The following is a 278728-nucleotide window of genomic DNA, read 5'->3' on the forward strand; positions in this document are numbered from 1 at the left end:
GAGGTTCAGTCCACTCTTTGAGGTGAATGAATGAATGAATGGGAAAATGAATGCTCTCAGCCACTCAGCAATAACTTCACGGATGCAGGAGGGCATGGGGGATTTCTGGTTTTTAGAAGAACACAAAGAAATCTCACTTTTCTGTTAAAAATTCAATCTGTGCAAGTGTTGACATTTTCAAAAGTGAAACAGACATGAGACAATGGTTTTAAACGTTTCTATGACCATTTTTAAATCACATTCAAATACTGTTAAGATATACTGCTGTTTTGGAAATGTTTGAGGTGGGGGGAACTTAGGTATTTGACAATTCAGGTACCAAATCCTTAAAGTAACTGACATTAAGATGAAATTAGAAAAAAAAAAAAAAAAAGAAAAAAGTGAATCTGGGGAATCGCGCAGACAAGGCACATCAGAGCCTCAGGGTCCTGAGTCTTAAACACAGATTTAAATTATCTTTAGGTGGCAGCCAGGATCTGAACAAGCACAAGTTCACCCAAGATATATTTTTTCTTTCTTTTCTTGCTTTGCCGGGCTGGAATTCAGCGCGGCGCCCTCCCGCCACGTGCGCCGGGGCCAGTTCGGTGCGCAGACCTCGGTGCGCAGACCGCGGCGCACGCCCGGCGCGGGCCGGTAGGAAGCTCCGGGGCGCAGCCTGCTCCGCCCGGCTGGAGCGGCGGGGCTGCGCGGCCCCTCGGCGTGCGCTCGGCCCAGCGGGTGAGGCAGCGCCGCCGGCCGTTGCTGGTGGGCGGGCCGGAGCAGGATTGGCGCGCGGGAAAGCGCCGGGCGCTCGGGGGCGGGCCTGTACCCGAACCCGGCCGGCCTTCTGGCTGCTCCGTGTCGCGGTCCGAGCCGAGACCCTGCCCACCCCAACGCGGCGCCACCACCATCCCGGGCCCTCCGGCTCGAGCCTCATGGCCGCTAAGAAATTGGTGGTGGTTTTTGGAGCCACAGGTGAGCGGGGCCCCAAGCAGGTCCCGAGCGCACAGGGCGCCAAGGCCTAAGCGCGGCGCGGGCGCGGGAGCCGGCGCTGGGGCAGGAGGGCGGGCGAGGATTCCGCGCGGATTGCCTTGTTGTTACATTTTAAAATATTAGCTCGGTAATCCCCGCAACGCGGGAGGCCGAGTAGGAGGGCTGCAAGGTGGAGGCCAGCTCGGTCATTTTAGCAAGACCCTGCCTCAAAATAAAAAGGTCTGGGGGTGTAGTTCAGTGGGACAGCACCGTAGAGCAAAATAATAATAATGGTGTTAATGACTCTGTACCAGGCGGGCATGCTGGCACATCCCTGTGATCCCAGTGACTCAGGAGGCAGGGGCAGAAAGGCCGCCAAGGAGGATCGCGTGGTCAACTGAGTGAGATCCGTTTCAAAATAAAATTTAAAAAGGTAGTTCAGCGGCAAAGCGCCCCTGGGTTCAGTCCCCAGTACTTGGAGGGAAAAAAAAATGTTCTGGATACCAAAATTTTCCCGTCCCCCCTTCTCCATCCATTAACCAAGTTTCTTGAGCCTCCTCCCGGAATGGACTCATGCAAATAGGTATCACTTTTTCAGATGGTAGCATTGTATTTTGTCATATCTGTTTGTTTTTAAAGTTCATATATATTTGTATTTTGGTGCTTGGGATGGATGCCAGAACCTGGTGCATGGTAAACTAACTCAGATCACTGAGCACACCCCCCAACCTGAAGGACGTTTTTTATTTTCTTACTTTTGATTATTTTAATTTACTTTTTAACTGAGAATTGAATCCAGAGGCACCCCCATTCTTTTTATTTTTATTTTAATTTATAGGTACCAGGGATTGAACCCAGGGGTGCCTTTACCCCTGAGCCACATCCCCAGCCTTTTTGTGTGTTTTATTTAGAAACAGGATCTCAGTGAGTTGCTTAGCACCTCACCGTTGTTGAGGCTGACTTTGAACTCATGATCCTCCTGTCAGCCTCCCAAGCCACTGACATTACAATCATGTGCTACCACACCTGGCCTATAGTTCAATTTTTTTAAACTTCAGTATTTATTTTATTTATTTATTGGTGCTGGGGATTAAACTCCAGGCTTTGAGCTTGCTAGGTAAATGCTCTACCACTGAGCTATAACCTCCTCCCACCCTTTAAATTTTTTTTTTATTTTGAGACAGTGTCTAAATTGCTGAGGCTGGCCTCAAATTTTTAATCCTCCTGCCTCAGCCTCCAGAGTAACTGGGATCAGAGAGGCATGGGCCAGGAACCAGCTATTGCTTTTCTTCTTCTTTTTCTCACATAATCAATGATTTTATTGCCTTAGTACATAGAAAAGTTTATGCCAGCAGGGACGAGGCTGTGGATAAGTCATATTTCCAATTCAGGGGAAGGATGCACTTGGTCTTATAATTTCCAGCTAGTTAGTGAATCAGCTATCAGAATCAGAGGAAATTTAGCATCTTTATCCTTTCTCTTTCTCTCAAGATTCTTTTGAACACAACTGCTTTCTTAATTAATGGTAGAGATCCTCAGGAAGATCAACAGCAAGTGCTTTGGACTTTGGATTCTCAAGATTTTATTGCTGGTCACATACTTGTGCAACCATGTGAGTCCCCCAGGATCACACTGATTTGTGAGGGAGTCAGACCCTTCTGCTCCTTCACATCCTGAGGTGTTAGTTCAGCCCAGTGGGGATGCTGCCTTATCACTGCAGATAATAAGATAGGCCCTTCCTGGTAGCATGCATGAGACAGGTGGGCAAAAAGTCTGCTATAGTTTTTTAACTTTGTGATATTTGTTTTGTTGTGCTTTGTTTTTTGGTGCTGGGAATCAAACTCAGGGCCTCACGCATGCCAGACATGCTTTACCATTGAGCTATACCTCCAACCCTCCCCCTTTTATTCATAGCACAATATTTAAAAATTTTTTTTCCTTGCAGCAGGTTCTCACTATGTGGCCTAGGCTGGTCTCCACTTCCCGGGCTCAAGTAATCCTCCTGCCTCAGCCTCCCAAGTAGCTGGGACTACAGGCATGTTGACTGCTGCACCCAGATTCAAAAATTTTATAAAAAGTGTGATGCTAGCTAAAATTGTAGATGGATCTTAAAGACATGCCAAGTGACAAGCCAAACATATGATTCCATTTAGATAAAAGTCTAGAACAGGCAAACCCACAGAGACAAAGTAAATTAGTAGCTGACCAAGGCTGGGGGTGGAGGAATGGGGAATGATTGCTAATGAGCATGGGCTGCTTCTTCTTTTTAAATATTTTTAGTTGTAGATGGACACAATACCTTTATTTAATTGATTTATACATGGTGCTGAGGATTGAACCCAGTGCCTTACACATGCCAGGTAAGTGCTCTGCCACGAACCACAACCCCATCCCCTCTTCTTCTTTCTAAATATTTTTAGTTGTAGATGGACGCAATACCTTTATTTATTTATATGTGGTGCCAAGGATGGAACCCATGCTAGGCAAGTGCTCCACCACTGAGCTACAACCCAGCCCCAGCATGGGCTCCTTTTTGGAGTAAAAAAAAAAAGAATGTTCTAGAATTAGGTGGTGGTGATGGCTGCATAATTCAGGGAGTGTACTGAACACCATTGACCTGGACACTTGAAAGAGCTGACTGTTACAGGATTCCACCTCTATAAAGCTGAGACTTCTGAATGTCTTAATGAGCACGGAGGGTGAAGAGATTTCCTGGGTGTTTCTGGCTGTGGTGACGCTCCCGTATGGGCTCCACAGCAGCAGGACTGGCGCAGGTGTGACGCTGGAGGTCTTTGTGAACTCTTCACAGGTGCCCAGGGGGGCTCAGTGGCCCGCACGCTTCTGGAAGATGGGACGTTCAGGGTTCGAGTGGTGACCCGGGACCCTGGGCAGAGGGCAGCAGGGAAGCTGAGGCTGCAAGGTGCTGAAGTAATGAAGGGAGATCAGGATGATGAGGCCAGTATGGAGCTGGCCCTGACCGGGGCTCACGCCGCCTTCATTGTGACCAACTACTGGGAGAACTGCAGCCAGGCGCAGGAGGTCAAGCAGGTGAGGGCAGGTGAGGGGGGCCAGGCCAGGAGCAGCCCCTCTTGGGAGCGCTCCACGCTAGCTGGTCCTGGGAGGCAGCTCTGACATGCCGGGGGGCTGAGCACTGTGGGACTCTCCCCTCTTCTCATGCCACTGTTCCACCTTTGATGGGGACCAACCAGCCTTCTAGCACATGAGCCCTTGGGGATAAACCCCATCCAGCCATAATACACAGTGGACAAAAACAAATTTCCTGGTTGGAGCAGGTCTCAGTCACTAATCCTGAGAAACCTGTGTGAGCCACTGTAATAAGGGACTATAATCCAGGTGGTCTAAAACAACAGAAATCTGTCTCATGGTTCTGGAAGCTAGAAGTCCAAAATCAAGGCGTCGGCCAGGTCACACTCCCTCCAAGGGCTGCCTGGGAGAATGCTTCCTTACCCCTTCCAGCTTCCGATGACTCCATGCGGTCCTGGGCTTGTGGGTGCCACACTCCAGGCTCTGGCTCCATCTTTACGTGGCCTCCTCCTTCTGTCTTTTCTTCCTATAAGGATGCTTGTCACTGGATTTAGGGACCACCTGCTTAATCAAGGATGATCTCATCTCAAGATGCCAACTGCAAAGATCTTTTCTCTAAATAAGGTCACATTCACTGGTTTCCAGGGGTAAAGCTGTGGGCATTTCTCTTTGGAGGCCACCATTTAATCCCCCTGCAACCTCATGCGGCAGGTGTCATGTTTGTCCAGTGGTTGGAATGCCTGCACCCCTGGTCCTGGGGGTACAGCCAGTGTGTCGCCAGACTCGAATTAGAACCTCAGCCGCCGTGCACTTAGCCACAGAGCTGCAGCACCTCTGAGGTCAACCTCAGGGCTCTCCAAGGAAATGGGTGAGCTCCATGGCAGCAGAGGTTTGATGTGGAAGTGAGTGGGCCTCCTGGTAGCCCTGCTCACACTCATTCCCTGTGCCTGGTGGGCTGCTTTTGAGAACAGCCTGAATGATATGGGAAGGTGACTCCAGAGCCTGGCGGTGTAGGCCTTACAGTTCTGTGTTCATTGGCGTGTGTGATGGGTAAGACGGGGCTTCCTCTGGGATTCCTCTGGGATAGGTGAGCCTAGCTCTTAGCCTCAGAGATGTGGCAACTCTGGGATTAGAGCTAGGACAGAGGGTTGTGGTCAGAGACATGCGTCCTTTCTCTTAGCCTTGTGATCTCTCCTGTTCACCAGGGAAAGCTACTGGCTGATCTGGCCAAGCGCCTGGGCCTTCGCTATGTAGTCTACAGTGGCCTGGAGAACATCAGGAAACTGACGGCTGGGAGGCTGGCAGCAGGCCACTTTGACGGCAAAGGGGAGGTGGAGGAATATTTCCGAGACATCGGCGTTCCCATGACCAGTGTGCGGCTGCCCTGCTATTTTGAGAACCTCCTCTCCTTCTTTCTGCCCCAGAAAGCCCCAGATGGGAAGAGCTATCTTCTAAGTGAGTGTCCTTCCCCAAGCACAGTGAGACAGAGTTCTGACTGTGTGAAGCTGCAGGTGTAATGGAAAGCAGGCTTGTTGTCCAGTTGTTCTGGGTCCAAGTCCTGGCTCCCTCACATCAGGCCTGAGATTGGGCCAGTTATACAACCTCTTGGGACCTTGGTTTCCCATTCTGTGAAATGGGCATGACAGTGAGGAAACCAACTAGGTGGTAATGATGGGTGATTTCTCCATTGGACAACAGTACAGAGAGCAGCACTGTTATTGTTACTTCTTCAAAGACAGGAAAGGGGCTGAGAGGATCGCTTAGTGGTAGAGCCAGGCAAGGCCCTGGTCCTGATCCCCAGCATCTGGGGGGAAAAAAACTTGAAAAAGAAGATTTGGATGACAGGGTTCTGTCGTAGATTTCAGTGGGAATTCTTGCTCTTTTCTGTGCCTGTTGGCCAGTCTGTAAATAGGGACCCTGGCTCAGAAGGAACGTCAGGCAATCTGTGTTCTACCAGTTGGTCGGCAGATTGCAGCAAGACGCACTGGAGGCCAGTGTGGGAGGCCAGTTTCTGCTAGCCCCTCTTTACCCTGAGTGTGAATGCCACTACCTTCATGTGAGGGCACAGGTACTGCCAAGGAGCCCAGCCCACCTGGACAGCAGAGTCTGGTGCCCATAGCGGCCTGCTGTACCAGCCTTTAGAATTTGCAGAACTGTCATGAGAAGTTTACTCTACTGAGTTGGACTTTATCCCCTTGGGACCCTGGGTTATCTGAAAAGGCATCCCTTTTTCTGGGTGAGACAGGATGCACGGGTTCCTGCACCACACCTGGACACTGACCAGTGCTGATGTGCAGGTGCCCGGTAGACTAACTCCGGGAAAACCAGTCCAGTCTCCCAGAGAGGGCTCTGCCCATGCTGGCATGTCTCTTTACCTACCCCCAGACTTGCCCATGGGTGACATCCCCATGGACGGTATGGCTGTGAGTGACCTGGGTCCTGTGGTGCTCAGCCTGCTTAAGATGCCAGAAGCATACGTCGGGCAGAACATTGGACTCAGCACCTGCCGGCACACCGCAGAGGAGTATGCCGCCCTGCTCACCAAGCACACGGGCAAGACTGTGCACCATGCTAAGGTGGGCTCCTGGTGGGCTCGTCCCTTCTGGGGTAGGCGAGGTCCCAGCTCCTGCCAGGCAATTTACAGCCTCAGTGGGTCCTTCTAACTCTCAAAAGGGCCTTTTAGGGTCCTAGGGAAGTAGTAGTTAGGTAGGGCTCCCCACCCTCTGAGTGAAGCAAATCTAAATCCATTGTCCTGGTTAACATGTGCTGTTCCTGGGAACTAAGTGTGACCAGAATAAAATTTCTCGCTTATGTGTTTTGACTAAGGATAGAAGTTTCCATAAAGAAGAGACAGTAGAAACCTAGGCAAGGCAGGCTGAAGACATGGGGCCCACTGGGCTTCTCTGTAGGTCACGTGTTGGGAGGGGAGCAAGAGGGGAAGATTGAAAGACAGGCCTGACCCCTGTTCCTCTTGGCCTGGCTGGGTGGGCAGGAGGCATTCCTGTTTCCCACTCTCCCCACTGACCCTCAGGCTTCCTGTCCAGATCCTTGGGTGCCTTCTTTCTAATGTTTGTTGTTTGCATTACAAAAGAAACAAAATTTCTAAGACAAGTCACCCACAAAGCAGCAGTGGGGAAGGGTGGGGGCCAGGTTCCCAGACTCAGATCCTGGTTCCAGCCTCAAGGCTACCAACATATGAGCTTGGGACCTGCCCTGAGCCCTCTGCTTCCTCATCTGTCAAATGGATATGTTACAGTACCCACCTTGGGCTGTTGTGAGGACTAAATGAAATAATTGAGTTAGGGCTTTCTTAGCAGAATGCCTCGTGCCTAGAAAATGTGCACTAAGTGGCCACATGTTATTTGTTTATTAGACACTGGGACAACCCAGGGGTACCCTATCCCTGAGCTATAGCCCCAGACCTTTTGAGACAAGGTCTCACTTAAGTTGCTGAGGCTGGCCTTGAACTTGTGATTCTCCTGCCTTAGCCTCCTGCATTGCTGGGATTACAGGTGTGTGCCACTGCACCCAGCACCATGTATTATTTAAAAAAAAAAAAGAGAGAGAGAGACAAAGGCCTGGGTGGGGCTGTGAAGAGCTGAGAAGGTGAGGTTCAGTTCAGGAGGGAAAGGAGAGTAGCTCTGGCTTTTGAGCATGAAAGTGATGTTGTAGACTTCTGATTTGGAAGGAGCCAGAAAGTTTTCATGAGTCAAGATACTGTGATCTTGAACAGTCTTTAAACTGACTACTCAGGTAGCTTTGAGGAACCATGGTTTCCAAACTTCATGTTTGTAGTAGAACGTTTTCAAGTGACCATGTATTGAAGGCCAATAGCGGCTCTTGGTGAATAGGTGGGAAGACCCTAGCCCACCTGGCTGTTCCCATCGCCTTCCTGGTGCGCTGAAGGAGGGCAGATATAATAGCCTCCCTCTGCTTCCAGACCACTCCTGAGGACTATGAGAAGCTTGGCTTTCCTGGGGCCCGTGACCTGGCCAACATGTTCCGTTTCTATGCTCTGAAACCTGAACGAAATATCGAACTGACCCTGCAGCTCAACCCCAAGGCCCAGACGCTGGATCAGTGGCTGGAGCAGCACAAAGGGGACTTCACCCAGCTGTGACCTGCCCACTTCACAGCCCCGAGTCATGGGATGGAAGGCCCAGAGGCACAGTCATTTCTTGAGCACAAAGTATTTTTTTCAATAAAACCATTGTTTTCACAGATGGCTTCCAAAAGAAAAGGGCTTTGTTTCTGGGACATGGGTTTGGGTAATAGACGCTAGGACACCAACAGCATGAAATTTCTAGCAGGATGCATCAAATGGCTAGGGTTGAGGCCCAGTCTCCCTACCCCTGAAATAAAGGTAACCACTTGGGGTCTGGCTAAAGGGGTCATTTGGTAATTGTGAAGATGAAGATGTTAAAGTTAAGGCAAGGGCTAGGGATGTAGTTCAGGGGTCCTGTACTCAATCCCCAGTACCATAATAAAAAAATAGTCTAGTCCAAGAGGTGTGTGGTGTGCTGTGGTAGTGCATGCCTATAATCCCAGTGGTTCACGAGGCTGCGGTGGGTGGTTTGCAAGTTCAAAACCAGCCTTAGCAGCTTAGTGAGGCCATAGTACCTTATTTAGACCCTGTCTTAAAAAAAAAAAAAAAAAAAAAAAAAAAATTAAAGTCTGAGGATATGCCTGGAAAAAAAAAAGCCCCAATCAGCGGAGTGGCTGTGGATTCCCCAGATTCCCCCATGGCTGCAGCTAAGGAACCACTGTCCCTTCCACTCTTCACTTTCTCTAGGCTTTATGGCTGCAGGCTATGCCCTTGACCCCATGGAACCGTTGACCTTTTTTTGGTGCTAGGGATTGAATCCAGGAGTGCTTTCCCACCAAACTATATCCCAGGCCATTTTATTTTAGAGACAGGGTCTCCCTCAATTGCTTAGGGCCTAGCTAAGTTGCAGAGGCTAGTCTTGAAGTTGTGATGCTTCTGCCTCAGCCTCCAGAGTTGCTGGAATTATAGATGTGTGCCATCAGCCTGGCCAGGACTGTGGACTTTTTAAATGTAAAGTTCCTACTCCTTTCCCCCTGGCCCCCCAACACTGGGGATGGAACCCAAGGTCTCCCGCATGCTGGGCAAGTGCTCTACCACTGAGCTACATCCCCCAGTCTTGTGTAAAGTGTGTGAATGGCCCCCTTGTGACCCTTAGAGAGGGTCATACCAAATAAGCAGAACTTCTAGTTAGAAGATAAATACAGACTTAACAGTTTTATTACCAAGCAGGAGTGCTTGAATATGCCTTTGCAAAGCTGTCCAGCTGCCATGGTCCGTTTTCAGCATGGTCCACACTGTTACTGGACAGAAAGGATGGTCAGTCTCAGTACAGGTGGCTGGAGGATTCTTGTGCACTTTCACTGAGTGGTTTTGATGACAGGGAAGGATGCAAAGGCCAGTGTATAGAACTCATAGGGCTGACTGAGGAGGACAGCTCAGGCTGGAGACAGAATCAGCAGAGGCATGAGTGGCTGGGGCTGGGACCAATTAGTCTTGTCTACTCCAACTGCACCTGTCCTGGCCCATCCTCCCAACATTTCAGTGAACACCAACCATCTACCTCATTCCCTATTCTCAACCCCCCAAAGGTTCAGGGGCCTAGAGATAACTTTTGTTTTTTTGTGTGTGCCAGGGATGGAACTTGGGATGTTTTACCACTGAGCCACATCCCCAGCCCTTTTTATTTTTTGAGACTGAGTCTTGCTAAATTTCAGAAACGGGCTTTGAGCTTCTGCTTCAGCCTCCCAAGCAGCTGGGACTGCAGGTACCTAGCTCTTTTTTGTATTTTAAAAGACACTTTCTTGCACCCCAGCCCCAATACAGAGGCTGCAAAGAAATCTGGAAACAAACCTCAGGAGCTATGTAGAAATAAACCAACCCCAATCCTGGAAACAGCACTTAATTTTACAGTTGTTACAGGGCCACCTTTCAACACCCAGAGGGAAGGAGGCTTCAGCACAGCAACAGTGGTGTCTCTAGCCAGAAATTCCACCTTCCTCTTCCAAAGTCTCCTGACTTATGCTTTCCAAGGACAAGATGTGAATTAGGCCCAGCTGACTTCTCCAGGAACAGACCTATACTTTCTTGAGACTATTCAGCCCACCTCTGCATCGTGAGGGCTAGTGCAGTGTCTGGCCCACTGCATGTTCACAGCAGGAAGGCAATAAACAGTTGATTTAAATATTGGCAATTATCCAAGTTTACCAAATGTCACTTTTTTTTTTTTTGGTACTGGGGATTAAACCCAGGGGTGCTTAACCACTGAACCATATCCTTAGCCCTTTTTTGTATTTTATTTAGAGACAGTCTCACTGAATTGCTTAGGTCCTAGCTAAATTGCTGAGACTGGTTCAGCCTACTGAGCTACTAGGATTACTGGCATGTGTCACCATGTCAGCACCAAACTTCTGAGCCTGTCTATCTATTAGCTCTTTCCCAATCTCTACCCAGCCCAGGAAATGCCCTTTAACACCTCTTCCTGCTCAGCCCAGACCACTGAGGTGGGTGTGAGCCATGTGTCAGGACCTCCAGCTGTGCCAGGCATCAGATCTCTGGGGATGCACAGAGTAGTTAAAAGTATAATAAACTTTTTCTTCCCCTAGTGTTGGGGATTGAACCCAGAGGCACTCCACCACTGAGCTACATACATCCCAAGCCCTTTTATTTTGAGACAGGGCCTTGCTAAGTTGCTGAGCTGGCCCTGAACTTGTCATTCTCCTGCCTCAGCCTCCTGAGTGGCTAGGATCACAGATGTGTGCCACCACAACTGACCTTCTTTTGAGATAGGGTGTTGCTCTGTTGCCAAGGCTAGCCTTGCAATTTAAATGCTCTTGCCTTAGCCACCTGAGTAGCTGGGATGAGAAGTGTGTACCACAGCACCCAGCCTGAGCAAAAATGTTAAATGTTAAAAGAAAATGCACAGACTCTAGAATCAACCCTGTCAGTGCCCTTGATTCCTTATGTTCTGGGGGCTGTGACCACACTGATAAGGCCAACTGTCTCCCATCACCCCTGCTGAGCCACCTGCAGAAGGTCGTCCAAACTCTCAAAGACCACAACCACAATTTAGGTTTTAAATATCTTTTGCAGTAGATAATCTTATTTACATTAATACAGAATCATTTTACATTCTTAAATCAGACCCTAATAAGTACTTTACTTTTGTAAATTATAAAGGAAAACAAAAAGGAAACTACTGAGAAGTGTTCTTCATTAACCTGCATTACACTAACTCTAGCTCTCGGTCCTTGAAATGCAGAAACCACCACATGCGATGAGCAGTGTCCAGGGACAGGGTGTTTTGCTCTGGCTGTACAGCGTGACCTTCTCAGCTTAGCCTGTGCTTTCCTCTTCAACAAACACTCAGGAAAGGACAATGGTTCTCAGCACTGAGTAATCTGAACGTGTGTAAGTGGGGAGGGCCAGGTCCTGGGCTAACACAGCTTTGAGTTACCTCAGTGAGCCAGGTCTGCCCAGCAGGGCCACAGCAGCCGTGGCTCAGAATGGCAAGAGCCCCTCCACTCCTACTGCCCAGACAGTGGGATGAATGACAAATAAAACTGCCAGGGATCCTCTGGTCTTTCAGTGTGCCTGCCTAGGCCCCCAGCACCCACTTTCCAGCTGCTTGGTACCTTAGGGAATTGAAAATCAACTCCAAGGATGCCTCAGCAGAGACTGTTGGTGGAGGATGGTGCTGGTGGGGCATATAGCCCCTGGTTCCTGGTGAAGTCAACCTTCAAGAAGGACTCATTCTGGAACCTCTGGAAGGTTTGCTGTGAGAGAAATTAATCACTTCACAACTTGGTACAGCTTAAGGCTTCATATTTAAGCTGTGAGCATGGCCTTTAATTCTTTAACTAAGATTTCCACCATATTTGATTCCAAATTGGAGTTTTAGTACTGCAAGTAGAGTTCGACTGCCTCATCCTGCCTGAGCCAGAAGAGGTGAGTCACCTACCCATGGACAGAAACTTCCACCAGCCCTGGATGCTACATTTACTGTCCAGGGGCTGTCCACCATGACCTTTCCGTGCAGAGGTGTTGTCACATGGTTTTGTTGTCGCCAGGCAGTCGGAGAGCTCCGTAGGCCAGGTCTCAGGACTGCTGCTTGGGAATGCTCCCATCTCTGGGGTGCCTTGGCCAGGAGAAGAGGCTGCTGCTCCTGGCCTAGTTTCCAGTGGACCGTTTTCCTAAGCCAAGGAGACAAACAGTCACATTTCAGATGCCAGAACACATCCCTGTGGGAGAGCTTTCATTAATCCCTGGAGAGGGGCTGTGCAGAGAGGGTCAAGGGCCCCAGCACCAGGGATGAGCACAAAGTCCTTGTGTCCAGAGACACAGCAGCCCCCAGGTTTGCACAGTGCTATACTATATTGCCCAGGCAGGATGGGCAGCTGTGAAGCAGGTGGGAAGTGGAAGAAATCTGAGTTCTAGGCCTGGCTCCACCACAATTTGTCCTCTGTGACCATGGACAAGATGGTCCTGCACCTGTGGGACAGAGAGTCCCTGGGAATGGTGTAGGAGCATCATGAGGCAGCCCCCCAAAACACAAGCTCTCCTGTAGGGTCTGAACTGAGTTCAAACCCAAGGGGCTGGCTGCTGCAGCCTGGTTCAGCCCCGTGCTGGCTGACTGCCACACTGTGCTCCCATGGGCGGAGAGGCTACTAGGTATACCATGCCTCCTTGGTACCTCTTCCAACTCCTTAGATGGGGTGTGTGGGACATGATGTTGGTTAAAGTGAGAGAAAACAGTGATTAGTCATAGAGAGAAATGAAGGGAAGAAACCTCGCAGGTTCTCCTACCTCAGCTGGGATATCAGGAGGTAAACATTTTCTTAAGTTTGGAAAGGAATCCCTCGTCCTCCCCAGCCTCACTCCTAGCCTTGCTTCCTGCGGAGCTATCCATGGTCCTGCCACCTGGGCACAAACAGCAGAAAGAACCAGAGTCAAGGGCACACACCTCCAGGCATCACATCCCAGGTTCCCACCTACCCACACCTGGCTGCCAGGGGCCTGACATTCAAGAAGTTTCCAAGCACCACCCCTAGAAGAGTGGGGATCACTCCCAAGCTGGCAAAGGCTATCTCAACTGGTCAGAAGTAAATGGGCCACTCAGAATCTTAAGGTATCCTGACTGCTCTTGAAGTTATGGATCCAAGTGGAGAATCAAGGAACAGAAATGGATAATGACCAGCTGTCTCTAATATGAACAAGAGTAACAAAAACAGACCTAAGTGCCAGATGCCTTCCAGGTCAAGCCATAGTTTACACACACTGGTTGATCCAATCTTTAGGATAACCTTACATGTAAATTTAGATGGGCAAAAAAACAACAGGGACACAGAGAGGGTAGGTAGTCTACTCAAGGATACAGCCAACTAACAGGAAGCAGAACTGAGTTCAAACCCGAGCTACCTGACTCTGAAGCTTAGGCTCTTAACCACCATCCAACTGGTCAGAAGACAAGTAATACACACCAAGGAAAGATCCTACTTCTAAGCCTACTGACCAGATTCCATACTGTGTATGTATGCCAAAACACACCCAGGATACCCAGTGAGGGACCCACTGCCACAGATTCCTCTGATGTATGCACTTTATCTCATCTCTCACAACACTAGTGTGGAGTCTGTGCTTACCTCCAAGCAACCTCCCCACACCTAACACCTACCCCAGCTGCACTGGAGAAAAGGCAGTTGGGCTGATGTATCTTTAGGCCAAGACTCCCAAGGAAGTGCTGCACAGATGTGTTACTTACAGATCTGTAAGGCCTGTCAATAGCAAACTTCCATAGACCTGCAGCAATGTTCTGAACTGCAGGGCACGTTCTCATTGTGCTGACAGAGTGAAAATGGTCACAGTCCCCCAAGAGCTTAGTCTGAGTCACACAAGGCCTCAGAATGAGAAGCCCAGAGCTCAGAGTGACGTCCCAAGCAGGGGTGGAGTGCTGGGGGTATAGCAAAAACAGTGGGGCCAAGGATCGCTTCTCTGACCTGGCATGTTCTCAGAGAGGAATGGGGACCTAAGCAACACACTGAATGAGATGTAGGCAAGCATCAAAACCACTGGGGCCATGTCCACAGTTAAGAACTGCATAGATGAGAACTTGCTCTGCACAGCACACGGCAGGACCCGCAAACTCTTGAGGTCAAGAGGCCAGGTGGGCCCTCCCTCAGTTCTTCCTATCCCCTTCTTACAAAATGGATTCTCCTTACACAATGTATCCACAAACCACAAGTTTTACTCCTAAGCCTCCCAAGACAAGGGCAAGCAAGAGTTTTAAATTTTGTTAATGTCCTTGGTAAGTGGACAGCAAAAACTTGTGGTAAGAGTGTGGCAGGCTATGGCCTGCTGCTGATGGAGCGTGTCCTATGTGCCAGGTACTATGACAGAGGCTCTACCCACATGATCTCATTCAAACACAGAACCCTGAAGTAGCTCCTAACTACCATTATCTCCAGTTTACAGATGATGAAACTGAAGTTCAGAGAGGTAATGATTTATCTAAGTCTTCACAGTTAAACAGAGCTGGGACATGAATCATCTGATATCAGAACTCAAGCTCTTAACTAGTCAAAGTGGGGCATGAAAACACTCAGCAACTGCTGTCCCCCTTTCCTCGTCCGTTGGGTGACAGGGACAGCATTTAGAGAACCGTTTTCCTAAGCCAAGGAGACAGTTATATTTCAGATGCCAGAACACAACCCTGTGGGAGAGCTTTCGTTAATCCTGGAAAGTGCCTGTGCAGAGAGGGCAAGAGCCCCAGCATCAGGGATGAGCACAAGCGTCCCCATGTGCACAGACACTGCAGTGTTCAGGTGCTATGCCCACAGCAGCCCCCGTGTTTGCCGTGGGACAAGAAGTAGCTTGTGCTCCACGGTCACAGCTGTACTTGAGCTACAGTGGTCAAGGTCTGGGAGAGCTAGAACAAGCACCTGGTTAGCTGGCTAGTGGCACAAAGAGCACACACACACACAAAAAAACAAGCCGGGTGTGGTGCATATGTGCAATCCCAGTGACTTAGGCTGAGGTAGGAGGATTCCAAGTTCAAGGCCAGCCTTGGCAACTTAATGAGAAGAAAAAGGACTGGGGATGTAGCTCAGTGGTAGAGTGCTTGCCTGGGACTCATGAGGCTCCAGGTTCAATTCCAAGTACCAAAACAAAAAAAAGACATGCACTCAAAGATTCTTCTCACCTTCTATCCCTGAAGAAGCAGCAGTCTTAGCTCTATTTTAATTTAATTTTATTTTCTGCAGTGCTGGGGAGTGAACCCAGGGCATTACACATAGCACTGGCCTGGTCTACACCCGAGTCCCAGTTCTACTTTAAATGGGGCTCAGGGGAATGAGCTCCTACAGGAATAGGATTCACTAGTAGAGAGATCAAAAGGTTTTAAGAACTTTAGCATACAGATAATATACCACTTCCTCTCTCTCTCTCTCAGCCTGATTTCTGAGGACTAGCTGGGGTTAGAAGGAGGGAGTCCTGCAGGATATCCTGGTCTCTGAGGACACAAATGTAGAGCTTTACTTCCAAAGCTTCTGTAAATAAGGCTGGTACACGCTGCACTTAAAAAAACAAAACAAAACAAACAAAAAAAAACCAGGAACTGTCCCCTTGGAAGTTGATTCTCGCTGAAAGGGATGCACAGTGCTTCTGGTATGCATTAGGGGTCAAGTGAAGGTCCAGGAGTCCTTCCAACAAACCATACACGCCTCCTGGAGAAGGGATTCTATGCTCTTCTCTCCCTCAGATACTTCCGAGTCCATGGTTAGGAAAAGGGATCCAGATAAACCCATTCGGTATTACTGTGAGTCAGGCTTGTGCCAAGAACTGGGCAAGGTGACAGGGATATGAAGAAGAACTGAGCTGGGTGCACACCTGTAATTCTAGCAGCTTGTGAGGCTGAGGCAGGAGGATCATAAGTTCAAAGCCAGCCTCAGCAACTTAGTAAGGACCTAAAGCAACTTAGTGAGACCCTGTTCAAAATAAAAATTAAAAGGTAAGGGATGTGGTTAGTAGTTAAATGCCTTGGGGTTCAACCCCTGGTACAAGAAGAAAATAAAAATAGAGAACGAGAGAGAGAGAGAGACGTCTAACACTTATTTGTTGCAGGCAAAGTTTTTTTTTTTTTTGGCACCAGGGATTGAACCCAGGGGTGCTCTACCACTGGGCTACATCTACTCAGTCCCTTTTCATCTTCTTTTTATTTTGAGACAGGGTAGCTAAGTCCCCTAAGCTGGCTTCGAACTTGTCTTTTTTATTTATTATTATTTTTTTAAACTTTATTCATTTATTTATTATGTGGTACCGAGGATCAAACACAGTGCCTCACATGTGCCAGGCAAGTGCTCTACTACTGAGCCACAACCCCAGCCCCAACTCTAAATTCTTAAATGTCTTTTGCAAAATTATGGCTGGGATTACAAGCGTGCATCACCGCTCCTATCCGAATACCCAGCATTATAACATGGTGAAGCACCAGCACCACCCAGGCAACACCTGGCTGACTATCAGGCCCCTGGTTGGCAGAGGGAAGGGGGACAACTGGGTGCAGAACAAATGTCACAAACCACACAAGTACAGGAACATGTTGGTTTAAGGAAGAAGCCAGAAGTGCACACCAGAGTTATGTAGAATAACCAGTCCCACTTTCTTTTATTAGTTCAGGAAATATAACAAACCAGGCACAGTAGTACATGTTTATAATACTCGCTACTTGGGAGGCTGAGGCAATTTAGTGAGACCCTGTTTAAAAAAAAAAAAATGCTGGGGATGTATTTCAGTGCTATATTCAAGGTCCTGAGTTCAATTCCCAGTGTAAGAAAGGAAGGGGGGACGGGCAAAAAAGTTATAAGCACCTGATGTTTAAAATAAGTGCCATTTGGTGTTGATCAGGCTACAGGCAGGATTTGTGGTAACTGCTTTTTCTTTCTTTTTTTTTTTAATACCTTTATTTTTTATTTATTTATTTTATGTGGCGCTGAGCATCAAACCCAGTGCCTCGCACATGGTAGGCCAGTCCTACCACTGAGCTACAACCCCAGCCCCTGCTGGGGGCTTTTTCATGGAGAATTTCTAGTCCACAGCCTCAACAGGAACTCAACAAATTTCCATCAAAGACTGCTGCTGAGGGACTCCCACTCCTGCCTCTGCCTCCAGGAACTCTGAGCCCACGCCCTCCACTTCACTGGGAAACCTGCTCCCCGCTCTGAACACGTGCTGTGAATCACCACATGCCATTCTAAGACCATTTGAGTTCTGAGAACTCCATCCAGGATCCAGACAAAAAATGATGCAATAAGGAAGAAACACACAGTCTGAGCCACTGACCTCGTGGGCAGAGCCTGTCCTGGCATGACCAGGGTCCCTATCAACTGAGGTCCCGAACCCCCATGGGAAGAGGGACAGCAACTGTGGGTGCCACTGTCAAAGCTCTGACTGGCAAATATGCTCTATTAGACCATTAATGTTCAACTATACTGCCAATGGAAGGACCTCTGAGCTCAATATGACGTAATTATTCCCTGCCTGATGAATTCAAAGTTACCCTGCTCTAAGAGACAGATTGAACTCTCTGGACTTCAGTTTTTCCTGCTGTGATTACTGTTGTTTACAAGATACTCTGGAATCCTGGTGAAGCATTCTAGGCCAGAAAAGCACAAGTATGTTCCATCTGCCTTTTTATTTTACATTTTGGGTGCTGGGGTTTGAACCCAGGGGCACTTTACCACTAAGCTGCATTCCCAACCCAACAAAAAATCATTGTTGGTTTTTGCTTTGTTTTTGGTACTGATGTTTTAACCTAAGAGCACTATACCACTGAACTACATCTCTGACCCTTTTTATTTTTTATTTTCAGACAGGGTCTAAGTTGCCCAGGCTGGCCTGGAATTTGTGATCCTCCTGCCTCAGCCTCCCTAGTGGTTGGGATTATAGGTGTGCACCACCTGCCTGATTCATCTCCTTAAAGGTGCTGTGCCCAAGGTCACAAGGCAAGTGGTAGAACCAATCCTAGAACTCAGAACACCAGCTCTGAGGCACACAGAGCTGCCTGGGGCAGGAAATGCTCCAGTGCCATCCTCAGCACACAAATAGAGAGAAAGGGAGAGGAGCTCCCCAAGGGCCACAGATCTGCTCCAGCTGTCCCCACCCACAGCTCCCGTCTTCAAACAGAGCTTGTTAGTGGCTTCATGAGGACCCAAGTGTAAACCCCAACATGTTGCTCCACATCATCCACCCTCTAAGGGACTCAGAGACTCTCTCGTGTCTCCACCTCCAGAACCCTCACCAGTGCTTGTGTGGGTGACACCATTCACTGTCCCCTCCACATCTGTCTCATCCTCCGCGTAGCTCAAGATAAGGCTCTGCTGCCGGCTGGTCAGCCTCCTGTGAACCAAACACAGTGAGTATCTCTTGGGACACACATGCAGCCAAAAGCCTCACAGCATGTAGGAAACAGGTGAGATCCAGACCAGGGCTGGACACCTGAGCCAGTGATAAGAACCTGCCTCTTACAAAGAAGAGCTCCTAAAATACCCTAGGTTCTTTAAGTAATTGTCACTGCAGTTATGATAGATAATAGTTTACTGGGGGCAAAGAGGGGCTTTTAAGTATGTGTATGAAACAGGTAAGAAATTATTTAATTCATCTCAGGAAAAGTGGCAGAAGAACAGCCAGGCACACCATGCCCTGAGTGCCCACAGCAATATATCAAGAACTAAGCATCTTCTATGTGTATGTGTCATTCAACAAGGTGGACTTATATTTTGCAGTGCTGGTGATTGAACCGACTGAGCTATCTCCCCAGCCCAACAAGGTAGACTTCTTACATCCAATTTGCAGATGGGGAAAGTGAGTCGGACACACCTGATTTCGTGGGGACATGACCAATAAGCCAAGAGCACATGGGGCATGAGCTGCTGGGGCAGGGCCTGGCAGGGGAAAGGCTCAGCAAGCACCTGCTTGGTAGATGAGTGGACAAGCGTTTGTAGGGCTGGCAGGCCTGGCCATAGCCTACTCAGGGTGCTTACTTTGGAACTCGGATCTTGACGTGAATGTAGTGGTCACCATAGCCATAACTATTAATCCGAGGGATTCCTTTCCCAGTCATGCGAATCTTCTGGTCTGTCTGAATCCCAGGGGGAATCTACAGAGAAAAGAAATCAGTGGTGCTCCTCGGTTCCTGCTGCCCAAAGGTAAACCTTTGCAATACACAAAGGTCATCTTGAAAGGACTCCTCAAAAAGTACTTGCACTTGGGCTTCTGGAGCAAGCCTGTGATCACCTGGAAAGTGGCTGAGCTTAGTCCATGAGGCACAGCCTACAACCAGGACTTGGGGACAGAAGTTCTGGGTGGTGAGCCCAGGAAGCAGGAGTGAGTGTTAAGACCTGGGAAGAGAAAATGCCATCACAGGAGGCAAGGTTGGGGTCATACTCCCTGGCCTTCTATCAGCTGGGTGCCACTAGACACTGAGGAAGCATTGATGGCTCCCAGACATGGGTGGAATGTTGGCCCACAGTGCCTGCCCATCTCCGTGGGCAAAAGTCACCCCAAAGTCCCCCACACCCAGAGACTAAAAAAGGTCCTTGGTAAATACAGACAATGGTGGGACCTGGAGGTGGGGTGAGGAGTGTGGGTGGGCACAGGAGGATACCACTGTAGGTGTGATGAAATCAGAAGTGGCCAAGGAGATGAGATGTAACCCCAGAGGCATTTACTTGTCACCAGACACTGAGAGGAACAGAGCAAAGAGCACCTACTCCAATGATACACCTCTGCATCACAGGTGCACTCAGTTCCTGAGACCTACTGACCAGCAGAGAAGGGGAAGTCAACCAGGACCTGCTCTCCAGGATGATCCAGTCACAGGCTTGGCTTTTGACTCACTCAAGGAACAGCCCAAAGCTCCTAGTGCTCATCTCCAAACCCAATATGCCAGAGGATCACAGGTGTCAGGATGCATATTGGCCATTTCCCATTTCCAAATAAAGAGCAAAAAAATACCACGTGGCAAAGACATCCCTGTATTATCTTACCGTCACATTGATTGTCTCATATAGGCCCTGGGCTCTGGCTGTCCCCCCAAGAATAGCTTGAGCTATAGAAATAAAGAGGTCAGAGTGGATGTCTGCGCCGTCCCTCCGGAACATGGGGCTCTTCTGCACCTAAGACCAAACACAAGATGGGGTGACCACTGAAGATGACCTGCCTGAGGCTGGACATCAGCACATGTCTCACAGAGCCTGAGCTTGGACCAGACATACTTTAACTCCATCTGCACTTAAAGCACAGTATCAAGAGAAAGACCTGCACTCAACAGCACTGCAGACCCTGGCCTCCACAGTTACACACTGCAGGGGAGCATCTGAATTTCCTTAGTCCACTGTTTTGTTGTGAAGAGAAAGAAGAACATGGGGTTGGCTTTTTGAACATTTTTAAAAATCTTACTTTATCAGAAAGTGTGGAGAAACAGAGACTAATGTATCTGCAAAGGTGAAAACAACTTCTCTTCCAGGTGGTCACCTGATAAGTGCTGCCAGTCAAGACAGACTGGCAGCAACAATTTATTCCATTTTATAAATACCATTTCACGTCTCAAAGACATTCTCTGTCATCAATAGTTTATCTTTTCCTTTTTGTTTTTTGTTTGTAGCACTGGGGTTGAATGCTGGGACACTCTACCACTGAGCTACATCCCCAACATTTTTTACTTTTTATTTTGAGACAGGTTTCACTAAGTTGCCAGGGCTGGCCTCAAACTTGTGATCCTCCTTCCTCCAGAGTACTTGAGATAACCAGTATGTGCCACCACACCTGGCAATGATTCCTTATTCTCTTCTTTCCCTCTATCATTAGATGGGAACACAAGATGAATTCTATCTTGTACATTGGTTTCCAGCTTTCTGCCTTCATCTTTGATTTCACAGTCTAAAAGATTTACCCTTCACATTAATTTTGTTTGTTTTTGTTTTCTATGGTGCTGGAGATTGAACCCAGGGCCTTGCACATGCTAGTGTGCTTTTATTTTTGTTTTTGAGACAGAGTCTCACCATGCTGCCAAGCTGGCCCCACTCAGCCTTAAGCAATTCTCCTGCCCTGTCCTACTTAAATAGCTGGGAGTACAGGCGTGTGGCACCATGCCAGACTTTGCCTTTGTTTTAAATTATGAAATACAACTAAAAAAAGGAAAAACAAATAATATAGCAAACACAGTGCACTCATGACCTGACTTAGGGAACAAAACGTGACAAAAAAAGACCCAAACTTGGAACTGTCATTTCTGCCAGCATGCTTTTACTTTTGCTGTGCATTTCCATGTCCTAAATAAATAGAATCGGTCTTGTCTTGAAATCTGTCTCCTGTGTTCCCCAGGCTCTTGGGACCTGCTTCCCTGTACTGGTAACCAGGCATCTTGTGCTCGCTTGTGATTGGTTCTCTGCTTTGGAGGACTCTGCAATATCTCGGTGACACAGCAGTTTGCAGTGTCCATTCTCTAATTCAACGACAGCAAGTGCCTTGCTAGGCAAACAAGACTGTGACCTGCTACATTTGCCTGTGTTTTTGTTTTTCTCAGGTACACATCTAGGAATGTGACTGGTGATAAAGGCATTACTTTCTTTAATGTTTCCTTACCTGACAAAACCACAGCTTGCCCACATATATAACAGTGTATAAAACTGTACCTTGGGGTTGGGGATATAGCTTGGTGGTAGAGTGCTTGCCTAGTATGTGTGAAATCCTGGGTTCAATCTCTTATGCCATACCATGATTAACTAATTAAAACCATACTAAACGGTCAAATGAATAAAACAGACACTTCTCAAAAGATGAAATACAAATAGTCAACAAATACATGAAAAAATGTTCAACATCATTAGCAATTAGGGAAATGTAAATCAAAACTACACTGAGATTTCATCTCACACCAGTCAGAATGGCAGTCATCAAGAATACAAACAATAATAAATGCTGGAGAGGATATGGAGAAAAAGGAACAATTTTACACTGGTGGTGGGATTCTAAATTAGTACAACCACTATGGAAATCAGATGGAGGTTCTCCAAAAGACTAGGCATCCCACTATATGACCCAGCTATACCACTCCTCAGTATTTATCCCAAAGAATTAAAGTCATCATACCATAGTAATACATGCATACTGATGTTTAAAGTACCACTCTTCACAAGAGTCTAACTATGGAACCAGACTAGGTGTCCATCGATGGATGAATGGATAAAGAAAATGCAGTATATATACACAATGAAATTTTACTCAGCCATAATGAAAAATGAAATTATGTCATTTGCAGAAAAATGGATAAGACTTGAGAACATTATGTTAAGCGACATAAACCAAACTGGGAAGGTCAAGGGTCATATGTTTTTTATCATATGTGGAAGCTAGAAAGGAAAAAAGAAAAGGAAGGTGGAGGGATCTCATGAAAATCAAAGGGAGATCAGTAGAAATGGGAAAGGAGGGGGAAAGTGCTGGGGAGAGACATTGGCCAAATTATATTGTTATATTGTATGCATGCACAAATATGTAACATCAAATTCCACCATTATGCACAATTATGATGCACCAATAAAAAATGTGAAAAAATTAAAAATTAAGAAATAAGGGTTGGGGTTGTAGCTCAGTGGTAGAGCACTTGCCTACCATGTGTCAGGCACTGGGTTTGATTCTCAGCACTGCGTATAAACAAATAAAGGCCCATTAGCACCTAAAAAAAATTTTTTTAAAAAATTGCCAGGCACAGTGGCACATGCCTGTAATACCAGCAGCTTGGGAGGCTGAGGCAGGAAGATTGTGAGTTCAAAGTCAGCCTCAGCAAAAGCAAGTTGTTAATAAGCAACTCAGTGAGACCCTGTCTCAAAATGACATACAAAATAGGGCTGGGGATGTGGCTCAGTGGTCAAGTGCCCCTGAATTCAATCTCTGGTACCCACCTCACAAAAAAATAAAAAAAATAAAACCATACCATGCTAAGTGCAGTGGCACACGCCTGTGATCCTAGCAACTCAGGAGGCTGAGGCATGACCAAGTTTAAGGACAGACTCAGCAACTTAGCAAGACCCTATACAACTTAGAGAGACCCTGTCTCAAAATAAAAATGAAAAAGGGCTGGAGTTGTGGCTCAGTGGTAGAGCACTTGCCTTGTACAAGTGAGGCACTAGGTTTGATCCTCAATACCGCATAAAAAAATAAATAAACAAAATAAAGTTATTAAAAAAAAAAGCTGGGACTATACCTCAGTAGTGGAGTATCCCTGAGTTCAATACCCAGTACCAATAAATAAATAAATGAATAAATAAATCTATACCACTGGCTTTTGCTGTTCCTATCAACAATGATACATAATAAAAACACGTGGAGGTGGTCCTGAATTTGTTTGTTTCTAAATTTTAACCATCATGAGGAAGCTTTATTCTCTTCACACCAAGCACAAAAGTTGAGCAAGACAGTTAACCATGCTGATGTGGCCCTTCTTCCCTTTACAAACACAACAGCAAGTCACAGTGGCACACACCTATAATTCCAGGCACTCGGGAGGCTGAGACAGGAGGAGCACAAGTTTGAGGTCAACCTGGGCAACTTAGCAACACTGTCTCAAAATAAAATAAAAGGAATGGGGTTGCAGCTTAGTGGTTGAGTACTTGTACACCATGCACAAGGCTACAGGACTGACCCCCAGCACTATAAAAAAGAAAAAAGAGATGCAACAAGGTGTGCCATAAAGCTCCTACCTCATGCCAATAAGTAGCCCTGACTGCACCTGCTCCTGCAGAGCAGAGGCCTAACAGAAGCTGTGCAGTCTAGCACCTACCCTGAATGTGACAAAAATCTCTCGTTTTCCCACAGGCATCCTCACAGTCTGGCCGTCCTCGACTCCTGGAAGAACAAATTCCCAAAGAGAACTGTTATGATAGAACATCCTATAGTATTTCCCAACCAAGATCCAAAGACTAGCCACAAGCTTCCTTGCTCATTCCTGTTTCTTGTTAATGCTGGACTCAACTGAAGACAGGGGACAACAGAGAGAAAATGGGAGGATGGGAGTTTCTCCTGTAATAGGCAGGAGCAAATGAGAACATTTCAAGGATAACTGATGCAAAGGGAAATATTCCAGGAGGATTCCACTTCCTCCTCCAGTTTGGGGCTCCAGGGCCTCCAGCTTCTAACAAAAGTCAAACACACAGGGCAAAGTGGCCCCCACCTACTCCTAGGCATGGGGGCCTGGGCACCTACCTGCAGGTACAGGGATCACCACCCGCTTCTTTTGCTTGGCTTGTCCTGCTCCTCTGCAGATCACACAGGGAGTTGTGATGATGGAGCCCCTACCACCACATCTCCGACAGGTGGAACGCATCACAAAAGGGCCTGTATTGATGGTTTCCTGATGAAAAGGAAAGGGAAAATGGTACCCTTAAATATGCAAGTAAATTGATGCATGAGAAAATGTTTGACTAAGGCTTCTTTTGTGTATACATGTGCCCTAAAACATACTCCTAAGAAAACAGGCATGGGGGCTCACTGCCAGCCTTGATTTTCTATTACACTGACTTCTGAACTCTTGATGACTGATCTGTTGATGTGATCTAAAAAATGAGACACTAGCTTCTTCCCACCTGAAAATCCTTGGAGCTTGGCAACACGTTTAAAAAGATTTTCCCCCTCTAGTTACACTACCACTGAGCTATAGTCCCAGCTCCAGGAACTCTAGATATTGAATGCCTGTTAATAGGAATGCTTTTCACATGGTATGGGGTAACATACTTTAGTGTGTTAGACTGAAGAATATTTTTTAAAGCATATTTATGAAAATAAAATAAATATGGGCTAGGGTTGTAGCTCCATAGTAGAGTGTTTGCCTAGCATGCATGAGGCACTGGGTTTGATTCTCAGCACCACATATAAATAAATAAAATAAAGGCTCATCAACAACTAAAAAAAATTAAAAAAAAATAAAAATAAAAATGTATATATTATATATTTTATAGTCATAGGGAATGAAGCCAGGAGCAGCTGATCTCAAACTTGAAATCCTCCTGCATCAGCCTCTTGAGTTACTGGCCTGTACTACCTTGACCAGTGAGAAAATATATTGAGGATAATAGGAGCTGGATCTGTTACAGAAAACTTACAAAGATGGAACGATCAGTTGAACTCATGTGTGTACATGTACCTATACATGTGAACAGATGTATGTACATATCTACAGGTGAAACACACACATTGGTTTTCCTGGCTCAGTTGGCTGAGAAAGCTTAGAAGCAGTGGCACCTGGGGGGCCATGAGCCCAAGTGGGTGCAGACCCTGATTTTCACTAGACACTAACAGGTACCAGAGTTACAGTTAACAGTTGACTGTATGGCTGCAGCAGGGAGAGGACAAGTTCAGCCTGGAACATTCTGCCGAGTGGAAGGTAAGACAGTGCTGGAAGTATGGCTGGAACACGTCAAAAGGACCCAGCAGCCAGATGGAAGGGACTTGCATAGGCCAAGAAAGGGACAACGTGAGCAGCAAAGAAACTACTGATTATAACATAAGCATCCCTGAGTTCATACTGACATAAATGAACACAAATGGAAAAGAGGAAGTTCTCCCATCCAGTAGAATGCAACAGGATGACAGAATTAGAAGCTGTCATTTAGCAACCACATGACAGTCATAAGTGACTGAGAATGATCAATGGATGCAAAAACCAATGGGTAAGTTTGAGGAGGAATATGATAGTTATATAATCTCAAGGTATTTCATCATAACTTATTTATTAATTTCAAAGGGAAGAATAGTAACTTTAAAGAAACCTGAGAGACAATTTTAATGAAATAATCATGAACGTGTGTAATGTCATCAGTAATGAGACAAGCCAATACCTATAACTAATCACATGATCCACTGAAAAGGATACATTGCCTCTGTGGGGTTTCTGCCCAAAGTAATCTGAATCTTATCAGGATTTCAAATCAAAGGACAGTCTACTAAACAACTGGCCTGTAATCTTCAAAAAAGTAAAGGTTGTAAGAGAAAAAGAATAGACCAAGAAATTGTTCCAGATTAGAGACTAAATATGTGATAGTCAAATGCTACAGACATAAGAGCAACTGCAAAAACTTGAAACATACAGATAATGATATGGTATCAACATTAAGTTACCTGATTCAGAAAACTACTGTGGTTATTTAAGAGAATGTTTCTGTTGTTAGGACACACGATATGCGCTGAAATACTACACTCAAATATTTAGGAATCAAGAGGTACAATGTCTCTCAGCCCAGTGAGGTGGCACAGGTCAGTAACCCCAGCATCTCTGGAGGCTGAGGTAGAAAGATCACAAACTGAAAACCAGCCTCAGCAACTTAGTGAGACTCTGTCTCAAAATAAAAAATTAAAAAAAGGGTTGGGGATGTGGCTCAGTGGTTAGGTGCCTCTAGGTTCAAACCCCAGTCACCTCCTCAAAAGAGAGAGAGATACAATTTCTGCAGCTTACTTTCAAATGGTCTGTGGGTAGGATTGTGAGAGACACACCCAAAGAAAGAAAAGGAACACACCGGAAATGAAAAAGCAAATGAAACAAAATGTTTAAAACAGGTGAGCCAGGCTTGGTGGTACATGTCTGTAATCCCAGTGACTCTGGAAGCTGAGGCAGGAGGATCACAAGTTCAGGCCAGCCTCAGTAACTTAGCAAGGCCCTAAGCAACTTAGCAAGACCCTGTCTCAAAATAAAAATAAAAAAGGGCAGGGTGGGGTACCGTCAGTGGTAGAGTGGTAGAATGCCCTGAGTTCAATCCCCCTCACACCCCCAAAAATTGGAGGTGTAGGAGCAGTGTGGGTACATGGGCAAAAGGTGGGAGACCACAGGGTGGGGTGGGGGGTGGGCTCTCAGGCACCTTACCATGCCAGAGCCGCCGCAGTAGTGACAATGCTGCACCTTGGTGCCGGGCTCATTCCCTTTGCCATCGCAGCGCTCACAGGTGTCCATGATGTTCACAGTGAACTCCTTGTTGACACCCTTAGCAGCTTGATTGAAGGTCAACTCCATGATATACTGAAGAAACCAAGGCAGGACCTGTTAATGCTCTGCTTCACAATGACCAAAGTGAAGCTCTGCTGTAGGACACAAGGGTACTGACCAGCACTTGTGGTTACTCTTTATCTACTATACTTATACTTGTACTCTGCCAGGTAAGAATGGGTAGAACTCATAGTCAGATCCTGCCCTACTCCTTGGAATTTTTAAGTATGTCTTAATTTAAGTGAAAATAAACTTTTCAACAAACTGAAAATGTTCACAGAAAATAATTACTATAGGTTATATCTTGGCTATTCCCCAAAGGCCTTATGCTGAAGCTATGGTCTCTAATCTGGCACCTTGAGAACTTAAGAGGTTAGGTCAATGGGGGCATGCCCTCAAAGGAGAGGTGGGCCACAGGTCTCTTCCTCTCTTTTTGCTTCCCAGCAACCATGAGGTGAACAATTTTGCTGTACCATGCACTCCCTACCATGATACGCTGCTTCACCACAGGCCCAAAACAACAGGGCCAACTGTCCATAGGCAGAAACCTCTGAAAAGATGAACCAAAATGAACTTTTCTTTTTTTTAAAAAGTTTATTGTCTCAGGTGCTGTTTCAGTAATGGCAAACTGACTAACAGCATTTATAAAACAGCTGGAATGATACACAATCATAACTTAGATCATGAAACACTTCTCCTCCTCTTCAACTATAACAATTAAGACACAAATATGGAAAGGAGACTCAGTTGTGTCTTCTATGTGAACTGAGTTCCCTTAGAACAATATGGCAGGCTCCACAAAAAACACTCTCAAATGATGGCCCCTGATGGTCTTAGGTGATACCTGATTAAGCAATTGTTAAGAATACAGTAAAAACGGTCAGGCAGAGTGGTACATGCCTATAATTCCAGTCACTCAGGAGGGTGAGGCAGGAGGATTACAAGTTCAAGGCCAGTCCCAGGAATTTAGCATGATCCTACGTCAAGACAGGGGCAGTGGCACATGCCTATAATCCCAACTACTCAGGAGGCAGACAGGATGATCACAAATTCAAGGCCAGCCTCAGCAACATAGTAAGACCCTGAGCAACTTAGCCCTGTCTTGAAATAAAAAGTTAAAAGGGCTGGAGATAAAATTCAGTGGAAGAGAGTTCCTGTGTTCAGTCCCTGGTACCAAAAAAAAAAAAAAAAAAAAAAAAAAAGATTAAATAAAATTATATATAAATTTAAAAAAAAATTAAAAAGGAGATGCAGCTCTGTGGTAGAACACCCCTGTGGTTCCGTCCCCAGTACCAAAAAATAAGTAAATATATAAATAAAAAATAAGTTTAAAAAGTCTGGAGATGGTTAGTGGTAGAGTACCACTACAAAGTTCCATCCCCAGCACCAGGGAAAAACAGAACTTAGTCAAAACCTGTTGGGTGCTATTGATTGCTATCTATAGGGTTTTTCAAATGCTGGAATTTTCTGCCAAATGGCTGCCTCCAGATCTTTTCACTTAAGCTGTTTTGCCTTTCTGAGAAACAAAGTGATAAAAATTTGTGTCACACTTAACAACCTAAAGTTGGAATGATCCTTCAAAGCAAGGAACTTACTTCCTGAGGCTGATCAAACACACTCTGGAAATCTCCAAAGGAAGATGAAGAGAATTCCCCAAAGATCTTCCTGAACAGCTCCTCTGGGTCAACGGAGGGGCCTCCTCTCCAGTAGCTCTGCCCAGAGCTACTGGCCCCAGCATCAAAGCCAGCAGAGCCATAGGCATCATACTGCTTCCGCTTCACCTCGTCACTCAGCACCTACAAGGAGATGCAGAGCAAGCAGCATTTCAGGGTCTGCAGATGCATGGGAACACAGACAAGAGCTTGCAGCAAGTAAGGCAGTCACAAGGCTAAATGACTCCATGTGCAAACACGTTCCATGAGGTTCTCTGGATGGGGGGACTGACTTACTTCAGCAACCAGAACAGGAGAGAGATGACTGCACGGAAATCTACGCATGAAGCCTGAAGTACTTTTAAGTGTCTTATGAAAAATCCCCAGGGTGGCCACACTGGAGAAATGCCTGTATTCATCTTCATAGGGACCCTGAAGCTTCAGATTAATACTGTACCACTCTTCTTGGGAGACACTGCCTGGTGGAGATCTTAGGCTTCCTACCCTTTATCCTACAGCACAAGAACAGGAGGAAGAGCAGTAACAAGAAGCAGGAGAGGGCTAGTGTTGCAACTCAGTGGAAGAGTGCTTGCCTAGCCCATGTGAGGCCCTGGGTTCAATCCTCAGTACCACATAAAAATAAATGAATAATATAAAGGTATTGTGTCCACCTGCAACAACAAAGCAGCAGCAGGAGTGCATCATCTAAGCATGCATTCTGAGGACTATTCTGACTGATATGTCGGCACACAGCTGTTTCTAGTGACTGAATACCTTGGGAAGCCCAAGGGGCAGGGGGAAAATAGGAGTATTCACTTTGTCTCTCTCTCTTCTGGCTTCTGGACTGAGCAGCTACCAGTTTTCTTGGATCTCCAGGCTGAAGACAGTCACTGTGGGGTTATTCAGCCCCTGAACATGTGAGTCAATCTAATAAATTCCCTCATAACTTGACATACACTATTGTTTCTGTTTCTCTGGAAAACCCTAACACACATTAGATGTAGGTGCCAGGAATTAAGACACTGGCTCAGTAAGAACTCACTGAGCTGAGGATGCTTTAACACATGGCTCTCTACTCCTGTGGACATATGAAACCAAGTATTCAGAACCCCTTCGGGATGGTCAAAGTGTAGGGAGAAGAGACACTCTCAAGCAACTCTGCCTGATTGCTTGTCATATGCTGTGTCCTCTGATTATATTTCTAGTTCTTCCATGGTAATAATGATCCTCCACCATCCCTAAGAAGATGCCCTAAGCAGAAGTCATCAAACTAGAGCTGAATTAATACAACTGGGAGGTCCCAAATTCAGCTACAAATAAGAATTGCCTAGGAAGCTTTGCTAATTCAGATTATTGAATTCTGTTCTTTATTTCCTCATTAATATACCTAGCAATGACAAGGTGATTTAGTGCCTTCACACTGGATCATAAGACACTACAGGCTGCCCTGTGTACAAAGCAAACTCTGATTCACACAGCTGAACAACAGGGACCACATACACATTAGTCATATTACCTCATAGGCTTCTGCCAGTTGGGAGAATTTCTCCTTGGCTTTTGGATCATCCTTATTTGTGTCTGGGTGGTACTTTTTTGCAAGCTAAGGGGAAAAAATTATAAATTACTATGGACATGAGATGGTTATTAAAACAGAACCCAAATATGAGACACGATTATGTCTTCTCTATAACAGTTAACTCTCTCTCAAGACTTATCAACTGCTGTGCATGGTAGCTCATGCCTGTAATCCCAGCAGCTCGGAAGGCAGAAGCAGGAGGATCTTAAGTTCAAAGTCAGACTCAGCAACTTAGCGAGACCTTGTCTCTAAATAAAATATAAAAAAGGGTTGGGGATGTAGCTCAGTGGTTAAGTGCCTCTGGGTTTAATCCCTGTTACCAAAAAAACTAACAGCAATTCTTAAACAAAATTTAATTAAAACTTTAAATAATTTTTTTCAAATGTAATAAAAGTATACGTTTTCAACCACAACAAATCTCTACCAAAATAACAACTAATTCTTTAAAACTTGGGCACCATTGTGAAAGCAAGATGCCAAACTGTATCTGGGATAGGCATGGTAGTCCATGCCTACAATTCCAGCTACTTGGAAAGCTTAGGCAGGAGAATCACAAGTTTGAGGCCGTCCTAGACAATTTAGTGAGACCCTGACTCAAAACAAAAGAAAAAAAGAGTTGGGGGGTGTAGCTCAGTGGTAGAGTGCTTGCCTAATATGCATGAGTCCCTGGGTTTGATTCCTAGCACCACCAAAAAAAAAGAGAAAAAAGCTGTTAATCTTACATTGATTTCCCAGCTTTTATTTTATTGGTAAGACCAAACCAGGAGTCTAGGACTCAACAATAGAATTTCATATTTTCTGTGTTAAGAAAGGAAATAATTCTTAAACCCATAAATTTTCATCTGAATGTGAAGAATGATTACCTAAAACAGACCAGTATACCTGCTAATTCAGAAAGTTCAGAATAGGGGTTGGGGTTGTGGCTCAGTGGGAGAGTGCTTGCCTAGCACATGTGAGGCAATGGGTTCGATCCTCAGCACCACATAAATAAATAAAATAAAGGTATTGTGTCCATCTACAACTAAAACAAATTTTTTTAAAAAAAGTTCAGAATAAATTTAATTACAGATTAGTCCTGAAAAAACTTTTTATTTTTAAAATTTATTGGTGCATTATAATCACACATAATAGTGACATTCACTGTTGCATGTTTATACGTGCACAAAAGAAGTTTTATTTTTTAGTGCTAGGAATTGAACCCAGAGCCTTAAGCATGCTAAGCATATACTCCAAGCTACACTCCCAGCCCCTGGAAAAGAACCTTTAAATATCCCTAGTATGGACTCTTTTTTCCGAAGCACCAACTGCTTCGGCACCATACGCTGAAGAATGCATCCAGTAAAGTCCACCACATCACACCAACAGTTTCACACAACCCATCCATATGGGCTGAACACTATACCAACTGGGACCACAGATTGACATACAGACCTGGTAATAGGCTTTCTTGATCTCTTTCTGGCTGGCATTGCGGGGCACTCCTAGTATCTGGTAATAATCTTCTTTGGCTAATGGGGTGTTTGTGTGGAAGTAGGCACTACAAACAAAAGGATAACTTTTTGCGCCTGAAAAGGAAAAGAAAGAAAATCACTCTTGGAATGCGAGTCAGTTAGCACTTTTTTTTTTTTTGGTGGTGCTGGGGATTTGAACCCAGGGCTTGCAAGGCAAGCACTCAACCAACTGAGCTATATCCCCAGCACACAGATAGCACATACTTGTGAAGGAACAAGATTAGAGTTACCAGGTCTGTTCCCCTTCAAGCCCACTGGAGACCAAAGGCAGTACACTCAAAAATGCCCAAAGCCACTGTGTTAAAATTAATTTAAACAATATGAGAGTACTGGATGTGGCTGATTCTGCTGGATTATACTACTGGTATAATTTCATAACACCACTAGAGCAATACTAAATATCCCAGATGGGGGCTGCCTCTGGGAGATGATTGAAAAGGGATTTAGAGGGCTGGGGACGTAGTTCAGTGGTAGAGCACTTGCCCAGCATGTCTGAGGCCCTACCTCCAATTCCCAATACCACAGGGGTGAGGAGTAAATGATAAGGATCTCGTGCATGTAGAACTATAGAACCATGATGTAACGAATCCAGAGACTCTCTGTATGGTGGTGTGTGGTGATAGAGAGGGGTGGTTAGAGGATATGACTAATGAGGCCCAGGAATAACTAGAAAGGCCTTAAGAGAGAGGTGGTACATGCCTGTAATCCTAGACTGAGGCAGGAAGATCACACATTCAAGGCCATCCTGGCAATTTAGGAAGACCCTGTCTCAAAAATTAAAAAAAAAAGGAAAAGAAAGAATAAAGGCTGATGATGTAGCTCAGTAGTACAGTACTAGAGTGCCCCTGGTTCAATCCCTAGTACTGAAAAAATAAATAAGAATTTAAAAAATAAAATAAATAGGGGTATGGGGATATAGTTCAGTGGCAGAGCACTTGCCTAGCATGGGCAAGGCCTTGGGTTCAATTCCCAGGACTATTAAGAAAAAATAATAATGGAATATAAAATGCAACCAGAAAAGTTGAGAATATCCAGTAAAGTGGCAAGAAAAGGGATGATCAGACACAAGAAAGAGCAGGAAGGGTCAGAATAAGATCAGAAATAGGAAGTAAAGCTATTTTGGGTGTACCCCATATTCCTAGAAAGGGAAAAGTAGACTATGAAGGTAGTAGGGGTTAGGATGCTATCTCTTTAGTCAGTCTTGAGGAGATAGAACTGGTTTCTCAGTGATCCTATAACCTCTTCCTCTTTCCTCAAGAGTGAGGAAGTACCCTAATCAGGTTTAGCCTCTCCTTCCATTGCCAAAAGGCTGGGGCCAGTAGTGGCAAAGATTCTAGCAGCTATGGCTTCATCAGCAGAGTTAGAATAGGAGATAGTAACATGCAAAACTGCATGTGGATAGACAAATCACATTTCTCTATTACGAATTGATGACGTTGTTCAAAATGCATAAATGACCAGCAAGTAATTAAAGAGTTGAACAGGTTTTTTTCCTCAAATTATGACCAGCAAATGTCTTGCCCTTTTTAGAACAACGCAGAATAGGATTACTCTCCAAGGGTTCCAAGAATGGCTAATTGGAATCAAATAATTGCCTTCTTTCTGTTTGGGAGGAAAGTCAGATTTAGAGTGTTGTTTTATGTCATCTAATTTTACTACCAGATTTGAGACAAGATATTTGGGAGCTGAGTTGATGACTTCAGTTTTTTTTTTTTTTTTTTGGATGCTGGGGATCGAACCCAGGGCCTTGTGCTTGCAAGGCAAGCACTCTACCGACTGAGCTATCTCCCCAGCCCCTGAGTTGATGACTTTAGATGTGATAAAAGAATGTACCTTGAAGGGTACCACCTCTCACAAGTGCATATTACCTGACACAAGACGTGCCCATCACAGGCTACAGGCTTATTTGGAGGAAAAGGTAGCTGACTGCAGTTCCTTAGCAATGGCCTCACAGAGGCTGAAGACTTCATGTTTTTCTCTGTGTCTCTCATATATACACACACATAATTGTAAAAAATGCTCTGGTAGCTTGGAAGTAGAGAGCTTACTGAGCATGTACAGGCTCTGGATTTGGTCCCCAGCACCACAAAATAAATAAATAAATAAATAAAAGCTCTGCAAACTGGTACAGATTTAATATGAATAAATTTTGCTTAATAAAACATGCCACCTTAGGAATCAACATTTGGACAAAAAGATGCAGTCAATCCAATCCCTATGAGCTAGGTGTGGTGGTGCACACCCATAATCTGAGTAACTCAGAAGGTTGAGATAGGAGGATCATAAGTTCGTGGTCAGCCTCAGCAATTTAGTGAGACCCATTTTCAAATAAAAAATAAAAAGGGGGCTAGGGCTGTAGCTCAGTGGCAGAGCACTTGCCTAGCATGTGTGAGGCACTGGGTTTGATCCTTAGCACCGAATAAAAATAAACAAATAAAATAAAGGCATGCTGCCCATCTATAACTACAAAAAAAATTTTTTTTAAATAAATAAAAAGGGATGGGGATGTGGTTCAAAAGTAAAGCACCCCTGGGTTCAATCCCTGGTACCAAGAAAGAAAGAAAACAAGAAAAACACCTGACATTATAAAATGTTAGAAAGCCCTAAAAAGGACCACTTTTGTTCATACTGAGAAACACAGCATGACATTTTTTCAAATAATCCTGTGGAAACCTGAACCAACTACTGCTCCATCCATGAGTATTACAGAAATCAGGAAGAGAATTTTAAAATGTCTTCACTGTACTAAACTCACACCCAATCTTTTGTTCTGTGCTACATTTCTAGTGCCTGGAATGGTAGCTGGTATCAGGTAGACTTCAAAAAATATCGGCCAATGAATTAATTTTCATAGTTAAGAGAGGATCAAAGGGATTAAATAATACACCCAGGTCACATACTTTGCTGGAAGCAGTTCTGTTCAAAGCCCATGCTTTTTTTTTTTTTTTAATGCTGCATAATGAAATCACAATTACTGACGTTTTAATAACTGCCTATTGCAGGCCATATAGCCCATCTCATAGAGTGCCTGCCTCTCATGCTGGAGGCCCGGGTTCGAGTCCCCAGCACTCTGCAATTGTGGAAATTACAAACAAACAAATAACTGCCTATTATGTAACTGTTACAAAATTGGACCCCAATAGGAAATTTTCTTGTTAAATTTTCCAGTAAGGGCTTTCTTCTTCTTCTTCTTCTGCAGTACTGGGAATTGAACATCAAACTCAGGGGCATTTTAGCACTAAGCTACATGCCCAGCCCCTGACCCTTTTTTCTAACTTTTTAACTTTGAGACAGAGGCTTGCTAAGTTGCTCAGGCTAGCCTCAAACTTGCAATTCTCCTGCCTCAGGTCCAGAGTTGTTGGGATCACAGGCATGCATCAAGTCTAGCCAGCCAAGCCTCCTTAATCTTACTTATAAATTTATAGATAACTTAAAATTTCATTTCCCAAATTCTAGAGGATACAAAACAACTAGCACAATTCAAAAACATAATAGGTTGTTCAATGCTTCCCTCCTTCCCTTTCACTAACACTGAAGACATCCAATACATAGCATAAAACATCATGGTTAAGCACTTTAAGTCTTAATATACATTAATTTGATGTAACCTCTGGCAATTAAGAAGGCAGTAGGTTTCAAATCAGAGTTACAATACTTTATAGCTTTGTGACTTTCTACAAGTTGTTTAGCATCTAAGCCTCAATTTTTCTGTAAAATGGAATGTTAACAGTGCTTATCAACATGGAAATGTGATGTAAGATAAATCATACCTAGTAGTGTTTCATAAATGTCAGAATGTGTTATTACAATCACTGTCTAAAAATTTTCTAAAAAAAAAAAAAAAAAAAAAAAAAAAGACTGTTAACTGTGTCCTTAATTTATACCATATTGGTGGAAGGGGCACTCGCCCAGTGAGTGAGGGAACCAACACCCAAGGCCAGGTCTTCTAACAGTAAAACCATGACTCTTTCCTGAAAACCATGTGGCCTGTCAAATCATTGTGATCAATATCTCTTAGTTGCATAGCCCTTGATAATTCACAAAATATTTTCTTGTGTTTCATTTCATCTGATTCTCACAAGCTACGATATGAGCTCTGGATTTGAGACAACTCATCTAACTCACGACCTTGGCCAGGGTCAATTCCTGATAAGGCCTCAGTGTCCATTTTTTAAATGGGGATGAAGATCTGCATCTTGCAGGGCTGTTGAGTGACTAGCACTCACCGAATAGCAGTTACCTCCCGCCTTCTCCTACAGGTAAAAGGTGCAGAGATGCAGAAAGAATAGGGCAAGTGAACCGCGGATTCGAGAAATGCTGACAGAGAGGTGAAGGTTCATGGCCCTTGGGGCGGTTCATCACCCCGAGCTCCGTGCAGTTCTTCCCCCTTGACGGCTTCTAGGGAGCCACCTGGGCCTTTCTACCTCCCACTCGCCTGTGTCCCCAGTAATTCCGCACCCAAGTCGGAAGACACCTCGGCCCTGCTCCCCTCCAGGCCGGAGCTAGGCGAGTCATTCGTTGCTAGCTCCTGGAGCGCAGGAGCCTGCCCTCACCTGTAAGGCTGACACCGGGTCTCAATGTCAGCAGCGCTCGGGGGCCGCGAGCGCCCAAGGAAGGCGCGAAGGCGGCGACGCTCAGCTTGCGACCCAGCGACGCCCCTACCACGCCCTCCCGGGGCGGTCGTGCCCCTCTCCCCACTGCAGCCGGCAGCCGCGGAGTCCCCACCGCTACCAGCAACCAGCGTGTGGAACACCGCGCCGCCATCTTGGCCCGGGGACACTGCGCCTGCGCCGGCCGGCTCAAGGAGGCCTCGCGGGACGGTGCTTCCGGGGGCGGGGCCTCAGCGCACACGCAGGGACGCAAACACTGCGCGTGCGCAGCCTCCTGGCCCGCCTTGCGGGTAACCCTCGCTGACCGGAGCTTTGATCTGAAGGTGCTGTCAGGTACACTTGCCCAGGAGAACCCAGTCATTTTATGCCGACTATCAAAGACTGCACCTTGCCTGTGAACGACGCGGTTGACTGTAGCGATCGTAATTGGCCCGAGGATCCTGGCCAGAAGGAGCACTACAAGTCCCGGCAGGCAACGCGGCCTCAGGTCGCACGGATCCCGGCATGCAGCGCGCGGCTGCCTTCGTGTTGACCCTGAAGCTTGCATCTCCTTGCATGTGTAACTCGGCCAACCTCCTCGTCCCAGAACCTGGGAGCAGTTTTTCCTGCTGATTCCTGGCGAGAGTTCCGTTCTTCCTAAGCATATTAGCCGTCTCCAAACCTGTAGCGAACTTGCTGGTTCAGAATGACTGCCGAGCTCCCCCAAAATGAGCTTAATAAACTTTGTGAATACCCACTGTTCCCTGCATCTACGGTTTTATGCACATTGTAGAATAGTGGGGATACGGTGATGAATGTCATACCATCCCTGCCCTGGAGGAGCAAACCTCACAAGAGAGAGACAGACTCCGCCGGGCACGGTGGCACCCGCCTGTAATCTCAATGGCACCAGAGGCTGAATCAGGAGGAGCGCAAATTCAAGACCAGCCTTAGCAATTTAGCGAGGCCCTAAATTAAAAAATTAAAAGACTGGGATGTGAATCGGTAGTTAAGTGCTCCTGGATTCAATTCCCATTACCAAAAAACAAACGAACAAACAACGGCGGGGGCCCTGGATTAAATTCCCAAAGTGGGGAGGCAGGGGTCCTTGACAAGTAACACAAGTAACTGTACTAAATACTATCTAGGTGTGCAGGTTTTAGGTGAGGAGGAGTCATTCTTTTTCTCTAACGGATGGGGAGTTGGATTGAACCGTTGAGGGTTCTGAGACATTACCTTCTGAGAGGTAATGTTCCAATTGAACTTTGATGAAAAGTGCATCTGGTAGGAATAAAGTCATCCAAGTGGCAAGAATTTAGAACTCTAATGTCTGGAGATGTGAAAGTGTTTGATTAAACCCTAAGTTTAGGGTCTAGCAACTGGAGGAGGCTAGAAAGGCAGACCTGCCTGATAGGTTGCAAAGGAGTTTCAACTTGCATTCTTCCAAGACCACCACCTCACCAAGCAATAGGAAGGGAACCTAAGGGTTCATCGATGGGTTTAGGAAGATCACTGCTCCTTCTCCTGCTCTCTACCCACCAGTATTTTGCAGGATATTTTCGTGTATGTCAATCTTTTTTTCTTTCTTTTTTCTTGTCCCAGTGATTGAACCCAGGGGATCTCTACCACTGAGCCATATCCCCAGCCCAATTTTTATTTTAAGACAGCGTTCACTAATTTGCATAGGGTCTCACTAAGTTGCTGAGGCTGGCCTTGAACTTGTGATCCTCCTGCCTCAGTTTCCAGAATCACTAGAATTACAGGTGTGCATCACCACACCTAGCTTGGCTTGATTCTTAAGGAAGATCTGAGAAGAGTCTTACAGGACTCTAGATACTCTGGACAGCCAAATAGTCCCCCCTCCCACTGTGTGTGTGCGCGCATGGGGGGCAGGTGCAGTTGGGGAAAGAAGCAGAGATAGATACTGGGGCTTGAAACCAGGGCCTCATACATGCTAGGCAAGCACTCTCCCACTGAGCTACATCCCCAGTCCTGGACAACCAAATGGAAGGCATTCTAGTCTTTTCTCTGCCTCTAGAGTAGTCTGGTCTATGGTTCTTGACTGTTGTTGGGGAACAGAACAGACACTTTTTGTTTTTATTGTTTATTTATTTTATTAATTAGACACTGAGAATTGAACTCGGGGGCACTTTACCACTGGACTACATCACCAACCCTTTTTATTTTTGATATTGAGACAGGGTCTAACTAAGTTGCTCAGCATCACTAAAGATGCTGAGGCTGACCTGGAACTTGCTTGGTTTCAGAGTTACTGGGATTACAGGTGTGAGCCACCACCCCTGATGGAACATATACTTTTTTTAAATACCTTTATTTTATTTATTTATTTTATTTGGTGCTGAGAATCAAACCCAGTGCCTCACACATGCTAGGCAAGCGCTTCACCACTGAGCCACAACACCGGCCCAGAGCAGATACTTTTTAAATGGTCCCACAAGCAAGTTAATGAACCCGGTTAAGGAGCAGGTTTTGGGAGAATGACAAGTTATTATTTGGGCTTATAGCGTTTGAGATGTTTGAGGCTCCAATTTCAGGCAGTATGTACTGCGATTATGGAGAAATTTGAAAGCTGTAACTGTGCTAAGAATAGCTTCTTTACAGTTCACAAAGCATCTTACTATGTTTTTGGTACTGGGGATTGAACCCAGGGGTGCTTAACCACTGAGTCACATCCCCAGCAGCCCCCTTTTTTTAATAGTTGTAGATAAAACACAATACCTTCATTTTATTTGTTTATGTGGTGCTGAGGGTTGAACCCATGGCCTTGCACATGCCAGGCAAGCACTGTACCATTAAGCCAGCCCCCCCCATCCCTTTCTATATTTTATTTAGAGACAGAGTCTCGCTAAGTTGCTGAGGCTGGCTTTGAACTCGTGATCCTCCTGCCTCAGCCTCCTGAGCCACTGGATTACAGGTGTATGCTACCACACCCAGTTCTTCTTATGTTTTATATTTCAGTATGATCACAACTCTGTGAGGCAGGTAGGAAAAGACTATTTTCCCTAGTGGACACTCCACCCAAATACAATAAACTCTGAAAGATGAAAAGATTTGTTCAAGGTCACATGGCCAGTGACTGAGGGAATCAACACCTGAGGCCAGGTCTAACAGTGAAACAATGACTCTTTCCTGTAAACCATGTGGCCTATCATGTCATTGTGATCAATAACTCTTAGTTGCATAGCCCTTGATAATTTACAAAATATTTTCTTGTGTTTCATTTTATTTGATTCTCACAAGAGGGAGGCAGGACAAGTTTATTGCCACCCTCATGTAGGAACTGTTGCCCTACCTTCTAAAGGACACAAATTATCTATCCCAGGCCTGTTGCCAAAGACTGGGATGAGCACACAAGCACTTAACCACTGAGCAACATCCCCAGACTTTCTTTTTATTTTTTTGTTTTGGGACAGGGCCCCACTAAGCTGCTGAGGCTGGTCTCAAACTTTTGATCCTACTGCCTCAGCCTCCTGAGTTGATGGGATTACAGGTATATGCCATCATGCCCGGCTTACCCAGATTTAAAAATATATGTAGTTGTAAAATTTTTAATTTCTGAGATAAGTACATGTATCTTTCTGCATCAGATCCTGAAGTGAATAAGGTGTGGTTTAAGTATAAAAATGCTTTCAATGTGCATTTTGTTGTGGGGCGCAACTTAAGAACAGACCGATCACCACCGAGAAGTCCTGATTTGAGAGTCTTTATTAGCTGGCCAGCTGACTTTCTCACACAATGCCTCAAAAAAGGCTATTGGGAGAACAGCTCCGACCATATTGTAGGGGGTTTTATACCATGTCAGTACATCAATCATAAATGTCTGTTGTTATGATTTAAAATTACAATTTTAACATCATGAGATCTAAAATCATTAGCAGAAGGGGGAAGTGGGTCAAAATGACCTTACTTAGGTACAAACTAAAGAATGGTTACTAATATCTAGACAATCGCTGTTGACATCACTGTTGATATGGTACATTGTTTAGGAAAATAGGAATCAAAAAGAGAACAGTTTTTCATTATGCAAGAATTGCCATTTGTGTTGCCAAACAAGTCATACTAAGCAACTGTTGATGGGTACAGGGGTGGGGTGTTCCCATGGGAGAAGCATTTCCTACATGACATGGAGTCTCAGGGTAAAATGGAGTCTGTTTAGTCATTGCCCATATAGCCTGGCCTATAACATTTCCATGGAGTCAAATATGTCAAACCGTCACACATTTAAGTAAATAATAAGTTCAGAGGCAGATAATTAGACCTAAGGAATTTGTGATTGGCACCGAGGCTGACTTCATCCATTCCTCTCTTGCAAAAACTCTGATTTATGGAAACCACTAGTTTTTCCTTTCCATTTTTTTAAACCACTGATTTTAAGGGGACACTGTTTTGGAAATACCTTTGACATCACAGTTTAAAATTAGGATATAAAGCCTGGGGACATAGCTCAGTATTAGAGAATGTGCCTAGCACATGCAAGGCCTTGGATTCAATCCCTGCAACTGCAAAATAATAAAAATTAGGATGTGTCCTAAGACTTCAGCTTCTGTGTAGGTTGTTTGCTCTTGTCCTCCTTGCTAGTCCCTCTTCTGTTAATGTTCCTTCATTGGATGAAGCATATTTGAGTTTTCCACAAGGAAGACTTCCCCACAATGGACTTCCAAATACTGGTTCATTATTAATTATTCTCTTTTAAACCTTTTTTTTAACCATTCAGATTTTATTGGATATTAATACTCAGGATATGAAAGGATGAAGCCTCCCCTTCATCGGAGAGGCAGTCCCAGTCAGGAGTACACAGTGTGCTCTCCCACTGGCCCTCTTCAATGGTACTTGCACTGCCACTCATGCTTGAGTTCTTTGTAAGAAAGGCAATGGCTGAAAAAGGACGTATGCTGCCAGCGCCATGTTGACCCTCGCAATGCTCCCCTTCTTCACATTGATGTACTTGTTTTAGCACTGGCAGTAACCTCTCTGAAGTGCTCCCACAATGCCTTTAGGGGTGAAATCCCTTGGAAGCTCCCCTAGTTTGACATGCACGAGTTTCTTCTTTTTCATTACACAACTGACACCATCTTGGAGTCCTAGTGTCCACTGAGCCAGGCCATGCGAGGGCTCTCTTTTAAACTTTTTTAGGACAGGGTCGTGCTTATTTGCTGAGGTTGGACTCCCAAGTCACTGGGATTACAGGCATGTGCCACCATGCCCAGGGAGAATAACTGCTTTATTTTTTTCCCAACATCCCCACTCCCCAAGAACACCTGCTTTAAAAGGAACAGGTAGTATTCAGCTCTGGCCCTGTAGCTTTGTGAGGATATGGATGCAATATTACCAAATCCTTCCATTTTTTCAAAAATCTGAAATCCAACTGGGAATGGTGAATTCCTATATGCCAATTAGCAGATTTGGGAAGCTAAGGTAGAAGGATTGCAAGTTCAAGGCCAACCTTGACAACTTAGTGAGACCCTGTCTCAAAAAAAAAAAAACAAAACTAAAACTAAAAAATTAAAAGGACTATGGTCTGGCAAGGTGGCACATGCCTGTGATCCCAGTGGCTTGGGAGACTGAGGCAGGAGGATTGTGAATTCAAAGCCTCAGCAACCTAGCAAGGCCCCAAGCAACTCAAAATATAAAAAAGGGCTGGGGATATGGCTCAGTGATTAAGTGCCCCTGAGTTCAACGCTTGGTAAAAAAAAAAAAAAAAAAAAAAAAAAGGACTACGGATGTAGCTCAGTGGTAAAACATCCCTAGGTTCAATCCCCAGTACTGCAAAAGAAAAAAGAAAGAAACTATATGAAATTTTATGTAATTTCCAAATTTTTATAAATGCTATACAAATCAGCTGAAGCACTTGTGTCACGTTGGTTCTAGCTGTCTTAACAGAATGCGACGAGACTGTGACTTAAACAACATATATTTATCTTTCTCACTTCTGGAAGTTAGAAATCCAAAATCAGGATGCCATCACAGTCAGATTCTTGGTGAGGGTCTTCCTTGATGTTCGCAGAAAAAAATCAAGTGAGCTCTAGTCCTTTCTCATCTCATAAGAATCCGAATGTGTGCTGAGGACATAGCTCAGCAGTACAGAGCCTGCTCCCATGGGGCTTCCCCTGGTGGCACCGTCTGGTGGCATCCTCTACACCTAATTACCTCCTAAAAGCCCTACATCCTAATACCATCCCACTGGGGTTGGAGGGGACATTTGGCACATAAATTCTGAGTTGACACAAACATGTAGTCTGTAGCATTTCCTGTGGACCAGATTTATGCCATGCAATGTTCATTTGTTACCTCTGGTGTTAATGGCTTTAAGTCATCTCCCCTGACTCCAATATCATCTGCCTTCTCAAGAAACTTGATGTATTGATCAATCCTTCCCTTTTCTATACTTCCACCCCTCTGGTTCCTTCTCATCCACATTTTATTTATTTATTTATTTATTTATTTATTTATTTATTTATTTATGGTGTTGGAGATCAAACCCAGGTTCTCATGCATTCCAGTCAAGCACTCTACCACTGATTTATACCCCCAGCCCTGTTAATGGCTTTCTTGCTTTCTGTATATTCTTTCTTAGGCCCATCTGACCTAATGGTAGATTTATAAATATATAAAAATAAACACTTCAGGGATAACAATGAAATGACACCAAGCAGATTTAAGAGGCTTATGTGAACCTTTGCATAAGGTGTACAGTTGATTTGCATCTGAAGCATATTGAGTATTATATGAATGTCAGCTTAGGAGAAAGTTAGATCAAATAGTACTGATGCAAAAAGCATCTACACATAAAAAATACTACTGATGCAAACAGTAACTAAGGAATGGTATTAACCTATTAGGAATTGTGACTTAAGAAGCGCAATATTCTGGGTTGTGAGTGTAGGTAAGTGGAGAGTACTTCCCTAGCATACTCAAGGTTTAGGGTTCTATTCTCAGCACCAACCAACCAATAAACAAACCCCAAAACCCATATCCATTATGTGCTCACCAAAAACACAACTACCATATTTCTGAGTGTGGTGGTATAGCCTGTGATCCCTACTATAGGAAGGTGGAGACAGGAGGATCACAAGTTCAAGGCCAGCCTGGGCAATTAGTGGAACCCTGTCTCAAAATTAAAAGACAAATGATGACAAACTGTCCCCTCAAAAAAAAAAAAAAAAAAAAAAGAGAGAGAGAAAGAAAAAACCTACAAAACAACTTATCATACGACCCAGCAATCTCATTCCTGGGTATATATCCAAAGAATTGAAAGCATGGCCTGAGATATTTATACAGCCACGAGGTACCTCGAGTTGTAAAATTCATAGAGACTGGGGCTGGTGGGAAAGAGGAATGGGGAGTTATTGTGTAATGGTAAAGAGTTTCTCTCTCTTCTCTCTTTTCTTTTCTTCTTTCCTCCCTCCCTCCCTTCCTTTCTTTCTTTCTTTCTTTTGTTCTCTTTCTTTCTTTCTTTCTCTCTCTCTCCCTCCTTCCCTCTCTCTCTCTCTCTTTCTCATTCTGGTACTGGGGATTGAACCCAGAGGTGCTTAACCACTGAGTCACATACACAGCCCTTTGTAAAAAATTTGAGACAGTATTGCTAAGTTGCTGAGGCTGTCCTTGAATTTGTGATCCTCCTGCCTCAGCCTCCCAAGTTGCTGGGTTACAGGTGTGCGCCACCACATTTAGTCTGTTAATGTACTTAATGCCATCAAATTGTATGTTTAAAAATGATTATAGGCAGGTCCTGTGGCTCACGCCTGTAATTCCAGTGACTTGGAAGGCTGAGGCAGGAAAAATAAGAGTTCAAAGCCAGCCTCAGCAAAAGTGAGGCACTAAGCAGCTCAGTGGGACCCTGTCTGTAAACAGAATACGAAAGAGGGCTGGGGATGTGGCTCAGTGGTTGAGTGCCCCTGAGTTAAATCTCTGATAACTACCCAACCCCGCAAAAAAGGTTAAGGACTGGGGATATAGTCAGTGGTGGAGCATTTGCCTAGCATGAGCAAGGCCCTGGGTTTCATACCTCCTCCCCCAGTTAAGATGGTAAACTGTATATTTTTTCCCCTGGTACCAAGGATTGAACTCAGGGGCACTTAACCACTGAGGCAAGTCCCTAGCCCTTTTTTATATTTTAGAGACAGGGTCTCACTGAGTTTCCTGGGGCCTTGATAAATTGCTGAGGCTGACTTTGTACTCATCCTGCCTCAGCCTCCTGATCGGCTGGGATTATAGAGGTAAATTGTATACTTTAAAAACAATTTCTTTTTAGTTGTAGATGGACACAATGCTTTTAGTTTATTTATTTATTTTTATGTGGTGCTGAGGATCAAACTGGGTGCCTCACACATGCTAGGCAAACCCATTACCACTAAGCCACAACCCCAGTCCCAAATTGTATACTTTTTCACCATGCTATTTTAAAAGCAATATCTGCAGTAATGAAACACCACAACCAACTCATGACTGAGCTGGTGGTGTTTTTTCCAAAGCTGCTGGAAATCCAGATCTGGTAAGTGTGGGCATATGGCACACTTGTGGATGCCAGATGCTTAAAGTTCTGTATCCTACACCTTGGTCAACTCTACTGACATTCCATTTTCTACTTATCAAAGATGCATTTAAATCACTTAGTAGGATACAGGTAAGCAGTCTATCAGTTTTCACAATTTACCTCTGACTGGAGAAAGAACCCCTATTTCCAATTCCCTCAGGGCCTGTCAGAATCACTTGGTCTGCGCAGCCTATCACCTTTGTCAGAAAGGGAATTTTCAAAGCAGCTGACCATTTCAGACCAATCAGTCATATTCCTCAGATCAAAGTCCATTTTACAGGCAAGCTTGGGCAGGTGTTCTGCCAGTTCTAAAGCACAAAGCATGCGGATTTCATGAAGTCAGTGTTCAAATTGATGAGAGATGGCTTGGAATCAATAGTCACTGGCAGAACAAAACTACACTCTATCCTCCCGAGTTGCTGGGGAACTAAGCCAGGCAGTGCCTTTGGGCACATACCTTTTTAACGGATTCTTATCTTTTGCTCTCTTTCCTGTTTATCTGTAAATGCCTTAAGTAATTTCTTGCGGGGGAGCATGCCCCACCACACCCACGGGCTGGAGAGGACCAGCCAAGACACCCTCCAAGGAGTTATGCTGAAGCCCCTCACCCTCCCACCAAGCCACCTGGCCCGAGTTGGATAAAGAAGATGCAGACACTTTAGGGTAGGCCCCGAGGACAGGGATATGTGTCATGCTTGGGCTCCTGTTCCCCCACTGTCACATCGGTGTGACCCAGGACCAGTGGTTTATCCTTTTTTTTTTTTTTTTGATGTTGTTGTTTTCCCTCGCTGCGGCTCAAACCTAGGGTCCAGAGCACGGCAGACAAGCACTCTACCACTGAACCATATCCTCAGCCCTTATCGTCCCCTTGAGACCGGTTTCCTGTCTGGGAATGGAGCTAATTTCTGCCCTCCCTACTTGAGGAGGTAGGTAGTGCAGGGGGGCGCGCCTACCCCGCTGATAAGCCTCCTAGGACAAATCCTGCAGGCGGAATCTCGACTGTTGAACTGGGTCCCCACGCGCGCGGTGGGCAGACAGCCGCAAGCACGTGACCGCCCACTCGCGCCGGCGCTCATTTGGCATCTAGGCGTGGCTTCGTGGGAGGCCTCGCGGCAATTGGCTGAGAGGCGGGGCCGACGGCGAGCGCGCTCAAGGAGAGGGGTTGGGGGCGTGGTCATGCGGCCCGCAGACGACTGCGATTGGCCGGGGGCGTTTCGGGGCGTGGCCGTGGACCCAGGGCTGCGGGTGGGGCAGAAGGCAGCGTGAGTCGCGGCTGCTCAGCGTGCACCTGAGAGCCGACGCCCGGGTCATCCAACCTGTGTCCGCACGGTATCTGCCGCCATGAACCGCTTCAAGGTGTCCAAGTTCCGGCACATGGAGCCCCGTCCGTCCCGCCGAGAGGTGAGCCTGCCCCTCTGGCCCCGAGCCCAGACACTGGCCCCCTCGGGCCGCCCTCCCCCTGCGCCGGCCCCGCAGTGGACTCCCGGGGTCTCCAAGTTTCCCAACCCGACTTCCCCCGGGCTCTCCCTTCAGGCCCAGGCGTCTGGGCCGCCCCGTCGCTGCGGGGAGGGCAGAGTGCGGCTCCCCGGTGACGCGACCCCGCTGCTCGGTGATCCCAGCGGCCTGCGTGGCCCGCTCGCCTGTCTTCGGGACCTCTGAGGCGGAGTAGCCCTCCCGGCTGGGGCCAGGCTTGAGGCTTGCGAGGCTGCCTCCCTTCCCTGCTTCCGGTCGGCCTTGTTGGGGAGCCGGGGTCGGGGAGCTTCTGGCGCCTGCCGGCTCCTCCCCGCCGCCGCAGACCGCTCTGCCCGAAGCTGGTCTCCCTGGCCTGGGCGAGTCCGAGTGTGGCAGCTGCAGAGGGGAGCCGCTGGCCAGGCGCGGGCCCTCCCTCGGGTTTCCGCTAGCGCTTCCTCCTCTCTCTGCTGCAAGCTCTTCCTTTAGTAGTGGTGTTGCTGCCAGCGCCTGGGTGGGGCCTGGGGAAGCCAGAGCAGGTGGAGCTCAGAGGAAGAGCTGAACCGGGTGCTGGTGCTGTCGGCCGGGGCATACCTACGACCTCCGGAAGGGCAACAGGTCTCATGAGGGATGTGCTTCAGAGATGATGCCAGCCCTCGTCTGCCACTCCTTGTGTTATTTGGAAGACCTGGGAGTGTCCTCGAATAATTGGACTTAAGAACTGACCTTAAGTGGCCCAATCAGCAGCCCCAAGCAAGTCAGGGCCGCTGAGATGCGACCGCATTTCCCTTTCCCGGTGGCACTTACATGAGGGAGATGGCCAGCAAGCAGAGAGACATACAAGAGCATTGCAATTTTTTTTTTTTCCGGGGAGGGGGCAACCGGGTTTGAACTCAGGGGCACTCCACCACTGAGCCACATCCCCAGTCCTATTTTGTATTTTATTTAGGGATAGGTTCTCACCGACTTGCTTAGTGCCTCGCTTTTGCTGAGACTGGCTTTGAACTCTTGATTGTCTTGCCTCAGCGTCCCGAGCCACTGGGATTACAGGTGTGGGCCACTGCACCTGACTACATTGCACGTGTTAATAAGTGCATTGAAGGACACAAACACGAGGAGGAGGGGCGGGGGGGGGGCGCAAGATGAAGGGTGGCAATGTGGGGGTTAATTTCAGTAGGGTGATGGGGAAGCCTGCTTGAATTTCAACAGAAGCTCAAAGGGTGAGAAGTGGGAAAGTCTGGTGGAGGGATGAAGAGAGGGCAGATGGAGTTGAGAGCAGTGACCAGGAAAGCATAGTGACAATTAAGTGCAGAGAAGTTCTGCTGAGCCTGAGGGCCTTGGGGAAGAAGTTGGGTTTTGTTCTGAGTGCAGTGGGGAACCTTCTAAATACTGAAGGGAGGTGTTTAGGTTTTAAATTTGCATTAAGATCATTGCTGGCAGTGCAGTAAGTACTCCTTGGGGGTCTGGAGAGTACTTGGATGGCCCTCCTGCTTACTCCTGGGTGGGCCTCAGTTCAGCAAGGTAAACAGTCAGGAATGGAACCATGGATTGCAGTCAAAACTTAAAAGAATTTATGTTAGGGAGATGAGAGAACAGGCAATCTGCTCTTCTTTTCAAAGAGACTCTCACTATGTTTGTACAGTAAACATAAAACACAAGGGGAAAATAAAGTCTGTACTGGTATGTTACTGGTGGCAAGTGAACTTGGAAGTAGGAGATTTAGGTGTGATGCTGCAGGCAGGTGGACTGGGAAGTGCAGGTGCTCGGTCATTGGGGCAGGAAGGAGCAAAGAGCTATGCTTTGAAACCAGCAGAGGAAATATGAGGTCCTTGTTGATCTCCGTTTCAAAAAAAGTACCCCATACCCATGGGGGTAAGTTGTTCACTCATCTAGGAGACTTAGTGGAAAGGGCATGTTTTGATAAAGCCAAGCCTTGATTTTCCCTTCTGAGAGTGTGTGCTTTTCTCCTGGTGTTTGGAGGGGCCTCTGGACCCTGGCAGAACCCTCAGCAGTACCATTGGGGAAGCTGAGCCATCTTCTGTCTTAGATACTCACTCCTCCTCCTCCTGCCTCCCTCCTTCCCTTTTTACAGAAACAGGCTTCCTTCTGACAGCTTCCTCATCCTTATTAGGGAACTGACTTACTAAGCAAAATCACCCCTTTGGTGACTTAGGTTATTTCAAGAACGTTTTGCATTTCCTAAAGGACTGTGTGAATGGGAACAAGGTTTGTTTTAAATAATGCATCCCTATTGCTGCAGCTTTAGAGTTCCCTGAACTGTGGCCTCTGCCTGCTGTTTTAGTCTTGAATAGAAATCTGGCCCTCACCACACATTTCTTAATCTTTATTTTCAGGCCTGGATCAATGACATTCGTGCAGGAACCGCCCCTTCATGTGGGAACCAGATAAAATCGAGCTGTACCTTGATTGCCTTCAACTCTGACTGTCCAGGTATGGGGTGGACTTGGTTAAGGGGAGGACATGGGATTCTCTTGGCAGGCCAGAGGTTTGAAAGAGCTCATGTGCGTACCACACAGGGCCTTAGACACCTGCCTACTTGTTAATATGCAGTAATCTGATTGATTTTGGTTAGGGTGTTCTTCTTGTTGTTTTAAGGGACTAGGAATTAATCCAGGGGCACTTTACCACTAAACTATATCCCCAGTGTGTTTTATTTTGGTGCCAGGTTTTGAACTCAGTGCCTTATTGTGGCTAAGCAAGCACTCTGACTGCTGAGCACCTCCCCAACCCCTCCTTTTTATGTTTTATTTTGAGACATGGTCTCACTAAGTTGCTTAGGGCCTTACTAAGTTGCTGAGACTAGCTTTGAACTTGTGATCCTCCTGCCTTAGCCTCCCAAGCCACTGGGATTACGGGTGTGCACCACCACACCCAGCATCCCCAGGCTTTTTTAGTACTTATTTTTTAAAATTTTGATACAAGGCCTTGTTAAGTTGCTGAGACTGGCCTTGAACTTGAGATCCTTCCAAGTCCCTGGGATTACAGGTATACAGCACTGAGCTTGACAATCCAGTGTGCTTGCATATAAACCACAGTGGTTGTGGTCAACAAGAGTATGCCCAGGAGTGTAGAGAGTGGACTGATGCTTCTGTTTCCAAGCCCTCTCCACAGGCTACCCTTTCTTTGTCTGTTAGCCTAAGGGCCTTGGGTAGCTGGGTTAATAAGAGTACCATGATTTGAAAAGCCCTTGTGTTAGTTTGGACTCCTTTGGCTGCTCATGATAACCTTTTTTTCTTGTCTGAGAAGTTGTGGGTTTCAGGCAGACCTGTATCCAAAGGTTTATATATGCTTTTAGCCCCAACCTCTCTCTTGGTCCCTCAACACTTCTACCTTGGGGTTTTGATTTCTTTCTCAGGTGAAGGTGAGAAAGATGGCAGCCATTAGCCACACTGACCTTTTTTTTTTTTTTTTTTTTTCCTTTTTGTGGTACTAGGGTTTAAACCCAGGGTCTCTTGAATGCTAGGCAAGTGCTCTACCTCTGAGCCACATCCCCAGCCTCAAGTGGACCTTTTATATGGTCCACAATGTGAGAAAAAGAAAACCTCTTTTTTCATTGCAATCTGTATATCTAATGCACAGACGGTTCTTGTGTAGGGAATAACCTACCCTGGGCCACTACATTCAGAGGGATGTGATCTTACAGAGGCTGTGGAGAGGTACTAGGCTGAGTTTTTGGTTCTTATCTCCTCTGGGACCCCTCGGAGGGAGGTAGATAGTCCCCATTAGGTCCAGAGTCAAAGGGCCCCTGTGTTTGCTTAACAGGTGTGTTGGGCATTGTGGCCCTGGAAGGCCAAGGAGAAGACAAGAGACACGTGGCCTACCTGGGCTGTCATTCAGGTGAGTGGGTGCTTGACCCAGGAAGCCTAGAATTGGCCCTTCCCCGGGTCAGGGATTGTGATACATGTGGTCCCATGGCCCCACAGCCTGTGGCTCATAGTCCTCACTGTGTTCTGCAAAGTGACTGGGCTCAGAAGGCTAGTTTAGAATTCTAGTCCAGGCAGAGAGGTGGGAAGCTGGACGTTCCAGGTTATTTAACTGGAAGGGGGGAGACATGCAGTGCAGAGTCCAGGGTTAGGTTGGTTCTCTGTCACTTGGACAGAGACATGCTATGGAGGATTCACTCCTGTGTCTCTTAGCCCTGTAACTTCTCCTGGATCCCAGTGGGATACCTCTCACTGACCAGGCATCCTCTGCAACCAAGCCATTCAGGGCCCTCCAAGAAGGTGGCCATGCTGGGCTGCTGGACCATAGATAGGCCCTTATACAGAACTGTTGTCTGCTGTAGTTGCTTCTGGGGCACCTGGCAACCTGCCCACTTTGAGGAAACAGTTTGCTCTCCCTAGACTGAGGCAACACTGACCAGAGTGGCTTTGTCTCCTCTGTCCAGCTGCAGCGGCTGTTGGCCCAGGCACTCTGGCTGTGTTCCTGGCAGCCTACTGGGAGGCCTTGGGATGACGGAAAGGGGAAGATCCTTGATCCTTTAACTGGTAGGCTGCTCACTGCAGGACTTCTATTGGTGACGATGAGGGCAGTTAATAGCAATAGTCAGTATTTATCTGGAGTGCTATGTGCTAAGTTATGTTATCTGGTTGTTTTTTTTTTTTTTTTTTTTTTTTTTTTTTTTGTACCAAAGATTGAACCCAGGGACACTTAGCCACTGAGCCACATCCCCAATGCCCCCCTTTGTTTTTTAATAGATGGGCAGCATGCCTTTATTTTATTTGTTTATTTTTATGAAATGCTAAGGATTGAACCCCGTGCCTCACACACAGAGCTAGGCAAATGCTCTGCCACTGAGCTAAAGCCCCAGCCCCAGCCCTTTTTATATTTTACTTAGAGTCTCACTAAGTTGCTTAGGACCAGGCTGGCTTTGGCCTTGTGATCCTCCTGCCTTCAGCCTCCCAAGCTGCTGGGATAACAGGCATATGCCACCGTGCCCAGTTTTATCTGTGTTTTCTGATACAAACTTTAAAAAGGAACTATTGAGGCATCATTTATATACTATATAAACATTGCCTGCTTTAGGTGAATAATTGATGCTTTTTATCAAAGTTATAGAGATGCGTGTACCACCATCCAGTTTCAGAACATTTTCATCATCCGCCAGATGATTCCTTTGGGGTTAATCTGCTTCTACCTTGGGCACCACAGCCTCAGGCCACCATTGATCTACTTTCTGCTTCTGCAGGAGAGCTTTGCACATTGATGTCATATCCGGCCAGCTTCTTATTTTCATAAATAGTTTTTTTGGAACACAGCCCCACCCATTCACTGACTTGTAGTTTGGGCTGCTTTCTTGCACCAGCTGTGAAGTTGAGTGGTTTTGCCTTGTTTTGTGCTGGAGATTGAACCCAGGGCCTTGTGCATGCCAAGTACCTGCTGTATCACTAAGTTACACCTCTTGCCCAGAGTGAAGTAGTTGACAGAGACTGTATGATCCTGAAATGCCAAAGTATGTACTACTCCACCCCCACCCAAGGACACTTTACCACTGAGCTACATCCCCAGCCCTTTTTATTTTTTATCTTGAGACAGGGTCTTATTAAGTTGCCCAAGCTGCAATTACAGGTGCATGCCACTATATCCAGTGTAAGGTCTTTTTTGCGTCTTGCAATAATTGCTAATAATAAATCAGTTGTCAGTATTAGGGTGATAAAAGCTAATCTAAAGATACCAGCAAAGGCTGAACACAAGGGCCAAGTTTTTTATTTTTTTTGTTTTTGTCCATGTTGTAGTTTTTTTTTTTTTGTTTTTTTTTTTTGGCACTGGGGATTTAACCAGGGGTGCTTAACCACTGGACCATATCCCTAGACCTTTTTTGTATTTAATTTAGAGATAGGGCTCTCTGAGTTGCTAAGTGCCTCACTAAGTTGCCAATGCTGGCTTTGAACTTGCCATACTCCTGCCTCAGCCTCCTGAGTTGCTGGGATTACAGGTGTGCCGTCATGCCCGGCTCATGTTCTAGCTTTCAATTGAGAGTATTACAGTTTGTGATTTTTTTCTCTACATTTCAGGAATTAACTAGCTCAACTAAGATGAGTGATTAGATGGATTATGATGCCCAGTTTTTCCCACTTTAGTAGATGGATTGTGTGGATTGTGAGCCCTGCCCAGGTGCTATCCTTTTCAGGATCACAAATGTTTTCTACCTTGTCCATCTTTTAGCAAAGCTTATCCTGTGTGTGTGTGTGTTTGGTGTACATGGGTTTGAACCCAGGGTCTCTCTCATGCTAGACAGTTGCTCTGTGCTGAGCTGCATCCTTGGCCCTTCTTAAATTTTATTTTCAGACAGGTCTTGCTAAGTTACTATGGCTGTCCTTTAATTTGTGACCTTCCTGCTTCATCCTCCTGAGTAGCTGAGGTTATAGGTGTGTGCTGCTGGGCCTGGCTCCATGTTTGCCTCTTGGCGCTTTTTACCCATGGTGGAGCCACTGCACGTTGGTGGGTGAGGTCGTTGAAAGGTGGTGAACCCCCCCATCACTAGCACTCTCTAAACAGATGCTGGACTAGTTGTCTAGGAGTGGGTGGTAGCCTCATTGTGATGGCCGGTCCTCAGAGCCTTTCCTTGCAGGAACACCCCCAGGGAGCTACTCTTGAGGGTAGCAGAGCTCCAGCTCCTCAGAACCTGTCCTTGAAGTAACAGGTGCCATTCACATAGGTGCCAGTGATGGGAGAGACTGGGTTCTGGCTGCTGCTCTGCCTCTGGGGGCTCCCGCCTACAGAGGCCCTTCCATGCTCTCATCTCAGGACCATGCCTGCCCTAGTCCCAGAAGCCAGTGAGGTGGGGCCACTGGGACACCTGTAGTGGTCCTGAGGTGTGGGTAGTGTTGTGGAGGCTGAGCTTATACCTGCTGCAGCTGGGGAAAGGTACTGGGACCCTCAGCCATACCTACCCCCTTGTTAGTTATGTGATTCAGGGTGGTGGTGTCCTTATCCCCTCGTTGGGGTGATGTTGCCTACTGCCTATGAGGATTTGTTGGCATCTGTACAGGTAAGGACTCAGTGCAGATGCATTCAGACTACTTAGGTATGTTACCACGTCTCTTCAAGTGGGAGATGCCAGGCTGCCCACACCACCTACTATCCCTGGCCTAGGACCTGCCTTGCCCAGCAGGGAGTCCTAGGATCAGGGTGGCAGGGGTTCCTTGGCTCTGGGCCCAGCGCTATTGTGGGCCTGCTGACTGGCAGTCCAGGCAGGCCTATACCAGGGGTGCCTTTCCACAGCCACCCTCTCTTCTGTCTCCTCTGGCTGTGAGGAAAACTGTCCTGCTCAGCCCTGTGGCAGGTAGCAGGAGATTCTGGCCCACAGACCTGTCCACCCTCCACCCTCCCCACCCTCCAGCTCCACCCCACACCACCAACCTTGTTTCCCCTCTGAACTCTGGCTCACTCTGAGTGTCCCCATGTCCCGCTTCCGCAACCTAAGACCAACTCCTGCTTGCTTCATCCAAGAAAGAATTTGTTGGGTGACTTGGGACATTTCACAACTGAAGGTGCAGCAGTATGTCTGGCCTTAAGAGGGCTGGCCTGGGCTGCTACATCCACATACATGCCTGGTAACCTGAGGAGCTTCTTGCTCACTTTCCTGTTAAGCTCCTAATGCCAGGACCTTTCATCTCTCTGGGGCAACAGGGCTGTGGTGGACATGTCATGCAGGAGGGGGCCTAGGGCATTTGCTCCCATGGTATCCAAAAGGACTCTGGCTTTTATCTCTGTCTGGGAAGAAGGTGTTACCTCCACAGGCCTGAGCCTTGCTCTGGCCTGGGGTTGATCCCGCTGAGTTGGAAACAGGACATTCCAATGAGTTTATCCACTCCTCTCCCACAGACCTGGTCACTGATTTGGACTTCTCTCCTTTTGATGATTTCCTCCTAGTCACGGGCTCTGCTGACAGGATGGTGAGTGGAGCCAGTTGGAGGAGCTGCTCATGTCCTGCCCACCCCAGCTTTCTGAACCCCCCCAGGGTCTTCACTTGCTCCCCTTCCCTCCAGGCCCGTGGGAGCAGGAGTACCTGCCCACAACTGTAGTGATGACCACCCCTTACACTACATTATTGCCCAAGGGAAGCAGCCTGGGTGATGTGAGACTGGAGGGGATAGCAGAGCCCCTGTCCCGACTCTGACCAGCCTTTGGCTACACCCTGTGAACCCTGAGCTGGGCTCCCTCCCTCCCCAGAACACAGGATATGCAGCCCCCAACCCCAGCAGCTAAGGGTGGGTGAGGTGCCCTTGACCAGCCAAAGGGTGTTTTCCTTGTGGACTGGCCTTGTTCCAGGACAGGACCTCACTGGGACCAGGGATAGCCCTGGTTTACAAACTCATTTCTTCCACAGGTGAAGCTGTGGCGGTTGCCAAGTCCCGGCCAGGCCCTCCCCTCAGTGCCTGGGGTGGTGCTGGGCCCTGAAGTGCTGCCAGTGGAAATAGTGCAGTTCCACCCCACTGCAGATGGTGTTCTGGCAAGTGCAGCAGGCAGGGCTGTGAAGGTCTGGGATGTGACCAAAAAGCAGTCTCTGACAGGTATGGCCACCCTGGTGCCCTTCCTGGGACAGCCTCCATCTGGACAGCCCTTCCTTTCCTTGTCATGTTATTTTATTTTATTTTATTTATTTATTTTTTAATTTTATTCCACTCCACTCCATTCCACTCCACTCCACTCCACTCCACCCCTCCGCATTCCACCCCTCCCCACCTCGAGACACTTTGCCACTGAGCCACATCCCTACATTTTTTGAGACAGGGTCTTCCTAAGTTGCTTAGGGCCTTGCCAAATTGCTGAGGTTGGCCTGGATTGTAATCCTTCTGTCTCAGCCTCTTGAGTTGCTGGGATTACAGGCATGCACTACCACACTTGGCTTGTTGTTTTAATAATGTGACTTTTTAAAATACATATTAGGGCCATGCATGGTGGTACACTCCTAAAATCCCAACAACTGGGGAGGCTGAGGCAGCAGGATGATAAGTTCAAGGCCAATCTCAGAAACTTAGCAAGACCCTTCCTCAAAATAAAATTTTTTAAAAGGGCTAGGCATGTAGCTCAGTGTGGAGTGCCTCTGGGGTTCAATCCCCAATACATAAAAAATTAAAAAAAATAAAAAAGGAAAAAGTAGCAGGGTTGGGGGTTTAGCTCAGTGGCAGAGCACTTGCCTAGCACATATGAGGACCTGGGTTCCATCCCTAGCAACACACACACACACAGTTCCAAAATTTGCTGGATGTGGTGGTGCATGCCTATAATCCCAGTGGCTTGGGAGGCTGAGGTAGGAGGGTTGAAAGTGCAAAGCCAGCCTCAGCAACTTAGAGAGGTCCTAAGCAACTTAGGGAGACCCTTTCTCAAAAAATAATAAGGGCTGGGGATGTGGCTCAATGATTAAGTTCCCCAGAGTTCAATCTCTTTTACTAAAAAATAACAATAAAAAAGCACTAAAGGGCTGGGGAAATAGCTCAGTCAGTAGAGTGCTTGCCTTGCATGCACAAGGCCCTGGGTTCAATCCCCAGCACTGCAAAAAAAAAAAAAAACAAGCACCAAAATTTGACATGCACATAGTTCAACTTCTATAAGCCTTATGATAAGCTTCCATCCCTCTCCACATAGGCCTCTGTTTTCATCTCTGTTATTTTATTTTCTATTGCTTTCTTCCATTTTTCTACATAATTTTCTTATACTGTTATTGCTTGAAAGCAATTTTTTAAAAATATCTTTGTTTGTGTATGTCAGGGGTAGGGGTTTGAATCCAGGGCCTCTCGCATGCCAGGCAAGCACTCTACCACTGAACCACATTCCAGCCCCTAAAACTGTTTTCAGTGTTGAAAATAACCCCTGTCTTCCCACCCAGGAGATGAGTGTTTTGTTCTCTAAAGCACCCCTCCCATGGGTGCTGCATCTCCCTCTTCCATCCCATGGAGTGGTCACTGTGTCAGTTCTTCGGTGTTTGAGTCATGGTGACGGTGGTGACCTGCAGCTGAGCTGTGACATGCCACTGTTGGGAGTGGACTGAGCTCACCACAGAGGACTGTCAGCATAGCCTGTGTCCTAGGAGCCCCTTCTGATGCATCAGTTCCTGGAAATTCAGCCAGTGCCCATTTTGTGTCGGGACAGGAGACATGAAATGTAAGGTGCAGATCTTGCTTGAGAGAGCCCCTGGGGTGGCCCAGAAGACCAGTGTGACCCTGGAAGTGGCAGTAAGGGTGATTAGGCCTGCCTCTTATTAGGCAGTAACCCTGCCATAACTGCCCTTCTCAGACTCTCTTCGTGTGCCTGGCCTCGTGCTGAGGGCCTGCACATCCGTCTGCACAGCAGTTCCATTGGAGTATGCCAGTTCTTGCTCATGAGGTCAAATAACTTGGTTATGGCTGTGGCACAAGTTGGTAGTAGAACCGGAATCAGTCCACAGAGGGAACCTTCACAGTTATCTATTTTTTTGGGAACAAATTACCCAAAACTAGAGGCTTGAAACAACTAACAAGCATTTGTTACTTCGTGGTATTTGAGGGGCAGGGATGTGGGAGGGGCTTAGCCTGGTGGTGGTTCTGACTTGGTTCTCCTGAGGCTGCACTTGTCTGAAGACTTGACTCCAGCTGGGGAGCTGCTTCCAAGATAACTCACTCACAGGCGCTGGCTGTAGGCAGGAAGGCTCACAAATGGGGTGGTAGGAAACATCAGGAGTTATTATTTCACAGTTCTGGGGTTCAGGAGACAGGTCGAGGTGTGGGCAGGATCAGCACCCCCCAAGGCTGTGGGAGGGTCTCTTCCAGGCATCTCCTGTCTCTGTAGCTCCTTAATTTGGGGGTGTCCATCTTCCTTCAGTGTCCTATCTTGCTTTCCCTCCAGTCATATTTGTCTTGTTTAAGTGCCCATTTTCAAGAGGATACCAGTTATATTGCATTACAAAGAAACAATTTTTTCTTTTTTCGGTGCTGGAGCTCTAACCCTGGGCCTCACACATGTTCAGCACAAGCTCTACCACTGAGCTACATCCCCAGCCCAAAAGAACCTAGTTTCAAGTAAGGTCATAGGTACTGGCAGTTAGGACTTCAACATCTCTTTGGGGGATACAGTTCAAACCCATAACAGGAAGAGTTTCAAAGAACATGTGGATGGGATGGATTTGAAAACCCTTGCTAGGGAAGGAGAGTGGAGATGGCAGGAGCAGAGGTCCAGGGGTGGGGTGTTGTGGCGGAGTGAGCGGAAGTGAGCCTGGGTGGGAAACGAGAGCCAGGCCAGGGAACAAGGCTTGGAAGGTCGTGGAGTGCAGCTGGGACCCGACAAGGGCAGAGTGACAGGAAGAAATCCTGCATGCACGTGCCTCCTGTCTGGAGAGAGCTGCTGCCCATTTCTTCCTAGCTGAGAGGGACTCTCTTTGTTGCCGCTGCCATTGCCTTCGCCCTCAGGGTTACCCTGCACCAGACCTGCCCCAGCCTGCTTCCCTGGTGCCCTTATGAACTGGGGCCTGACCTTGGCTGCTTCTCTGCAGAGCTGGAGGCCCATGGGGACCTGGTACAGAGTGTTGTCTGGAGCCGGGATGGAGCCCTTGTGGGCACGGCATGCAAGGTAAGCAGGCAGTGAACCTCTGGGCCCCTGCACAGGGTCAGCCTTGCCTTGCAGGTGTGGCAGGATTTATGGGGCCAAAGAGCACTGAGGTCAGGAGGGATGTTTGTGAGCTCCCACTTGGGCCTTCTTGGAAGGGGCCTCAGGAGAGCCTCACACTGCCCCCTGCTGGTCCCTGACCTTTGGCATTCAGCTCCATCCTGGCCTTGAACCAGCCTTACCCTACCGCCTGATTTATCCAAACCTGAGGTTTATGTTCAGCCGTGTCCATATGCAGGGCACTATAGTAGCCCCATGCTGTTGGGTGTGGCCACCTTCCATGAAGGGTAGTACAGTTGAAAGGCAAGTTGTGACATGTGACCTGCCTCCAAAAGGGGGTCAGAGAGACTAGGGAGGCTGGGCCTTGAGCAGGAGCTCTGGAGCAGAGGTCTGGAGGTGGGGGAGTCATTCCGGGGGCAGGGAGGGTAGAGTGAGTTGCTGGGGCAGGTACCTGACTGGACACCTGGGGAGACAGGTACCCAGGCGCCAGGGGCAACTGGAAAGCATCAGATCATTAAAAGCCAGAAGGCAGGTGGTGGCATGAGGTGAGCAGTTTTGTATTTGGAGTGCTTTCCTGGCTGCTGTGTGGACAGAACATGGCAGGTGGGCAGTGTCCAACATTGGACGTGAGACAGAGAGGACTTCCTTAGCCGGGGATGGTAGAAACCAAGTGGGCATGGCATGCAAGTCTGTGGGGAGGAGCGCTGAGTGCTAAGTGGTAGATGGGTAGGGAGTGGGCGTCTTGAGACTGGGTCCTGGGTTCCAGGAGCCCCTGCACCGAGACTGGCACATGCCGTAAGTCCTCGGAGGCAGAGGGGCACCTTGTGTGGATGTTCTGGGCTGTGTGTCTCCCAGAGGGGTTGTGGGTTGTTGAGCTGGCGTACCTGGAGACGTGGGATCAAAGTGTTACCCTTAGTCTGTGGCCCTGCTAGTGTCCTGAGTGGAGTCTGAGCTGAAGGTGGAAAGGTGAGCATGGTTTGTGCTCAGGAGCTAGGAGTGCCTCCAGCAGGTATGCCAACTCATCGGAGGGAGGATCCTAAACCTGCAAGAGAAGGTGGTAGGTAGAGAGGCAAGGCAGGGTGGTGCCTGGACCTAGGACAGAGGGTCCCCAGCATGGCCGTGCACCAGAGTCTAGGAAGACCGTGGGATTGGGGAATGTGGGCGACTTTGGTGCTGTGCTGGACCTGAAGATGCTGGCAGAGAATGGGTAGGCAACGAAGGCTTTAGCACCAGGGCTGGGAGGAAGGAGCGGAGGAGGTGGCAGGGATGGGGGTGATGGGAGTTGATGGGCACCCTGAAGAAGGAGCCAGCAGTAGATGCCTTTAGGCCTTTGGGTCAGCACGCACTCGAGAGACCCTATTCTCTTCTCTCCTCTGCCTTTTTTGGAAGGTGAATTTCCTAGATTGTTTTTTCTGGCTTGTTCATTAAGCAGTAGGTTTCAAACCCTGAGCCCTGGGGGTTGAGAAGCAGGTGGGGCTGCTGCCCCAAGGGTTTCCTCTTCACTCTTAATTCCTGATCTGCCTGTGGGAGGGCCTCCTGGGGCCAGGGAAGAGGGGCAGGCTGCCGCTAGGGGGCGTGCCAGCTCCTCAGATGGCTGGCCTCTGCCACCTGCGCCTGCCCGTAAGCCCAGCATGGACAGGACCGCTGCAGGGTGGCTGCATCCCCTGCTGGGCCAGAACCCCGGGCACACTCTGGACTCCTATTGGGACCCAGCCTTAAAGTTCCAGAGGGCTCAGCTGTCTCCCTGAGGTTCTGTGCCCTGAGCCCTAGTAACCCAGCTGTGAGTTTCACCGACATTGTCCCATGGTCCTTGTCATCCTTCAGCGGGCCTAGGGCTTGCCTGAGTCACAGCTTGTCAGTGGTTTGAACCCAGGCCCCTGTCTACTCTGTCCTGCCCCATCTCCTGCTGCTCTCTTCATGTCTTTAGTCTGTAGTCCTTGTCCCTGGCTGCCTTCCTTGACCCTGGCATTGTTTCTGTCTCAGGCCCTCACTGTCCTCTCTGCCTGTCTCTGGTTACACCTTCTCTGCCCTGTGCTGCCTCTCCCCTCTGTCTTTGGTTCTCTTCACATATATGACCTTCATATGTCACCACATGACCCTGGAGTCTAGGCTGTGGAGCCTGCTGCAGAGGAGCTACTCCCTGCACACAGAACCCTGGAGCCCTTCCAAGTCTGCCCATGAGACCTGACTTTGGAGGGCCTCTCAGGGCTGGCCCCTGCCTCAGCTCGCCCTCTGCTCACCTGCTGCCCTATCTACTACCCCATCCGCGCCCCCTCACACCAGCGCGCTCCCATCTCCACATCATGCTCATGCTCTTCCACCTTCCCCAAATGCCTTTCCCTTGCCAGAGCAAGTTCTGCTTTTCCTTTAGGGTTCAGCTCAAGTCTCAGTTCCTCCCCAAAGGTTCCCATGACCACTTTGCAGAGTCCAGCCCTTGGCTTAGAGTTTAGTGACGGCTGGGTTGTTTGCTCATCTCTCTGTCTCAAGCACCCAGGTGGGGAACTGCTCACAACTGGCAGTCACTTGATTTTTCCTCCTTTTTTCCCCCAGTGTGGGGGATTGAACCCAAGGCCTTGTATGTTAGGCAGAGCTCTGAGTTGTTGGGATACCAGGTGTGCACCCCTGCCCAATTTATGGTTGAGCCTTCAGTGCTCTCCTGATGTTATAGGTATAAATTCTTTGAAACAGGTGTTTTGCAATTATTTTCTCAAGTCTGTGGCTTTGATTTTTGACCTTTCATTCTCTTGACAACATCACAAAGCAGAAAAACACATTTTCAATATTTCCCCCAGTGCTGGTGATCAAACCCAGGGCTTTGCACATGCCAGACAGTCACTCCACACTGAGTGACACCCCAGCCTGGAAATTTTCAATTTTAATGAAGTCCCACTTGTGAGATTTTTCTTCCATGATTGTACTTTTGGTGTTATACCTAAAAAATCATTGCCATATCCAGGGCCAACTAAATTTTCTCCTGTGTTATCTTCCAAAGGTTTTATGGTTCCTGTTCTGTGCTTAGTTTTGTGATCCCTTTTGAGTTAAACTTTTGTGAAAAGGGTAAGGTATGTGTAGAGATTCTTTTTTCCTTTTTCATTTGGTTGTCCAGTTGTTCCAGGACCATTTGTTGAAAAAAACTACCTTTTTTCAATGCTATTGACTGTTTTTCTTGTTTGTTTTAGTTGTCAATGGACCTTTATTTATTTATATGCAGTGCTGAGAATTGAACCCAGTGCCTCGCATATGCTAGGCAAGTGCTCTGCCACTGAGCCACAACTCCAACCCTTACCTGGTTTTGTCAAAGATCAGTGGACTATTTTGGGGAATCTTTTCTGGGCTCCCTTTTCTGTTCCATTGATCTGTTTCTCTCTTTTTAGTAAAATTGGGTGGTATCAGTCCTCTGATTTTGTTCTCCTTTATTATTGTGTTGATTATTCTGGGTCTTTTGCTTCTTCATAGGAACTATAAAATCAGTTTGTCAGTATTCACACAGCAACTTCTGGAACTTTGATTAGGATTGTTGTGTGGACTCTAGATCAAGGTGGAAAGAACAGATGTCTCTATAATACTAAATCTTCATATCTATGAATATGTATTTCTATCCATTTCTTTGTCCCCCCCCCCCATGTGCCCTGGCTCTCCCCCCTCCTCTTTCTCTCTCTCTCTCTCTCTCTCTCTCTCTCTCTCTCTCTCTCTCTCTCTCTCCCTCTCTCTCCCCCTTTCCATCTTTCTTTCTCTAGTACTGGAGCTAGAACCCAGGGGCACCTTACCACTGAGCTATATCCCCAGACCTGTTATTTATTTATTTATTTATTTATTTATTTATTTATTTATTTTAGATTTTTGAGATAGATCTTGCTGCACTGCCCAGGCTGGCCTTGATTTTTGATCCTCCTGTCTCAGTCTCCTGAGTTGCTGGGATTACAGTTATGTGCCACTTTGCCCAGACTTATTCAGTTTCTTCCATCAGAGTTTTGTAGTTTTCCTCATATTTTGTTGATAAATATTTTGTTAGATTTAAAACTGAACATTTCAACTTTTTGGTTCTGATGCAAATGGTATTGTTTTTAATCTCAAATTCCAGTTGTTCATTTTCCATAATGTGAACATAGGGATCTGTGCTCGTTGAAACAGAAGTAGAGCTGCATTCAAACATAAAAAGGACCCATTGACAAGCCCCCACTGCCCCATCCCTGGCACCCAGCATTGACACCCTGGCCTGTGCTGGTTAGGACCTTTATCCTTGCCCAGAGAATATCCCAAACATATGGGAACATGGTCACACAAATAGAGATTTTTTATTTCGACCACATAGAATCACACTGTGCCATGTTATCCTGCAACTTCTTTTTTGCACTTAACAATTTATTACAGCAAGTTATGGCCAAACCTATAAATAGTGGACACAGAGTCTGCCATATCTCTGTACGGTTCTTTTTCCTTTTCTTTTTTGTGGTGCTAGAGGTTTAGCCCAGGGCCTTGTGCATGCTAGACAAGCACCCTACTACTGAACAGTATCCCCAGCCCTCTGCCCCAGTTTTCTATGCATGTACACTTGTGTACATGTACAAATACACAAATTATTCCATAAAAATAAGGACTTGAACAAGGTCTGGGTGTTTTATTTCAGTAGAGTTCTTTCCTCCTTTTTGTCCATCTCTGCCCTTAAGTAGCATGGATCAGTAACTAAGCTGAGTCGACCCTTAGGAGGTGTTAGCTCGGTTCTGTGGTTGGAAATGCAGAAATGCTGTCGCCCCAGGAGCTTGGACATCTTGCACAGGGCTGGATGGGCTTGCAGCAGCCTCATGCTGGTTCTGGGTCTGCATTCTTCTTTGCAGAGGTCCTCGTGATAGCACCACTCCATAAAGTCATTGGGGAGAGAGGAGAGGGCATGCCTGTGACGTGCCTGCCTCATAGTAGGTGCTCAGGAAGGTGAACCATTGCCACTGTTGAGTGTGCTCTTCTGGGGAAGTGGGCAGGAAGTGGGACCTGCCCATGCATAAGGAGGGACTGGACTTGGGCGTCTGATGCCAGTCCTGCAGGGGCTGATCATAATCTGGGGTGAAGAAACAGGCAGGCTCTATTTTCACATTTTCTGTTTCCTCTTCTCTGCTTTTCCAGGACAAGCAGCTGAGGATCTTTGACCCCAGAGCAAAGCCTGAGGCCTCTCAGGTGAGTTGTAGGGGTGGTGGTGTAGGTGGAAGCCTCCATACAGGATGAGGACCCAGAGATTGCAGCAGGTAGAGGAGGGCAGGCAGGATCCTGGTGCAGAGACCCCTGGGCCGTGGGCTACTGCTGCTAGAAACTCTTCCTGGGAAGCCAGTTCTGGGTCCTTGGAGGGCCTGGCTTTGATCACAGGGTGGGAGCAGCCAGGCTGCCACAGACAGGCGGAGGAGGCGTCCTGTGGCTTCAGGAAGGTAATTTGAGATTCCAGCTTCCTCCCTTCCTTTGTGATCCTCACCACCACCACCCCTCCTGCCACTCTCCTTCCCTGGATGGTCAGGAGAGACCAGCTGCAGAGTATCCCTCCAATCCCTGACCCTTTGTGCCCCTCAGGCCTCACAGAGACCCTGGGGCAGAGCAGGCCTGTCAGACCCGCAGTACTCAGGGTCCATGCATGTTTTGGTTGTGTCTGCACAGGAGCTCATGTGACCATTTGCATTCCATGCAAGGAGGCTGGGACCTGGGTGTATGCAGCAGGCATGGAGTCACTGGGAAATTGCTAATTTATCCAACAGACCCTATAGGCATCAGCCAGTAAGCCAGACACAGGGGCCCTGCCCCAGGTAGTACTGAGAGCTTCTCTTTTGGGAATGGTTTAGTGCTTCTCTGAGCAGCTGACGTTGGAGCTGCAGCTAAGGTTCACTAGGGGGACATGCACAGATGGCCTGAGGTAGGATGATTTTGCCCCACTATTCTGCTGAGGGGCACAGATGGGAGGCAGGCCATGGGAAGGGCCTGTCCCCTGGGCTTTGGAAAGCCCCTAGAGTATTTTAGGCAGGAAGTGAGATGAGTGGATTTACAATTTTTTTCCATAATTTTGTATGGTACATTATAAATTATTTATAATGGTGGGATTTATTGTTACATATTCACACATGCATATACTATAACAATATAATTTGGCCATTCCCCAGTATTTCCCTTTCCTTCCCCTCCTCCCCTGGTCCCTGTTCTCCACTGTATTCCTCTCTCTTCAATTTTCATGAGATCCCCACCTTTCTTTTCCTTTTTCCTTTCTAGCTTCAGTGTTGAGAAAAAACATATGACCCTTGACCCTTGACTTTCTCCATTTAGCTTATTTTATTTAATATAATGTTCTCAAGGTCCATCTATTTCCTACAAATAACCTAATTTCATTGGATTTGAATTTCTGAAGAACTTTCTAGAAGCTGAGGTCTTCTCCCTCAGAGAGATGAAGTGTGGGGTCTACTGCCAGCTCTGGGGAAGAGCTACCCAGCAAAGACCCAGGCCCATCACAGATGTCCCTCTCCCCATTTCAGGGACTTAATGCCCACCTAGGGCCAAGGATAAACCATCAACCCAAACCTGGTAGCCTTGGGGCCAAGATGGTAGTCAGTTCCACTCTGGCTGAAGATAGGAAGGAGGCCCCATTTGACAGGTGAATTGAGATGAAGAGCAGTTTTGGTTACACCCTGCCTGTGCATCCCGGGAAGCTAGCTGGCCTCCTCCACCCAAGGGGCCATTTGAGCCTCAGAATGGTGTGGGTGTGGACAGTAGGCCTCACCTGGTAGTTTTCCTTGACTGACCTCCAAGCCTTTACCCAGCAAGGGGTTCCAGGCTCTACTTGAAGGATAGACTGACTCTCCCTTGCTCAGGTTGCTCTCTCTGCTCAGGGCCCCAGATACCCTGTCTGGAGTACCTGCATTCCTACCCTCCTGGGCACTCCGCTGGGCCAGCTCCCGAGTGTTTTCTTTCTTCTCTCCTCCCCTCCACCACCTCCTTCCAGCCTCCACCCTACTTCCAGCAGGGCTGAGTGGGGGCTGAGGTGGAGCTGGAGTGGCTGCTGGCCAAGGGGCTTCAGTTCCTAGCAGCAAAAACCCAGGCCTGGAGGAGCCTCTGAAGGGGCTGCAGCCAGGAGATCTGGGAGGAGCGGGGGCGGCTCCCCGACTGCAGGGACTGTGCCTGGCGCCTTGGCCCTGCTGGTGCCTTGCGGGGGCAGTAGGCCTGGAATGCTGTCCTCTGCCTGGCCCTGCCCCCACTTCCGCCCAGGGCATCTGGCCCACACCTGGCTTCTATTAGGAAAACCACTGCTGGCGGCCAGGGTTGGCGTGAGCCAAGGGGCCGGCTTGGGGAAAGTTCTAGGAGCACCTTCTCCGAGGGGGCATCGCCGGGGCTCCTGGAGGATGTGGCGCCCTCCATCCCACCTCTGCCCTCTCTGAGTCTCACCTCTCTGAGCCCCTCACTGTCCTCAGAGCCTGAAGGCTGTGCTGTGCAGGGGCAAGTCCTCCCTCCACTCTCTGGTCCCTGCTTTGGGCCACCTGAGTTTGAAGCAGAGACAGAGCTTTGGGTGACTCCTTCCTATTTACATACCTGTTTTGTTTTTATTTTTTATTTTCACGTATGTATGCATGTATTTTTTATTTGTTCTTATTATACATGAAAGTAGAATGTATTTTGATATATTGTACACATATGAAGTATAACTCCTCAGGCTTCTGGTTGTACACAGTGTAGAATTACATTGGTCATGAAATCATGTGCACATAGGGTAATAATGTCTGATTCATTCTACTATCTTTGCTGTTCCCATTCTCCCTCCCTTTCCTTCATTCCCCTTTGTCTAATCCAAAGTACTTCTATTCCTCCCTACCCTCAAATTGTGAGTTGGCATCTGCATATCAGAGAAAACATTCAGCGTTTGGTTTTATTAGGATTGATTTATTTCACTTAGCATGATATTCTCCAGTTCCATCCATGTATTGGCAAATGCCATAATTTCATTCTTCTTTATGTCAGAGTAATATTCCACTGTGTATGTATATCACATTTTCTTTATCCAGTATGCATGTATTTTATTTTGTATTTCATATACCAGGGATTGAACCCATGGCCTTCCTCTTGCTTGGCAAGTGCTCTACCACTGGACTCCATCCCCAGTCTTTTTTATTTTTTATTTTGAGATAGGGTCTTGCTAAGTTGCTCAGGCTGATTTCCAACTTGTAATCCTCCTGCCTTAGTTTCTTGAATAGATGGGATTATAGGTGTAATAACAGCACACTCGACTCTTTATTTCTTTTTGAGATGCGATCTCCTTTTGCTGTCCAGGCTGGCTTTGAATGCCTAAGCTCAAGTGATCTTTCTGCCTCATCCTGGGACTACAGATGCATACCACTGTGTCTGGCTTCCTCCTGTGTTTTTTGATCATGTTTATGACCACGTAGGACTTCCACCCTGATGGTCCTCCTAGGAAGTTGGCTCTTTGTTTTTTTTTTGAGGTCCAGGCCAGGACACCAAGGGTCAGGATGTTTCTTTCACTGCTCGAGGGCCACACAGCCCAGTAGAAGAGCCAGGCCTATACTTTCTGACCCCCAGGCCCCTTCTGCTGCTCCTTCACTGAATCAAAGCCCTGGACGGGGCCTAGTGAAGCCCTAAAGCCTTGACTGTCCCAGGGAAGGGGCAACTGAAGGCCAGAAGATAGTCGGAGAGCAGGGACAAAAAGGGGCCTGGATGAGCCCTCTGACCTCTCTTTATCAAAGGAGCATGTGCCTCCTGACTACCCCAGGTGACCAGGCCTGGAGGACGGAGTGTCTGGAACCCAGCACTGAGCCTGGCCCAGGTGAGGGTTTTACCACTGGAAAAAGTCTCCTTGCCCTAGAAAGGAGCCCAGGGCCTCCTGCTGAGCAGCCATGCCCCACACAGGAAGCGTTGTCATGGCAATGTAGAGGGACTTTGGTTGCACTGCGGTTGGAATGCTGGGTATGCACACTGCCCCTGACTCTGGATGGACTGGTGCTGCCTGCCCTGGCTGTACCTCCTTTCCTCTTCCAGGTATGGGGGGGTTTTGGTTCAGAGACTGAGGGGCAGTAAAGCTCCACTGGGGCCTCTCCATGAGCAGATGCCCTGTTGCCTGTGGGCACAAAGGCCTCCCCCAGGAGGACCTGCAACCTCTTTGCTTCTGGGAGGGAACCTCCAGCCTGGCCTCTTGTGCCCAGGAGATTGAGAAGCTGAGGGCTCAGACGTAGGGCTTCTTTCTGTGAGTCTCCTGAGGGTCAGCAAAGAACTTTCTATTTTTGAGATTGGAAATAACTCCAGTGATCTGGGGTTAGAGGGACAGGAGGTGACTGCTGACCTCCTCCCCAACCTGTGTGGCTTCCTGTGGCACCTGGGTCAACAGATGGTTGTGCCCATGATGTGGGGGTGGCTTTCCAGGTACCTTCCCAGGCTTGGTTCTGTGTGCTTTGAGGCCTGGTGCCTTCCCCAGGGTGAGCTGATCTGGGGATGCTTGCGAGAAGCCAGAGGCACCTGGGGGCAGTGGTTGTCTTGGGCTGCCCCTAGTCCTATCTCTGCTGCATTCTAGCTGTGACTTTGCAAATCTCTTTACCTCCAGCCTCACATTCTCATGCAGACTGAGATACTGGGCCCAGCTCACAGGACTGGAGGCTCAGGTAGTCTCCAGATCCATTGCGAAGTGACTGGGCAGAGGACTTACTTTCTCTGGGTTCCTGGTTTCTCCACCTGTGAACAGGAAGGTAGAAGATGCATGCCAAGGTGCATTTCACCTCAGCTGAGCCTCTGGATGAGAAATTCTTAATGACAACCTGACCCTGCCTTACTTGTCTCCACCTGTCGCCTGCACTGACCTCTGTTTCCAGTTTCCTGCTCTGTATGTGTTAGTTCTGCTGTCTACCTCACACCTGCAGATCCTCCCATCCTTGCTCAAATGTCACTTTATGATGACTTCAGTTACACTCTGATTATACCCTGTTATTGTCCTTTAAAAGTAGCACATTTGAGGCTGCTGGGTGTAGTGGTGCATACCTGTAAGCCCATCGATTCAGGAGGCTGAGGCAGGAGGATCACAAGATTGAGGCCAGCCTCTGTAACCCTGTCTCAAAATAAAATAATGGCTGGGGATGCAGCCCTGTGGTAGAACACTTGCTGAGTGTACATGAAGCCCTTGACTCAACCCCTGGTACCCCACTCTCAAAATAGCACGTTGATACGTACCAGATCCTCCTCTGCACTCCTCATGGCAGCCCTCCAAAGGAGCTCCTGTGATGGTCCTTTTTATAGACAGGGAACTGAGGCACAGCAGTGTGGTAGAACTCATTCAGGGACAGCCTCAGGCAGGTCTGGGGTTTCATTCAGGCAGTCTCTCTCAGAAGTTGTTCCCTTAGCCTCCACTTGGCTCCGCTTTGGTGCTTACAGTGATGTTTGATGACACAGTTGTTTGTTTGCTGTGGTCTGCTTCTCAGGGTGGCTACTCCATGGGCTTGGGGACCTTTTCCATTCTACTCGCTGTGTCTCCAACTCCTGGCATATTGTATGTCTTGGATATTTGTCTTATGAAAGAACAAATGAAGGAGCAGCTCGATTTTACTCACATTCTTGATCCTCTGAGGACCGCCCAACCCCACTGCTGGCTTCCAGCGTGATCTTTGGCCTGAGGAAGACCTCATGTGTTTGTGAATGAATGAATGATGTGCAGGCCAGTTGGAACCATCGGGTTTGCTTCTTACACAGGGATATTTGTACACTGATGAGAAGACAGGAGCCCAAATGACACTTCTCACCTGTTCTGGGGTATCAGGCAGGGCTACCCAATGGCCTGACCCTCGTCCTGACCTGAGCCCCTCTTAGGTTGGGAGAGGGGTCGGGGGCCCTGGTTCTCGGGCTTCAGCCCTGACTTCCTGTGCTGCTGTGGCCGAGGGAAGGCAGCAGTGAGAAAAACCCCTGGAACAACCGGGCTGGGGAGTGTTTCCAGGTCTCCCACGCTGGGGTCGCCTCTGTAGGCTGGGGAGGGGCCCTGGGCCAGCTTCTCGCTGGCTGCCTCCCTCCCTCATTCATTCCCAAGGAGATCGTGGGAAGCTTGGAGGAGACCGGCCATGGTTGGGGTGAGCTATTTTTGGTAACAGGGTCCTTGTCTCAGGCTCCAGGGGCCAGGGTGACTGGGAGAGAGCTGTTTGCATTTCCTCTGGCCCCCTCAGCCTCCCCCCTACCAGGGCCCAGAGGGACAGGGCTGCCTGCCCGGGATGTGAACTTCTCTCTCCTTCCTGGGGGCCTCGAGCTTTCCTGTTGGCAGCTCCAGCACTGTGGGAGGGCCATGAGGGGCACTGCCCTGCCCTCTCCAGGACTTTCCCCAGAGCTCGGCCCCAGGCCTTCCCTATGGCCCATGGCAGCCTGAGGAGGCAGTGGTAATTCTGCTGATCCTGCTATTTGCACAGCACTTTGCTGAAGGCTCCATGTATTCTCACTTGTTCTTGAGTCAGCTCCAAGGAGTGGGCAGCATGGGTACCATGAGCCCTGTTCAAAAGAGAAAAACAAGATTTCAAGAGGGCATGGGGTCCCCAGGGTCATATGGCTCAGGGGTGTGGGCCAGGATCAGGGTAAGGGTTGGGGCCTCTCAGCCTCCTCCAGGCTCCTGCCTTTAGTCCAGCCCTCCCAGGAGGTGGGACACCCACCAGGGTCTTTTGACAGAGCTGCCTTGGCAGGAATGGAAGTGGGCTTCGTCCTGTATATATGAGGCTTTCTTTGCCTCAGATGAGCCGTAGGAAATTCGAAGGGAAAGACCAAACTGGCCTTCTGTGGCTGCTCAGAGGGTGTGTAGCAGAACTACCCTAGCTCAGGGTCACTCCACACACACCCCTTGTCTTGGGCCCTGGGGGCCAGGATGACAAGGAGAAAGCTGTTTGCATGTCCTCTGGCCCCCAGGGGACCCTGATGGCTCAGCCCTGTTTTTTGCCTCCTGTAGAGCACACAGGCCCATGAGAACAGCAGGGACAGCCGGCTGGCATGGACCAGTACGCAAGAGCACCTCATGTCCACGGGACTCAACCAGGTAGGGACTTCTCCAGCATGAGCAGGGCACTGCCAGGTGGGGCATGTCTAGTCCTTTAGACTCCTGACCTAGGAAGGTGGAGCGAGGCCTGTGGGAGGTAGGGAGCTGATGTCCAGTTCAAGGCCTGTCCATATACGGCCTGCCTCTGCAGCTGGGTCTCAGAGCCCCAGGGGACTGACGGCTGTGGAAAACTGGTAAATTCCATTTGTAATAGCTAAGCCTGACCCTGGAAACTTTGGTGGCCCCTCCGGGACCAAAGTCCATGGAGGGAACCGCCCCCCGTCCCTTGTCACCTAGGGGTTGTTAAAGGGGCAGGACGTGGAAACCCAAATTCTTCCTCCTGGCATAACTACCACCTGCTCTGGGACAGGTGCCTTGTACCAGGCATACCCTGGTACATACCCTGGAGTTGGGTTTCAGGAGGCCCTGAGGTGGGCAGGACAAGACCCTCTGAGTCTCTCTCTGGCCCTCCCCACAGATGCGTGAGCAAGAAGTGAAACTGTGGGACACCCGTTTCTTCTCCAGTGCCCTGGCCTCCCTCACCCTGGACACCTCACCCGGGTAGGAGCTGCAGCAAGCTGGGGGGCTGGGACCAGAGTGCCACATGAGTACTGAGTCCAGGTCTGGTGCATTGGTCATTGGTGAGGGTCCTTGGTCCAGCTTCTCAGTGAGGCAGGCTGGTCACCTGTTACCTGGCTGCAGGTGCCTGACCTGGGATGCAAGGTCTATGCAAAAGAAAACTGGCCCTGCTCTCCAGGAGCCCCAGACTTCAGCAGCAGGGCACGGAGGCAGCCTCCAGTCAGCTGAAGAGCCTGACCTGTCCCGGTGGACCACTGGCGGCAAGAGTGGTCCTGGGTCACGGGACATGACTTGGGGCTCACGTAGGTGTGTTTTGGCATTTGGGGAGGGGACTGTGACCTGGCAGACTTGCTTGATTTTGTTGAGGATGTCTTTGTGGGATTGAAAACTCAGGATACCTACAGGAAGGTGGATGTTGGATAGGCAAGTAGAGACGTTGGGACAGATGAGCAGATCTGAAGGGAAACTGTGGCAGATGGAGGTGGGCTTGGACTCCACTGAGGTTTATGAAGTTCAGTGAGCACCTGCTGTGCGGCTGACCCTGTCTGTCCCCAAGTGGGGCTGGTGCCCAGGAAGCATGGGGGATGTCCATGTACACCTATCCTTCCATCCCCACCACTGGAAGTATATGGAGGAGGGTTTGTGGCACTACTGGTGGGGTCCCCAGCCAGGCCAGCAGCTTTGTGCAGCTTTGTGGTCCACAGCGGCACACAGCCAGCCATCAGGAGGCCTGTGATGAGCACTTACAAGGGAGTAGTCGTGCAGTCTGCATGACCACCCATGTTATAGCTGAGGAAACCGAGGCTTGGGAAGGTTCAGACTTAGCCAGGCAAGCTGTCAGGGGAGGGGGCAAGGACTTGGTCCCTGCCTGGAAGCCCCAGCCGTGACTCATGGAGAGGCTGGCTTGTTCTCTCCCAGGCAGGGGATTGTGGAATGCCAGAGCCAGCAAAGACCCCTGGGTCTCGGCTAGCTGGTTCAACTCCATCCTTGTATTTCACAACTGAGGAAACCGAGTCACAGAGGGCAGGGACCTGCCCAAGCTCCAGAAGCAGCAGGCGCAGTGCATCTCCCTTGGACCTTCTAGAAGAACCCCTGCCCACATGTTCCCCAGCTGAGAGCACTCCCAGAAGAGGGGGGTGGTCAGGAGGACAGCGACCTTCCATCCCATCCTCTTACATCCAGGGAGAGGGAGGCTGGGATGCTAGAAAGGCCCATTTTACAGGTGAGGAAGGCAAGGCTGAGTGAGATTCAGGGCTTTCTTGAAACCACACAGGCCTGGCCAGATGTCAGCCTCCTGCTGCTCTAGGCCTAGGCCAGGGGAGTGGGTTCAAGAAAGGGGTCAGCAGAGCCCAGCCTGCCCTGGAGGAATTGGAAGAGCTGGGCCATGGGGTCCTACATCCAGCATCCATCCCACGCATCCACCCTGGCCCTAATGCTGCCCTGGTGCTGCCCTGGCATCTTGTCCTCCAGACTTTCCCAGACCAGATGGCCCCTTCCCTGCAGGCCCCCTAGCAGAGGCGTTGTGGGTGTGAAGGACCCAGCACCAGCAATCAAGTGCTCTTCCGCCCACTGCTTCCTGCCTTCAGACCCCGTCCTCAGTGATAGGTCCTCCATCCCCCGCGGAGCAACTCCTACTCAGCCCCAGCATGGCCCCTGGAAGTTAACATGCTCAGACCCCATGGTGCCACTGGCTAAGGCTGACCCTGTAATTACAGCAGTTAAGAATAGCGTGGAAGGACCAGCAAGGACTGGAGCTTCCAAATCACTCCCAGATGAGTGTCCAGGCCAGTGTCTTGCCCCTCCGTCCCCAGCCCTAGCCATTCCAGAACCACTGCCAAAAGAGCCAGCACCCTTCAGCTTCCACAAAGCTGGTGGATGCCAAGGACGCATGCCAGCCTCCACACTGAGAGGTGTGGGTCCCCTGCCCCCCAGGCATGTGGAAGCCAGAGCCCCCGCTGACTGGAGATGGAAAGTGTGCAGGGTGTCAGCTGAGGTGTCCACTCAGCCACCCTCAGTTTCTTCCGTTTTACAGCTTTTCCATCTTGGTTTCAACAGGACAGTGTGTGCTCTTAAGAGTAGTAGGTCAGGCATTCGCCCCACCTCCTCCTCCTCTCCTGGGGGCTCTGTTGCAGTTCCCACCTCGGTCCTCCCGTTGGTGGTGCGTCTTCGCTGGAGCAGAACGCAGTGGGAATAGTTGGTCCTGGGATCAGGCCAGCCTCAGGCCATGTGAAAAACTTGGGCTACCTGGCACTTTCTGTGTGTCAGCCAGGTCCCATGCTTTGTGAAGGGTGGAGATGGGGGGATAATGAGAGGGACCAATAGGAGGAGCAGCTTTGCTCTGGTCCAGGAGACATGCTTCTTGGTGTCAAATGGGAGGGGGTCTGAGTGTGAGAGTTCTGGGTGAACCTTATGCTCTGTCCCCTATTGTAGCAGGGGTCTTGACCTCCTGAATCCTCCCCCATGGCTGGGAGCCCCACCTGGGCCAGGGAGCTCCATCTGTTTGGCCATGAGCAAGCTGTGCTTCACCTGCCTCGGGAGCCTCTCCTCTTGGAGAAGAGGTACTGGGGATGGAAACTGAGCTCATACAGCCCGAATGGCACTGCACTTGTGGCTGGAAGGGCCCAGGATAGGGGACTGGCATGTCCCTGTCTGCCCCTGGTTCCTGGCTCAAAGCCAGTGGACTCAGACTGGGTGGGGTTGTACCTTTCCTGGGCCCTGCCACCCCACCCCAGCCAATCCCCTAGGCCAGGTTTGGTTTGCAGAGAAAATATTTCCTGAGCTGCCGTATTCAGCAATGGCCCACAGGCCCACAAAGGCGCCTCTGATGGGGTTGCTGAGGGGGGCAGGCTTCACCGCGGCTGCTTCTTAATGGGTCCCAGGCCTACAGGAAATCCACCTGGGCTGCCGCTACCACCACCACTGCCTTAGGAGGAAGGGCCCCACCCAGGCCCGTGGCCACCGCCCACTGTCCACATGACCCTCCACCCGCCGCTTCTCCTTGTGCCAGAGACCTCAGCAGCCACTAATGGAATCCAGAGCCTGCGTGGCCAGGCCTGACTGCGCTGACTCCACACCCCAGCTCTGGGCCTGGCTCCGCTTCCTCCTTGCTGCCAGGGGCAAGGCTAGGGACCAGGGCTACGACCTATGGGAGGACATTGGCGTGGGGTCTCTGGGAGGCTTGCTCCAGCTCTTGCTGGGCTTCTCATTGCCCTGGGGCCTACCACCCCTCACTCCGAGGGTAATAGGAAGAGATGGTGTACATCCGTCACTGTCCCCAAGCTGCCTATACCCAGTCCAGGCTGTAGCTCTTCTACACATCCCTGGTGCCGCCCCCACCTCAGCCTGAAGCTTCTGGGGGTTCTAGAATAGCTGGGCACACCCCCAGTGCAGGGGGTACAGGGGCACCATGGGACCACCAAGCCTGGTACCATCTGTGAGTCAGACTGTGAGCCCCTTGGCCCTGTCCCTGCTCTGCTGCTAACAGCTCTGGCTGGGCCCCTCGCTCTGCACCCATCAGGACTCTGGCCTTGGCTATCCACCATCCCTCTACCCCCACCTAACTCCTCTTCACAGCTGGAGCAGAAGGCAGAATGGGACTTCCCAGCAGAGCTGCAGAGGCAGTGGGACTGGGGGAGGAGCTGGGGCCACACCACCACCTGTTCTCAGGACCAGACAGCCATCAGACCCTGGAATGAGCCAGCTTAAGGCACCCCTCCCGTAGATAACTAGCTGATAACTGCCCAAGAGACCTGCCCCTGAGGGGGGACGACCTCCCCTGGGAATTCTCCCTGCCCCGTGTCTGCCACAAGCTTCTCTCAGACTCAGGCACTGTAGTTCCTGCTGGCAGACAGCTGGATCTGGCTTGGGTGAGGCTGCTCTAACTGGTCCCCTTTTCCGACAGAGGTGGCCCTGCCTCTGCCTGGGTCTCGCTTCACTCCTGGCCAAGCTGCCTGGGAAGGCTGCCCTTCTGGTGAGACACTCTGTGGCAGCTCTTTTAAGCCCAGGCCTGGTGCCCCATGGGGAGAGGTCTGTAGCCTCCCACAGAGAGGCTAGCCTTTCCATCCTCCCTGCACCCAACCTTGTGAGTCCCAGGCCAAGCCGGAAAAGCACTCACTTCATTTTCTCTTTTATTTTTTTACAAAAGGCCTTCATATATCGTTTGTCTTACAAAAACCAAAGTCCTTGTCTTTGAGTTTGAAAAACATTTTCCCAGCATAAATGGGAAAGGCTCTCTTATAAATATACTTTAAAAAACGAAACCACAGATGCAAGTCCGCATGTCCCCAGAGCACCTTCCTGTCCAGTTTCCTGTGTTCCTGTGCTTCTGGGGCTGAGGCTGGAGCCACAGGGCCCATCCCCACCCGCGTTCGTTCTGGGGGCTTCCTTCACTGGCCCCCAGTCTCCTTGGGCTGGGTGAGCCCAGCAGGGTCCCAGCCGCATTACCAGCACACGGCAGGGCCTGCGGGCCCGAGGATTGCACGTTGAGAAGATGGGACAGGTGCCAACCTTGTAGGCACTCAGGCTTGGGGGCTGTCAGAGCTCATCACCTGGGCCACAGCAGCTCACAGAAGAGACCAAGGACCAGAGAGGGGCAGGGACTGGGGGTGATCATATAACCCTGCCCAGCACATACGTGTCCCTGGGATATGCACTGAGAACTTCCTTGTGTGGCAGCAGAGGGTGCTGACTGAGCTCAGCCCCCTGTATCTCCCCTAGGCTTAGACATAAGGCTTTGCAGGGAGGGCACCTTGGAGGCTGGGCCCCGGGTAGCCCATGAGCAGCACCTCGCACTCAGTCCCACCTGGCAGGGCCTCCCCGCCACCCTCAGTTGCCTTGGGGCCTGGCTCCAAAGGGGCCTTGACACCCTCTAGCTCCAGGGGCCCTGCCCCTGGTCCCACCTGCCCCTTTCCCTGAGCCACAGCTGCTGCCCTTCCCTTCCGCACACAGTAGGCTGCCCCTGCAGCAGCCAGCGCAGCCAGGAGCACAGCAGCCAGGGCAGGTGCAATAAGGAGTGGCAGGTTGCCCTCACGGGCCTGGGTGACTGGGGCGTGGTTGGAGCGCACAGCAGGGGGTGTGCGGGCCTCCCCACAGGCCTCCCTGCCTTCAGGTACCCGCCCAGCCCCCAATGGTGTGACGCAGATGGCGTAGGTGGCGTTGGGCCTCAGCTGGGTGACTGTGTACTCTGTGAGTGAGGCGGGAAGCCGCAGAGTCACCAGCCGCTTGTCAGGGCCTGACAGGTTGCGGTAGGTGAGGCGGAGGCTCCTGAGCTGCACTGTGCTGCCCTGCAGGTAGCGCTGCAGTCCCACGCGCAGGGAGGTGGGGCTCACCGGCTCAATGCCGAGGGGCAGGGCCTGGGGAGGCCCTGGTGTATGGGGCGTGGGGCTGGGTGGCGGCCCCTGCCCCACTCTGCTCTCGCAGTACAGGCCTGCGAAGCCCTCAGGGCATAGGCACTCCAGGTGCTGCCTTTGCCCCAGGTGGCAGGTGCCCCCGTTGAGGCATGTAGATGCAGGGCAGTCCTGGGTCCGGGAGGCAGGCCCTTTGGTTGGCAGAGCAGTGGATGGTGGGCTGGGGGCCTGAGTGGCTGGCTCAGTCAGACTGAGCCAGGTAGAAGCCAAGCTGGAAGGTAAGAGCGTGGGCTCTCCCACCACTGGCCGTGTGGTGGGGGCCGTGGCAGTGGTGGTGGTGGCCGGGCAGCCAAAGTCAGCATAGTCAAGCTCTAGGAGCAGTCGGCCAGCATTCTTTGGTGGAAAGTGGCAGCGTGTCTCCTCAGGGCTGGCCAGCGTGACATGGCTGTCACGCACCCAGGGGCCAAACCAGCTCAAGGGGCACACACAGTTGAAGGGATTGCGGGCAGCCGCCAGGAGTCTAAGGCGGGGGAAGAGGCCTGCGAGTTCACTTGGCAGGGCCTGCAGGCTCAGGTTGCTCAGGTCCAGCTCCTGCAGGGCGGCCAGGCCAGCCAGGTCCTCGGGCCGCAGCTGGGCAATGCGGGTGTTGCCAGCCAGCCGCAGTCGTGTCAGGCCCCGCAGGACTCTGATCACGGGTGGAACGCGTTCCAGTTGGTTGTCAGACACGTCCAGGTCGTGCAGGTTGCGCAGTTGGCCAAAGAGCCCCTCGTCCAGCTGCTGCAGCCCCAAGCCCGCCAGCCGCAGCGCCTCCACATTGGCAGTGTCCAGGACCCCGGGCTCTAGGGCCGGGAGGTGGTTGTGGCTGAGGTCAAGCAGCAGCAGGCGGGGCAGGTGCAGTGGGGGCAGTGCCCGCAGCTCGTTGTCCTGCAGCTTGAGCTCCAGGAGGCGATCAAGTGCATCGAAGGCTCCAGGCTGGATGTGGCGGATGCGGTTCTTGCCTAGGTAGAGGCGCTCGAGGCGCCGCAGGCCACGGAAGGTCTCGTTGGTGATCTCGCGCAGTTTGTTGGAGGTCAGATCCAGGTTGCTGAGGTTGGTGAGTGGTTGGAAGACGCCGCCAGGCAGGCTGGTGATCTGGTTCTGTGACAAGTCCAGGAGCTGCAGGCCTGGCAGGCCGGCAAAGCTGCCTGCATCAAGCGTGGTGATGCCGTTCTCAAAGACGTACAGGCCTGCTGTGTCGGGCGGCACGTCCCTGGGCACTGTGGTCCCTTGGCGGGCAGTACAGAAGACCGTCTGTGGCTGGTTGCACTGGCAACCAGACGGGCAGCCCTGCACCCTGGGCCCTGGAGCCAGCAGCAGGAGCAGCAGCAGGGGCAGTGGCAGAGGACCCCTGGAGCGCATCTTCTGTCCCTGGGAGCAAAGAAGCCATGAGTCAGGGCGGAGAGGGCAGCCACATCAGGAAGGCCAGGAGGGGTTTGTCACTCCCCTCCCCCAATGCAGCAGAGCCCAGTGGTTGTGAGTCAGGTCCCCCAGCCTGGTTCCTGGCCCATCCCCATCACTCCCTTGCCATGCGACCTTATCTGTTTTTTGTACTAGGGAATGAATTCAGGGGCACTTGCCCACTGAGCAACATCCCCATCCCTTTTTAGTTTTTATTTTGAGACGGCCTTGCTACATTGCCAAGATTGGCCTTGAGCTTGTGATCCTCCTGCCTCAGTCTCCCAGGTCACTGGGATTACAGGTGTGTGCCACTGTGCTCATCTGACCTTACTATTAATGATGGTGGCTGTCGTGAGTACTTAGTAAGCTGATGTGTGCAGACTAACTAGCACAGGGACTGATGGCCACTGAGTGTCCAGCGATGATATACTGTTCCTCCTTTGAACCCAGGTCTCCTGCCTCTGCCTAGCTGTGATGGAAAGGGGTAAGATCAGGGAAGGAGAGAATCATGTGTCCTGGAGCGGCAGCCCCTCCTAGCAGCATCTGGGAGAGACTGGGCAGGCAGTCAGCCCAGGCGCGTAAGCAGAGAAGCTGGCTGCCCCAGGCTGCTGGCCCCTGGGCCACGTTCTTCATCCCTCCCTCCTCCAAGTGAGGAGAGACCGCAGCAGGAAGACTTCACATGGAAACTATGGGATTGGTGTTTTTCCATTTGTGCAGTCAGACCTGCCCAGGACAGGGGCTGCGGACTGCCAGGATGTGGCTAGCAGGAAGGTTCCTGGAGGAGGGGCAGGCTGGCTACAACCCTTGGCAGGTGTCTGCCTGTCCCCAGGAAAGGGGGGGAAGCAGGGATCCTTCTTCTTCAGACCTATTTCCAGAGCATGGCAGAACTAGAGGTAAGGGGTCCCTGAGGTCATGTGGGAGACACTGGTTGTCTGGTGGCCGCAGAGGCAGTGCCAGGCTGAGCTGAAGCCACAGGTTCCCTCCTCTCAGTTCTTCCAGGTCAGCTGTGGGCATGACACTGAGAATAATGAGGAGCAGCACTCCACAGCAGTGGCAGTGTGCAGCCACTTCAGGGGAAGCGGAGGAAGGTGGGCCCTCAGAAGTGCCAGGGAATCTGAGCAACAGCCCAGGGCCTTAAGGGTCTGCCCCCAGGACAGGGTCCGCACCTTCTAGATGAAGGATCCCATGTTTGGACCTCCTGCTAAGGGAAGGGACTTGCTCTTAGCGGGAACTGCTGAGACAAGAAGGGTCCACAGCTTGCCCCCTCCCCCCATAACGTAGGCTCCTGGAAGAACCTGGGGGCCATGTACAGGCATGGGCCTCACCATGGGTGCCCCAGAGACTGCTGAGTCTTATCTGGAGTGCCAGCCTCTCCCACGGAGGCAGTCCTGCCAGCGGCCAGCACCTGCCTGATGATCACTCACACAAGGGCCTTTTGTGCTTGAGCTGGGCCTCCCCTTCTCTCACGTGGCCACAGCAGGTAACAGGACCCCCACCCAGCCTGCCTGCCCCAGGCTGGGGGGAGGGATACATCCACAAGCTCCCCCTCATCCAGGCCCATGCCCCCTGGACTGTGAGAAGGAAAAGGAGGATAAGTCAGGTCCCTGGTCTTAGGCCAGCTCTAGGTGAAGGGGTAGCGCTCATCACCCAGGTTGATCCTGTAGGCCCTGCCCATCTGCAGTGTCCCTCTGCTAGGGAAATCATCTCCCAGAGGAGCCTACAGCTGGGAGCCTCTCACTAGTCAGCAGTGACGAAGCCCCTTCAGAGCCCCCTCGAGTGCCCCCATGGTGTGCAGTAGGAGCCCAGCTATGCTGACAGTTCCCTGAGGCTGAGGCCCTGCCTTTGCTCCGGGTCTCCAGAACCCACACAGCTCACCTCTGCTGAGTGAACTGCCTGAGCAGGGCCCTGCACTGAGTACTGGGTGAAGCAGGTACCAGAATCCGAGGCCTCGGGTGTCTCTGGCTCTTCCAGTCCTGTGCCGTGGGGGCTCTGCATATGACGACCTGAGGCCCTGTGGGCCGCACCCCCAGCCCCGTCCCCTCACAAGACCCGCTCCACCCTCACTGACTCAGAGGATGGTGGGTGGGGCCTAGCCTCCAGATGTGGGCTGAGTGGCCTCCCTGACTGCGTGTACATGTGGGGGGTGAGGTGCCTCCCCCTGAATCAGCCCTCCCAGAGGGGCCAGGCCGGGTCAGGCGGGGAGGGGACCCTACACGTGGCCAGCCTGGCCACACTGTTGCTTTAGCTCCCTGAGGGCCTCCGATAAGGTCACAGTTGAGAGTTCTCACTCCTGGAAGGCAGCTAGCTCTATGCTGAGGTGTCCAAGCTGTGAGGCCACAGACAACAGCTAGACTCTCGCACCCGGATTTTTCATCTGTCTTCCCTGGACATCTCAGGGCTGCAGAGGACGGGTGCAAGTGGAGCACTCAGCACTGAGTATCCAGGCTGGCTTTCAAGGGCTTGGAGCACGTGCCAGGGAGGAACTCCTACTCTGCATGGAGGAGGGGAACAGCTCTGGGCTCTGTGCTTCCTAATCTGTTGGGCTTTTAACCAGCAGTCACTGGATCTGGCCACAAGATGGCCACCTGGCTTGGCAGGTGATAAACTATAGAAGGTACATCTGAATTGGTGGAGAGAGGGGCCAGGCTAGAACGGGAGGGACCAAGGAGACCCAACAAGCAGGAGTTAACCTGCTTCCCATTCCCCCAAGACGCAGGGCTGAGCTCCTTTGCCAGAGTCCCTGCAATGGGGAATTGAGATAGGAGCTCGCACTGGGGCCTCGGAAAACTCCAGGCTTCCAAGCTGTAGTCTGGTGGTCAGGGGGTCCACCATGGGTTTCCTGGCACCAGAAGCAGATGGGGGAGCCCTGGGAAGGAACCTGGAGAGGGCACAGGCTGACCGTGGAGGGGACAGATGCAGAGCAGCATGAGACAGAGGCCTGAGTTCAGGCCCAAGTTCTGCCCTAGCAGATTCCCAAGTCCTTTCATGACTGTGAGTTTCAGTCACTTACCTACAGAGCTGGCATAAGCATCTCTAGCCCCTTTACCCTCTGCAGCATTGTTTTGTTTGTTTTGTTTTGTTGTACTGGGGTTTAACCCAGAGGTGCTTTATCAGTCCTTTTTATTTTTTGAGACTGGGTCTCTCAGTGTGCTCAGACTTGCAATTTTTCTGCTTCAGATTAATTGCTGAGATTATAGGCTTGAGTTGCTGGGATTAGTCTTGTGCCACCTTGCCCAAGGCTACTATTTATAAACAGGGACCCAGATGCATTCCTGATGTGTGTCCACTGGGCGGGGTGGGGATCTCCTGGGGTCTCTACCGCCCTGTGATGACAGCCTGAGCCTGGGCTTTGAAATCTGATCTGCCCAGCTGAGGCAGGGTAGGGGAACCTTTCCCTCTGCTAAGGGTGAGGGAGGGTTCTGGAATAGCCCTGAGCCCTAGGGTGCTGTGAGGAAGGGAGGGCAACAGTGAGGGCCCAGTCTCCCTCCTGTGGACTCTGGGTCTCAGCTTCACCCAACCCCACCATGGTGTGGTGGACAGAGGCAGGATGCAGAGTCCTGGGCTCTCCAGGACTCTCCAGGAACCATGACAGGGAGTCAAAGTTCCACCACTTTCCTTTGTCTTTGGGGGGTTGGTGAACGTTAGTTACCAAGGGTGTCACCTGTACACGTGGAGTCCTGCCTGCCCTCCCACTGCGGGGCCAAGAGTTCCCACAGGAGCTGCTCTGTACCTTTATGTCAACAGGAGGCTGCTGGACCCAGGTTCAAGGCTTCCACAGCAAGGCTGCCTCCACCGTCGGGGGTGGGGTGGGGTGTCCCGAGTTTTGGAAACTGGTATGGGGGTGAGCTGTCCTTTGGCCAGCCCCCGGCAGCACATGACCTCTGGGAGGGGCTCTGTGAGTAAGGAAGACTCAAGGCATTCGTCATCTCAGCACCCTGAGGGAGCCAAAATGCTCCCCCCCAAATGAGTGTGTGACACACTTGTGGGCACCCACTTATATGCAGGGATGGGCACATGGGTGGGGTAGAGTCTAGGCATTTGGGTGACCCCATCAGCCCTGAAGCTGGTGCACCACACTGCTCCTGGGGAAGGCCATGGACCCAACTGGGTAGAGGATAGCTTGGACAGACTGACAGATGACAGAGTCCACACACCCCCTCTTGTGCCAGATGCTTCAGAGAAGGTGTGGGGGATGGGCGCTTCTGGTCTGACCCCATGGCTCTGGGTTCTTGGCTCCCGGTGCAGGCCCCCGCCTGGCCTGGGCTCTGCACCACAGGCCAGGCCTGGCAGCAGCCCAGCCCCAGGAGCCTGCCACCCCCACCCCTCCTCCTCAGGCAGGCGGGACTATTCTGGCGGCGGCCAAAACGGCTGGCTCCAGTTTCGCTGACGTGTCTGTGTCCAAGGAGGCTTACAGCCCCAGGCCTGAGTTGGGTCCATCCCATCTCCCCTTCTCGGGGACACAGAAGCCCTTGGCCCACAAAGCAGGGCAATGAGGTTAAGGGTCTCTGACATGGGTCCTCACACAAAGGGCAGAGGGGACTGAGCCTTGGTTTCCTCAGAGGCTGCTCCTCAGAGGTGGGACCCCTCTGCAGGTGTGTGTGGCGGGGGGGCAGACTATGGTCCCTTCTGGTGATTAAGCCAGGGATTCCCAAGCTCTGTTCATTCTGCCTGCTCTGTGACCTCACTTCAGCTCCCTGCCCTCTCTGTGCTTCTATCTCCACCTGTAACCTTGGGGCTCTTCCACCCCAACTGCAGGTCAGGAAGCTTTTAAAAAAAAATTCTGATGTCCTAGGCCCACCCAATAAAAAGACCATTAAGTAAAAGCAGCTGGAGGTGAGGCCCAGGCAGAGCTATGCTTTAGAAAAGCTCCTGAGGTGAATCCTCTGCACAGCCATAGGTTTGCAAAGGGGACAGCCAGGATGTCAGCTTGTCTGCCTGTCCAGGGAGGAGGTTCTGGATTCCCTAGCAGGTGTGGACTGGCTGGCAGCTGGGTCCTCCTCCTCCTCCTCCCCTCCTTATGTACCCAGGAGGCTGGCCTAGCTCCAAGTGGGTGTCTTTAGTGGCACCATGGGTGACCTGGCAGCTGCCAGACCTGTCAGCCCAGGGCAGGGAGACCAGTGACTAAGACCAGTCCCTGGCTCAAGTGAGCCCTCAGGGTGGCAGGACGTGCCATTTCAGTCGAGAGAGGTGCCACCTGTTGGGCAAGGACACCTGTGGCCCCTGGAGCTATGTGGTGGCCGTGACCCAACCAGAAATGGGCCAGTCCGGATGCCACTGTTGGCACGTGGCAGATATGATGCTGCTTGGCCCCGGCACTGGGCCTCCTCACCACCTTGTCCCCACCCAGGGCCATGCACCCATGGAGTAAGGCTCTAGCCCAGCAATTAACCCTGAACTTGCCAGAAGAACACCTTAGTCACGGAGGGAGGCTGCCAGCCCCAAGCTGCCTGGGGCCAGAAGGGGTCTTGCCATTTTCATGCTCACTGTGTCCCAGGGTTCTTGGCCACACTGGCACACGTAGCCCTTCCTGGGATCTGTGGTCTGCAAATAGACAGGTGGACCATGGTCACCGAGCCATAACCCTGCTCCACATGGCTGTCACTGTTGCTGAGTGACTGGGGGCCCAGGGCTAGCATGGGCTCCCGCCGGTTCTCAGTGCAAGCAGCTCCCTCCTCCTCCTTAATGAAATCTCTCAGGCAGCCTCCAGGAATGTCTGAGCCTTATTGCATTCCCCAGGAGGAGCCCAGTGGGGGGGCCGTCCCCAGTCTTGAAGAATTGGCCCCTTGCCTGCCCCCACCCTGCAAAACTGAGGTGGCCTGAGGGAGCCTCCCCCAGCCTCCTCACACCCAGGGAGGCTGGAATGAGGAAAAGCGGGGGAGGCCTGTGGGCCTGGACAGCCCTGAGGGCTTGGGGAAAGCAACCGGCTGCCTCTGGAATGTGGAAACCGATAAAAGGAAGGAGGCTAAGCCCCCACCTCATCCTCCCCAGTACACACGACTCCCTGAAGCACTCCTGCCCGCCCTAAACCCAGCACTGCTGCAGTCACGCGCACAGGCACACACCCACGCCAGATACACACCCACTGGGCCAAGCTCCTACACACACACACACACACACACACACACACACACACGCAAGCGCCCTCCCCCTTCTCCAGGAACTTGCGCAAATTCCACAGCAGTGAGGGGAGCTGGTTTTGGCAACACAGAGTCTTGGGCTCCCCAGCTCAGGGAGGGGCTCTGGGGGCAGGCACTAAGCCCCTTCCCATGCACTCAGGGCTTGTCAGTGGTCAGGAGCACCTCTGTGGTCTCCCAGGCCCAATGCGACCCACTTTCCAGTTCCAGGGCTGTGCATCCTAGGGGTAAGGGTCTACTTATAAATGCCCCCACAAGGATTTAACTCCCTTTACCTGGGTCCTGTCCCAGTTCCCCCAGGGCTTGGTTGTGGGTGGGGGTGTCAGTAACAAGATGCTGGAACTGTGAACCCATCTCCTGTCTGCACATTGCCCTGGCCCCAGGGCTGCCTGCCAGAGGGGCCTTCAGAGGAGAGCACAGGCCTGGGGCATGCCTGGGGCGCTCCTTGTGCTGAATCTGTCTTCTCCTATTTCCAGAGTCTGAAGCAAGTGATGGTATCTGGACAAATGTCCTGGGACACCAGCCCCCGAGTCACCCCCATCTGACCCACAGGTCTCAGGTGACTGTCCCAATGTGCAGCTCCTCGAGGTTGGGGGAGATAGGGGACAGGCAGTGTGCCCGGGCCTCCAGGCTGGCATGTGTGCTACTGGGTCCTTCCTCCCTGGACTGGGAGAGCCTAGATAATGGTCTGGAGGAGATCCAGCTGGGCTGCTCATTACCAGAGCCCTCTTCCTGCCTCTGACACTCTGTTTACAGAAGCTCCAGGGGCTGATTCCCCTGGGAGAAGACAGTAAACTCAGGGGACTGCTTTCCCATCCCCCCACCAGCCTGTCCCAGCTCTGTTGGGCTTTGCCAACAGCTGGGTCCCTACTGGACTTCGTTGCCCACTGGGCCACCTCTAACGGAGTGCCAGTCTAGCCACCCCTCTCTGCGCCCGACACTCAAGGTCCAGCAGAGCAGGAAGGGAGCTTGGAGATTAAGACCATTTCCCAGCTCTAGAGGCTCCTGGCCTGGGAAAGGTGCTCTACATTCTGGTGCCTTTCTCTGGCATCTCACCTGCCCTTGGTGCAGAAAGCAAGCAGGGGGTCACCTGGACTCTGAGGGCCTCTTTCAGGATGCAGATCCCACCCCTGTGCCCAAGCAGGAGATACTGTCAGCAACCCTGGTATAATATTTAACGAGGGGGTGGGGGATGAGACAGAGACTGGCACCAATCAGCTGGCCTGCCAGTGACCACAGGGGACCTCAGCAATCTTCAAGCCCCAGTGCTGCCAGCCCAGGGACACAAAGAACTAGGCTGGCTCTAGGCCACTGGGTTCATAGCACAAGCAAAGCCCCTTCCCTGGCAGAGGCAGATGGGGCACCCTGATACCTGGAGCACAAAGGACCCTGGCCAGCAGAAGTCCATCCCCCACCTGGATCTATCCGCCGCCGCATCCTTCAGAGCTGCATGCCTGTGGCCCAAGTTCTGGCATAAGTGACAAGGCCCTGAAGACCCCAGGTAGCCTGCATGCACTAGGGCACCCTACTGTGTCTGACCCTAGAAGGGAAAAGTAACCAAAGAATAAGGCTGGGCCATCCCCTGAAAGGGGTTTGATTCATAAAACTGGTCATGCCGGAGGGCCCAGCCGTGGGAGGAGGAAGCGAGGGAGGGGGTGTTTATTTTGTCTGCTCGCCGCCTCGCCGGCCGGTGAACCACACACACTCGCGCACCCTGGCCAGCCGTAGGGCTTGTGGAGCCCTGGGACGGCTGGGGGGGGAGGGGCCTAGGGACCCCTCCCCACCGCCGCACTCCCGGGGCGGCCCAGGTGACCCTGCGGTGCTGGAAGCACCGTCCTGCGAAGGAGTGCGTGTGCTTGCGGCGGTGGTCTGCGCGCGTGCACGGCGAATGTGCGCAGCCAGTCCGGCGCCCCACGCCCCCCAGCTCTGCAGACACTCACCGGAGGCGGCGGCACCCGAGGGAGCCGGCCGGACCGGGCCGCGGCCTCAGTCCTTCACGGCCGGCCGGGCCCGAGGAGGTCCTGGGTCCGCGCTCCCTGGATCTCGAGGCAGCGGCGTCCGCGTCTCCCCGCCCCGGGCTCGGGCTCCGGAGTCGAATCCAGTGGGGCGGATCGCACTTTAAGGGGCGGGGGGCGGGGCCACTTTCTATTGGTCCGGGTGGGGCCCGCTGGAAACACGCCCCTTTTTGGCTGGGGTGCTCATTGGTCTGTCCTAGCCCTTTCCCGCCACCTCCCGACCTGGTCGAGGAGAGACCCTTCCTAGACCGGTGTCAGGTGGCCTCTGCTAGAGTCTACTTCTAGTTTGCTGTATGGCACTAGACAGGTTCCTGCTTTCTGTGTAAAAAGCAAGCAAATGCTGATTGTTACCAAGAATCACAGCCCAGATGCCTGTGACACCAGGCAGGTGACATATATACAAGAAGCAAACAGCGGGGCCTATGGGACATGGCGGGGCAATGGGGGATGGTGAAGGACTCGGCCCAGCCTGCCAGAGCTAAGGATCCCCCTTCCTTTGGTTTCAACCCATGTGCACTTAACCACTGAGCCACGTCCCAGCCCTTTTTACGTTTTACTTTGAGACAGGGTCTTGCTAAGTTGCTCAGTGCCTTGTTGAGGCTGGCGTTGAATTTGTAATCCTCCTACCTCAGCCTCCTGAGCCACTAGGATTACAGGTGTGTGCCACTGCCCCTCCCCTCTGCTCCCCATCCCCTCCACCCCCCCACCCCCACCCTGAGTTAAGAATTTTTTTCTTAATCTTTTTATTGTTGATTCTTTTTAAATGTGATGATAGGGATTGAACCCAGGGCCTCATGCATGCTAGGCAAGTGCTTTACCACTGAACTATCTCCCCAGCCCAGCTAAGGATTTTTTAAAAGACTGAAGTCCAGTCCTCTCAAAGGGTTGCTGTTAGTAACTAATTCCAATTTCAAAAATCTCCTGAGAAGGCGGTACAAAGCCCTTCCAAGAGCATCCTAAGTACAGCTTCTGGTGCTGAATTTGGAGTCCTTATGGCCATTATAGATTCAGGACTTTGAGCATCCCTGGACCCTTTCCCCACAATTTAAATGAAGGACTGAGTGGTCATCTGCCCAAGGCCCCACAGTTCCTGGCAGCTTCAGGTTCAGAATGTACTGGAGATGGGGGCTGGGATAGAGGGTTTGGGATCTCACCAACTGTGGGTGGGGCCTGAGCTTCAGTTGACAGTGGCCTTTGATTGGGCAGGAGTGGGTGGGTGCCAGGGCCTGGACTAGTCTAGAAAAATCCCCTGCTATGGAGGATTCCAGGAAAATGCTCTGCTTTCCTCCCCCTCCATGTTTGTGGTCAGCATCATGCCTCAATGCCTTTGGGGACCCTGCTAAGCTTCCAGCTTCCAGAGGGCCCCTTGAACATCACCACCCCACCCCCACTGGCCTGCAGGCACGGCCTTTGCTGGACTGGTTTGAGTCTTTGGGGGACCCGAGGCTTACCCTGGAGGCTGGACCACACCAGCTGGGGACTTTTGTGGTCTTTGGAGGACTCTTAACTCCAAAAGTCAAGATGTTCCATGTCCAGTTGTTGTCAGGGTCTGGCTGGGACAATCACTGTCTAGGTGTCCCCTATAAGTTTCTTGGTTTCCATAGAAACTAGATGTCCCCAGGACGGGTGGGCTCCTCACCCCATGTTATCTTGTATCATGGATGTGGGACATGGCTACAGACCTCTGCTCCTGGGCAAGGCTGACCCTTGGGTGTGATTTGTGTGGGCTGGGCAGCATGCTTTCAACTTTGAAACCATTGCCAACAATGAGAACTTACATGGTTTTGCATTAAAATGGGACTTCCCAGCTTGCCTTGAACAGGAAGTCTCAGCTGCCCTCTTTGGCCAGGGCTCAGGTTCACGGTCACCCCAGTCCCCACCACTCCCTGTTGTCTCATGCCAGGCTCTTCACTCACTCGTTTCCTGCCTGGCCCAGAATCATCTGAGTTTGCAATCAGTGCTGTGTGGCTTCTGGTCAGACTGTCCTTGTGCTGCTTTCCTTGGGTTGTGTGTTCTCTGAGACCCTCAGGAATAGCCACAGATGCTGCTTTCACCCCCACCCCAGGAGGATTTGACAAACTGCAGCCTGATTTCTCCCAAGGAACAGGACTGATGGCCCTTTGCCTCAGTGGCTAGTTTTGGCTGGTGAGGAGACCTCTCCCCCCACCTAAAGTGTCTTCCTATCCCCTGGGCTCACACGGCCCTGTCTGCTCAAAGGCTCAAGGCAGCTTCTGGGAGACCATGCAGTTTACCCAACTTTTCCTCATTGCTTTGAAGGTACCACCCCACTCAGAGGCTCTGAAAGGAGGAATTTATGAGTGTGGGGCTGGCTTGGCCCAAGGAACATGAACTGCTTTGGACTAGGGGCAATGCCAAGATATTTAGGGTTAGGAGGAGGCCTGAAGGGGAAAGGTGAGTGGAGGAGAAAACTGGATGTGTAGTCCAGGAGCTGCTTCTGAGTGCACCCTGGTCCTTCCACCATGAACTCGGCACAGGAATGCTGTGGCATTATTAGGGGGTCAAAGCCCTCTTTCACAACCCCAGTTGGTACCACTATTGTCTTGTCTTTTAGGACTGGGGTGGAGACAGATGTGGACCCTTGACCTTTTATGACCTGGGTCAGGGTCAGAGCCCTTTGAGGTGGCAGACCTTGGGGCCATGACACTACAGCTCACCACCTTTGGCTCTGTGCCAAGCCAGGGATTACCTTCTGCACTCCAGACCCAGACCCAAGTTAGCTCTGTTTATGGGGCCTGGGATCAGACTTGTGCCAGCTGTTGGCCAACCCATGGCTCTGGGTGCCATGAACCCAGATCCTTGCCTGTGCTGTGCTATAGATAACAAGGTGCTCCTGCCTGGCTGAGCTACCCAGCTGGCTCTGCCTGAGGCGAGGAGGACTGGCCTGACCTGTTGGGAGACCAGCCCTGCCTGCTGTGACTTCCTGCCCCCGCATCCTGAGTGCCTGAGTCAGTAGGCAGGGGCTGATGGGGTAGGGGTGAGAGGCAGGCCAGCCCTCTTCTGAGGGTGGTTGAGAGCACAGGGCTATCAGGGCCGTGGTGGCACCTGCAAGCCTCCTACCGTGGCTCACCCAGGCAGCTCGTTTGCTCTCAGCCTGTGCCTCCGTCTCACTTGTTCCCACTTCTCCTGGCCTGTCTCTGTAGTAGGCAGCATGACCCACACAGCACCAACTGGGTCCTGTTTCCCACTGCTTAAAAACACACCATCAGCTTTTTGTCACCCTTGCGCCCTCAAAGCAGAACTTCCCTCCTGCCACCAGGCCTGCTCCATCTAGCTCTGCCCACATTAGCCCAAGCCCCAATCCCTTACCCCCACTGCCTAGGCTACCAGGCATGTCGCCTTTCCCATTCTTTGAAAGACTACACACCCACCTACCATGGGACCTTCCTACGAGCTGCGTTCGTACAACTCTCTCTGTAACGTGTTTGACTTTTCCCTAACGCTGGAGTCGTAGGGAATACCTCTCCCGATGGCCTGCCACTGCCATATGTCCTCAGAGAACCTTTCCTTCATCACATGTAGCTGTGGAATTGTGTCTGCCTCTGGCACCAGGCTGTGGAGCTCTTCGAGGACTGGGTGAGATCTCTGGTCTCACATGCTGGCTGGGTGAGGACTGGGTAGATCAGCTGGTCAAGGGAATGAATGATCATGAATGAACAGGTGAATGAAGTCCTGGGGCATCCACTGAAGGGGATTGATGCCACCATTACTACGTTGGTGCCAGCCTCAGCTTCGGGTGCCCCAGATCACACCACTTATGTCCCCACTCACCCCTAACATCATAGCAGGCAGTGGTCAGACCAGGTCTCGAAGGGCAGTGCTGACCTGGCTCACCCTGTTGGCCTGAGGTAATTAGAGTTTGTGTTACTCACGGGTGACCAGCTCAGGGCACTCCAGGAAGCTGTGGAGACACCCAGGGCCCCACCCAGCTTCCCAGCCCACTGTGGCTCCTGGCAGGGTGGGGAGGGGAGGTGGGCAGGAAGACAGGTAGGGGACAGGGAGGTTGGGCCCCTTGTCATCTGGGTGAGGGACAGTGGCAACTGCCACTGGGGTGTCTGTCCCCAGAGACAGGAAACAGACCAAGAGGAAGAAATAGGTGACACCTTTCAGGGTTCTCCTGGGCTCCTTCCCTGAATGCTGTGGAATAGAAGGCAGCCCTCACCCTGGTGGTTGTAGAAGGCTTCCTCAGGGCCCAGGGAAGGGAGGTGTAGACCCCGGAGCAATGACAAGCCCTTGGTTGAGGCTGAGCCTGGCATACAGTGGTGGGGGTTCTGGGACTTCCTTGCCCACCTTCTGCATCCCCAGCTGCTGCCCCCTCCTGCCATGACCTCCACCTCAGGAGCAGAGGGCACAGGAGCATCCTGTCCACATGACCTGGGCACAGTACTTGAGGATGCCATGGAGGAGGATGTACCACCCACCCCCTCCCTGGTAGTGCTGGCCTGATGCCTAGACTGACTGAGGGGAGAGGGGACAGAGTACATGTGGGGTCTTTTTGGAAGAGCCTGGAGTAGAGGTTGGACCTGAGGTGCCCAGGCCTAGCATGAATCTGGCAGGGAAGCAGGTGGACAGATGGAGGACCCAGGGGAGGGTGGGTTGTGCTTGGTGTGTGGGCAGCACAGGGAAAGGAAGTGGAGGGTCCTGTGGGACCAGGCTGGACACAGCCAGAGCAGCTGAGAGGCTCCTGGTTACCATGGCACCCTTCCAGGTACCCAGTCTGGGGTTATGAGGTACACAGCCCTCCTCCCTCCCCTTACCCATTAGTCTGCCCACTGGCCCTCTCTCCCCAGGTCTCTCATGCCCCTGCTGGACTCAGACTCTGGGCTCCTGGTCCTGGCAGGAAAGGTGAGTGAGAAGGACACGTCTGGGTCTACCATGAAATCTGGTCCCTGGGCTTATGTCCTCCTTGCAGTCCCCTGATAGAGGAGGAACTGGAATACTAGCTCAGCCCTGAGGGACCCCCTGCCAGGTTCATGTTCACCTGGGTTGCCAAGATGATGTGACTGCCTTAGGAAGAAGAGGGCTGAGTACAGGGCACTCAGCATGCAGCCCATGTCCCATAGTGCTGATGTACACCCCCAGTGTCACCACTGAAGGTGACAAAGAACAAATGAGGGACAGTCTGTCAAGGACTTAGCTTGGTACAAGCATACATCAGTTTCCTGGATGGCCACCAGGGGTCTGTGACTCAGGTCCCTGGGGAGCAACAAGGGTGAGGCCCACGTATGGTCAGTGAGGGGAACTCAGGCTGGGCTTCTTTCAGGGCGAGCGTCAACTGTACTGCTATGAGGTCGCCCTCCAGCAGCCAGCACTGAGTCCAGGTGAGCTCATCTCTTCCCATCCTGCCACCCCCGCCCCCCTCCCTCCCTGACTGTCTTCCCTTGTTGTCCATGACAGTGACCCAGTGTGTCCTGGAGAGTGTGCTGCGGGGTGCCGCTCTTGTTCCCCGTCGGGCGCTGGCTGTCATGGGCTGTGAGGTGCTCCGCATCCTGCAGCTGAGCGATACAGCCATCATACCCATCAGCTACCATGTGCCCCGAAAGGTGAGGAGGGCCCTGGGCAAGGGCCTGGGGCTTGGGACACTTGGGCCTCACTGACTGCCTGCCTGTTCACCACCAGGCTGTGGAATTCCACGAGGACCTGTTCCCAGATACTGCTGGCTGCATTCCTGCCTCTGACCCCAACACCTGGTGGGCTGGGAGCAACCAGCAGGTAGGGCCATGCCTGACTCCACGAGCCCCTGGAAGCCCCCCAGTTTGGCTGTGCCCTGACTTGCTGGGCACTGTACATGTCACTAACTCAAATGCCAACCTCTCCACAGGTGCAGAAAGTCAGCCTCAACCCAGCCCATCGGCCTCACCCCAGCTTCACTTCCCTCTTGGTGGCCCCTGAGGAAGTGCCCCCTGACACAGCCCAGTTTGCAGAGATGCCCAGGGCTGATGCAGACCCAAGTGTAAGTACCAGGCTGCTCCCAGCCCACAGCCAACAGGGAGCTGCAGTGGGTGCCCAGGTGAAATCAGCACTAGGTCTGTAATGTCTACCTTTAATCTGGTGATCTTTATGGTCCTTTCTAATTATCAAGAATAACAAAAAAATAAAAATGGAAAAGGATGATGGAAGAATGCTTGCTGCATAAATGTAAAACTTGAGCAGACACTGAAGAAGTGAGACTTCTCACACAAACTGGATTTTTGGCTTTCCTTGAAGTACTGGCAACTCTAACTCACTGGCACTCTCCCTCCACCCCACAAATCTGGGAGCCAATAGCTGCCACCCACTGTCCTCATAGCCTAAAGCTTGGCCTGCCTCCCTCATCCATGTTACCCCAACCTGTCCTCCCCCCTGGCACAGGTCCATGCCCATAGCAGTGCTTAGACCCAACCCAGTGTTCCATAGCCCAGAGGGGCCCAGAGCCGTGGCTCTGGAATTGGGTGTCCCCGCTATCTCTGGCTATTGTGCCCAGGGACCTGCCAGCTGATCTGGGTCCTTCTCCCCAGGAGGGCTTCTCTCCTCCCAGCTCGCTGACTTCGCCCTCCACACCCTCCAGCCTGGGGCCCTCACTCTCTAGCACCAGTGGCATTGGGACCAGCCCCAGTCAGAGATCACTGCAGAGCCTGCTGGGTAAGCGCATCAGGGCACTGACCCTGTCTACTCTATCCCCACCCATTCTCCTCTGTCCTCCAACTCTGAAGTGAGGTCTTATGTATGGCACCCAGACTTGCAGCTCCTAGTAGAATCAGTTGTCATGTGGGCCAGAGTAAGGCTGCTGAGTGTCATCTGTAAAACTAGAGGGTGGCCTGGAGCCCTGTGGTTCTGCCGAGATCCCTTTGACTGCAGAGGAGCAAGGGCCAGCTTCTCAGCCAAGCTGTGTATGCTGCCTCTGTAGCTGGCTGACCTGGGCACATGCCAGGCACCTTCCCATGATGAAGGCGGCAAGTGACCAGGACTCAAGGTGCAGGGTTCACAGACAGGGTGGATGGGTGGCATCCTTACACATGGCTCTGTGTCCCTGCCACCTGCCAGGACCCAGCTCCAAGTTCCGCCACACTCAGGGTAGCGTCCTGCACCGAGACAGCCACATCACCAACCTCAAGGGACTCAGCCTCACCACGCCTGGTGAGAGCGATGGCTTCTGCGCCAACCAGCTGCATGTGGCTGTGCCCCTGCTCAGCAGCGGTGGACAGGTGGCCGTGCTCGAGGTGAGGGATTCCGCCCCACCAGGGCTGCTCCTCAGGTCCCTGCAGATGGCAAGGATGCTAAGGGCATTAGCCACTCAACTCACTGAGCGCAGACCACGTATCAGACTCCTGCCAGCATGTCCCTTAGCCTTCCCAACTGCCCCAAGCAGTATGTGCCATTCTTGTTCCCATTTTACAGATGAGGGTGAAGAGGTACAGAGAGGTTTAGTGATCTGTCCAGGTCACACAACAGCGTAAGTGGAGCTGGGTTTGAACCCAGGCCACCTAAGCCCCAGGCCTGAACTCTTTCTACCACCCTGCACTGCTGCTTTTCACTTTTGGGGGCCTCACACTTGGCACCTGGGGCTCAGAGCATGGGGTGGTTAAAGCAGAGAGCTTGGGTCACCAAGCAGTGGGAGTGTCTGCTGCAGAGGGTGGGAACCCAGGCATGCTGTTGCCCTGCAGCACCTGGGACTGGCTCTCCTGCCTGGTTCTGATGGGGTGGGGAACCTCCCATAGCTGCAGAAGCCTGGCCGCCTACCTGACACAGCACTGCCCACGCTACAGAATGGGGCAGCTGTAACCGATCTGGCCTGGGACCCTTTCGATCCCCACCGCCTCGCTGTGGGTAAGGAGGCTAGGTGCCTGGATTTGAGGGAGGGTACTGGGTCCTGGGTCCTGAGTGTTCTGGGAAGCCAGGGATCTTAGGCCCAGCAGTGAGTTGCTGCTTCTCTCTCTATAGCCGGGGAGGATGCCCGGATCAGATTGTGGAGAGTGCCCCCAGGGGGCCTGAAGGACATGCTCACTAAACCTGAGGCTGTGCTCACAGGTCAGGCGGGCCTGGGTGGGACTGGGCAGGGCACTGGCTTCCAAGGAGCTCAGCCTCACCTGGAGCCCCTTCCCCAGGTCACACAGAAAAGATCTACTCTTTGCGCTTCCACCCATTGGCGGCAGATGTTCTGGCCTCCTCTTCCTATGACCTCACCATTCGCATCTGGGACCTTCAGGCGAGGGCTGAGCGACTGAGGCTGCAAGGCCATCAGGACCAGGTAGGACAACTGCAGGAAGAGGGGCCTAGCCATGAGTCAAGAGGCTGCCTCTCATGATGCTGCCTGTCCCCAGATCTTTAGCTTGGCCTGGAGTCCTGATGGTCAGCAGCTGGCCACTGTCTGCAAGGATGGGCATGTGCGGGTTTATGAGCCCCGGAGTGGCCCTGAGCCCCTGCAGGTAAGCAAGCATGTATGGCCTTTAGACCTGGTGTGGGGGACGCTGGTTGTACTTCATGTGTTATATCTCAACAGGAAGGTCCAGGACCTGAGGGTGGCCGCGGAGCTCGCGTTGTTTGGGTGTGTGATGGTTGCTGTCTGTTGGTGTCTGGCTTTAACAGGTAAGGACTTAGGGACCACCATCCCTAGGCTTCAGGCACCTGAGTCTCCTTTCCCCAAAGTAACAGACACCCATCAGGCCTGCAAAAATTGTTCCTGGCCCTCACTTACTGGATGGTTGGGTGGGTGGGAGTAGACGTTTGGGTGGACAGGTAGGTGGATAGATGAACAGACGAGCAGATGGATGGGTGGGTGGGTGAAAGGGAAGGCTGGTGAGGGAAAATGAGTCACCAGGGGAACCAGGAGGTGAGAGCTAGGCCCAGGAGCCCACCTGATGAGTTGTGGCCAGTTACAGAGCTCTGAGAGATGGGCGTCTGTGCCTTGGAGGAAGGATCAGGAAGGGTCTCCCAAAGGAGGTATCATTTGAGCTGGTGCTGCTGACCAAGATCTGGAAGAGAACATTTGTGCTCTGGGGAAAGGCCAGGAAGCTGCCTAGAATAGGAAGAAGCAGAATATCGGGAGAAGTCTGGACCTCAGAAACTGCAGTAGCCTGTGACAGGTGCTGGTGTCAGCACTGTGCTGAAGAGGGTCAGTGGCATAGCTGGGGATGAGGGTGGAGGCAGAGTGGCCAGTTGGGATACTGCTGCTGTGGCCAGGCAAGTTCTGGATTGGACTCAGCTCTCACATTGCCTGCTGGTGCCTGGACTCCCCAGCCCAGAATCAGGGTCTCTGTGGAAGTCTTTGCCTTGCCAAAGCCTCTCCAGCCCTAAGGACCTGCTTTTGCCCCTTCTTGCAGCCAAAGTGAGCGCCAGCTTCTGTTGTATATGGCTGATGCCTTGGCAGGTGGCCCCTCAGCTGTGCTGGGTCTCGACGTAGCTCCCTCGACCCTCCTACCCATCTATGATCCTGACACCAGCCTGGTGTTCCTCACTGGCAAGGTGGGCTGGAATGGTCAGGCAGGGTGTGGGGAAGGGGTGGTGTACTTAGCCACTTGTCACCTGCCCCATCTACCCTCCGTCCCCCAGGGTGACACCCGTGTGTTCCTGTATGAGCTGCTCTCTGAGGCCCCTTTCTTCCTGGAGTGCAATAGCTTCACATCTCCTGACCCACACAAGGTGAGGCCACCCTGGTGCCTAATCCTCCTGTCCCCAGATGGGATCTTGGGGCTTCCCCGCCCCCTGGTGGCCATGTGGGGAAGTTAAGGAGCCTGTGAGGTCAGAGCTGGTTGTGAAATATCTAGGAATTTTGACAGCTTGTTGTTATACTCAGGCATTATTAAAAGTTAAACTATTTTAAGGCTAAATTATATGAACCTGCAATATGAATCTACAAATAAATATATTAAAAACCAAAAGAATAGCCAGATGCTGTGGCACATGCCTGTAATCCCAGTGACTTAGGGGGCTGAGTCAGGAGGATTCCAAGTTAGAGCCAACCTGAAGACCCTATCTCAAAATGAACAAAGGGCTGGGGGTGTAGTTTTTTTTTTTTTTTTTTTTTGTGGTACTGGGGATCAAACTCAGGGCCTTGTGCTTGCAAGGCAAGCACTCTACCAGCTGAGCTATCTCCCCAACCCAAGGGGGGTTTAGTTTTAATAGAACTTTTGCCTAACATGCTTGAGGACTTGGGTGGAATCCCCAGTACCACCAAGGAGAGGGGAATAAATATTCTAATCACTTCCTAATTATGATACTAGATCTATTATTTGTGCCATTGATTGTATCTGGGAGAGTGGAAGTGTGCCATGATGGCGTGCCACTGTTTGTCTCTTCTCAACCCTGCACTTAGCAAGTCAAGTTGGCAGCTTGAGATGGGCCATGGTAGGAGTTTGCACTCTGGAAACAGGCCAGCCTCCAGAGGGTCACTTGTTCACATTACCAGCACACCACTGTCTAGTGGGAGGCTGTGGTCCTACACAAGGAATGTTGCCATCCTGGGTGCCCAGCCAGGAGCTCTTGGCTCCAGCTTCTACTTCTTTCCCCCAGGGTTTCATCCTCCTACCCAAGACTGAGTGTGATGTGCGGGAAGTGGAGTTTGCCCGATGCCTACGGCTGCGCCAAACCTCCCTGGAGCCTGTTGCTTTCCGGCTACCCCGAGTCAGGGTGAGGTTGGATCCAAGGATTCCAGCACCCAACCCCCTCTTCCCAGGGCTGGCCAGGCACTTCAGTTCCTATCTGGCTCTGCTTCCAAACCTTCCTGCTCTCTGCTCTTTGGGGATACTTGCCTTATTTTGCTGCAATTTTAGAACTTACGGATGCCCCAGCATGGCGGGTGAGGGTCACAGATCTTGATACTGATGTACCCTAGATCTTGGTCAATGTCTCAAGACCGTCCCTTCCTCCCCTGTAGAAAGAGTTCTTCCAGGATGATGTGTTTCCAGACACTGCTGTGAGCTGGGAGCCAGTGCTCAGTGCTGAGGCCTGGCTAGGAGGTGTTAATGGACAGCACCGACTACTCAGCCTGCAGCCCCCTGGCATGACCCCAGGTGGAGTAACTAGGGTTTGGGGGAGGAAGGATGGGAGTCTGGGCAGGGCCTAGAGAAGGGGGCAGAGGTCCAAGTGCAATCTTTCATCACTGAGGGCACACAGAGACCTCCAGCTCTCTCAGGGATGGAGTGACCATGTCTTAAGACCATCTCTGAGCTCTTGGAGGGTAGGACCTATATTTTCATTTCAGATCCTACCCCCAACACACACACACACACACACACACACACACACACACAACCTGGTCCCTGGTACATAAGCAGGCCTCCTGAATAGAAACCTCACTGGCTGTTTATGCCACGTCTTGGGTGTCTGCCAAGTTATCCCCTAGGGGCTGGCATCAAGCAGCCCCCACACAGGGGACTCTTATACCTGTCCTTACCCCATCCCAGTAAGCCAAGCCCCGCGTGAAGCCCCTGCCCGGCGGGCCCCAGCCTCAGCGCAGTACCTGGAAGAGAAGTCAGATCAACAAAAGAAGGAAGAGGTAGGCAGGGGAGAGAGCTGGCTATACAGAGTGGACAGGGGTCCTAGCTGTGCTTGTCCTTCATTTAGTTGTTCTTCAGATCTCTAGTCCTGACCCAGATGGGAGTTGTATCACACCCGTCTCTGTGTCAGTGGGGAGACCTTCCTGCTGCTGACCTCCTGCTGCTCCCAGGGCACAGGAAGCCAGGGAAGGAAGGGAGAATTCCCACTAACCCCCACCAGGCCTAGTCCAGCTAAAGCTGGAGGTTGGAGAGCCAAGTCCATTTGGGACCTGGTGTATGTTGAGCCTTTTAGCCTATTTGCAGAGACAGCTGCACCTGTATCAAGTGCCACATGCCATAGTCTCTGTCTCTGACTCCCCACCTCTTGTCTTTGTATCTTCTTCACTGAAAACCCATCAATTGGGCTGGGGTTGTGGCTCAACCTGGGGTTGTGGGGTTGTGGTGGAGCACTTGCCTAGCATGTGTGAGGCACTGGGTTCGATTCTCAGCACCACATATAAATAAATAAATAAAGGTCCATTGACAACTAAAAAAATACTTTAAAAATACCCATCAGCTTTGCCAGGACTCTAATTAAAATGGCTCTTTTCACAACACTGTCAGGGTTAAAACCATGGGGTCTGATGTTCTTGAGGTCTGGAAGGCCTATTCCTTTCAACGCTTCTCTGATCCATTCTTGCAGCTGCTGAGTGCCATGGTGGCAAAGCTAGGGAACCGGGAGGACCCGCTACCCCAGGACTCTTTCGAAGGGGTGGATGAGGATGAGTGGGTGAGTGAGTGGCAAGTGGGACCAGCCGCACCACCCCTCCCACGCACACAGCAGCACGCACACCTTGCCTTCCCAGGCCCTCTTAACTCCCTCCTACTTCTTGGTTCATCACCCCAGGACTAGCCTGCTCACCTCTGGTCTCATCTGCTGCTGCTGCCACCTCCTAGAACCACATGGTGCCCCTGCACACCTCACATCTCTTCAATCTGGAAGATCTCTCTGGCCCTGGCACATCCATCCCAGAAGCCTTGGCTTACTGCAGGCCACGGGCACTTCCATGGTTGCTGGGCTCACTGCAACTCCCAGGGATTGTGTGCACCTCAGCTTTCTTTGGGACCAGCTGCTTGTCCTCAACTGCCTGCTAGCATGTGGAACCAAAGAGCATGGGGTTGGGGTCAGTACCATGTCCCTAGGCAGGCCCTGGGCTCCCTGTATCCCCTATTCTTTCTGCTAAAGTGGGCTGGTCCCAGCCTGGGCTGGTCTTATCCAGCACCTTCAGATACTATATGCCAACCCATCTTGCCTGCTATCCTAGTTCCTGTTAAGGGTATGGGGGCTGGCCCCCCACCAAGATGTTTGGAGCAGCTCCAGCCTCAGGGGCCTGGGACCAGTTGCCCTGCTTCCCAGGCTTGCAACCAGGAGAAGGGGCCTCACCAAACTGATGGCCCAATTAGGGTGGTGGGAACCCTGCAAGGACGGGCCTGCACATGCTTGGATGTTTTCAGCAATTAAACTTTTTTAAGCTGTCCACCTCTTGTGCTACTCTGGTCTCTGGGCTAGCTGGAAAGGGGAAGGGGACTGGAATATGAGTGACAGTGGTAGATCCTGGGCTCACCCTCGTCCCAGCTCACTCTGTCCTTTTAGCTGAAGGCTGCTGGGAGTTCATTCATGGAGTTCACTCAGGTGCCCAGCAGTACTCTGGGTGGTAGGTATTGATCTGGAGAACCAAGCCGAGTTGGGGGCTTTCAACTTAAGCTTACTATAGCTTTGTTGTACAAGGGAAGCAGACAGTGCAGAAGAGCAGTGCAGAGAGAGCCATAGAGAAGATAAACTATGAAAAAGGAAGTGATTTGAATGCAGGGGCAGATAGGGTATTCAGAGGTCTGGGAAGGTGACTCCCATTTAAGCTGACACCTGAAGGAGCGTGCCACAGAGAAAGCTACAAGAACAACTCTAACAAAAGGAAGGACAGCAGGGCTGTTGAGGGAAGAAGCAATTCTGAGAGTCTGAGGAAAGGAAGGGCAGTGCCAGAGCACAGTGTGGGCAGCCTAACTTTCGTCTATTCAACAAACGCTTGTGAGCACCTGCCACATGCCAGACAGCCTTCCAAGTGGAAAGAAGAGATACACAGCTTGCCCATTGGGAATTTTCCCTCTAGTGGGAGGGACCAGACCATAAGCAATAAGCATAAAAGTAAAGGAGTTATATGATAAGGCAGAGGATGATAAGAGCCTCAGAAAAAAAAAAAAAAACAGGGGTGATCAAGAATGGAGGAATAAGCATGGTAATGTAATGCCAGTGACTCGAGGCTGAGGCAGGAGGATCGCCAAGTTCAAGACCAGCCTCAGCAATTTAGCTGTCCTTAGTTGTCCTAAGCAACTTAGCCAGACCTTGTATCAAAAATAAAAAGATAGGGCTGGGGTTGTGGCTCAGTGGTACAGTGCTTGCCTGGCATGCCTGATGCACTGGGTTCAATTCTCAGCACCACATATAAATAAATAAAATTTTAAAAATAAAAGATATAAAGGGCTGGGGATATGGCTCAGTGGTAAAGTGCCTTTGAGTTCAATCCCTAGTACAAAGAAAGAAAAAACAAAACAAAACAAAGGAATAACCAATAAGCCATTCACAAAGGCCACATGTAGTATTGATTCCATTTCTATGGAATGTCCAGAAGGGACAAATCCATAGGGACAAGGCAGATGAATGGTTGTCAAGGTTTGAGGAGAACAACTGCTGGTGGGCTTGAAACTAGATGGTGGTGGTTGTTGCACAGCTCTGTGAATATCCTAAGAGACTGAACTGTGCACTTTAAAAGTGTAAGGTGGGCTGGGGTTGTGGTTCAGTGGTGCTTTCCTGGCATGCGTGAGGCGCTGGGCTCAGCACCACATAAAAATGAATATAAAGAAAATAAAGGTATTGTGTCCATCTACAACTAAAATATATATATGTGTATCTATATAGATACACATATATACACACACATATATATACATATATATATACACACACATATATATACATATTTTTTAAGTGTAAGGTTATGGTGTGTGAATTACATCTCAATAGAGAGAATGTAGGGCATGATATAGTGGATGTTCAGGATGGGCTTCATTGAGAAGGTGGCATTTGAACACAGATTTGGAGGAGGAAATCAGTCTTGCAGATTACCAAACAGAAGGAATCTGGATTGAAATCTATTTTGAAGTTCCCAGTTTTCTTAAATATTCCCGAGAATTTGGCATCCTACCTCATGTTATGTTCGTTTATTTCACATGATGTTTTAGTTGTAAATATTTCTGGCAAAATTAAGGGAAGAAAGTCCCGAATTTGGTCCATGCGGAGCATTCGATTGCTCTTGACGCTCCAGGTGGAGGGTCGCTGAGGCGCTGGGACCATCCATCGCCCTCCTGGTTGCCCCCTGAGCCCGAGGAAGGCGCCGCCCCCGGTACGTCAACGGGCGCTCCGCCCCCTGGGCCAAGGCAACGCGCATGCCCAGCGCGGCCTCGCGCACGCGCTCTGCTGGCTCCCTTAACCTCTGACCCGCCGGCCGCCCTTGAGCCGGCGCGGCGGGGCCAGGAAGCGGGAGTTCGCGCCCCCGAGGCAGAGTGGCCGCCATGGTGAGGTCCGGGACGCGCCGCCCGGACAGGGAGGGCGGGCTCCGGCCGTGCAGAGGGCGCGCGTGCGGCGGGAAGCAGGGGCGGGGGCGGCGGCCGGGAGACGCCGCCAGGCAGAGGGCAGCGCGCACCTGGCCGACGCACGCGCCGTCCGTGCGGTCGCCGCCAGCTTAGCCCGATGCGAGCGAGCCCCCGCGGGCCACCGGAGGGAGCATGCGCACACCTGTCCCGCGGAGGCCTCCCGGGGAACTTTGAAAAGGCAGGTTCCTGAGCTCGGTGCCTGGAAGTCGCGGAGTTGGTATCCGCCAGCCGGTGACTTGAGGGACCATGACAGTGTCTTTGTAGGAAAGGAAAATGCTGTGGATGGGGATGATGGGAGCAGCCTGGGGAAGTTTCACCGGGGAGGTGGGCTGTAAGATGTCGAGCGAGTCCCGAAGGTGTTGGGGTTTTGACAGTGTCAGGAGGGAAGATATTCAAAGTGGAGGAATTCGGAGCACATGTGGAGGAGAAAAGTGTGGGAACTGATCCAGGAGTAGAGGGTGCATCTGCATTATGGGGAGACGTGGAGGGAGAATAAAGCGGAGAAGTAAGTTGAGGCCAGATGGAGAGATGTGGGTGCCAAGTGGAGACGCAGACTGAATCTGAAGGCAGCAGTGGAGAACCGAGTGTATACTGGGGGATGGCCAGAGACCTTCCCCAGCTCAGGGGTTAGGAGGCATTTGGAAACCTCTGGGGGCTTAGAATACGAGACTCCAGCTTTGTCCGAAGCAGAGCTGAGGGTGGCATGGTTAAGTATCCATTCCTGGACAGCCACAGTCATTCAGATACAAATTGGGCACTGCCATGCTGGCCTCTTCCTGGGCTCCTGTGGTCCTGGCCTTTCTCCTGTCTAGCTGTGATGCCAGCAGCTGTTTGTAGAGGCGTTGGGTGACCAGAGCCCCCTTGCTAGCTCAGCATGTCTTTGAGAAGGGGGTGAGTCTCAGTGGCAGTCTGCTCACCAACATGAGGGCCTGCAGCTGTGCCTTAAAGGAATGTAGCACATTTGTTAGAAAGCTGAGCTCCTTTCTTGATGTACTTTTCGTGAGATAATCTTCATTTCTGAGTGCCTCCTTAACATTTCCTGTGGTACTTTGTCCTAACTTTAGGGTTGTGGTCCTGTATTGTGCCGTGTTGCTTTACAGAAGAAAAAGCCTATGTGCTGCCCACTGTGGCTCCCAGGTTGGAGTCCAGTGGCTCTGACCTCTGCTCTCTGCCTACTGCTTGACCTGAAGTTGATTGCTACATGGGGTGTTTGGTCTTCCCAGGGACTTTGAGGCCCAAGTGTCAGTCAGTGTATTATGGGTTGTTTTAAGTTTTTCCAGGAGGGGCCTCATCCAGTGGTTCTTTGGCTCACCTACAGTGGCTGTAGCTGCCAGAGCTCTGCCTGCCAACCACCTCCCCTGCCACCCCATGAATCCTCAGCTGTGAGTATGGCCTGACCCATAGCTAGTGCTCAGGGAACGTTTGGTTTGGAATAGATGGATTAGAGTCTTGGCAGCACTACCTGATTGCCAGACCCCTAACACCAAGCTGGGTCTGGTCCAGAAGCAAAGCCAGCTGTTGAGCTCCTGCTCCAGCCTGCCACTGTGGGTCCAGTTGGTTTTACATGCATTCCCGTATGGCTTTATGGCTCTCCTCTCCTTTATGACCCTTCTCTTCATTTCACAGACAAGAAACTACAGGTCCAGAGAAGTTCAATAACTTGCCCAGGGACACCCAGCTAGTGAGAAGCAAAGTTAGGTTTCCAGTCTGGGTCAGTATCTCCCTAACTGCTTCCTGGCTCCCTGGGGAGTCAAATGAACTGCTTTATTATAAACTTTGTTACTCCATATTGCCTAGCTATTGCCAAGTTTTGTGAAACAGCAGTAGTAAATAAAAAGCAACACTAATCACCTACTGTGTCATTAAGCTCCATGCCATACCCATTATAGGCATTATGTAATCTCTGTGACAGCCCTATCATTAGTCCTTATTTTACAGGTGAGGAAATAGGTTCAGAAGGTTGAGATCTTTTCCAGGGCCACACAGCTAAGATTTGTCCACAGGCAATCCCAAAGCCTTGTGTAACCACTACACCACATTCCTTCCACAATGGAGTGTAGGAGGTAACCCCACAGGAACTTTGGTGGCTTCCATCTGCCCTCCAACCAGCTCCTCCACCAGCCAGGGTAGCTGCTGAAGTTTTGCAGGCCAGTCCTGCCTTTCCTGTAGCGGTAGAGCGTTCTGAATAGTGGAACGACAGACCACCATGCCACTTTGGTTTATTTTTTTATTTTTTATTTTCAGTACTGTGGATTTAACCAAGGAGCACTTTTCATTTTATATTTTGAGACAGAGTCTCAATAAATTGCTTTGGGCCTTGCTAAGTTGCTGGGGTTGACCTCGAATTTGTAATCCCTCTGCCTTAGCCTCCTGAGTCTCTGGGATTACAGGCATGTGCCACCATGCCTGCCCAGCACCACTTTGATTTAAAACATGAAGGGCATGGTTAGGGAAGTTTCCCAATTGCAGCCTCAGTGTTTTTATTTGTTTTGTTTTTGTTTTGGGGTACTGGAGCTTGAACCCAGAGTCTGTACATACCAGCCAAGGACTCTATCACTGAGCTGTAGCCATCTGTCAGCCTCTATTCTTAATGTGCATTATTTAGCAATGGTCATTGGTCTCAGCAGAAAAGTAAACCAGTGATTACAAGGCTTTGCTAAGCCTCTGGCAGCAGAGGGTTGGAGGCTTTTGGTGGGAGGTGAGGTCACCTGAGGGGTTTTCCAGGCTCAGGGAATCCTCTGGAGTCAGTGATTGTTCTGTCAAGCGAGGCCAGCATTCCACCTCAGAGCCTGTGGCTTTTAGGCAAGGCGGAGAGAAGACAGCTGAGATTATGCAGCCAGCAAGCACACTGCTGTTCCTCCTACACCTACAGTACAGCTGGCTGCAGCCCTACCTTTGATCACATGAGGGTATTCTTTGGGCTTTACTTTCTAGTATGAAATCTGCAGCTTATGAAGTTTCCACCTACTTGTGAAATACAAACCAAATTCTGTTTGTTCGTTCCCCTAATGACCCATAATCACATCCCTTCTGTTAGGGAAGGGCAAAGCCTTGAAAGCCAAACTAGGTCACTTCTGGAGTCTGAATTCCACTGGAATCTGACAGCCCCTGCCCCTCTTTGGCTTCTGGGTCGGTTTGCTTAGTCACCCTGGCTTATCTTGGGATCTTGTGTGAGGCAGCAGCCTCTACCTTGTTGTATAGTTCCTTCTCCCTTCACCAAGTACTAACTGCATGTCCTTGGTCACTAACCCCTTGAGTTCTTGGGATTATATGACACAAACAATAGAACATATTTGGCACAGTGCCTGGCACACAAACTTAATCAATACTTGCTGACCAAGGGGAAATCTAAGTCTAGGAAACTATAAATAAGAAAGGACAACTCACTTGATTCTACCGTGTGAACACTGTTAACCCTGGTGAGCAGTCTCCTGTGACCTTTGTGCAACCCTGTTTGTACCATTTCATGGACATGGGACCAGTTTTTATACATTTTGCCTATGTAATCTCTGTTTCACAGTACAGTCTGTAACATTTTCCCATGTCATATGCCTTCCTGTTCTTCTGACTGTTCCCAGGATGTCCCTTACCCCCCTACCCTGTCCCTCCGCCTCAAAACCCTAAGATTCCCATCATGATTCTACCTACTCTTCAGAACCTATCCCAGAAGAAGCACCATCTTCTCCCAGATCCTCTCTCATTCCTCAGTGTTCCTGCTACTGACTGAGCTTCTGGTCATGTCTTAATGAGGTCTGTCTGTGGCACACTGAATCATAGTCTGGGGTCTGTAAACCTTGTGCTGCAGTTGATTTCCCTGCCAGACCACATAAGTGGGTGACCAGTTCAAGACAGGGACCAGGCTCAGTGTGCTGAGCAGAGAGCAGTATAGACTCCGGCTAACATTTGAAGGAGTAGGTGAACCAGTGGCTAAACAAACGAACTAGCCTTACTCTTGCTAATCACAGGGTCCTTCCTGTGACTGTCTAACTACCTTCCTAGTGGGCCTTTAGCTCCTGAAGGTGAAGAGTGTCTATTCTAAGTAGACCCTTGGTAACTTTGTTGTATTGAATGGAATGAGCCAAGTCATAGGACTTGATGATCTTGGGAAAGTTAGAGTGGGCCTGAATTTCCACACTGGTAAAAAGAAGGTTGAACCAGATAATCTGAGAAGCACAGGAAGAATCATTGTCAGTCCTGGGGTAGAGGGTGAATTGGTAGCAGGCCTGGGACTGTCCCTGTGTTCTGGATCCCAGGCCACAGTATTTCTTCCTAATGTCAGTGCCCTCCATCCCATGTAGCCATATTGCTTTGGTTTCTTTCTGCCTTTCCTGAAGGTCAAGGGGACCAGTCTGCCTCTGGAGACTCCAGTAAGTATCTGAAGCCACCCCAAGTAGAGGCTTTTTATCAGGGCACTTTGGAAAAGGTGCCTGTGGCTGCTGCACTGTACATCATGCTCTCAGCTCCTCAGCAGCCATCTCCAGGGTCCCCCCCTTTGTAGGTCCTGAGAACGCAGCCTGCTGACCAGGTGCCTGCTCTGCCCACAGGCCAAGTACCTGGCCCAGATCATCGTGATGGGTGTGCAGGTGGTAGGCAGAGCCTTTGCTCGGGCCCTGCGGCAGGAGTTTGCAGGTAAGTATGGGCCCCTCTCCCGTCCTGGGCTGAGAGCTCCTGCCCAGGTCACATCTTCCCTGGTAGCTCAGCCTGGTTATGAATGCAGGGATCCCTCCATGAGGTAGGATTCTGTAGATTGGGTGACTTGGGACACTCTCCTGTTGTAGTGGGTAATACCAGACTTTGGGACCTTCCCCTTTGAGAGAGAGATTTATGTCCAGTGAGACTTGGTTAGCATGAGTACTCAGGTCAGGAGTTGGCAAACTGGCCCACTTGGCCATCTGTTTTTGTAAATAAGTTTTCCTGGAACACAACCACATCCTCTGGCTGCTCTCAGGGAGAGCTGAGTAATTCCACTGCAAATGAATTATCCAAATTTAAAATATTTACTATCTCACCCTGTAAGGAAAAAGTTTACTGGCTCCTGATTTTAGGGTCACCAGAGGCAGCCTGCTTTGGTGGTCTGGGTACTGGTTGTGCAGCCAGGTCCCAGCAGAACTATTGCTCCTCCTTTGCCCACAGCTTCACTCTGCCTGGTCCCCTTATCCCAAAGCTCCCCAATTTGCTGTGCCCCTGGGACAAGGGGTAGGAGGAGAAGAGGACTAGGTCCCCTCGGTAGGGAACCATAACCCAGGCTCAGTGGTTAGACTCTGCCCTCGTCCTCCAGTGAGGCATGTCAGTCCTCACTTTCCTGCCCCCTCCTCCAAAAGAAACCAGTCCTGGAGAAAAGCTATTCCTGGCCACTTCTGTTCCTGTGTGTCTCCTCTGTGCCACCTGGCAGGGGTGAGTCACCCAACTGGAAGGCCCAGGGGGAGCTCTGGGCCATGGAGTGCTGAGCGATCACCCACGTGTCCACACAGCCAGCCGGGCAGCAGCTGATGCCCGAGGACGAGCTGGGCACCAGTCTGCAGCTGCATCCAACCTTTCTGGCCTCAGCCTTCAGGAGGCCCAGCAGATTCTCAACGTCTCCAAGCTGAGCCCCGAGGAGGTCCAGAAGGTAAGGCCATCAGACTGACTTCTAGAAGTTGGGGGTTGGGGAGGCTTAGCAGAAGTGGGTAAGTGCAGCGGCTCTGACTGCAGCCACCTGGGACTCCCACTGAGGAAGCCACTGTTGCTCATTAACTTTTAGGCCCCAGGCAGGGCAGTTGCAGAGGCAGAGGTGTTGGTGGTAGCAGCCAAGCTGTCACTCTGGGCATCTGTCCTGTCTCTGCCCCTTTATGGTCATAGCAACCTCCTGGGTTGCACAGGGTAGCATATAGGGTTTAAAGGTCAAAACCCTTTAGCTTCCCTTATCATCAGCTTCCCCTGGTGTCTCAGAGATTGCAACCTACTTTCTGTCTTCCCTCCCCTGCAGAACTACGAACACCTGTTTAAGGTGAATGATAAATCCGTGGGTGGCTCCTTCTACCTACAGTCCAAGGTAAGTGCTCTTTGATTCTTCAAGGAGGGTAAGCCACAGACCTCTCCTTACTTGGGGCCCCTCATTTTCAGGCAGGGCAGCTGGCAGTTAGGGGCTTGGCAGGCAGAGAGTTATGCCAAGCCTTTTCCTGGTGTCCCAGTCTCAGAGAGGACCCCCCCCCAAAACTGCCACTCCTCTGGCTTCCCCAGTTCTGTGGGGCCCAGCTGAAGAGATGGTGGCCCTCCTAGCAGCTCAGACCTTGAAGGGACAGGAACAGCCACTGGTGGTATGTGCAGACCAGTACTGGACTGCAGCAGTGCAGAAGCTCAGCTTCCAGGGATCCTGTGGAGAAGGGCTGCCCTCCAGAAAGGTGGCCTGTGCCAGGAAATGAAGTCCTGTCTGTAGGTAAGGGGCAAAAGGCAGAGGCCCTGCCAAGCCCTGATCTTTCACCTCCCACCAGGTTGTCCGTGCAAAGGAGCGCCTGGATGAGGAACTCAGAATCCAGGCCCAGGAGGAGAGAGAGAAAGGGCAGATGCCCAAAACGTGATTGCTTGGCTCCCCTCTCCCTGCCATCTTTTAACTTATAGCTTGGTAATAAATCTCTTCCACATTTCTCCTGTGCACGTATCCCAATCCTGGAAGGCAGGCTGCTCTTCCTGCCTGTTGGGCTCTGCTGGGGACCAGGAGGCAGCAGCTAACAGCTTGAGTGGCTGGGTTCAGGTGGTGAAATTGGTGAGCAAGCCCACCTTAGGTGTCACGTGGCTGCTCCTACTCCTACAGCACCTAGTTCCCCTCCCTCACTTGCATCCTGCCAGATGGAAACCCCTCAGGGTGAAAGCCCCTGGCCCAGGTTTGGATATGATATCTTGGTGAGCTGGGCAGAATGCTCCCATATACCTTGGCCAACCTCACCCTGGACCAAAGAATTGGTCACCAGTCACAGCAGGTCAAGGACCTGAATCTTGTGATGCATCTCTGCTTCACAAGATTCCATCTCTGCTCTTGACACCTGTCCTCAGAACCTGTCCCTTCCCATTCTTCCCTTCCAGTTCCCAGTTGGGCTGACCGGCTCTTAGCCTCACATTGAAGCTGGCACTTGCAAGCTGAAGAGAAACCCCAGATTAGGGACTTTAGGTGCTTTAGTTGGGAGACCCCACAGCTGAACAGTTAGATGGTCTAGGGTCAACCCAGTTCCTAGTACGTCCATGACACAGAAACCATCTTTGCAACTCACTTTTATTGTTTCTTTATAAACTTCCTCTCACATGGAGGAATATATTGTTATAGTCATTAGCTTATCTCTTTTTTAAACTCTATGCTAACAGCAATGGAGCCAAGAGGAGGAAAAACATAAGCTACAATAGAAAGGCACTTAGAACCTGTTAAAATACTGATATCCTGGAATGTGCAACAATAAACCAACAACAACAAAAAGTATACCGGCCCTTCTAAGCCTGGTCTATCACCGAATCACATGCTGAGCTAATGTCACCTTCCAGTGCCCTGTTCCTCTGCTCCTGGGCTTGAGTCAAACCCATACCCCTCCCCACAAGCTAGGGACTTAAGGCCTGGGGCCCTAACAGGGGTGAGGGGGTTGCTTGGGTCCTGGGTGGGGCCCAAAGAAAGGAGACCAGCTCCTTTCCACCTTGCTTACAGCCCCTTCAAGGGGCAGAGCCAGCATGGCCGGGCCCTGTCAGGGCTTGGGTTCTAAGCCCAGCAGCAGGGCAGGCCAGGTCAGGGTGACCCCTCTGGAACAGAAGGGCAGTCTGGGAAAGAGTAGGATCAGCAGAACTGCTCAGAGGAACCACAGGGCTATGGAGGACCCCACTGCCATCTGGTAGCTCTTTTGTTCTATGGATGGGGAATTGGAGGAGGTTAGCCACTTTGAAGCCTAGTGACAGGGCTGGTCTGGAAGCCAGAGCTCCCAGCTGCTGGCAGGGGAGGGAACAGCAAGATGCCCAGGGTTGAGTGGAACATACTGGGTAGCCTAGCTTCTGGGGTTCAGGCAGTGGGGCCAGTGTCCTGTATCCTTGACTTATTCTGGCCCCTGCAGAACAGCTAGACCCTGGGGAGCTTACTGGGGTGGGAGTATAAGAGATACCTCTTAGGATGGGGTTCAACTGAGAAAAAGAGGAAACGACATCCCAAGTCCAGGCTCCTTCCTCCAGCCAGCTCTTCCCAGGCTGGAGGGACTGGGCATTCCCATGACCATCCTTGGCTGACCATTTTCCCACACATCCAGGCCTTCAGTCAATGGCCAGAAAGCCCTCTCCATTTCCCCCCTGGCATGCTGTCTTGATGCCCCTAGACCGGAAGCTACTTCTTGCCTCTTGGTTAGGACCAGTGTACTGCAGGCCTCCAAGACAGTACTACCTAGGCCAGGCCCAGCTGTGGTGACCAAGATGGAGCTTGGCCTGGCCCCACTTGTTTCCTGAGCCCTGGTTGCTGGACCAGAAGCCTGGATTGAGTCCTGGCACCAGGCTGTCAATCTGGTACCTTCCCTCCCTGGCTCCATGTTTCCCATACTCTCAGGATGCCTGAATGAGAACATCTAGGGTGCAGGGGCAGGTGAGTGGTCAGCTGGCCCTTTGGCAATGCAGTCTGATTTAGGCTGGGTGAGGGATGAGAGCAGCTGACCAAGCAGGCCTCCCTTCTCTAGTGAGCAGGGAGGCACCTTGTCATAGGGGTGGGCAGGGACAGCATGGCTTCTTCCTGTGGCTTAGCCAGGGTCTGCATCTTATCTTCTCTCCCTCCAGAGGATAGGTCAGAGGGAAAGGGGTCTAGGAAATCCCCATACGGACTAGGTGAGCCTAACAGGTGTTCTGACCCCAGGGGGCTCCTCACAGCTCATCAGTGAAGGGGGGAGGCAGCCTGGCACCAGCAGGAGGGCAGATGCTACCTTGCCTGCTCCCAGTGTTGGGACATGGGCAGCAGTCCCTGTTGGCCTCTGGCTGACAGGTGGGCAAGTGAGGGAAGAAAACCTGCTCAAGTTGGCTCTAGGATGGAGGCACCAGGGTGGGAAACCAAGGAGGACTAAGGGTCTGGTGGAGGATGGGCAGAGGGCTGAGGGTGAGCAAGGCCTCGGCACCCAAGAGCATGGTCAGGGCCAGGTCCTCACTCAGGAGCTGGGAAGGCAACAATGACCTTCTAGCACCATCCTTGCTGCCCAGCTCATCTGGGACTGCAGCTGCCCAGGGAGCACAGACCACCAGGCCCAGGGGCAGTAGGACATTATTGCTATTTCGCAGAAGAGTTTCTGTTCGTCAGGGTGGGGCCCAGAGCTGCAGGCTGAGCTGCCATAGCTGGTGGGTGAGCAGGCTCAGTTCACTACAGCTGGCTTGAGTAGCACAGAACCTGGTGGGATGACCACCCAACCAGGAGTTAGTGCCTCTGGGCTGCTGGCTGCCGAGTTGACGCCTGTGGACAGGTCCAGCACAGTACCTGGCAGCAGGGGGAGTCCATCAGGGCTTGGCCGGGAGCGGCTGCTCTCCGTCCTTTCAAGGGGAGTCTTGCAGCCCTCTGTGCCCAGGGCCCTACTGGGCATTGACCCACACCCTTTCTCCCCCTCTGCCTTGCCGCCAGCGGAGCCGGTAAGGAGGGAGACCACAGGCAGGCCCAGTCCACCAGCCCCAAAGGGAGAGGGCAGCAGTGGGTTCTTGGCCAGATTGAGGGGCAGGACAGGGCCTGGCAGCCCGGGGCTAATACCTCCACCACCCCCTCCACTCCCACCATTGCCACAGGCCAGGGCACTGAGGTCAAGGGGGCCAGGGGCCAGGGGCAGGGGCAGGCCAGGCAGGCTGGGGCCTCCAAAGAGGGCAGCAGGGTTGGGGATGATGATCTGGGCCCCACTGACATAGGGGCTGCTGTCAGGGGTCGGCAGTGGTGGTTTAGGGGGTGGGCGCAGCTGCAGGAGCTCCTGCTGCTCATGAGACACGAAGTGGCCATGGGCCTTGATGTGCTTGCGCAGAGAGCTGGGGTCTGTGTAGCGCTTGTGGCAGCCAGGCATCTTGCAGTAGTAAGGTTTGTCCACGTAGTGGGTGCGAGTGTGCTTGAAGCGGTCACTTGAGTTGGAGTAGCGCTTGTTGCAACCCTCATAGGGACAGACGTAGGGCTTCTCACCTGTGGGGTAGGCCACATAAGGGGTCTTACCCTCTTTCCACGTCTCCCCACCCACACTCTCAGCATCCCCCAGGCCCAGATCTCCCAGAGCAGGAACTCTGGTTTTGGGAGCATCCCCAGCACACAGCACAAGATCTTACCCAGTTGGGTGCTGCAGGCAGAACCCAGCCTGGTTAAGCCCTAGCTCTGCCCTCAGGTTGCTCCACTGCAGCTGGTGAACTTCGGCGGGCAAACTCCATCTTGGAGGTCATGTAGGTATATAAAGCACCTCCCCAGGTAGGCTCACAGAGTGCCCTTTGATTTGGCCTTGTTCAAAATGGCTCCAGATTTACTAAGCCTCTGCCACTGCACTGGCCAGGACAGGAGCCACCTGTGTCTGCTGTGCCTTTGAAATGCAGCTGGTTCAAGCAGAGAAGGCTGTGAGAGTAACTTACATATCAGGAAAAGAAACTCCACACTAGATTTCAAAGACTGTCTGAAGTAAGGATTTTCAGTGTCTTATGGATATTTTTTAAATATTGAAATGATAATATTATAATTAATGTCATCTATTTCTTTTGGTTCTTTTTAATGGTGATTAGGCAATGTAAAATTAGGTTTATGGCTCCATGAGTCAGTTGGCTCTACTGTGGGCTCAGGGAATGGGGAGCAAAGCAGATGCAGTCTCTGCTGTCCCCAAGGTAGCATTAGTCAGATCACACAGATAGGACACAGGAAGTCATGTCCATGCTCAGCATATATTAGGGCCTGACCCTGGGAAGGGATCCCCCAACAAGTGGCCTTCTGAAAGGGTCATGAATAATGAGATTTGTCCCCATCGCTAAAGCCCAGTTCTTCCTTAAGAGTCCCCTGCCTGCCCAGCTCTCCACTGTAGGAGAGACCCCCAACCAGGCCTCTCACCTGTGTGGGACCGGTTATGGATCTTCAGGTTCTCCAGGCGAGAAAAGCTCTTATTGCAGGTGGGGCAGCGGTGCGGCTTCTCGTTGGTGTGCGTGCGGATGTGGATGAGCATCTTGTACCTGCTCCAGGGAGGGCACAGGGGCACACTCAGCTTGCTGAAGACCCTGCCCCTCCCTCCTGCCCTCGTTCCTGCTCCCTCACCTGGCGTTGAAGCCACGGCCGTGACGGGCACAGCCCTCCCAGTGGCAGCAGTACCCTGCGTCCTTCTCAGGCTTGACATGATAGTCATTGACATGGTCCACCAGGTCTTGCAGGAGCTCGAAGAGCTGGTTACACTGTGGAGCCAGGCAGGGTTCTGAGCCTGTGTGGGGCCCCTGCCTGGGCCCCATACCACGCTTCCTGGCCCCCACTCACCTTGGCCCAGCGACACACCAGCTGCTTGGGCAGGGGCAGCTCTGGCGAGAGGCACTTGTCCTTAGAGGGTGTGAGGAAGGAGGAAGCAGGCAGATGCAGGGCACCCCCAGACCCCAAGGGCAGGAAGAACTGGAAGGAGCTGGGAACACTGTCCAAATATCGCAGCGGCTGGAAGTCCTTGGGTGTGAGGGCAACGGGAGAGCTGGTCAGTGCCCTTCTGAGACCCCCCTGCAGGCCCAGACCTCTTCTGTCCCCTTTTGGAATGGGTTGAATGGTATCCCACCAAAAGATACACTCAAGTCCTAATCCCTGTGCGTGTGACCTTATTTGGAAATAGGGTCTTCACAAATGTTAAAATGAGGTCCTGCTGGATTAGGGTAGCCTAAATTCAGTGCCTAGTGTCTTTATAAGAGAAAGGAGAGGGAGATGACACAGAAGGACAGAGGGAAGAGGGCCATGTGAAGATGGAGGTAAACTGAGGGGATAAGGGTATGAGATTAGGACTGCCAAGGAGGCAAGGAAGGATTGTTCCCTAGAGCTTTCAAGGGCTCCCCCATCACCTTGCAGACTTGAGCTTCCAGAACCGTGGGAGAATAATGTTATGGAGCCTCAGGAAACCAGTGCAGTTCTCTCAAATCCTTACCCCTCCTTACCGGGGCAGTCGGCACTGGAGGCAGGTCCCCATTGCCCTGGCGCTCAGGGGAAAGCGAGCTGCTGCCATTGGGGGAGTCCAGTCCAGATGGTGGTGACAAGCTGAGGTCTACCAGAGGGGCTGCAGAAAAGCGTCCATCCACCTTCTCAGGAAACTTGGGGTTCAGCAGGAAGCCTAAGGGAGAGGCATGATTCAGGGTGCTGGGTCAGAAGTCTTGGTGGGCCAGGTCCTACCACCTCAGGATCCCCACTGCGACACTGGGAGCAGATATCAGCCAGATACCCCCAGATGACTGTGGGACCCAGTATCTAAGGAGCAGCCTGTACAGCTGACAAGATGTGATGACACTGCCCATCGCTTGACCTTTACCACCCTGAGAGTTCAGCAACTGCATCAAACAAAGTGGGATGAAACAGGAAGTACCCATTTCATAGAGGAGACTGGTCTGGCACACAGGATGAATAATAGAAAAGGAACTTGAACACACTCCCTGTCATACTGGCAGGAGGGGACCTTTCTGACTTTTCTCAGGCCCCTTCCTGCCTCCATGCTCCCGTCCACAGTATAGGAGATTTGGATCTTCTAGCTCAGATGTGGAAAATCTGGTTTTCAGGGTGCTCTCGGAGGCAGAGCAGATGGGGTGAATGCCACGCTGGGCCTGAGCACCAAGCATCCCTTGAGATGCACTTGCTCCCTCAGGTCCTAATTTCTACCACCCTGGTTGACCAGCCACGACACCTCAAAGCCCAGGTGAGGTCTTGGAACCTACACTACTACTTTTAGACCCCCAAAGTCCCTTACCAAATTCTCCCAGGGCCCTCAGTTTGAACCCTGGCTCTGTGTCTCAGCTCCCTCCTCCTTCCAAAGCTAAACTGCAGGGAGGACGAATGGACAAACTTGTAGGTAGCACTCTAAACTGGAAGATGCCACGGGCTGTGGCTATGCCCTGGTGGACACACCTTGGCCCTTCTTCCTGTTGCCAATGCTCAATCATGTGTAAGTCCCCCACCCTGCCTGATGCAGTACCTGAGGGCGGGGAGCCTGGGGAGCCAGGGGTGGGGCTGTCATCCACCAGGCCCAGCTCCCTGTGCAGAGTGCGGTGCCGGACCACACCCAGCACCCTCTCCCGCTTCTCTCTTGCCGCTCGGAGCTTGGTGATGCTCAGCTTCAGGTCAAGCGGCTCGTCCAAGGAGTGCATGGTGATGGGGTGCTGGAGTTGGAGGGGACAGCAGGCAGAAGGGGGCACCCAGCTGGTCTTTAGGCAGGAACCTGAGGAAGGACAGGCACTGTGCTGTGACTCTGACCCCAGGCTCCTCCTTAAGCTGTACCCATAAAAGCTCACATAAGCAGAGAGGGAGCAATCTGGCCCCTAGGTATTACAGAGAGAGCCAACCACGCAGTCAGAAGTTCCACATCCACTTCCTCCAAGTTGTGGGGAGACTCATGTCTTCCATTTGGCCATGAAGTTGAGTTTTAGAGATGCTGCCTCAGGTCAAAGAGAAGTGGCAGAACTAGTAGCCTCAAGGCCAGATCTCTGGCCAGCCAAGCCCCAGCAGTCATTTCTTTTGAGTGGGGAGCCTGCCTGGTCTGGGTCTGAAGACCTAGAAGCAGGCCATGAGCAACAAGTGTCCTCGAGGTGGCAGTTAGTATTCCTCAGCAACCGAATGCTAGTGCCCTCTGCGCCCAGCCCTCGTCTCTTCTCAGCAAGCAGCCCTGTCACCTCCAAGAGAGCTCTGCTGAGAGGGAAGTCTCAGGCTAAGTCGTGCAGAGCTTGGCCACAAGGGACTGGAGGCACTTTCCAGGTGAAGCCAGGAGAGGCATCCACAAGCCAATGGGAGCCATAGGGCTCTGGGCTGCCACCAGGGGGCAGATGGGGACTGTTGCCAGTCTGGCCAGAGAGGGCTAGCAAAGCAGACCAGCTCAGTACATAAAAAACACATATAGTACATTTATTTTATTGGTGATAATGCTCTTCTGTTACATGTTTCATGCTATAATTTTCATCTAATTTTCACTGGTGTAATTTTCATATAAATGGACTCAGGATCCACTGACCAAGCTGTCAGCTCATCCCTCCAAGCTCAACACTTCATTTTCCTAGCAGCAGTCTTTTACACACAGGGAAAACACTCCCACTGTTTCCTGGCCTTTGTTCAAGGCCGGTACACCTTGTAAATCTCTGTTAACCAAGCCACATGAGATCCTGGCACTCACTGTATTTAATACAAAAGGGTGGACATGGTGGGTGGACCACCACCTGGAAAATACTTGGCACACTGAACCCAAGTTTGTGTCCTTGGTGGGGGCTAGTGAAGCCCACATGAATTCAGAGCTGCAGAAGCACTCTCAGGAACAGGACAGTGAGGACAGCCCCACGTCCCCTCTTGTCCCTTCTCCAGGCCAAGGCCCCTTGGCGACTTTACCCAGTCTTCACCTGGTTCCCAGCCCAGCACATCCTTCCTCTCCACCCCCCACAGATTCAAAGCTTCTGCAGAGACTCCCCAAGCACAAAGGAAACAAGACAGTCCCCTCCCTTACTGAGACCCTCTGCTTGCTGGGACAAATCCCCAGATTCTACTATAAATACATGAGCAACATGGAGACTCTCAGAACAGAGGTTGCCCACCCTCCCAGGTCTGCATCATCAGAGCATTGGGGGGTGAGCCACTCTTGGTGGTGAGACTCAGGACTGTGACTTGTCCCTATTGGAGCTGTCAGATCTGTTTATATGTGTGCCACGCACCCCGCTACCATGCATAAACCAGGGTTCCCAGCAATATAAAGGGGGTGGAACCAGAGCATCACCCCTCTCCTCAGGAAGCCTAGATCCCAGCTTGCAGGTGGGTGAGTGACAATGATGGGTGGCCTTGGGCTCCTCCTCCATTTCTCTGTGCAGGAGCTGCCCTCTGCCTGACCCCCGCTCCCTAGTTATGTCTGTCTGTGTGTCTGCCTGTCCTTCCACCTGTTTATTTTTAGACACAGGCCCCGTCCAACCTCCCTGAAGCTCCTCTGTGCTGGGAGCCTGGAAGGAGAGGAAGGAAGTAAATATTTATGCTGATTAAGAATTCAGGAGCCAGGAAGGGCTGGTGGCCTGGTCCCTCTGCTGGCCCAGGGCCACAGGCCTCCCCATACCCCCTGTCCTTATCCCCACCCTGACCCTTCCAGATAAGGGGACCACAGGCAGGATGGTTTGGGAGCTGGGAATCCAAGTGGATGCCGACTCGCAGGCAATACTGCCCAAGCAACATCTTTTGGCACCTGTCCCACTGTGCCCTCTACCCGTACCAGGGAGCTGGGGAGGAGCCATGGTCCTGGGTCACCTTGTCTTAGAACCTGCAGGGGACACTGCCTCCCTTAGAACTGGAGAGGTCCCAGGAAGAGCCATCTCCATGGGTGGGGCTGGGCACTGTCCCACCATCAGCAGGCCCAATCCCCAGGGACTCCCTTGCACGTGGGTAGACACACACACACACACACACACACACACTTCCTGCTGCTGGGTTCTACCCAGGGAGGCAGGGGTTCATTCCTATAAAAGCCAGAGCTCAGCCCAGGCACTACCTCCCTCTCCTGGGAAAGGAAGGAGCCATCCCAAAGCTCTCACCTCCCAGCAACCCCACCCCAGACTAGCCTGCCTAGAATCTTCCTCCGCAGGGACCTACCCCCCAGGGAGATGGCCTGTGACCCCACTCCCACTCTGATCTTGGCCAACCTCAAAGTGTTTCCCCCACCCCCATCCACAGCTCTCGGCAGCCAGTGGGCTTGGCTCTGCCCTTTGTTCTGGGGCTGGATGAAGAGGGCAGGAAGGAGAGCCCGGTTCCTGCTCTCCTTAATACCTGGAGGCCCTTCACCTCTAGCGCTAGCCACGCCATCACCTGATTTAATGCTCGTGGGAGGCGGGTGGCCCTCGGAAGGGCGGAGCGCCGCCTGCCTTGCTCAGAGAAGTCGAGCTCGGCCAGCAGTGGACCAGGGCCGCTTTGTCCGCGAGGTCTCTCCCTCGCGGTGGGGCGTCCCCGCGGCAGGAGCCCATCCCTCTCGGACAGGTGCCGAGGCGCAGGCCCGGGCAGCGGGGTGGGGCGTGCCGACCCGCAGGTAACACTTCCTCACGGAACCTCCCGGCGCGCTGGATGGCGGCGGAGCTGCGATTGGTGACCCGAGGCCGCGTCTCAGGGCACTCGCACAGGGCGGCGGGGTACGCTCGCGGCACCCCCACCGAGGTCCGCGGGGTGGACCGCGCAGCCGGTCCCTGCGCAGCTCCTCCAGCTGCAAAAGGAACTAATTAGAGCGGAGGGAGCGGGAGGAAGCGGCGGCGGTGGCGAGGGAGGAAGCGCGCGGGGGTGGCGCAGGGACCACCGGGGCGGCGGGGGCTGTGGGGCTGTGGACGGCCCTCCCCCACCCCGGGGCGGGGGTCACCCGGAGGGTGGGCTGGGCGGCCCCCCGCCGGCCAGGCCAAGACAATGGCTGCTATTGTGCGCCCGCGGCAGTCCTGAGCAGACGGGCCCCCAGCTGCAGCAACCCGCCGGTAGACCCATCAGCCACCTCCGCAGGGCGGTCCTGGGCGCTTCCATCTCCGCCCTTCCAAAAGCAGGACCCGACCCCAATGAGGAAACTAAGGCTCAGGTCGCCAGGCTAACAGAAGACTGCTAGAATCCTGCTCTGGATAAAGTTCCTCCTTCCCTGTTTTGGGCCCTGAGCCTGGAGGGGCAGAGGTGCAGGATGGGTTAGGGTTATTTGTGGACAGAGTGGGGCGTGACAGATGGGGAACTACGGGACTGACGAACAGCCTGACTTGACTAATTCCCTTGGCAGAAGCAGTGAGGACAGGGCCCTCTGTAAAACTAGGGCAGCATCGCTACCCACCCCACAGCAGTGTGGGTCAGGTGAGTGACCACCAGTGTATCAGTGTTCTCAAGGGAAACTTGAGGGATACGCCTTATTCCTGGGGTAGTCCTGATACTGCCCCTTTGGTCAGCTGTGGCAAGTCCTGCTTGGACACTCTGGTCTTACAGATGGAGAAATTGAAGGCCAGAGGGGAGGGAGGCATCTGCCTCAGGTTGCAAGCCAGTGGCAAGCCCTGGACTTCAAGCCATGGGTGCATATAACAGTGAAAGTACCAGCAACATGCCAGCACCTGTTAAGGCAGGTGTTGTTTCATCCGCATTTTACAGATGCTGTAAAACTGAGGCTCAGGGAAACTAAGTGGCCTGTACAGAGTCACATGGCTTGTCAGTGACAACACTGGGCTTATTAGCCTCTTCTATGCCTATGGAAGTGGGGAGAAGCAAACCAAGAGCTTATCAAAGGGTTTGTGGGGTCTCAGTGCAGAGCCTGGGAGAAGGGGCAGCAGGGCAGGCAGTGGGTGGGCGCTGGAGGAACCGACCTGGGTCAGGGGGCCCACTGGAGACTTGGAGAACTGAGGGCAGAGATGCTGCCAAAGCAAATGGCCCCACAGCTCCACGTTCCTGGGAACTGGCTGTGGCTCCCTGCACTGGCCAAGAGCTCCACCCTCCTTAGCTGCCCAGTGACCTGGGCTGGAGGGCAGGGGCAGGGCCTCTGAAGGCCCCTCCTTTTGACAGGCAGAAGGTGATGGCTCCAAATATGGGGCAGACCACCAGGAGTCCTGCTACTTCCTGCCCATGTCACCTGAGCCTCTTCATCCTTATGGGTAAAGTGGAATGATAAAAGTAACAGAATAGCACCTGGGGTTTGGGGAGAAAGCAAGGCAATGCTACATATCCAATCCCTACTTGGTGCTTCCCATTCGAATGAAATATTTAGCACCTGCAACAGGGCAGAGCACACAGTAGGTTATTTAGTGAAACCTGTCACATGAATTGTCACCACTGCTGAGTCCTCAGCCTTTGGCAGTCTAGAGCTGTAAGGAGCTCAAAGCAGGACTGGCTTTCCGCTCTGTACCCATGGAAAGTTGCGGTAAGACCCCAAACTAGGAGAATCTTGGCTTTGCCAAGGCTACTGGTTGACCTTTACCCCTCAGAAAGCCTTGGGCCTCTGCTGTCCCACAGCAGGCCCTAATCACCTTCCAGAGCCTGACTTAGCACTGAGAGCTGAGGCAGCCAGAGACAGACCTCCTCCCAGGCCTAGGGGAGGGGCTTGTCCTGAGGCCTGGACCCAGCAAGTCCCAGGAGAGGGGCCAGGGCAGCACCACTTCCTGGAAGGCCCTGGGGTTCCTTCCCTGGGAAACCTCTGCAAGCAGCTCCTCCCTATCCCTGAGGGGCACCCAGCCAGCCACCTGCCCCAGCGGGGACACAAGAGGTCCCCAGGTGGCCCAGCCAAGTCTGAACTCAGTCCTCTGTCATGGATGTTTCAGGAAAGCACCCAGCTGAGCAGCACCTGAGGACAGCGTGTGCCAGGAACCCTGAATGCTGCGTGTCCCTGTTCCTAGAGCAAAACCAGAGTTAGGCTACCTGATTGCAGCCTCCTGGGCCTTCCCTGGCTGTGAGGCCTCAGGCAGGTCCCTGTCACTCTGTCTGAGTCTTAGTTTCCTGGTTGGTAACTCAAGCATCACCACCACAATAATGGTCAAGACTTGGCCCCCTGCCTGCCACCAACTGGTGGTCCTGATGATTCTCATTTCCGGCTCTGGGCAGGGGGTGCCTCATGTAGTAACTGGGGAGCTGAAGCTTGGAGGCATGCTGGCTGGCTCCCTGGGCCCCTCACCATCCCCACACCAGACGTACTTCCTTGTCCAATGCCAGCAGGGAGGGTGATGCCAGGCCAAGGGGAGTCCCAGCACACAAGTGCACCCTCATACAGACACGCTGCAGGGCCGGCCTGGCACAGTGGCCTCACCATGTCCTGGTAGCTCCCATCCATGGCCCCCACCCCCTGCTGCCTGCCCGCCTGCAGCCACCTTTGCACAACTATGTCTGGTATTTTCCTGTCTGCCCAGCTTGTGGGGGGTGCGTGGGGCCATGAGCACTGAGAGCACCGCCTGCACCTGGGCCTCAGCCAGAGGCAAGCACGCCAAGCAGCCCCCACACCCGCTTGCCTGGCTGGGAAGGAAGGAGGGAGGGACAGTAGGGCTGGGCCAGGCTGCCCAAATCCCTGGGAGGGGCCAACACTGGGGGAACCAGACAGGGACACACACCCAACAAGGCCAGGCATGGGCAGCATTACCGCTCAGTGGGCGGGCTGAGTTGGGCCACTCACCAGCGCTCTTTGGGGCCAGCACAAGCATTAGCCAAAATCCCATAGGATATGAATGGAACCCCCCACCCCCCGGAGCCTTCAATGTCACACCTGTGCACAAACAACACACACAGGACATGAAGGTAACCTGCTCTAGTCTCAGAAACCAAGATTTAGGAGCCTCTGCTTGGGGATGGGCCGTTACGAGGTCTGGTCCCCAGAGGAAAGGAAACTGAGCTTCCCAAGCCAAACCTGGCTGCAGGCAGACCCACCCCCAGGCACCTCCTAAGTCCCAGGCCATCCCCCACCCCACCACACTCCCACTACAGCAGTGTCTGTGGCCCTCCTCCCCCACTGCCCTGGAGGCAGGCACCAGGCCTCTTTGAACAACTGCACCTGCCAACTTGGAGAGCAGAAAGCGGGTAAGGCAGGCGCTGGACTCTGGCCCTTCCCTCCCACTTCATTTATGCATTCCAAACCAGGCCTCTGCTAGGTTCCAGGTGCCCCAGGAGAAGTCAGATGGAACCAGCCCTTAAGGGCACCTGGACACGTGGGCAGTGAAGAAACAGCGTTAGGGGTATGCTGCTCTGTTAAGGACTGGGGGTCAAGTCTGAGTCAGTCATATGGATGTGGGGTGAAGAGTCTTGGGGCAGGAGTATGGGGTCCCTCCCTCTGGTTGGGGACCATCCTGGTTCATCCTGGAGGCCCCATGAATGAGGTAGTATTCTCCCCAATTGCCTGATGAACTGCCAAGGTCACAGAGACCATAGCAGTGCAGCTGGGAGTCACCTCCTCACTCCAAAGCCCAGTCTTCCCAAGGCTGCACAGGCCCAAAAGTGGCCCCAAGGAAAGGCAGTAGAGGAGGCCCATAGGAGAGCGCTGGACTGGGGAGCCATGAAGTGCTCTACATGGGAGAAATTCACCTGCCCTCTCACCCCAGTCTCCTGTCCACCAGCTGCCCCTTTAGCTCCTCCCTTTCTTAGCATCCTGGCCTCCTGAGAGCCTATGGTTCACCTCTCAGGCGCCAGCTCCTGCTTCACAACTTCCATGTCTCCAGCTGTCATTTCCCTCCTGCCTGTCTCCTCCAGGATGTCTTCCTGATTCACCTTCTCTGGCTTCTGCCTCTTCCAGTTGCCCAAGAGCCCCCTGAGTGAGGATCTACCCATGTCCCCACTGCCGAAGGCAGGGTGCCTCGCCCAACAGTGGCCCTCTGCTACTTGCTGCACCCACCTTGGGTCCAAGTCCTTTGCTAATGCATCTCTAATGCCACAATGTCACCATTGGTGACAGCATGCTGAGTGTGCCTGGCCCTTGAAATATCCTGTGCCCTGTCCCCTAACTTCATCCCCAGGACTCCTCCCCCTGCAACTGACATTCAGAACCTCCTTTTAAGAGGGAGACTTGGAGTAGATACCTCTGGGGACCTGGGCAGCTCCAAGTCCACTGGGGATGAAAAAGGGAAGACCTAAACTCATGGACTGCTGCCCCATTTCCCATGTCCCCTGGTCCCGAGCCCAATCCTCCCCCAGACAGAACTGGGCAGCAGTGTGAAGTCCTTGGGATCCATGGTCAGATAAACAGGCTTGATCCGATGATGCAAGCCTGTTTTGAAAGGGTGGGGGCTGGCCTGGAGTGGGACTGGCACTAAATATCCCAGTCCCCCCGCCTCACATGACATCCTTTGTACCTGCTCTCCACTCTCCCAAGCCCTTGGTCCTCAGCGGATGTTGGAGCAAATGAGTGAATTTATTTCTTGTCTCCCCCATCACATGAAGCAGATAGGTATGTAAGTGCTTGAGGCTCAAAGAGGGAAGTGTCTTCCCGAGGTCAAAGTTAGAAGCAGGGCCATGTCCCCTAACACAGATGTGTCTTCATTCTGTCTGGGGCAAGGGACCCAGGTACAGACCTGACAAGGGGCAGGGAAGACAATATGGATCACCCTGGTCAGCTGGGATGACTGGAAGGGCCTAGCTCCCCAGCTTCATCTCCTGCCACTCTCAGAGCCCCAGACACCCAGGCAAGACCAGGTACCACAAGGGCACCCCACAATCTCTGGTTCCACCTGACGCCTTCCCCCACTCCCCCTCTTGGGGCAGCAAAGCAAACCCAGAAGCCAAGGCAGCTTCCAAACCTATCCCCACCCTTTTCCTTCCAAAGGGAAAAATACTTTAGGCAGGTCCCAGGGTCCACAGGACCAAGCAGGTGACCATGTATGTCCTTGAGGCATAGCTTGCAACAGGGTGGAGCTGCCAGGCAGTCAGTAAGCAGTGATGGGGTGGGATGGACTTATGAACAGGGAAGATGAGGAAGGACCCTACAGCCTTGGGGGGGGACATCACAGCTGGGGACAGTGTGCATGGAGGTGTGGCAGTGGACAGTGGGGGCTCTGGATGAAGGAGGGCAAGGCAGGAGGAGAACTAGCACAGGCAGTCTGGGACTTGCCATCAAACCCAGTAGAGACAATGGGAGCAAGGGAGAGACACTTCTTGTGGACACATCTGCCCCACATCAGGCCCTTGCAGTGAATCGGGGGCAGGAGTAGAGTTGGGAAGAACTGTAGGCTAAAGTGATTTTTCAGGGGTCAAGGTCAAACAGCCCTAGGCCCTGGTTCCCCTCTGATCTTCCCTGACCCCATGTAACTTCAGGCCAGCCCCCAAATTTCTTAGGGCCTCAGTTTCCCCCACACTCCCAGCACACTCCCTTTAGTGCCAGTGGGACACACTGTGCCATGCTGGAGACCCTAACTATAGGGTAGGACTATTCTAGGCGCTCCCAGCCGTGGTCTGATTCAGTTGGCTCAGGGGGTCTCGGTGGGACTCCACTGGCTTCCCACCATCCTTAGCCACAGGAGGAGGAAACCAGGGGCTGTGTGTGAGTCCCCATCTGCCATGGCCAGAGTCTAGGTGCATACACATGTCCCACCAATAAGCTGGGCCCCTGCCCACAATGGGCACTACCTGGGTTCTTAGGCAGCAAAGACAAGGGACATAGAAGGCCCACAGGCCAACCCCACCGTTAGGGCCCTGGAAGATGCCCACCACCCACCAGGGCATCTGGAGTAGATGGGAAGCCCCTCACTCCTTAACTGGAATCACATTCTATCTCCATACCTCTCAGGCTCCTCCCAACCTGCCTCGAGCTAACCAGAACCTCCATCCCATCTGGGGATGGGAGAATGGAAGACCAGAGCTACAGCCTCAGAGTCTGCCCAGCCTGGAAACCCTTAGTGGGAGGTATCACAGGACTACAGAAGGGTCCCCCCCAGGTCGGACTTTTGAACTCCCAGGAGACCAGCTGTAAAGGAGGTTCCTGGAGGCCCTTGTCCTGGGAGGGTTCCTGAGCCCCAGAGCAGGAAATGAGAAGAGGGCCAAACCTCCTACCTTCCATCTCCTGTGGAGTGGCCTGGAGCTGAGTTGTGGGGTTGGGGATGACAGACACCTCCAAGGGAAGGGTAGGCAGGGGAACCAGGGCACACAGACACCTCCCTCCAGAGCAAGGGCCCTGCTACTCTCAGGCTGGGACGCTACCTGCCAGGATCCCTAACCACAGCAGGCCCACATGCCCACTGCAGTTTTCCATCCCCAACCTCAGTTTCCTCATCTGTTAACTGGGGATAAGTGGGTCTCTGTCACAAGGTTAACACAGCAGCTTCACTGAGGGATGCAGGCCCCTGCAGAGTTCACCAGGCCAGTGGAAGGCTTTTGTGGTGCTTGAATTTTTTCCAGGGATCCTAAGGGGGTGTTCTCCCCAGCAGGATACCACCTCCTGACCTACTTGGGAACCTAAGGATGGCACTTTATTAATTGGAGAGATAGCTGAGGCTTATAGGACCAAGCTGGAGGCAGGAGAGAAACCTGGGTCTGCCTAGGCTAAAACCCTGTGAAAGACCCCCACCCTCCACCAGCATCAGCAAGTCCTTTTTTCCCCCAGGATGGAAACGGTGGCCAGACTCTGGCCTATCAGCACTAGGGGTGCTTGTTGAAAACATCCAGTCCCCACCCTTGGCACATCTGAATTAGGATTTACCAGGTGGGGCCCTAGGTAGACACCTCAGAAACCAAGGGGTCAGCAGCCATGTCCCATAGCCTTGCTATGGCCATGGTCCCTACAGGGCTGGCAGCAGGCTGGCGCAGAGATGGGTATTCCACCCCGACCTGGTCCTGGTGACCTCTAGAAGATGAACCCCAGTATCAGTTGGGACCTCAGCCAATCTCTGGGACCCTTCGCAGCCCTTGAAGGAGGCGGTGAGGCAGAGGGAGGAATGCCATCTCTTCCAGCTTCTTCACCACCTTCTTCACCGTCTGGGAGAGGTTCCTTTGTTGCTTAACACATAGCCCTGCCGACCAGGGACTCCCCCAACCCCTGAGAAGGGCACTTCTGAGTGACGGAAGGATCCCTGCCTACCTTCCAAATGCCCCCTCTGGCCTCAGTCATCTGTGAAAGATAAAATAACCATAACCTGAGTAGAAGAGGGATCCAGGGGAGCTTTACACAACCTCAGAAAAGGCAACATCCCCAACTCACCCCACCCAGCTCAGGACCTCTCCTCTAAAATCCGAATTTCCTTAGCCTCCCCTAGAAGGCAGAACCTATGGAGGCCTGTGGGGCTGGAGGGACGCAGCACACCTCCCAAAGAGCAGAAGTACAGCCCCCAGCCACAGCTATCTCATGCTAGGATTGCCCCAAACTGCTCAGCACTGGTTCCGCCCTTTCACCCAGTGGGAAATTCAGCCTGGTAGATAGAAATACACTTGGAAAAATGTTGTGGGGCAAACATTCTTTCTTCCACACCACAGAGCGGACTCTGGAAGGAGTAAATGGCCAGAAGACCACCTAACCTGGAGTCAAGGCCAAGTCAGGAAAGGAGATGGAAAGGAGTTTGGGGAGGCGGAGGGAGGGTCCAGCCCCTCTCTAAGGCCCAAGGAGGGAGCCTAGCAGAACTTCCTGCTAGGCCAGTTCACCCTCTGGCCCCAACTTGTACTCCCTGAAAGTGGAGCCCAGGCAGAAGAAATGGCCGCGGCTACCCGTTCACAGCTGGGCTTTTCAGAAACAAAAGCTTTGGGGGGACGCGGTTCACACGATTGTTTAAAATGAGGTTTTGGGATGTCTGTGGCATCGTTATTCATACTGGCTCCACCCACGGATAATTGAGAGTTGGCTTTTGTTGGACTTATCCTTTCCTCTCTCCTCACACCCGCCTGCCTAGTTTTCTCTTGGACTTTGGAGCTCATGAAGCTCACCTTATCTGACCCCTTGGTTCTACAGATGAGGAAACTGAGGCCCAGACTTGGTGGGGAAACTGGCCCAAGGCCCCTGCAAATTGGTGACAGAGACAAGACTTGAACCCAGAACATCAGACTCCCAAGCTAGGGGCTTTTCCCATTCACCCTACAGGCTGTGACTTGGCTCCAGCAAATCCCCAAAAGCCACTGACCCCGAAAGCAGTGATGCCTGGAAGTGAGGTGACTCACTGTCTGGCTTCCCAGGGCACCCCCTCCCTATTGGTGAAGGAGGGACTGGCAGGTGTCCCTGTGCAGAGAGCCAGGAGCAGGGAGAGGCCCCCCAGGGGGCCTGGGCCAGGGTCACTCAGGGGCCGAAGAGCCCCAGCTGGAGGGATTTAACACCAAAGGTCAAAGGTCACAGACAGGGAAGGGCGGGCAGGCAAAGGGGGTCAGGGGGTCAGCACTAATGGCAGCTCCGGAAAGGAGGGGGAGGGGAAAAGGCTAAGGAAAACAGGGCTGCTTCCAAGGGGTCCCCAATCCACAAAACCAATGTTCTAACCCGTCACTGCCTCCTGTTTGGCTGGCTGCAGAAAAGGCTGAGTGGAGCTGGGGTGGGTTGAGAAATGGGCTGAGTAGGGCTGGAGTGCCACAAGGGGTGTGTACTGGGAAGGGCCCCCCAGGTGCAGCCCCTCCCCCAGTGTGGGTCAGGGCCAGCTGGGAGGCCCAGCCTGGGCCCCTAGGGGAGAAGGAGGAGCAGAGAGAGGGGGAGGGCTCCGAGGTCACCAGGGAGGGATGTGTGGGCTGGGCTGGGGCAGCTGTGGTACTGTGGCACCAGAATGGGGCCTGGGGAGGGGTGGATGGGCTGGGAGACTGAAGGGGCCACTTTCCCATTCACTGAGCTGGGGAGATTTCAGAAAGCCCTCAAGGGGCACAGTGTCTCCAGGCTGTCTTCCCCAGCACCAGCTGGGCCCCACCTTCGCTCCAGGAGGCCAGGACAGCAGGATGGCTGCCTACTACTCAGGTTGCCAGCTTCCAAGGACCATGGCTCAGACAGTATCCGTAGACCAGACAAAACCCACAGGAGCCCAGTCTTTGGCCAAGTCCCCTGCTGGCCTGGCTGCCCCCTTGGTGTCAAGCTTTCCCTCCAGAGCCAAGATCCCAGTCTGTGATGGCTGGGGGCCCAGGGCTCCTCCCAGTATCCCTTCCAGCTTCCCAGGCTACAGGGCAGGGCCAGGCAGCTCCCTGTAACCATTGCTCCAGGGCCACCCTCTGGCTGGGTTGGGCGGGCCCTCCTGGACAGGCAGACAGCCTGCATGCTGCACTGCTGTGGCCTGAGTACCCTGCTGAGCAGGGCAGTATGCCAAGGCCTCCAGGTGCCAACCAGGATTCCAGCCCCATCCAAGGGGGGCAGCGGGAAGCAGGCGCAGGCATCTCCCTCCCTGGGGATGCACCTGCCTCACCCCCTCTTCCACCCCCTCCAGTGCTTCTGGATACCCCTGCCCTCCCCACCCTGCCAGGCCCCTCACCTGCTTCCACCCAGAGGGCAGAAGTGAACCAAGCACTGGATAGGATTTCAGTTCTCTGTGCTGACCCTCGGGGACGCCCCCATCCTGGCCCTGCCTGGGCGTGCTAGAGGCAGCAGAAGGGAGACTTTCGGGACAAGGGAGGCACCTTCCAACCCCTTACTAGTAACATCCCGAGCGCAGCCACGGGGAGGGGCGGCTGCCCTGCTGCCCCAGACAACTTCGTGCCCAGGGTCCGGGTGCCCACCTCTCACCTCGCAGCGCGCCCCCACCGCGGCCACCCAACTTCCCCGCGGAAGTTTGCGCCGGCCCCGGGCCCGGCCGCGGCTCGGCTCGGCCTCCGGACACAGGAGGGAGGGAACCAGGGAGGAGAAAGACCGAAAGACCGAAGGACGGGGCCGGGGAGCCGGTGAGGGAGGGAGCGCGCGAGCCAGCGAGCGAGCGAACGCAGGGGCCTCGGCGAGGGCTCACAATGGCCCGGGGCGAGGCGCGGACGCGCGAGGGGGAGGCGACCCTCGGGGCCCTCGGGCCCGGCAGGCCCCGCAGCCCCCGCGCGGCGGGCGAGCTCCCCACCCGTCCCGTCCCCTCGGCGCGGCGCCCGGGGGCTTCCTACCTCGGCGGCGGGGGCGGTCGTGCTCCCGGCTGCGGGCTCCGGCGGTCGGGGCGGCGGGGGGCGAGCGGGGGAGGGCCGGGCGGGCGGGGGCCGGGGCGGGAGGCTCACGGGGCGCGGGCTCCCCTGGCACGGCCGCCCGGCGCCCGGCCGCTCCGCCACATCTGCAGCTCGGGCAGGGAAGGTGGCCGCGGCGGCCCGGCCGTGCGGGGATGTCTTAGAGAGGGAGGGAGGAGGGAGGAGGGAGCGGCGGGAGGAGGGACCGGCGGCCGCGGAGGAGCGCGAGGAGGAGGGGCGCGGGGGGCGGCCTCCCTCCCTCGCGCGCCGGCTCGCCCGCTCCCGCCCTCGCTGCAAACCCCTCTCGCCGCCGCGGCCCCAGGCCCGGGGCGCCAGCTGCCAGGCGGGGCGTGCGCGTCGGGGGGAGGGGGCGGCCGGCTGGGCCGGGGGAGGGGAGGAAGCGCGGGCGGCCGCGGGAGCGGGCACCGCGAGGAGGGAGGGAGCCCGGTCGCCGCCGAGACGCGCGTCCCGCTCGGCCCCCCCGCGGCCCCGCCCCCGGCCCGAGGGCAGCGCTAGGACACGGCCCGGAGGTGGCCGGGGGGCGGGGGAGACCGAGATATCCCGCCCTCGGGGAAGCCCGGGAGTGGGGCGGGCGCGTGGGCCCAGAGGAAAAGCCCCGAAGACCGGGAAGATGGAGGAGATCTCAGCGGCCGAGGGGGCGGGGACCCTCGCCGCCTCCTGAGGGGTCACCTTGGTCAGACCCCCCGCGGCCCCGGGCTGCGGGGAAGGCGGCAGGAATGCCTCTCCGCAGGCCCTGATTTCTCTGCCCAGCCCAGTTCCAGGAACGCACAAGCAAAGGCCTCTCCCGATTCCGAGCGGCGCAAACGGGGTTCGAGGCTCGGCTCGACCTGTGGCGCCCATGCGACGCCGAGCTGGTCCCTGCCTTCCCCTTGGCCTCGGTTTACGCTACGGTGGAATAAGAACGAGGCTCGGATCGAACAATCTGGGCTTCTACTATACTGGCGTCAGCAATGGGACAACGTAGGTCCCCAGCCTGAGCGCTGCGGGGTCCTCGATCCGGCCTGGACCTCGCTGTTAGTAAGTACCATGAGTGGCCACGCGAGAGAGAAGGCCTGCACCTGGCCACGAAGCTGCTTTCTGTCCCTTCACGTTGAACCTCAGACTTGTGTTCTTGAGGGTTTTGTTTGGGCTAATCCTGAGCCCCCGCCCAGTGTCTTCTTGCCACTGTCTTGTCTGGTGACAAATTGTGGTTCAAAAACAGTCCTCCTGCTGCTGCCCAACCCTGCTTCTCAATTGGCCCTGAATAGACCAGAAGACGAAAAGACACTTTAGATTCAGCATTCTGGTTGTAATTCTGTCTTCGTTGGTGCATTTGATGCCGCTGTAGCCTACCAGAGCCTGAGCATAGCAACTTGAGCATAGCAACAGGCATAGTGCTTGACACATGCTCCTGTCCTGGTGTGCCGGTGGGCACACAGTAGGTGCTCATGTCATGGTGAACAAATGGACACGTAGTAGGTGCTCATAACTGGTTGTGTGCATACATAATAGATGCTCATATTTGGTGCTAATGAACACATACTAGGTAGGTGCTTATTACCTATTGTGTGATTGGACACGTAGTAGGTGCTCATGAACTGTTGTTGATAATGAAAGGGAGCAATGACTGTAAGGCAGCTATTTGGAGGTGACCTCCCCCTGCCCCGCGTTTCCCAAGTGCGGATTATGTGGAGTGTGACCGGGTTAAACATTACCCGGCAGATGGGCCCAGGGGAAGGCCAGCTTCGGGAACTAAAGCGTCTAGCCGGGGGACTGTTAAGGGCCGACTCGCGATCGTCGGACTAGTCGGGAGGGGCCTAAGCGGAGGGCCTCAGAGCGCCCCCTCCCGGCGTCGGGAATCGCCGCGATTCAGCCAGGAATACCACCCTAAGCAGACTCAGTCATACAAAAGCGAATCTCAGCCAGGCAGGGCAGCAGCCCCAGGGAATCCAGGTGTACTGAAAAAGGTACGCAGTAACTGACTGTCTTAAATCTGTTAGCAAAAATGTTCATCTCGGGGCCGGGGGTGTAACTCAGTGGTAGAACGCATGCTTAGCACGCAGGAGCCCTGAGTTAAATAGCTGCAAGAGCCCTAAGTTCAATTGCCTAGGGTGGTGTTGTGAGGATGCTTATCAGTGCTTGTAGATGCTAGGTACTATGAGAGGGTGTGGATAAACTGCCCAACAACCCCAGCTGAAGGAGACTTGGCTACAAGAAACTTCATCCAGGGGTAGGTGTAATCCCAGTTATTTGGAGGCTGAGGCTAGCGAACTGCAAGTTTGAGGCCAGCAATTCCCTGGGCAATTTAGTAAGACCCTGTCTCAAAATAAAAAATTAAAAGGACTGGGGATGCTTCTCAGTGGCAAAACACACCTGTGTTCAATTCCCAGTACTGCAACGAAAAAAAGAAGGAAGGGAGGGAGGGAGGGAGGAAAGAAAGAAAGAAAGAAGGGACTTTACTCTGGAGGGACTGTCTGCAAATCTGTTTTTTCTGTACTTGTTCCCAGGAAGAACTCTGACCTGGGATCCCCACTCTCTCTGGATACATCTTTTGGATGGCAAATAATATACCTCCTTTCTGAGGCAGTTGTGAAAATTAAGGTACCCTCAACACAGGTTAGTAACCACTGCTAGATGTTAGGCCTGGCCCATGGCTTGGCCAATTCCAGGACCCATCTGCTGTCTTCAGAAAATCCCTAAGTTTGTCTGTTTGGTTCCTATAAAACCAACAAGCATAAAGAAAGAACTCTGTAATCTCAGTGGGGCTGACCCAACCAGAAACCCCTAATTCTCAGCCAGAACAGTTCTTTCTCTCTATTGGACATTTTCATTACGTTCCCAACAGCCCTGAGGATGGGACCAGTTATTATTCTCATTTCACAGATGTGGAAACTGAGGCAGAAATTAAGGTAGCCACAGTTTTATACATTATTAGGAGACATGGTCCAGATTACAATCTCAGTGGGTCTAATGTTTGATTCCAAAGTGCATCCTCAGACCTACCAACTCCCTAGGCAAGATAACTTGGCAAGGTGGGGGCCACCCATGAGAGCTAGCCTGTGAACTGTTTTCTCAGGGTTCTCTGCCTGCTTAGTGAAAGGTGGGCAAGGAGGAATGCCTACCCTCCCTACTCTCTGCCAGTGCTTTCTGTCTCCAGCGGTTCTTGCTCTAAGCATTCATCCTTCCTGTGTGCTCAGAATAAGGCTGCTTGGCAGGAGGGTGGTTTGCCCTTTTAGACTGAGAGTTCCCCAAGGAGAAGAACTCAGAGACATTGCCCTGTCACTCCCCCTGCAGAGTCTTGGAGAGGCCTGTCATATAGCAAAGCTTCCTAAATATCACTGAATGATATATTTGGTGGCTAAATTTGGTGCTCTAACCCTTCACCAAGAAATATTTATTGGACACATCCTAGGTTCCCATTCGTCCAACGGGTTCTTATTATGCTCTTATTATGTGTTTATTCAACATCTACTGAAGGCATACTGTGCCCTGGGCTAGGCAACCCCACACCCACCTTTAAGGAGGTCTAGTGGGGACCTCTTACCTGTCAGTATCCAGAGGAAATGCCATTCACTAATCATACACATGCACCTGCCCACCGTGAGGAGACTGTCTTGCCCAATGTAGGAGCTTCGTAAGCCCTACTAAGATGTCTCTTCGATTGACACAGTGCTAAGTCCAACAGGAAATCAGAGGTGTAGGGACAGTTCTTATCTTTTCAGAGCCTGAGCTGAGCATGAAAGACACAGGCAACACAGTGAAGGGAGCCCTAAGATCTATGATGCAGACACAAGAGAGACCATAGGAACCAGGATGGATAAATGGTAGCAGGTCTCACGTTTCAACCCTTGATCTTGGCCAAGCCCTCTGACCTTTCTGAACCTCAGTTTCCCTAACTGTGGAATATTAGTTTTCAGGAAGCCTATCACAGGGCTGTGTGAGGCTTGGTGCAGAATGCATAGAAAAGGCTTCCACCAGGACCTGGCAGGGAGATAGAGGGAAACAAATGATAGCTATTATTATTATTAATGAAGCTGCAACCCAGGCACAAGGAAGGAGTGAGGGAGGGAGTGAGATCAGGATGACTTATTAACCTTGAGCTGGCAGCCTCCTGAGCTCTTTCTGTTGGTTGGTGCTGGCTTGCTGAGCCTGCAGGGTTGGGACTGTCTATGGGTGGGGTGTTTATTCTGGGAATCAGCCCTGGCTGCTTCTCACACCCTGCTCCAGGGAGAAAGGAGGGCTTCAAGTCAGAAGCAAGGTCCCCTATGGGCTTGGCATATATAATATAGCACCACCTGCCCACAGAGCTAAGGCTGAAAGTGCCTAGAAGGCACAGCCCTGAGGTCTTCTGGGTTTGAGACACACCCTCCTTAAGGGTTTCACCTGACCCTTAAGAAACCTGTCCTAAAAAGCTTGAAATACTCAGATTTTGGGAAGACTAGAGACTAGGCCCTGAGTGCCAAGGCAGGATGAGTCTTCTGGTCTTGGGGGAGAATGACATCACAGAGGGGGAACATCCATGCAGGCTGCACTGCTCTTAGAGTCCCTGGTCCCTTCCTCAGGACTGGCTTCACAGACATGTGAACTGTGCAGGTGCAGAGGGCTGGTAAAATGTTCTGCTGTCACTGAGCCCCATTGTTTTCATTTTGCATTAAGCAGCCTGCCTTGCCTCCTGCTGGTTTCCTATATGTAGTTTCTTTGAGGCACTGGGGCATTGAGACCCACCCCTTGGCCATACCCAGTAAGACCAGATGACCTTAGGGAAGCCCCATTTCCAGAAGGGTGGTAGACAAGCACCAACCCTCTCCGAAAAGTCTGAGGCCAGCTGTGTGATTGTGGTCAAGTCACTTAGTCATTCTGAGCTTCTATGTATGACATTATACATGCTTCATTCAAATAGTTGAGAGGCTTAAAAGAGGTAGTTCCTATAAAAGGCACAACTCCTGGGCTGGGGATATAGCTCAGTTGGTAGAGTGCTTGCCTTGCAAGCACAAGGCCCTGGGTTCTAATACCCGACGCTGCCAAAAAAAAAAAAAAAAAAAAAAAAAAGGCATAGCTCATAGCTCCTGACCTGGAATAAGGAATAAGCGCTCAGGAAATTAGAACTGTTATGTTTTTAAAAATGAAAATGAGGGTTTGGGGAGATAGCTCGGTTGGTAGAGCGCTTGCCTTGCAAGCACAAGGCCCTGGGTTTGATCCCCAGCGCCCCCCCGCCAAAAAAAAAATGAGAATGAGAGCCAGGTATGGTGGCGCTGTCCTGTAATCCCAGTGACTGGGGAGACTGAGGCAGGAGGATGGCAAGTTCAAAGCCAGCCTCAACAATTTAGCAAGGCTCTAAGCAACTTAGCAAGACCCTATCTCAAAAATAAAAAAGGGTTGGGGATGTGGCTCAGCGGTAAAGCGCCCCTGTGTTTAATCCCTGGTCCAAAAAAAAAAAAAAAAAAAAGGATGTGGCATGTGCCTGTAATCCCAACGTCTTGGGAGGCTGAAGCAGGACGACCACAAGTTCAAGGCCAGCCTGAGCAATTTAGTAAGACCCTCAGCAGTTTAGCAAGACCCTGTCTCAAAATGGGGCCGGGTGTGGTTGAGTAGGCCTGTAATTCCAGTGATTCCAGGAGGCTGAGGAAGGAGGAGCTCAAGTTTGAGGCCAGCCTGCAGAGTTTAGGGATACTGTCTCAAAATAAAAATAATAAGGGCTGGGGATGTAGCTCAGTACTAGAGCGTCCCTTGATTTAATCCCCAGTTCCAAAAAATAATGATAATGATGATGACAAATAAAAATGAGGATGGGGCTGGGCACGGTGGTGCGCGCCTGTAGTCGCAGGGACTCGGTAAACGGAGGCAGGAGGATTGCAAATTCAAGCCCAGCCTCAGCAATTTAGCGAGATCTGATTCAAAATTAAAAATTAGAAGGGCTGGAGATGTAGCGCAATGGCACGAGGCCCTGGGTTTGATCTCCAACACCAAAATTTAAAAAGGAAAAGAAAATTGAGATTTTAAGGACGGGCACCAACTCGGAGAGAGAGGAGGGGTCTGCTTCGCATCCTCACAGACCTACCCCGAGGAGAAGCCGTCCCTCACATGACCCCTCCCCTCCTGCCTTCTGAGGGAGGAGACCCCCCCCACCCTCCCGGAGCAGGGACCAGAGGGTGGAGGAACGGGCGCGACACATTTTTGAGTCCTGACCAAGTGGAAACTCCCTCCCCAGGGCGGAAGCCGGGGGCGCCCCACTGGGGCCCGAGTCTCCGCCGGGGCGGGATCCCAGGCTCGGGGGCGGGGCGCCGCCAATTAGCATGGCTCCGCCCCTCAAACCACCTTATGAATATGAATGAGCCGACTGGGGAGCGGAAGTGCAAGAAGGCCTCGGCCAGGGTAGCTCCGCCCTCTCTGCGGGCTCTGGGGGCGCGGTCTCGTCCTGACGCCCCGCCCGTCCCGCCCCGCGCGGGGCCTCCTTCCGGCCGGCGCGCCCCGGACGTGACCTCGCGGGCGCGCGTTGGAGGCGCCTGGCGGGAGACGCCCGCAGCCCCGCGCAGGTGTGGTCCCGCTTTGTCACTGAGCTACCCGGGTTTCTCGGCTTCCAGCCCCGCGGGGCTAGGCTACCAAGCACGTCTGCGCGGTCATTCATTCATCCCGGTGCTGGTGAATTCACGAGTGAAAAGTGGTACAGACCTGTCCTTAGGGAGCGTGCGTTCCAGGCACTAGGGGCCACCTGCGAGACTAATAAGTAAAACATGTAGGCTGTCAGACAAGGGCCAAAGCAAGGATGTAAGCAGTGGAGCGGGGTCACTGAGAAAGAATCAAGACGAACGGAGCAACGGAGCGAGCCTTACGGGGAACTAAGTAACGAGAACTTTCCAGAAAGAGCATTCCAGGTCTAGGGAGTCAGAACAGCAGTGCTTTGAAACCTGCTGGTATGGCAGAAGTGGAGATTGAGAATAAGAGGATGGAGTAATGATGACGATGGCCTACGGTTTTGAGCAGGTGCCAGGCAACATGCTGGGTGCATTGTATATCTTTTTCACTTCATCCTAGAGATGGTGGGAGGTAGGCACTACCATTATCTGGGAGGAAATCAGACTCAGGGAGGTTAAATAACATGCCCAAGGTCACACAGCTTGGAAGTGGCCAGACCTGCTTCGGAACCCAAAACTGACGTCATTGCCAGAAACGCCTAGGAGACCGGGGTGGGGCGACCTTGACCAGGACGGGTCCTCCACACAGGCCTCCCTTTCCTCCCAAAGTGCTGGGGAAGGGGTCAAGACTGACCTCCAGAGGTGAAGAATGGACTGGCAGGGCCTTTTTTGCTTCTGCTAGCCTCAGAGCTGGCCTGCTATAATGCACACTCTGAAAATCAGTGCATAGAACAAGGGCATGCAGAGCCTTTGCCAAGTCTGTTCTCCCTTGAGATGCTTTTGTTGCCTGAGAAAGCGCTTGTCACCTCTCCAGGGTCTGGATCAGGTACAAGTGACTGGGGAGAGAGTGGAAGGGTGGGAGCCAGGAAGAGGGTATGGGTCAGGGAACCTGGTACAGCTAATATCCTGATACCTGAAGTAGTAACAAAGGCAGTGTCATCTTGGCAGGCTGCATCTGCCACCTGCAGCTGCATATCAGGCAGAATCACCCAGTCATCCTCCAGGTCTGGAGAGATGAAAACACACAAAACCCACTGACTTCTGCTGTCCTGAGTGTGGAAGGGCCTCAGAGTGGCCAATCTGAGCTCTGCCACTGTGCTGATGGCTCTTCTGGCTTCTCTACAGCAGGAGGGGAGGAAGAAGTGCTTTCTTTCCTTGAAGGCTGGTCTGTACCTCTGAGGTCACTAAAGGGGATAGGAATGGTGAGTCTTCTAGAATTCACCCCTTCCCCAGCCTGGTGCAGCTCCCCATCCTGGTCTTTAGGCTCTGATGTAAAACATGGCTGGGTCAGGAGCAGGATCCTGTCCTCTTTGGGGGGAACTGGGCTGTTACATGAGCCCTTGCCTCAGATCACCAGTAAGTCTGAGGTACTGATGGGACAGAACCAAAATGGAACCCATTATCAGGCTCATTTGAGAAGGAGGCTCAGAGAAGTTATACGGTTCTCTGAAGAGCACACAGCTATGAAGTAGGAGGGATGGAATTCAAGCCCAAACTGTTTGACACTGGAACACAAACTTTGTGGGTCCCTTACTTAGAGACCTCTTCACACACACACACATGATGGGGGGTTGTAGGGATGGCAGATGGGGAGCAGTGACCAAAGGGGACAGACACTTTCTGCTCTTCTTGTCCACAATACCTGGACTTTGTTCCCAGGCCTTTGTGTCTGAGATGGGTCAGCCACTCCCTTCTCAGGGGGCACAGGTGTAGCTGGAACCAGTAGATGGGATTATAGATGTGTGACACCATGCCCAACTGGTGTTTGGTCTTAAAGCTGGGTGTGTTGAGCACCTGACTCCACCTGGGTACCTGAGACCTCTCTGTACGCCCTGACCTTGAGCTGAAGGGGCAGCTAGAGCTGTAGCACTCTCCAGATGTGTGGTGAGTTGTGGCATGCTGGGGGAGAGGTAGAGGAATCCCCAAGAGGACACAGAGAGACCCAAGGCCGTGCATGTGAGTCATGGGACCAGGAGGGAGGAGGATGGAATGAAATGAGGGGAACAGTAGCTCTGGGTATTGTTGAGCACTGAGCTGTCTGTCCCCTTCTCAGGAGCCCCGACCTCTCTGACAACATTCTGAGACTTGGAGCCCCCGTGGGTCCTTGGACAGGGCATGGTGAAAGTCCAGAGCAGGACCCAGGGATCTGTGTCTTTAACAAGTTCCCCAAGTGATTACAGTGCATGTGGTCCTCTGAATAAACCTTCAAAACCATTGTCCTGGACCTCCCAGCCAGGCAGCCAAGAGAAACCCCTTCCGGAGCCTTCTGGCAGCTGGGAGCCTGGTGTGTATAATTGTTTTCCATGACCGAATTTAAACGCATTCCAGTCTCTGCAGAGCACTGTCATCAGCCAGAGCTTCTCCTCTGTCTAAAATAAATGTCTCAAGCCATGGCCCTGTCTCCAGCCCTCCCCTGCCAAGTTTCTCAAAAGAGTAGGCCACCCCAGGTCACCCACTCACTGCTGAACTGCATGCTGGCTTTCTTCCTCTTGTGCTCTGTCCTAAACTGTCCCTTACTGTCCCTTTCACACCGTGACCTCCTCTCACCAGAGGCCCCAGAGCAACTGACTTTTCCTTTAGGTTGCAGCACCTCCTCTGCAGGTGCCCCTTGAAATCAGGTATCCCTGGTATCCAGGGACCTCCTTGACTTGAAACTTTTCCTCCATCACTGGGCCTGCATTTTTAGGGACTGGATTGACTTCTCCCCTGGGCTAGTCCTCTGGAGCACTTCCAGATAGACTCAGATTCAACAGAAATCTGGATCACCTGTCACCCTTCAAAGACCCAGGGATCTGGGTTCTTCCCTGTCCTTGCTGAGACTGTACAGGTGGAAAAGGAAAAAGTACCCCGATCAAGGAGCCCAGCTGAGGAGCCAGGCTTCACTGCCAGAAACTTCTGACTTATGTGTTTTTTTCTTTTTTTTCCCTGATAAAGTTACATGTATTTTGTCATCTTTGTCCCAGCACCTGAGTCCTGCTGTCCACTGGGTAATGTGATGGAGCCCTCTAGTCTCAGGGTCTCTATGCCATCCACCCCCACCCTCCAGGCAGGCTCAGCTCCCACCTCAGAACACCTCAAACCATTCCTTCTCTAGGGGTCTCAGAAAGCTGCTGTGGCCTTCTCACTTTGATGGGGCCCCACAGTGGGCCAGACACTGCATCTAGGGGCGTGGGCTGAAGAGTGTGTCCCCCTCTGGATTATCCTGGCTGTCACCTACCTGCCTGGTTTTCCTACACCTGTTAGTGTCCTCACAGCACTGGACCAAAGCTCCTGTCCAGTGTCAGGGGTTTGGTTCAGTTCCAGGTTTTACCCCTACCAGCCTTAGGACAGATTCCTTGAGCCCTGATGTGTTTGTTTCTTTTGGAAGCCAAGGCCCTGAGCGCCATAGGCAAGTGCTCTACCTCTGAACCACACCCCAGGCCTGAGTTTAGGTTTCTGGTCTCTGACACCACAGTTGGTCCTATTTCAGAAGGGTATTATGAGGACCAACACGACGACATTACATGACCTGGTTTCTGAAAGTTGGCACAAAATATTGCTTGATGTGCATTATTGCATTTAATCCTCAAAATCTCTCTTTGGGTAGATCATCACTATCAGAACTCTTTGGCAGATGACAAGAGGGAGGCTCAGGGACACCAAGTGCTTCACCAAGAGCACACGGCTTTAACGTCACAGAGGTAGGTTTCAGGTCCAAGGTGTTTCACTCCACCACCTGAGCGTCTAACCCCATCTTACATCCTTCTTGGTTGTCTCTCCCCACCCTCTTTTTCTTCTGTAGTACTGGGCTTCATGCATGCTAAGCGAGTGCTTTACCACTGAGCTACATTCCCAGTCCTGGTTCTCTTACATTCTGTTTATGCATTTGTTCAGCCGATATCTATGGCCTGCTTGTTCCCTGGTGATGCAGCAGTGAATGAACAGATGAAGCCCTGCCCTCATGTCGCTGACATTTAATGGGGGTTAGAGAGGAAGAGTTGTGCAGAAACTTGTCAAAGGTCCCTCTTCCTCCGTCAGCTCCTGGGGACACAGCAGGGAACCCTCCGGTTTCCCCACTGCTCCTTTTACATGAAGGCCTTCAGGCAGCAGACATTGGCAGCAGCATCAGACCAGATTTGAGCTTGACCCTTGCAAAGGAGGAGCTGGATCACAGCAGAACCCAATTGGAGGCACTGTGGTCCTCAGCAAAGGGGACAGTGTGGGCACCTTGACACACAGGCCAGTTTGAGAGCAGGTGGGTCACCTGGAAGAAGCCACCATGTTTTCCTGGGCCTTGGGTCACCCTCTGAGGCCATGTCAGGCTCTCTAGCAGCACTCACCCTCTTGTCCTGACTCATCAAGTTCCCCTCCATTATCCACAGTTCACCCAGTTTGGGTTTGGAATGAAGAGAACCTCAGAAGAAAAAGGTTTGAATAGTGTTGCTGAGGCCAAAAAATCGGAGAGTTTCCTCCATGGACACTGGCTTCAGCACTGTGGTTACAGATGCAAATTGCAAACCAAAACCTCAGTGAATGCTACTCACACCCATGAGAATGGCTATAATAAAAACTAAACGAAAAACAAGTGTTGCCAGGCATTGTGGCACATGCCTGAAATCCCAGCAATTCAGGAAGCCAAGGCAGGAGGACTGCAAATTTGAGGCCATCCTCAGCACTTAGTGAGTGAGACCCTATCTTAAAATTAAAAAATAAAAAGGGTGGGTGGATGGGTATGCACTCAATAGTAAAGTGTCCCTGAGTTCAATCCCCAGTACCAAACAAAAACAAGTAAGTATTTCTGGGTATAGTGATAAATGCCTGTTAGCCCAGCTATCAAGAGGCTGAGGCAGGAGGATGGCAAGTTCAAGGCCAATCTAGCAACTTAGCGGCAATCTTCCTCAAAATAAAATAATTTTTAAAAAAGACTGGGGATGTAGCATAGTCGTAGAGCGTTTGCATGTGCAAAAGCCCAGGGCTCAATCCCCAGTACTGCAAAAACAAACTAACAAGTTGTAAAGGACGTGGAGGGATCACAACCCTCACACACTGCAGGGAGGATTTGGTGAGCCACTTTGAAACCCTCTGACAGGCCCTCAAAAGGTAAGCATAGGGGCTAGGGGTGTCACTCGGTGGTTGAAGACTTGCTTAGTATGCATAAAGCCCTGGGTTCAATTCCCAGTACTGGGGGGAAAAAAAGTTTAAGCCTAGTTACCATATGACCCAGCAGTTCTACTCCTAAGTGGGAATGAAAATATATGTCCACACCAAAACGTGTATGGAAATGCCTATTGCAGCATTATTCCTAATAGTCAAAAAACGGAAACAACTCAAATGTCTATCAACTGATGAATAGATAAACAAATCATGGTCTATGCACACAATGGAATATTATTCAGCCATAAAAAGAAATGAAGCACTGATTCATGTTACATGCTGAAGGAAAGAAGCCAGGCACAAGGAACCAGGTATTGTGTGATTTTTTTTTTAATATATGTGTGTGTGTGTGTATATATATATAATATATATATGTGTGTGTGTTTGTATATATATATAAACTATATATATATAGTTGTTGATGAACCTTTACTTTTATTCGTTTATTTATATGCGGTGCTGAGACTCAAACCCAGTGCCTCACACATGCTAGGCAAGTACTCTACCATGGAGTCACAACCCCAGCCCTGTGTGATTCTTTTTATATGTAATGTCTGGAATAGGAAAATCTATAGAGACAGAAAATAAATTAGGGGCTGCCTGGAGCTGGTGGGGCAGGGATTAGGGAGTGACTCTAAGCAGGGTTTCTTTTTTGCATGATGAAATGTTCCAAAATTGATTGTGGTGATAGATGCATGACATTGTGAATATGCTGAAAACCATGGAACTGTAATCTGTGGCATAATCAAAGTCTGAATTATTCCAGTGACCTGGGAGGCTGAGGCAGGAGGATCACAAGTTTGAGACCAGCCTCAGCAACTTAGGCCCTAAGCAACTCAGTGAGACCCTGTCTCAAAATAAATAAAAAAGAATTGGGGATATAACTAGTGGTTAAGCACCCCTGGGTTCAAGTTCAAGCTCTGGTACAAAAAAAAAAAAAAAAAAACCCACAAACTAACCCAAAGAACTTGCTGAGTGCCAGAGGCAGTACCTTGGGGTTATATTGCTCCTGAAAGGATCACCAGGAAGTGACAGAAGGAGGAGGTTTCTTTTTATTTTCAGGCCTCGACTCACATGGTGTGTCCCCAAGACATGTCTCACCACCCATAACCCTCTCTTTGTCACTTTGTCATCTGTCAGCCCCGTTTCTTCCCTTTCCCACACTTGGAATTCTTTTCTGTCTGTGGCCTTGGTTTTGCATGACTCTCTTGCTCCACTGAGCTCCATGAGGTTGGGCTTCTTTGTATCGTGTTCCCCATGTGGTAGGTGCTCAATAAATACCTGCTGAATGAATGAACCCATATATATGGACAACAGCTGTGAGCACATTCGTCCAGGCCAGGGCCAGTGGTTGGTGTTGGAGAAGCAGCCTATAGGCCCAGTGTCTCTGGCCCCAGCAGCGTTCTCTCTGTGTTCCAGTGCCAGTAGAATGTCTCTGGAAAGGAAGCCCAAAGCCTGGTCTGGCTGGGAAGTGGCAAGAGGGGAGGGGTTGCTGGGCTGCCAGGCCTGGGGAGGAAGTCTGCAGCCCCAGGCTGCCTCGGGCGGGCGTGGCGTCTGTGTTTGCACCTTTGGAATGTGGCTGATTCACTCTGAGGGGAGCCATGTGCCGCTGCTGCCGCTGCCTTGGATCTGACATCTGGAGGCTGAATTCCAGGAGAAGAGAGACGGATTCCTGCAAGCAGATGCCAACTTTGAAGGTCAAATGGAAAGATGGAATGGCTTTAAGAGGGGCCTGAGAGGATCTATTACTCCCTCCAGGGCCTGGGAGAGAGGCACGGCCCCAGTTCTAGCCTTGACCCAGCTCTTGAGCTACCTTAGCCTCTACTGGGATGACCCGGGAAAGGAGCAGGGGAGCTCAGTAGTCAGACCTGGGTTCAAAGAGTTACTTAGCAGATCCTGTAACTGCAAGGGCCAACGGCTAGCTGGATCTGGGACTTAGCAGTGTCCTGGGATACTGATACTGGCTTGCTTGCATCTTTCAGCCAAATATCCTCTGCATTCCCTTTACCAGCACCTCCTGAGAGGAGACCCTGACATCATAGGCCTGTGACTTTCCAGCCTACTTCTCCCATGAGTTCCAGCAAGATCCTAAGTTTGTCTCTCCTTGACCAGAGTTTGGTACCAGCTTATTCCTGAAGGGATCACCACGCAGCTGATTGGATGGGTGTGGGTCAGGAACTCATCCCTTAGAGTTGTATGGAGAATGTGGGAGTAGGGAACCTCAGAGGAACAACACTGTAACTCTGCCAGCAGCCTGCGTGGGACTGGTTCCTGGGACTTGTACCAGGCACTTCACTGCACCTGGCTTTATGGGATTGTACCTATCAGGGTGTACCTTTGGTTAAGTCTCTGCCTTAAGCTCTCTGAAGCTCATATTCTTCATCTATGAAATCTCGGATTCCTTTAAGGATTGAAAAGGACAATGCATGAAAATCCCTTGGCATACAGACAGTGATAACTACCATGCAGTTCCTTTGTCTTACTGATGTGTAGGTTCTGCATGATCTGCAAGGAGGGTGTGCGTGGCCTGTGCCAGTGTCTGATCCCTGAGGTGTTCCGCATTGTTCGATGTCCCCCCCCAGGGGGTTGGGGGCAATGCAGGGGAGATGATGGAAGCTGGGGGCAAAGAGAGGGAGTAAGGAGAGGAACACAGTCCAGTCCCAGCGTGTGTGCACCAGCTGTGGGGCCTGCTTCTGGAGCACCTCCCGCACCTTCAGCCTGCTAGTGGCTGGAGGAGGCGTCCTGGAGACCTCAGCTTAGGAGCTGCTGTCCCTGAGCCTCCCCTGCTACATCAGGAAGATGTCTGGCCATTTGACATTGGAGGGTTCCTGGATCACTCTTACAGGACATCTCTGTTCTCCGTCCTGGAACCCTGGAAGCTGTGGCTGCTCCAGGGCTTGGGCTTCAGGAGTTCCTGGCAGGTGGAGGGCAGGCCTCCTCTGAGCTTTTGCTGCTGTTGGTGAGCCATCGGAGCAAACGCCTGTTGGAACTTGGGGCAGAGTGCTAGAACCAGCGTGCCGTCCGTGGCTCAGGGACCTCTGTGCTGCCAGCTCTGCTCGCTGTCACACCTCTAAGCTGCCCCAGGCTTGTGGTGCTGACCTATTCCCAGCTCCACCAGGTCCTCCCAATCTCAGTTCCAACCCACCTCCTCCAAGAAAGCTTCTCTGGACTGGCCTTTCAAACCCCTGGTAATCTTCATCTTCATGACTGGTCTTGGGTCCAGCGTGTCAGCATGATGGTTAGTGGCTCCTGTGTGATTGCACAGCCATCTGGTCACTGACTATGTCCTGCAGGCACAGAACACTCTTGCAACACACCTTGGCTTTGCCAGGTTCTCAGTACTCATACCTTTCTTGGGTGTCCCTTTCCTCCTTCCCTCCCTCCCTCCCTCCCTCTCTTCCTTCCTCCCTCCCTTCCTTCCTTCCTCCCTCCCTCCCTCCCTCTCTTCCTTCCTCCCTCCCTCTCTTCCTTCCTTCCTCCCTCCCTCCCTCTCTTCCTCCCTCCCTCTCTTCCTTCCTTCCTCCCTCCCTCCCTCTCTTCCTTCCTCCCTCCCTCCCTCCCTCCCTCCCTCCCTCCCTCTCTTCCTCCCTCCCTCCCTCCCTCCCTCTCTTCCTCCCTCCCTCCCTCCCTCCCTCTCTTCCTTCCTCCCTCCCTCCCTCCCTCCCTCTCTTCCTTCCTCCCTCCCTCTCTTCCTTCCTTTCTTTCTCCCTTCCTCCCTCCCTCTCTTTCTTCCTTTCTTCCTCCCTCCTCCCTCCCCCCTCCCTCCTCCCTTCTTCCTTCCTTCCTTTCTGTGTGTATGGGATTGGGAATTGAACACAGAGGCATTCTACCTGTGAGCTATATCCCCAGCCCTTTTTGTTCTTTGAGACAGGGTCTCATTAAATTGCCCAGGCTGGCCTCAATCCTGTCTCAGCTTCCTGAATCAATTGGATTACAGACATGAGCTACCATACCTGGCTTCTTAAAAAATAAAAATAAAAAACAAATAAACAAACAAATGAATAAATAAATTTTGTTTTTCTTTTTTGTGGTCAGGAATCAAACCTCAAGCCACTTAACCACTGAGTCACATCCCCACCCACCCATCCCCTTTTTAAAAAAAAATATTTTTAGTTGTAGATGGACACAATACCTTTATTTTATTTATTTATTTTTATGTGATGCTGAGGATTGAACCCAGTGACTTACACATGCTAAGCAAGTGCTCTACCACTGAGTTACAACCCTAGCCCTCCCCAGCCCTTATTATTTTCTGTTTTGCTCAGGGCCTTGCTAAGTTGCTGAGGCTGGTTTTGAATTTGTTATCCTTCTGTCTCAGCCTCCAGAGTCACTGGGATTACAGTGCTATTACACTCTGCTCAAATGTTTTTTAAATGTGTTCACCTGGTCTTTTCTGTTATGTGACTTATTCCCTGAAGCTAAGGATAGCTACATTTTTTAAAAAAGATACTGGGGATGGAACCCAGGAGTGCTCTGCCACAGAGCTATGTCCCTAGCCCTTTTTGTTTCTTATTTTGAGATCGGGGCTTTCTAAGTTTCCCAGGCTGGCCTCAAACCTGTGATCATCCTGCCTCAGTCTTCTGAGTAGCTGGAATTACAGGTGCTTGCTGCAGACTCCTCCTTATTTCTTTTAACTCTGAATAATATCCCATTGTATCTCTGTCAGCCATCGGTGGACGTTAGGGTTGCTTCCACCTTTGGCTGTTAGGAACACCCTGGCTATGAATGTGTATGTACGAGTTTTTGTATGGATGTAGGTTTTTAATGTTAAGACTTCTGGTGTTTCTTGTTTGTTTGTTTGTTTGTTGTTGTTGTTTTGTTTTTTTCCCTGTCCTGCGGGGATGGAACTGAGGGCCTAGCACCTGCTGGGCATGCGCTCTCCCACCTGTGGGCCCCCCCCCTTCTTTACCCTTTAAGGGCTCTCTGACAAAGACCTCACTTCCTCTTCACAGAAACTGCAGGGTGGGTACTGGCATCGTCTCCTCTCCTCAGTCAGGGAAACTGAGGCTCTGAGAGCTGAGGCAAGGCCAGGCTCAGGTTGGCTTGGCATGGCTGTCATGGTTATTGTTTGCACTGCCTTGCAAGGTGCTCTTCTACCTAAATGTCGCTGACTCTTCCAACAGGGCTGTGCGAACGTCAGACTTCAGAAATCCCCATGACCTGTCCAGGTGAGCACCCCGCAGTGGTCTGTGGCCCCAGAGGATGCGCTGCAGGGGATTAAGGCTATCTCTGCTACTGCTGCGGAATCCCCATCCCCAGACCTGGGACCCAGGCTTTTCCTTTGCTTCCTTGGGGTGCTGTTCGTAGCCTTAGCCTGACCCCCTCAAGGGATAGCAGTCCCAGAAGCTGCTGGCCCTTTTGTTTGTTGTGGACCTCTTCCTTTGGGTCCCAGGGCTGTTTCATTTCTTGCTTTCTTTGGGTTTGGCTCACGGACCTGTGCTGACCTGGTAATGAGCTTCTTCCACCTTTCCTCCTGGCATGGTGGGTGTGAGTCTAGCTAGAGACGAGCCCGGGTTCAAATCAGCTGTCTCATTTTCTGGCAGTGCAGCCTTCTGAGCCTCTGCTTGCTCATCTATGTACTGGGGGTCACAATAATAATACCTCCTAACATGATGGCTTGGGATTGACTAAGAGGATGGCTCATGGCCCAGCACCTCACATCTCTAGTTGGCCCTTGCTGTATGTCTATGGTCCTTGCATTTCTTGCTGACTCTGAGTCCCAGGAGGCTGGGTTGCCTGGGAGACTTCCCATGGTCAGTTCTGGGTGAGGTGGGGGAAGTTGAGGTTAGGACCTTGCTGCCTGGTGGCTGAAGGGTTTGGATGATGACCACGCACCACCCTGAGTGGGTTCCACAGCTCCCAGCCTGAGACAGGAGGGGCAGTCACACGGCAGGGAGCCGAGCCAAGGAGAGGAGGTCCAGGCAGCCTGCTCTGGCTCCTGCCAGGGAAACCCTCTCTCCTCATGCTGCTCGCTCAGCCTTTCCCAGCCCTGCCCCTGGTGTTCTGCTTCTCACATTTCAGCTTCTGAGTTACTGGCAGCACCGTGCTGCTGCTGCTACTGCCCAGGCTGCTGCACCAGACAGATGTTAACCCCCCAAGTGCTGGTAGCAGCAGCAGCAGCACAGTCGAGAATGGGCTACAGGGCACAAGGCATGGGAGGCTTGGGGGGCACAGAGCCATCCTAAGACCAGTTCCTTTCCCCCCCCCCCCCACTACGGTGCTTAACTTTCCTCCTTCCTGCCCGTCTGCCGGAACTTGAAGCCAAAGGGTTCCCTGATCCCTACAAATTGTTCTTCTTTTGAGGCGCTGGGTTCTGGCAGCTGGGCGGCAGAGCTTAGATTGTATATCACCTTGTACTTGACCTTGTCATTTTATGCCTGGCCATCATTCTCCCTCCCTATCCCGCACTGCCCCCAGCAGGACTCACATCTGGCACCCAGCTTACTTGGCCAGGACTGGGTCACCAGGGCCAGGTGAGCTCATTTTAATTCAAAAGTCAGTGTGGAAGCCTCTCTCCAGGGTAGCTCACAGGAGTATCTGGAAGGAGCCTGAAAGACCTGGGCCCTGGCATTGATCAGCCATGATGATAGTAGGCAAGTCCCTGGAGTTCAAAGACAGCACTTGAAGTGTGTAGTGAGGATGAAGTAAGGCCTCAGGAGCAGCCGTTGCAGCAGCAGGCGTGTGGATGCTGCTGTCCATATGTGCATGCGTCTCCCAGCGCACACGCTGAGGCTACCCCTTCCCAGGGAGAGCATCCCCCCTTTCCCTGGCTGCTGCTTTCACCTTGCAGCCCTCCGGGTCTGTTTTGCTACTAGAGCAGTCCAGCTGTATATTTTTCTATATTTTGTTTTATTTATTTTTTGGTGGTGCTAGTGATTGAACCAGGGGTGCTCTGCGGCCCCCTGGAAGGGAGCTACATTCCCAGGTCCTTTTAGTTTATTTTGAGACAGTTTCTCACTAAATTGTTGAGACTGGCCTCGAACTTACAGTTCTCCTGCCTCAGCTTCTGAAGTCATTGGGATTACAGGAATGCACCACTGCTTCCAGCAGTTCCAGCCCTTTCTTTTCCAATCTAAAAAGGGAATTGGGGATATAGCTCAGTTGGTAGAGTGTTTGCCTCGTGAGCACAAGGTCCTGGGTTCAATCCCCAGCAAAAAAGTAAATAAATAAAAAGGGACTTGGTTCCAGTAGAAAATAAATAAATAAATATATATATATAATATAATAAAAAGGACTTGGGCTGGGGAGCAACTCAGTGGTAGAGCACCTGCCTAGCATGCCCAAAGCTCTGCATTCAATCCCTAGCACCAGAAAAAAATATTATAAAGGGGGAAAAAAAGGGACTTAGCACTGCTGTCTCTCACCCACCTTTGTCCACTCAGTGGAGATCAGCTAGCTGACCCCCCAACCCGACACCCCAACACTGGAGAGGGCACTTCCTAGTCCTCTCCAGTCTCCCTCTGCTCCCTACCTTTCTCTTGAACCTCAAACCCTCCCTCCTGGTTCCTCCTGAGCCTCCTCTAACCTGACCCTCTCCAGCCACACTCCCTCAGTCCCTTGGCTGGTTATTCCTTTATAAGAATAACTAGATACTTGAGGCTCTGTCCTCCCAGCTTCCTTTGCTCCTGGTGGGAGGGCCCCCCTGGGCAGCAGGTGCCTCTCTGTTCTGGCTCAATTTTCACTGGTAATTCTTGGAGGGTCTTCCATGCCCACATGCCTCTGGCAGCTGGTCTACCTGATTGAATCATTATAACTGCCCTTACTGCCTTACAGAGAATCAATTTAGGAAGCAGTTAGACAGCCATTTCTGTCTGAAAAAGAAATAGTTGATGTGCTCAGCTACCAATTGAGTGTTTATAAAAGGGGACTGCGCAATCAACATAGTCCAGGCACTGGGTTCCTCCTGCAACACACTGAGAAGCAGAGAGATGCTTCTTCCCTCTGGGGAAAATCCTTAACCACGCTGAGGTGGGAGGAAGAGGAGGAGCTAAATGTTGAAAAGGATCAGCAGGGTGTGCTGATGGAGGGAAGAGGGAGACAAGGACAGGAGCCCACCACGGTGGAGGCAGGGGGTAGGGGACAAGGATGGACTCCCCCCATTTGAATAACCCATTTTCAGTGGCTTGCTTATGACCGAAGTGAATTAGTTGGGGCAGGTGAAGGAGATGGGCATCCAGAGGTCAGGCTCTTCAAGGCCCCTTAGACAAGCTAGGCACCCCCTAGATCTGCAGGGCTTTCGGGGCATGGAGAAGAGGCCAGCCAGACCCTCCACCTCAGTACTGCCTTGATTTCCCCAACTCTGTTTAGCTACTGCTTGCTCACAGAGCAGCGTATGTGTGCTGAGTGCCCCCTAGTGTTTGGGGATTCCAGTCTAGTTGGTCCAGAGCTCACCCTGAGCACAAGATAGGAGAGGGGACCAGCGCATCAGAGATATTGGACCTAGCTCCAAACATCAGTGAGTTCTGTGACCCCCGCCCTCATTCTGCCTTACTGGGAACACTCAAGCTCCTTCCCCAGGCAGGGACTTTTTGCTTCTGTGGGTCTCATCCTGTTGGTAGCCTCTAGTATCTGTCCACCCTTCACCCCTGCCTGGCTCCCAGCAGACTCTCATTTCCCACAGGCACCACAGCATGCCAGGAGAAAAGCCAGCTGGTCCATCACACTGCTCCTGGAACATGTGTATACCAGAAAAAGTCCCAAATTAAGTTTGGGGATATAGATTCCATTTCTAGTTCTCTGTATGTGCTCAGAAAGTCTTAACTTGCTCTAATCCTTCTCATGTCCCACCCCCCAATCTTTGGTAGTACAGTTCTCTGTGATCTCCAGTGATCCTCATTCTGGTATAATCCTTTCCAGTCGAATATATATGTGTGCGTGTGTGTGTGTGTGTGTGTGTGTGTATATATAAAATCCTTTCCTGTGAATATACATCATTCCTGTCACTTAGCTCTTTTACCTGGCAGAGGTGATCTTGGGACAGAAAGATTACCCAGTGGACTTGACCTAATCACATCAACCTTTCTCCAGCTGCTTGCAGAAGAGGAAACCAGAGAGCTGAAGCTATTAAGGCTTGAGCCAGGCCCGATGGCATGCACCTGTAGTACCAGGTAATTGTGAGGTTGAAGTGGAAAGATGGCTTGAGCCCAGGAGTTCAAGACCAGCTTAGGCAACATAGCAAAATGCCATCTCAAAAAAAAGAGAGAGAAGGCTTTCAATGAGGGATGCCACTCAGATGGAGGGGACCACAGGGCAGGGACCTGGAATAGGAGCTAACAATTGATACCTCAGTCCTACGACCAGAATGAACCAAGTTCTACAGACAACTAGTGAGCTTGGAGGAGCCCAAGCCCTGGATGTGATAGTAGCCCTAGTGGACACCTCAATTTCAGCCTGCAAAATCTGTGCCTGGTCTTCTGAACTGTGAGAGACTAAAAAAGCAAATGAATAAGCTGGGTGTGATGGGTCATGGCTGTAATCCCAGGAACTTGGGAGACTGAGGCAGGAGGATCCAGGTTTAAGACCAGCCTTGGCAACTTAGTGAGACCTTGTCTCAAAAAGGGTTGGGGATATAACTCAGTGGTAAAGAATCCATGGGTTCAGTGCTCACTATCACAAAATAACAACCACCACCAAATCCCAAAATCAAGCAAATATTTTGTGACATATGAAAATATGGAGTTCCTTTTGTGCCCATAAACAAAGTGTTAGTGGCACCCAGAAATGCCCATTCATGGAAGCGTGGACATTGTTCTAAGGCGCTAAGTTTGTAAAATCTATTATATAGCAATAGGAACCTAATACATCATCTGTCCAAAGAGAAGAACAGTATTCTAGACATAGGACAAAAGTTTAGAAATGAGAAAAATCTATCCCCTCGTGAGTGCTGTTTGTAGGTCAAAATCTGCAACCAGGCTGGGGGTGTGGCACAGTAGAGGAGTGCTTGCCTAGCATGTGCAAAGTCCTGGATGGATCCCTAGCACTACACAGATACAGTCGGCAGCAGCCCCCTTGCTGACAGCGCTCCCTGTGGCTACAGTTCTTGATTCCACATTTCTCAATCAGCAGCTCCCAACAAGCCTAGGAGAAGGGCGGTATCTGGCTGAGAAGGGTGCTGGAACAAAGCCAGGACCCCAGGCCAGGTGGAAGGTCCAGCTGTGGTGGAGGAAAGAAGCCCTGAACCTACTTCTCTTGGAGATGCCCGTGCTTTCTGGGGCCCCCTGGTCTTCTGTTTTTAAATAGCAGCTCTGAGCCTGGGGGTATAGCTTAGTGGTAGAGCATGTGCTTAGCATGTGCAAGGCCAAGGGTTTGATCCACACTAGTGGAAAAAAAAAAAAAAAACCTCACCCAAAATAGTTTTATTAGGTATAATTCACATGCTATATAATTCACCCATTTAAGTTATACAATTCAGTGGTTTCTAGTATATTCACAGAGTCGTGCAATTGTCACCAATTTTAGAACACTTTCATCACCCAAACATAAACCCTATGCCCATTGGCATTCACCCCTTATCCTCCAGTCCCTCACCCCCGGGCACCACTAGTCTACTTTCCACCTCCATGGGTGTGCCTGTTCTAGACAGTTCTTAGAAACAGAATCATAGGACATATGACCTTTTCTGTCTCCTGCCCCTACTTAACATAATGTTTTCAAAGTTCATCCACATTGTAGCTTTTTGTAAAATATTTTTTTAGTTGGCAGTGGACCTTTATTTTTATTTTATTTATATGCAGTGCTGAGAATCAAACCCAGTGCCTCACACATGCTAAGCAAGTGCTCTACCACTGAGCCACCACCCCAGCCCCATGTTTTACCTTTTGGCTACTGGTCAGTGATGCTGCTGTGAACATGGGCATACAATGATCTGTTTCAGTTCATTTTCCTTCCTTTGAATATTTACATCATAGTGAAATGGCTAGGGCATATGCTAACCATGGTCTACAAACTAAAAAGTAGTTCCAAAAAAAGAAAGACAGAAAACAGAAACCCTCCCAAAAAGAAACAAAGAGAAGAAAAAGGATGGTGTGGCGGACAGAATAAGGCCCCCTCAGATGTTCACCCTAATCTTCAAGATATGTGGGTAAGTTATCTCTCACGGCAAAGGGGACTTTGAAGATGCAACGAAAGACTTTGAGATTGGGAGGTTATTCTGGGTATCTTGGTGGGCTCAAGGACATCACAAGAAGGCAAGAGGTGAGGCTTAGAGACATGAGGACAGAAGCAGAGGTGGAAAGGTTGTACCTTAAAGATGGAGGATGGTGGGAAAAGGCAGGAAAACACCTTCTAGAACCTTCTGGGGGAATGCAGCCCTGCTAACACCTTGATTTAGCTAGATAATAAATTTGGAAGTTTTTGGTTTGGGTTCTGGGGCTCAAACACAGGGTCTCAAACATAGGTGCTATGCCAGCACTCAACCAAGAGTTACACCCTCAGCCCTCCCCCACCTTTTGTTGAGACAAGGTCTTGCTGTGTTTCCCAGGCTGGCCTTGAACAATCCTCTGACTTCAGCCTCCTGAGTAGCTTTGACTACTCAGAGTGGACCAGACAATGATTTTAGGAGTTGGGAAGGGGATTTGATTGAGGGAAGTACAGAGTCTCACAGGAGTAGAATTTGGGGACTCCTCATGTTACTGCTGGAGAAAGGGACAAGTGATGGGATCGAGTTAGGGAGTTAGGGTGGAGGAATGGTGTCCAGTGATGGAATTTCAGTTTGGGCTGTACAAGATGAGGAGTGTTTGGATTTTTACCTCTGAGGCATGGGAGGGCACTAGGCTGGGCACACCAATGAAAGAGAGGGTCTTAGTAGAAATGGTGAAGCCATTGTGAGTGATAGTGTGCCCACTGGGAACTAAGCTCAGTCAAAGCACTTCTATAGAAGAAATAACAAGGGACAGATGTGCTTATTCCAGCTGTCATTCATTCCAGGCACTAGAGAAATTGCTTAGTATATAGTCATGTGGTCCTGTATTGTATATGTCCCCCCGAATGTGGTCATTTCCTCAGCACATTCCCTGTCACCACAAGAAGGCTGTGAGCTCTTTGAGGGCAGTTTGTCTGCTTTGACCTCTGCCTTAATAACAACCGTATTTGTCACTTGTTAAGGCAGGGAGAAGCAGCAAGGGCAGGAATTCTCTAAGGTTGGGCAAACGTTTCCCACCTTGATCTGCAGGGTTCGCAAATGATATCCATGTTCAGACCCAGAGGGAATGTGGGGAAGTTGGTGGGTAGCCCTGACCCTGTTGCTCTGGTCATTGTGAACCACTTCACAGAAGAAGTAGAAGAGGGGCCTGTCATATAGCAAGACTCTTGGTAGACCAGTGGGGCACTCAATTGGGGGACAAAATACAAGCAGGTAGCCAAAACTTAGTAATCAAGATAAACAATTTTTTTTTTTTTTCTGGTACCAGGGATTGAACACAAGGGAATTTAACAACTGTTTTTTTTTTTTTTTTTTTTTTTTTTTAATTTTGAGATAGGGTTTCATTAAGTCCTTAGGGCCTTGCTAAGTTGCTGAGTTTGGCTTTGAACTTGGGATCTTCCTGCCTCAGGCTCCTGAGCTGCTGGGATTACAGGTATGTGCCACTGTGCCTGGCAAGAGAAACAACTTTTAATGCAATACTTTAAAGAATCAAAATTATTTTTTCATTATTTATTTATTTTTGGTACCAGGGATTGAACCCAGGGGTGCTTAACCACTGAGCCACATCCCCAGTCCTTTTATGTATTTTATTTATAGAGAGGGTCTCACTGAATTGCTTAGGGCCTTGCTAAGTTACTCAGGTTGACTTTGAAGTCACAATCCTCTTGCTTCAGCTTCCCGAGCTGCTGCGATTACAGGTATGCACCACTGTGCCCAGCAAGAATCACAATGAAAGCAAAAAAATTTCAATGAACAATTTTTTTTTTTTGGTGGTAGTGTAGGGATCAAACCCAGGACTTTGTGCATGTTAGACAAGTGCTCTCCCACTGAGCTATATCCCCAACCCAAACTATCATAATTTTAAGAAAGGCTATACTCCAGTGCTACGCTAGACTGTATTGAAGCCTGAAGGAAAAGGGAAAATCATAATACTGAGCCTGCCATTAAAATGTGGACATTTTGTCCATCATAAATTTTGGGCAGTGATTTAAAAAATTTTTTTTTAAATATATTTTTTAGTTGCAGATGGACACAAAACCTTTATTTTATTTTTATGTGGTGCTGAGGATTGAACCCAGGGCCTCATGCATGCTAGGTGAGTGCTCTACCACTGAACCACAATCCCAGCCCTAGACAGTGATTTTTAAATTTCAATTAATTTTTTTGGTACCAGGGATTGAACCGAGGCACTTTACCACTGAGCCATACCCCATCCCCAGTCATTTTTATTTTCTGAGACAAGGTCTCTCCTAAGTTGCTAAGGTTCTTACTAAGTTGCCTCAAAATCGATATCGTTCTATTTCAGGCTCATGAGTCTCTAGGACTACAAGCATTCACCACCATGCTGGGCCCAATTTTTCAATTTTATTTTTAAGTATTATTTGTGGTGCTGGGGATCAAACCTAGGACCTTATGTTAGGTTACTTTTTTTTTTTTTTTGCAGTACTGGGTATCGAACCCAGGGTCTTGTGCCTGCAAGGTACCAACTGAGCTCTCTCCCCAGCCCTTAGGTTACTATTGAGCCATACCCTTACCCTTGATTTTTATTTTACTTACTTATTTATACTGAAGATTGAAACCAGGGGTGTCCTACCACTGAGCTACATCCCCAATTCTTTTTATTTTTTATTTTTTTGTACTGGAGATTGAACCCAGGGGGCACTTAACCACTGAGCAACATCTCCAGCCCTCTTTTTTGTTTAGTTTTGTTTTGAAGCAGGGTTTTGATAAGTGGTTTAGGGCTTCACTGAATTGCTGAGGCTGGCTTTGAACTTGCAATCCTCCTGATTCAGCCTCCCAAACTGCTGGGATTACAGGCATGCACCACCATGCCCAGTTTTATTTTATATTTTGAGACAGAATCTCATTAAGTTGATGAGACTGACCTCAAACTTGCAGTCCTCCTGCCTTAGCCTCCTGTCTCTGGGATTACAGATGTGCACCACCCGACCTGGTGATTTTGAATTAAAAAAAAAAGGGGGGGGGTGCTGGGCCCCTGGCACAGGCCTGTAATCCCAGTGGCTTGGAAGGCTGAGGCAAGAGAACTGAGAGTTCAAAGCCAGCCTCAGCAAAAGCCAGGTGCTAAGCAACTTGGTGAGACCCTATGTCTAAATAAAATGCAAAATATGACTGAGGATGTGGCTCAGTGGTCAAGTGCCCTTGAGTTCAATCCGTGGCACCCCCACTTCCCCTCCCATGATTGTTTTTTTGAATGTCAGATTTTTTTTTTTTTTTTTTTGGTGATTCCTAAGTTTTGCTATTTCAACACACTCCAAGGTGTCTGTGTGGTCTTGGAAATGACTCCCAAGCAGAACAAAAAAGCAGTCCTGTGTCCCCTCTGCGAGGTTCTGGAATTCTCTTTGGGGTAGAAAGGGCCAAAGTACAGTCCCTGTTCTCTGGGAGATAAAACTGGACCAGGTAAACATCTAGAGATGACTTTAAGGCTACATTTAACATGAAAGGAGGGAGCACCCTTGCACATCTAAGTACAAAACAAGATCCCAGTCACAGTCTTGGAGGTCTGGTGGGTTATACAAGGCATGAATGTTAGTCTTCTAATCTGCAAAATGGTATGGTAAAGAGAGAGTGATACATCAGAAAATCCTGCTCCACGGGGAGCTTTCCAAGCAGCACCCAGCCCATTCAGTAGCCATGGGGTAGAGCTCAAGGATGCTACATTTGCGGCACGCCAGTAATCTCAGCTGTTTGGGAGGCTGAGGTGGGATGATTTTGAGTTCAAAGTCAGCCTCAGCATTTTAGCGAGGCCCTGTCTCTAAATTCAGGGGGGAAAAAAAAAAATTAAGGGACTGGGGAATGTGGCTCAGTGGTTAAGCACCCCAGGGTTCAATTCCCGATAAGGGGCGTGGGGAGGGGAAGGATTGCTACATTTTCAATTAAGCTTCCTAGGAATTCTGGGTTCTGTACCCAGAGGAACTGCCTTAACACGTTGTTTTGAGGATTGAAGAATATGTATGCAAAAGTGCCTGGCATCTACACAGTGTTGGCAATATGTAATAATAATAACGCTAATAATAACAACTGTAACAATTGTTACTAGTAGGAGCATTTCAATTAGGAAGCGCGATTTGGGCGGAACCTGGAAGGCGGATGGGATTGGGAAAGGCGGTGGGCAGGAGTGAGGACATTCCAAGGCAGGCGTGGGCTTCCTGAACCAGGGAAGGGCCTGAGGCCGGAAGGTGGGGGAGGAGGACGCAAACTCGCCGCTACTGTGTCCCCCTGATGGCACTATGCCATTACCCCCCTGTAGAGAGCGCACCCTCGCGGAGGAGCAAGTTCTTCGCTATGACTGTGAAGCTGCAGTGTTCGGCCCACAAAGCGGGGAAGTAGGGGGAGAGGAGATAGAAGGGGCCCGGCAGCAACGATCAGATCTCTGGGCTGAGCTGGCAGCCTGTCCCCAAGGTGTCGCCGCTGTTCTGCCCTCGCTTCCCGCCCCTCGGGCTTCCCCAGGGCAGCCGCAGCATCCCAGGTGCCCAACTCGCTCGCCTTCGCGGTCCCCTCCCTGACTCCGGGATTCCTAGGCTCCGGAGCCCTGGCCGGGCAGCCAGCAGGGCAGGGACGGAAGGAGGAGGCTGGCCGATCTCTGGAGTCAGCCCCAAGTTACAAGTGGGAAGAGGTGGCTGTGACGCAAGTTTCCAGGGGGCCCTGGGTCGGCTCGGAGGGAGCGTGCCAGAGCGGCTCCGCTCCGTGTAGTTGCAATCTTGAAAAAGCGAAAGCCCAAGCACGCATCCCCGGCAGCCTTCCCGTTGCCGCTACAAACGGAACCCAGTCGCGTCCCCACCCGCGACCCACGGCCGTGAGGAGCGTACACCCTGCATTGGGCAGCCCCCGTCGGACCCCGTGCGGCAGAGACTTGGCTCCTTCGCAGAGGCTGGCCTTTTTTTTTTTTTTTTTTTTTTTTTCGCAATGCTTGCCAACCTGTCAGCTGATGGACCTCATCACCCATAGTGGCGCATGTAGCTGGGCCGCAGCTCGCTCTATTCACGCTTAGGTTCCCCAGTCGGCCCGCAGCCCCGGGCCCCCTACACCGTGGGGGAGGCCTGCAGACTCTGGCTGCAGGCGGCCCCCCGGGGCCCGAGCCCCTCTCGCCTAGGTCTTGCGCCGCCCGGGGGGCTCTGCAAATAGTCCTTTGTTTACATGCAATTCCTTACTCCGCGGAAGGAGGCCGGGGGAGTGCTGAGTTTTCACCAGCTGTTTCCCGCCTTGAAACAGACATCTGATCAGCTGCAAACACACACACACACATACACACGCCCGGGGAGGCAGGCCGGAGAGACCTCCCTCCCGCCCCTCCCGCCCGCCTCCCTCCCCTCACTGCCGCCGCCGCCGCCGCCGCCGCCAGCATCTGGGACCGGCCGATTCTGCACCTCCGTCCGGCGCTGCCCTTTGATTCGGATTTCCATTTTGCATTCTCCGGCGGACCGCGAGACCCAGCTCGTGCAGAGGAGGGGGGCCGATCGCTATGGAGTATTTCATGGTGCCCACTCAGAAGGTGCCCTCTTTGCAACATTTCAGGAAAACAGAGAAAGAAGTGATAGGAGGACTCTGTAGGTGTGTACTCCTCCTACCCCCACCCCTTCCTACCATTGCAGCCCCTGGCCAGCCCGCCCGGGCGGGCGCGCGTGTGCGCACGCATGGCCCGCGCCGCCGACCCTGCTCTCCTTTCTTAGCCGCCGGGGCGGCTGCAGTCCCGCGCCGTGGGCTCGAGCTGCCTGGGGACCTTCCTCTCTAGAAACATGGGGACCCCGAGCGGCCCCAGCCACTTTTGTCCGCTGCAGGCGGGCGAGTCGCGACGTTTGTAAATTGCAAACAGACCCACGTGGTTCTGCAGCAGTCCCGGCCATGCTTGGTGCTGGTGTCTTTCCCCCCCCCGCGCTTCCTCCCCGCTTCCCCAGGCTGCTTCCTTCCTTTCCCTGCTTCCTCGTGTTCTCAGGGCCCCCCTCCAAGGGAACTGGGGGGTCCCGGGCGCGCGTGGAGCCTCGGCGAGGGCGGCTACAATGCAGCCATGCCGCGGATCCGGACGGGGGGGGGGGGGAGCCGGGTGGTGTGCGTGTTTGCAGGGAGCGGAGTTGCATCGGGGTGGGGGCGTGCTTGTGTGGGGCCGCGGGGATGGGCGGGCCCAGAGGGGCTGAGCGGCGGGCAGTGGCGCCGCGGCCCAGGACATATCGGCAGCCGCTGGGTCGCTCGCTTGCCCGCCCGCGCCCGGGCGCTGTTTACTAGCGAGGCCTGGACGTGACTCTGCAGCCCTCTTGGAGTAGGCGGGCCTCTGCGCGCGTGGCCTCGCGGGAGCTGTAGTTCTCCGCGCGCGGCTGTGGCGGCATTGTGGGACTTGTAGGCACTCTCGCGCCACGCTTTCCCAGCACAAAGCTCGGTCCCTTCATACAGCAGGGGCAGGGCAGGCGAGGTGGGAAGACCTTTTAGGTCCGCGGCACAGGAGGGTGTCCTTGGCCTTGCAAGGCCGCTCCCCTCCGCACGTGCGGCTCCTATGCGAACTTTCCCATCCCACGCTCCTTCCTTCAGCCGGAAACCGAAAGCCTCAGGTCACAGCCAGGTAGATGGCCCAGGGTCCTCAGCCTTCTACAGAAGCCGCTTTGCAAGCTTGGACCAGGGTTGCCCCAGATCTATCCTTTACCAAGGGTGATGGATTTGCGGGCTACCAGTTGCGGAATCGTCCTGGATACGTTAAAGTGCCTAAGCCTGAAACTCTGATGGCAGGGCCCGGGCATCTGCTTATTACCGACCCCGAGTGGCCAGCCAAGGTGCACACAGAGATGTGGAGTTTCTCCAGTGTGCACAAGTTTGGGACCTGCAGCCTTTTTGCTGCTTCAGGAGCGAAATGGCTCCCCAAAGCTAGAGCCACGTGCTCCGCCGCCCCAGGCTGGCGGGGCGGGGATTGAGGGAGGAGGAGCCCGCGTGGTGTATCCCAGGCTGTGGACACCACTGCACAGGCACACACCCCGCCCCAGGCCTGCTGCCTTTCTCAAGTTCTCAGTCAGTACCTATATGGACCAGTTGATGGGTCTGGCAGCTGTCAGGGCCACCTTGAGGGACAGCCCTTGGAAAAGATCCAGCAGTAATAAGTCACTTTGCTAGGGTTTTCTCATTGAGTTGTCATAGTCTTTCTCTGAGTCTCGTCTTGGGATTCCTTGGTAAAGTTGAGGACACCGAGGCTGGCTAGAACAAGTGGTGGAGGTGGGTCTGGAACACTGATCCCAGAGGCCTGCCCTTCTACTGTCTGCTGGTAGCTGCGCTGGGCAGTGGAGGTGGCATTGAGAGTACTCCCTGGGGCTCTGACTTGTGCAGTGTTGGGCAATGAGGCCCTCTGACTGCCATACTTGGGTTTTGGTTGAGACTTCTGGGGCCTCCTAAGACTCTGGCTTCACTCCATCTCTGTCCCAATTCTTCCTTTGGAAGAGGCCAGCAGACCACCAGGGGTTTTGAGTCTTGGTGACACAGTGCTTGAGGTAGCAGGGCCTGCCTGTAGGTGCACAAGTCCTCAGCCTGACCCTCTTTAAGACAGTTACCAGTTGTGCACTGGGCACCAAGTCAAGGCCTCTAAGTTTGCTCACTTTTGTCTGGGGCCATAGGGTGAGGTGGAACGTCTGTCTGATGCAGTGTGTGGATTGGGTAGGACCTTCTGGCTGGGTGAATTTTCTTCTTTGGGTTGTCTCAGGCTGGAGGACTTCACTTCATCATCTCTGTCTAGCTGAACCCCCACCCCCCCTCTCCCCAGCCAGACAGATGGAGGGGGTTGTAGGGCACAGTGCTGCCTGGAGTTTTGGACATGTAGCCTAATGGTTCTCAGCCTTGGTAAAAATGGAACACCTCTAAGAAAGTGTCCGCAAACTGTTACAGTGACATTCAGACTCTGAAAAGCAGGTGTATGGGGGCCTTGTCTTTGTAAGCTCTTTTATAAAAGTGCCGGGAAAAAGGGAGTTAGAGAAAATTAAGGGTTTTGGACTCTTGGGTCCCTGATCCTATATTTAGAAACACTGACCTGACCTCTGGTGCTAAGGGTCTTGTCAGCCCCTGAGAGATCCATGAGTTGTTCTGGACACCTGGGTTCAAACCCTGGGAAACAGGGCATCCTGTTATCCTCCTAGTGTTTGTTTGTTTGTTTGTTTGTTCTGGGGATTGAACCCAGAGGTGCTCTACCACTGACCTGCACCCCATCTCTTGGGAAAGGTCTTGTTAAGTTGCCTGTGATTCTTTGGCTCCGGCCTCCTGAGTCACCGAGGTAACAGGCATCTGCCATTGTACTTGTTTCCCTCTTCTTTTCCTTTCTTCTTTTTCTTTCTTCTTTCTTCTTCTTCTTTTTTTTTGTACTGGGGATTGGACTCAGAGGCGCTTAACCACTGAGTCACATCCCCAGCCCTTCTTATTTTTTATTTTGAGACTCTCTCAGTTGCCAAGGGCCTCGCTAAGTTGCTGAGGCTGGCTTTGATCTTGGAATTCTCCTGCCTCAGCCTCTAGTTGCCACCATGCCCAGCTCTCTCTTTTTTAAGTTTTACCATGACCCTGTGAAACGAGGCAGTATTTCCACATTTTACAGGTGGGGGAGACAGAGGCTGTGAGAGACACAGTGACTTAGCTTGCGGTTCCACGGCTAGCAGGTGGCAAAGCTGAAGTTGACCCTTGAACCCATGGAGGGTTTCCTCTAAGGAGCTGGAGGAGCTGGAGGGAGGTGAGGTGGGGGTAGAATGTCTCTGATGGAACAGCCTGGGCATCCTGTGTTTGAAGATCCAGGGGAGGGTGGCAGACTGGCTCTGGTGGGTTGGAGAGGGGTGGATGGGTAGAGGCAGTGGGACCTGCTGCAGAGAGAGAAGTGAGTGCCTCGGGCAGCCTTGGTGGGAAGGTTGTCCCTCTCTCCCTTTTTCTGGGTATGGGAGAAATCCTGTGTGGACTTCCTCAACTTTGTGTGGATGCTAAGTAACTCTGGGGTGTAGGAGTTGAGGAGATTGTGAAATGAGAGTTCTCAGTGACCAGTTGGAGGTAGGAGCTGGGCAGTCAGGTCGAGGGGATAGGGGGCACTTGTCCTTGGGTTGGGTAGGAGGAACAGGTACTGGTCAGGGGTCTAGGTGTGCAGCGTACACCATGTCCCTGAACATATGGTTGGGTTGCTGTCCCAGATTTCTCGGAGTACTCTTGTAGGACGGATGGCAGTCCTGCCCTTGACACCCAAACCTGCTGCCCAAATTTCACAACTTGACCATTTAGCTGCCCGGTGTCCTGCCTTATTCCTTAGGCTAAGCAGGCCCTGGTCAGCCCTAGCAGACTGGCTGTCAGAGGGCAGTGAGGTGAGGGAGAAGAAGAAGCCGGAGCTACCTGCTGCCAGTGGTGTCTAGTCCCCTTCACTACCCGCCTGGGGGAATGTGAAGTCAGGGAGTGAGTAGTGGGGCTTTTACCATATGGTTAGTTACTGTGAATTGAGTTTACTTTTGCAACACCCAGAAAAAGCTATAAGGAACTTTCAGGCATTTGCAGAAAGATCCACTTCATCCAGTGCAGTATCACCTGGAAATGACAGTTAACCATCCTTCATCAATAGGAACCTTGGATTGGTCAGCATTTAGAAGAACTGATTGGTCAGCATTCTACCAGTCAGCATTCCTGGTTAAGTAACACTCCACTAATCAGAACCCCCGGTTATCATGTAGTCTGTTAAAAAGAGTTCTAAGCTGGGACTTCTGAGGCTGTTCAGATGAGTTATCGTTCAGACTCTTGGTGGCAAATTCAGGTCCACATGAAGAGCTGTAGCTGAGGGGAAGTCTCTTCTTGGAGTTAAGTTAAGCAGCTGGTTCCCGAGTCAGGGGGCTGAGCTGATGGGCTTGGAGGGAGGGGGCAGGATGGAACATTTGGAGGAGCCTGGCTGGCAGCTTCTCCTGCAGAGGAGGAGCTGACATAGGTTCCGGCTCTCAGGGCTCTTTCTTCTGGAATTTTGGGGCTGGGGCTTTCAGGACAAGGACCCTATGGGTTTCTTTGAGCTCCCCAGTTATTAGGCATCCTGGGACGCACAGAAAGGCTGAGAGTCAGCTCCCCAGGCTGAGTTTTATGGTGGGACTTGGGCAGGGAGTTGCAGGTACATACTTTAGACTGCACCCTGCTTTGTCCTTTGCCAGGTGTGACCTTGGGCAAGTCACTTCTTGTGGGCCTGGCCCCTCATTGGGGGAGAGTAGGGACACAAGCACTCTTTCTATAGCTACACCCACTATGCTGAGCTCCCTGGGCTGGGTGTGAACTGTCAGTAGAGGGCACCAGCAGCTGGCGGGGTGTCTGCAGGAGCCTGCGCCTTGGTCTGGCTGCCTGATCATGGGCACATCCCAGGGCTCTGCACTGCTTATTACGGCAGCAAATCAGGGGCAAATGTAAGTCTGTGAATACTGAGGAGCTACCAGAGTAAGAGCATGTACACAGCGCGTGGCCTTCTGTATGGATGACTGCTCCCTGTCAGTCAGAGGGGATGGTGTGGAGCCCTTTCTGCCCCACGGCTCCCCACCTGCTTGGGGTCCCAGCTCCACCACTTGCTGTAGCTGTTCCTTTCTGAGACTTGTGTCTTCCTCTTTATATGGGAATCATCAAGCCACCTGACTCAGGAAGACTGTGACAATTCAATGTAATAATGCTAGCCAAGTGCGTCTAGCACGTTACATGAAGAATACAGAATGTATTTACTTATTCCTCTACTGCTAAGCCCTCCAAGGGGCTAGCTCTGAGGGTGGATGAAGGTCTCCTCTTTGAGTCCCAGCCCCTGGGCAGCTCTGGCTTTGGGCATCACCGGGAGGACAGAGACTGGGTCAGTGGTGGTGGTGGGGTATCCCCACATCTCTCCTTAAGGGGATAGGGGTGCTCTCAGATTATAGTAGCCAGGTGGCTTGGCTTCCTGTGTTATTGCTCTCCAACTTTTTGGTTTTTTTTTTGACCATGCTAGGGATTGAATCCAGGCCCTTGCACTTGCTTATATTCCACCATTGAGCTGCATCCCCAGTACTTTAAAAAAAAAATTATTTTGAGACAGTCATCGAGACTGGCCTTGAACTTGTGATCCTCCTGCCTCAGCCTCCCAAGTAGCTGAGATTATATGGGTGCACTACTACAGTGGCTTCTGGTCTCTTCTTGCCCACAAGGACCCACCAGTGTTAACCCACCCACTGTAGAGCAGTCCCTATTCCCCTTGGCCTGTTGTTCCCCTGAGAAGGTGTGGTCTGAGGGCAGGGCCAGGCTCCGAAGGCAGATGAACCCCAGCTTCTGCCCTGCTCTGTCTTTTTATTTTTGCAGACATTCTGTCACTCCCATTATGGGGCAGAAAATTGGGAAAGAGGGAGGCACCGTGGCCTGAAGATGGGGAGATGGATATTCAGCTGTCTAACCTAAAACCCTGTTTATCCCCACTGTGGACCCTGAGTGAAGGGGAACTTCATCTGTAAAGGGAGGGACGTGGCCCTCTTCCTAGTGTGGACATTCCCAGGCCCTGTGAAGCCTGCACCCTGGGGCTCTGGGTGGGTCCCAGCCCTACCTTTGGGCCCTGATGGAGGAGGAGGCCTTGACTTGGTGAAGCGGGAAGGGGCTGATTTGCCTCCAGACCCAGCAGTGACTGAAGGGGAGCTAACTCCCAGCTGGCCACCCTCTCTGTTGGGAGAGAAAGCTGAGGCCTAGGAAGGGGCAGGGATGTGTCCAGAGTCCCAGAGGGAGCTGAGGTGGGAGAAAGGGGCAGGTTGGGTGGGGCAGAACAGGCCTTGACTGTTTCCAGCTGTTTCCTATGTGTTCCCCTCCTGGGCTGCTGTGTAGCTTCTTTTCCCTGGGGATAAGGACAGAGGCCAAGTCACAGCAGGGGAGCTAGACCAGGCACCTCCTTGACCTTGATGAGTGCTGTGCAGAGACCTTTCCCTATTCCCCCAGTCCCAGGAGCACAAGCTTCCTTGGCTAAGGCCTGAAACAGGTCACCCTGGGAGGGCCCCTCAGGAAGAGGCCAGGGCTGTGGCTTTGGGTGGGGCTGGCGGCCTCTGCTAGGAGCCCAGCATCTGGAAGCCATCAGGCCAGGGGCGGGTGGGGGAGCTGCAGGGGAGGGCTGGGAGGGGGGGGGCATGCCTCCTCCAGGCCACACACAGGCCCACCCCTCGGGAGCAGTGGTGCAGGCCCACAGACTCCCCTGCTGTCTTGCCTGCCGCCAGTGCCTCTGGGCCCGCAGCCTGGCCCCCTTTTCTGGCTGTCTTCTCACTCACCCCACTGGCCACTGCTTCTGCAACATGCAGTAATGCCGCCCACAGCATGCTGGGAGTCCCACTTCTCTGGCATAGAGTGGGCCTGCCTTTTGGAGTAGGTGGGCTCCGGGGAAAACTCCCAGGGGTTGTTGGCTTGTCATCCCCTCTGTGGAGTGAGTGGTACCCATCTTTTGTGAAGTCTTGGTCTGCGGGGCTGGAGAGGGTGCTAGGGGAGTGACTGGAGACCTGACTGTAGGGGTGGGAAGGGAGGCGTGGCAAAGGCTGGGTCTGAAGGAGGTGGTCCAGATGCACGGCCTAGAGCTCAGAAGTGTCCCAGGAGTGTCTCCAGTTGTGGTCTGGGGTCCACCTGCATCAGGAGGCTACAGGGTGTCACCTAGATCTAGCCAGATACTGGAGCCAGCACACCCGAGGGGTCTGTAGTACTACTCCTGAGTAGTAGTAGTAGTAGTAGTGTGTGTGTGTGTGTGTGTGTGTGTGTGTGCACTGCAGCTCCAGCACCGGCATAGGGCCTTGCATGTGCTAGGCAAGGCCCTACATCCCTATCTATCCCTTTGTTAAATTTGATTTTGAGCAGCATCTTGCTAAGTTGCTAGGCTGGTCTCAAGCTTGTGATCTTGCCTCAACCTCCCGGACTAGCTAGGATTACAGGTGTGTGCCACCTCACCCAGATTCCTGGGTGTTTCTGATACCCAAACATGGCTGGTAGCCTCTGTTCTGGAGGACAGATCTCTTTCCAGGAAGCGTTCTGAGCAGGCTGCCCTTGGCTAAAGTCAGCTGTCCAGGGAGCACCTCTCTGTCATCCTGGCCTGGGTGTAGACATCAATGTGATCTGGCATCTTTTTGCAGCAGGGTGGGGATGCAGGTTACAACCAGCACCCTCTGGAGATGAATTTGAAGACAAATCCACCCGGGGTGGGGTCCACAGTACACCTGGCCTGAGCCTGTCCCCATCCTTCCTGGCAGCCTTGCCAACATTCCACTGACCCCAGAGACCCAGCGGGACCAGGAGCGACGAATTCGGCGAGAGATTGCTAACAGCAACGAGCGGAGGCGCATGCAGAGCATCAACGCGGGCTTCCAGTCCCTCAAGACCCTCATCCCCCACACAGATGGAGAGAAACTCAGCAAGGTGAGCAGGGAGGGCTTCCTGGAGGAGTTGGCAGGCTGTGGTAGGGAGAGAACGTGAACTTGGTCGAATACGACTGGCCTGACTTTGGTCCCTTTTGCCCTTAGGCAGCCATTCTCCAGCAGACAGCCGAGTACATCTTCTCCCTGGAGCAGGAGAAGACCAGGCTCCTGCAGCAGAACACGCAGCTCAAGCGCTTCATTCAGGTACCTGGAGGGGGCCTCCTTATGTCAGCACCCTCCTCCTGGCTCTCTCACCCCAGCATAGGCAGGCCTGGACCCAACTAGGATGCAGACGGGGCTGCAGGTCCCATCTTGTCCACGGGACCTGCCTGCTTCATACCCTTGCCTTCCTGCCAGAGTCTCAGTTTTCCCATTTGGTGCAATGGAGTGGACTCTGGAAGGACCATGTGACTTTCCCTTCCTGGCATTTGACCAGTTTGTTGGATTTGCAGAATGGGCTCCCTAGGTGGGACCACCTGTGTTGGGCAGCTCAATGGGGTCTGCCGTGGAGCCCACCTCCATGGTGGTGTTAGTGGTGTGGGATGTCAGCACACTCACCGACCCGTTGGGGTCCCTAGGAGCTGAGTGGCTCATCTCCGAAGCGGCGGCGAGCGGAGGACAAGGACGAGGGCATTGGCTCCCCCGACATCTGGGAAGATGAGAAGGCGGAAGACCTGCGGCGGGAGATGATTGAGCTGCGGCAGCAGCTGGACAAGGAGCGCTCAGTGCGCATGATGCTGGAGGAGCAGGTGAGGCGGTGCCCTCTGCCGGCCGGGCGCGGTGCCGCGGGCGTGGAGGATGGATTCTGTGGTCTCTTCTGCCCAGGCGCCTTCCGTTTAGCAGGTATTTACGGGCGCACCTGCTCTGTGCCGGTCCTAGGAATGGAGAACAGCCAGATAGGGCCCTACCAACTAGGGCCACCTTTTATGTGGGAGCGAGGGAAAACAGTCAAAGGCTCTTGCAAGTGTATACGGAGGGCTGGGTATAGATCAGTGATGCGTAGCATGTAAAGCCCTGGGTTCAATCCCAGCACCAAAAACAAAAACAAACAAAACAAACCCCAAAGCCTGAAAAAACCAAAAACCTGAGATGAAAGCCATGAAGAGCTGGGCCATCAGGAGGCGGGTGACCTGCTTCTCCAGGGGTCCCTGCAGTGCTACATGGAAACCAGCTAACCAGGCAAAGAAGGGAGAAGGGTATTCCAGGTGGAAAGAATGGCACAAAGAGCTGGAGGGGGAGGGAGGCCTGGTGGGCTCGGGGAGAACTTTGGTTTCCACCCTGAGGAGGGTGCTGAGTGCCAGGGTTTAAGTTTGGAGCATGCTTTGTGCTTGGGTTTGAGGTTTTAGTGAATGGCTTGCTTTGCTGCTGGTGGAGCAGGCGTGGTTTGGCCTGCTCTTGAACGCTGTGGCCCTCCACCTGCAGGTGCGCTCGCTTGAGGCCCACATGTACCCGGAAAAGCTCAAGGTGATCGCCCAGCAGGTGCAGCTGCAGCAGCAGCAGGAGCAGGTGCGGCTGCTGCACCAGGAGAAACTGGAGCGGGAACAGCAGCACCTGCGGACCCAGGTGAGCAGGAGGGGCCCCTGCAGACTGCCCTGGGGTCCCTCTATCCCCTCCAAGGGCATGCCCCCCAATAACCTAAAGACCTCCCACTAGACCCCACACCACCTTCCAGTAGTGCCACACCAGAGACCACATGGGTCTTTGTGGGGCAAATAAGATCCAAACTACAGGATTGTCCATGAGTAAGGGAGGGTGATGGGCTGGAAGAGCCTTTGGAGAGATTGAGGGCTTCTTTCTTGCAGCTCCTGCCCCCTCCAGCCCCTACGCACCACCCCACAGTGATTGTGCCAGCACCAGCTCCCCCCCACTCCCACCACATCAATGTTGTCACCATGGGCCCCTCCTCAGTCATCAACTCTGTTTCCACATCCCGGCAAAATCTGGACACCATTGTGCAGGTACCTGGGCTTGGGGAAGGGGCAGCTTATGGTGAGGACCTCTGGGAAGAGACTTTTTAGGGGACATTAGAAAAAAGGGAAGGAAGAGGAGCCAGAAGGGACTTGAGTTGGGTGGAGTCTGGATGCCCCTGGGGAGGTCTCCCTGTGTCTCTGGGGACAAAGAACTGGGCAGTGGCCTGGTACATGAACTGAGTTCTTTTCCTTGTGGTAGATTTTGCTGAGAAGCTCCTTTGGGTTTAGAGCCTCCTGGTCACTAAGCTCTTGCAGTTTTTGAGTTGGTCCAGAACTTTCTCTTACCTCCATTTCTCAGAACCTGGGATGGGGTGGAGGTGGCAGTGGCTGGGTGAGTTGTCCTTACACCTTCTATCATGTTCCGTGGGCAACATAAGGAAATTAGTTAATTACTAATGAAATAATCCCCAAACGCCAAAACAGGAAAAAACCCTTCTATCCCCCCAGACCTTTAGTTGCCCATAAACCCAGCACACTGAATGATGAAATTTATAACAAAGGCCTTTAATAAGTTAGCAGGCAGACTTTAAAATATATAAATATGTGAGAGATGCTCATTTCCGGGCAGCACTGGGACTGTGGGTTCCGGAAAGGGGTTCTTCAACTTAATGGAGGGAGGGGGTTTCTAAAGTTTGTTTCCCCTGGACTCTAGCAGCACTCCCCTTTTCCAGGTTTATTTCTGGACAGTTCTGGGGTATGTGTTTTGGGGGGAGGTCATGACTGGCCCAGGTTCCCCCTTATCTCCTGGCTGGCTGGGCATCTCCAAACAGAGCCTCCTCAGTGGCCTGTTTCTACGCAGGCAATCCAGCACATCGAGGGCACCCAGGACAAGCAGGAGCTGGAGGAGGAGCAGCGACGAGCGGTCATCGTGAAGCCCGTCCGCAGCTGCCCGGAGGCCCATACCTCTGACACAGCCTCCGATTCAGAGGCCTCAGACAGTGATGCCATGGACCAGAGCCGGGAGGAGCCATTGGGGGATGGGGAGCTTCCCTGACCACCCCCAGCCCTCCTCTCCCTTGTGGGGGCTGGAGGGGGCCGGGGCAGCAACAGGGAGAAATGTGGGTGAATGAGTGAGAAATTTTTACAAAATTATGATGACATTTGGGTCTCTTTTATGACCTCTTTTTTCAATACTGTAAATCAACCTTTGAACGAAGCCACTCAAGCCAGGGTCCCGGGGCTGGGGTGGTGCAGTGTGTGTGGGAGCATCGGGACCCCAGGGCTGGGCCTCGGCCCTGGGGGCTGGGGGACGCTGACACTGAGGTGCCTGGCCTCTCTCCGCCAAAAAAACATTTTTTTCATTTGAATATGTTTTTAAGAACAGGGAAAATCAAACGAAATCCCAAGATATTTCCTCCCTCCCCAGAGCCAGCCCTACTCCTGTCAGTCTTCAATCCTTCCCTCCTCTGTTTGGTTTTCTTCTTTCTTCCTTAAGCACTTACATGGGTTGGGGGTCAGGCTGGGTCGGGCTTTCTGGGGGCCCGGGGGTCTGTGTTGCTTCTTGGTTGGGGTTTGCTGCTGCCCTTCTCCCTTCCCCCTCCCCATCTCAGCACCAGGACTCTCCATCCCCCAGCCCACCTCTCCCTCCAGGTCCCATCCTCAACCCCAGAATGTCTTTGTCTCTCTCTTTTTGTTTTGTTTGTTGTTGGTTTTATTTTGGTTTAGATTTTTTTTTTAAAACAATTTTGAGGTCTTTGTGTCCAAGGAGAAGCTATTATATTTTGTTAAAAAGTGCGGGAAAAACCAAGAGGCCACTGTGCCTTTGTAAAGAAACAAAATAAAATTTGTACTTTGTTTTTTAGATTTTGTGTCTCTTGGGGTGCGCTGTCCTGAGAACCTGGACAAGGCTACCTGACCTAGAGTAGGGGGTGCTCTTTGGACCCCCAGCTCCAGAGGGGCCTATGTGAACATGACACCCACAACTTGTGTGTGGGTTGTGATGAGAAATTGGGATCCCCATATTCCCTGGGATTACTCTGGGTATTCTGCAAAGATGGAGAGTGGTGTTGAGGGTCAGGAGAAAGAGCAAACAAGCAAGAACATGGTTGTTCAGGGGTCCTACTTCCTAGGCTTGTGTAATTCCCTTAAACCTCAGTCTCCTCTTTTGTAGAAGGAAAGGAAAGATGCTCTCATGGTGTGGTGAATATGTGCCCAGATCCTAGCCTTGGTCTGCCAGTGCTCAACCTTCCACCTAAGACAAGCCACTATCTCTGAGTTTGTTTCCTTTTTTGAAAATTAGAGGTAATGCTATCCCAGGGTCTTCACATATTGACAATGTTACACCACCTACCTAGTTAAAGCTCCTATCATTCCAAAAGTAATGCCTTACCTGTTAAGCAGTCACTCTCCGTTCCTTCTCCTCCCAGTCCCTGCAGCACCAATCTCATTTTTTTAGTTTATTATTTTTGTGGTACTGGGAGTTGAACCCAGGGGCACTCCACCGTAAAATACATACAGATACATCTTTAGCCGGGCATAGTGTTGCACGTCTGTAATCCCAGCAGCTCGGGAAACTGACGCAGGAGGATCACGAGTTCAAAGCCAGCCTCAGCAAAAGCGAGGCACTAGGCAACTCTGAGACCCTGTCTCTAAGTAAAGCACAAAATAGGTCTGGGGAAGTGACTCTGGTCGAGTGCCCCTGAGTTCAATCCCCGGTAACCCCCCCCCCCAAAAAAAAAAGGATACAATTTTAGTCTTTCTTATTTTTTGAGGCAGGGTCTCCTAAATTGCTCAGGCAGTCCTGGAACTTAGGGTCCTGCCTCAGCCTCCCAAGGAGCTGGATCATAGGCGTGTGTCGCTGCGCCTGTTTTCGTTTTAGCTTTAAAAAAATTTAATTGTATTTATAATTATATTTAGTAAAATTAATATTCTAGGTTTGGGTTTTATGAGTTTTGACAAATGGCCATCAGTTGGGTGACCACCATCACAATCGAAATGGGAATTCGTCTCCTCATCCCCAGTGTTCCCCCACGCTCCTCTGTGATCCACACAGCGGGGCAACCCCTCTGATCTATTCTCTACTGTTCTGCCTTTTCCAAAAATGCCATATAAGGAGAATTATACGGTATTTAGGCGCTTGAACCCGGCTTCCTTCACTCCAACTCCTTTTGACTGCATTCAGCGTGGTTTGCGCCCCTGAGGGGTGGGCCTTAGCTGGCACCTGGGCCGGCACACCCCTCCCTAAGGCCAGTGGAGCGACATTTTCCCGCCAGGTGGGAGGCAGCAGACCCAAGGAGTCACGGAGCTTCCAAGAGGATCAACAGAGAGCGCTGTGGGCCCAGAACTTCGGGCCCGGGCCAGAACGGAGGCTCCGCCTTCTTCCGGTCCCTGTGGGCCACTCCGTTACCATAGGCCAGAGGCGGGGCTTGGAGGCGGGGTCAAGGAAATCACCCCTCGCCCGACCAGCAGCCGCGAGTCCCAGCAAGCAACGGAAATCGAGGGCGCGGCTGAGGCCCCGCCCCTTCCCGGACTAGCTCCGCCCCCGCCCCGTCAGCGCGCATGCTCTTTGACGCCGGGGGGGGGGGGCTTGTTGAGCGCGCTCCCGCCAGCACGCTCTTTTGGCCCCGCCCCCGCGCCAGGCGTCGGTGCTCTTACGCACGCCCGGCACGCGGACGCCTGGGACGCCACTGGCGCTTTGTATCCTATCCTCCCGCGCCCACAGGTGACTCTGGGTTTCGGTGCGCTTTCTCACGTGTGACGGAAGCCACCGTAAAACAGTCAAGAAACAGGTGACACGGGTTTTCATAAGGCGGCCAGTTCTTCTGGAGCGTCCGGAGCAGTCACCTCGGCGTGCGTGGCGAATGTCCGAACGTAGGCTGTCTGGGCGCCCTCCCTTTTCCTGGAGCGCGGGCGTGGCGGCGGCCGGCGCCGGGAGGATGCGGGGAAGCGTGGTTTTACTCTTGGGAAGGGGAAGTGGGGTGGGAGCGACGTGACTACTGCAACTTTCAGCATCACCCGATTTTTCTTGTTTGTGTGCTGGGGATTGAACCCAGGGCCTGGCGCATGCTCGGAACGTCCTACCCCCCGAGCCCCAGCCCCTGTTTAAAAACTTTCTTACGTGTGAACTCTGTAAGATTTGGATGCTTATCAGTTTTCACAAACCGAACACACACGCACCTGTGTAGCTAGAGCCCCATCAAAGCCCCGGAAGCCCTCTCGTGCCTTCTTCCTGTCACTGTCCCGCAAATGCTTTTTCTTTTAAGCATTTTATACTTTGAAGTGATTAGCAACGTACCAGGAGGTCCTGCACAACTTCACCCAGCCTCCTTCAGGGTTAACATTCTTCCAACCCCGTGTAGGAGCCACGTGACTGGCTTTAGCCATGCGCCGGGATTATTCAGTTTTTGCAAGTTTTACACATACACCTGCAATGTAGGACGGTTCTAGTGGGTGGGAATTCTCACCAGAACTTACCATTGCCAGATAGTTAGGATGATTTAAGTCATTCTGGTAGATGTATAGTGGGAAGTCTAGGTGATTATGATTTCTGTCAACATGGATTAATTTTGTCTATTTTAAAACTTTATGTAAACCATGCTTTTTGTCTGTCTGCTTTTAGCCAACATAATGTCTCTGAGATTCATTTGTGTTTTTGTGTATATCAGGGGTTTTTTGTACAGTACCTGTTATTGAACCCAGGGGTACTCCACTAGGGAGCTCCATCCCCGGCACATTCCCTTCTCCCCTTACCTACCAAACTACGTCCCCAGCCCTTCCTATTTTTTATCTTGAGACAGTCCTGAGTTGGTGGGTTTACAGGCACCTGGCAACATTTTTTTTTTTTTGGTACTGGGGATTGAACCCCTCCCTTTTACTTTTGTTTTTGAGGCTAACCTTGAACTTCCCGTTTTCCTGTCTCAGCCTCCACAGTTGCTGTGATTCTAGGTATGCACATACCTAGCATCATTTTGTTCATTTTTATTGCTAAGTACTATTCCATTGTTTGAATATTCCAGTTTGCTTATCCATTGACCTAGTGATGGGCATTTGAATTGTTTCTAACTTATGACTATTATGTCTACATTTTTGTAGATACTGTCCCTTAAATGGCTTATGAATTGGTTTAAGTGACAATTCAAATTTCCCCTAAGCATGCTCTTGACTTTCTTTGGTGAGTTCCTTTGGGAGAGAGGCTGGGCATTCTTGTTCCTAGTGTCCTATTGTTCTATCCAGCCTATTTTAGGGTCTCTGTCAGGGATATGCTTCAAGGGAAATGAGTTCTGTCTGTGCTGAGAATGTCCTTAAGGAGTGTTACATGTCCTCTTTACAACAATTCTCAGAAGATTTTATTTATTTATTTATTTATTTATTTATTTTGTTCCTCATACTGGCATTGAACCCAGGGCTTCCATGCATGTTGGGTAAATGCTGTACCACTGAGCTACTTCCCTAACATTTTTAATTTTATTTTGAGACAGGGTCTTGCTAAATTACCTAAGCTGGCCTCAAACTTGCAATCCTCTGGCTTATCCTCCCAAGCAGGTGGAATTACAAGAACGTGCCACCACACCCGATCATCTCAGGAAATCTTTGTTCTTATTTTAAGAACATTGTGCATTGGGCAAGTGGTCAAATTACACACGTGTGAGGGACTTAAATATATAGTGTCGTTTGTTTTTCCGCTAGCCTTACTAATGTTTCCATTTCATGCCGCTCCTGTTTCTTTTCTGTTTCTTCCAGTTTATGCGTGCACACTATATTTTGTGAATTCTTGGGAGCCATCTTTATACTTTTTTGGTATAGCATAATGACCCTTGTGCTATGATTTGGGGTTGTCTTTGGGCATGCAATACAGCGATGCCCAAGCTCTGTTAGATGTTTGAAGGAAGAGGAGGTCTATTGGAAGAGGGGGCCCTTCCTATGACGTTGGACCTCCTCAGTGCTGACTACCTGGCCCAAGACCAGTATGTAGAGCACATGCAAATCCTCAAGCAACCTCTTGGAGCTGGCTGGCTTCGCTGTCCTTAGCCCATCCTACTGTCCCTCCTGTACTCAGCTGCTTCTCTGTGCTGTCCTTGATTCTGTTGGTAATGTAGCATTTGCCTTTTTCACACTCGAGTTCAGCTTGCCCTGACCAAGTCCTGGGGTGGGGGTGAGGCTCGTCCCTCCCCTTTAGTTTCCACTCTTCTCTTGCCCTGTTTAAGAAACTTCTCTTACAAGTTTCTTCTGTTGATTGACAAGAACGTATGTTGAGAGGAGGGGTAGGACTGGGGGCTGCAAGCAGGACAAACCCTAAATCTGGAAGCTGCACAAAGGAATGAACTCCTCAGGCTGGCGCTCCCCACCACACCCCTAGTGTTGAAAAGGAGATAGGAGTGACAGCTGCAATGTTTTCTGAATTAGAGGGTCCAAGTCAAGGGTTCCTTCAGGGTGCCACCTGTCTCAGTGGACATTCTCAAGATTAAATAGGCAACAGGCAAATGATTGGAGAAGGTTGTAGGTGCTCTAAGCACCTCAGAGATTGACTGTTTCCACATGTTTCTCCTATTATCTCCTGCCCTGTGAGAGGCAAAGACTCCTGAAAATTCTGAATGCAAAGAGAATTAACAAATAGCTGCTGTTCTTTATTTGGTACCAGGGATTGAACATTGAACTTGGCGCACTTTACCACTGAGCTACATCCCTATCCCTTTTTTTTTTTTTGGGTGCTGGGGATCAAACCCAGGGCCTGGTGCTTACAAAGCAAGCACTCTACCGACTGAGCTATCTCCCCAGCCCCCCTAACCCTTTTTGTATTTGTTTATTTTGGTACTGAGGATTGAACCCAGGGGTACTTAACCACTGAGCCACATCCCCTTTTTATTTTTTATTTTGAAACAGGGTCTTGCCTAGTTGCTTAGGGGCTCACTAAATTGCTTAGGCTGGCCTCCAACTTGGAATCCTTCTGCCTCAGCCTCCTGAGTCATTGGGATTATAGGCATGTGCCACCATGCCTGGTGTGTGTTTATTTTGAGATTAGGTCTTGCTAAATTGCTGAGACTGGCCTTGAACTTTGAATCCTCTTGCCTCAGCCTCCCCAGTTGCTGGGATTATAGGTGAGTGCCACTATGCCTGACTACTGTTTCTTTGTAGGAGAAAGAAATGCCACTGAGGCTGGAAGAGTACTGAGGGTTGAGGGGTGACTTGTTTGCCATCAGGGGAGGAGCTGTATCTCTGGTGGGAAGTTGAGATGGCAGGTGGGGAAGAAAGCTACAGCCCATCGTGTATTCAACAACAGTGGCTGCTCTCTAGTGGTGAGCTCCCTGTCACTGGGGGCATTTAAATAGGCTATATGAGTATCTGTCAGAGTTATTGAAGAAGGGATTACTGCATTGGTGAAATTTGGGTCCTTCTAAGATAGATAACTGATAGTTTCCAAGGCAAATGGGATATTTGTCATTCCTTTCAATGAGAGTTACTTGTTGGTCCTGCTTAGTATGGAGTGCAACAATTCTGAACACAAATGCTGCCTGAGTTATCAGGGTCCAGCCCAGTTTTCACAGACCATTGAGGAATGTTTGAGATGTGGATTGATCTAGCAAGTCAGCAGCCAAAGAGAGCAGGCTTTAGGAACTGTGTGTCAGGATTTTTAACATTCTAGGTCCAGCTGAAGGGTCCTATGTACTTTTACTCTGCCTACCCACCTGACACCCACTGTCACCCCACCATCTGCTCTTTACACTTTGTGCTGATTCATGGAGCTGCACAGTTGGCCCTTGTTCTTGCCAATGTGCTGATTGGAATTCAATGGAAAGTTAAAACATCTGCCTGCTAGCATCTTGTTTTTTCCTCACAGTGGTTCTGTGAACTTGACTGTCCAAGGTCCCAAGAGGTCACCCGTCTTCCTAATTCTCTCAGTTGTGTATCGCCGAGCTCTGGCCTAAGTATTTTCTCCACCAAAGAAGATATGGTGGTTCCTTGATAGGAACACTTAAAGAGGAGCAGCCCTCCGAGAGTGAAATGGAAAAAGAGGTAATGGGTTTGTAGACCCCCACAGAATTGGTGTCGCAGAACCCCTCCTTTCCTTCACAACTCAACTACCCAAGAGTCTCTCCCACCTGTAACTTTTCTCAAGATAAATCCCTCACCACACCAACCTAGCATGTGCAAGGACACTGGAAACTGCACATAATTCTGATACAAGGATGTGGGCTGGACTAGAAGTAGACAGACTCAGGAATGTGCTTCCTGCAGAAACCAGTCAGGCCTGAGCCCAGGAAATGAAAATGTGGGGTAGATTTGGGAAGGGTTTCTTTCAGCTTTGTAGCATTATAACAAAATAGGTTACTTAAGAAGTAAACAAAGGTTTATTTTACTTTTTATGTTATTTTTTTATCATATGTTATTTATTATATTTTATTTATTTATTTATTTTTTGTTTTCGTGGTGCTAGGGATCAAACCCAGGGCCTTGCACACACTAGGCAAGAGTGCTATCACTGAGTCATAGGTTCAGCCAAGGAATTTTTTTTTGGCTCATGGTTCTGGAGGTTTAAAGTGGGAGGTTTGGCATTCTGGTTAAGGGCCGCACATCATGGTGGGAATGTTCTTGGGTTGAGCTAGGAAGCAGAGGACATTAGTGTTCCACAATCCTTTTTGAGAGCACATCCCCAGTGACCCCCCTCCCATTAGACCGTACTTTCTAAAGGTTTATAGCACCTCCATACTGCTACCTTTTAACAGAGACCTTTGAGGGACACTATTTAAATGCACACCATAGCACTCCCCTAGAAGACATTTGCCCCAGAGGCCTCTCCAGACTCAGCTAGCCTCTCAGGTAAGGAGGGAAGGAAGCCACTGCTTCAGTGCCCCTCCCCGAACACCTGGTCTGTGCTGTGGACAGAGTACTCACTCCTTTGTTAGTCTGTTCCTATGCTGGCAGTTAATACACTCTTTATATTGATTTGAAACGTCTGGTGTAACTTGCCAAGCAAACCTGGCTCTGCCCTCAGGAACCACACAGAAGGAGCATTTAGCAATTAAGATGACTTGTCCGTTCCTCCAAATAAATGGTATTGATTATGGTGTTGACTTTCCAGTTCTGAGACTTATTTCATAGGACAAAGTTTTCCAGGAATATATGGTACTTTTTCCCTTTCTAGAAACTCCTCCCATGTTCTGTCCTGGAACATGGTCCCAGACCCAGATCTATAGTAGCCCGTCACAAACCTGCTGTCCCTTTGCCCCAAGACACTACCTTCTACCCATCCAGGTCCCTAACCCCCACTCAATTCAACCAGACATAGGAAAACCCTGATGTATAAAGCACTTACGTGGGTGATTCTTTACCAAAAGACTTTATAAAATAATTCATCGAATGATTTCTTGCAAACCACTGCCCAAACAAGCCCACTGCTTGTTTCATAGATCAGGTTTAATTGGGACACATAAATGTCAATTTGTTTCTATTGTCTATGGCTGCTCTTGCAAAGAGCAGAGGTGAGGAATTGCAGTTGCCTGCAAAACCTAAACCTCTTACTGCCTGGCCCCTGTTGCAGGGCATTGGAAATGGATTCTGTATGGCCACTGTACAGGGTTATTTTCTGGCAACGCACCTATTAATTCTCAGACATGCTGCTTCTCTATTCCTCCAAGGACTGTCTCAAGGAACAGCAGCCCAAGGTGGTCAGGAGCAGGCATGTGTGGAGATTGGTGACTTCAGAAAATGGACTGGAACCCTCAGACCAAGGCTGAACTAGGAAAGGGGAGCTTCTGGAATTAGGAGGTGATGGCAGCAGTGGATGATTTGAGGTGACTGATTTCTCAGGGCCGTGTGAGGTCTGTTTCAGAATTTGTGATTCAAGAGGCCTTTTTTTTTTTTTTTTTTTTGCTGTGGTACTGGGATTGAACCCAGAGGCACTTTACCACTGAGCTATATCCCCAGCCCTTTTCAGTTTTTCTTCCTTTTTTTTTTTTTTTTAATTTTTACAGACTGCATTTTGATTCATTATACACAAATGGGGTACATCATTTCGTTTCTATGGTTGTGCACTTCAGTTTTTATTTTGAGGAAAGGTCTTGCTAAGTTGCCCAGGCTTGTCTTGAACTTGCAATTCTCCTGTCTCAGTCTCCCTAATTGCTAGGATTTCAAGAATTCACTTTCAGTTGAACCTGTCTTCCTTTTTAATCTCTCGTTTTCCAAACAGTACTTTTTTTCCTATTTTATGCTATTTTATGTTTGTTTTGTTGTCTGGGATGGAACCCAGGGCTTCATGCATATTAGGCAAATGCTCTGCCCCTGGTGGGTTCAATCTGCAGTACACAGAAAAAAAAAAAAAAATCACAAAATAAAATTTATAAAGGTGAGGATGAGATGGGTGCAGTGGTGCATACCTGTAAGTCTAGCACCTGAGGAGTATAGGACTGTGAGTTTGAGGCCAGCCTCAGCAATTTAGTAAGGCCTTAAGCAACTTAGGAAGGTCCTGTCTCAAAAATAAAATAAAAAGGACTGGGGATATAGCTCAGTGGTAAGGTGTCCCACGGTTCAATTCCCAAAACCAAAGTGGATGGGGAGACTGAGGATATAGCTTAGTGGTAGAGCACTTGCTTAGCATTTGTGAGATCCTGGGTTCATCCCCCAGTACCACACATAAAAATTTTATATAAATATTTGTGTATACATATATTTTTGTTTTCATACAAATATGTGTGTATATATACATATGTACTCATGTACTAGAATTTATCATTTAAGTAATTTAAAATGTACTTTCACAATGTACAGTTAGCATCACTATCCATCTTTGACTCTGACTATTCTAGGTACTTCATATAAATGGAATCATAACAATCATATGGAAGGACTGAATTGTATCCCACCCACCCCCAACTCGTATTCATGTATTGAACCTTGATCCCAGTACTTCAGAACGTGACTGTATTTGGAGATAGGGCCTGTAAAGAGGTAATTACGGTAAAATGAGGTCACTGGGGTGGGCCCTAATCCAATCTGACTGACGTCCTTATGAGTGGAGATTAGAACGGACACACACACAGGGAAGACCATGTGAGGACACAGGGAGAAAGCACAATCTGCAAGCCAAGGATAGAGGTCTCAGAAGGGACCAGTCCTGCTGACACCTTGATCTTAGCCTTCTGGCCTCTGGAATTGTGAAGACAATAAAACTTCTGTTTTGTGTTTCATGATATTTTGTTATAGTAGTCCTGGCAAATTAATACATTGTCCTTTTGTGTCAAATATACTGTTTTTGTGTCTCACTTATTTTCGTTAGCATAATCGATCCATGTTATAACTTGTTAGAGTCTGATTTCTTTCTGTAGCTAAATCTACTGCCTGGATTGACTACATTTGCGTATCCATTTATCTGCCAATGGACACTTCTGGCTGTTGTTCATGGTGCTGTTATGAACATGGGAATCCAAGGATCTGTTTGATACTCCAACAGGTATCACTGCAGCTGAGCAGTGCTGGGCTCACCCTTTTATGCTGCCTGGGTTTGGTGTCTTGGGGCTTGCTTTGACACTTTGACCCTTTAGTTTAAGCCTATCCTACTTCTCCACATCTGCCCAAAGTCCTGAATCTCCTTCCTTGACATGGTAATTCCTCTCTTCTCCAGTGGTGTTCATGTGGGTTGATAGGAGCCACAGGTGTATGAATTAGAGTTGGGTTCAAATCCAGACCATTCTGTTATTCATTGGTGATATTGAACCAGTTTTGCCTCCCTGACCCTTGATCTCTTGTGAAATGAAGGAGGTGTCCCCCTTTCATTACATAAAGCACCTAGCAGAGAGGAGGTGCTTCATTTACTTTTTTTTTTTCTCCCCACCAGGATTTGAATCCAGGGGTGTTTAACCACTGAGCCACATCCCCAACCCTTTTTTGTATTTTGAGACAGGGTCTCACAGAGTTGTTGAGGCTGGCTTTGAACTTACCATCCTCCTGCCTCAGCCTCCTGAGCAGCTGGGATTACAGGTGTGTACCACCATGCCCAGCTACTTTTTTTCTTTCTTTTTTTTTTTTTTAAAGACACAATTATTGGTTAATTTACTTTTCATTACTGTCAGCTCTCCTGAAAGGCACTAACTGAAAATTACATCCTAGTGACACTACTCTGAGTTCATTTACTGTTTTTGTTTTAGTTCCTTTTCGTTCCCATGATTCACTCTTCCTCCTCTCCTATTGTGAGATCTCCCCCTAACCATATCCATGATTGGAAGATTTCGTATTACTATGTTAGAATTTTCCAGAGAAGTAGAACCAATAGGCTATGTACTTAGAGGGAGAGATTGTGGAAGCTGGCAAGTCTGAAATTTGCAGGGGATGCTGACAGGCTGGGAATTACAGCAGGAGTTGGTGTTTCAGTCTTGAATCTAAAATTGGCTTCAAGGCAAAATTCCTTCATCCTTGGGGTCCCTCAGCTTATCTCTTAAGGCCTTTGACTAACCGTATGAAGTTGCTCATGTTGTAGAGGACCTTTTTTCAGGATCTTTACATGTTCAAAATACCTTCACAGTAACCTCTAGATTGGCGTGTGAGCAAACAACTGGCACCATGACCTAAACAAGTGGAAGCAGTCCACCATCACAACTGGTCACTTTTAAACTGACTGGATTCATTGTAATCCTGGTTAAAATCTAAGAATACTGTTTAAAAAGATTGACAGGGTGATCATAAAATTCATATTGAAGTGCAGAGGAACTAGAATTTTGTCTGGCTCAAACTGAGGAAGAGCAAAGTTGGGGGATTCACACTACTTGATTTCTAGACTTACAGGGAAGCCATGGTCACTAAGACAACATTTTAGTGAAAGACTAGACACATAGATAATGCAACAGGATATGATCCAGAATTAGACTTCCATGTTATGATCAGTTTTTGTTTTGCTTTGTTGTAATACTGTGGATTGGAACCCAGGGATTCTCTACTACTGAGTTATATCCCCCACCCTTTTGAAATTTTTATTTTGAAACAGGGTCTTAATTGCCCAGACTGGTTTTTCAAACTTGGATCCTCCTACTTCAGACTCCCATCACTGGGATTATAGGCATGCACCACCATGTTCAGTGAACTTCTCTTTGAATGACTTTTAAGTCCTGGGGGTATAGCTCAGTGGTAGAGCACTTGCCTAGCAAGTGTGAGGACCTGAGTTTGATTCATACCACAACATATAAATAAATAAACATAACACTTAAGTGAATGGAAAGACAAGCAAGACTAGGAAAAAATATTGTAAATCATATAGCTGATAAAGGACTTGTATCCAGCATGTATAAATGACTCAGAACTGAATAAAACAAAATAATCTGTAATAAATGGATACAAAGTTACTTCATCAAAACACATTGAAGAAGTAGATTGTAAATATACATGTGAAAACTATCATTTGTTATAGGAGAATGCAAATTAAAATTACAGTGAGATATTACTGTCACATCTATTAGAATGACTGAGGGGCAAGAGGTGTAGCTTAGTGGTAGAGCTCTGGGTTTGATTCCCTGAAGACCTCTCCCCTGCCCGCCCCCCACACATACAGACAAACACGAATGTGCGCACCTTCACTGACCATGTTAATGGAGCATAAAATGATACACTCATCTTAGAAAAAGTTAAATATTCATTGACTCAAATTTTGATAAATTCCAAGGCATTTATCCAAGAGAGAGAGAAGCATGTCTGTAAATTGACAGTATACAAACGTTCATAGCTATATTTTATTTTTCTACTTATTCGTAGTACTGACCATCGAACCCAGGTCCTGACACATTCTAGGCAAGTCCTCTACCACTGAGCTACAACCCGATCCTTTGGCAACTTTATTTGTAATATTCCAACTTTGGAAACAACCCACATACTTGTCAGAAGGTGAATGAATAACAGTGTTGTGACCGTACAATGGTCACATTTTATTACATTTAGTAATAAAAACAAATGATAAGCGTGAATAAACCTCAGAATAATTACGACAAGTGAAAGGAGCAGGCAAAAAAGAACATGGTATGATTCCTTTTATAGCAATATCTAGGAAATACAAACCAACCTATATAGAAAATGAACAGATCAGTGGTTGCCTGGGAAGGGTTCAGGAGGGACTGTGAAGGAACAGTTGAAAGTGAGGAATCTGTTCCTTGGCTTGATTGTGTTGATCACAGTTAAAGACATGTCAGAATTTATCAAGGTGAATTGTGTGTTGTGTATTGATTATATCTAAATAAAGTTCTGGTGCCAAATGTGCCTAGGTTACTTTTAGTTCCTTTCCTCTGGGCTGACTCCTGCCTCCCCTCATGGTGACACTGTCCCCCCAGCCAGACAGGCTAGTGTCTGCTGTCCCTGGGCTTCATACAACTGGCTCTCCGGGCCATCACGTGCCCTTAGGAAGATGGCATCAAATAACACTTTGCAGAGGTGACGTAACATTCTGGAGCCCCTGTCCATTGGAAATGGATCTCTATCGCTTCACCCCTGACTTACAATGTATCATAGCCTCAGCCACATCTCTCAGCGTCCCCTTTTTCCCTCTGCTCAGCACTCTTTCTCCTCAGAGGCCCAGGAAGGTTAAGCTCCCAGCCATGGACCTCAAAGGTCAGGTGTCACAGGCTTTCCTTAATTCCCTTGGATGCTTATATCAGTGGCTATCACATAGAATCTCTTAGTTTGCCCTACAGCTTCTTCAGTTGGAGGCATGATCAGATCCTTGGCTTGCCCCTGACTTTAGATCAAGTTAGAGCAAGTCCTGGGACCTTCCAACTCCTGAACCTAAGCCCAAAGGACACCCCACTTTTTCTCCCTCATTCCATCTCCTATGATCCCAGGGCTGCTGCAGGTAGGGGGAAAAATGCAGTCCCTGACCCTGCCTTCCAGGGCCAGTAACTGCAGCAGCCTGTTGGGGTCTGGGCTTCTTCCTTATCACGTCTGCCCAGTTGTCCTAGTGACTGTGTGACCCACCCCCCACCCCTGCCCCGCCCTCCCATGCTGCTGCTGCCCATACCCACCATATAAATAGAGGCGAGGAGCAGCTGGGCTCTCTTGGCAGTCACCATGAGGGCGCTGCTCCTGCTCTGCTGCTTCCTGGCCTCGCTCCTGCTCTCAGGACAAGCAGGTACGCCCCCCTGCATGAGTGGACCCCATTCTACCCCAGATGCTTCCCTGAGGTTTTCTGTTCTCTGGAGTGGGGGCTTAGAGCTGATGGCAAAGCTTTGCTCCTTCCTGTGTCACTGTTGTTACCCTTCCTGGGGTCTGGACTGTGGAGGAAGTGAGGTGCTGGAGAGGACTGGGGGCTAGTGAGGGTGCTTTGGGGAAGGTCAGAGGAAGTGACAAGAGGCAGATGAACCTGAGACCTAGGCTAGGGTCAGAGAGGAGTCTGAATGGCCGATGCTGGAAAAGAGGACCCCCTCCCCCCCACACACAAATCAAGCCTGGAGGGAACTCCAAGATGGACAAAATAACAGACAAGCTGGAGGTCATTTGGGTGACCCTCCCATTGGGTGGGAGATAGGGCAAATTTCTTGGTTCTGGCTGGAGCCCTGGGTTTGCATGACTGAGGACAGAGGTGGACACTGTGGGCAAAGTTGGGGATCATTTTGCAAACTGGAGTAGAGTTGAAGTCAGTTTTATAATAGTGTTTGATATAGAGTTGGGGGTTGGGCTGGAAACGGAATTAGACACATAGTCCAGAGAGGAGTGGGACCCATTTTGGATGAGATACTCTCTGAGGGGCAGGGGCTTTCTTCAGAAAGGAGCTCAGTTCAGTATGCTGGGCTTTCCTTTGACTTCTCAGCACTTCATGTGGCAGAGGCGGTGGCTTGGGTTGCAGCATGGAGGTTATTTATAGGCTATAGAGGGGACACCAGATCATTTTGTTACCTCTCATTCCTAAGACTCCAGTGGCTAGCTTCCCCTTTGGGATGCTTTTGGGAGGGTCTGTGAGATTCCCCCTAGGAATCTAGGACTCCCACTTTGTGTCCAGGCTCAACTTTTAACCTGTGTCTGTACATGGGAATGTGGAGACCCAGGGTTCCAGTCTCTCCAGTCTTCGAGGTTCTGTCTCCTGACAACAGGGGGCTGTGGGGGCACCATCCCAGCAAAGAACAGGAGTTAGGAGCAACAAAAACCATTCTTCTGGGGAATAGGGGTAAGGCAGGGGGCTCCGGCCCTAGCACATGCTACTGGGCCCTGCCCTTGTCTGCCCTTGAGTTAATTTGGGCTCCATGGGGCTGCAGTGGCTAGAGGGGTGAGTATTCCAAGCGGCTGTCAGGTGGCTAAGTATGGAAACAGCCCTGTAATTGGATCCTGAGCCTCAAGCCACTGCCACCCCCTCCCCTTTGCAGCCCCTCCTCTACGAGGCCCAGCCCCAGCTGCCACCTCGAGGCCTCCACACAGCAGGGCCATAGGAATTACTAGCCTTTTAGGGACATCCTTCATCTTTCCTCCCACTGAGGGAACTGGGAAGTACCCTGGAAGTACCCTTCCTCCTTGCTCTTGATCACCTTATCACCACTCTGCCTTGGCTGTAGATTGCTTAGTCAAAAGATGGCTTTCTCCTGGGTCTACTGGGAGCTTCCGAGCCACCAAGTGGCTTCCCCATGCTCCATAATGACAGTCCTTCCTTGTGGTAGATTTCCCCTAGAAGTGCACCGTCCTGGTCAGAGGTCCTGTCATTGTCCCTGAACTCCTTTCACGCCACCACTGTGTATTTGCCTCCCATTTCTCTCAGCCCTCAGCTGGGTGGCCATAGAAGTCCCTCCTTGCCCATTTCAAAGGGTAGGGACTGTGCAGTGCTGCCATTCCATTGTACTCACATTGCCCCATGTCCCTCTTGACTGGGGTGTTGGCTCTGCAGCCCCTATCACCTACGAGGAGACCAAGCATCCCTCTCTCTCCCACCTGTGCCAGAACTCAGATGAAGTAAAAGGGTCCCTGTCACCAGACACCAGCTTGGTTTCCACCCTCAACCTGCTGCCCCCAGTCCTTGTAACTATCTGGGTTCTCCCCATGGTCTGGGGCATGGGGACAGGTCTGCCCAAGCAAAGAAAGGGGAAAAGACCCTAGAGATAGTTTGATGGTCTCCTTATTGTCCAGGGAAGGCAAGGAGGGTCAGAGGAATGAATGGAAGCTGGGCACACTGGTGCATGCCTGTAATCCCAGTGGCTTGGGAGCCTGAGACAGGAGAATTGTGAGTTCAAAGTCGGCCTCAGCAAAAGTGAGGCACTAAGCAACTCAGTGAGACCCTGTCTCCAAATAAAATACAAAATAGGGCTGGGGATGTAGCTCGGTGGTCAGGTTCAATTCCTAGAAACACCCCCCCCCAAAAAAAAAAAAAAAAAAAAAGAATGAACAGATTTGTTTGAATCAGTGACGGGCGTGTCCAGTAGTGTTGATCTCCCCCACCAGGATTTGTTTCTGTTCCCTTCCTGTCTCTTTGACAAACCTTTCCTGTGGGTGGGTATGAAAGTGGGGTGGATAAGGTTTCCCAAGAGAGCAAGAGAGATGCTTTTTGTCCTCTGAGTCCCTGGAAGATAGGGTGGGGAGGTGGTGCCCAGAAAGCATTTCTTTGGATTTAAGTCATTGGTTGATGTTTATTGGTGAAGGCTCATTGAGTACACTTGTGCTTCCTGTTGTCCCTCCTGTTGCTCGATGCAGAGATCCGTGACCTGGGGGTTCTATGTCCATTTATCCTTCATCCTCCTCCATACCCAGCCCTGGTTTGTAGACCCTCATACTGCTCTGGTCCCACCCTGCATCCCAATAGCAAGGGATTGGTACATGTTGGGGGTATCCATTTTTAGGCTTAGGGCTACAGTGTCCCTCCTGAAAAGACAAGGATACACTGACTGTTAGGAACCTTCCCAGCACTGTGGTATTTCCAGAAGGAGGTTTCATTTCTGTCACCTCAACAGGGCCCTCCACCATCCACTGGGGAGGCTGCTGAGAGAAGGGAGCAAGCTCAGGGTCTTGAGGAGAAAGCAGACCTCAGACGCCCTTCAAGATCCCTAAAACCATACCCTCCACCCCTACCTTGTCACAGCTGGGTGACCCTGTAGGGAAAATCTATTCCCCCATTTCCCACACAGAGTCTGTGCAATGCTAGACCAAGATATGCTTATGGATGCATCCCCCCAAAACAGTGACACCGTGTTTGGTAGCCTGTGGAACCAAAGTTTGAGAAATGATTTTGTTCCATATCCCTGTGTTATGGTGAAGGTCAAACAGCAAGTTCATGGCAGGCTAGAGTTGGGGTTCAGGTCTCTTCATGCCTTGGCCAGTGCTTTTGTACCCTTACTCCCTTCTGAAGTCCAGATTAGGGCAGTCACATCCCACTGGCCATTCTGTACTCACTTGGGTATGTGGGCTGGGAAGAAACCTAACCTGTATTGTCAGAGAAGGAAGATGGCTGCCTCTGCTTCTGGCCTGAGGAACAAGGACAAGGCTAGATGTTGTGCATCCTGTACAGAGTATCCACCATGGGTGGAGGAGTGGGATGGGTGGAATCCACTGCTGTGGAACACTGGGGTGGAGCACCCAGGCTTACTTCTCTCTTCTGGATGTATTCCCACTCCAAAAACAAATCCAGGTCTCCTATGGCACAGCCCTTACATGTAAATGTTACTTGGGTATGTAAATCTCTTCCTTCAAACGCTTCGTTGCAGTTCATCGTTTTATGAACCAATCCCATGTTTATTGTGTTGCTATTGTTTTTTAGGTATGGTACTAGAGGAATGCAGACAGACATTTTGTTTTTGTACGGACTCCTACTGGAAAAGTGAGGTGGACTGAAGGAAGGGGACAGGTTATCTTGAGCTGAGCAGGTCAGAAAGTAAAGGTGAAATTGGGCCCTGAAGAAAGTAGGATGCAGACATGGGGAGATGTTAGGAAGGGAATTCCATGTAAAGGGAACTGGATGAGTCAACTCATGGAATCAAAGGAATGTGGAGCTGGGGAGATAGTTCAGTTGGTAGAGTGCTTGCCTTGTAAGCACAAGGCCCTGGGTTCGATCCCCAGCACCCCCCCCCCCCAAAAAAAAAAAAAAAAGGAATGGGGCCCTGAAGAGATCCAGGAAAAGGTACATTGTTCTCTCTTGGGTAAGGGTGGGCAGATGGGAGTGAGGGCAGCAGGAAATCTATTTGGAAGGCGAGGTTGGGGCAGAAGTGCAAGGTCTTGACTGGTAGGCTGAGGAGGGCAGCTTTATTCTGGACAAGGGGTAACCATGGAGGGCTCTGGTGAAATACACAGTTGTTGGTGGAAGGAGCAGAGCAAGGATGAGAGGAAACTGATTAGTCAAACATGCCAGGAATTTAAGTGGGAGGGTGTGGACGTGGCAAGGCTGGGAGTGGGGAGAAGGGGCAACCTCAACAGAGAGCTGGGTTGGAATCAAATGAGCTTCTCAACCTGGTGAGCCAGGGCGGGGAAGGGAGTTCTGACAGGCTTCATGCAGGTTACTGGAGAACAGTCTTGCCAGAAGAAGACACCAGGAGTGTAAGATTCTAAAAGTTTATTTTGGGTCATCTTGAATGTCAGGTGCTGGTGGGATGCCTGGATGGGGATATATCACAGTAGTTAGAAAGATGGGACTGGATCCTAGGAGGAAAGTCAGACCTGGGAATCTGGACATGAGATTCATTTGTGTAAAGATGAGAGTGAGGGGGCTGGGGAGATAGCTCAGTTGATAGAGTGCTTGCCTTGCAAGTACAAGGTCCTAAGTTCAATCCCCAGCACCACAAAAAAAAAAAAAAAAAAAAAAAAAAAAAAAAAAAAAAAAAAAGATGAGAGTGAGGCAGAAATTGAGGAAGCTATTGCAGAGAGATAATGAGATTTGAAGGCTAGTCCTGGAAGAAACTGGACTTAAGGAGTAGGAGAGGGAAGAGGATAATAAATGAATTTCAGAAAGATGGGAGGGGATCCAAGAGACAGTGGCTTGGCAGTCAGTCGAAGGATGTATCCTAGAGGAAGGGGTATTCCACAGGATTAAATGTCACAGAGATGCTGAGGAAAAGGTGTTGATTTCAACAACCTGAGGTCACTGACATATTATGAGGGGTTTAAGAGCAATTAGTGAGGACATGGAGACAACATATTTAGACATAAAGGGCTGGGAATGGTGGTGCATAACTCTAATCCCAGTGGCTTCTGAGGCTGAAGTAGGAGGATTGCAAGTTCAAAACAAGCCTTAGCAACTTAGGGAGACCCTGTCTCAAAAATAAATAAAAATAGGGGGCTGGCGTTGTGGCTCAGTGGTAGAACACTTGCCTGGCATGTGTGAGACACTGGGTTCATGTCACAGCACTGCATATAAATAAATGAATAAAATAAAGGTCCATCAACAACTAAAAATATATATTAAAAATTAAAAAATAAATAAATAAAAAGGGGGCTGGGGATGTAGCTCAGTTGGTAGAATGCTTCCCTCGCAAACACAAGGCCCTGGGTTCAATCCCCAGCACCGCAAAAACTAAAACAAAAAAATAAATAAAAAGGGCTGGGAATGTGACTCAGTAGTTAAGTGCCCCTGGGTTCAATCCTTGATACAAAAAAAAAAAAAAAAAAAAAGACTTAAAAAATTCAGTTGAATGGGATAAAGACCAGTAATACTCTGCAGGGACAGATGGGTTTGTAGAGGTAGAGAAATTTTTCAACACTAGAGAAGACTAAGAGTGTTTATGGGTCTATGGGCAAGGATCCTGTGGGGAGAGAAAGGTTGAAGAGTATGAGGAAGAGATGGAGCTGGGTGAAGGAGGCCTCTGAACACTGGAGGAGGACAGGAAAGGTCTGAGGAAGTCATGGGGAACATACCGTGGCTCTGGTGAGAAGCACTGAGGAGACCCCGGGTGGACCACACTTATTAGAGGTAGGCTCTGCAGTCCTGTGCCAGCCAGCAAGTCAAATTAGGGTACAAGGGTGTGGATCCTGGTCTACACTGGGGATTTCTCCAGAGGGTATGGAAGGCCACAGAGGGAGGAATCAGTCTAATCTCCCTAAGAACTGTGTGAGGTAGAAAGGGAGGCCTCTTGCCCCAAGTTTATGATATTGAAGCCAAGCCCAGATCCGGTTCTCCACTGCTAGGGAGGAACCAGGTGGTGCCTGAAAGAGGAGGCTGTAGGCGATGCCCTGAGTCAGTGTTTCAATCCCTGTGGTGCTTGGGAGTCTGCCCCCTTCAGCTGAAACGCCTTAGAGTGGAGGGCAAAACTAGCTTCCGGGCTCTGTGGCTTGGTCTACTATGGGTGAAGCACTGTATTTTGACTCCATGAGGATTAGTTTTTTAAGTGGAAATTGGCATGGGAAGCACATGCTGAGTTACACAGAAGATGACCTCGTCCTTATTCTTTCCTGTGGTATGGAGACAGGCATTCAGGTTCAGTTCTCCTTGGTGTTTTCCTGATTGTAAGGCCTGTACCCTTCTCATGACCCAGCAGTGGGACCCCCTCAGGATGAGGTGGGTAAGCGAGAGGAGCACATTGATGGGTGGTCTGTGTTCTTCAGGAAGCCCTGGCTCCTTAGAGCCCCTGGCCCTCTCCTCATCTATCTTTTCAGGCAAGCATTGGAACTTGAGCAGTCAGCCTTCAGACTTTGTATCCGCTGTGTGACATCCCTTTGGATGGCTCCCTTCCCTCCCCAACACTGGCACCTGCCTATCTTCCCTTCTCGCAAGATGTGCAGATGAGAACAGTTGAGAGCCAGTGGCTCAACAGCTTGCACTGTTGCTCTCCCAGATATTGTTTTAGAGGATGCAGAAGACCTTAGCTCCAGGAGCACATCTCGAAGGTGGACTTGCCCATTGCTTTGGTGAGCAAGGCCTTACCCAGTCCCTGCATCACAGCACAGAGGCAATAATAGGTAAGCCACTGGTTCTGAGTGCAAAGGGGCCAAGCTGTGGAGTGGGGCTTCCTCCACCTGTTCCTGTGTGAGTGTGAGTGCCGAGAGAACTGGAGCCAAGGCTGGTTCAGCTGTGTAGGCTGCCCAGCAACTGGGTTTGACTAGTGCTTCCTGTCTCTTCATCCCATCCTGGTGTGCTAAGCAGGAGGTGAAGGTGGCCTGCACAGTTCAGCAAATGGAACAAATGGGATTTAGCTCAGTTTCTGGAGAATGATTTCTTTCTGGTCTGTGTCAGACTGTACTGTCATGACTTTTTTTTTTTTTTTTTTTTGATACCAGGGATTGAACTCAGGCACTCAACCACTGAGTCATACCCCCAGTCCTTTTTTTTTTTTTTTTTTTTTTTGTATTTTATAGAAACAGGGTCTCACTGAGTTGAGATCATCTTGCCTCAGCCTCCTGAACTGTTGGGATTACAGGCCTACATCACCAAACCAGACTTGTGGAGTCTTGTCCCATCTGGTTTCAGCCTCTTTCTTCTCCAACCTGCAGGTGGTTTTACTGACAGCCAAGGTCCCAGGCACCCCTCCATCCTGGGATATGCTTGCCACTTGTCACTTCCTTATTCTCACTCACAGAGACCTCCTGGAGCAGCCATTCCTGAGTTGCCCAGTTACAAAGTTGGGTGGCAGTATCAGAATTGAAGTGCCAGAGTTAAATCAGAAGTGGATGTAATCATATAATTAATAACCAGAATGTGATAAATTATTTAAGTAATAAAACTAAGTCAGAATTTCATTTAATCAGAATTAGAGTGCCTGAGCTACTAGGAACCAACCATTCACTTCTCTCAGCCCAGGGCCTTATAGTACCTCCTCCCCCTAGTCCTCCAGTTCTTTCCAAGCTGGTATAGAAGGGAGGCCACCTTGGGCTGCCCTGGGGGAGGTGTGCCTGATGACCTAATTATGACAACATCCTGAGAACTTCATTCCTGGTGAACCCCTTCCAGAAGCCTGTCTTTTCTTACAGTGCTATGGGGAACTCAGGAAAGCAGGGTGACTATTGCTGCATCTAGTTCCAGATCTGGGCCCAGGAGGATTCTGGTGGAACGGTGCCCAGCCAGGGTAAGCTGCCCTGGTTCATTGCAAGGGTGCTAAGAAATAGGAAGGATGGAACTTTTCTCCCCCTCAACTCCTTCCCCAGTTTCCTTGCCCTACACAGCTTTGAGAATCCTTCCCTTTTGCTTCAATTAAGAATAAGTGTGGGTTGTGTGCCAGGACTTAGGTGCCAAGGGGCTCAGCACAGAGTTCTGAAGAATGGGAGATGCAGCTGTCCTTGGGGAACCCACCCTTTGGTCAGGGGAAGCAGAATGGACTTGGGTATGAGGTAAGGGGCAGGATGTGATCAGAAAGAAGTATGAGGGTACAAGGACAGACTTGGATGCTCCAGGAACTTGGGGGAGGCAGAGGAGTGGGGTGTTTGACATGAAAGGGGAGAGGAAAGGCAGATATGGAGTTCCCATAAGGCCCAGCTCTCAGCCTTGTTAGCCCTGCAAGGTCCTGGCTAGGCTACGTGTTGCAGGAAGGAACGGGCTGTGTCTCTGCCCCCAGGAGCTGACCTTCTATTTGGGGAGATGACTCGCACTGAAAAAAAATCTAACTAACACCCCCAGCAGCCTACGCTTTGATTGGAGTGTAGAGGATGGCAGGGAAGGTTGGACTGTCCGCTCCGAGGGGACAGGGCTGTGTTTCTGTTTAATTCACTCATAAGTGGTTCCCCTTGTTTGCAGTTTTGCTTTCCACAGTTTCAGTTACCTGTGAGCAACCATGTTCCAAAAATATTAGATAGAAAATTCCAGAAATAAATAACTCATAAGTTTTAAGTAACTTTTATTATGGTCTATTGTTATAATTGTTCTATTAAAAATTTTTTTTAGTTGTAGGTGGACACAATACCTTTATTTTACTTATTTATTTTTTGTGTGGTGCTGAGGATCGAATCCAGGGCCTCACACGTGCCAGGCAAGTACTCTGCCACTGAGCCCCAACCCCTAATTGTCCTATTTTTATTAGCTGTGTTATTAACCTTTTATGTGCCTTATTTATAAATTAAACATTATCGTAGGTATGTACACATAGGAAGAAATATAGCATGTACAGGGTTCTGTATTCCCTGTGGTTTCAGGTGTCTTTGGGGACCTTGGAATGTATCCCCTGCAGATAATGGGGAGTATTGTACTGTATCGCTAACACTTAGCACAGCACTTGGCTCAGCTAAGGCCTTTAACAATGTCTAATGAATGAGCAGATGATTTGCGCAGTCAGAGTCATCTGAAGATGGTGATGGAAGCCAGGAGGTGGGGAAGCTCAGAGGATTGCACTGGCAGGAATGGGACGCAACTAGCTCTGGCTAGAATGTGAGGCTCATGTTCAGGGGAGCCGAGGCCGCCCTGATGGGTTGGGGCCAGTTGGGAAGGGCCTTGAATGCCTCGCCAAGTGGCTGTCTCCCTAGGTCCTCCACAGACTCTAGCAGGTTTCCCTTGGCTTGTCCCCCCCCACCCCCTTCCTCACAGATATTTTTGGATCCTACTAGATCAGGGACTACAAAGCTGAGCTCAAGCAGGTGCAGGCAAAATCTGGCCTGGAGTTCAGTACTCACAGGAAGTGGGTTGTGCTGGGAGGTTGACCCAGCACCAAGCCAGGGGAGAACCCTGGGGTTTGGAAGCCCCTTTACTCTTTCCACCAATGGGTTGCTGCCAAAACTGCTATCCCTGGTCCTCCTCCAAGTGGCTACTGGGTTAGAACCTAGGCTAGCCCAGTCATCTTGCATAAATTTCCCCTAGATGGCAACAGGTAAACAGGAAAACATGTCTCTGATGCATATCTCATTTACACTTCATTGAGGTCCCAGCACCACCTGCCTTATACACCTGCATCCACATGCCTTTCCTCTCCCTCCTCTCATGTCAAACACCCCACTCCAATTTGTTGGTTACTCAATCTCCCCTGCATTTCCCCCCACCTTTATTCCAAGAATCAGGTGGAAGATGACTTGTTTTTCTACCACTTATCCAAGGAGATTGAGAGACTAGAGTGTTTTCTGGGACCTGGAAGGGGGTTCTGGAAAAAACTGGGAAAGGGCCAAGCACTCACCTTGGACAGGCAAAGATCAGTAGAATGAGCTTGGGGACAGTAGTGACTGCATCAGAAGTCTGGTGGCAGTCTCATCTCTCTCCTGTCTTCTTGCCTGGGTTTCCTTTCTGAACTGGGGGGGCCCCAGTGCTTGAGGGCAGAGGGAGCATTGGTTTTGTCACAAAATGACCGCTAAGCCCCTTACCATCTCTGCACCTGTTCTTCACTAGTAAAATGGGGATGATAATACTTGCCCTGTTTATAGCATGGATCTGTTAGGTGACTATAAGAAGAAAATCTTCTTTGATATCAGATATTTTTTGGGGTTAAAAGGGCTTTGACCATAGTGACAGGTTCTTACTGTTGAATGTATGCTGCAACTTGACTGTTGCTGCTAGTTTTATTAAATATCACAAGACATGAATAGCCAGGGGAATCCATCAGCATTTCTGCTCCTCTTCAGGACCATTAATATCTTTGGGATTCTCTGTCCTCAAAGAGCTTACAACCCAGGAGAAGGGATAGTCCATGCTCATGAGATGAATAGAAAACCATATAAGGCAGGTGGACTCAAGGGCTAAAAATAAGCAGCTTGCGAGTACAGAGAAGGGAGAGCAGTTGTTGGAGAGACTTTGTGGTTGGGGACAGCTCAAGCTGAGTTTCAGAGCATGTGGATACCAGGTGGTAGGGGAAGAGTCTGGGCACTTTAGAGCCAGTAAACACCACCTTAATGTAAGAGCATGTGGGGAAGATTCCACAGGGACAGGCTTAGATGTTGGTTCCTATATTATTTTCTAGCTGAATACAGTGGTACACACTTGTAATCCCAGCTACTTGGGAGACTGAGGCAGGAGGATTGCAAGTTTGAGGACAGCCTTGGCAATTTAGTGAGACCCTGTCTCAAAAAATACAAAGGGTTGGGGATATACCTCAGTGGTAATGTGTCTTTTGGTTCAGTCCCAAGCACCAAATCCAAAACTAAAACTGAACTAACCAACCAACAGAAATCTATTATCTCACAATTCTAGAGGCCTGAAGCACAGAATTAAGTTGTTGGCAGGGCTACCCTCACTCTGAAGGCTTTAGGGAGGATCTTTCTTACCTCCTCCAGCTTCTGGTTGCTACCAGCAACCCTTGGTGTTCCTGGGCTTCTAGACTCTTCGCTCCAGTCTCTGCCTGTGTCTTCACATGGGCTTCTCCCTGTCTGTGCATCTCTCTGTGTTCTCTCCTTATCATGTAAGAACATTGAGGACTTTGGATTTAGGATCCACCCTAATCCAGTATGATCTCATCTTAATTAGTTACATCTGCAAAGACCCTATCTCCAAATAAGGTCAAATTCCCAGGTTTTTGGTGGACATGGATATTGGGAAGACACCATTCGGTATGCTACAGTTTCTTAACCTTGGACCACAGTTGTCTAACAGTTGCTGGCTTTGAATGATTACTTCTTATTTCTCTCCAGGTGATAGTCTTCTGCTGGGCAGAGTTGGCACCTGTTCCCTTGTGCCCTCTGGTCCTACAGCCCCCACAGTGGCTCCATTGGCTAATTTGAAACTAACTCTTCTGACACACCCACAGCAAGAGTGTTGAATGAATGTATGGACAGCTGGCTGGGGCAGAGGATTCCTGAAGTGGCCACTCTGGCTGCAGTAGTCCTGGGGAGGAGGGTGCCTGCTGTGTGTGCCTCAGCTGCAGAGCAGGTTAGAGGGGGCAGATACTCAGGGTGGAGGCCTGATTCCTGGATGGGAGTGTGATGCAGAGAACAAGGACCAAGAAGACCCAGCTTTCTCCCCTGCCCGTTGTGTTCCTGATCTCTTTTCAGTACTGGGGATTAAACCCAGGGGCACTCTATCACTAAGCCACAGATCTTTTAATTTTATTTTTGAGACAGGGTTTTGCTAGGTTTCCCAGGCTGGCCTCCAACATGTGATTGTCCTACCTCAGACTTCCAAGTAGCTGGGATTATAGGGATGTGCCACTTTTCCCAACTGAGGTTCCCATTCTTACAGCACCTTCCTGTTAGCAGCAGAGGTCCCTCACTGGAAGGGAAGAGTAACAGAATCTTATTGTGGACAACAGAGTTCCTAAACTGGAGTCTGAGGTCTGAGCAGCTCTGGAAGCTGGTTGCTGTGGCTCATCTGGTTCTAGAGGGAAATGGGATGAGAGGACTGGCCTCCACCTCTTCCCAGCTTAGGGTCTTCAAGCCTTTTCAGAAACATTCACCAATGATCATGGGGAGCGGTGTAAAGGGGCTCTCCTTAGTCTGTTGTTCTGGGCTCTCCTCTGCCTGGCTTTCTCCCACCCTCCTAAACATAGCCCCTGGTTCCTTCACAGGCCTGGCTCCTGCAGTGTACCACCCAGAATGTGCCTTCGTGAGCAGCTACTCAGAGCCTGCGAGTCTTCACCCCTACTCAGGCACTGAGACTCTGCCCTTGTGGTTGGTTCTCTCTTCCTGCCTGCCTATCTCCTCCATTCAGATCCTAAAGTCTGTAAGGGGAGGAGCGTAGTTCAACAGTTTTATCTGGCTTATGACGCGACAGGTGGGGACAGCAGCTCTCTCTGAGGTTCTTCTTCGTCTTCTTTTTTTTTTTTTTTTTTTGACTCTTTTTCTTCCTCCCTCTCTCTCTTGTCCTTGTATTTTTCTTGTACCAGGGATTAAGCCCAGGGCTTCACACATGCTAGGCAGTGCTTGACCACTGAGCTACATTCCAGCCCTTTCTAGGCTTTCATGAGAACTGGGCTTGGAGGGGTTCAGTGACTTGGCCCAAGGATGTAGTTTTGAATACTGGTCCTCTCCTGTCTTCTGGAACTCTTTGCCACTGAGTTGAGGAAAGGTTTTCCATTTTGCTACCATTCATCTATTTATCATTCATCCACCCTTTTTCCATCCATTCATTCAAATGACTGTTCTAGGTGATGGAGATACAAAATCCTGGACAGATAAGAAACCAAATAAGTAAGTTACATAGTTTATTAGAAGGTGGTAAATGTGACAGAGAAAAATAAACTAGGGAATGGAGGTGGGGAAGGCTGATGGGGAAACAATCTTAATGGAATGGCTAGGGAGGCCTTACAGAGAAGACAGAAGCAGAGCAAAGGCTTAGAAGGGGAGGGAGTTGCCAGATGGTTGTCTGGGAAGAGTGTGGTTAGCAGAAGGCACATCAGACACAGTGAGGCAGGAAGATCCTGCACTGGTCAAGAGAGTCTGGGCGCTGGACAGAGTGAACAATGGCTCATGACAGGAGATTAGGTCACAGGGGAAGCAGGGCCAGAGGTAGGGACCTCTAGGCTTCTCATTCTCCTGAGATAGGAGTCAGTGGAGGACATGCATGGAGGAGGGCTGTCCCCAGTCACTCCTCTATTTTGTGGAGCACACACAGAGGGCATGGGGAGGGGTGGCCGAGGTGGAAATGGCACAAGAAGCTTGGGAGGTGGGCAGGGTAGGTGTTTTTTTTATGTTTTGTAACTGATGAAACAGGCTCAGGTTAGAGGTCCCACTGCTGATTAGGGGAAAAAACTTGGGTTCCTACTCCTAATTTCCACTGGCTCTTTCCTTTCTTCTTTTTTCTTCCTCCTCCAAAGTCCTCAGAGCTGCTCACTGGGCATCTCTGCCTGACCACCCTGGTTCTACCAGCAGGTTCTGTGAAGGTCTCTTTGCTGCCTAGCAGGGTAGCAAGGCAAGCTATTCCTGAAGTGGGAGCCAGAATTATCCCAGGCCCAGGTGGGAGCAGGGGGTGCCAGTGGAGTTCACACTCGGGTGTCTGGGTGGAAATTGCCCTGAGGGAGGTAGGTTCTTTAAAGGACATTGGTGCAGGCATGCTTACTACTTTCTCAGGACCTATAGGGACTTAAAGAGGTACTGGGCATAGCCCTTGTCCTGGAGATGTGAACCTGGAAGGGAAGTTAGGAGACACATGTACTGCCTCCCCACCCCAAGGTCACCACCACAGAAGTCAGGGTCTGTGCCTTGTCACTTTGCTCAGTGTGCAAAGTCATGGACATGAGTGGGTTGAGGCCAGAGAGGGCCATCTTGGTGCCCTCAAGTGATAAGAACCAGAGGGCATTGTGAAGAGTGGCAAGGTGGGGGCTGGGAGCATAAGGCGGGGCATGTGGGAACAGGTAAGACCTGTAGGGAGGCATGAGGCCTTTCCAGGCAGGTAAGCTATCAGGGTACCTTTCATGGGTTGGATTTTGTCCTCCAAAAAGACATGTTGAAGTTCTAATCCCAGTACTTTAAAAAGTGACCTTATTTGGAAGTAGGATCATTAGAGATATTGTTAGTTAAGAATGAGGCTCTGCCAGGCTTGGTGGCACAGGCTTGTAATCTTAGCAGCTTGGAAGACTAAGGCAGGAGGATTGAGGCAAGAGGATCACAAGTTCAAGGCCAGCCTCAGCAATTTAGTAAGGCCCTAAGCAACTTAGCAAGACTGTGTCTCAAAATTAAAAATAAAAGGGCCGAGGGTGTGGCTCAGTGGTAGAGCACTCGTGGGTTCAAACCCCAGTAACCCCCACTGAAAAAAAAAAGGGGGGGGGGGAGAATGAGGTCCTGCTGGAGAAGGGTGGGCCCTACATCCAATATGGTGGTTTTCCTGTGGGAGAGGAGAGACACAGCAGAGAAGGCCATGAGAAGGAGGAGGCAGAGACAGAAGGGAGGCAGGATTCAGAGGGAGCATGGCCCTGCTGACTCCTTGATTCAGACTTCTGGTCCCCAGAACTGTGAGAGAATGAATTTCTATTTTTTAAAACTTGTAAGTTTGTGGTACTTTGTTATGGCAGCCGTAGGAAACTGACATGAGATTAGGTTCAGGAATCAGTGCAGGAATCTCACCCTTGTCCAGCTGCGGACAGTAGGGAGGCTGGTCTGCTGAGCTCAGATGTAGCCTTGGGGTGGCTATGTGTGGCTGTTGGCACTCATAGGGAGGGGAAGGGGGTGGGGCACAGTTGAGTAAGATCTGCCTGGGTCATGAGTGTGGAATGTGCATTTGCTTTATCTCTGTCCTTGGCTCTGACCTTCCTGTCTCCAGGGGGACCCCATGGGAACTAGGGAGTAGATGAACTGTCCTGGCCTTCTGCATGGCCATGAGGCTGCCAAAGGAAAGCTATGTAATAGCCCAGGGCTCCCCAGTGGCAAGAACCTCATATGGCTTTGGTATTTGAATAAATGAGATGGGATGCAGACAGCCCAGGCTCTTCATGATACTACCCTAGAGAAGTGGGCTGCTCTCAGACTTGCCTGTCTATGATGACATCTCCTGAGAAGTAGCATGTCCACAGAAGACCTCAGAGGCCTGGCCTGAAGGGTCTGGGTGAGCCACGGCTCACCCAGGAAAGTGTGTCTTCATGTGTCTGAGGTTCAGGGGACCAGGCTGTGTGGGGATATAAACTGGAGGCTCTAGCCAGGCTGCTCCCAGGGCAGGCATGAGATTTCTGGAATGGTTGCCCCTTAGGGTGACCTGAGCATGCTGGATATCTTTGCCAGTGGTATTTCAGGTTTTAGGAGCAAGAATGCAGGGAAATGGGCAGAGTTCTGTGAGGCTTTGAGAATCTGTACTGTTTGCAGAGCACCATTGGAGGGGTTCTTCCCCTTCTCCGGTGCCCACACTCTGGAAGGGTCTTCTGGTCCCAAATTCTGTGGCCTCTGCCTTCGTGAATTCAGGTAAGAACTGATGCCACATGGCTTTCACTGAACCAATATCCTTTGTCTTCTGGTGAGACCTTCCCTACATTCTTCTGGTGACACCAGGAATACCACAGACCTTAAAGCAAGGGCCAATGGCTTAAATCTCACTGAAGTTCTTTCTAAAATCTCCATACAGAGCTGGGCTTAGGGATACCTGAACTTCAAACCCACTCTGGTCACCTCTGGCATGGCCCTCCTCAAGTGACCATCCTTTGGAGGAACAAATGGGAGTGAATGAACAAGTCTAGGAATACCAGGTCCCCTGGAAGGGGTGAAATGTGACCATTATAAGATTAAAAATACTAGGGACGGGGTTGGGATATGGCTCAATGGCAGAGCACGTGCCTAGCAAGTGTGAGGCACTGGGTTCAATTTTCAGCACCACATATAAATAAATAAAATAAAGTTCCATTGACAACTAAAAAAAATATTTAAAAAAAGAAATACCAGGGAGGAAAGGAAGTGGTGCTCGTTTTGGAGGCTGAGTGTGAAGACTATGATGAGGAGTCTAGAGACCTTGGGTTTAGGCCTGGCTCTGCCTCAGCTCACTGGGTGACTTCTGACATATTTTTCTTCCCTGGACCTTGTTTTCTCATCTGTGAAACAGAAGTGTTGGGCTAGTTAATTTCTAAGTTTCCTTCCAGTTCTAGAAGTCTCTAATGTAAAAGTAATCATAAGGATAAAGAATAACATGAGATTTGGAGCCATGCATGTAAGGACCCAGGGGTGGAACTCATCTATTGTGGTTTTGGTGACACCCTGTGGGGAAAAAGGTGGAAAATCTGACTTCTTGGGGTCTGAACATTAATACTTCCAGAAGGGTCTATGGGCCAGGGAGCCCAAGGCAGAACATCTGTATCATTGCTGACCTTGCCTCTGCCCTTGACTTGACCTTCCTCCTTCACCCACTCTGAGCAGGCATGAGAATGGGCAGGTTCTCTGGTCTTTATGGAAGTTGGGGGCAAGAACTACTATGGACACCTCACTGACAGAATGAGCAGTGGCAGTGCTGGGCACTGTTTGCCCAGCATCCTGGATGTGGTGCTTACTCTCACCTGGTCGGCCAACCAGTAAGAGCTGCAGGTGGTGGCTGAGGAGCAGGGGGTTACGTACAGCCTTGCAGGCCTGTGTTTGTGACTTCAAAGCCATGAAAACATGAGCTATGATTTCACCTGAGCAGTCTGACCAAAGCATCCTTCAGGCAGAGCTGGAGCTGCTGGCCCTGCCTCTGAGCCTCACTGTGTTCTCAAGGCCCAAGGCATTTCTGAAGGGATTATTATTTTGTTCTTTACTATGAAGATTATGAGATGTGGGCACTTCCAGTGGCCTCTCTCCAATTATGTTGCCATTTTAGAGCATCATGAAGGACCCTTACTTGTTCTTGGCTTTTGGAAGGGTTTTCACCCATTCTCAGACAAAGGTCTTGCCATAGGTCTAAATGTTCCCTTGAAGTGTGCATTTGTGTTGGGGATAAAGTGCAGGAGTACCTCACTTCAGTGGCTGCATGTGAGAATCTGGAATGTAAGAGGGAAGTGGGAAGCTGCCTCTGGTCTTGGTTTCTGGGTGATTTAGGACTAATAGAGGCAGTGACCATAGGACTTACCTTTGGGCTCAGCAGGATGAGCTCTTGGCACTGTGAATGTGGCAGCTCAGTCCCTTTCCTATCCCCAGACCAATGGAAGTCTCAGAAGAGAGTAGCCCTGTTCCTGAGTCACCTGCAGCCCCCACCTGAGCTGCTACAGTTGGTGACAGAGGAGAAGGAACTCTAGAAAGAAAGACCTCCTCTGGTCCCCTGACCAGACCCTCAGGCCCAGAGGGTCAGAAGGAGTGGAGTGAGGGTGATCTAGCTTGGCTGCTGTCCAACAGTGATTCTGTTTTGGCCATTCAATGAACTTGGGATTTGGCCAGGCATCTTTCCGCTTCTAGGAAATAATGGTTACACATGACATATGTCAAATGCTTGTGAACATCACTAGATGTTTAAAAAGCTCCAAGGGGGTTGCCAACGCAGGTATTATTATCTGCATTTTACGGGTGAATGTAGTTGGGTACAGGATTAATGAACAGCCAAGGTCACATAGCAGGCTGGTAAAACAGCTGTTTGAGGGAGCTGTATTCTTCTGGCTTTCAGCAGGTCTCTCCTTGCCTGGCACCTCAAAATTAAACCATCAGCCCTCTCACATCTCTCCCCACATGTCCCAGGCAGGTTCAGTTTCTTTGAACTGGACACTGGGGAGGCAGTAGAAGGCCAGCCACCTGCCTCAGTCTATCTCAGATCCACCCCACATAGCTTCTTTTTTCCTTGCTCTTTCCTACCAAGCTCATTCCTCCACAGGGAGGAAGTTATTGCCCAGTGATTCCTACAAGGATTTCTAAGCTGATGTTGGAAAAATTGGGTGCTCAACTGAGTATCCCTTTTAATAATCAGTTTACATTAATCAGGTAGGACTTAATGTTTTGCTTCTTCCAAAGGTATTTACTCTTCAAAAATGAATGAGGCGGGCTGGGGATATAGCTCAGTTGGTAGAGTGCTTGCCTCGTAAGCACAAGGCCCTGGGTTCAATCCCCAGCACAGAAAAAAAAAAAAAAAAATTAATGAGGCTAGATTGGGGCTGGGGCTAAGTAGTAGAGCCTAACACGTGCGAGGCCCTGGGTTCGATATGTGGTGCTACAACATATAAATAAATAAAATAACAGATCCACTGACAACTAAAAAAGTATTTAAAAAAAATGAATGAGGCTGGGTGTGTTGGCACATGCCTGTAATCCCAGTGACCCCTGAGGCTGAGGCCAGAGGATCACAAGTTCAAAGTCAGCCTCAGCAATTTAAGGAGGCCCTAAGTAACTTAGCAAGATCCTATCTCAAAATTAAAAATTTAAAAAAAGGTCTAAGGATGTGACTCAGTGGTTAAGCACCCCTGGGTTTAATCCCCAGTACCAAAAAATAAAAGAATGAATATTTACACTCATGAATGCCTCTGGGCATCAAAGACAATCATGGACACACACACACACACACACACACACACACATACACACACACCATGGGATTTCTAGCAATATCTCAAACCAAGAATTCCCAGGAATAGGGGATAGGGTGGAGAGTAGTTATTCTGTCAATTCTCTGTACTTAAAGTTTAAAGGTAATTGTGTTGAAGTCTTTAACAATCCTTTTTATTTATTATTTATTATTTATTTTTATTTTTTGGTACTGGGGATTGAACACAGGGGCACTTTACCACTGAGCTACATTCCCAGCCCTTTTTATTTTTTATTTTGAGACAGGGTCTCACTAAGTTGCTGAAACTGACTTTGAACTCCCGTTTCTCCTGCCTCAGCCGCCGGAGTCACCGGGGTTACAGGGGTGCGCCACCATGCCCAGCTAATCATTTTTTAAAAAAAGAGAGAAGAAGTGGGAAGTGGAAGGCTAACACGTTGCTGCCCTAGGGCAAATGTGACCCCTCCCATTGGCTGAGTGGAGGTGGTGATTGGAATGTGGCCCAACGCTGGGGCAGCTCATGAGACCTGGAGATGGTAGGGAGCTGGGTTCTAGAAATAGCTGTTGCTAGTGAGCAAGACCAACCCTGCAACCCTGGGACAATCAGTTTCCAGAGCTCAAGGCTTTCATGAAATCCAACCAGTTGATCTGTAAGATGGTCCTTTTTGACCCCAAATCCCAAGTTTCTCTTCGATTGCTGCCTTTGTCCTACCCCCTGTGTGAATCATTTTGGGGCTAGAGTCTAGCCAGGGACAAGTTGTCCCAGTGAGATTAGCCTTGACTTGAGGAGTTTGGCCAGGAAGCCAAATAAACTTTCCAAGAATGGCTGCCTCTTTCACTGTACCCCAGTCACCCTTGTCTGAAGAAGAGGTAAAAGCCAAAAGAATGACCAGAGAGGATCTCAGTCTTTCCTCTGCTAAGGTTTTATAGGTGTTGGCTTTCTGCTGAGTTATCTGGTGAAGCCTTCCTCTAAGAAGTGGAAGAACAAGGGGCCCTGAGTGGGAAACACTCTAAGATAGGTCAAGAAAGAATAGAGAGCAGAAGAGGCTGCTGATGCATACCTTCCCTGCCCAGCCCAGGAGTGTTCAGAGACAAGACAGAGAAGAAGGAAGGGTCAGTCTGCCACCTCAGCTGTGTGAGTGTGTTCTGACATGTTCCCAGCCACTCTGGAGACACAGCCTATGAGAAGCCAATGCATGGGCTGAGGACAGCGGAGAATGAGTTGGGACACCTCTATGCTCCCAGTCAGGGATCCTGACCACCTGGGACAGCCAGACCCAGGCATAGAATGCATTTTTCCTTGGGATTTGATTATTGAAGACTCATTTGCATAATTGTGTATGAGTGATGGTCAAAGAATGTATTTATGTATGACTTTGGACTCCATAGTTTCTGTTTGAGAGGCTAAGAAGTCACATGGAAGAATAACCTGGCTCCCAATGTCTGCTAAGGGGCTGGGGGTATAGCTCAGTTGGTAGAGTGCCTGCCTCGCAAGCACAAGGCCCTGGGTTCAAATCCCCAGCACCACAAAAAAAAAAAAAAAAAAAAAAAAAAAAAAAAAAAAATCTGCTAAGGAGACTTGGGCAGGCTGGAATGGAATTTGCATTGAAGTGGGCTCAAAACAGGCCAAGAAAACAAATGATCTTGGGTGCTTAGCTATATTCTTCTGATCTCCACTTTCAACTTCAAAACAGCCCCTGGCACTTGGTGCTGAGGGAAGTCTTAGTGAGTCTCAGAGGTTGGTGTTCTTTGGAATTTGTAGCTTGCAGAACCTACAGCTGCACGCTGACTCAACCACAGAGACCAGGGTCTGTGCTTGAAAACTCGGCAGGTGTTTTAGCTACCTGTGTGGAGTTTGGTTCCTGGGCAGAGCTCTGCTGGAATGGCTTGCTGAGCAATCATCTTAGCTATCCTGTGTCTGCTCCTTCATTTCAAGAGAGGTTGCTACTCCTTCCTTTTTCTGCCTTAGAGAGCTGCAAGGAGGATTAAAGAATAAGAAGAGGAGACTACCTTGGAAACATGAAGTTTTATGGGGGTGATAATTGGATTTAGCTCAGAGTCTCCCATCTATGGATAGACAAAGTGAAAAGATACTGTGAGGCGGAGCTTCTTGGGATGCTGGAGAAGTTGATAAAGAGGAAATAAGAGGAAAGTATTTATAAGGAGAGGAAAGGAGCTGTGATTGCCAATCTCCCCCTTCCTTCCCCTTCTTAACAGTGGGACAAACAGATCCAAGGAAGTACTGAGGGGGCCATAACCCTGACCTGTTTTGGCTCCCCTCACCCCTTAGGCAATTCTGCTGCACTTCAAAGGCATGGTTTATAAACCACCTGGGGAGCAGTAAGAACTCTAGACTTTGTAAGTAAGCTGTATCCCAGCTCCTGTCCTCCAACAAGCCTTTAAAGCTCTCTGGCCAGGACCTCCTTTTTCCCAGTTGGACTCACCAGGCCCTTGGCAACTCCACAGCACTCTGAAGTCCATGGAAGGTGCTTTGGAATGAGGAGCTGAGGAAACAAAATCAAGGTGTTTGGTTAGTGGTGGAGAGAAGAGAGGAACTGAGTCCAGGGCTACTACTGAGTCTCTGGAGCTGGTGGGAGAAGCTGAAAGCCTGGCTCCCAAAGAAGGGCTGATGACAGAGGGGGCATCCAGAGAGAAACAGGACTGGCTTGTCCGATGCTCAGCCTAGGTGAGTGGGACTGGCCCAGCCTGTCAGGCTCTTGGGCCGTCTGTGGTTTCTGAGGCTGAACTGGGGGCCTGCTATTCATATGCTGTGACATCAGTGTCCAGGCCTCGCTGGGGCTGGGGCTGTTGTGTTAGCAGCAGCCCATACAGTATGGTACCTCATATCCTGGAGTGGGCCCAAACTCATTTTCCCAGGACTCAACTCACACTCCTCTGTGCCCTCCCACACCTCCTGCTCCAGGAGCCAACAGGGGCTATAGCAAGAAACTAGGGAGGCCAGGGAGGGAGGGAAAGACCCAGCACTGGTCTTGGATCACAAGGAATTGAGTTGAATGTAATGGGAGGCTCCTGGGCCTCTGATGTGCCTCCCAGGGAAGACTTGGGCCCAATGGCACAGCTGCTTCCTGGGTAGTAATCTCAAGGGACTCAATGAGATAGCTTGTTTCATTGAGGGACTGTGTTAAAGAAGGTTTTTTTTTTTGTTGTTTTGTTTTCCCCCTTTTTTAGCTCAGGAAAGAAAGTTAGAGGGTATGAAGCTGTCTTTTTCACTTCAAATTGTGTAGCAGAAGGTCAGGGGCAGCGTAGCACTAAGCTGGGAAGGGTGTGGATATAAATGAGTGTGCAAACACTCAACTTCCTGTCCAGGGCTCAGAAGTGGAAATACACAGTGTGAAGATCATGGCAAGCCAGCATCCATAGTTCCTCATACCCCTTGGGACTAGGCAGGTCTCTTACTCTGACCGGATCTGAGGGTCTTTTGAGAATATCAGAAACGTTACAGGAAGTCAGAACTAAAGTCCACGTGTCTTGGTGTCATTGCAAACATGGCCATCATTGTCATCACCATCACTGTCACCATCATTATCATCAGCACCACCACCACCACCATCATCATTATCAGGCCACAGGAATCTGTGGAAAAGGCTAGATTCCCCAGAGGAGAGGCCTCAACCACTGCTATTACAAAAGCAAATGCCAGAACATAGGAGACCTCCAGCTGAGGAGCCCCCAGTGGGTACCCTCCTCATGGGGAGGGGCTGTGAGCACAAGTCTTGGGATGAGGGTTATTTGGTTTAGCAGCTGCAGTGGTTTGTGACCTTAGTGTATTAGAATTGCTGAAGATTTTTTTTAAAGTCTGGATGCTGGGTTACAACCAGAGACTATTTAAATCAGAACCATCGAGAAAGGCGAGGAAATATGGGACTAAGAACTAGGTGGTTCCATCATGCAGCCAGTGCTGAGAGCCACAGGTAGACAGGCAGTTTCATGGGTGTCGTAGACCAGCACCTCTCAAACCATAACTGAGCATTTTGTCCAATGCCAATTCCAATCAGTGGGTTCTGACTGGGGATGGAGAACTGTCTCCAACAAGCTCCCAGGTGTTGCTGAGGCAACTGGTCCTGGACCATGCTTTGAAAAGTGAGAACCTTGCTCAGAAGCTGGGCCATCTCCTTCACAGCTCTGCAGTCAAACGGCCTCAGCCAGTTATTGGCTATGAGACATTGGTAAGGCCCTCAATATCTGGTTCTGATCTCATCTCTAAAATGGGACTTCAAGTAATACTTATTTTCCAGAAGCAAGTAAGTAAAGTCAGTGAGATTAAGGAAGTTCATGCTTTATATTGACTGCATCCTGAATAATTATAAAAGCATATCTCACCTAGTATATATTATATGTCTTGCTGCTTGGAGGACTACCAGTCTCTCCTTGGGTCAAACCAAATACCTGCCACGGATTCTTCTCCAGGCTAGGGGTCAGGGAACTAGAGGTGCAGGGGCAGAATCAGTACTTAAGTGATAACGAAAGAATTTTTTTTTCTGGTGCTAGGAATTGAACCTGCATGCTAGTTAAGCATTGTACCACTGGATTATATCCCCAGCCCCCCAACCCCCATTAAAAATTTTTTTTTAGTTGTAGATGGATAAAATACCTTTATTTTATTTATTTTTATGCAGTGCTGAGGATCAAAACCAGTGTCTCACACATGCTAGGCAAGTGCTCTGTCACTGAGCCACAACCCCAGCTCCCCCACCCTATTTTAAAGTATTTTATTTTGAGTCAGGGTCTTGTGAAATTGACCATGACCTTGAACTTGCAATCCTCCTGCCTCAGTCTCCTGAGTAACTGGGATTATAGGCATGGGCTACCACACCTGGCTATGAAAGAAAATTTAATTGAGTAACTTCTAGCTTCCCATCCTGCCCCCCAACTAAGGGATCAGGAGTTCTTACTTATACCCATATGTAATCACAGACCTCTTTTAGCACTTTTTGTGAGTCAGCCTGGGACCTGGGAACACAGAATTAAGACATGGTTCTTGCCACCCAGGAGCAGTCTGGAGCATGAGTCAGGAGGGAAGGCACTTTTAGGCAGGGACTGAAGTCACTGCGGGAAGGGGTCCCCTGTGCCCGAGCATATCACAGACCAAGAGTGGGCAGTTCTGGGTTCATCACCCCTCAGCCATGTGGTGGCCACATTTTTGGGCAGGTCAAAGACCATCCACTAATTTGTCTCTAAAACTTTTCTGCCAGTAATGAAGGAAGTTGAATATGATCATGTTTGTGAAAATGCTTGCAGAATACCTTTATATACTAGTATAGCTTTCCTTTGTAATAAAAGGCCTTGAAGCTTTCCATCCTTCCTAATTTGAAATAGGTTGGCTATCCACAGGGAGTAATGAGAGAATATCCTTTAATAATCCCTGGAGGCTCTCCTATCTTTTTGAGAACCAGAGAGAGGGTACCTCATGGCAGAAAGACTTTTCTTCATGGGAGACAGAGAAGAGAGCACTAGGCTTGGCCTGAGAGAAGGGTGTACCCAACAGGGTGTAGGGGGAAAGAGGCCTTGAGAGTCAAGGGAGATGGGACTGTCTCAGCTACCTCAAGGTGAGGTGTCCATGGTCCCCTCATCCACATGAGCCTGCACTATCCTACAGTGGGTCCTCCTCCTTAACAGATCCCAACCTGGGCAGGAGGGGCAAAAGGGATAGGCCTAATCTTTGATTCCTGCCCCATTTTCCAAAATAATTAAACTTGACCTTTGACAGCAGTCTCTGCCACAGGCTGGGCCCCTGTTTGCTCTCTCCTGCCCTTCCCTCTTATGCCCTCCCTCTCTGGGTAAAGCTGCAGGCCCTTAGAAGGGGATCCCCTTAGAAGGGGTTGGCTGAGGCCACCGGGAAGCCCAGGCCTGCCCGTTTTGGATATCTCCTCCTTAGTCCCTGTCCCGTTTAATCTAAGGTAGTGTGGCCAACAAATGCCTGCCCATAAGGGGACAGAGTTAGATGTGTGACTTAATAAGGTTGAGAGCCACAAGTAATCCCCTAAGTACTTTGCCATGTAACCTAAGATTATCTGGCCTGCAAACACCTGTTTTCACCCCTTTGCTGATAGCAGTATAAAAAGCATGCTGGTTAATGACTCTAGGAACTGACCAGGGGTGGAATGTACAGACATTTGTCCTATCGTGGAAGTATCTCCTCGTGAGCCAGGCAGCACGTGCCCGTCAGCAAGGTTGAAGAAGGACTGCAAGGGCTCACCCGAATTTCCATCCGCATGTAGTCATCGGGACCTAGTGGGGTGGCATATCCTCTAGCTCCCTTAGTGATGGGCAATGGGTCAGTCCTTTAACATCTTGGGATGGAGGCAGGTGGTCATGACAACCTGGGGAGGGAGGCATAATGCTGCACACCAGGCACATGCCATACTCCCGTGAGTGGGACCTAGATTGATGTAGACTCTTTTGAGAAGCAGAGCAAGTGCCAACCCCGTGAACTGACCAATCATGTTCTAATCATTTAGAACTGCAAGTCCCTGCTTCGGGTGGCACAGAAGATGTTGGCAATTTGTTGGAGAATCATTTCTCTGCTGGAGACGCAAGTCTAGAGGAGAAAGAAAGGGCGCTTAATGCAGATGCGGCCCCTGGAGACAAGAATCTGCTCCTTCACTACCCAGACGGCAGGGAGGCTGAGAGCTCGGAGCAGACCACCACCGGGGCCCCTCCTGCTGCCACTGGCCTGGGTTCCGAGCCAGAAGCCAGCCTCTCCAATGTCTCAGCCTCAGAGTCAGCTCCACCTGGGGATGCTATGGGGACTGGGGAGGAAGAGGAGGGTCCCCCAGTGGCAGGCACCCTTCCTCCAGGAGCGGATGAGGGTCCTATGGAAGAGGAGAGGCCAGAACCCAATTTGGGAGCGGGACCAGGAGAGGAAGAGGCTGGGCTGGGGCACCTCGCTTCAGGAACGTCCAATGGGGAAGCAGGAGGACAGGAGGAAAGTGACAAGGAAGCTAGGGGAGTTCTAGGAGACAGCTCCATACAGGAAGCAGGAGCAGGGGTGACAGAACCTGAAGCCTTGGGGGCCTCTCCTAGCATACAGGATGAAGAGGTCCACACCCCAGAGGCAGAAGCTGAGGGTAGCCCAGGGCCTGATCACCAGCTGGTAGAGCCAAACAGAGCCCCCATTACCACATCTGTTGGAGAAGAGTCAGAGAATGACAAGGACACAGAAGCTGGGGAGGTGGCTGAGGACCAGCCACAGACCCAGGCCCATGCCCTGGAGGCAGAAGGAGAGGACAGCCCAGGGCCTGATCACCCACCAGCAGAGCTAGATGGAACCCCTGTTGCCACATCTGTGGGGATAGAGTTGGAGGCTGAAAAGGACACAGAAGCTGGGGAGGGGTCCAAGAACCTGGGGAAACCCAGCCTCAGCCAAGAGGCTGGCCCAGCCACAGAGGCCAGTGAAGAATCTGGGGGTGCCCAGAGCTCCAGCACCAGAGAGACCCAGGAGGACCATCCCACTGAGGGCCAGGCACCAGGGATGCCTGAGGAGGACCCAGATGAGGCCTCCTCTGAAGAAGAGGGTGGTGAAGAAGGTGGAAGTGAGGAGGAAGAAGGAGTTCCATCCACAGAAGAGTCTGGAGAAGACAGTGGCGATGGGGCTAGCTCTGAAGAGGAGGGGGGCACCTCCAAGGAACCTGGGGAGCCCCAGGAAGAAGCGGGAGACACAAGCTCTGGGCAAGAAGGGGCCCAGCTTGGCACCAAGGAATTAAATACAGGGTCCGAGGGTGGCAAGGCCCAGGACACTGAGGCAGATGAGCCTGAAGAGGGACACCAAGGGAGGGGGAATCCTGTAATTGCTCCTCAGGGTAGGAATTGATTCCTTAAGGCAACCCCAGAACCTTGGGCATCCCCACTCTTCATGGAAGTCTTATATAGAGCAGAGCAATCAGGGACGGGATGTGCAGGAGAGCCCCTAGGTAGCTGTGGGTTTGCCAGGGGGGCCTGTTTGAGGTACTGGCTTGGGGAGGCATCCTCTGGCTTCCCCAGTGTGGAGGGTACTGAGTGAGAGAGTCCAGAGGGATCTGGCCATTTCTGAACCAGCTCTCTGAACCTCTCCTTTAGGATTGCTAGAGGCACTTTAACATGGTCCAGTGCCTTAAGGATAAGGGGCAAGAGGACTGATGGCAGGGAATTAGGCCCCAAGTCTGACTGGTGAAGGAATGCGCAGGGAGTTAGAGGGCGGTTGGGAATTACGAGGTGATCACCTCGTGAACGAGTTCCTGAGTCTCCCCTTGAAGACCTCCTATAGGAGGAATGGGAACTGCAACTGAGAGGTCAGAACCCAGGCTGACTGCAGTCACTGATGTCCCTCAAACGTCCACCTAGAGCAGAGTAGCCCTCAAAGGGCGACGGAACAGAAGGGGAGGGCAGAGGGCAAGGGCAAGGCTATTGGGCAGCGATGCTGGGACACTCAAGCCCCTCCATCTTCATTCACTATGAGCACAAGAAGAACAGAAGTCAGGCTTTTGGGGTGGAGGTTGGGGTTAGGTCTTCACTTTTCCAGACAGCTTCCACGCAGGTTTCCTTGCAGAACTTAATGTATATACTCTGTCAGGTGCTTATACTCTCCATAAGTGGTGGGCCTGCAAGCACTCAGCACCTCCCTGTTCCCTGTCTTCCTTTCTGGAGCCACATGGGTTTGAACTCCTGAGACACTGCTTGAGGCATATGGATACTGGCCTCCCTCTGTCCCACTGGTCCAAGTCTACCTGCTCCTAATCTGAGATCCTCAGCAGGTAGCCTGACTAGAAAAGGTTATGACCTTTGAGGCCTAGGGAAGTGAGCAGCCTATGCTCTGGAGCTAACTGGTGGTGGCTAACACACACACACACACACACACACATACACACACACACACGTACACACACACCAAATACTGCAGTGACTCCTTCTACCCATTCTCCTGACAGTGTGATTCTGATAACTCATTTGCTTGCTCAGTTGTCTGCTTAGAGTCCCTGACTGGCTCCCATTGCCTCAAATGAAATTCAAACCTCTATGGTGGCCTTTAAGGCCTCTGTGGACCTCTTTAACTCCCCAGCACTCAGCCCTCCTTCCCTGTAACCGGCTACAGACTGCTTCTCTGCTTCTTCCTAAACAATTCCTATCTGGTCCTCCATAGAAACTCCTCTCTCTTCACTGATTAACCCCTCCTCTGCTGCAGACCTCAAGGGAGACTCGTCCAAATCTCTCTGCTAAGGCTATAGGCTAGGCCTCATAGCTGCTTGAATTCTTCATCTCATAGCTTCCTCACTATTCTTAATGGTTACATATTTTAAAGACCCTTCACCATCTTTTCCCCACTAGACTGTGGGAAAGCTCCCTGTGGGCACCATTGTATTCCCAGTAGGATGCTAGGTGCTGGACATGTAATAGGTGCTCAGTAAATAAACTGGATCTTGACACTTTGAAGTTAAGTTTGGATTTTCTAATTCTATCCTAAAGGCAGAACTTAATTCAGTTCAACCTGGCAACTTGTTCAACACCTGTTTGAGGCCCAACCCTGGTCCCTCTCTCTGGGGCTTAGAGCTCAGCTGGCCTACTTTGCCCTGACCCTGTTGTCTGCTTCTCCCCTCAGAAGAAACGGAGGATGTGAGTGAAGAAGCCCCAATGAGGGACCGCTCCCACATCGAGGACACCCTGATGCTGAATGAGGACAAGCCAGCTGACGATTACTCAGGTAACCAGAGGAAGGAGACAGACAGGCAGCCCTTTGACCAGCAGCCAGGCAGAGTTGGGAGGGAGAGAGCATCAGGGTTGTTGCTCTGAAACCAGAAGGGACCACAAAGAAGGGGAGAGCTCTGGAGGAAGGGGGGTGCTGTGTGAGGCGACTCCATGAGCAGGGCCACCACCAGCGCCTCCAGGTTGGTAGGGAGGCAATCCAAGCTGGGGGACCACTGCAAGGGCCGAGGGCAAATCCCAGGGCATCCCCATAGACTCTGCCCACCTCTGTGCTCTAGCAGAGATGATAGTTAATGAGACTCAGCTCGTTTGCTTTGATATTTAGTTTACAAAGCTCTTTCCAATCCCGTGTTTCATTTCATCGTCATAATGACCTGAGGATTTCAGTAGGGCTTGTCCCCTTTAACTGATGAGCTAGCCACACTCAGGGCAAGGCAGCAGTTTGCTCTTGGTGATAGCAGAGAGGAGCAGAGTGAAGGCAGTTCCTGAGCTCAGTCCTTGTGTCCTCACACCTGGCAGGCTCTCCCAGGAGACACTCAGGATGTCTGGGTTCTCCCAGGAGCATGGGGGTGCAGTGTTGGGCAATGGCATGGGTAGCTGTGCTGCGGACCTACTGAGCACCTGGCCTCTTTGACCTGTGGGTCTAGGGCAGCACAAGCAGAGGCAGGCAGCAGAGATATAAAATAAATGGAATTCTCATCTTTCAAGGAAAGGGCCTTCAATTGGGCTGTAGGCTGAGCTAGTGTTTCCAGATTCACTGTTGAGGTGGGAGGGAGAAAAAAGTTAGGTTTAAAAGAAGATGATTCAGGAGACTCTTGGGTGAGTAGGAGAATGTTTTTGGCTTCAGACATTGGGATGTGGACCACCTCCCTCCATGAAAGTGAGCATATCACACACTCTGGGTTGCCAAGGACTCTGCTCCCTGCAGGGGTAGAACTGCCTGGGGTGTGAGGTTACCCTGCAGTGGAGGAGCTGCCTAGAGTCTGCCTAGCCTGATGCTCTCCTCTTACCCCTCTCTGCCCACAGCGGTGCTGCAGCGGCTTCGAAAGATCTACCATTCGTCCATCAAGCCCCTCGAGCAGTCTTACAAATACAACGAGCTTCGGCAGCATGAAATCACAGGTATGGCATGGCTCAGAGTAGGGGCCGCACCTCTGAACCACCCTGACTGCCTGGGTGCCTACACATTTCATGAGCTCAGTATGCGATATGCTCAAGGACACCAGGGGCTGAGCTCTCCTGAGGACTGGGTAGGATGGGGACTTCAGTCCTATGAAGCACCCATGTCCAGGAGGAGTGATAGTACTGTACAAGGGTTTGATAGATAGCATTTCATTGTTAAGCATTTATGTCTCAGTAGCACAGATTTTGATTTCTAGGGCAGTGATACTAGTCAGGGAGCTTCGATCACTTCTGTGTTCCAGGGACCTCCAGTGCTTCCTATTCACTTATGGATCATGTCTGAGTCCTCTTGACTAGTCTGCATTCCTCCCCTCCTATTTATCATTCTTACCAGGTGACTTTCCTTGGACCGGGATTCTTTGAAAATAATAAAAATGAGACCTACTTCTTATATAAAATTGTTTTTAAATAGTGCAGAATAGTATAAATTGAAAAAAAAAACAAAAACAAAAAACTTCCCTTCTTGATCTCCCACTTCTCCAGTTCATTCCCAGAGACAACCTGAGGTAATCTCTTGTGAATGCTTCCAGACATTTCCTCTGCATATGTGAGCATAGAGAAATATGTCTTTTTTTTACACAAATGGGGTTGTATTTTGCCACATGTGTGTGTGTGTGTGTGTGTGAGCATGTGCACACATAGGTCCCTCTTTTGGTGGCTGCTTGGTCCTCTCTTGCCAAGTGTACCATGCTTTGTAAAACCAGTACCCTCCTGAAGGACTTGGGGTGCTTTCCATTTTTAAAAAAATATTCCAAGTATTACCATAATCATATTTTATGCAAGTGTATTTGTAGGATATGGTTTTAAAAGTGGAACACTGAAATTAAACATTTTGATAGTCGTTGTCAAATTGCCTTTGAATATAACAGTTGGTACTCAGAGAACAGTAGACGAGCGTCCTTATTCCTCCACAGCTATGCCATTTTTAGTGTTACTTTGTGGTGCTGGTGATGGAATCCAGGGCCCTGAGCATAGTAGGCAAGTGCTCTACCATTGAGCTATACCCCAGCCCTATTGTTGTTTTAATTGTGAGTGATATTGCTGTGTTAATTGGCTGTTTCCATATTATCTCACTTGCTTCTCTCCATGGTTATATAACAGATAGGGTATTATCGATCTATATTATCCTGTTTTACAGAAGAGGAACCTGATACCTAGAAAGTACTATATTACCTGGGTCACACACCTGGGATTAGGATGGAGACTTTCTGTTTCTTCTCCCAGGAAAAACCCTGTTCTACAGCTTCCCCTACTGCTTCTCACAAGCCTAAGAGTCCTCTTCTCTTTCATAGGGAACATACAGACCCTGGTGTGATTTACGGTCTCCTAGTGGCTCTCCTCTGTCTTCCACACTCACCTTCTCTTCCAGCCTTGACACCAAGAGTGGTGTGGCTCTCCCAGGAAAGCCCAGTCTTGAAGCAGCAGAGGCCAGGAGGCTGTGGGCGTTCCCAGGAATGGCGCTCTGGAGGAAGGGCATAGGTTGCTGGCTCCTGGCCTTACTTTCTGAACTTGGCTCTTCTCCCCAAGTCCCTTGCCAGTTTCCTGCCTGACCTCTTATCCCTGGCACTCTTTGCTGGTCTCTCCCACACATGCCTGCGATGCCCCCCTGCTGTAGAGGGTAGGAACAGCAGTGAGTCTGTGGTCTGTCTCAGAACCTGCAGGCCTGCAGGGCCAGTCTTGGCCTCCCCCAGCCCCACCCTCACCTCTACCCCAGAGCCAGGTAAAAAGACTTTTTGTGAAGTCTCAGTGGCTATAACTGGGGACACCTGCCACCTCCTTGCCTGCCCCAGCCAAATGGGGGCCGCTCATGTGTACTTACAGGCAAGGAAGGAATGGGTATGGCCATGGTATCCTTCCCAGGCAATGTATGTGTGCCTGCCATTCATAAGACCTCATCTTCTAGAACTTAGCTTCACTCCAGAGAAAGAAAACCAGTGCATAAAACATCCAGATTCAGAAGAGGGAAGTATCTTGTACTACAAAAAGATGGAGGAGAATATAATATCTACAAATACTGCTATACATGCATTGAGATATCTGAAATAATATGTAAGAAATTAGCACCACCACCAGACCCAGTGGCACATGTCTGTAGTCCCAGCTACTAAGAGTTTGAGACCAGCCTGAGCAATATAGTGAGACCCTTCCTTAAAAGGGGGAAAAAAAAAAAAAAAAAAAAAAAAAAGGACATGAGCAGTGGTTACCTATTAGAGATGGCATTATGGCTCAGGCAGATGGGGATAGGGATGGAGGTTTTTTCATCATATACCTTTTTTATACTTCTGATTTTTGAGTCAAGAAATTAAATAAAAATATAAGAATAAATGAAAGAAATAAAAAAGGAGGGTCTAGCAATTTAGGATTATTTGTAAGCTCAGGGAGACAGAGAGGTCTGGAGAACTTATATAGGACTGATTATTCAGAGAAGAGCTGAGAAGGCATTGAGGAGGTCTGCAAATCTGCAGTGAGACTGGCTGCATCCGTCAAAAGCTCTCACCCTCCCCTCCTGGCCCCTGCTTGTGTGTGTGTGTGTGTGTGTGTGTGTGTGTGTGTGTGTGTGGTACTGGGGATGGAACTCAGGTCCTCACACACAGTAGGCAAGTGCTTTACACTGAGCTACACCCCAACCCTCCCACCAGTTCTGCTTTTTATGCTCCCTAGCATGGACCTTGCACACAGGGCCCAAGAACCGAAGCACACCCTGTTTGGTTTTGGACACTGGCAAATTTGTCATGAATTTTGGACACTAACATTAGAGACTGGTCCTAGCACCCAGGGTGAGTTGAGCCTGAGGTGAGGATTTTGAGAGCCAATGAAGAAAACTGTGGAGCTGGGGACAGAGCAGGGCCAAAGTTCAGATGGTCCCGGATTGTATAAGTTTCTTCCATGTCCTTTTTTCCTCTGTTATCAATTTAGGTCACAGTTTTAACTTCTTTCCTTGTGGAAGTTCTGTCTTTCCTTTTTATGAACTGTTCTCCAGATTTAACCAAGAGACCTTGTTTGAACACAGAGTAAGCACTGAGCCAGAGCTTGTGGAATTCACTTGGCAGATATACCAAGGATCTGGGCAAGGTCAACACAATAACTTCTTTTTCTAAAAAAAATATTTTTAGATGTAGATGAACATAATACCTTTATTTAATTTATTTATTTACATGTGGTACTGAGGATCATACCCAGTGCTTCACACATGCAAGGCAAGTACTCTACCACTTAGCCACAATCTAGCTCCCAATAACTTCTTTTAAATAAGTGATTGCACTTATAAAGCAAGAAAAGTGCCACTGATGGCTGCCCAGAACCAATGCACACAGAATTCCATGACTCAGCAGACAGTCAGGGTGCAGAGTGCTTTGGAGAGCACTGTCACTTCTACAGTAAGAGTTTTTGTTCTTTCACTTCCATTTCTCATCCCTGTTGCTCACAGATGGGGAGATCACATCCAAGCCAATGGTGCTGTTCCTGGGACCATGGAGCGTTGGTAAATCCACCATGATAAACTACCTCCTTGGGTTAGAAAACACTCGCTACCAGCTCTATACAGGTAAGAGATTTTTTGGTGTGATCATTAGTATTTGAATGTCATATGTAAATGTACTATGAAAAATTAAAGCATTTACATATGTCTTCAATATAATGAAAAATACATACAGGAAACTTGTAGCTACACCAGTGTTCATAGCATCATTATCCAAAATAGCCAAAAAGTGGAAATAATCCACAAGGTCATTGATGGATAAAAGGACAATCGAAATGTGGTCTGTCTATATATTGGAATTCACTTGGCCTTGGAAAGGGATGATCGTGCTATGAGAATGTATCAGACACATCTGAGAGATGTTCCAACCTGGATGAAGCTTGAAGGTAATATGCTAAGTGAAAGCAGCCAGACACCCAAGGTTGAATATTGTATGATTCCACTCATGTGAGGTACCAGTGGTAGGAGCATTCATAGATAAAGTAGAATAGAAGTTGCTAGGGGTTGTGGTGGGGGGAGGGGGTAGTGTTTAATGGACACAGAGTTTTTTTGGGGAATATTCTTTTTTTTTTTTTTTTTTTTTTTTTTTTTGCGGTGCTGGGGATTGAACCCAGGGCCTTGTGCTTGCAAGGCAAGCACTCTACCCACTGAGCTATATCCCCAGCCCTTTTTTGGGGAATATTGAAAAAGTTCTGGAAATGTATGTGGTGATGGTTGCTCTACGATGTAAATGTGCTAATGCCACTGGAAGGAAGGAAGGAAGGAAGGAAGGAAGGAAGGAAGGAAGGAAGGAAGGAAGGAAAGAAAGAAACCAGGAGCTTAACAACCATGTCCTGCCCTGTGGCAAACCCTCCCTGAGAAACCTTGCTCACCCACCTTCTTCACTGTCATCTGTTTTCCTCACCCTGCGTGTAGGTGCTGAGCCCACCACATCTGAGTTCACGGTACTGATGCACGGGCCCAAGCTGAAAACCATTGAGGGCATTGTCATGGCCGCCGACAGTTCCCGGTCCTTCTCACCCCTTGAAAAATTTGGCCAGAATTTTCTGGAGAAGCTGATTGGTATTGAGGTTCCTCACAAACTTCTGGAGCGGGTCACTTTTGTGGATACACCAGGCATCATTGAGAACCGCAAGCAGCAAGAAAGAGGTAATTTAGCACCCATTTTTGAACAGCAGGGGCTCTGTCTTAGAAAACTACGTTGGACAAAGAATGGTGGGCAGGCAGTGGGAAGGAAGTTTAACCAGTGTTGTCCAAGACCAGGAGATGCATTATTTACCTCCACTCCCTTCTCCTTGTCACTGTGGTGCCACCTGGGTTTTGGAGTGCTCTGTCCTCCTACCTCCCCAAGGACTGATTTGGTTTAGAGATGACCAATATTTCCCCAGAGGGAGAACTAGTTTTCTCTGTAAGAGCTCCAAGAGATCTGTGCTGTGACTGAATTGTCTTTGGGAGGCCCAGTCTGTTCTGGGTAGTCAAGGGGATGGATTAATTAGATCCCAATCATATTTGAGTTCTGGCTGAACTGGGCCTGTGACTCCTGAGTTTGTTCTGGGACACACCTGATGTTCAAGTCTTCCTAACTCCCAGTTTCTGCGTTGTCAGTCCTGCTTCTATCTAGGCCTTTGTCAGACTTTCCAGGATCCTGCTTGCCTTCAGGTGTCAGGGGAACACCACTTGGGGTCTGGCAAGCCTGAGGCCATGGCATAGGCCACTGCATGCTATTGTGACACAAGGCTATCTGTACTGATGAGTCCTAAACAGTGCAGTCATAGAAACATGTGACCAGATGCCTGATCTAAGTTTATGGTTATGACCCTCATTTGGGTTATAACTAGATCCTGTTTTACTAGTAATAATATCATCGCTCACAATTGTAAGAGTAAATTAATCTCATTGTACCCCCATTATGCATTGAATAATTTTATGCATTATTGGTTGGTCATTGTAAAAAAAATGCAACGTTTTCAGGATAGGTATTCCTCATCTCATTTTGTAAATAAGAACATTGAGGAAATAAGAAGCAAAAGGAATTAAAATATATTGAGCATCATTGTATGACTGGCAGCTTTGGTTCTGTGCTTTCGTGTTCATCACAACACAGTAATCTTCTCATCAGCTTTGATGTTACTGCTTTTCTTGTTTTATAGCTAAGGAGCTGGAGCTCAGGAGCATTTGCTATCCAGCTGTCCAGTGGCAAAGCCCAAATGCTGTCTGGGTCTTAACACTGGGTCCACAATTCTTTCTCCTAAATCTTGCATCCTCCATCACGTTCTTCCAATTCCCTGACTTCCTTAACAGTTTTTCCATTGCCCTAGACTTTTTTTAGACAGTTGGAAAATCTCCACTTTGAACAAGTATTTCACTTCCCTAGAGACTTGGATTCCACTGTAGATGAAAGGAAGGATCAGGCTGTTCTTGATTACAAGGTTGACAAAGGGCAGGAGATATGCAATTCATTCTTCAATAGTCTTTAGAAACCAAGAAAGTCCCTAGAGCACGAACTCTTTCAGCCCACAGAATGGTTTGGTTCTGAAGGGAGGCACGTGGGGCTTTGCATGAGCTCCACCAGCCTGACTTCTCACTCTGTGTCCTCAAGGCTACCCCTTCAACGACGTGTGCCAGTGGTTCATCGACAGAGCCGACCTCATCTTTGTTGTTTTTGACCCCACGAAGTTGGATGTGGGTCTGGAGCTGGAGATGCTCTTTCGCCAGCTGAAGGGACGTGAGTCCCAGATAAGGATCATCCTGAACAAGGCTGACAACCTGGCCACACAGATGCTTATGCGAGTGTATGGGGCCCTCTTCTGGAGCTTGGCCCCTCTCATCAATGTCACAGAGCCTCCCAGGGTTTATGTCAGCTCCTTCTGGCCACAAGACTATAAGCCCGACACCCACCGGGAACTGTTCCTCAAAGAAGAGATCTCCCTTCTGGAAGACCTGAACCAGGTGATTGAGAACAGGTTGGAGAACAAGATTGCTTTCATCCGCCAACATGCTATTCGGGTTCGCATTCACGCCCTCTTGGTTGACCGCTATCTGCAGACTTACAAGGACAAAATGACCTTTTTCAGTGATGGAGAACTGGTCTTTAAGGACATTGTGGAAGATCCTGATAAATTCTACATTTTCAAGACCATCCTGGCAAAGACCAATGTCAGCAAGTTTGACCTTCCCAACCGTGAGGCCTACAAGGACTTCTTTGGCATCAACCCCATTTCCAATTTCAAACTCCTCTCTCAGCAGTGCTCCTACATGGGAGGTTGCTTTCTGGAGAAGATAGAGCGGGCCATCACCCAGGAGCTTCCCAGCCTCCTGGGTAGCCTTGGGCTGGGGAAGAATCCAGGTGCTCTCAACTGTGACAAAACAGGGTGTGGTGAAACCCCAAAGAATCGCTACAAGAAGCACTAGGTAGTATGTAGCTGTTCTCGGGTCCCTGTTGGTGAATGAGCTTGTGTCCTGTCTGAGAAATCCTGGTTTATTAACCCTTTGAGCCACATTGGTGAGAATCAGTACACATTGGAGATTTGGGAGTTTTGTTGAGGCCTGTGGTGGGTGAAGGTGTATGGGTCTAGGGAGGAGAGTGGAAACTGTGAATTATAGTGTGCTTGTCTCGTTGCTTCGGTTAGGAGGCCTGATTGAGGCAAGTCAGGCTCTACTTGCTTTTCCTGGGTTCTGTCTTGGAGGGACAGAGAGCAGCTAAATTCTAGTGTACACTAAATGAGGGTCAAATAAGCTAAATGCAGCTGGAACTCCTTTTCCCCCTGTAAGTTGGCAGATAGTGAAGCCTGAGGGCTCTCAGGTCCATGTTGGCTCCTTCCACACAGTCTTCTGTTTGTTCCCCAACCCTCCTTGACTCCCTCCAAGCTTGGGCTGACTTTCAATGGCAGATAGCCTCTTGGATCTAAATTTACCTGGGTTTTGAGCCTGTCCCTGGGAACTTCACTGTTTCCCCAGAGCACTAAGAGAGCAAGAGTGCCCAGGTCAGGATGAGGATCTGCCTCCCAGATGCCATTTCTGTGATGTCCCAGCTGGGGAGCTCAGACCCTTCATTGGCCCCAAGAGGTGGTGAGTGAGTGGTAAACTCAGGCTGTTCCCTCTTGGAAGTGACTCAGAGGGTTAATTGGTTTGCAGTGTGTCTTTGTCTATTGCATGTCTTGGAAAACTCAGATCCCAAAGGTGTTGGGTTTCAGAGTGGACAATGGAGACTTTGTTCCTTGTCCTTAGGGACTTTGCTGGGCAGTCAGCCTCTCCTAAATTTAGGAGGAGGCTGTTTCCACATTTTCACGGTGGGAGCACTTGGCAGAGAAGTTGTTCCTTCCAGTTCTCATTACCATGGCTTTTCCTGTCTTTTCTTCTCCATTCCCTGATGCACCAACACTTAAACCAGAGAAATTTCCTAGGAAATTTCCAGCGCCAGCCATTTGGCATCAGTGCAACTGAAGCTTAGGATTTAGCGTCCACCTGTCCTTGGTGTGGATAGCTGTGGAATGTACCACAGGACATCCAGGGCTTTCAAACACCAGTGAGTGTGAATTTGTGTGTACATCATCCAAGAGAGATCAGGGAGATGACAAACCTGAGGCCATAGAGAAAGAATACAATTGTGAGAGTCCTGCATGGCCGGCAAGTATGTCCTTCAGAGGAGCACAGGAGTGGGGAGACCCAGTGGGTGAGTGCCCTTTGGTGGGAGTATGTACTGTGGGACATGTGCATCTAGGGAACAGCCCAGGCCTGCCTTAAAGGGCTTCTTTTGAGGATCACAGCTGGCCAGTCCCCTTGGGAGCAAGCTGTCCTAGGCTCCTTAATCAAGAGACTTGGGTCAGGATCCACCAGCACTAGGTATTCATCTAGATCAGAAGGAAAGTTTGAGAAAAAGGTCAATCAGGCAGTGTAAGCAGAACCCCAATTTGAGTTGGCTTTGTTCAGAGTTCTTCAGTCCCATGCCTGCTAAGAGAGGCTGCTGCTATGGACTTTGTGGAGGACCGAGGTCCTCCCATGGAGAGCCAGAGGCTCCAAAGCCACCAGGACACTGTTGCAAGGAGCAAGCCAACTGGAAAAGAAAAGTGAGTTCTGTAAGGGGTGTCTATGGAGCCTGGTAGCTGGGGCAGGTGAACAACAATCTGTCCTGGGCTTTTCTTTCCCCGAAACGAACAACTCCAACCCCTCGGCCTCACTTCTGTATCACTTGCCTTCTTGGGAGACTATTCCTCCTGCCTGTCTATTTCACGCTGCTCATCCCTGTGGGTTGCTTTTGGTGTATCTGTTTTTTCTCAATGCAGTCAGGGAAATAAAGAATGTAGGACTATATGGGTCTTGTTATAGCTGTAATGTCACCATCGTTTTGGGGGAGGTGGGGGGATGAGGCTAATCAGTTCATGCAATATTAGTTTTGGGGGAGATACTATACTATCAGTGTGCCCTCCCATTTTTGGATTTTTCTTTTCTCCATCTACTTTCCTTTTCTTCTTTCTTCTTTCTCTCCATTCTGTTCCTCTCCTCGCTGTCTGCCTTACCTTTCCTTGACTGCCCACAGGCCTGTTGATCAATCAACGTAGGTTCTAAGTACCTGTTTTTGCCCAGCTCTGTGGAGGATTCTGACTTTTAAGGACGATGGGGCTGGGAACTGGGGAAACTTAGGACCCAGAGATTCCCCAAGAGGGGTCCCTGTGAGTATTTGTGCTGGAACATGGGCTGACCCTTTCCAGTGACCTTTAGATTCTGATTTCACCAGGGAAAATGTCTCAATAAAGTTCTGATATCTTTAACATCTTGTCCTTCCTGATTGCCTCCAGCCAGGTGAATCTCTGATCTTCCTTTTATGTGGGAGAGTGTACTCATTTTCAAATTTCTTGTTAATAGGTTGATGAAATGCTTATTCTTGGTTTGGATGTTTCTGGCACCTTCCTTTGGTAGCTCCCTCCTGGTTCCAGCCTCTCAGGTGTTGAAGATGACTTGTTCTCTCGGTGGCTATGACTAAGGCCTATTATTGTATAATAAGATGCCTGCTCTCTCGTTAGTGCCTCTGTTCATCCTCCCTGGCAACCAAAGCAGCAGCCCATTTGAAATAGGGGTCATTGAAATTTCTATCCCCAGATCCCTCACAGAGGTGGCTCAGGTACCTATACCAGTTGGTCCATGCCCTCGGCCATGCAGCTGCCTCCTGATTCGGCCATGCAGCTGCCTCCTGATTCCCATACCTCTGGTGGAGGAAGCCTGAGGTCAGCAGGAATGGTAAGGATGGCTGCCTCCCCTGGCTACTCCAGAAAGTGACTGCCCTCTCTACCTATTGTGGGTGTGGGCCTCCTGTTCAGTTATCCGTCTGAACACCCCCTGGATTCCGCGAGTGGTTGCCCTTCCAAGACCAATTTGCTATTTCTAGTGTCCTGGAAATTCAGCAGTGCTCTTGAATTTTGAAGTTTTCCCTCTGTATCCTCCAAGAAGTTTCACATCTTTGCTTGAGGGCTGGCTTTGAAAGAGAAAGAGTGGGGCCCTGGAGAGGAGGTGGAAGATTGGAATGAACCAAAAGGGGAGAGCTGGACCTAAAAATCTAGACCATTGTCATACAGTTATGTCCAAGAGGATGCAAGATTCGGTGGTGTGACTGATATCCCAAGGTACACCTGGGTGCTCTGGAACAGGAGTGGCTGGTCTTAGGGCTGCGTGAGTGGAGTCATGCTATCCTTTGTTTGCTTCCTGATAGGGAAAGTCTGTATGCAGTCCACAGTCTCTGAGCAACTGAGCAAGCTGATCTACTAAGGTCACTTCTGCTCACCTGCCCCACCTCACCTTCTCCTACCCATTCTGGGAGAAAGGGAAAATTTTCCCTAGAAAAGTCTGGCAAGGTTTGTTTTGAAGAGAAATATAGTAATATGCTGGTTCCGGCTTCAAAATTGTGCTGTTTCACAAGCCTCATAACCCTACCACTTTTAGGTTAAGTGTGCCTTTAGGGTGCTAGAGCAACCAAACAGAAAATGGAGAAAGCAAAACGAAGACTATTCTAAACAGCCAGGTAATGTGAGGGGTTCAAATGTAAAGAATGTTTTTAAGGGTCATATGTCAATGGACATATGTCAATGTCAAATAAGGGGCATGCAAAAACATACACGTGACATCCACGTGTATTGGAAAACAGATGTGGGGTGCAATTTTGTGGCCAAATGATGCCTATGTACCTAGCCCAGTGTGTGACACCTAGGAACCCTTGACCTGTGTGTGTTAGAATGAATACATGGGCTCTGGGGAGTAAAGGTAATTATGTGTTTTGTGTTGTGTGTAGATGGTCCTGGGGGCAGAGGTGTGTCTGGTGTGGGCATATGGCTGTGTCTGTGTAGGAGTAACTGTATGCATGTGTGAGAGTGGAATTCAGATTATGGGAACACGTGTGTCCACGCAGATGTGTGCATGGTATGAACCTGGATAGTCAAACAGGGTGGAGACCCAAGAAGAGGCAGCCATGGAAGGACATCCTCCTAGTCCCTGGCTTTGCAAGTATGCCTTACCACAGTGAACTAAGGTGAAAGGGCTTGAGAGAACAAGTACTGGCAACATTTCATGCCAGTTCTATCTTCTGAGACATTAGGCTCCAGCTTCTCCCAACCCAAGGAAATCTTACTTTTTCTCTAGAAGACCATAAAGACAATAAAAATGAAACATTAAAAAAAACAGAAACTGAGAGTAGTAATATGAGGTTGTCTGCAGGAAAGGTATATTCAACATTCAACAGGTTGTGCCAACCTCTCATCCTCAGGATAAACTAACATTCATAAAGGAGTGTTTCCACATCTGCTTCCACCACGGAACATGTTCCGTTTTCTCACAAAGTCTGTGGGGAAGGGAACCAATTCTAGAATATTTCCTTGGTACCAGGAACTGGGCTTTAGACCTGTAGGCATCACCACCCTTACACCTTACAGTGAAGTGCTAATCATAGTGCTGTGCCCTCGGGACTACTCTGAGTACTTTATGCACATCATTTCTTTTAATCTTCACAATAACCCCATAGGGAGTTAGATGGCTAGCACATTTAAGAGCACAGAGAATGATTGTTTGGAATTGGTCCTGGGCTTCCCCACTCGCTAAAGGGTGGTCTTAGGTAAGTAATAGAATTTCTCTCTGTTTCAGTTTTCTTACTCACAAAATGGAGACACTGATAGTCCCTTCCTCATGGGATCTTGGTGGGGATTAAGTGGCTTGATATATGTAATGTGCTTGAAATAGTATACAGCCCACAGAGAGTACCCTGTAACTGTCAGTTGTTATTACTGTTGTTATTCATATTTTATCAATGAGACTGATGGTCAGAGTGGTTGAGATAATGGCTTGTGTGCACAATTCTATTTGACACCTGTCTCCCCTTATGGGTTATGTAGGTTACTTGCTTGGGACTTTCTTTTTTTTCTTTTTCGGGTATGGGTATTGAACTCAGGGGCACTCGACCACTGAGCCACATCCCCAGCCCTATTTTGTATTTTATTTAGAGACAGGATCTCACTGAGTTGCTTAATGCCTCACTTTTGCTGGGGCTGGCTTTGAACTTGCCATCCTCCTGCCTCACATTTCCAAGCTCCTTGCTTGGGACTTTCTGTTCCCAAGCCTTTCTGTCCCCTTTCTTCACAAACTGGCAAAGATTCAGAGTTGTTTGATTTTTATTTTTTTAGTTGTAGATGGACAACTAAATACCTTGATTTTATTTATTTTTTATTTTTAATGAGGTGCTGAGGATTGAACTCAGTGCCTCACACATACTAGGTAAACGCTCTACCACAGATCCACAACCCAGCCCCTGGTTGATTTTTAAAAATACTTTTATTTATTTATTTTTATGTGGTTCTGAGGATTGAACCCAGTGCTTCACACATGTGAGGTAAGTGATCTACTACTGAGCTACAACCACAGCCCCTGCTTAATTTTTTAAAAATGATCAATTGGCATCTTGAAGCTTGTTAGTAATAAATTTAAAACATTTAAAAGTAATTTTCATTAGGAAATTTATTGAGGGTTGTTTCTTAAACACATACTTAAAAGTAAATTTTAATTCCATTCACATTTGATCTTCTCCATGATCTTGTAAAATAGATGGGAGGTATATTTATTATTCCTACTTCCAAATCGAACATGAGAAAACTGCATCTCCAGAGAAGTCCAAAGAGTTCTGCCTGAGTTTACTCAACTAATACACAACAAACACAAAAAAGTTGATTTTCTTTTTACCATCTTCTATCACATCATTTTATACTAATCTGAGCCTAAACCAAGTTGTGCATAGTATATTTTTATTGTACACTAAAAAAGTGATTTTGTATGTGTGAAGAGTGCAAAAATATTTGTTATATTTCCATTATCTCCAAACGTTTGGATTTCCTCTAGTATAATTTCAAAAGATCTAGAAGTTTTGCATATTTATTAAGGCATAGTTTCTGTACTGGGGGAAGTAGCCATCTAGTAAGAAATACAAGGCCCAGGGGAATTATCAGGGAAGAGATATTTTTCAAATCATAAATTGGGATACATGGCCAGGCAAAGGGTTTGCTTCCTCTTTGTTTCCACTTTTGTTTTGAGATACAGTCTCCCTGTGTTGTCCAGGCTAGTCTTAAACTCCTACACTCAAGTGAGTGCTGAGATTATAGACCCTGCCCTTTCTCATTTGAAAAAGGATATATATATATATATATATATATATCTATATCTATATATATATATATATATATAATGTTAAATTTATTTAAACGAACTTATTTAAACTTCTGTTGAGAAGACTCCATTCAGATAACATCAAATCCTTTGAGAGTACTAGAACATTTGGGAGGTAGTAGAATTTTAGCTACACTTTGAGGGGTGGGCAGGTTTGGCAGGTTAGAGATCAAAAAAATGATTCTGGGGAAGATCAGGATTTTATACTCAGATAAACTGTGTGGTGGTGATGAAGCGGGAAACAAGGTGAGAGGAGGTTAGGTAAAACTGGGACTTAAATGAAAGCCCAGGGAGTCTGGGCTGAGGCCATTTGCAAGTTCCTGGGCAAAACAAGGTCGTGCAGAACCAAGCAGGATGATCCAGCTGGCAGCTGCACTGGGGTGGGGAGGGGAAGGTGGGAATGCAGAGGCCAGAACTTAGCACCAAGATGCCTGTTGCCTGCCTCTGGGCTCATTGGGTTGGTGCACTGGGATCTTGGTCTGCCCAAGACTTTGCCCCACTCCAAAGAGCTGGGAACCAGCTGATGGAGTCCCATAGATAGGCCAGAGCAGCAGACCACCCCACCAGCCTAGCCCTGCCTGGGAGCCCCTATTGGGACCTGAACCCCCACTTGCCCAAAGGATATCTCTGTCCCTTCTCTGGATCCCTGTGACATTTTAGGTCATTCCATTCCTAACAGTTAACATAACAGGTGATAGGGCCTGCGAAGAGGAGGCCATGTTGTCCTGCGTGCCTCTGAGGCCCTCCCAGGACACTGGCCCTCCATCTCCTGGCCCTCCATCTCCCAGTCCAGCGTAGATGAGCTCCCAGGGAGGGCATGGGCAAGGATGGAAGCTGCATCCTGTGCCGGTACAGGCATGGAGGAAGACGCATTCGTGGACGGATCTTCGGGGCTGTGTCCTCCACGTGCGATGACCGTGGGGGCATCCTGCATCCTCACTGGGGCCAAGTCTGGGCACTGTTCCTTCGTCCAAGAGAAAACGGTGCGGCAGGAGGAGCCTCAGCCTTCCCCAACGCACCTCGTTGGGGAAACTAAGGTCTGCAGCAGGGAAGCTCTGAAGAGGGGTCCTGAAGATGAGGGAAGCCTGGCTGAATGTTGCCTCGTCTCTCAAGTCCAGTTCCCTACGCGCAAATGACCGGGACCGACCCTGTGGCTGCCCAGTAGTACTAGGTCCCGGGATCTATCGCAGCAGTGCGCTCTGCCACAAGGCAGCCTTGTTCTGAAGATCCCAGCGCTTCCGGCGCCGGCTCTGTGCAGTGACACACCGGACTCGCCCCGCCCCCGACTCGCCCCACCCCGTATTGCCCCGCCCCGGCTCGCCCCGCCCCGGCTCGCCCCGCCCCCGGGCTCGCTCCGCCCCAGCTACCCCGCCCCGGCTCGCCCCGCCCCTGGTCGCCCGGGGCCTCGCTCTCGGGCCAAGTCACGTGCCACGTCTGGCGCAGGCGCAGGGGCGAGTGCGCGGTGGGTGTGCTGACTGGATGCGGCGTTCTATGGCGCCTCAGGCGAGCGGTGGCTCGGCACTGGCGGCGGGCTGCGGCGCTCCTGGTTGCCGGTCGGAAAGGGCCAGGGTCCTTCCGCCATTCCTCGGGGCCACCGGGGCGCGAGCTCGCGCGTGCAGCGCTGCCCTGGCGCCGGCGGCTCGCTACTCCTCACGCTGCGGAGGCCGAGGCCGGCGGCCCTCCGAGGTCGCCCGGGGACGGCGCGGCTGTCCTGGGGCCGGTTCTGTGCGTCGCCGCCCAGCCAGGCGCTGCTGCTTTGTGGGCAGTGGGGCAGACGACCTGGGAGCCCCAAGAGGATCTCTTAGGCCCAGATGTGGCCCGCAGAGGCCTCGGACTGGCTAGTCACACGTGTGCAGAGAACACCAGAGAAAGTTGGTGCTGCAGTTCTTAATGACTCTACCCTTTCAGGCCAGCCCCAGGTAAAATGAGATGAGATTAAGAGATGGTGCGGGGCCGCAGTCCCCACTGCCCTCTCCTCCTGCCCGCGTGCCCGCTCCTGGGGAGCCAGTACTCATTGGAATGGCTCTTGTGGCCACTGGGTTTCTCTGAATCACGGATATTAGGAGCTGGAAAGGACTTAAGGGATTCTGTAATAGATCAAGAAGTCATTAGTCTCGCCAGGCCGGTGGCCACACCTGTGATCCCAGCTACTCAGACTGAGGCAGGAGGATCGCAAGTTCTAAATCAGCCTGGGCGACTTAGGGAGACCCTAATCTCAAAATAAGAAATAAGAAGGTCTTGGCTTGTTGCTCAGTGTTAGAGCGCCCAAGGTTCAATCCCCAGTCATATATATATATATATATATCCATCTCCCTTAGCCACTATTTGAAATAGGTTCAGCGACAGGGATCCCAGTCCAGGGCACTTTGTGCCTTCTGACAGCTCACTCACTCTATTCTAGAAGCCAACTGTCTCCCTCCATTTCCCAGTGCAGAGACAAACCTCACTTCCCTGTGCAGCTTATGGAGAACACTCTGGTATCAGTGTATAACTGCTTCCCTGCTACAACCTCTGGGTATGTTAGAACCTGAAAAAGGGTCTCTGTGGCTAAATGGGTTGGTCAGTAGGTTGCTGAAAGGAAAGAGAATTTACTTTTAACTTCATGGACTTTCTTGGCATTTGCTTTGGAGTGGACATCATTTAGGCATGAGCAGAAAGGGAAACTCCTTGGGAAGGAGATAGGTATAATTTCTCAAGAGGGCATTAGCCTTGCTGGCTTCTAGGTCCTTCCCTGGGTTTAACTTCACAGAATATCTAGTAGGGACAGGAAATTGTAGCAAAAAAAGCATTGCAGTCAAATCCTCTTTATTTTACAGGCCAGGAAGCTGAGGCTTAAAAAAGGAAAGACTGTGACCCAAGGTCAAAGAGCAAGCTAGTGGCAGAGATGAAAAAAGTTCTGGTCACCCTATTCCCAGGCAGTTCTCATCCTAACCCTGTATATTCAGGTGCAGCAGAAAACAGATGGCACATTTAATTTGGGTAATTTGAGGTAGGATGTAGGGAAACAGCTAGGGATAGTGGAATATTCTAGGCTAGTAACAGTGGAATCTTGCCACTGGGACTTTGGGTCAAGAAATTCAGGAAAGAAGTTGGAATAAAAACACCTGCCCTCACTTTCTCCCAATGGTATGTTAAAGCTTCCCCCAGACCAAACGGAATTGGAAATCAGGGCAAGGATATAATTCAAATAGGACTGTTCTAAGGCATAACATGGTGGAAAAGAATTAAGAATATACCTGGCGGGACAAATGAAAGCTATTCAGCATAACATGCAATCTGGCTTCCAATATAAAGTTTACATTAATATTTAAACTAGATGTAGTTTACATTTCTTGAGCATTTGCTCTGTGCCAGTCATGTCTTTGATCTCATTGCATCTTCCCATAAATTCAGTTTTCTCCATTTGACAGATAAACTGACAAATGAAACAACTTAAGGGATGGAGGTTGGAATAACTAAGCTGATATCTGTTTCCAGAATCCTGAATTGTATATAGTTGTTCCTCTGTGGAATGAAAGAAAGTGAATAAAGAGCAAATGTACATAGGGTTAGGTGGTAAATCTCCCTGAAGAGTCTCCCCTGTGCCCATTCTCATGGGACTTGTGGAAGCTCAGCTGCAGGAACTGGAGGCCTTCCGCAGAGCTGAGTTACATGCCTGTCAGGGTCTTGCCTGCTGGTTTGTAATAGACCAGCATCTTTAGGTTAAAAGAGCAAGAATGGAAGTCTGAAAACATCTTGGACTTCTGCTTGTCTTTCCTAGTGGAGAATAGCTTTTGGAATTAAAACTTTCTCTCTCAAGTCATCTACCCACCCCCTGATTCCTAATACCCCACAAACTGGGCAGGGGCCCAGGGTGCTGCCTCTTTTCCCTGTCGAACTCCTACCCACTGTTCCACCTACAAGCTCTGTTCTGCTAATTGCATTGCTGGTGCTGCTGCTGGAACACAGCGTTCTTCAGGGATGAACCAACAACCAATTTGGTAGGGAGAGTTTTACCAGCACCCCTGAAATGGCCTGCTGCAGAGCAGAAAGCCCAACTTAACAGTACTTGGCTATGTTCTCCATACTTCTCTCTCTCGCCGCCTCTTCTCTTCAGAATCCCTTTTCATTGACCTTTTCTTTCTAGAGGGTCCAATAAGTCTTTCCTTTGTTGTTGGGTAGGAAGTAGGGACCTTGCAGAAGCCAGAACTGAGACTTTGGCTAGGGATTTGTCTAAGATCACACAGACGTTAAGGGTAGAGCTGGCATTTGAACTCCCAAGCTTCATCCTGATAAACTCATTCAGAATAAACCCTGCTGCTGCAGCATTTGGGTTCATTTTGTCCTTTTACTCTTCAGAGCCTTTTCCTCATGTCATTGCCTGAGTCCCTGGGGCTTGGTCATGTCAAATCTACTGTTTCAGCTCACCCTTGGGGGTTTCCACACTGATTTGCCTAACATTTGGTTCTGTATCCTTTACAGTCCTTTCCCGGTGGTGTCTCTTCCTTCTGGAGGTCGTTTCACTTATTGCTATTGGCAACATCAAACCCACTCACCAAAGCCTAGGTCATGCCACCTTGCCCATAGTATCCTTCCAATCTCATTTGCCTCCAGATTAACAAGCTCCCATTTGTAGGCCTTCCCTAAAGAATTTCTCACATTATATTTATCATGTTACAGTGTGTTAGTCAGTTTTCCATTGTTATGACAAAATATGTGAGAAAAACAAAAGGAATGGTTTATTTTGGCTCACAGTTTCAGTGTTTTCAGGCTGTGGTTGCTTGACCTCATTGCCATGGACCTTGTCAAGGCAGAACTTTGTGGCAGAGCAAAGCTGCTCACCTGAAGGCAGCCAGGAAGCAGACAGAGAGGGAGAGAGGAGACAGAGGAAGGGAAAGGGGGTGTAGACAAAATATACCTTTCAAGGGCATGCCCCAGTGACATGCTCAGTCCAACTAGGCCCTACTTACTAAAGTTCCCCACCTCACAATAGCCCATTAAGTTGTGAATCCATTAGTAGATTAATCCATTGATGAGGTTAGAGTCAATCACCTCCCAAAGATCCCACCTATGAACACTGCTGCATTAGGGACTGAGCCTTCTACACATGAGGTCCCCCCCCCTGTACTGGGGTTTGAACTCAGGGGCACTTGGCCACTGAGCCACATCCTCAGCCCTGTTTTGTATTTTATTTAGAGACAGGGTCTCACTGAGTTGCTTAGTGCCTTGCTTTTGCCGAGACTGGCTTTGAACTCGTGATCCTCCTGCTTCAGCCTCCCAAGCTGCTGGGATTAGAGGCGTGTGCCCCTGTACCTGGCTTCAACACATGAGCTTTTGGGGGACATTTCACATCCAAACTAAAATATACAGTAATTTTAGGTATGTAACATTTTCTTTGTTTGCAAGGTAGGGGATTTACTGTGTTAATATTTGTATCTCTCTAATTCCTAACAGAGGACCTCACACATTATAAGCCACAGTGAACAGATGTTTCAGGGGAGCCCTTCTGGTGAAAAGAGTTTGCAAAGTTAAGGTTTTCCCCTCAATATCTTGTGTTGACTTTGCTTAACATAAGATTCAGCTGTTAGAGAAATGTGTTGGTTGAGTCTAGCCTGGTGTTGGGCACTTGTAAGAACTTATGTTTTCTTGAGAGCTTCAGATTTGGAAATGAAGAGACCCAGGAAGGACATGCACTGGAGGACAGGCTGCTTGGGCACAAGGGCCCAGGCCCCACATGTCTTTCTGTCCAGATGGGGCCCAACAGAGTGGTGAGCCCTATCCTTGACCTTATCATGTGCTGCAGCTTTTCTGAGGCTCTCCCCTTTGTCCAGAGAGCAAAGGCCTTCATACCTCTTGCTCTCATCGCCAGGAGTGAGGGAGACCTTGGCCATAATGGCAACCCTCTCTCTTTGGGACCTGAGTGGCTCAGAATACCCATTTCCCATATCTCCCAAGACAGACGGGTGCTGGGGCCCTTCACCAGAGAACGGGTGTGGGCTGGGATGACTCACCTGCTCTGTCACTGCCTACAGCTTGGCTCAAAGCCCTTGGGAATCAAAACACTTCCCTAGGAAAGACACAGAAGGCTCTCCTTAGAGATAGCAGCTTGGGTTCCTGCAAGTCTGCAAATGTTGGTCACTGTCTTGATGTTCAAAGTCCAGGGCAGCTGAATGGTCTTGAAAACATAGAAAGTCAGGTAGCTGAATGGTCATGAAAACACTAGAAAACACTGAGAAAGTAGTGCCCTGATCTGGGCATCAAATGACCTAGATTTTTAGTTGGGCTCTGTAGTAGATCTCTCCACTTCTATAAAAGAAGGGCATTCACTCTTTTTCTTTTTCTTTTTTGCTGGGCAAGCAAGCTCTACCACTGAGTTTTTGAGCTATATCTCCAGCTCCAGCATTCACTAAGTAAGCTTTTTTTTTTTTTTAACTATCATCTTCTATGCTAATTAAGGGCAGGGAGGAGGGTTATGCAGAGTCAAAACCTATCCCCCTACCCATTGATGGTCCCTCAGTCTCAATAAATAAATATAAGTCAGGGTAATAAATGCTATACTGAGATGTTTTGTGAGAATGAAAGAGAAACTAACATCCTTCCTAGGGCAAGTGGGCAAGCAAGATTAGATTTAACTGAAGAGACACAGGCCTTGAAGTTGCAATACTTCTGACAGGTGTAAGTCTGTTGCATCTTTGGGGAATATTATACACTGTATTGACAATGGAATGTGGAGGTGTTGAGGGTGAAGAGAGGAGATTGCATTTGCAAATCTATCTGGGTCTAGCAGTAAGGGGCTTTGCAAGTCTCGCTAACTTGGGCCTTATTATTTTTTAAAATTAGTTGTTGATGAACCTTTATTTATTTATTTGTATGTGGTGCTGAGAATCAAACCCAGTGCCTCACACATGCTAGGTAAGCGCTCTACCACTGAGCCACAATCCCAGCCCACTTTGGGCCTTATATTGAGTGTGAAGGGGAGACCTTGAACTATTTCAGTGTTAAGCACAAAGCATTATCAGATCTGTGTTGTACAAAGACCATCTGGCAGTAATGTGGAGGATGAACTGGAAGGATGAAAGATGAAGAGAGACACTAGTTAGAAGAGGGTTAAAATATTAGAATATCACAGGAAAACAAGTTTAGGGCCTTGGGGGTTAGAGAAGATAGATAAACCCTAAGAACAAAGTTCTGTACCCATGAGCCTACCTGTACTTTGGTGCATTTTGTACCTGCCCCCTTCCTATTCCATTCTTCAATGATTACCGTGATCGCTTGCTCATGATCCGTTACAGGACTGTGACCTGTTTGGTTTTGATTCTGTGCCATGTTTGTTCTGTTCTCCCAACACTTGAGAAATGCAACTCTCTGGAGACCAACTACTTCCCTTGCCTCAGAGTCCTGTTTGCTTCCATCTCCAGCCCCAGTTCTGCTGCCTCTTGCATTGGACCTAAGGTCTCCAGATAGGCAATGGCATCCATGCTGTCCTTCCTGTTACTCTTTCCAAGAGGAAGGATGAGACACCCTGTCTCATTGTAAGTTGTTGACAAGCAGGAACTAGAAAAATGGATTAAAGACTAAGTTTGAGACCTTGGGCTAAGAGACAGAAGGTGAAATACAGGGCAGTAAATACAGGGCAGTACTACATGGGGACCTAGCAAGTCTGAGCACCTTGATTTAAATTTAGATCAGTTCTATAAAATGTCATTCCAAAACCAGAAGGACATGCCTTCTAATTCTTTCACTATTCCCAGGTCAAGGTTATAGTGCTGTCCCTTCTTGCTCTACTTGTTTGTAATTTGTCATGTCATGATTCTTGGGCCTATAGATGTTAACAATCAATCAACAAATATGTTCTTGGTACTCATTGTGTGTCCAGTCTAATATATTCTGGGACAGGATATAGATACCCCTGGGCTATGTCCTTTTAAAAAAGAATTTTTAGTTGTAGATGGACATGGTACCTTTATTTCATTTAATTTATTTTATGTGGTTCTGAGGATCGAACCCAGTGCCTCATATGTGCTAGGCAAGTGCTCTACTACTGAGCCACAACCCCAACCCTGGGCTATGTTCTTGAAGAATCAGGAGACTGTTATTTTAGTCTAATTGGGACAGCAAAGCCATGAGAGCCAACTGAAGAACAGAAAAGATGAGTATTTAGGAAGGCACGTAGGATTTTGTTGAATACATAGTACCTAAGGAAAGAGGGAACAAGTGGATCTTTGGTTGCCTCAGGTTGGGAGTTGGATCTACCTAGATCCAGCTCAAGGGTCCACAATGGATCTGGCTAGTCTTAGTGTGAGATTTGGGGCCAAGCAGTATTTTATGTGGCCTCTGGGCGGGGGGCTGTGTTCCTGAAATGCAAATGTTCATGCTTTTTCCTTAGTCTGCATCTCCCTGGTTGGGATTCTCCATTAGTCCTTTTAAGTCCAACTCAAATGCTTCACATCAGCCAGAATTGTTGCTGTCTTGTCTGTTCCTCTGCAGCCCTTTGCTTATAGCTCTGCTGTGACATTTATTTTATCTTCTCAGGTATTTGTGTGTGTTTTTTTTATCAGTCCCACTCAATTGTAAGCTGCTTATTAGTAGGAACCATATCTGATTAGTTTCTCAAATTCCCAGTTACTAGCCTAGAGTTGAACTCTGCTTCGTAATATTTGCTAAATGGATGAACAGCAGTTTAACAGATTGTATTCTCCCTGGTATCTCAGTTATATAAATTTAGTTCTATAAAAGCAATCCTAAAACTAGAAGGAAGGGGGAAGGGCCTGTTTTCTGGGTCCAGTTTTTGGCGAGGGAAGACATAGATTAAAAATCATTTTAAGTAGGACTTGTGTGGACACACAGAAGAAGAGTATCTGATCTCTTCATCTTGATTTTTCAGAATCAAAAGGACAAAAGTGGGTATGCTGGCAAGAGGATCTTCCAAGTTTTTGAAATCTGAAGAGCTGGGGACTAGTTTTCATCAGTCTCTGGTGACGTAATACTTTGTCAACGGTAAGAATAAGTGAATTCTTCTGGGCATTGTGGTGCACATCTGTAATACCAGTGACTGGGAGACTGAGGCAGAAGGACTGCAAGTTGGAAGAAAAGCTCAGCAATTAGTAAGATCCTGTCTCACAAATAAAAATGGATTGAGGGTGTAGTTCAGTGGGAGAGCATCCCTGGGTTAAACCCCTAGTACCCCCTGCTCCACACAAAACAAATTATTTGGAATCTACAATGTTACTTGCTAATAAAGCATCCTTAAAATTAATTTTCCTTTTGTTTTCTGATCCCTATCTCCCCCTACTTTTTTTTTTTCAGTGCTGGACCCAGGACCTGGCACATGCTAGGCAAGTACTGCACTACTGAGCTATACCTTCAGTCCTTCATTATTTCTCAAATTATCAGTCACTGATGTCAGTTAGAAAGAGTTTAGCCAGTCTCCCATTTGAGTTCCCACTTAGGCCTAAAGACTAGATCCAAAATGGTAGAGAGAGAATATGGTCTTTGCTTCTGAGACTGTGGCTTTGGGTAAATCACTTCAACTGTGAATCTCAGTTTTGTCATCTATAAGATGGAGATAGCAATCTCTACCCACCTTACTCCTGGGACCAGTGGGAGGGTCAGACAAGCAGAGTGTGACAGTGCCTTATAAATTGGTCAAGGCCTGTGTGAATTCTGTGGACCTATTTTTTAATCTGCTTGAGGCTCTGGGCGAAACTCTCCAAGGCTAGACACCTAGACAGTGACATCATATGTGTGTTATTAGAGTCCAGGGTGGGGCACAGAAGACAGACCCAGAGTCATGGAGGCAGGGAAGAATACAGAAGGAGCCCCACCCACTGCCTGCCTGTGGAAGACCTGTTTTCTGACTTGAAGAAATTCACTCTCTTCATTTCTATACAGTCATAGACTCTGCCTGACCTGTGTGCCCAGGGGATGTGCCAATTACCCCCTTAAATGTAAGGACTGGGGCTGGGAATATTAGTGGCAGAGTGCTTGCCTAGCATATGTGAGGTCTGAGAAGTTGATTCAATCCCCAGCACTGACCTCCCCACCCCCCCAAAAATGTAAGAGACACTGATTTGTCTTTGTGTTCAGGGTTGACCTTGGGGCCTGGATATAGCAGGCATTCAGGATAAGTTTGTTCAACATACAGGTAGTACATTTTGTGAAATCTCCTCATCACTCTCATTCTCACTTCCTTTGTGTTAGCAAATTCTGGTTGTAGATAAGTGTAAGAAACCAGGACATGATGTAGGGAAATGTAGGCTCTACTCATGCATGAAAATGTCACTGGCCAGTATTAATGAAAGGTCAAGCTTCATTGGAGTGTTACTATCCAGGTACTTTGTTAATCCCAGGAAGCTGTGAATCCAGGGTCTGGTAGGAAAGACTTTCTGCCTGCCAGTGGCCAGGTTGATTTTAAACCCCTTCATTGGTCCTGCTGGTCACTGGAGCAGAAAGAAAATTACTTAATTAACAAATGTTTGTGAGAATTTATTGTGTGCCTGACCCTGTTTTTGGTGCTTTGGGTAACACAAAGGTCAAGTTGTGACTTCAGAATTGTAAGTATTTACAATATAGTTGAGAAACTGACTGTAGAGGCTCAGGGAATTCCTGCTGACAGGCAGTGTTTGCACAGGGCGGAGGGAGTGGTAGTCATTGACATAGAAGGCAGAGGCCCTAAGGGTGGGAAGGCTTTCTAGAGGAGGTGGGAATATGTGAGGGAGAGAAAGGCAATCATTTTGAGACTTGCCTCCTCCACTTCCCACATGTCTTTTCCTTTCTGGTTCCAATTAGGAGATTGTGTTAGTTTTCAGTTGCTGCAAAATAAAATACAACAAACTTAGCAACTTAAAAAAGCATTCATTTATCACTTCACAGTTCTGCAAGTCAGAAGTCCAGGTATGGCATTCTTAGGTTCCCTGCTCAGGGTCTCACAAGATTGAAATCAAGGTATGAGCTGGTTGCGTTCTGGGTGCTGAGAAGTGACCTCCTTGGCACTCTCAAGCTCATTGAGGGTGGCAGAATTTAGTTACTTGCAGTTGAGGAACTGAGGTTCCTGTTTTCCTGAAGTTTGTAAACTGGGGTTGCTCTCAGCTCCTAGAGGCCACACTCTCAAGTCCTTTCCTCATGGTTCCCTCCATCTTCAACCTAGCATTAGTCTGTCAAACCTCCCTTATATTTTGAACCTCTGACCTCCTCTCTGGAACCAACTGAAGAAATGTTCTGCATTTAAAGATCTCTTGTAATTTGCTCCAGTGTCTCTGGATGGTCAACTGAGAAGTCAGTTTTTTTTGTTTTTTTTTTTTTTTTTTCTTTTTTTTTGTGGTGCTGGGGATTGAACCCAGGGCCTTAGTGCTTAGAGGCAAGCACTCTACCAACTGAGCTATATCCCCAGCCCAGAAGTAATCTTAATTCACCTGCAAAATCCCCTTTGTCAGGTAAACTAACATAATCAAAGTCCTGGCAGGGGGGAGGATAGAAAATCTTGGTGGGAGTTATTTTGAGATTTATTAATAGAAAATTATGAGGGGCTAAACTCAGGTGTGGGCAGAGGGATGGCAGAGAGGGGAGAAGCTGAGGGACAGCAAGCACTCTACCAGGCACTTTCACAAGTGACATCTCCATCCTCACAGCAAAACTAGAAAGCAGCATCATTCTCATTTCCTCATTTTATCCATGAAATGGCTGAGACTCAAAGAAAAGAGGAGGCATAGCCACTAAACGGCAGCTCTGCCTAATTCCAGAGCTTTCCTATTCCATTTAGCTATCTGGGAAAGGAGGAGGGGGCAGTGTAAAAGACACTAGGGAGAACAGGAGCACAGACCTTGGCTACTGATTTGCTATGGTGCAAAGGATGAAGAGGAATCCAAGACGAACTAAAGCACTGAGCCTAGAGGATGGGAAGATGGTGGGATCATTAAAAGAAATATACCCAAGGGCTACTTCAGCCAGATATAGGAAGATCACGACATTTCTGTGTGTATTTCAAATAGTCAGTACACCCAGGCTCTATAAACTCATGCCTTTACCATCATAGAAGCCAATTCTCCCAGCAAGGAAAGGTTAGGACCACCCAGCTGTGTGTCTTGACTCCTGGTAACTGTTTCAAGGCCTCGGAATAGCTGGAACCCTGAGGTACTAGATCCCAGCAGGGTGAGGAGAAAGGGGTTGACCAGCTATTGGCAGCATCCGGAGCTGAATGCAGAAACCCTTCTTTGCCAAGTGTTCTGGGCAACACTCAGCAGGCCAGTTTGACTTTTTGGACTGTGATACAGAGATCACGTGGGTAGTCACACTGAGTTGTCCATACCTGACTCGTAAGGAGTCCCTGCAGCAACTCTAGGACGGTCATTCCTGGGCTTACCTGCTGATACATTAAATCACTGGTAACTCCTGTTTCCCCTTCCTGTCTTTCTCTACCCATTCTGTCTATATCAGGTGATGATTACAAAGGCACTTTGAAGTAAAATATGGAATTTCTGAATAGTAAAATCCCTTTCTGAGGACGGTGGCTTTCTGGCTTAGGTAGTTCATTGGTTGCTGTGCTCTGAATTCCTTCTTCACCTTGGTTTCTCCAGAGCACTGGGATGTGATCACTCATAGAAGGAAGGCCCTTCTCTGTGGCCTCTTCTTGCCCATTTTGAAAGCTTACCATCTCAACAAAACACCCTCCAGTAGTAGCCAGCATCAGCTCTGTTGTAATGAAGAGTTTTGATGGGATTCATGACTAAATTTCTCTAAGGGCCATTTCATTTGGGGTTCTTTGTGCTTGGGGAATTTAGTTGAGAGGAGGAGCATTTGGAAGGACTGGCATCAAAAGGCAGATGGAGAAGAAGTTAGGGCTACTTAAACTTAGCACCAAAGAGTGGCTGGCATTGGTTTAAGTAGACAGGAGAAGTCCTTTCAGGCAGGGTGAGGGCTGAGCAAGGACATGCATGTTCCAGGGAGCATGGTGTATGTGGATGTGAATGAGACCTGGGGTGAGTCCAGGGAGGTGGAGGAGGTGGGGCCACCTTAATCTGAGAAAACACTCTCTGATCTCTTTCTTCTCTCTTTTATTAAGGTTTAGGATTTCTTAGCCTCCTCCCCTGTAGGTGGATTCCTAGGGAACCATTTTCTCTCACCTAGCCTCAAGGGCAAATTGTGGGATACCATTTCCCTTTTTTGATTTATTTTCTGCCTCCCAGTGAATATCCTTTCCTTTCCCCTGCCCCACCCCCATTTCTTTAAAAAGTACAATTTTTTACCAAGGAATTTTACTTGTTTTGTTTTTATTTCTGCAGACAAATGCAGTATTTGAATGCATTTAACTGAGGCACTATCATGGCAGGAAACCATGATAACTGCCCCAGATGAATGATTTATGGAGTGGGAGGATCCCCAAAAGTCCATAAAACCCCACAACGAGAGGTACCTCCTCTCTTTGGGAGGATCTGCTTCATGTTCTCCTTGGAGCTTACTTTAATTTCATTAAATAAACCCTTTACCCAGGGGTTGTGGCAAATGCCTGTAATCCTAGCTACTTGGAAGGTTGAGGCAGGAGGATCACAAGTTCAAGGCCAGCCTGGGCTAGTTAGTCAGATACTGTCTCAACATTAAAATAAATAAATAAATAAATAAATAAATAAATAAATAAATAAATAAATAACAAAAGGACTGGGGATCTAGCTCACTGGTAGCGCACACTTGGGTTCAATCCTCAGTATTGGGGAAATAAAACACATTTATGCTATTCTGTGAAAAAAAAGTTGAATGCATTTAAATGTCATATAGTTTATCATTTTACCTCTCTTTGGGAACTAGACCATATTCTGCATGTTTTTATTGTTGCATATTTTCTAGAGAAGTATAAGATAATGGGGCCTAGTTTTTCTACTGAGGCAGGTGTGTGACCCTTGCCTGGAAATTCCTTTTTCTTCTTTGAATCTGACTACAAAAGGGACATAACTTCAGTGATCATGTAAGTCATGAAGAAATGAGGTTATATCATATTTGTTAGGTTCTGTTATTACAGTTACAAAAATCATCGGAATTAGTTTGAGTCAAAGAAGAGAATTTGTTTAAAAGATTCAAGGATATATCATGAGCTCTAGGAAGGAGTACCACTGGGGTTCAGTAAGGGACTTGAAGTAGGAATTGCAAAGAAGTGAGGCAGGTTCCCAGAGTGCTTCCTTCATTGAGTGCCCTGTGTTGGCTGGCTGTCCCTGCTCCCAGTCCATGTGCAAGGCAGCAAAGGCCACTCCCACCATTGTCAGTGAATACCTGTTAGTTGCATTTCCAAATATGTTGTGGAGATTGAACCTTAGTACAGTCAACAGTGGCCAGTGTGGGATCACAAAAGAGGGTCTACTTCATCAGAAGGGCCTAATTTAACATCCATCCTGTCCAACTAGACAGTTTGTCAACAACTTATTTCTATCGGTATGACTTTCATCTTTCATGATGAACTGGAGACATTTCATAGCAATGGTGGTGGCAGAATCTATGACTAGGGGAGCCAGATGAAAGACTCAGATCTGGCTTGCTTCTGATCTGTAGCACTTAACAAGTTGTTCTAATACTGTTCAGGTCTGGAAGATACAAGATTCAGCTAGGAGCTCATTATTGGCCTCTGGTCCAAAACCACATTCTATTTTTCTTCTTTTCCTTTTTTAAAATAATTTGTTCTATTTAGTTATACATGACAGCAGAATGCATTTCAATTCATGGTACACAAATGGAGTATACCTTTTCATTTCTTGGTTGTACCCAATGTAGAGTCACACCATTCATGCAAAATACAAGGATATAGGGCAATGATGTCTGTCTCATTCCACCATCTTTTCCACCCGCTGCCCCCACATTCTATTTTTTTAAAAAGTGCTTAACTGCTGGGTGCCGTGATGAACACCTGTAATCCCAACAACTCTCTGATTTCAAGTTCAAGGTTAACCTCAGCAATTTAGCAAGACTGTCTCAAAATACAAAATAAAAAGGGCTGGGGATGTGGCTTAGTGGTAAAGTGCCTCTGGGTTCAATTTGTAGTACTGTCAAAAAAAAAATTTAATTGAATTGTTTGAAAGTTGTTTGTTTGTTTTTCGATGCTAGGAATGCTGGCTTTAAAAAATTATTCTTGGAAGACAATTGTTAAGCTTTTGCTAGGGAATGCTAAGAAAAAGTTTTTGGGTAGATTCGTTTGAAGAGGCCCCTAACTAATGGGAGAATGGACGTTTCTGTGTTTCTTAAGAACCAATGTCCTTTGGAATCAGAAGTTGGACTGAGCCTCGACTCCGATGCCAGCTTTATGGCTTAGGGCAGGTTCTTCAACATCATTGAGCCTTAGTCCTGCTTCTGTGAAATGGGATAAGTGTTAAGGTCAACCTCTTAGAGTCAAAAAGTGTGAACAAATTAGTGTGGCTCATGTGCTTGGCATTCTTATTTGTATATTTAAACATTTCGTAAATGTGATATTACAAAAATCATTCATTAAGCTTGTTTGCTAAGTCTAGAGTTAATGAGAAAAGAACAAATTGTGCTTGAGTGTTAATTTTTTATATCTTGCTCTGAGTATAATGCTTAAAGAAAAGGCATTTGCTAATGTTGCCTATATTTAGCTGTTTAATCAAGAGTTATATTTCTATTGTTAAAAGGAAGAAAAACAGGCTTTTTATTTATTTACTTGGTGTTAAGGATTGAACCCACGGGTGCTCTATCACTGAACTACATACATCTGCAGCCCTTTTTATTTTGAGACAGGCTTTTGCTAACTTGTTGAGGCTGGCCTTGAAATTGTGATCCTTTTGCTTCAACCTCCTGAGTGATAGCAGTTATAGTCATGTGCTACTGTGCTCGGCAAATTATTTTTTTATGTGTCATAAGAAAGGTATAGCTGGTCTGAGTCTTCTGAGATGGGTCATGAGATTTTTCAAAAAATTGTGATAAAATTAAGTTTGCTATCTTAACCATCTGTGTAAGTGTATAGTTCAGTGGTATTAAGTACATTTACACGCTAGAACCATCACCATCAAGCCCTAGATCTATTTTCATCTTGCAAAACTGAAACTCTGTACCCTCTAAACACTAACTCTATTTCTCTTCCCCTGAGCTCCTAGCAATTGCCATTCTACTTTCTATGTCTGTGAATTTGGCTACTCTAGATAACTTGTATAAGTGGAATCATGATGTATTTGCCATTTTGGGTCTTGATTATCTTACTTAACATAATGTCCTCAAGTTTCATTCATGTTGTGGCATATGTCATAATTTTTCTTTCTTATGGTTGAATAATATTCCTTTATGTTTGTGAAATGGGATAAGTGTTAAGGTCAACCTCTTAGAGTCAAAAAGTGTGAACAAATTAGTGTGGCTCATGTGCTTGGCATTCTTATTTGCATATTTAAGCATTTCGTAAATGTGATATTACAAAAATCATTCATTAAGCTTGTTTGCTAAGTCTAGAGTTAATGAGAAAAGAACAAATTGTGCTTGAGTGTTAATTTTGTTTGTCCATTTATTCTTAGATGTGAACGCTTGACTGCTTCCATTTTTTGACTGTTGAGAATAATGCTGCTGTGAACATGGGTGGGTATATGAAAACCTCTTAGAGACCCTTCTTTCAATTATTTTGGGTAAATAGCCAAAAGTGAACTTGTTGGATCTTATAACAGTTCTATTTTTAAGTTTTTGAGGAACTGCATAACTGTTTTTCACAGCAATTTCATCATTTTACATTCCCACCAACAGGGTGGGAATTTTTTTCAATTTTTTTCCCTGTGTCTTTGCTAACACTTGTTATCATCTGTTTATTTTTATTTATTTATTTTTGGTGGTGTTGGGGATGGAACCCAGGGCCTCATACATACTAGGCAAGTGTTCCACCACTGATCCACATTTGCATTTCCCTAGTGGTGTGTGATGTCCAGCATCTTTTCTTGTGCTTTTTGACCGTTCATTCATATGTGGGTCAGGAGATCTTGATGAAAACATCACTGCCGTATGCTGATGGTGTACTCAAAGTGTAAGAAAAGTACGACCAGGATGAAATGCTATACTGTACATCTACAAAGATGGAAAGACTAGAGGGTGCTTAGAGCTTGCAGGTGGGCAGGGGTGGGCTGGGTAGGGGTTCCTTTAGGGGGTAATGAAATGTTATAAAATTACATGGTGGTAATGGTTACACAACTCTGTGAACATACTGGAAACCATTGAATTATACACTTTATGTTATGTGAAGTGTATCTTCATAAAATTGTCTTAAAATGCTGCCTTTTAAAGAACTAAAATAGTAACAGTGATAATAGCAAATGTTGCCACTTCATTAGCCAACTTCGCTCAGCAGGAGTGAATGTTACACTCTTTTGAGTAAGAATTTGCATTCTTACTCAGAATTTTAGTCATCCTCTCTTTCCCTCTACTTTTTCAAATTAATCCTTATATTCAGTGTGAGTCTGTCCTATGTGAGTTTTCTTGTTTCTTCTAACCTAGGAATCCTCTCTACCTCATCTGAGGGCACAGGTAAACCTCCTTTGGCATTTAGAAACAGAAAGATAGGAAGAGTATGACAGCTTTTGGTGTGTCTGGGCCTCACACCTGAGTCCGAGGCTGATCAGAGGGAGAACACCACCATGGTGGGTCTGATCAGGAATTAATGAGTCACTGCCTGAGTTGTGTTATACAGGGCCTTAAAAATGCCCTTCCAATGATTGTACCTAAATCACTCCCCATCCATCTTTGGTGGTGATTGAAGGCCTGCCCTTATGGGTTAGTCACTGATTACTAATCCCTTAGCCTATGGTAAGTTTGTGATATCAGTCTAACCAAAACGAGGTTTTAAAGGACAAGAGTCAAGTAAGGTTTTGGTGAACTAAGGAAGAAGAATCCTCACTTGATGGGACAGCTCTAGATGTGTCACCATGGAGGAAGATGGAATCGTAGTGGGTCTCTAGTCAGCCAGGAAAAGCACCAAGTCCCTGGGCTTTCTCCGATGTACAGATGTTGTACTTTTAGTAGTTGGCTTGTACATGTACAAGGGACTTTTCTGAGACTTTGTTCTGCATGTGTCCTACTTAACAGGTCTCTTCTTGGAAAAACCGGAAGGGTACCCCCTTGCAGTCTCATTTCCTGGCACAGTAAGAAAGATATGTGACTAAGAAAGCTAGAGAAAAGATAGCAGATAGTTTAAGACTGGAGGTGCTAGGAACATTATTTTGGTAGAGCTTGAGGAAGAGGTTTGTCAAAGTCCTCTTCCAACAATGATATCTCTGTAGATCTTAAGATATTTACCAAGGAGAATATGACCTCTCCATCCCCATCCTTTTCAAGATGAAAAAGTGGTACCAGAGACAGGAAATGACTGGCCCAAGGTTGCATGAATGCTTGTCTCTTACCTGTGTTTTTTTTTTCCAAGTTCCACTCACCCAATTGAGCCTATCAGCAGCTGTTTCTGGAACATCCATTGCTAGGAAGGAGCAAGGCTGCAGGATGCAGGTAGAATGCAGCCCTCTCTGAAGGGCCTTTGTCCCTCCTAACACATAACTCTGCCCACATGTTGCTCCTGCAGCTTTCTTTGGAACCATCTCTCTTTGTTGGTGTTCTGCCCTCTCTACTACAATGTCCCCTCCTTCCCATGTCTGCACCATCTGGAGCTTGGGGAAGGCTCTCCATCACTCTGCATGTTCTGCTGAGTGTGGGCCTACACCAACACAGACTTACTAGGCACAGAGAGTTCTCCTTTTATTTATTTTTGATTGCTTAGGGGAAAAAAGTTGCTTCTCAGGCTTTAGAGTCATAGAACTTAAGTGGTATCAATAAAAAAAATTATTTACAGCTGAACTGGGTGGCACACACTTGTACCCCCAACATCTCAGGAGGCTGAGGCAGGAGGATCACAGGTTCAAGGCCAGCCTCAGCAACTTAGTGAGGATCTAAGCACCTTAGCAAGACCCTGTCTCAAAAAAAAAAAAAGCTAGGGTTGTGACTCAGTGGTTAAGCATCCCTGAGTTTAATCCCTGGTACCAAATAAAAAAAAATATTTGCAAAAGCTTCTCCATGGTATTTACTATAGTTCTGTATGTACTGCTTCTCTGCCAACATTTAGTCCCTGACCTGGATTTGCATTATGGATATACGACTAGTGGTTTAAAGGGGTTGGATGCTCAAGCCACATAGACTGTTTGTCCCCAGGTCACATTGCCTGCTTCTCTGCCATCCACCACCCTGATCTGTTCTTAGAGTTCAAGAGTCCTAGAAAGCCCTCCACAGTCTTGGAGGGTCTGGCCTGCACTCACTCCTTGTGCAAAGGGAAGATGCCCCATTCTCCTCTCGTCAAATACATCTTTCTTTCCTTGTTTTCTTTCCTCCTTCATCTCATTCCCTTTCCTTTCCTTTCCATCTTTTCACCTCCATATTTTTTCACCCTTGGGACCAAATGTTATCCAATTACTGTCTATGTGTAATGTTCTATCAAAGATATGGCTGTTTTCTGCATGCAGATATGATAACATTCACTGTCATTTGGACTATCAACTATCTGGTAATGTCTCAGACCAGAAAGCAGCTCCAGAAGTCGGGCCAGTCCCAGGATGGGACTTTATCTTTTTATTTTACTCATGAAACAATGGGAAGGTAAATTTGTTGCCTCTCATCAGGGTGTAACAGGGGCAAGCAGTGCACATTGAATAAAGCAAGAGAAATCCAGGCAAAGGTGTCACTAAGGAGAAATAGGATCAGAGTTCCTCAACCCAGTGCCTTTCCCCTGGGCTTCTCTCTGTGGTGATGGATGTAGGTTTGGTTATTTTTCCACCAGGGACAATGCCCTAACTTTGCTCCTCACCCATCTTAGCCATGAGGCTTCCTGCAGCCAGCCAGGAAAAGCCATCTTTCTTGGTGGCTATTATTTGACTAAGAAAGGACCCAGAGAGAAGATGTAAAAGGAAGCTGTGAAGCAATGGCTGGCACACTACAATCAGGAACTACCTGTCCCAGCCTGTGCTCTCTGTTCTGGCCATACCCAATTAGCCTATGGCTCCCCAGATCTGCTCCTGCCTCCATTTTGGTAAGTGCAGTTCTCTTTGTTTGGAGTCTACCTCTTGCCACCTCTTTGCCTGGCTAATACCTCCTGTGCTGGGACATGTTTTCATGTGAGAAGCTGAGTTAGTTGGCTCTCCTCTATGCTCCTACATTTCCCTCTGCCAGCCTTCATTAAAGCATTTATGTCTTTGTGTTGTGATGGCCTTTGACACATCAGTATCCCTCACCTCTCTGAGGGCGGGGGTGTTGTAGGAATCATTGTCCTAACTTCATTCCAGTCACTCATTGGCTGACTGATTGAATGAATGAAGTAGCAGCTAATATGACCACATTCACAAACAGGCGTATGCATTCCATTCCTTAAAATTTCACAGGAAAGTACACTTGCCTGAGGTATGGAGAAGGGGATTATATGGGGCTCAGTGTGAGTTGCTAGTTTCCGATTGCTGCTATAACAAATTGCCACATCCATTTAGTGGTTCAACAAACCTATTTATTATCTTGCAACTCTGAGGGTCAGAAGTCTGAAATGAGTCTCATGGGGCTAAAGGCACAGTGTCTGCAGGCCTGTGTACTTCTGGAGACCCCAGGAGAGAAGCCCCTTTCCTTTTCAGTGTCTGGAGGCTGACTGCATTGCTTGTCTTAAGGTCCTTCCTTATATCATTCCAACTTATCAATCTTGCTGTCGTTGTCACTTCTAGCACTTACTCTGATCTCCTGCCTCCCTCTCCCAAGGACTTTTGTGACTTTGTTTTGCCTGGATAACGCAATATAATCTCTCATCTCATCATCCCTAGCTTAATTAGTTCTGCAAAGTTCCTTTTACCATCTAAGGTGTCACATTCACAGATTCTGGGACTTAGTACCCTGACATTTTGAGAAGACCATTATCTGGCCTGCCACTTTTGCAAAATGCTTCCTCTGTGCCTTCTTATCTGTTCTAAATTCGTCCCATCATTCAAGACCCATACTGTCTCCTCCAGGAAATCTTTGAGTGCCCTTTTCCTCATGTGGGGTACTCCTTAGCCTTGGTTCCTGCTGTGGCTCTTGACTGGGAGCACTTCTCTGGTCAAACTGAGCTCTCCTTAGACTGTGCACATTTCCACTTCTATGCTACTCCAAGAGCCTTCCTTCTCTTTAAATGTCCCAGCTTGACCCCTTCCTGTCCTCTCTTCCACAAAGCTCCCTTGACCCCTTGCTCTATAGGCAGAGGCCCTAGAACTTGTTTATCCTTCCACTTTAGCAACTACCACAGTGCATTTCAGTTCTTTGCAGCTTTATCTACAGCCTAGACAGCAAGTGAGCCTTTGAGCACAGGGCCACCTCTGATGAAGTGTTGCATACCACACACTGGCACAGAGCTTGGCACATAACATGTGTGCACAGAGCATGTGTGCAAGTCTCTCTGCTATTCGAATTTCCATAGTGTTTGTGATCTGTAGGCTCACGTGGCTCAATACTCAGTGCCTGCTGACTCAAATGGTCAACAGTTGTTTTCTGCATGTGTCCTGTTGCTCAATCCTATCCTCAAATACATTGGGACAGAGGTCTCCAGTGTGGCACATGGGATCTTGAAAACACTAGGAGGTCTACTGGGTCGAAGCAAATGAGCATGCCACCATTGACTTTTTGACCTACATAATAAGAGGTGTGTTTGACAAAGAGCAAAGTGTTCATTGCTCCAGGATGTCCTGACCCAACTGTTAGCTGTGTCCTCCCTCCCAGTGTTTGAGGCTCTCCACTCTACCGTCCTTCACCTCACCACTCCCTGAAATGGCCTCCCTCTGGTGTGAAACAAATGGTTTTTAAGATATGAAGTCAGATGTCAATTTATTGATTTACATAGAACTGCCAGGCTACCAGAAAATTTTCTTTCTCTTACAGCAGAAAAATCTACCCTGGAGAACAACTTGGCATTACAAAGTTGCTCAGTAGACAAAGGGTTCAGATATCTCTGATCCTCTGAGGGAGGATGCTCAGCCCAGGGGCCTGTGCAAGATTGGCCAGGCCCAGATAGAACGGGCAAAGCCTGGCAGAGCCCCTTCTTCAGACACTAGGGCTGCAGAATACCTGAGCCGGCTCTGTAGGATGAAGTGTTTCCTGGCTCAGGTGAGGTGAATTGATTGGGAGCATGCTCAGGGAATCAGGGGGTCATGGGTTGATCCCAAGCATAGTTTAATCTCCACTGGAGCAGTTGGCAAGAGTCCACTGGGGACACCGTTGGCGTTTGTCTTGGGTAATTTTCTAGCCCCCAAATAACCAATGATAAACTTGGTTATTTATACACTTTAAAAGGGTAAACTTTATAGTATGTGAAATACATCTCTATAAAACTGTTATTTAAAAAATATAGAACATTATCCTCTCCCTAGAAAGGGCCTTCACACTGTGTCAATCCCCATCCCCTGCAGGTCCTGTGTTTTTCTACATTGATTAGTTGTGTCTGTTCTTCAACTTGAGATACAGTCATATATCACTAAATGATGGGGATGTTCTGAGAAATGCACTTTTAGGCAATTTTATTGTTGTGTGAACATCATAATGTGCATGCACAAAAATTAAGCAGCTCTGACCTCCTGGGTGTTATATTATGGGATTACTATTGTGTATGTGGTCTGTGGTTGACTAAAACATCCTTATGTGGTGCGTCACTGTAATTGGAATTATACATTAAGTACTCATTTGTATAAGGTTTATTCACTCAGCACAACATTTTTGAGATTTGTCCAGGTTGTAATAGTGGTTTATGCCTTTCCTCCCAAGTACACAATTTACCAAAGTTTCTTTATTTATTTTCTTGTAACTGGACACCTGGCCCATTTCCAGTTTTTTTACTATTATAAATAAAATTTATATGAATATTCTTGTACATTTGAATATTTTGGATATTTGGAATGGAATTGCCAATTCATAGTTCTTTTTATAATTTAATAAAAAAATAGACTTTTTCCAAAGCGATTCTTTTTGAGGTTTATACATTTTATTATGAAAATACAGAATCCAAAGTTGATTGTGATGGGAGTTGGGAGCCCCAGAGCCAGCTCCAGGCTTGGCAGTGCCACTGCCCTCGCCCTTCCAACCCTTATAAAAGCCCCTACCCTCCCTAGGGCCCCTGAATTGGCTTCTGGCAGTTGTACACAATATATAATGTATATATAAAACAGTCAGGAAAGGCAGGTAGAAATATGAAAGCTGTATAAATGCCTTGTGTCCTTCACTAAATTGTCTTTGGGGAAGGCAAAGTTATTTTACCATGTGACTGCCCATCAGCAATCTGAGAGTCCTGATGCCCCACGTCTCAATAACATTGGGTGTTGTCAATCTGTTTAACTGTAACTATTCTGGCAGATATATAAAAGTTTTAAATTTTGACTAATTCCTGTTTGTTAATTGTTCTTATCATTAATGCTTTCTGTGTTTACCTACATCAAGCTCATAACAACATTCTGTTTTCTCTTAGATGCTGTATAATTTGTCTTTTCCTTTAGGTCTAGGATCTGTTTCAGTTAATTTTTTGGTATGATGTAAGGAGTCGAATTCATTTTTTCCTCTTTAGAGACAGGCACTATTTCAATCTTGTTGAAGATTTTCCTTTCTTCATTGGTACCTTTGTTGGAAATCAATGGCCATATATATGTACGTGTATTTCTGTTCTCTGTTTTTGGCTCTGTTGTTTCTATTGGTGTATCCTAATGCAACACTAAGCTGTTATAATTTCTGTTGTTTATAGTATGACTTAAAATCCACAAGTATAAGTCCTCTAACTTTGTTCTCTCTCTCTCTCTCTTTCTAGTACTGGAGAATGAATCCAGGGATCCTTTACCACTGAGCTATATTCCCACTGTTTTTTATTTTTCATTGTGAAGTAGAGTCTTACTAAGTTGCTGAGGTTGTCCTTTAACTTGGACTCCTTCTGCCTTAACTTTCCAAGTAGCTGGGATTATATGTGTGTGCCACAGCATCTGGTTAACTTTATTAGGAATATTTTGGCTTTTCTAGGTATTTTTCATTTCCACTTGAATTTTAATCAACTTGCCAATTTCTCAAAAAAAATTTGATTGGAATTACATTGATTCTACAGATAAGTTTGAGCAAATTGATATCGTAGCAATACTGAGTTTTTCAATCCATGAACATGGTGCCTATTGTCATTTATTTCTACTCTTCTTTAATTTCTGTCAACAGTATTTTACATAATTCAGTAAAGATTTGTGTGTCTTTCAGTAAATTTATTCCAGAGTAACATTTTATCTTAATAGAGAAAACTTGAAGCTCCAGAGGGGTGAGAGTGAAGTTGTAGATAGAAAGACAATGGGGCTGAAGTTTGGGGTTAGGGCCCAATCCAGCACCCCTGCATCTAGATATCAGAATCAATCTGACTTTCTCTCTGGAGACATGATAGCTGAGAAGTCTGTGTTTTCTTACTCTGACCACTGAAGTGTACCACTTCTTAATCCTTTCTGGACCTTGGGTGTTCTACACGTCAGTTACAGGCTGGTTGTGCTCATGGTTCCCTCCCAAGAGAAACTGTGATGCTTCCAGCTCCTGGTGATACTCCTTAGTCTGTTTCGTGAACAGCATCAGCTAGGGGCCTTTGTGAGAGCTTATTATAGACAACCCTGCCCAGTGGATGGGGAAATGTTCCAGAATTAACCTATACTTGGTAGGGAGAGGAGGAAAGAGGTGATGGGAAGAGGTAGAGCCTGAAAGGAAGCTGAATGAGTTTGATGGCAGAACACTAGAGCAGGGGCCCATGAATGCTTGGTGGTCTACCAGAATGGCCTGCTCTCAGAGATGCCTTGGGTTTCCAATGGGATTCTAGTTACAGCACCTGAGTGGCCTACTCTTCTGGGATTCCTGTTCTTCCCATAAGGCTCAGGTGTTTGACATTTCCAAGACTCTCAGTCATGATTAAAATTTCTTTGTTTTTTTTTTTTTTTTTCCCCACAAGTATCCTAAAAGTATTGCCCACCCCCTTGCATGCAGTAACTTGAAGGAATGGCTGTTTCTTGCATCCTGGGGTGCAAAGTTAGTATATATGTGACTATCTTTGGGTCGGAGCTCCTCAGTTTGAAGTCTTTTGTTTTTTTCCTTGGGTTACTAGGTTATATTAGTGTGTATGTGTGTATACCCAAATAACCAGGACTCTATACTTTGTCTTTGCAGTCTTGTCACACGTGGGCAGAGGTCTTCTTGATAATTTGCAGTAGTTCTACCCAAGGCATCCCAAACTAGGGAGAGTCTAAAAGACCTGCCACCAGGAGGACCTGGGAGAACTGGTGCTCTCAGGAGAGATGCTGGTGGGGAGGGGCTCACAAGATTGCCTTAAACAGGCACATTTCTTCAATACCACATAGGGAAAGGAATAAGTTATAAGAAAAGTATTTTGGCTTAGTATAAAGAAATTTATAGGGAGCTGTACAAATTCGGAACAGGCTTCCTTGCTTGAGATTTCTGTACCTTGGAATATACAAGTAGATGCTATCAGGGATTCCTGCATTGGGTAAGGGAATAGGAGGTCTGTCTGGTCCTGCTTCTGACACTTTACTTTAAGCAAGGTAATGCTTTCCTCCCTAGAAAGCCTCTCCTCAGGAGAGGACCCCAAAGAAAGAAAATTTTGAAGGTGAAATTTCAGGAGCAAAGATATTAATGTAGAGATACTATTTGTGACCAAGGAACTTGCAATTGCCCTAAAATTGTACTGTAACTGGTATAAAGATCAGCCATAAGCATCTCTACCACATGTAAATGCCTTCCCTATTCCTCACCAATCATTTCTTTGGCCAAACTGAGCTCCCTCAAATCAGTTGAGCTAGGTCTCCTGCCTCTGTGCAGCTCTACCCATGAGAAAGTGCCAGAAGGGGTGGCATCAGGACTGGAGGAGAGAGAGGAGGATGTAGGCTGAAAAAGACGCCTGCTCAGGCACTTCAAGAAGAGTGCCCTTCTCTCAGCATCAGCTTGGAGCCAACTTTCCTTCCTTATGACTCATCCATCATTAATTAGGAAAACTGCCTAAGCATTCTTCCTTTTAGTCCAAAGCTTTGCCCATGCTCAAGCTGTTGATGCTGTAGGCATTTTCTCCTTCTTCATTAAGGTTTTAGAAGATGTGTCCTTTCTAAGGGCCCTCTTCATGGTTTTTGCAGGTGGAGGAAAGTTCCGCTTTCTTGTGCTTTCTGCTGTTCCCACCATGGATGATTCTTCCCAAGATGCAGGCTGGGGGTCCCAAAAAGGGAGCAGTGCATGAGACTAGGGATAAAGAGTGCAGCTCTCCCATCATAACTAAGAGGCCTGGTGGGTAAAGAAGGGATTCTTCAGGCTGGAAGGTCTGAATTTGCTTGCTAGTTCCAATGTGAGTTAGCTGTGTGAGCTTGGCATTGGTTAACTCATTGGAACCTCGATTTCTGTACCCATGAACATGAGCTGATGGCACTTCTCATATTTGATGGTTGAGATCATTCCATCAGATACTGTAGGTGGAGATGCCTACTTGGCATCAAATAGGAGTTCAACGAACGTTGCCTCCCTTGCTTTGCTTCCCATTCCTTCCTGGGAACTCTGCTTTTCATTACATTCAAAATCTCTTTGGCAGCCATGTAGCAGGCAGTGATGGGTACCAAAGGAGCAGTTTTGTTGGATGAAAAGTCTTGGTGCCTTTTAGAACTTCCAGAGAGGTCCAGAGACAGAATGAGTGGCCATGTTCTGCCATTCCAGAGGGTGACTTGAGTGGATACGGACTCCATCTGTTACTTGTCTGCTCACTAGTACCTTGAGTGGTTTCAAGTTCCTCCTGTTATCATTTCCTTTTTTTTTTTTTTTTTTTTTTTTCTGTAATCACCTGGAGAAATAGTCTATTATTCTGTAGACCAAGGTGTAGAAAGCTATTTTTAAGGGTGGAGAGAAAGGGTAGGCAGTCCAGGTACTTTGATTGTCTCTCATTGAGCAGCACATTGGACCCTAGAAAAAGCAGTTGGCTGGCATTTGGATCAGAGACTTGGTCACTTACCTCTTTTTCATTGGATCAGTGAATACGAGCCCGCCTATAGCAGGAGCTCATCAACACCTTTTGATGAATCAGTGAATGTCTTTTAGAAATTATATGATTAGACATATGATACTACATGAGTGAACCTTGAGGAGATTATCCAATGTAGAATAAGCCAGATGCAGAAGAACAACATCATGTGAGTCTCCCGATGTGGGTGCATAGAGACAGAAAGTGCAGTGTTGGTTGCTGGGGCTGGGGGCAGGGAAGGATGTGAGTTAATGTTTAGTGGGGACAGACTTTCAGTTTGGGTGATGAAGAAGTGCTGGTAATGACTGGTGGTGATGGTTGCACAGCAGTGTGCATGTTCTCAATGCTACTGAATTATACACTTAAAAATAGCAAATTTTTAATGTACTTTAGCAATGAAAATATTATGTATATAATGTAATGAGTGTCCTAAATGTTTGAAATGATGATGCAATCAATCCCTTCTGAAAGGTAATAATGTCAATCAGTATTTGAGAGATGCGGAAGTGTTGCTGGGCTTGTTTGTTTATTCAGCCAGCACTACTGGGTTGCAGACTCCATCGGGCTGCTGAGCTAAGCTTGAGGATATAGAGTCAGTTCCACACTTGGTCTTCCAGAGCCGGGTTCTGAGGACAAGGTTGAAGAACTGGCCCACGAATCCCTGACGCAGGGAGCAAAGCTTGTGCTCACAGAACAGGGAAAGAGCCAGAGAAGAACTGATGAATTCTGCCTGGCGTTTGGGGCAGGCTTTAGCAGGGTGGCAGTGTTAAGGAGGATCTCTAAAGAAGGCAAGGGCACTACTGAGGAAGGTGGGGCCGACCCCAGACACATATGCGGCCTTGGGGTAGTGTCTGGCCTGCCTGAGCCCTGGCAAGAAACCTGGTGCAGCTCAGGGTGGAGTCTGAGGTGCTGGGTGAGAATGAGACAGAAGGAGGATGTTGGGCGACTTCAGATCCTCCAACCTGGTCCATACCTCAGCCTCCTGGCAGCTGATGATCTTGACTTAGGTTAAACAAAAAGTCACCATAGATCTGTTTTCTCACCAATAAATAGAGATAATGTTTCTTCTCAGGCCAGAAGTTTGTATAAAGTGTTTTACTGAGGTATATCCATATCTGCATCCATCTCTATATTGATAGGTTTCTGTCTGTGTCTATGTTTACACACACACACACACAGAGAGAGAGAGAGAGAGAGAGAGAAAGAGAGAGAGGGTCAGAGCAGGAGGACTCTGAAGGTTTGGAAATAAATCTTGATTATTTATGGTTTTCATGTCTGTTTTTTGATGAAGGTGTTTTGGCTCTGGGAAGTGGTGACAACATCTTGGCTGTGTCTAGTGACCCGCATCTCCCCAGCCTAGCCTCTTTGTCAGAGTGTTGCTGGGAGTGTGGGGCCCGGGCAGAGGATCTGGGTGGGTCCTGGGGGTGTCAGTGAGGGTGGGTGTCAGGTTGTGGAAGCCTAAGGTTGGTTTTTTATTGATCACTGTTGTTGGGCCGTAGGCAGAGTTCCAGTCTTTTGGGTGGCCCAGTTTACTGTGTTGCTACAGAGATGGCACTGTCTAAGCACACACCCATCCTCCTACTTCCTGAACAACAGTTTGGGAGGCAATAGGGTCATTTTAATGAATGATGTTGCATTCACACACACAAGTGTGGGTGGTTTATATGTGGTAGAACCCAAAGTATGATTTGCTCAAGAACAGCCAGTGGTAGGGCCTGTGAAGGTACTGCCATACATTTCTGTGAGCCATTGAGATTTCAGCTTGAGTCACTTTGTCCAATTCTGTGGTCACCATCAGTGCAGCAGGAAGGCTGAATGGGGGTGGGGGTGTAGCAATTTATTGGAGTCTTAGAAGGAGAGAGGAAGTCAACCCAGAAAGAGTAATGGAGTGCCTTTGAATTCTGCTAGTAATTATTGTAGCTAACACTTATTGAGCACTTACTGTATGCCAGGGACTATACAAAGCATTTTATATCTATCCATTTATATATATATATATATATATAAATATATATATATATATATATATGTATATTTATATATATATATTTAGTTGTTGATGGATCTTTATTTCTTTTATTTATATGGGGTGCTCAGACTTGAACCCAGTGCCTCACACATGCTATGCAAGTGCTCCACCACTGAGCCACGGCCCCAGCCCGATATATATTGTTTGATGAAAAAATTCTATCTTTACTTTTATTAACTCCTAGCAGATCTTTAGCCCATCCTTCAATTTCAAGCATGGCAACAGGCCATGATATTATCTGAGGGTTGTGACTTTGTCACCCTGGATATCACAGTTACTGAATCAAAGAGGACAGATGTTGGAATCAAATGATAAGATCTACTTTGGTTATCACAAGATATGGGAACAGAAATGGCTTTTTTTCATTGCTTTATGAGCCGTGTCAGCATAACTAGTGAGGGTAGATGCCTGGCGTGCTGCCAAAGAGCCCATATGAATGACATTTTCAGGTTCTCATTGGTGGAAATTTCCACAGCTGAGTCTTCAGGCTGAAAGGTCAATTTATTGGACTCAGATGAGACCTGAAAGGGGCTCTGATTAATAGTCAGTCTTATTTACTTTTCTGTTTTGCTTTTTTTTCCTTCTCCATTCATTCCCTCCTTTCTCATAGAGCTGTAGTTCACTTGCCATGTATGTGATTCTGTGGGCTTCAGCACATTCTCAGAGGTGTATAGCCATCATAGTTATCTAATTCCAGAACATTTTCATCACTCCAAGGAGACCCCTTAGCATTGACACCACAATCCCACCTGGCAATCACAAATCTACTTTCTGGTTCATTATGCTTGTGGTTTTCAGTGTACAGGTCTTGCACTGCTTTTGCTATGCATATTCTCTTTAAAGGAAAGCATTGTCAAAGCACCTTTCTAGTGAGGAATATTTTGACTGACAACCTTCTTTGTCATTGTCATCACCTATGACTTATGAGAATTCTCTATTCAGAGTTTGCGTGAACAATGATTTTCATCCAACTGCTACACCTTAATTTCACTTTAGCACCTTGCCCAGCCCAGGAAAAGTCACTTGCTGGGTCATATCCCTTAGCTGTGCTCTCTAGGGTTCAGAGTTGATGTAATTAAACATGTATCAGTCTGGGATGCATATGAATTCAAGTTGCCAAAAGCCCTACTTTAGAGGCTGATGCCAGTAAAGAATTCTTTCTTAATGTGTAGCAAAAAGTTCACAGCTGGGCACTCTGGGGCTGGTTTTGAGGCCAGCCATGACATCAGGAACCCAGGCTTTTTCCATTTTTCTGTTCCTCTTAGATGAACCACTATTCTCAAGCCTCTTGTCTCATGTTTGCAAGGTGATGTCTGCATCTCTAGATGTCACGTTTATGTTCCAGGCAGGGAGAAGGAGGAAGGCTGAGCAGATAAAGGACTTCCCCTTAGCAAGTCCTTATCTTCTTGGTCCAGGGTGGAAGCTCTTCCCGGCACCTGGATAAGCCAACCAACAGTATCTGGTTTACATAAACTATATTATTTAATCCTTATTTTAACCCTCTCTTGTAGGTAAGGTCGTATTTCTCTGTCTTACAGATGAGGAAACTTAGATCAAAGAATTTGTGGCATTTGCTCAAGGTCGCACAGTAAATGGCAGAGCTCAGACTGAAAATAATAACATAGTGTATTTTCTAGCCTATGATCATCATTATGCACAAAGCATTTTTCTCATTCACTTTTTATTTTGGATCTAACAAAACTCTGTGAGATGAGCAAGGCAGGTATTAGAATACCCTCATTTTCCAGGACAGGAGTTAGGAAGCCAGACAGGTAAATTATGGCTTGCCTGAAGCACCCCACTGGCAACTCTCGGAGCAATGTGCAATCTCAGGTCTAATGTCCAGTGTCTGGCTGCTGGATGGGTGTGGTTGGGGAGGGTCAAGTCACTGAGGGAGACAGCTACACAAGGAGCAAAGCACGGATCGTTCAGTGCTTTTTTAAAAAATATTTTTATTAGTTTTTGATGGACCTTTATTTTATTTACTTTTTTATATGTGGTACTGAGAATCAAATCCAGTGCCTCACACGTGCTAGGCAAGTGCTCTATCAATGGGATAGCTTTTGGTGGCTCTTCTGTCCTGTCCCCTTCAGGGGTGGGAAGCGTGTTTGGAGTGGGTGAGTGCCAACACCCATGGTCACTCATCCTCACGCACAGTGGTGGTCTGCTTTGCCCTTCCCAGATGACTGGTCTCTTGCCTTTTCCATGTGTATTTTCTGGCCTTGCTTCCAGATAGGCATCTGCTGGCTGAAGGGGAACTTTCTAGACTGAAAGTCAGACTTTGTCTCTAGTGTTATCTTCCTCTCCTGGAACACAGGTGGCGCCAAGAAAGGGAACTCTTTTTTTTTTTTTTTTTTTTAATTTATTTTGATTTTTAGTTGTAGGTGGACACAATACCCTTATTTATTTATTTTTTTATGTGGTGTTGAGGATCGAACCCAGGGCCCCATTTATGCCATGTGAGCACCCTACCACTGAACCACGATCCCAGCCCCAAAAGGGAACTCTTGATAGCCCAGCGTGATCACAGGCAAAAGAAGAGAGAGCAAGACAAGACCCACATTCAAGTACATTTTCTCTTGGTCTTGGTGGGATTAAATATGTTTAGAAAATAAAAAGAAAAAAAAATCCCACTCATTCATTTCCTAAAGCCCATGTTATCATGATGAGCATGAATTAGAGCTTGAATCTTGGTACCTGGGTCTGGGAGTCTGGGCAAATTCTATGACTGATTTATAGCTGTGCAGACCCAGGAAGGCTCACATACAGCCCACTCATGAGCACAGTGGATACAAATATGTCCATTTAAAATAAAACTCTCTTGGGGTCGGGGATTTAGCTCAGTGGCAGAGTGCTTGCCTTGCACACGCAAGGCCCCGAGTTCAGTCCTTGACCCTGAAAAAAAAAAAAAGTCTAAAAAAGTAAAAAAAAAACAAAAAAAACAAAAAAAAAAACTCTGATGTTTTGTTGTGTTACATCAAAAATATTGATAATAATAAATATTGATAATAATAAATATTGATAACTGATATATATGACAGATTCTCAATTACCAGCCTTACCTCCATCTTCACTATGAGGCAAAGCAGGTGCCTGTCTTGGCCCATTAGGGCTGCTATACAAATACCACAGACTGGTCCTTTATGTAATGGGGATTTCTTCCTCGGTCCTGAGGCTAAGAAGTCCAAGATCAAGGGTCTACCAGATTGTCTGCTGAGGAGTCACTTCTAGGTTCCAGGTAGAGAGGCAGAGCAGCTCTCTGGGGCCTCTTTTGTAAGGGCACTGATCCCAATCAGGAGGTCTTTGCCCCAGTGACCTAATCACCCTCCTCCTCCCCTGAAGGCCTTACCTTACTAACACTGTCACCTTGGGGTTTAGGATTTCAACATAAGGATTTTGGGGACCCAAATATTCAAACCACAGCAGCACTCAATAAATGATTTATTGGATAATTCTGGGAGACAACTGGCTTAATGAATTGACCACTGGAATTCTGACACCACAATGAGAAATACAACTTAAAAATGTACTGTGTATTCTGCAGTTATTCCAAGAGTCAAAATTATGTTTGAAACTAAACCATGTCAAAGCAGTGTTGAAAATGAGGAGCTGAGGCCTGACTTTAAATCTGCTTTCATTAAGGAAACCCCATATGGTAGTCATTACTTTCCCACTTGTACCAGTGGTCTCACAACGTGGACAGTACTGGCTGTTGACATCAGTGGGCTACTTGCTTGCTGGGTCCCAGTCTGTTGTTTTTGTTTGTTTGTTTTGTTTTGTTTGTTTTGGCAGTGCTGGGGATTGAACCCAGGGCCTCATGCATAACAGTCAGTTTTTGGCCAGTGCAAATCAAGGGACTGCCTGAGGGATATCACATGGTGTGATTAGCAGGTCTCTGCAGTATATGGCTCAAGGAGGCCAATATTCAGATGTTCAAAGCTGACTCACTTTCATACCTATAATGGAAGCATCCAGGATAGAGTCACCTTTCTGTCTGTCAACCAACAATGAGAGTGTTTTGAAAACACCATGTGCCTGCTGTCCAGGACAGACACTGCACAATAAGCTACATAATTCTCGAGCATTTTCTCTTGCTCCCTGAGCCATCTTCATTTCACTAAGTGGCAGACAGGGTCAGTGTTGTTATCCCCATCTTCAAGTGTGGTGATGTGACTCTCCCAAGATAATCAGGGAGTAAGATAGTGGAGCAGAGTGAGGATCCACCCCTGGATTTCTGTCGGCAATGTTGTCAGCATGCATTCAATTTCAAGGCATATTACTGAAGCCCAGAGATGGTGGTGGTAAGGTTCAACCTGTCTCAAAACAAAAGTTAGGCTAGGGAGAGGGGGGCCTGGATAAGCCCTGTGCAAGCTGGAGGCTTAAGGTGTTGGACCTCATTGCTCCAACACCAGGGTGGCAAACATCAGGCACTTTCCCCTTCCTCACTTCTTTTCCAAGCACAATGGATTGATTGTCACTATGTTATCTTTCCAAATCAAGAAAAGATGGTGGGATCAAATGAATTGAGGACTTGGAATCAGGTGCTGCTGGCTCTAGCTTCCACCATGCTCTGGTGGGTGACTTCAAGTCTGTTTCTTTCTTTGTAAAATTAGGGGACCAACTTGTGAGCACTAGCATTCACCTTTTCTTATTTTTTCCAGTTTTCCAACATTTGAAATATTTAATATATTCAGAAGTGTATATACACACCTATAGTTTGTAAGCTCATTCTACCTCTACATTATATATATGATATATACACACTATGGTATGTATATACATACACACCATTTATAAATTGTGTCCAACTTGTGTAGATTTTACTTGCCTTTTTCTGTTAAGACTGTGTCAATGAATTTTATCTCTGAAGATGGTCATAAATGCATTTCATTCTTACAGCTAATATAGCAACAGTCTTAGGAATATGCCAATTTTATCTATCCATTCTCATTTCAATGTGTTTACCTGTTTTTTGCTATTGTCTACACAGTGCTCTTAGAATTATTCCTGTGCTTGTGTCCTGGTGCACATTGGTGAGAATATCTCTGGGATATAGTCTTAGGAATGGAATCACTCAGCTTTAGGATATATGCATCTCCAACTTCCCTAGATACAGCAAAATCATTTTCCAGAAAGTTGTACAATTTATTCTCCCACCAGTGGAGTATAAGACATTGTGTTGCTCCTGGCTTCTTGCCTACACTTGGGATTGTCAGATTGTGGTCTGTGCTATGTCAGGTTTCCAGATATCTGGGTTTGTTTCTAGATTCTCCGCCCTATTCTTTGTTTATCACTATTCTTATACCTCGTATCTTGATGACTAATAGGCCTTGGCATTTGCTAGGGCAAGCTCCCCTTCTTGATCTTGGTGGGTAGCACCTCCCTCAGCTTTCCAGCCTTCCGGCTGCTCAGGTCAGTAACCATGGAGTCATCTTGACTCCTCTCTTACATGTTTCCCATTGATCCATTAGCATACTCTATTGGCTCTATTTTTGCATAAGTTGACAACTTTACCCAGTGGGCACTAAACTTGACCAAGCTGCTACATTTCACACCTGGGCTATCAGGGCTATCGAAGTAGCCTCTGTACTGGTTTCTGTGCATTTTGCCTCTGCCCTCTTAGAATCTATGCTTAGCTCAGGAAGTGGAACCACTCTTTAAAAGCTTAAGGCAAGCTGTGAGTTCTGTGCTTGGAGTGCTTCAGATTTCCATTCTGCTCAGAGGAAGATCTCAAGTCCTACAGGAGTGTATGCTGAGTTATCCCCTGTTCCTCCTCACGCTCTTACTTCATTTCAGCCACCTGGGTTCCTAACCATTAGTGGTACATGAGGCAGGCTCCATTTAAAAAAATCCCCCTCAGCCCTGACTCTTTCCCTCTGCTTAGAGTGTCATCTCCCCACTTGGTTCACACTCTCTCCTCCTCCAAGTGTTTGCCCCAAAGCTTCCTTCTCCATGAGACCACCCTGATCACCCTGTTTAAAATGGAAACAACCTCAGCCCGCACTCCGTATTTGCAAACTCAGAGTTTGCCATTCTGTGAATCAGGACAGGTACTGCCTGAGCTCACACAGCTATCCCGCTTCTGGCTTTATCTTTCTGCACAGCACTGGTCACCTTTGAATAGCCTGCACAGGTATTTTGTTTGTTTGTTTGTTTATCAGCTGTTCCTTTCCCATCTGCAACTTGAATGGAAGCTTCATCAGGATGGGGATCTTGTCGCTGTCATTGTTTCAGTTTTTTTTCTTATGCAGTATCACCAATGTCAGAAAAGAGCCTCGCATGTCATAGGTGCTTGATTTGTGGATGAAAAACTGACAATTTTGTTTCTTTGTTTTCAGTCTTACACTTTTAATTTTCCTCATATTATTACACCTACTGGAACATCCCAAATATTGTTGAATTGAAGGAGTGAAAGTCGTCATTTCTTTTCTCTTCCTAAGTTCTGAGGGGCTGCTTTTCACATTTCACCATTATGTGCTAGGTTTGCTAGGTACTTTTTTTTATTAGAGTAGGGAAGTTCCATTTTACTCCTAATTTGCTGAAAAAATTTTTAAAAGTATTGATAGTTGTCAAATTTTATTGAAATGTTCTGCATTTATGTACTGATTATCATGTCTTCTCTGTTAGTGTGATAATGTGGTTAAATTGGTAGATTTTCTGACGTGAAGCCAACCTTGAATTTCTGGAATGCCCCATTTCGTCATGAGGGGAAACGTAAGCTGAGCAGGGCAACCTCACCTAGCTGAGGAGCTAGGGATCCCGGGAGGCCAAAGCAGGTGGGATTTGCAGAGCAGAGTCCTGGAGAGGAAGATCCCATGCAGAGGAAGAGCTCCAGAAAACTGGAGAACACTTACAGTTTACAGAACACTAAGTCACCTATGCCCAGGGTGAATGAAATTCCATGAGGCTGGTCAAAGGACAGCAGGAGAACTGTCAACTGAACTATTCCTAGAGCCCAAGCAGGGCAGGGGATCTTATTTATTTATTTATTTTTTGGGTGCTGGGGATCGAACCCAGGGCCTTGTGCTTACAAGGCAAGCACTCTACTGATTGAGCTATCTCCCCAGCCCCAGCATAATCTTTAAGTAAACTAACTGCCTATTAGAACAAAATCTAACACTCTCAAAAAAGTCCAATATGAAATCTAACAATTAACAGTATAGACTTCACCATGTTCAATAAAAAACATTTGACAGCAGAACAGGCAGAAAGATGCAACCATAATCAGGAGCAAATTAGTCATTACAAACAGACTTAAATGACAGGTGATGTCATTAAAAGACAAGGACTTTAAAAAACCTATTTAAAGATGCTGAAAGACATAAGGGAAATCACATGTGAAGAGAGAAGTGAAAAATGTTTAAAAAATAAGCAAATGGATCTTCTAGAGATAAAAATTTCAGTGGGTAAAATGAAAGTTTCACCAGATAGAATTAATAACCCATTAAACCCAAAAGATCATATTGGTGAACTTGAAAACAGTGATGAACACTATCCACATTAATGCACAAAAAGAAAAGAAGATCAGATCCTCTCTGACTTGTGTGGCAATATGAAGCAGAATTTGTATGTGTAATTGTGAGTGATCAAAGTTTGAGAAAGAGGAAGGCCAGGACAAATATATTTGAAGAGGTTAATTTCCAAAATTTTTTCCAACTTGATGAAAACTTTAAACTCACAGATTCAAGACACTCAAAGAACCTCAAGCAGAATGAACATAAGGAAAATCTTACTGAGAAACATTATAAGCAAATTGCTAAAATCCAGTAAAAAGAGAAGGCTTTACAAGTTTCAGAGGAAAAACTAGGCACCGTGATACACACCTATAATCCCAGCCACTCTGGAGGTTGAGGCAGGAGGAACACAAGTTCAAGGCCAGCCTCAGAACTTAGTGAGATTCTCAGCAACTTAGCAAGACTTGGTCTCAAAAAGTAAAAAGCTCTGTGAATGTAGCTCAGCGCTAAAGCACTTCTGGCTTCAATCTTTGGAATCTCCCCAAATTTTTCTTTAAAAGATAACCAACTGTTGCCAGGCACAGTGTTGCACACCTTTAATCTCAACAATGTGGGAGGCCGAGGCAGGAGGATTGAAAGTTTGAGGCCAGTTTCTGAAACTTAGCAAGACACTATCTCAAAAAATAGAAAGGAGTTAGAGATGTAGCTCAGTGGTTTAGTGCCCCTGGGTTCAACCTCCAGTACCCATCTCCTGATACACAAAATAATTGACTTTAGAGCAAAATCAACATTATATTGTTGGGGTTATGACATATCTAGAAGTGAAATATATGACAACTATGGTGTGAAGAAGGGAAAATAAGAAGCCAGCATTTCCTTGACTCTTGCAAGTTGACTCAGCCTTTTACCTGTGTTCTAGCCAATGGCTCAGGGGCTCTTAAGACAGGGCCTGCTTCTCCTTACCTCCTCTTTCCCACCTGGAATTCTGGCTGGAGCTCCAGCAGCTCAGTCTTGGGCAAAAGGGCGTCCTTTGCACCTTGGTCCCTGACTTTTCTTTTCCTTGGGCAAAGAAAATGCACCAAGATCTAAGGAACCTGGTTCCCTGGCCTCATGGATCACCAGGCCAGCCCTGAACTGAGCCTTGTGGATATTCTGACATTGAGAAAAAGAATGTATCTTGTTAAGCCACTTTTTTGTTTTGTTTTGGGCACTGGGGATTGAACTCGGGGTCACTTGATACTGAGTCACATCCGCAGCCCTGTTTTGTATTTTATTTAGAGACAGAGTCTCACTGAGTTGCTTATTGCCTCGAATTTGCTGAAGCTGGCTTTGAACTCCTCTTGCCTGGGCCTCCTGTGCCACTGGGATTATGGGTGTGCACCACTACACCCTGCAAGCCTCTTTTTTTTTTTTTTTTTTTTTTTTTAAAGTCTTCTTGGGGCTGGGGAGATAGCTCAGTCGGTAGAGTGCTTGCCTTGTAAGCACAAGGCCCTGGGTTCGATCCCCAGCACCCCCCAAAAAAAAAAAAAAAGTTTTCTTTAACCTGGGGCTGAACCCAATTATTTTTTAGATAAGTAAAATCATTTATTAATCATTTATAGTTGTGAATACTAGAAAAAAATTTCCAATAATCCTTAAGACTAAACAAATTTAAACAAATTACATCATAGCTGATTCCAGTTCTAATTAATATGGCTAGCTATTTGAAAGAGTTATTTAGTTGGTAAAACTGACAAGATAGTGTAAAGAAGAAGTTAGTAATGGTGGTGTACACCTATAATTCCAGCTACTTGGGAGGCTGAGGCAGGAGGAGATCACAAGTTAGAGGTCAGCCTGGGCAACTGAGTGAGACCCTGTCTGAAATTTAAAAAGAAAAAAGGTCTGGGGATGTAACTCAGTAGTAGAGTGTTTGCCTAGCATGTGCAAGGTTCTGAGTTCACACCCTAGCACTACAAAAAGAAAAAGAAAAGAAATTTAAAAAAGAAGAGAATACCCAAATAAATACTATATATATTTAAATAGGGACTGTTAGGAAACACCCTGGCCTGCTGTATAAGAACCAGTATCAAGGTGTTGTGGGACTAAAGAAGGGATGAAAGCAGAACCAGGATTGCAGAGTGGAATTTATTTGGGCCGTACTGACAGAAGCATGGTCCTGGGTGGCAGCAAGACCAGTGGATCTTTGTGATGTGGGTCAGAAGGAGGGGGCTTATCAGTGGTTAGTACAAATGTGCCTTTGTCTAGGGTGGAATGTACCTGGTTTATCTCAAGCTAATATCAAAGACTTCAGGCACATTCCTGGCAAAGACAGTGTCAGGGTCTGGTTGTAAGGCTTCACAAACTAATCTAGTGCCTTTGTTTATCTATAGTATGCTAGGAAACTATGCAGGGGAAATCCACCAGGTTTTCTCAGGGGTAATCATGGCAGTTATGACTCAGGTGGATCTGTACAGGAATATAATCATAAATGCAACCAAGATTATAAAGATCATAAGAGAATATGAAAGACTTTCTTTCAGCAACCTTCCATATTCAGAAAAAATGAATATATTTCTAGAATAACATCACTTAGCATTAAGTCAAGAAAAAGCACACATGAAACAGTGGTTTGTGCACCTATGCCTATAGTTGCTTGTAGCAGCATTATTGACAACCAAAAGGTAAGAATACTCCAAATGTTTCCTGATGCAGGACTGGATAAACAAAATATAGAAGGCATATACATATACTTGACTTGTTTAGCCTAAAAAAGGAATGAAATTCTGATGAACTTGGTGGTGTATACCTGTAATCCCAGCACTTGAGAGACTGAAGCAGGAGGATCAGTTGAGCTCAGGAATTCAGAACCAGCCTGGGCAACCTAGTGAGACCCCATCATGTGCAAAAAAAAAAAAAAAAAAAGGGAATGAAATTCTGACATGTGCTACAATGTGGATGTGCTGAGTGAACTAGACCAGACAGAGAAGTATAAATATGGAATCATTCACTGATATGTTTCTAGAATGGTCAAATTCATTTAGAGAGAAAAAGTCCTGGTTACCAGGGACTGGTGGGGGAGGACATTAGGAGTTAGTGTTTAATGGGTACAGAGTTTCCACTTAGGAGAGTGAAAATGTTCTGGATATGGATGGTGATTGTCCAACAATGTGAACATAATGCCACTTAAACTGCTTAGCAATAGTTAAAATGGTAAATTTTATGTTATATATATTTTACCTCAAAAAAAATTTTTTTTTTTTCTTTTTAGGTGTTTGGAGCAGGAGGATTGTTCACCATAGTCAGCCCTCCATTCTGCTAGAAATGGCCACTGGCCCTGACATTCTAAAACACTAGGCTGATGATTCCTGTCCTTGTCCTGTTTTGGCATTTGGAAGAAAGAATGGGTGAAAATATAGAGGTGGAGAGCAGCCACCCTTTAGGAAGAACAGGCATAACCTGCTGCCTACACAAGCCTGTTTTTAAAGAGGAAAGATGCTCCTAGTTACTGACTTGTGTCCAGGGAGGCCTGGCCATTTCCTCAAGGGAGCCAGCCAGGGACTTCTGTTAGGCTGCTCTGTGTGAGTCAGGCTTACTGAGCAAGATCAGCTCTTGGACTTCTGCAGGGGCAACATCCCATCCACTTGACCCCAGGTTGTGAGCAGGGTTGCTGGACACAGCCAGTTCCCACTGCCCACCTCACAGGACCTTCTGTCTGCAGGATGGTGCTCTCTCATGACAGCTGTACCCTCAGATCACCAGAGACTCAAAAATGTACCAGGAATTCACTTTGCAGCACAGCACGTTTCAGGTCCCTGTGTAGGGTGACCACACCCAGATTCCAAAGGAGAATCTCAGCAGCCCTGGCTCCTCCTGTGGGCCTTCCCCAGCTCCTCAGGTGTGTCTGCCTCGTGACTGAGCCATGGTGCTGTCAGGCAGGGATGTGGCCTACTTCTGTGGTTGTGCATGACATCCTTTGTCCCAGGTAAGAGGTAGGTTTCTTTTTCATCTGAAGCATGTTTCCGTGACTGTCCTGGTTCTATGGAAGAACCAGGGAGTCTGCACAATTTGTGCTGTGCACCATCCCTCTTGTGAGCTCCAGGAACCCATACTCTGCCTCAAGAATCTTCTAAGGCTTCCCTTTGACTTCTGAGCCTCCTCTCAACCTATCTGTCTTGTTTAATTTCCTGATATTGCCTCTTGTGACCCTGTGCATTGCGACTTCACTGGCCTGCTTGATCTCCACAGCACAGCCCACATGCTTGGACTTCTGCCTAAGACGTTTGTCCTTGTGGCCCCTGACCACAAATCTTGCTATGTTAGAATTATCCAGACAAACAGAACCAGTAGGATGGATAGATAGATAGATCTATATTGACCTGTCCACTCATCTATCCCTATCTATCGATCAATTGATCAATTTGTTTTAGGGAATTGGCTCACATGACTGTGGAGACTGGCAAGTCCTAACTCTATAGGACAGCGCAGTGGGCTGGAGCCCCAGGAAAGAGTTGATGTTGCAGTCTTGAGTCTGAAGGCTTGTCTGGAGGCAGAATCCCTCCTTCCTCTGGTAACCTGTCTTCTCTCTGAAGGCCTTTAACTGATTGGATGAGGCCCACCTACCTTATGGAGGGTGACCTGCTTTACTCAAAGTACACTGATTTAAGTGTTAATTACATCTAAAAAATACTCCCCCAGCAGCATCTGAACTGGTGTTTGACCAAAGAACCAGGTTGCACAGTCTGCACACATTGACATAGAATTAACCACCATACCCTCTTTCTCCAATGTGACTGGTTCCTATTAAATGGCATTAATTGAGTATTTACTCCATACCAGGTACTGTGTTAGGTGTTTTCTTCAGCTAATTTGATCCAGTCCTCATTATAGTCCTATGATTTGGGTTCTGTTTTGACCCTTAGTTTAGAGAGAAGAGAGCTAAGGTTGAGAGAAGTTCAATAATTAGCCCAAGGTTGCAGAGCAAACTGAGGAACTGGGGTTTGAGGCCTGTCAGTTCCAATGCAGTGTCTATTGCTTTAGCTGCACAGAGTTCTGCTGCCTCATTTAGAATCCCTGGAGGCTCTGCCCACTTCCTAACCCCTGACTCATGGCACTGTTGTCTTTTTGCAGGTCTTGGAGGCATCTCCCCTCATTCACCCATGTCTTACCCCCTTTCCCTACTTGTTGGGAGCAGATAGTGTGTTTTTTGACTAAGAATGGAGTCCAGCATTGTGTAGGGCCAGGTCTCTCTGACTGCCCTCTGGCCATGTCCCTGCTCCAGCAGCTAGGTACTCCTACGTGACCATTGTCCCTGACTAGGCACTGTGACCACAGGTTCCTCAGCCCTTCCATTCTCCCCTGATAACAATTGGGGAGGAAGCCTGGCTCTGGCCTGAGGAGTCAGACGAGGTTAGCACCAGCAGGCATAGTGGCCTGTCTACAGCAGAAGCCATTAACATAATCTCTGCCCTGTCAGGATACTTAAGCAGCTCAGGAATGCGATTTCAGCCCTGTCCTAGCAACTGCTGCCTGAGCTCTCCAGGCTTAGATTTCCTTCCCCATAAGCCTTGCCAACCACTGATTTTAGTCTTGTGTGGCCCTGTGTTACACTCACTGGCTTCCCTGGGAGCCAGCATACTGGCCTTATTCCCCAACTTTGGCCCCAGGAGATGGGAGCTGCTTTCCCACTGTCTGCCTGTCCCTGGCCTGGCCTGAGGAATGGGAGACACTGTGGGCTAAGCCTTTCTTGCAGTAGCTGGATAACTTATCCCTGATATCTGTGAATATGACCTTACTTGGAAAAGAGGTATTTGTGGATGCACTTAGCTTGATGATCTGGAGATGGAATTTCCTGGATGGGCCCTAAATCCAATGATAGCTGTCCTTTAAAAAGTGAGGCAGAGGGAGCTCAGAGACCCTGAATCAGAGTAGCGTGTGTGCGCCCAAAGAGGCACAGATGAGCTTATGCAGCCCAGGTCAAAAAAAGCCAAGGGGCTGGGGAGATAGCTCAGTCGGTAGAGTGCTTACCTTGTAAGCACAAGGCCCTGGATTCGATTCCCCAGCACCCCCCCAAAAAAAATAAAATAAAAATAAAAAATAAAAAAGCCAAGAGTCTCCAGAAGCTCAAAGAACCAGGGAAGGATCCTTCACAGAGCCTGCAGAGGGGATTCTCTCCTAGAACCTGTTAATACCTTGATCTTGGACTTCTGGCTCCAGAGCTGTGAGAGAATACACTTGTTATTGTAAGTCATCAAATTTGTGGCTATTTGTTACAGTAGCCTTAAGGAATTAACACATTCCCCAATCATGGGTCTGCGCTCTGGGTTCTGGGTTCTGGGTTCTGGAGGAGCAAGATCTGCTCAGCCCTGGGAAGCCTGGGTCTAGCCAGTCTGTTGTCAGGCTGTGTAGCACCTTGAATGTACCAGGTACCTAGTAAAACGAGTAGAAATGAACTAGACAGAACAAAAGGCGGCCTTCAAGGACACACCAGATTTCAAATCCTTCCTCTAGTATTTATTGGCTAAACACTGAGTCCCATAAAGAGTGATGGAAGGATCAAAGGAAATAATACATGGAAAATGCCCAGGACAGAATAAACAACTGTGAATGGGAGTTATTACTATCAGGATAAAGCAGAGAACCCTGGGCTAGGAAACCTGGAATTCTTACCTGCCTCTGTCATGAAAGGGCTGTGACCTTCAGGGAGGGGTTTCCACCAGCCTGAGACTTAGTGCCTGCTTCTGTCCATCTGTCCCAGGGGCCAGTTTGTCTTGCCCTCCCACTCACAGGACTGTGGTGATACTCATACTCAAGGGCAGGGGTATGAGTGTACACCGTTCTCTTCTACCCAAGATTCTGACTGCATGGTGATTATCTGTGTCCTAGTGCTCTTTTTTTTTTTTTTATAGAAGTATACTTTCTTTTATATACAAAAATGAAGGCACAAAATATGGTTTGTTGAAGTAGCTATCAACAAGATGTTAAATTATTTTTCCTTTGCTTTGGTTAAAACAGCCTTGGAACAGCAGCAGTCAGTTCCCCTTCTACTAACAGCATATAAACACAGTGACAGGACTACTTTTAGTACAGGATAAACAACTTTCAAGAAAAGAAATTAAATTAATTTTAAACTAAATTAAACATTTTTACCAACAAATAATTTCATTTATAGTAGCATCATTTATCCTACAATCTTGGGCAGAACATATATACCAATTTAAAAAATAAAGTTTCTCCTACAATAGTCATTACAGGTGTTAATGTAACAAGCTATGAAATGAAATTACTTTAATGTACTTAAAAATTCTAGCAACCAAATGTGAATTTTAAAAGTTGGCATTTTCTACAATTGTACATATTCTAAAATAACTAATACTTGCTTACAGAACATAATTCAAACTATTGTTGGCATTTCAACATATTCCTAAGGAAATGACTAAAAGAACATTTAGTACACCAGATCTCAAACAGAGTTTATAATTCTGATTTACGGCTAAGAAAAGACAATCAATTCCTATTTAAACTGTACCCAGTGATGAAATATACTTCAAAAACAAACATTTGGTCTGACAATCTTTAATATTGGTTAAAAACAGCCTGATGTTTGTTGCTCATGGAGGTCACTTTAATCCACTGTGCAAAACAAGGTGCAGCCATCCGCTCTCACTTGAAATACATAAGACCAACACTACTATGTACACACTTAGGAGATTTTTACATTTGTTAATTAAGTAAGCATATTGCATCTCCTTTATGGATAAATCATGCCACAGAGAGCCCAAAAGCTTGATGACATTCCGTTAAGCTACACAAATGTTTTTTTTGTCCTGATTTTGAACCTAAATACAAATTCAATTTCAGGATCGATCGAGAATCATCTTGACCTACTATGTCTTAGAATCGCTGCACCTGTGGAGACCTTGTCTGAGGGCTTTCACTCTCACCCTAGTGCTTTTGGCCTTTGTGTCTTTGTGTCTTTCTGTAACTCGGGGTGGAGACCGGGGCTGCCAAGCTTTTAATGTTGCCTGGATTTTAACTCTGCTTATTAAAGAAACTTGGCTCCCAAACAGGGTGAAATTAAACTGCGATACATGTTCCCTATTCAGCAGCTGGCAATTTTGCAGCTGGGTTCTTGCTGTCTCCTACTGAGATCGCCAACCGGCTTCTCATAGCAGGTGTGGGGAGAGGCCCCAGCCCAGGACCCAGACCTGCAATAGTACTATCTCTTCCCCACCCTTTGTGGGACCAGCATGAACTGCTGAACTGGATTAGGTCTGCCAACTGGGGATTATTCTCTCAGATGGGATAGATGTGACCTGATCACCGCCTTCCAGCTGCTGAGAGCTTCCACCTAATTTTAAGTTGCTTTGTGATAAATACAGGAGCAGGTCCAAGCTGCCATGAGTCCACAGACCAGGAATGGACTTCCTACTCCTGAGGATGTGAATGAAAGCTTCACATGGCATCTTTACTTGGGGCCATTCCTGTGGTGACTCATGTCTCAAGAACTTGATATTCCTGTCCCTGAAGATTCTTGGCTACAGAGGTATAAAAGAGGCACTTGTATAGGGCAGAGAGTGGGGTGGAGATAGTCAGGGAAATGACTGGGCAGAGGACTATTTTAAAATAGTTTTTCTCTCATGATGGAGCAGAATTTGTCCTGACCTTTGGGTCGGGCCCTACCTACCTCCTTTGCCCACTCACACTATAGTACCCAGCTGGGCACTTATCTCCCCTGGCCATATCAGTGTGCTGTTTCCCACACCATGACTTACTCTCTGGTGGCTGCCTTTATTTTTGGACACCCCTGTACCCCCACCTGGAACATCTTCTCCCTCAGCCCAGGTCTGCCAGTCAGGGACCCAACCCAAACCTGAATCCGAGAGGCTTTTCGGATCATGTGCACAAATGAACCCTCTTGGACTTCACCATCCTGCTGGGTCTCTTCTTATAGAGCGTCCCATGGCCTACTCTATTCTGAGCTGTGGAGGAAACGTGTCCTCTAGGAAGGCAGGTAGTTGTTTCACAGGCTTACAGTTTTATTAGTATTACTATTAATTGTGAAAAACTTACATAACAAAAAAATCTACCATCCATATTAATTTGTAAGGGCTGCCATAACAAAGCACCACGGACTGGGTGGCTTAACCACTGGAAACTCATTTTCTCACAATTCAGTCGGAGATTGGTTCATGAATGGACATCTCCCCGTCTTCACGGCATCTTCCCTCTACCTGACTATGTCTAAATTTCCTCTTCTGATGACACCAGCAATGTTGGATTAGGGGCCACTCTAATGACCTCCTTTTTACTTAATCACCTCTTCAGAGACTCTATCTCCAAATGCAATCATAATCTGAGATACTGGAGTTTAGAACTTCAACATATGAATGTGAGAGAGACAACTCAGCCCATGACACTATCATAATGGTTTTCAAGAGTGCAGTTCAGTGGTATCAAGCACTCGTGTTGTTATGCAACTATTACCACCACTCACCGCTGGAATTCATCTGCAGACTAGAACATAGCTCCCGCTCCTCTCCTCCAGCCCTTAGCAGCCACCATTCTGTGAATCTTACTATGCTAGTAATCGCATCTAAGAGATGTCTGTCTGTCTCCACACATCTGCAGTATTTGTTTTTTGTGTGCATCTATGACTTCTTTTGCTCAGCATAATGTCACCAAGGTTCATCCATGTTGTATCCCCCCTCCCCTTTTTTTGTGGTACTGGGGATGGAACTCAGGGGCATCCTACCACAGCCTGTTTTTATTTTTTTATTTTGAGACAGGGTTTTGCTAAATTGCCCAGTCTGGTCTTGAACTTGCTATTTTCCTGCCTCAGTTTCCCAAGTCACAAGGGATTACAGTCATGAACCATTGTGCACAGCTCTTCCTTCCTTTTCAAGGCTAAATATAATTCTGTTGTATGCAGGAAAGCAGGTAAATTTAAATTTTATCTTTAGTGTTCACAAACTTAGCACATTAACATTACTTTGTACCTAGTAAGTACACTCATTACTTTTTTACTAAATTGGGTTGATCAATTAGGCACTGAGGTGTCATTCCTAGCACTGAGATTTCTTTTCAGTATCAAAACTATTGATGTTCTCTACAGAATCTTAGATACAACCCAAAAGCAGAGATCCAGTTTTTTTTTTTTTTAATTTTAATTTATTTTTATTGTAAACAAATGGGATAATGTTGTTTCTGTTGTACATGGAGTAACAGCATACCATTTGCATATTAATACATTACATAGAGTAATGATGTTTGATTCATTCCGTTATTTTTTTCCTTCCCCCCAACCCTCCCACCTTTCTTTTCTCTCATACAGTCCCTCCTTCCTCCATTCTTGCCCTCTTCCCACCCCCCATTATATGTCATCATCTGCTTATCAGTGAGATCATTCGTCTTTTCGATTTTTGAGATTGGCTTATCTCACTTAGCATGATATTCTCCAATTTCATCCATTTGCCTGCAAATGCCATAATTTTATTATTCTTTATAGCTGAATAATATTCCATTGTATATAATATATATACCAGTTTCTTTATCCATTCATCAATTGAAGGGCATCTAGGTTGGTTCCATAGTCTGGCTATTGTGAATTGAGCAGCTATGAACATTGATGTGGCTGTATCTCTGTAGTATGCTGATTTAAGTCCTTTGGGTATAGGCCGAGGAGTGGGATAGCTGGGTCAAATGGTGGGTCCATTGCAAGTTTTCTAAGGAATCTCCACACTGCTTTCCAGAGTGGCTGCACTAATTTTCAGTCCCACCAGCAATGTATGAGTGTACCCTTTTTCCCCACATCCTCTCCAACACTATTGTTGCTTGTATTCTTGATAATCGCCATTCTAATTGGGGTGAGATGGAATCTTAGGGTAGTTTTGATTTGCATTTCTCTTATTACTAAAGATGGTGAACATATTTTCATATGTTTGTTGATGCTTGTAGATCTTCTGTGAAGTGTCTGTTCATATCCTTAGCCCATTTGTTGATTGTGTTATTTGTATTCTTGGGGTAGAGTTTTTTGAGTTCTTTATATATTCTGGAAATTAGTGTTCTATCTGAAGTATGAATGGCAAAGATATTCTCCCACTCTGTAGGCTCTCTCTTCACATTGCTGATAGTTTCCTTTGCTGAGAGAAAGCTATTTAGTTTGAATCTATCTCAGTTATTGATTCTTGCTTTATTTCTTGTGCTATGGAAGTCCTGTTAAGGAAGTCTGATCCTAAGCCAACAAGGTGAAGATTTGGACCTACTTTTTCTTCTATAAGATGCAAGGTCTCTGGTCTGATTTCAAGGTCCTGATCCATTGCGAGTTGATTTTTGTGCAGGGTGAGAGATAGGGGTTTAGTTTCATTCTGTTGCTGTGGATTTCCAGTTTTCCCAGCACCATTTGTTGAAGAGGCTATCTTTTCTCCATTGCATATTCTTGGCACCTTTGTCTAGTATTAGAAAATTGTATTTATTTGGGTTTGTGTTCGTGTCCTCTATTCTGTACCATTGATCTACCTGTCTATTTTGTTGCCCAATACCATGCTGTTTTTGTTACTATTGCTTTGTAGTATAGTTGAAGATCTGGTATTACGATACCCCCTGTTTGATTCTTCCTGCTAAGGATTGCTTTAGCTATTCTGGGTTTCTTATTCTTCCAGACTGAATTTCATGATTGCTTGCTCTATTTCTGTAAGGTACATCATTGGGATTTAATTGGAATTGCATTGAATCTGTATAGCACTTTTGGTAGGATGGTCATTTTGACAATATTAATTCTGCCTATCCAAGAACATGGGAGATCTTTCCATCTTCCAAGGTCTTCCTTAATTTCTTTCTTCAATGTTTTGTAGTTTTCATTGTAGAGATATTTACCTCTTTGGTTAGATTGATTCCCAAGTATTTTATTATTTTTTGAGGGCTATTGCAAATGGAGTTGTTTTCCTCATTTCCCTTTCAGTTATTTCGTCGCTTGCGTATAAAAATGTTTTAATTTATGTGTGTTGATTTTATAGCCTGCTATTTTGCTGAATTCATTGATGAAGTCTAGAAGTTTTCTGGAGGTTTTTGGATCCTCTAAATATAGAATCATGTCATCCGCAAATAGTGACAGCTTAAGTTCCTCTTTTCCTATTTGTATCCCTTTAATTTCTTTAGTCTGCCTAATTGCTCTGGCTAGAGTTTTGAGGACAATGTTGAATAGAAGTGGTGAAAGAGGACATTCCTGTCTTGTTCCCATTTTTAAAGGGAATGCTTTCAGTTTTTCTCCATTAAGAATGATGTTGGCCATGGGCTTAGCATAAATAGCCTTTACAATGTTCAGGTATGTTCCTACTATCCCTATTTTTTCTAGTGTTTTGAGCATGAAGGGGTTTTTTATTTTGTCGAACGCTTTTTCTGCATCAATTGAAATAATCATATGATTTCTACTCTCAGTCCATTATGATCTGATAGAACACAAGGCAGTATCTCTATTTTTTTGCATTTCCTAAGGGCTGCTTTGTGGCATAACACATGGTCTATTTTCAAGAAGGTTCCATGTGCTGCTGAGAAGAAAGTGAATCCGCTCGTTGATGGATGGAATATTCTATATATGTCTATTAAGTCTAGGTTATTGATTGTGTTAATGAGTTCTATGGTTTCTTTGGTTGTATTTTGTTTGGAAGATCTATCTAGTGGTGACAGCAGTGCGTTAAAGTCGCCCAGAATTATTGTGTTGTGGTCTATGTGATTCTCAAAATTGAGAAGGATTTGTTTGATGTACAGGGATGCACCATTGTTGGGGCATAAATATTTACTATGGTTATGTCTTCCTGATTTATGGTTCCCTTAAGCGTATGAAATGTCCTTCTTTATCCCTTCTGACTAACTTTGGCTTGAAGTCCACTTTATCTGATATAAGGATGGAAACCCCCACTCTTTTATTGAGTCCATGTGCATGGTAAGTTTTTTCCCATCCTTTCATCTTTAGTCTGTGGATGTCTTTTTCTATGAGATGAGTCTCTTGCAGGCAGCATATTGTTGGGTCTTTCTTTTTAATCCATTCTGCCAGTCTATGTCTTGATTGATGAGTTTAGGCCATTAACATTCAGGGTTATTATTGACATATGATTTGTATTCCAGTCATTTGGCTTATTTTTGGTTTTTAAGTTGGCTTGGTTTCTCCTTTGAGTAGTTTTTCTCTAAGGTAGTTCCTCCCTTTGCTGACCTCCATTGTTGTTTTTCATTTCCTCCTCATGCAATATTTTGTTGAGAACATTCTGTAGTGCAGGCTTTCTATTTGTAAATTCTTTTAACTTTTGTTTATCATGGAAGGATTTTATTTCATCTTCAAATCTGAAGGTTAGTTTTGCTGGGTATAGGATTCTTGGTTGGCAACCATGTTCTTTCAGAGCTTGAAATATGTTGTTCCAGGCCCTTCTAGCTTTTAGAGTCTGGGTTGAGAAGTCGGCTGCTCTCTGTATTGTCTCCCTCTATATGTAATCTGATGCTTTTCTCTGGCAGCCTTCAAAATCCTATCTTTATTTTGAATGTTAGGCATTTTCATTATAATGTTCCTTGGTGTGCATCTGTTGTGATTCTGTGCATTTGGTGTTCTGTAAGCCTCTTGTATTTGATTTTCCATTTCATTCTTCAGGTTTGGGAAATTTTCTGATATTATTTCATTGAATAGGTTGTTCATTCCTTTGGTTTGTATCTTTGTGCCTTCCTCAATCCCAATAATTCTTAAATTTGGTCTTTTCATGATATCCCATAGTTCTTGGAGATTCTGTTCATGATTTCTTACCATCTTCTCTGTTTGGGCAACTTTATTTCAAGATTAAATATTCTGTCTTCATTGTCTGAGGTTCTGTCTTCAAAGTGGTCCAGTCTGTTGGTGATGCTTTCCATTGAGTTTTTTGTTTTATTGTCTCCTTCATTTCAAGGATTTCCGTTTGGTTTTTTTGAGAATCTCTATCTCTTTGTTGAAATGATCTTTTGCTTCCTACAGGTGCTCTTTCAGCTTATTGGTATGATCATTCATAGCCTGCATTTGCTCTCTTATCTCATTCCTTTGCTTCACGAATCATCTTAATCATGTATAATCTGAAGTCCTTTTCTGACATTTCTTTAACATACTGTCATTGGATTCTATTATATAGAATCTAGATTTGTTTGGATCATTTTTCCCTTGTTTCTTCATGTTGTTCATGTATCTCCCCTCTAGCAGTGCAGATCTGGGGTATTGCAGATTTCCCCCCTATAGGCTTATAGTGGCCCTATAGGGTTCCAAACCCTTTCTTAAGGGGAGATCAATATTAGCAGTACCCAAATCAGACCACTATGCAATCCTAGACAAATAGCCCTATGAGGACAATAACAAATTGTTATACTAAACAAAATGAGTTTCAAATATTATCTTCAGTAAAACAAACAGGTTTGCAATAAGGTCTGCAGTTTCTAATGGAGGACAAAGAGGATGCAGAGGGATGTAGAATGTGGCTGCTAATGGGATAAGAAAGAATATACAGAAGTTCTAGAAATAGAAAGGGTGAGAGTGTAATCAAAAGAATTGGATGTTAGCATGCAAAAAAGGAGAAAGAGACTCTGAGGGAACAGGTAAACAAAAGGAAAAGAGAGCAAGAAAAGTAAAGAAATAAAAACTTAAATTTTTTAAAAAGGAGAAAAAGAAAATCTACTGTGTAATAGTCATATACTAATGAACCCTCCCAGTGTTCAGTAGCCTGATGCATGAGAGGTACCTGACAATGAGCTTCAAGCCTCCAGCAGGCGTCTCAGGATGGGATTTGTCCCACCCAAAGATCGGAGCTTCGGCTTCCAGGATTATCCAGATGGCCACTCTGGCTTCGAAATGTGTTGGCAAATGGGGAGCTACAGCTCAGGGGGTGGACGTGGTCAGCTGGAGGTCCTGGAGATGGAATGCGGTTGGTCCAGCAGGGGTCCTGGAGATCGGTGTGTTTTGGTGTGGTTGGTGTGGTTGTGGGATCCTGGAGGCCGGGTGCAATCAGTCGCTCTGGGGTCCCAGTGATAGGGCGAAGTCAGGTGGTCTGGGGGTCCTGGCGGCAGGGAGCAGTCAGTCGATGTGAGGGCCCCAGAGGCAAGGAGTGATTGGTCAGACTGAGGGATCCTGGAGACGGGGCTCAGTCAGTCTGGCCAGGGGTCCTACGGGGCCTGGCTGTTGTTCTCAAATGGCGGCAACCACGTGTAATCAACCTGCAGGACTGAAACAGTGAACTTCCAGGCCCGGCAGCAGGCAGCTGGTGCTCCACTGGCGGTTGACGATCAGTTTGCTGACTGTTGTCAGACGATTGGGAGGTGAACCTCAAGCGTGGGTGATGATAGGTGTAAGGTAGGTGATGGACAGGCGAGAGGCAGGCAAATGGCGGATGATAGACGCCTGACAGTGAGTAATCTGCTCTCAAAAAAGGCGTTGATATGCTGGCAGACTGCAGGTGATCACAGCAGACAATGGTAAACACCAGGGGATCGATAAGCAGCAAAAACTGCCTCACCGAGAAACAGATATCTTCTGCTTGAAACCGGCGTTACGGAGCGATAAGGAACGCGCCTCCCTCTAGTCCGCCATCTTGGATCTCCCGAGATCCAGTTTTTATTGGGGAATTAAGGTCCAAAGAACATTAGGGTGACTAGAAAAATCTTAAAGACCTTCCAAGCCTTAGTCAACTATTTTGGTCTGAGCACAAACTTAGGAATAGCTCTTTGGAATAGGAAGGGATTGTCTCAACCCAACATCTCCACTTCCCAGTTTCCTGGGCTGAGCCAGAGCAGTTCTGGTGAAGGGCACAGTCCAGGAGAGAGTGATGCTGTCACGTAGAACGGATTGATTTTCTGGCCAAGGCCCAAAATCCCTATGCCTTTGGAAAAGCAGAATGGAGCTTGAATTTGAACTAATGAGAGACATTTTGACATTTAGTTCCATTTTCCATAGCAGCTGCCTTTAGGTTCCCTCCAAATGGGAAGAGGAATGCCCTGTGTAAAAGCAAAGGGTTCAAATGGTGCCCTTGGAGAAAGATGGCAGGAAACCCTTCACATAAGCTACATCTGGCTTATGGATTTGATTGTGTACTCACAGCAAGCACTGGCATGTTGGGTGCTCTGGAAATACACTTCACACAAGACAGTGAAGAGCTGGCTCCGTAGCTCCTCCTGAGCCAGTGCTTTATTTCACAGGAGAGTCTCTGTCTCTCAGGAACACTGAGTTGATGAAGAAGACCCACACTGAACCACTGCTGGGACAGGTAGGGACCCAGACTGAAAACGGAGTACACAGACCTGCCAGCTCCTCTTTCCAGGTTAGCTGTCTCTTGGCTGAGTGTGTGAACGTGGCCCCAAAGATACTGCTGTTCCTAGAAAACTCTTAAGCTTGTGGCCACCAAGAGCAGTAAGACTTAAAACTAAAGGCCTGCCTAAGTGGGTAACAGGAAACTAGTCAAGAGTGTTGTTTGGAAATTTCTGAGTCTTACGTAGGCTTCTGCTGTTCACATCTCATGAGAAAGTCTTACTTCTCTCACACTGCCCCTTCCACATTATGGCAATGGTGGGTTTCTGTCATGACTTGTGTAAGGATCCCTTCAGGAAGCATAAGAACACATTGGAATAGCAAAGGCTCTAGAAGGAACTGTGCTGGTTGTGTGCAGCCTGGAGTCAGCAGCTTAAAGTTCTTAGATGTGCTTACTATGAATTAGATTAGCTTATTGTGAATGCTGCTACAAACTTTCTCCTGGACTTTTTCTATGTTTGAAAAAAATTATTGACATGATCGTATTTGTCTGGCTCATGAACTTAAATTTGAGTAATTAAATACTCAAATAAGGATAATTAGATTCTACATGCCTAATGCAAATGCACATCTTCATAGCAAGCATGCAGGATTCAGCCATGGTGGATACAGATGAATGATTCCAAGGATGTTCAGATCTGTCAGGGTAGATTGCAACATCTGCAAGTGACTGTAGGAGTACTCTGGGTCAAACCAGCAGCACTGCACCAGGACTGAACAAGAGGCATCTTCTCACCATGTCTTCACATCATCTTCCCACCGTACCTGACCCCTAGAAATGGTTTGCTAAGGGAAGATTTAGATACTGAAAGTTAAGACTTCCAGCATCTTCCCTTCTCAGCTGAGTGGCAGCAGGCTGAAAGAATCTTTTCTGGAAAACTGGATTACTCCAAGAAAAGTACTGGCAGATACTGACAAAGGAAAGGGTCCCCTCAATGTGACTGGACTGGAACGTTATAAAACAATAAATGACCATTAGACTTATGCGTGGAGGTTTAAATACTTGTCTTGTGCCCCTCCCTGAACCCCAAATGGTTATATCAGAAAATCTGAGGGTGGAAGGGGGAAAGTGCTGGGGAGTGATGTTGGACAAATTATATTGTATTATGTGCAGTATGAATATGTAACAACAAATCTCACCATTGTGTACAACTATAATGCACCAATAAGAAATATGGAGGGGAAAAATAAAAAGAAAGAAAATCTGAGAATGAGTTCAGGTCATTAGAATTAAAAAGCATCTCAAATGATTGCCATGCAGGGCCAGGGCTGTGAACCACTGCTGTGCAGTGAAGCCTGTGGTTGACAACCCCATGCTGACTCTGAGGTTCTGGCCAGCTCTATAGTGATGTCCTCTTAACTGAACAGACAGTCAAAGCACACTGAGTATGTAAGAGGAGCTTCTAACCTTAAAAAGGCCAAAGCAGTAAGGAAAATGGAAACTTTGCAAAAAGTTTTTCAAAATCTATCTTCAGTATCTTTTGAGAGATGAGAAGTTATTACATTAATGAAATAAGTGAAAGATGAAATTAAAAATTCAGAAGACAGAAAAATGTCTTGAATATTAAAACATGATGGCAGAATTAGTGTTGTCCAACATTCTTGGGGAGAATGGGGGGAAAAAAGAGAGAGCGAGAGAAGGATGGAAAGAGAAATCTCAATAAAAGGTAATGTTGAGGGAATCTCCCAGAGCATTGACCACAAAGACAAAGAGAGAAATAACAAAGTCAGAGAGATGGAGAACAGAGACAAGGAAATGAGAGGAACAGCCTAGGAAGCCCAGCATCCAAATATAGGGAGTTTCAAAAAGAAAACAAAGTGGAGAATCATCAACAAAACAACTCAAGAAGAGTTCCCAGGGTGAAGAACATGAAGGGACAAGCAAATGTCCAAAATAGACCCCTCCCAGATATAGCATGGTGACACTTCAGAACTACACAGAGCCACAGAGACAACTTCCAGAGGGAAAAAACAGTTTCCAAGGGCCAAGAATTGGATGGCAACTGAGCTCCCAGTGCCAACCCAGGAAGTTGTAAGACTCTTGAGAACTCAGTGATGTGGGCAAAGCATTTTTTCCCTTTACTCACACATCTGTAAAATGGGGACAGTGTTGTGTAACATGAGTTTTTTCTGGCTCTTCTGGAGTCCTTTTGAGCAAAAGTGAGCAGATTGCTCCCTCACTGGGCAGGACTGATCTCTCTTCCCTGTGGTGTCCTGGGGAACCTCCAGCAGCTTTTGGGTTCTTATAATGCTAAGGGTTTGCCTGAGTATGCTGTGAAATGGGGGATAGCCCTTTTCCCCTTTGTCCATTCTGTTAGAGGGGTCACTCAGCAGTGCTAATTGTACTCTGAGCTCTTGCACAGTTTGAAATGAAACAGCTCGTGTCAGTTTCCTGAGGCCACCATAACAAACTGCCACAATCCTGGTGGCTTAGAACATGGAAGTTTATTCTCTCAGTTCTAGAGGCAGAAGTCTGAATCAGAATGCCATCAGGACCACATTCCTTCTGAAGAAAGAAAGATCCTTCCTGTCTCAGCCTCTGGTGGCTCCTGGCAATGTCTGCAGAAGTGCCCTGCTCCTATCTCTGTCTCTCTTCTCACATGGCCTTCTCCCCTATGCAACTTAGTATTATCCTCTTTTCTTATAGGGACACCAGTCACTGGATTTAGGGCCACTCTAATCCAGTAAGAACTCATCTTTACTACTTATATATGCAAAGATCCTGTTTCCAAAGAAGGTCACATCCTGAGGTTCCTGGTGGATGTGAATTTTGAG

General features: G+C 49.0%; 8 protein-coding genes, 1 long non-coding RNA gene, 3 other non-coding genes and 1 pseudogene across 25 annotated transcripts; 9 read left to right on the forward strand and 4 right to left on the reverse strand.

The window, feature by feature from the left end:
* Nucleotides 1-612: 612 nt before the first annotated feature.
* Nucleotides 613-8355, forward strand: Nmral1 (NmrA like redox sensor 1). Of its 2 annotated transcripts, none has more exons than XM_047532686.1 (5): nt 613-954; nt 3761-3999; nt 5202-5451; nt 6449-6572; nt 7937-8190. In XM_047532686.1, exons 1-5 carry the CDS (start codon nt 915-917, stop codon nt 8013-8015), a joined length of 732 nt encoding a protein of 243 aa, XP_047388642.1. In that variant the 5' UTR covers nt 613-914; the 3' UTR covers nt 8016-8190. The 2 variants fall into 2 exon arrangements, with proteins under 2 accessions (XP_047388642.1, XP_047388641.1); XM_047532685.1 differs by having other exon boundaries at nt 616-954; nt 6382-6572; nt 7937-8355.
* A 1424-nt stretch (nt 8356-9779) lies between these two features.
* Dnaja3 (DnaJ heat shock protein family (Hsp40) member A3) lies at nt 9780-36579 on the reverse strand. Of its 2 annotated transcripts, XM_047533797.1 has the most exons (12): nt 36355-36579; nt 31722-31855; nt 30231-30314; nt 28658-28858; nt 26943-27095; nt 24293-24440; nt 23871-23935; nt 20080-20208; nt 19075-19190; nt 18333-18430; nt 12845-12958; nt 9780-12231 (listed from the first exon to the last, which is right to left on the reverse strand). In XM_047533797.1, the coding sequence occupies exons 1-11, from the start codon at nt 36563-36565 to the stop codon at nt 12858-12860; spliced, it is 1440 nt and encodes a 479-aa protein (XP_047389753.1). In that variant the 5' UTR covers nt 36566-36579; the 3' UTR covers nt 9780-12231; nt 12845-12857. The 2 variants fall into 2 exon arrangements, with proteins under 2 accessions (XP_047389753.1, XP_047389754.1); XM_047533798.1 differs by lacking the exon at nt 12845-12958 and having other exon boundaries at nt 9781-12231.
* Nucleotides 30910-30981, forward strand: Trnai-aau (transfer RNA isoleucine (anticodon AAU)). Its single transcript has one exon. It is a non-coding gene; the product is annotated as a tRNA-Ile (tRNA).
* A 4652-nt stretch (nt 36580-41231) lies between the features above and the next one.
* Nucleotides 41232-41466, reverse strand: LOC124969772 (ATP synthase subunit f, mitochondrial-like; annotated as a pseudogene).
* A 4709-nt stretch (nt 41467-46175) lies between these two features.
* Nucleotides 46176-98535, forward strand: Coro7 (coronin 7). 2 transcript variants are annotated; one of them, XM_047533217.1, is made up of 28 exons: nt 46177-46345; nt 48748-48844; nt 50177-50251; nt 54242-54312; nt 54747-54930; nt 57885-57961; nt 63116-63166; nt 69930-70016; nt 70495-70577; nt 90335-90389; nt 90808-90865; nt 90942-91087; nt 91164-91256; nt 91366-91497; nt 92042-92165; nt 92568-92743; nt 93242-93350; nt 93465-93551; nt 93629-93771; nt 93845-93949; nt 94024-94109; nt 94844-94985; nt 95073-95162; nt 96033-96149; nt 96397-96532; nt 96926-97017; nt 97701-97787; nt 97905-98535. In XM_047533217.1, the coding sequence occupies exons 1-28, from the start codon at nt 46286-46288 to the stop codon at nt 97908-97910; spliced, it is 2769 nt and encodes a 922-aa protein (XP_047389173.1). In that variant the 5' UTR covers nt 46177-46285; the 3' UTR covers nt 97911-98535. The 2 variants fall into 2 exon arrangements, with proteins under 2 accessions (XP_047389174.1, XP_047389173.1); XM_047533218.1 differs by lacking the exon at nt 96926-97017 and having other exon boundaries at nt 46176-46345.
* Vasn (vasorin) lies at nt 74706-85611 on the reverse strand. Its single transcript, XM_047533219.1, has 2 exons — nt 85452-85611; nt 74706-77347 (listed from the first exon to the last, which is right to left on the reverse strand). Exon 2 carries the CDS (start codon nt 77336-77338, stop codon nt 75314-75316), a length of 2025 nt encoding a protein of 674 aa, XP_047389175.1. The 5' UTR covers nt 77339-77347; nt 85452-85611; the 3' UTR covers nt 74706-75313.
* A 1948-nt stretch (nt 98536-100483) lies between the features above and the next one.
* Nucleotides 100484-107328, forward strand: Pam16 (presequence translocase associated motor 16). Of its 4 annotated transcripts, XM_047533228.1 has the most exons (6): nt 100598-100627; nt 105040-105072; nt 105250-105334; nt 106177-106313; nt 106671-106736; nt 107176-107328. In XM_047533228.1, the coding sequence occupies exons 1-6, from the start codon at nt 100625-100627 to the stop codon at nt 107260-107262; spliced, it is 411 nt and encodes a 136-aa protein (XP_047389184.1). In that variant the 5' UTR covers nt 100598-100624; the 3' UTR covers nt 107263-107328. The 4 variants fall into 4 exon arrangements, with proteins under 4 accessions (XP_047389185.1, XP_047389186.1, XP_047389184.1 ...); XM_047533229.1 differs by lacking the exon at nt 105040-105072 and having other exon boundaries at nt 100484-100627; XM_047533230.1 differs by lacking the exon at nt 105040-105072 and having other exon boundaries at nt 100525-100632.
* Nucleotides 107329-107934: 606 nt separating this feature from the next.
* Glis2 (GLIS family zinc finger 2) lies at nt 107935-127849 on the reverse strand. 2 transcript variants are annotated; one of them, XM_047533220.1, is made up of 7 exons: nt 127308-127849; nt 113827-114069; nt 112802-112974; nt 112149-112325; nt 111936-112069; nt 111735-111856; nt 107935-110834 (listed from the first exon to the last, which is right to left on the reverse strand). In XM_047533220.1, exons 2-7 carry the CDS (start codon nt 113996-113998, stop codon nt 110035-110037), a joined length of 1578 nt encoding a protein of 525 aa, XP_047389176.1. In that variant the 5' UTR covers nt 113999-114069; nt 127308-127849; the 3' UTR covers nt 107935-110034. The 2 variants fall into 2 exon arrangements, with proteins under 2 accessions (XP_047389176.1, XP_047389177.1); XM_047533221.1 differs by having other exon boundaries at nt 111735-111853; nt 127308-127847.
* Nucleotides 127796-167359, forward strand: Tfap4 (transcription factor AP-4). Of its 4 annotated transcripts, XM_047533224.1 has the most exons (8): nt 127796-128399; nt 129869-129977; nt 163466-163631; nt 163736-163834; nt 164209-164379; nt 165053-165193; nt 165433-165588; nt 166400-167359. In XM_047533224.1, the coding sequence occupies exons 3-8, from the start codon at nt 163557-163559 to the stop codon at nt 166592-166594; spliced, it is 837 nt and encodes a 278-aa protein (XP_047389180.1). In that variant the 5' UTR covers nt 127796-128399; nt 129869-129977; nt 163466-163556; the 3' UTR covers nt 166595-167359. The 4 variants fall into 4 exon arrangements, with proteins under 4 accessions (XP_047389180.1, XP_047389181.1, XP_047389178.1 ...); XM_047533225.1 differs by lacking the exon at nt 129869-129977; XM_047533222.1 differs by lacking the exons at nt 127796-128399; nt 129869-129977 and adding an exon at nt 155280-155834.
* Trnat-cgu (transfer RNA threonine (anticodon CGU)) lies at nt 146218-146285 on the forward strand. The gene has a single exon. It is a non-coding gene; the product is annotated as a tRNA-Thr (tRNA).
* A 13204-nt stretch (nt 167360-180563) lies between the features above and the next one.
* On the forward strand, nt 180564-219277 carry Srl (sarcalumenin). 4 transcript variants are annotated; one of them, XM_047533862.1, is made up of 8 exons: nt 180567-180634; nt 187060-187362; nt 205633-206973; nt 208746-208847; nt 209876-209971; nt 213459-213575; nt 214425-214658; nt 216109-219277. In XM_047533862.1, the coding sequence occupies exons 2-8, from the start codon at nt 187254-187256 to the stop codon at nt 216918-216920; spliced, it is 2811 nt and encodes a 936-aa protein (XP_047389818.1). In that variant the 5' UTR covers nt 180567-180634; nt 187060-187253; the 3' UTR covers nt 216921-219277. The 4 variants fall into 4 exon arrangements, with proteins under 4 accessions (XP_047389821.1, XP_047389818.1, XP_047389819.1 ...); XM_047533863.1 differs by lacking the exon at nt 187060-187362 and having other exon boundaries at nt 180574-180634; XM_047533864.1 differs by lacking the exon at nt 205633-206973 and having other exon boundaries at nt 180591-180634.
* Nucleotides 219278-224792: 5515 nt separating this feature from the next.
* LOC124970533 (uncharacterized) lies at nt 224793-264307 on the forward strand. The gene is made up of 3 exons (XR_007106149.1): nt 224793-225121; nt 232066-232178; nt 262925-264307. It is a non-coding gene; the product is annotated as an uncharacterized LOC124970533 (long non-coding RNA).
* Nucleotides 261121-261194, forward strand: Trnat-ugu (transfer RNA threonine (anticodon UGU)). The gene has a single exon. It is a non-coding gene; the product is annotated as a tRNA-Thr (tRNA).
* Nucleotides 264308-278728: the final 14421 nt, after the last annotated feature.

The sequence above is a fragment of the Sciurus carolinensis genome, chromosome 18 (genome assembly GCF_902686445.1).
Source record: "Sciurus carolinensis chromosome 18, mSciCar1.2, whole genome shotgun sequence".
In the NCBI taxonomy this organism is placed as follows: Eukaryota; Metazoa; Chordata; class Mammalia; order Rodentia; family Sciuridae; genus Sciurus; species Sciurus carolinensis.

Coding starts and splice junctions, on each gene's coding strand:
- Tfap4 (XM_047533222.1), top strand. CDS start 155,746: ATGGAGTATTTCATGGTGCCCACTCAGAAGGTGCCCTCTTTGCAACAT. Junction 163,835..164,208: donor AGCTCAAGCGCTTCATTCAG/GTACCTGGAGGG, acceptor TGGGGTCCCTAG/GAGCTGAGTGGCTCATCTCC. Junction 165,589..166,399: donor ATCTGGACACCATTGTGCAG/GTACCTGGGCTT, acceptor GTTTCTACGCAG/GCAATCCAGCACATCGAGGG.
- Vasn (XM_047533219.1), bottom strand. CDS start 77,338: ATGCGCTCCAGGGGTCCTCTGCCACTGCCCCTGCTGCTGCTCCTGCTG.
- Glis2 (XM_047533220.1), bottom strand. CDS start 113,998: ATGCACTCCTTGGACGAGCCGCTTGACCTGAAGCTGAGCATCACCAAG. Junction 111,857..111,935: donor GGCCGTGGCTTCAACGCCAG/GTGAGGGAGCAG, acceptor CCCTCCCTGGAG/CAGGTACAAGATGCTCATCC. Junction 110,835..111,734: donor CCATAACCGGTCCCACACAG/GTGAGAGGCCTG, acceptor CCTACCCCACAG/GTGAGAAGCCCTACGTCTGT.
- Srl (XM_047533862.1), top strand. CDS start 187,254: ATGCAGAAGACCTTAGCTCCAGGAGCACATCTCGAAGGTGGACTTGCC. Junction 187,363..205,632: donor CAGCACAGAGGCAATAATAG/GTAAGCCACTGG, acceptor CTAATCATTTAG/AACTGCAAGTCCCTGCTTCG. Junction 206,974..208,745: donor TCCTGTAATTGCTCCTCAGG/GTAGGAATTGAT, acceptor TTCTCCCCTCAG/AAGAAACGGAGGATGTGAGT.
- Coro7 (XM_047533217.1), top strand. CDS start 46,286: ATGAACCGCTTCAAGGTGTCCAAGTTCCGGCACATGGAGCCCCGTCCG. Junction 94,110..94,843: donor TTGGTGTCTGGCTTTAACAG/GTAAGGACTTAG, acceptor CCCTTCTTGCAG/CCAAAGTGAGCGCCAGCTTC. Junction 94,986..95,072: donor TGGTGTTCCTCACTGGCAAG/GTGGGCTGGAAT, acceptor TCCGTCCCCCAG/GGTGACACCCGTGTGTTCCT.
- Pam16 (XM_047533226.1), top strand. CDS start 100,803: ATGCGAGCGAGCCCCCGCGGGCCACCGGAGGGAGCATGCGCACACCTG. Junction 105,335..106,176: donor CCTGCGGCAGGAGTTTGCAG/GTAAGTATGGGC, acceptor GTGTCCACACAG/CCAGCCGGGCAGCAGCTGAT. Junction 106,737..107,175: donor CCTTCTACCTACAGTCCAAG/GTAAGTGCTCTT, acceptor ACCTCCCACCAG/GTTGTCCGTGCAAAGGAGCG.
- Nmral1 (XM_047532685.1), top strand. CDS start 915: ATGGCCGCTAAGAAATTGGTGGTGGTTTTTGGAGCCACAG. Junction 4,000..5,201: donor AGGCGCAGGAGGTCAAGCAG/GTGAGGGCAGGT, acceptor CCTGTTCACCAG/GGAAAGCTACTGGCTGATCT. Junction 6,573..7,936: donor AGACTGTGCACCATGCTAAG/GTGGGCTCCTGG, acceptor CTCTGCTTCCAG/ACCACTCCTGAGGACTATGA.
- Dnaja3 (XM_047533797.1), bottom strand. CDS start 36,565: ATGGCGGCGCGGTGTTCCACACGCTGGTTGCTGGTAGCGGTGGGGACT. Junction 23,936..24,292: donor GGTGATCCCTGTACCTGCAG/GTAGGTGCCCAG, acceptor TTGTTCTTCCAG/GAGTCGAGGACGGCCAGACT. Junction 18,431..19,074: donor GTCAAGATCCGAGTTCCAAA/GTAAGCACCCTG, acceptor TTTGGTTCACAG/GAGGCTGACCAGCCGGCAGC.